Source organism: Lathamus discolor, chromosome 5 (assembly GCF_037157495.1).
Source record: "Lathamus discolor isolate bLatDis1 chromosome 5, bLatDis1.hap1, whole genome shotgun sequence".
Lineage (NCBI taxonomy): Eukaryota > Metazoa > Chordata > Aves > Psittaciformes > Psittacidae > Lathamus > Lathamus discolor.
The window spans coordinates 32547693-32836050 of NC_088888.1; the positions used below are offsets into that span (position 1 = coordinate 32547693).

At 40.2% G+C, this 288358-nt stretch overlaps 4 protein-coding genes and 1 long non-coding RNA gene across 8 annotated transcripts; 2 read left to right on the top strand and 3 right to left on the bottom strand.

Moving 5' to 3' along the window:
• Window positions 1-13271: 13271 nt before the first annotated feature.
• On the bottom strand, window positions 13272-54423 carry MAP3K21 (mitogen-activated protein kinase kinase kinase 21). Of its 2 annotated transcripts, XM_065680260.1 has the most exons (11): window positions 53516-54423; window positions 35875-36055; window positions 30763-30911; window positions 29835-30010; window positions 23869-24109; window positions 21902-22024; window positions 19215-19331; window positions 18505-18655; window positions 17395-17489; window positions 14828-15613; window positions 13272-13762 (listed from the first exon to the last, which is right to left on the bottom strand). In XM_065680260.1, the coding sequence occupies exons 1-11, from the start codon at window positions 54255-54257 to the stop codon at window positions 13338-13340; spliced, it is 3186 nt and encodes a 1061-aa protein (XP_065536332.1). In that variant the 5' UTR covers window positions 54258-54423; the 3' UTR covers window positions 13272-13337. The 2 variants fall into 2 exon arrangements, with proteins under 2 accessions (XP_065536332.1, XP_065536333.1); XM_065680261.1 differs by lacking the exon at window positions 19215-19331 and having other exon boundaries at window positions 53516-54421.
• A 3825-nt stretch (window positions 54424-58248) lies between these two features.
• Window positions 58249-209755, top strand: PCNX2 (pecanex 2). Its single transcript, XM_065680265.1, has 34 exons — window positions 58249-58416; window positions 65971-66176; window positions 68247-68364; window positions 70644-70680; window positions 71607-72896; window positions 80259-80406; window positions 80575-80720; window positions 81937-82030; window positions 92869-93004; window positions 96099-96241; window positions 97626-97779; window positions 97866-97898; window positions 104757-104928; window positions 109819-109929; window positions 111521-111612; window positions 122031-122140; window positions 123973-124069; window positions 130662-130754; window positions 131277-131427; window positions 135438-135579; window positions 141734-141911; window positions 153536-153646; window positions 156236-156363; window positions 170617-170675; window positions 172933-173148; window positions 183495-183748; window positions 187987-188220; window positions 190345-190448; window positions 197604-197748; window positions 198941-199171; window positions 199610-199884; window positions 200889-201073; window positions 205589-206037; window positions 208098-209755. Exons 1-34 carry the CDS (start codon window positions 58264-58266, stop codon window positions 208269-208271), a joined length of 6369 nt encoding a protein of 2122 aa, XP_065536337.1. The 5' UTR covers window positions 58249-58263; the 3' UTR covers window positions 208272-209755.
• Window positions 206716-227742, bottom strand: NTPCR (nucleoside-triphosphatase, cancer-related). Of its 3 annotated transcripts, none has more exons than XR_010613023.1 (6): window positions 227608-227742; window positions 224530-224692; window positions 223372-223468; window positions 220451-220660; window positions 217478-217632; window positions 206716-208562 (listed from the first exon to the last, which is right to left on the bottom strand). XR_010613023.1 is itself a non-coding variant. In XM_065680264.1 (5 exons), the coding sequence occupies exons 1-5, from the start codon at window positions 227639-227641 to the stop codon at window positions 215950-215952; spliced, it is 573 nt and encodes a 190-aa protein (XP_065536336.1). In that variant the 5' UTR covers window positions 227642-227741; the 3' UTR covers window positions 214737-215949. The 3 variants fall into 3 exon arrangements, 1 of the variants encoding a protein (XP_065536336.1); XR_010613024.1 differs by lacking the exon at window positions 206716-208562 and adding an exon at window positions 215893-216018; XM_065680264.1 differs by lacking the exons at window positions 206716-208562; window positions 217478-217632 and adding an exon at window positions 214737-216018 and having other exon boundaries at window positions 227608-227741.
• A 39-nt stretch (window positions 227743-227781) lies between these two features.
• LOC136014998 (uncharacterized) lies at window positions 227782-233302 on the top strand. The gene is made up of 4 exons (XR_010613025.1): window positions 227782-227885; window positions 228589-228748; window positions 230314-230514; window positions 232282-233302. It is a non-coding gene; the product is annotated as an uncharacterized LOC136014998 (long non-coding RNA).
• Window positions 233303-283457: 50155 nt separating this feature from the next.
• MAP10 (microtubule associated protein 10) lies at window positions 283458-285889 on the bottom strand. Its single transcript, XM_065680263.1, has one exon. It carries the CDS (start codon window positions 285873-285875, stop codon window positions 283809-283811), a length of 2067 nt encoding a protein of 688 aa, XP_065536335.1. The 5' UTR covers window positions 285876-285889; the 3' UTR covers window positions 283458-283808.
• Between the last annotated feature and the right edge of the window lie 2469 nt (window positions 285890-288358).

Below are 288358 nucleotides of genomic sequence, written 5' to 3' on the forward strand. Positions count from 1 at the left end.
CACCTCACACTAAACCATCTCACCCAAAACTCTGTCCAACCTGGCCTTGAACACCACCAGGGATGGAGCACTCACAGCTTCCCTGGGCAACCCATTCCAGTGCCTCACCACCCTTACAAGTAAAGAATTTCCTCCTTATGTCTAATATAAATTCCTCTGTTTAAGTTTGAATCCGCTACCCCTTGTCCTACAGTCCCTAATGAAGAGTCCCTCCCCAGCATCCCTATAGGCCCCCTTCAGATACTGGAAGGCTGCTATGAGGTCTCCACGCAGCCTTCTCTTCTCCAGGCTGAACAGCCCCAACTTTCTCAGCCTGTCTTCATACGGGAGGTGCTCCAGTCCCCTGATCATCCTCGTGGCCCTCCTCTGGACTTGTTCCAGCAGTTCCATGTCCTTTTTATGTTGAGGATACCAGAACTGCACACAATACTCCAAGTGAGGTCTCACAAGAGCAAAGTAGAGGGGCAGGATCACCTCCTTCGACCTGCTGGTCACGCTGCTTTTGATGCAGCCCAGGATACGGTTGGCTTTCTGGGTTGCGAGCACACACTGAAGCCAGCTCATGTTCATTTTCTCATTGACCAGCACCCCCAAGTCCTTCTCTGCAGGGCCGCTCTGAATCTCTTCTCTGCCCAACCTGTAGCTGTGCCTGGGATTGCTCCGACCCAGGTGTAGGACCTTGCACTTGGCATGGTTGAACTTCATAAGGCTGACGTCAGCCCACCTCACAAGCGTGTCGAGGTCCCTCTGGATGGCATCCCTTCCCTCCAGCGTATCAACCGGACCACACAGCTTGGTGTCATCGGCAAACTTGCTGAGGGCACACTCAATCCCACTGTCCATGTCACCAAAGATGTTGAACAAGACCGGTCCCAACACCGATCCCTGAGGGACACCAACTGGACATTGAGCCACTGACCACAACTCTTTGTGTGCAGCCATCCAGCCAGTTCTTTATCCACCAAGCGGTCCATCCATCAAATTGATGTCTCTCCAATTTAGAGACAAGGATGTTGTGTGGGACAGTGTCGAATGCTTTGCACAAGTCCAGGTAGATGACATCAACTGCTGAACCCCTGTCCATCAGTTCTGTAGCCCCATCATAGAAGGCCACCAAACTGGTCAGGCAGGATTTCCCCTTAGTGAAGCCATGCTGGCTGTCACCCAGCACCTTGTTGTTTTTCATGTGCCTTAGCATGCCTTCCAGGAGAATGCGCTCCAAGATTTTGCCAGGCACAGAGGTGAGACTGACTGGTCTGTAGTTCCCTGGGTCATCCATTTTCCCCTTCTTGAAAACGGGGGTTATATTTCCCTTTTTCCAGTCAGTCATCAGGAACGTCACCTAACTGCCATGATTTTTCAAACATGATGGCCAGTGGCTTAGCAACTTCATTCGCCAGCTCCTTCAGGACCCACGGATGGATTTCATCAGGTCTATGGATTTGTGCACATTCGGGTTCCCAAGATGAACATCTCCTACTGTGGACCTAAGGTCTTCTTTCTCACAGTCCCTGAATTTGCGTTCCATGACTTGAGCAGCACGGCTACATTGAGTCATTGAGAACCTCAGCCTCCAAATCAAGGTTAGCCAGTTCTCCTAAGAGCTTCTGGAGAGGGCCCACATTATCCCTGGTCTGTCTTTTGTCAGAGACATATCCATAGGAGCCCTTCCTGTTATCTTTCACATCCCTTGCTTGTTTAAAGAACTGACTCTTGGCACCATGCAGTGCTGCCACACAGTTCTTCCATCAACTACTTTCCTCTGGAATTTGAAGCTGGATGCTTTAAACCACACATTCTTTCAACCTAATTGGCTTCTCCTATCCATGCCCTTAAAGCATGCAGATACTGTGGTGGTGAATGAGGGTAGTAATCAGCCAGTTCTCCCACTAGCTCTGCATATACTACTGTACTATCTGTATTTTAGGGAGGGGAGATGAGATTTACAGTACAGCTTTAGGCATTCAATTTCCATAGCTGTCATGAACTAAGGCTTTCTGTATCATTGACTGAGCCTCCAGAGACTCATTCAGAGCTCACTCTTCTTCCAATTCACAGGAAGTACTTATTTCTGTATAGTCAGATGCCCAAATCTAGACGATGGAGTAACTCTTCTCCCTCATTCTTGTGTTTCACATTAATTTATTAAATCTTATCTCTAAGGTAAAGATAAAGCAGTTCCAAGAGAGAATACTACTGTGAAAAGCATGATGAATTTATCATGGCCGGTAAGCCACAATGTCATTATTCCTTAGGGAATGCTTGCACGTTCACTGCCCTCTCATAACTGGGGAGCAATCGGGTAATGCAGCTTTACAGAAGTAGTATTAAGCAGCAGTGGTTGAAATACAAAGATCTTTTAGTCAGACTAAAGACAATACCTAGTATCCTGATGAAATTAGGGTGGGGGAGACCAACTAACACCATTTGCTGTATGCACCAGGAAATCAGTGTTGTTTTAATAGCTTTGACCAGTCACTAGGATCTTTTAAAAAACTCCACCAACCTTTGTGCAGTTATTTCCCTTATGTGGCAATTACTGGCTAAATCATTGCTGCCAGTTATTACTGGAAGCATTCCTTAACAAAGTTAAAGTTTAACTTGCAAGGAGCATGTGCTTTCAAAGAAAAGTATGTACAGCTGCAGTGTGTTTCATTCCCAGGCTAAGAGTTAGAGCTCCTCTTTGTGTGTAAAGTTAATGCCTTAACTCTGCTGTAGCTGTTGTTTACCGCTGAAACATGGTGCCTTTGATCACAGCTCTCTAAGCGCTTTACAGGAACAGATGAAATAGTTGTGCCCATCTTACAAACCTACAGAGCTCCAGTGTAAGAGACAAAGAATCAAGTGACTTGCCCAAGATCAAACACAAAGCTTGTCCTGGAACCAGGGTCCCATCTCCAGTTTGTACTGCCTGTAGCTACAACTTTCCTGCTGAATCTGTTGCACTGAAAACTGCAGAAATGTAAAGCTGTTTCTACAAGATGCTACTCAATATTACATTTTCAAGAAAAAGTATTAAGCATGTCACAAAGTAAAAAGAAGGCATTTATTTTAATCAAATGTAAGTAGCTTTCAGAAGCTTACACCCAATTTACCTTGTAAGAATTTGTAGAGCTCCTGAAGTACATGAATTTTATAACCCCAAATGCAAACTGAACTGGATGCATCAATCCAATGCAATTACACAGGCACATTTTTTTAATCTTCCCTGAAACGTTACTGTTAATTATTGTTCGAAGTGGCATGGGAGAGGTCACTGAACTGATAACACTTAAATACAGTGTTTTTAACTCTTTGATATTGGACACTTCTATGGACAAGCCTACCTAGACAAACTATTAGACAAAGACTCCATCTAGCACACTGATTCCTTTAGCCTAGTGAGGAAGATCTTAAGTAAGGATTGAATGGAGCAGCTGACAAAAGTACACAGGAAAACAGGCAACCTGAACATGGACCTTAAAATGAGGGGAGACATTTACTCATAAATATCACCACAATAAAGCAAGGAGAGAGAAGAATGATTGCAACTAGTCCTGGATGGTTGAATAAAACCCCAGTAAGGATGAAGAAACATTTAAAGACTTAATATAATGAACGCAATAAGATAATTAGTACAATTTATGAGAGTATTGTGACCAGAACACAAATCATAAAAGGCAAAGCTTATTTAAAAATCAGAGAATGGATGGAAATGTTGCTTTACTTAGCGAAGGTTCATATGCTTGCACAGTAGTCCAAAATACAAGGAAGAACTACAGGTGTTGAAAAAAAAATCTCTTGTAACCTTATTTCAAAAGGAGACACCCCTCAATCTCCCTTCCCCAGACTAACAAAACTGGACTTCAGTATAGGTTAAAATTACAACAGAAAAGATCAGTTGGGAACTTTGGATCAAGGGTAGGGCTTCAAACTATTTGAGTGTGAGAGAAATGAAATTATAGAAGACTGCTGACTTGTGTGAACTGTGAATTCCTTATTGATGTGAAATACAAGGCAAAAGCCTGTAGAAGTAGTCTAAAACAATGGCAAGAGCACACAGAGGCAAAATGAGGTGAAATTGGAAGAAAAACCTCAACATAAGTCATATTCTGGATACAGTAGTAATAAAAACAAATAAATGAAAACCCACACAAGAAATGTGGCAATACAATTCCCAGCAGGCAGCAAAGCCATCACCTCATTAGTTGATGCCAAGAAACTGTATTATCTGATTTGCATCAAACTTTTGCAGAAAGATCAGATGTTAAACTAGCACAATTAAGACCAACAAGTGAAGGTAAGACTTCAGTGTAAGCAGGCAAAAAGCAACCTAGAGAAAACTTAGAAGTAGGGGGAAAACAACCCCATTACTAATAGTTGTGCTTGCAGAACTTGTTCTGAAGCTGACCTGATTAGAGCAGTCATTTCTAAGAACCACAGGAGAACAAAAGACTGGAAAGAACAAACGGCGTAGTTTTGATTTTCTTTTTTATATGGAGGTAGCACATCTCAAAGCAGCCAGCTCACCTTTGATTTTCCTTCAAATGCTTGAAAAGACAATCAGGATCTTTAGAAAGCACCTCAAAGATGACAAGTAACAACTACTAAGAGTTCAACAAGACTTGAAAAATTAACCTAATTTCTTTTTATAGCAGGATAACAAGGTTTCTGGCAGCTGGAGAAGCAGCAGGTGCATTTTGACGATCACAAGGCAAGGCTTTTAACACTGTCACAGATGATGCAAAAGTGAGGTCTCAGCTGGAGATTTCTGAACTCCGTTTTGTCTGCCTTCCATATTGTGAATGCATTAGAGATCCCAGAGAGTGATCTGATTTCTATAAAGTTATATTCAGAAGGAAAGATTGTAGGAATTATACGGTTTACTTTAGTAAAGAAAAAAAAAAGAGATGGAACATGACAAAGCTAGAGACTGCCAGCAATACAGACTGAAACAACCTATTCCCTTGTCATTACAAGTAGGCACTTTTCCCACAGATGAACCACCCCCTTGGAGCATCAGCCAAGCTAGTGCTGTAAAAACTCAGTTTACAACACAGTGGAAAAACTTCCACCTTGCCATGTTTGGCAATAAGACTATAAAATTATTCTGTGAGCAGCTTTTTACTCCTTAACAGACAAGCATCAACAAGTCAAGCAAAATATCTGTGAATGGACTGGGGCATGGGAATGATACTGGTTACTCTTTGCCTCATACTACCCTGACTTCCACAGATATTGATGAAAAAAAATCAGATATATATCTATATCAAGGGTAGGGCTTCAAACTATTTGAGTGTGAGAGAAATGAAATTATAGAAGACTGCTGACTTGTGTGAACTGTGAATTCCTTATTGATGTCAAAGGAGGTGATCCTGCCCCTCTACTCTGCTCTTGTGAGACCTCACCTGGAGTATTGCGTGCAGTTCTGGTGTCCTCAACATAAAAAGGACATGGAACTGCTGGAACAAGTCCAGAGGAGGGCCACGAGGATGATCAGGGGACTGGAGCACCTCCTGTGTGAAGACAGGCTGAGGAAGTTGGGGCTGTTCAGCCTGGAGAAGAGAAGGCTGCGTGGGGACCTCATAGCAGCCTTCCAGTACCTGAAGGGGGCCTATAGGGATGCTGGGGAGGGACTTCTTCATCAGGGACTGTAGTGACAGGACAAGGGGTAACGGGTTAAAACTTAAACAGGGGAAGTTTAAATTTGATATAAGGAGGAAATTCTTTCCTGTTAGGGTGGTGAGACACTGGAATGGGTTGCCCAGGGAGGTTGTGAGTGCTCCATCCCTGGTGGTGTTCAAGGCCAGGTTGGATGAAGCCTTGTGTGGGATGGTTTAGTGTGAGGTGTCCCTGTCCATGGCAGGGGGGTTGGAACTAGATGATCTTGAGGTCCTTTCCAACCCTAACTATTCTATGATTCTATGATGTGAAACACAAGGCAAAAGCCTGTAGAAGAAGTAGTCTAAAACAATGGCAAGAGCACACAGGGGCAAAATGAGGTGAAATTGGAAGAAAAACCTCAACATAAGTCTTATTCTGGATACAGTAGTAATAAAAACAAATAAATGAAAACCCACACAATACATATGTATTTTTAAACAAAAACTACAACCATTGCACACAAGTTTAGGCAATTCTTTTTTAAAGGCATTCACAATATAAATCCATTTATATAGATGTTTACACAGTTCTTTTTGTCAGGGAACTACCTTCAGCAATATCTGTTGGGAAACCTATAAACCAGATCCCTCTATCTGGCCCACATACAGCTAGAAAGGGGGAGCATTGCCCATTCTTCTTCCTTCAAAACCCTGACAGGTTTTAAGGAAAAGGGGGAATAAATACTCTAGGAGCATATCTACAGCTACAAAATAATCTATCTCTTTTACCTTTTAGTACCTACAAGCATGTAATGTGCAAACACAAAAAGTGCCCCTGACTTTCTAGGAGGGATTCAGAGCCCTGTTTTAAAAAATAAAATGGTCTCTGGCACACTTTGCATCTACATATACTGTGCAATGCTTCCTACAACTGTGGAAACAGTACCAGCTCTGCAGGCCTGAGAACAGCTTCACAACTTCAAGTTACAGATAATGACAATATAGATTTTCTTCTTAATGGTCTGGTTCTATAAAGCAATAGAATCTGCTTAACCAGAGAAGAGCAACCATGGTAAAATAATCCAAAAAAACCTGAAAAAGCACTTAAGAGATACGCTTTCAGTGGGTCTGAATTGTCTAAGGTATGATAGAAAATAAGACATAGCTATTCCCTTGCCCACAAACACCTAACATGTATTTTCTGTGGCTAAACTGGGGTGTTTAGCTTAGTCTGAAAGCCAACTATCATGTAGTTGCATCACAAACAAGAAGGAATCAGGGCCTTGATTATGAGAATTTTTGCTGTCAAGAGGAGAGAGCCAGCCAGCAATGTTAATTTCAGAGGCTCTACAGTAAGAAAAGGAAGTATTTTGATGAGAACTGCAGTGGCTGATGGAATCACCATTACATCTTCTGCCTTAAACATTTCAGGCAGCACATGCATTGAAGGAGATGTGTGCTTATTTCCCTAACAGCAAAGTCCGAGAACACATCTGACCAGGTGCAGGCCACTTCTGGAGCCGAAGCGGATTCCCTTCATGTGAATAACCTGCCCTTGGAAAGAGCCTGCAAGACATTATTCAGCACTCTCAGGAACCATGCACTCAAAATACGTTACATCACTGGACAGTATATGTCTAGTATGCATCTTTGACTTACCTAGACTACTGGCAGATACACCTGATATTTGATCCATCTGCTTCCTAGCACAACTATCTGTCTCCATCAGGCTTGGAAAAAAACCTTGCATCCCTCCCACTGCTGATAACATTTATTGGGCAGGGTAAGCAGCATCCAACGCAAGAACATACATCACTTTCCATCTGGAAGGCAGCAGCGAGTAAAAAAGGTCTGCAAAATACTATTCCCTTATCTAGTCTACCATAAAAGGGAGTTTAGAAACTTTCGAATTACTCAAGTGATTCGCAAAACAGCAAGGAGAATAAATAGTCTCATTCTTTCTGCTTTCTCCTGGGGCCTAAATATACAATATCCCACCTGCTTTCACAATGACTAGCAAGCCGTTAGATGACTAGACTATTCACAGTGACTACTGCTACATCAAAGGTCTTGAGTTAGATATAGATTAACTCTTGGAGGGAAGACAGGACAATGAAGCAATTCTAAATCTTATGGTATGCAAAGAAGTCTGCAGTTTCAGTAGGCATGGCTGTGTTGGGTACCTTTCCTTGGAGAAGTGTTAACAGCTTTCTGCCAAGGAGTTTGTTGTTGTGCCCTCTTTGTGTTCCCTTTGGAGACTAGAGTATTCATGAAAGTCTTCAGAAGCCACAAGAGATTCTAGTTATCAGACCCTGTAGCTACATACTTTGTTGTGTCGGGAGAGAAGACTGATGTTCTCAGATGTAACGCAAATGTTTGTATAAAGTCTATTTAGCAGTGTTGGAGAGTCCTCATACAGAACACTCAACAGAGTAACACTAAATTTGACATTTGATTGAAGTCTGATTAGTTCAGTCACCCAGGCTGAATTGATGACTCTGCTTTTAAAGCAAAATGAAAAGATTCTGAATAAATACAATAAATACAAGCTGTTACATTAAGGACTGAGCTTGGCCATCCTGATGTCAGATCTAAACCTACTGAAAGCAACTGACTAAAGCCTAGATGTGAGAATACTCATTATGCCTTTATTTTTGAAATGGGGAAAAAAAGGCCTCTGAAAGTACTTGAAGAATAGCAATTATCTAAACACTTAGGAAAAATATTTTACATGACATGAATAAAATATTAGATCGCATTAATTACAACTTGCTTAAATGTCACAAGTTAGCAGTGAAGTACCCCAGGGGTTGATACTAGGGCCAGTACTTTTAACATTGCCATTAACAACCTGGATGCTGAGACAGGGTGTATCCTCAGCAAGTCTGCAGATGATATAAAACTGCGAGGAGTGGCTGACGCGCCTGATGTTGTGCTGCCATTCGGAGAGACCTGGAAAACTGGGCTTAGAGGAATCTCATGAAGTGGGAGGAGGAATAACTACACGCACCAGTACACACTGGGAGCTAACCATCTGGTGAAGCAGCTCTGCAAAAAAAAAAAATTCAAGGATCCTGGCGGACTCCAAGCTGAACATAAACTAGCAATGTGTCCTTAAAGGCCAGTGGTATTCTGCTTTAGAAGTATTGCCGTAAGGTTGAGGGACATTATCCTTCTCTGCTACTCAGCACTGGTGAGGCCACACCTGGATACTGGGTACAGTTCTGGACTCCCCAGTGCAAGAGAGATGGACTTACTAGGATACACCCAGTGCAGTGCCACAAAGACAATTAAACAACTGGAGCATCTTTCATATGAGGAGAGGCTGGAGAGAGCTGGGACTGTTTAGCCTGGACAAGGCTCCAGTAGGATCTTACTGTTTATAAATACTTGATAAGGGGGAATGAAGGGGGAGCCAGACTCTTCTCAGCAATTCCCAGTGATAGCACAAGAGACAATGGGCACAAACTAAACAAAAAATATAGGAAATTAAATCTGAACAGGAAAAAATGTTTTTACTGTGAGGATGGTCACTCTGGAAAAGACTGTCCAGAGAAGCTGCAGAGTCTCCATCTGTGGAGATAACTCAAAACTCGACTAGACAAAGTCTTAGGCAACCTACTCTAGCTGAGGGGGTTGGACTGTTTCATCTCCAGAGGTCTCTTTCAACTAAGTGATCCTGTAATTTTGTGAAACAGCAAAGTAAATACATCCTATTTGTGTAGCTCTGTGGATCTAGTCTCCAGTCACTTGGAACAAAATCCATTTATTTTGGTTAAAAAAAGCTGCTATTTTATCCAACTAGCTAGATCATCAAGGATACTGGATTTCTAGCAGTATTGAAACAATTAACTCTTATTTGGTTTGCTCATTTTCAGTTACATTCAGGGAGAAATTCATTACACACTTGCGAGGACTCTGGCCTTAATTTAAATACCTAATACTGCAATCTTAAGAACCCTCAACTTACATCAAAAACATACTAGATAATAGTCTCATTAGCTCCTCATAATGCATACACTATAGTGATTTGACTAGTTATACTAAAAAGGGAGGTGGCTAGTGAGAATGGGATCTTTTCCATTACAACACACTTGTATGCAGATCTTATTATTACCATTTTAACACTGTCTAAAATCAACTGCTTTTGCAGCTTGGTTTATCATCTGGGCTCAACACTGACACTCAAAGGCCATGTAAATATTAGTTATCCAGCCAGCCTCACTGAAAGCTCTATGTAGGCATGTCTTTTTAAACGATTGGGCTTAAGCTTTAAATTTCACAGCACCATTAAAAACTCTGCTGTATAGTGCCTGTTGCCACTCTACAAATGGATACTTCATCTTCTCCTTACCGACAAACTGGCAAACACACCTGTGGCACGATGGGGGAAGAGAAGAGGGAAGTTCACAAAAGAAGGTGTTAGAAAATATTGCAAGGAAAATACCAGCTTCATTTGCCTAAAAAAAGAACCCAAGCAACCAAAACAACCCAAGAAAACAAACAAAAAAAAACCCCCACACCCCAAAGTACCGACCCACAGCAACCAAAACAAACTTCTCCTCCAAAACCAAAAACCCCACAACAGAAGTATGTACTTCTTACCTGTGTTCTTGACCCTGAATCAGATGCAAATATATTTATATCCACTGCTCTACCTCCTCCAAGATATCCAGCCAACATTGTAAAAGCATCAAAAGATATATTATAGTCACACGAAAGAAAGAACAAGCTTACACCATATGTTTCTGCCCACATCAATTGCAAGAAATTACAGGAACATTCATGTTACTGTACTGGATAATTTATCTTAAAGCAACAATTACGTTTTAATGTTCTAAGAACAGGCTGATCATAGTCTATAGTTCCTGATTATTCACCAGAGAACTCCTTTGTATGTGTTAACAAAGCATTATAATACATTTCCCAAGAAAATTCAGATCACTTTGCAACACAGTAGCTACAAAAGATTTATTTTTTAAATAAAAACATTTAAATCAACAGGTTTTATAAAACAGCATGTCAAGTGTTTTTCTTAACCTTTGTATTGTGAGCACCTTCAGTTTTATGCTAAAACAGTCAACATAAATTATTATTTGGTCAAGCTATTAACCTACACTGAAATAAATATACTTTTAACCAAGACAGATCACTTAATGTATACCAGATTCCCATACCTTTATAGAAAGTTTCTCTGGTGGCAAGTGAAATATAGACTGTGAAGTCATAATTGCAATATGTTCTTCTTTTTCTCTTTTCAATTTTAGTGAAGACTGGCCTGTAATTTTAAACTATAAAAACAATTATAAAGCACTACAGACTATAGCTTAGAAAAACGAAAAACGCCTGTATCACACAAGAGAAATATTTGAGAAGGCTTACCTGAACAGTATCAGAATAAGAGGCGGAATACAAACTCCTAAATGAGTTACAACACACTGGGCTGGTCATATCATGCCCCACTCTTACGGGGGTGGAAATTAGCCACTTAACAGGAACAGAAAATTTTGTTTCATTACAAGGGATAAGCCACTGATAAGTGAAAACAATACAGCTCACAAAGCACTTTTTATGCTGATACTATTGATTACAAAACACAGGGTGCAAAATTCAACATTTAAAATTATATGAACCTTAAAAGTACAGAACAAAACAAGTTTACAAGTCAAAATACTTCAGCACCTGAGATCTTCCTGTAGAAAGCCAGATACTTTCTTCAGGAACATGTAATACAATCAACTCCTTTGCTCGCAGTATTACACAGGAACATTTGATGAAGAAAGAGTTGAAACATACATAATGCTCAAAAATTCTAATTGAGCCTTCAAAATAAATCTGCTATCAAACTATACTTTTTGATCCATGTGCATTACCCGACTTGACTTTATGAAAACATTTTGTATTAAAACTAGAATTGATTTCATCTATTAAAGTGTTCTGATGAAATTAAACTCAAAAGACAAAGAACAGTATGCAACTTGAGTCATGTTGACAAAAAACTAAGAACACTGAAATAGAAAACGGTCTGAGCAAAACGTAATAATCTGCTATGCAAGCATGTATTTTTTACAGACAACTAGTGGTTATGTTTTTACTTGTGGTAAACTAATACTTTTCTGCTTTTGTCTTGAGAACTGGGAAGTTGCATTTTCTATGTTCTGCTCTATGTGATTAAGACTTCATGATTTTGTACGTTTAATTATCTGTTATCCTCAAGGTAGCCACTGTACTGCATACCAGTCTTAGAACAGAGGCTTCTTTTTTTAATCCCTTGGTTTTGAAGCTTTAAGCGATTGTGTATTCTATTTAACAACTGCACTCCCAGACCCCAGAGCAAAGAAGAAGAAAGCATTTAAAACAAAGGTCTCAACAAAACAGTACTGGGAACACAGTACTTTTATTCTAACATGATCTAATTTTACTTATGAAGACTACTTAAATGTCAAATGATATGCAACATTAAAAGACTGCAAATACTGGAATAGAGGGATGTTCCTTTAATTCTAGAAACGCTTTTGTCAGGGAAAGTACATTGTACATTTGGTTTTATTTAATCACTTAGTGATACTGCAAAAAGTTAAACTAATCAGTGTTACCAAGGTTAATGTTCCTCCCTCCACAATTAACTACTTGGAATTCTCTTGAACCTTTCTATCACTGAAAACCAGTCAAGCATATCTGTTTCTGTCTTCCCATTCCTAAAGAAGAATAACCAGGCACTCAGTAGTAACTTTAGGAAGAAAAGCTGCAGAGATTATGTTGAAAGATTTAATACTAAATGATCATAGTTTTAAAATCTGAGTGTAGTAAAATGCAACTCCATCTCACTGAAACCAAAACCAATCATCCTTGAACTCATCATCTTTCCTCAATACAAGGTGCAGCAGTTTAAAAAACAAGAAGGGGGGCAAACCCCTCCACAAATAAAAAATTTCCAAACCAAGAATATTGTTTTCAGTGCAAACACTGTAGTCTTCAAAAGGTTAAGAGTACAAATATTTACGTTCCAGTGTATCCTTACCTACAAGGAATGTTGTTTCACATTATGAAGTATGTCAAATACCTTTAATCCAATTGCAATACTGAAGTTTACCCTCTCAAATCGATATGGTGGCTGAAACCAAAGTGTTTATACAAGCAGTTTAACTTTCTGGAGAAACTAATGCACACAATTAAAAGCTCTCACAAAACCCAAGGGTAAAAATCAGGCAATTCAGCTGCTAGTCCTTAACCAATTTCAGTATAAAATGCCAAAAAGTAACCAGTTACTTAATGAGCAGTGAACTTAGCCTCCTGCAATCAGCAGCTTAAATCCCCTGCCCCCACCCCTAATTCTACAGGCCATGGAGGAAAGCTGGAGAAAACCACCTAGGCAGAACCCTTCTTGTCAGAACGCACCCTTGTTGTATGTCATTCATTTTTCCAATGTGCAAAAGTTAGATTTCTAGCAAAATCCCTCAAACCTAAAGAAAACTGCTGTGACACTGCAGAGGGAGGTGGGCTTGTTCAAAATATGCTTATAAATTTCACCTATGACACTATTTTGCAGCACTGTGCTTTTAGAGTTACTAGTTGGGATTCCAAGCAGCATTTGAAAAAGGCACCTATTATGCTTTCTTGATTAGCTGCCCATTTTAATAATTTTGGTACTCTTTGTCACAGTACATCAGGAAACAGCAGCACAAAGCATCAGATTGACAAGAATTTTATATTTGTTCCCCTTTAAAAAGCAAACATTTTAAAAATGAAAGGCACTCATGACAGAAACTCTCTCTCCAGTTCATATATAGATGGTCGACAAGTTTTGCTCTTCATTCTACATAAAGGCACAGTACAGTCTCTGTTTTGACCTTCCACATCAATATCAAGTAATGAGGGCATGTGGCAGTTAGTTCTTTTCTCAGTATCTGGCAAGAAGGTAACATCTGGACCTACACTGCCCTCTAAACATTCAGAGTCTTTAGAGTTTGGTTTAATTATACGCGGAATAATCTGCCATGAATCGATTTTACTTCTGAGAGAAGAAGGTCGAGGCCTTGATATAATATTGACAGTGCTTTGCTTTTCAGTTGAAACACCACTGCGATTGCTTCTTTGTTGAACAGATGGAGAGTGCAGAGTTCCAGTAACTGATAGAACTGGTAATGTGGAGTCAACATTGGTTGAAGCAAATCCATTAGCTAGGAGAAAGGAAAGGCCAAACAAAAAAAAGCCAATTTAAACCATGTGACTTCTTGATTTCCTTGCCATTTAATAAAACAAGGTTGCTGCAAACACTCGTGGCTTTTTTCCCCCACTGGAAAAATTAAGGTGCTTTTACATTTGTGGGAAGTCTCCTAAGCGATGACCAGCACCACTCAAATAATGTATTTGCATCTACACTCTCTTTCAGAGGCCATGGCAATTTTTTTTGTTGTCACAAAAGGAGATCTACAGACAATGCATCAACCTCCCAGTAAGTGGATGAATATTAGTATTAAAGCCTCACAAATTTTTCCAGTTCCTATACATGTAGTATTACTATGCATACCACATATGCATAGAGTACCATAAAGAATATTACATTTAAGCCACCACAGCACTGAAATTTAGAACTTCTTTCTGAAAACCCATTAATTACAAACTTATCCATTTACATGAAAACCACTTAAAAGAACTTTTTTTCATCTTAATTTTTTATCAGCAGCTTAACTTAAGGATTTATGGAACATGTGATATAACTTCTAGGTCAAGTAACCACATCAACACTTAGCAGGCTTGTTTTTCTTGAAGTTAATGAGTGTGCAGCACTAGAATGATGCTCACTCACCAAAGTGGGCTGTAAAACTATATTGAACAACTGTACTCTCTCAGAAAGTCCACAACAACCTAATGCATGCACCTGAACAGCCTCAGTTTATTTCAGTCTTAATGCTAATATAGTACATTTCAAGAAAAGCAGGCTCTCAACGACATGAAAAGACCAGGGAAACCTATTTTTTAATACCTGATGAAAAATTGATATTGCCTTAAAACAAATTATCTCTTCCCTTTAGATCTCAATACCCACACTCTTAACAGGATGCAAGTGCAGGTGGTTTAGACAGGGTTCATATGCAAAGGGTTTACCCCCACGCAGTTATAGCGGCTCAGCTAACACACAACTAACAAAAATCTTAGCATCTTATCAGTGAATGGTTAGTTTCTCTATGTTTTCTGTTTCTATTCTTAAAAATCTCCCACATTTTAAGTTCTTAATTACTCACCTGTGATCTGAAAATTGTTCCCATCTGATAAGGTTCGTCTGTGACCCAACACACTTAACTTTGTCAAGGAATCATTTTGCAGATCTTGAGATTCTTCCTTTCGACAAAGATCAAAAGGCCAATTTTTTAATTGGGTAGAAACTGTGTTAGGAGCCAGCTGTATCCTCTGTTCTCTCTTACTTTCTGAAGTTTCAGATGAAAAGCCATCAGTAGAACTACATGGACCACAATCATCAAGCACAGTGCTTACAAATGCATCTTCACTGTCAGGCTGAAGTAAACATTTTGTAGAAATGGAGGGCATAGAGAGAAGATTCACAGTATTTGCAGCTGGATTTAGGGTTGGAATACTTGTTTCCTCTTTCTTGGTTTGTAGTCGGGTAGGGCTGGCACTCCTACGAAATATTGAAGCTCGCTGAAATATTCCATCACGCTTCTTCTTCTCATCCTTAGGCAAGAGCTCATCTGGACCCTGTGGTCTGTTCAGCTCTCTGATATCTAAGCCCAGAGCAACAGATGCAAGCAGGACAGCACACCCATACAGCACTGAATCAGTCTTCTTTTTCTGCAGTGTCCTGCTCAGACTGTTCGTAGGTGTTATTTGAGGAGTACTATTTGTAGAACTAGCAGAGGTTCCTTCTTCAAAGCTCTCATGTTCTAGTGTATTCTCTCCCTGATCATCTTTCCACAGAGGTAGATTAATATAGGCCTGATTCGGCAACTTAATAGGCTTTGGTCTTTTACTGTCCAAACCTTCAGGAAGAAGCTTCTTATCAGTACAGACACCTAGAAAACATTACAGTATACTTTAAGATTGCAATTTAACTTTTTTGTTACTGCATGTCTGCATATGTACATCATTATTTCCTTCCACTTGCAGAAGCATTAATCTTGAGGTATATTGTACACCCCCTTTAGATGCAGTCATAAGTTCAGAGACTTCGTTGTAAGATCCAGAAACACATTCTAAGCCTAAATCTCTTCATGTACTCTTGAGAGTCTTTAAAATAGCAGGAGTACCATTTTGCTACAATTTCATTTTTTTAGCAACAAAAAAGCAAACTATTAGAAGAAACTTGCAGATAGATCTTCCTGAGTATGCAAGTTAACTGCAAACAAACTACGTTTTCCACATCTGGAAGACTTACTTTTATTTTAAGAGAGGCTTAATGTATCTCCCAACCTTTATGCACTCAGTTCAGTTCAAGAGCAGATACTCTCTTTGTATTTTCTGTGATATTTGAGGATTTGCAACACTTCTGTAGTGCTTTTCAAACAACATGGAAAGTATTTCAGTGTATGGATTACAATTAAGTAATTTACTATTTACAATCTGCCAGGTAAGATCTGGAACACATTCTTTACAACACTTTCAATTAAGCTGTGTTCCAAAATCCAGTGATTTGCTGGAAGCTTTTCCATTAGATTCATTAGATCATGGTGTTCTGGAATATAATGCGAATCTGACACCTTACGCCTAACGACAAATAAAATGGAAGGTATAATTTGACCTGCATATGTTATTCTACTATAAACTACTGAATGCTACAAAATAAACACAGAAATATTTGAAAGGCAAATACATAAACTTGTATAACCCTCTCTGTATATACGGGTTTAGAAGTAAGCTAATACATCTGTAAAATTACTATTTGTGAAGCTTGATCAGGACAAAAATGCCTTTTTCCTGGGGGGGGGGGGAAACCCCTACCAAAACACAACAGCGTCCAAGCAGCTCACCATTTCTTCTTCCAGCTGGCAAAAATGTAGCCACTGGTATGGACACCAACTTGTATCACAGGTGTTTTTTTTCCTGACACTGGTAACTTAATTTTCTCAGATAAAAGAATCTGTAGTATTGAAAGTGTGTGTAAATTTGAAAATTATTATGGCTATTGTAGAGCCATAGCACATTACAGTAGCAGTCATAAAAATCAACATACGGCTATGATGCTCCTGATCCTTAGGTGATTAGGTATGTTTTTTCTTGTAATCTACCTGTAAACCCCAAAATGTTACCTAAACAACTCTAAGTCTACTTTTTTTTTTTTTCTTGAAAATTTAGAGACTGAGTCCCATTTCAAAATCAGGAAACTGATATCTAGGCATACATCAGGGCTTACATGTTTTTAAACTATGGCTTTTTTAAACAACCTTGCAGAGCCCACTAACATTAAAAGTCACTGATGATCATTTAAATGTCCAGACAATTATTAATTTAGCTATTTCTTGAGAGAAAAAAAAAACCCAAACAACAACAACAACAACAAAAAAAGGAAACACAAACCCACCATCTAAAGTGGTGACTGCAGTTGGGAAAACCTCACATCTGTACATCACACACCATGTACATTTCTTAGCTGCTAATGACGGAAATGTAAGGATTTTAACAGTTCTGTTTTTAATAGATAGGATTTTGTTGGGGTTTTTCCACAGGAAAACGATTTGTAACATGACTACTCTTCTAATAATCTGCACAGTCCTTGAGGAATTCAAGCAATACAACGCTGGAGGTATCCTTAATGCCATTAAATGGCAACTTTCACTTTTTCAAAAATAGCTCTTACCTTGGTCCACAAATAGTGAAGCTAAGGGAACACCCTTCTGATTTTTCATTAAAACGGTTGACCAAGGGTTGCTTCCATCTGAAAGGGGTCTTATTCTGAAATAATAAGTTATTTTGATATTACCATGCTTATGCACTTTGACTGAAAATTAGCAAAGCATCTTTCTTTTTAAACTATAAACATATAGTACTTAACTTGAAAACAGTAAAACTTTCCAAAGGTAAAGAAAATTATATAGCAGAGAGTCATATGATTATCAATTGAGACATGCCTTTTATCTTGTATTCATTGTAAGACAAAAATTTCAAGCCAATGAAAAACAGGCCTTGACTACCTAAGAACAAAAGCTAGTGAAGACCTGGACAACAGTTTCACCGAGTCAAAGAAATTACGTCAATATTGGAAATTTATTAAACACAGCGATTGTAAAACAAACAAAAAATATCATAATCCCAGTTTCAATAGATGGCCTGGAACCAACTACTGCTACAGGTGGATGTCTCTACCAACAAAAAACCTGTGCTATAAATAATTATACTATTAAAAGAGACAAAGAAAAAGGATCACTTCCTTTAGATAGAATTGCTTATCTCCACTTCTGAGCAATCAGAAAAAACAATCTGAAAGTGAAGGCGTCCAACTGATTTTCAGAACCATTTCAACCCATGTTTGTCAGTGTAAATGATGTTGCTGGAATGACTTCTGCATCATGTATGTGAAGCCAGTCTTCTTTAATTGTACTGCAAGTGCCCACTGGGGGCCATGCTGGTACTTCTTCAAGTCAATGTGAGGAAAGGCAAGAAAGACAGGCCATAAATGTCTGGTATGCATTAGTAGCTCAGCATCCCAGTTTGTTCCAAGTCTCAAAAACCAGAGATAAAGAGCAACAGATAAGAGACTCTAAAACTTTAATACAAGTAAATGTTTTATCTTCAAGTCTATGTGGGGGTGCTATTTATTATTAATGTAAGTACCTAAATCAATTAAAAGGTAGGATTGAATTTTATCTTTAACTAGAGACTGCAGAACATCTCTCACTCACTATTTGTTAGTGATTCAGTTACCAAGAAGGCTTAGTACCATCAAACAAACAAAATGTAGTAGACATACTTGTCCTTACAATCTGCACGATCCTTGCTTTGAACTGAACTTGGTCCCCATGTACAACCTCTCTTTTTAAAACTTCTCTTCGCATCTTCAAACTCTTCTTGGTGATAAGTTGTGCTCCTTCCCCAAGTTCTGTTGCTTTCATCTGAAGTTACTACAGATTGGATTTAAAAACAGACAAAAAAAACAAACCCCACATATAAATAGCATTTCTAAAACCAAACTATTTTGACAGTACAGAGTATTTTCTCTGTTGCAAAACAATTCTGAAACTGTAACATTAGTAGACAAACTTTGAGATATTTTTTCTTTTACCAGAACCACCAGACCAGAACCACCACATAGACTGCACTGATACAAAAAGATGAGCAAGCAAGAAAAATAATTTGAGCTGACCAGAGACCCAAACTAAAGATAAGCAGTGAAACAATCATATTTTCCATGCTTCATTTAACTGAGAACCTATAATTAGGTAATTCAGACAAGTGAGTTAGACTGAGCACTTAAATTCCAATGAAGAAAATATATGCTGTGAAACAATTGCTATTAAACAAAATATTTCAATTGTGACAATGATTAATATTTTCTTTCTCACTACGCCAGAACAAATTATACTTTTACAGTGTCTAACCTTTATTAAATGCTTAGTCTGTCACTGTCTCCACTGTTAAATTAAACAGAACCAGCACCTTTGAAACATAATGAAATCTTGCCTTTTTTCATAACCCCAATGGGAAGTTCACATTCACTTGTGATATCTACATCTTGCTGGTACACATATACACTGTTTCTTCGGCCATTAGTTGTGTGTGTGTCTGTTTTGGGAATCACTGAGGAAAAATTAAGAGAATGTAGTAGAGATCTTAGTCAAGCTGATTTCAGAAACAGAACTGTTTCCCTTATATCTTTCTCTTTGGGATATAGAGCCCAGGTCTCTAAAGGCATTAAGCGCCTTTTGATAGCAGGTTTTTACTGTGGGGTTTAGAGGATCCTACTTCTAGAACCAGACCCAGGCAAGCAGATTTTCACATACGACTAACTGGAAAAGTAACTTGCTATTTATGTAGCATGCTTACAGCTATGACAGCGAGACCTAGTAATAAAAAAATAAAATAGCCAGTTATAATAGCCTGATAAATGAGGTGGCTCTGCTGCTCCTGCAGTGCAAAGTGCTCTCCTCAGGCCTAACCATACATCTTCCAGCCAGCACAGCTTCCCCTCCAGTGCGGCACTCTACTTGCCTTCTTTATATTCACTTTTTCAGTCACATTACAGGACTGGGCATATATATCCTACTGGATGTCCTTCTCCCATTAAAACACCTTTCAAAATCAGCTCTATTTGTTTTAATAACAAAATTTACAATTAACTAGATTTTAATTTTAATTTTAAAAACTTTCAGATTTGGAAGCTCGACTTGCTTATGACAAAGTGAAGCAATCAAGTAACCAATTGTTAGGTATGCCTGTTCCACTCACCTGTATTTGAGCAAGTTTTCTTGAAACAACGAAACTTTGAAGTTAAATCAAGATAAAATGTTATTGTGGGAAAGAGAATTTATTTTGCACAGGTGCAAATGGGTGTGGAAGGTAAATTGTTTCAGCCAGATACTCCTGAGCAATCTGATAAGCTTTTAGGTAAAGTCTCAAGGATCCAAGCTCAGTAACAGAAGTGTACTACTTTTAAAGGAGAGGCTTTATGTTGTCCTGTATGTTCTAGCCCTACAAATACAAATTCCTGGTGAAATAAAACAAAAAACCCAAAACAAACCAAAATAAAAAAAAGAAAAATCCCCAGTGGCACTCAGCACACATGCAAGGACTGGCACTGCTACAGCTTACATAAGGCACTTAAAAAAACAACCCTCAAGTTTTCAGAATCATGCCAATACCTGACACTTGCTTTGTTTCCACGCATTCCCATATAAAGCAAAGAGAATCAAAGATAAGACAGTCTTGTTTACATGTTATGATGACATCTTACTAAGGAAAACTTTTCTTACCTTTCTGCAGTAAAAAAAGCAACCAACAGAAAAAAAAAACCCATGCAGTTTGAGGCAGGGAAATCATTATCAACACAGATGCTGTGTTAGCTAATATTTTTTGGGGAAAAAAAAAAGTATTTCCTTTCATCTTACATTTTCATCAAGAAAAGACAGAGTTTGTTCACCTCTCTCCTTGATCCATAACATATGGGTAGCAATGGTCTTTGCCCAGGTAACTGTATCAGTTACAATTCAAACAAATCATAAAGTTACTGCCAGAAAAGATATCATTTCTCCTTTTCCTTTAGACATTGAAAATGAAAGGGCAGGGATATTCCAAAGATTAGACTGGTTCCTATACAAACTTTAAACAAAGCTTCACATTAGTTAAAAAAATATAATTAAAAAAAAATTCTTTAGCTACAGAACAATATGCAGAAAAATCCATTTTTATTTCCCCTCCTTATTTATAACTGATAAAGCCAGAATCTGAAGTAATTTCCTTCAGAGATGACTACCCTTACAGGAGAAGACAGTCACCATCCATAAGCAATCAGTTGAAACAAGTTCCACAGATTTTATTTAAAGAAAGAAGTTTAAGGCATTCCACTCTGAATATTGGTAATTAGATAATCTACTTTGCACAAGAGATCAGACAGTACAAATGCAAGCACTGAATCATGTAGGAACTATTTTCTATCTCTATATAAGTAATTCCCAAACATAAATGTAGGCTTAACTGTAAGAGTATAAAAAGTTTTCTTCCATATTCATGATATCTCCACTACATGAACAAATTTTGCCTTCTATCATCAGTATACATAGAATAACGCAGACCTGCAAGCAGACTCACAACCTTATTGTATCCTTCCTGTTCACAAAAAAACCCAAAAACCTAAAGCTGGCTTTCTTCTTTATTTTCTTACAGTTTTGTATTTGCTTAAAACTTGGTTCTCTTTTGACATAAGCAAGCTGGGTTGCTTGCTGATTCTTTGGCCTTTCCATCTTACACTTCTTTACCTCCTGAATCTTTCTTGATTTTCTTTATCAATTCCAATATCTATTAAAAACTTTATTTCCATTTTGCATGGGTTTTAAACATGATGCTTTGCCTTTTGTCACTATAAATTTTGATTTTTCATTGTTATTTCTCAGTCAGCTTACAAATGAGTTCCTGAAGTTATAAAAATTGTTTAATGCATTCACCATAATTCTGAATTACTAAAAAATAGTTAACATTTTAGCAAGAATATCCCTCCCATCAAAGAACAAGTTGCAAATGTTAGAACAAGCTAAGAGACTTGGAAATGAGACAGAAATCTGGCTGGAGCCAGACACTGCTAACAGTGTTTCAGTAAGCATATAGAACAAGCAGTCTCTATTAACCAAATTAACAACGGAATGGTGGAAACTTACACTGTATAGCTCTAAGACGAGGAATTATTGTGGGGCTACTTGATGGACTGGAGCTGTTACTGTTCAAACTCCTCCTCTTATCCAGATTGGGGGACGCCTGCACTGTTATTTTGTGCTGGAAATCTGCAAGAGTAAAACAAATCAGTTTTAAAGTTCTAAATAAACAACTCTTCAGAAGATTATGCTGCTGTACTACTTATAACAATTAAAGCCATATAATGAATTAAACTTGACAGCATAGAGATGTTTGTATCAAAAACACTGACAAACTCACTTTTAATGTAATAATTTAGAACTAGAGTCAAACAGTTTCACAGCTTCACAGACACTGTACGATAGATGTGCAGTAATATCAACAAAAGCGGGTAGGTCCAAGTGGAACCAAAATGAGACACATCTACATCAAACTGTTATTCAATCTTGTTGGTTGTCACAAAGGGAAAGAAAAATCTCAGTATTTCATCTCAAATGAATCAATATTCACGGCAATCAGATTTGCCTTTTTTTAATATGCAATTCATATACAAGGTAAAAAGTATTGTTAACAAATAAGTCACATCTAGGAACATATCAGAAAAACAGGACAAAATACACAATTACAATTTTTTACAGCAATGTCATAGAAAAAATCCCCAACAAATACTGGCAAGTAAGAAAAATTTTATGAAATAAAATTTTACGATATGCCCCTCTTTAATCCCCATCATAGGTGCAATTAGATTGTATGCTATTCTTACAACAGAATTTCCTCAAGGACAAATTCATGCCAATGATACTTGACAACAAAGAGCTATGTTATTCTGAATAAAACTATTTAATCATATTTTCAAGCTAAATACAAACAGAACTGGAAATGAAGGACCAAACATCTAGTTTAAGTTTGTGATCCAGCATAAGCCAACCTAACATGCTTGACTGGGAGGCTGTAGTGTGATTTCTATTTTATTTACTGTTTTTAATTATTTTTAAAGTAAGGAAAAATAAGCTTATTTCGCTAGTGCTGAAACAGTACTACTCCACACATCTTTGTCTGTTTCCACCTACCAGACAGCCATGAGCCTGTGTTAGCATGGAATTAAGTTCTTACTGCATTAGTAATAAACTGACAAGATTTCCCCTGGAAGCCACTGAAAGGAGGCCCATCAACACCGGGCCGCTGGTACCACTACCGACAGCTTTCCAACCGCTAGCACAACTCTGAGTTTCCGTAGCGCCATCTCGTGGCAATGTCAAAAAGGCACACTAAACAAAAACCCAACTCTGTGCAAACACACCACCATTGCAAAGTGGACATTTTAATGTGTTTGTGGGTGGAATTAAATGTTCTAACATTCAAATGATATCATATTGGTATTGTGAAATAATATCTTCTGTTGCTATTGCAGTAGTTTTTTTAACAAGGCACCCAAGACTGGAACTGCTGTATTGTATTTGTGACTGCAATAAGCATGCAATTTGGACCTACCACACCTGTAACTCAAGCCTTTACAAAGTGCTGCTGTTCTGCTAGGTACTCCAAAGTTTAGGGCAAGCAGCACTAATATTTAATCATGTTAGAAAGTTCTGGAATGTGAAAAAAGGTAGTTTTCTATCTGCACAAAAAGAACAACAGCAAAAATCTGAGCTTTTAACCAGTCTTAAACCATGTGGCTCCCGTGCTAGTAACCTTTCCCTCCAGATGCAATGGACTTCTAGCTGAATCAGGTCAACAATTCTTCCAGCTAAAATGAGGACTACTTGACAAGAACATGATATGTATAAGCTGTTTTGGGGAGATACGGAGGTGTGTATACAATTCCTACCATACCTTTTTGCACTATGGGGGTAGAAGGACCTGGCAGTGAATTAAAATAGTAGCCAATGTTGAAAACGTTAACCATGGAACTCCATGGTTAACATTAACTATGGAAAGCGCGCATATTTGATTGTAACATGTATTGTGAACTTAAAAAAAGAAAAAAGCAAACCTGAAGGCAAACTAATTCTGTGTCCATCTTTAAGTTTTAACCTGCTTCTTTTAAATTTGCCCTTCCTCTTCTTTACATTAGGTTTCTCTTGGTTTAACTGGAATATCATGATATTGAGCTCACGCTCCAGTACATCAATCTCTCGTTCTGCTAACTGCTGCTCACGGCGTTTAAGTAATTCTTCTTGAGATTTTTGCTGAAGAGCTGCTCTTGTCAACTCCTCTTCTCGTGATCGAAGTTCCTGAAGATAAGATTCACACAGTGAAACTAAATAATAATGTGAAGGTTGTATTAAAGGAGAGGTGAAGTGCACAGTAGGTTTTATTTTCCAATTTATTTTCATGATGAACTATATACATATGCACATGCAACCTTCTGACAACCTTCCATTCTGCATAAACCAAGATTCTGTATCCAGACACATCAAGCATTTATACAAATTTCCTTTCAATCATTTAACTTAAGTCACTCTACTTAGGGCAGCTAAGCACTGGCAATGGGGACAACACATCCAATCAAAGATTATCAGCTTACAGTCTAGCAGATAATGTGCTCCAAGTACCTCACATCAGAGACTATTCCATAGCATGAGGGCTGCTCTTACATAGCTCCTATGCAGTAACAAAAAGCAAATGACCTGACGAATACACAAATGAATACCTTCATCTTAAATTTTCTAACCTTTCTTGTTTTTCAGCCATGTATTAAGTAGCACTTCTCTATCTAGAAAAGCAATCAGTATTACACCAAGTGAGGATTACTGTAACAGGATAAACCAAGTCGTAAGACAGAAGACAGCTGTTTCTTAATTAAAATCTAGCAGGTACCTGTATCAGATCAAACAATTACTAACCACTGAAGTATACCACAGACCATCAATCCCATAGAATATAGTTGGTTTTCTCCCTTTATTCTTTTTCATTTTGGAGAAGCTTTAGTAAGGAAGCTAGTTAATTTTACAGGGCAAATGAATCTCCAAAGCTAAATTGTTTTAAACCTACCATCTTAAAATTATCTTAATCTTCAGCTTCAAGATCTGTTAAAACATATCTGAAATTTAAGTAGACCTCCCTTCTTAGTACAAAGCAGTTGTTATAGGCAGTACTGCTAACAAAAGAGACTAGAGGAAAAGGAGAAGCTATGATGGGACTGATACTTTAAGTTTCTCATTACATGTATCTTTCTTTTTTACATATGATTATGTAAATGCTACCTGGAGAGAAACTGAAATTCAATTCAAACAGAAAATGAGCATATGAAATTAAGCTGTGCTAGAAGTTCTGCATAGAAGAATCTTATTCCTATTTAAAATTAATTTATTTTGTCCCTGTACAACCTTACAATTGTGGTGGTGTTCAGGTGGGGTTTTTTTGTTTGTTTGGGATCTAGCTTGGGGTTTTTCTCAGAGCAGACTGCTCATCAGTATCCAGCAATATTGTATGCCAGTACAATTCGTATCACATACAGTGAAAAAAAAAAGCTAAATTTTTGGCTCTTTTTAACTCCCACTGTGTTTTGAATAAATTAGGTTCCTGAATGATAGTACTTAGATGTTTTCAAATGAGGGGAAAAACCACCTCTGTTCTTGCCAAAAAGACTACAGATGTCGACAGGTTAGCACAAAGGCAAACTGGTTCAGTGAAAAGTATCTCACAAAGATACCCGTTTCTTTACAAATATGGCATACACATATTGCTTATTGTTTTCAAATACAATAGAAATGACTGACAAATTTCATATGGCTTGCTAATTTTGAGTGAGTTTCTTTCAACACAATATTTGAATTTTTTTTTTTTTTTTTTTAATCCATCCTGCTTAACGTACATAATTTTGCAAAAGGCAATTCTGCCTCATGGAAATTCAAAGGAACTTGTTTACACACCATTATGTAAGGTTTTGGGGTTTTTTTGGTTGTTTTTTGCGTGTTTAGGTTGGCTTTTTTTTTTTTAAGGTATTTAAATCACTTCATTTAGAGATTGCTGCAAATTTTCACTTTCCTCCTCCTCCTCCCATCCATTCAAACTGGACAACATAAAACAAGGGTTGGAAACAGAAGCGTCATAAATTCAGTTTTAGAATAAATATACTTTAGAGTTTAAATACAAAATACGTTTATTGCTGCATTACTGCAGTAATAAAGATGTATTAGGAGACACTGATGATCATCCATGCTTCACTGTCCTCAAACCCAGGACAAAGCTCAGTAACTAGGCCAAACTTGAGGGCCCATATTGAAAAGGTAGGCAGTCTACCAAAAGCAGTAGTGCTTCCTCACTGAGAGATTAAGTATTTACTCCAAATAAACTAATTAAAACCAGACTTAGTGCAATTAGTTATGCAATGTTTCTACATCACTCTACAATTAAAACACCCATTGTAAATAAGCTAGGAAAGAATTCTATATTTAAGTTGCTCAAGAACGTTTGTCAGAAGAAGATTGTGATCTTCCCCTGGAGTGGGCGTCACCACCACTCATTTACAGCAAGCCCCTGAGGAAATTCCTCCAGCTACAGAAGTTCCTCCTTTACAGGCATGAGACTCCATGCAGCATTTTTTTGGCTTACTACTATTATATAAATACTTCATAAGCATTACTTTCTCCCCAGTACCTGACAGTAAAATTAACAATGTGCCAAATTAAATAAGCCTGCACATATGAAAACCTTGTCTAAGTTGAAATTACATGCTTTCATTCTCAAACAAGTTTACCTAATTAGGGCAGATACCTTTGGAGATGCATGTATTTTGGCATATAAGAAGTAAATTTCATTTTATCTTTTGCCCTCCCTAATTAAGCTTAACTCACTTCTACACCAAAAATGTGACTCCTCTCTCAAAGCTTTGCACCAACTCATTTAATCCTAAACTTGATTTAGTCAGATTTTTCTTCAACAAAGAACTGCTGGACTAATGCTTTCAGGGAAAAAAACCAAACTGAACAAAAACACCTCAAACACCACCTGAATGTGAATGCCTGTTACAATTTAGCAAGACCAGCAGGTCGAAGGAGGTGATCCTGCCCCTCTACTTTGCTCTTGTGAGATCTCACCTGGAGTACTGTGTGCAGTTCTGGTGTCCTCAACATAAAAAGGACATGGAACTGTTGGAGCAAGTCCAGAAGAGGGCCACGAGGATGATCAGGGGACTGGAGCACCTCCCGTATGAAGATAGGCTGAGGAAGTTGGGGCTGTTCAGCCTGGAGAAGAGAAGGCTGTGTGGAGACCTCATAGCAGCCTTCCAGTATCTGAAGAGGGGCTATAGGGATGCTGGGAGGGACCCTTCATTAGGGACTATAGTGATAGGACAAGGGGTGATGGGTTAAAACTTCAACAGGGGAAGTTTAGATTGGATATAAGGAAGAAGTTCTTTACTGTAAGGGTGGTGAGGCACTGGAATGGGCTGCCCAGGGACGTTGTGAATGCTCCATCCCTGGCAGTGCTCAAGGCCAGGTTGGACAGAGCCTTGGGTGAGATGGTTTAGTGTGAGGTGTCCCTGTCCATGGCAAGGGGTTTGGAACTAGATGATCTTGAGGTCCTTTCCAACCCTAACTATTCTATGATTCTAAATGCTCCCAGAGTAAACAGGGGGAAATGACTGGTGTCCTGGGTTTAGCAGTAGCAGTCATTTTTCTCCTTAGTAGCTGGTGCAGCACTGTGTTTTGACTTTTGGCCTGGGAACAGAGCTGATAACACAAATGTTTGGTCTGACCAAGGACTTTCTGAGCCTCATGCTCTGCCAGGGAGGAGGGAAAGCTGGGAGGAAGCAGAGACAGGACACCTGACCCAAACTAGCCAAAGAGGTATTCCATACCACAGCACGTCATGCCCAGGATGTAACAGAGAGTTACCCGGAAGCGCCAGGGCACTGCAGAGGGGGACGAGGTATCAGTCCATGCTCGGTCAGGTGGGGTTGGGCAAGTTATCGGTCGGCTGGTGCTGAGGTGTTGTAATCTTTCCTCTTGTTACTTCCTTCACCATTGTTGTTATTGGTGGTAGCAATAGCGGTTTGTGTTATACCTTAGTTACTGAACTGTTCTTATCTCAACCCGTGGGAGCTGCGTTATTTTCAATTCTCCTCTCCATCCCTCTGGGAGTAAAGGGAGGGAAAGAAGGGGGGGAAGTGAGTGGACGAGCTGTGTGGTTGGATTTAAACCATGACAATTGGTTGAGCAGTTGCTGGAGGAACAGAAAAGAGTTATGCTCTATGGCAGGCTGAAGCAAGTAAATGCAGTGGCTGACAAGTCTCTACCCTCTGTTCAGGGACTATAACCCATCTGACAGCTACAGAGGCACACAGCCCAGCTCCAGCAACCTTCATGTCCACCGCAGGCAGGGCAGAGACTACACAGACAATGCCCAGTTACGTGATCTTAAATAGAAGAGGGAAAAGCAGAGGGTGGGCAAAAAAGGCAGATAGGAAGTATGCAAGATTATTATGGATGATACTGCAGTCTTAGTGGTCATCTATAAATTCTGATACCACATAAGCTGATATTCCAGTAGATCTGTAATGTCATATCCATCACCAAGCAATAGTCCACCAACAGCCATTTGTGACACTTGATGAGAAGTGACGGACAAAGGCTAATAACAGTGACTTGGAAGACAAGAGTTTATTATTTGCTTGTATCAAAGTGACTATATCTTTTACAAAGATTTCTTCAGAAGTCACTGCATCTCAATTCTCTTCTTCCTCATCTATTACCACTTCATGAAATATAGCAACAAATATATACTGGGTAATAATCATATTGCAAGGAAGACCTGCAAAGAAGGAATTTGTTTCTACTAGCAACATTTCTAAAACAGACTCAAGAGGACACCTGGCTGACTCTAACTGATGTCTTTATCAAGTTAGCTAAAGAAAAATATAAACTTCAGGGTAATTAAAAAGTAGTTGAAGTAACTAAAAGAGAGGGTAAAGAGAATTAAGTGAGCACTCATTTAGCACAAGCATATTATAGAATGTATCATCATGGAAAAATGTATCATGGAAAGAAGATCAGTGACAGGGATCTGCATCATAAACGAGAGAAACTGAATTTGCTGATTCATGAGTACAAGGTTGACCTAATCAATCTTCTTAATATCTGGCAAGAGTATTTCCAAAAGTGAAACACCAAAATAGATCAGTGTTATCAATCTGTTCAGGACTGAGAGATGAAAGCACTATTCCTTTTTCGGAAAAGAAGCCACATGATACAGTAGAAACAGGACGAAAAGCTTTTCATCCCTACAGCTGAGGAAAATGTTCGAGAACTGAAACTGTTCAACAACTGTTCAACTGCTGAAAATCTGCAGTGGTTAGAAAGATTAGCTAAAGGTTAAATAAACTCTGGTTTGTTAGCTGATGTATTCAAATATCCAAGAAAAAAAAAAAGACACTTTAAAAAGAGCCTATGTGTCACATTTACAGATCTACAACCTGTTTTGTTTTGGGAGACTGGTGTGGGTATATTTCTTTTTCAACTGCCTGTACTTCTTGAATGAGCCACTCAAATGACAATTCTCACTACAGTAACATTACATTTCCTCTCAAACTTAACATTTCACTTCAACTGAAATACATCTAGCTATAGTTTCAGCAGACAGTACTGTTTATTCCTTTTGTTGAAGAAGGAGAAGGAAAAGCAAACTGTCTGGAATTTGAGAAAAACAGTATTCAAATGTTTTTTCTAAAGTAAGTTTGCTGCAAGACAGAGTTATCTTAAAATACTGTCCAGAAATGCATTAATGGAATTTAATAGTATATCCAGCTAAAGTACGCAACTTAATAATGCTTTAATGAGAGAGTAAATCCTCTCTTCCAAATAGTTTATCCTCTCAAGTGTATCTCCACTCCTAAAACAGGTTTCTTGTATTATACTGGTAAGCCACAATTCAAAAGTTCAAAACTGCCGTACCGCATCAATGCACATACACACTTACCCTTCTTTCCCTGCCATGTAATTAGAAAAATAAACTTACTTTTTCCTTGGTCCTCAGTTCATTGAATATCTGCTGAATTTCCAACTTCCAGTCATCTTGCATGGAATGGAAAGACTCTTGAGGCATTTCAGTCATAACTGCCCCTTCTATGGCAGTAAGCTGTTCAAGAATTAAGGCAAACGATGGTCGGATATGAGGGTCCTGCTCCCAGCATTCTAGAATTTATCAAAATCCCATCAGTTTTTAATAGTACATATAACTTTGAAAATTCACATGAATTTCAAGTTACTTGCTATTGTTCTTACAGTTCTAATGTCTTCCCTTTACTTGCTAGGCTCCCCTAGTTCCATTTTCTGTTTACAGAAGAGATTATCTACCTACCTGTACTCACAGGGCTGTTTTTGTATTAATAGTCAATTTTTTTCATCTCTGTCTTTAGGATCTGAAATAGCAAAGCTAACAGTACTGCACAGAAGGGACACATATAAAAGGTAAAGAAATTCATTAAACACAAGGAAACACCCATTAGCATACAAAATTTGTTCTCTTTAAAGTTATTTCCACAACATTTTTGTTACTCAGTAAGAAATAACAGGGGAAAAAAAATGGCATTTACAGTTGTTCCCCTTGGGATTTTAATCTTGATCTTGTATTGATCTGTAGTATATCCTGTAGCTTACCAAAATGAATGCAATTTGAGTGTAAAAGGAAAACCAGAGCAAAAAGAACACATACTTTGTCACTACTGAAGAACTTAAGCAGTACACAGTAATACTGTATGACTTCCTCAGAAACACATTCAACTGTCCCTAACACCAGACCGCTGTTTAAAGAAAACCAAAACACTTTGTACACAGCACATTATCAAAGGGGGTGTTTATTTTAAAACCCCACGACTATTACAGGCAAAGATACACACCCCCAGAACACAACTATTTAAATAGATAGGAAGAAACAACACAGGTACCTTTCATAAGTTTTGCAAATGGTTCAGGGCAGGTGGATGGAATGGGCAAAGTAAGCTTATTGACAGCAACTCCATAAGCCACAGCAAGGCCATCGATGCCACGGTAAGGAACTTCTCCTGTAAGCAGTTCCCACAGCAACACTCCATAACTACAAAAGGTAATGGTTTTAACAGTTATTTTCCAAGTACTGACACACTGTTTACTCAAGAACAAACACGTATCTGTCCAACCATGTACTGAAATTCATGAGGATTTCCTGTATCAAAGGTGAATACCTTTAAGAGACACGTCTACTTTAGTCATCTTGCTCCTTTCCACTAATTAGCGATTAACCAAATTGGATGTGACTGCAAGACTGGCTTGCACTCCTATTCAAAATGTAGCCTGAAGTCACTTCTATAGAAATGCCAGTACCATTTACATAACTCAATCAGAAGTCTGAATGACAGGAAAACAAGCGACCTTCTCCCCACCAAAAATCAACAAAACAAAGCAAAAAAGAAAACCTTAGCAGAGCATTCAGGCCATTCCCTGTTCCAAACATTTCACGACAATTTACCTAAAATTTTTTGCCCCCCCCCCCTTTTTTTATAGTAATAGGAAACACCAGAAAAGCCCCAGGTTTCTTTGCAAGTTTGCATTTCTAATTCTGTGTGTGTCGTATATAAATGGCTGTTAACTTTTCACTTCCCACAGAAGATGCAACAAGATTGAGATATGATTATTCACACAAAATTAATTCCTCCATAGTACAAAAAAACCAACCCAAACGAAACAACATCATCTCCAGTGAAAGGTGGTAGCATGATGAGAACTTTTCTCAGCATCAGGTACAGAAATCAAAGATTATAGGAATTCCTATTACAGCAACATTAATCATAAAAAATTATGCTATGCTCTCCACTCCAGAAGAGCTGGGTGTTGCTTTTACCTTCTTTCAGTTTGTATGCTCAATGCTTGGCTTGCTCAAATGACCCAAGCCCCAAGAAGGCTGAGACAGCGTGCTCACACTGCTGTTGCTGTAGAGCTCCTATTCCACCACCACTGAAATGATACAGCTGTTTAAATCACAGCTTTCACAGTAGTTTTTGTGGAAGCAGGAATTACTCCTTTTAGAATGTAATCCTAACGTGGACTTTACAACTGGGTTTGGTTATTTCTTCCCTCCTGCCCAGCCTTCTCTTCCTGACAGGGAACCACTACCTGTAGAACAAGGATATGAAGGACAACCTATTGCTGCTTTTGAACAGTAAAGTGAGCAGGCAAAGGGAATGCTTTTGCCCTACTTCTCCAGGTGTATAAAGAAACTATGTCCAAGTTTTGCAGGACTGGACTGAACACTCCTACATGAGGAGAAATGCATACAGCACTGGGAAGATAAGGGCTACATACCCCTTAGCACCAGAAATACCACCTCCACTACAGCAGATGTGACAGTGAGAACAACGCACACTAATTAAGTTTTTCTATCGTGATTTCCTTAGTGAGAAAAAGTCATTCAGTATTGCACAAGACCTTGCAACATCACTTTAATAAATAAAACAACAAACTATGCAAAATCAGCATAAATATCAGCAGTTTTATCTTCGTTCTGTTTATCTACAAAGTTTTGCCTATTGTAAAGTCTTAGAAAACTGATGAATTTATAATGGTAACAGTTACACAACAGCTGAGGAATACAGTCTATCCCCCAGAAATAGAACAACGAAAAGGAAGTCTTGGACTTCTTAGTAATTTTCCCCCATTTTTTTTCCAGTCTGATCTCTGCACTTGGTTGTATACTCAAAGAAGGATAAAAGAATTAATTCCAATTTTGTTTTAAATCACTGGTATTTCTGACAGCCAAGAGCACAACACTTCCTGAGGTACATACACATTTTCTGTATAATGGAGGAATTCTTCTGAACTACATCGCACCTGTAAGCTTGAAGAAAGTGTAAAAATAATGCCATGCTCTCTCAGAAAGCGTAGACTGTTCTTAATTCAAGGAATTCCCCTGTTCAGCCTATTCTATACATATTTTAACGTGAATTCTGAAGCAGGACAGTAAGTTTAACTAAATAGAAATCACCTTTTATAGAAGTTGTGACACTATTAGCTTTAGTTATATTTACAATTCAAACCTTTAACCCTAAGTAGTTCTCAAGAGTGCCAAGAAGATGGTTGTAAAACTTTAAACAGACCAATACACTAATAGCTTGAAAGCATCTCTTTTAATGAGAGCAGTCTTGGTACCAAATACCAAGAGCCAGGTGCTGGGGGTGGGCGGGAAAACTGAGGGTAGGAACCTTAAAGGCATTCTAGTCCTGCCACATTGGAGTTTTTGGGAGGTACTAATCTATCATTACCTAGGACAAAAACTACTTATTAAGTACAGATGTAGGTACTTTGAGTATTAAATTTCACCAGCCCACACACAGTTGCCCTATATACACAGCCAGAGCTTCTAAGAAATAGGTTTTTTTAAAGTAAAAGCCATATCCTTTTCCATCTTTAGCAAAAGGCCAAAAATACAGGCATAATATGCTTTCATTAATAATTTTTAAATCACAAATCCTAAAACGACACATCTTTCAAAGTATATTAAGCGTTTTCATTATAAAAAATTATTCTCCTGCCGTCAAATGTAATTTAAGCCTTACCATATCTCATTCCAGCAATAACTTACTGGTTTTACATATTTTAAAAGCTGATAAAAATGAAGGTAATTAAAGTTCTCAAAGTTCATTTTATTTTACAATCTATCTTCTAAAGCAAAGGTTACTAATCATTGCCACATGAATCACTTAAAAATTACATGAATGTGCCAGGCAAAAGTAGCTGCTAATTCTGCTGTGCAGCAAGTGCTTCCTTGCTCCACCAAGAGCTTGTACAATGGAGGCACATGCTACTGTAAAGACCACTGCCAAAGCACACCACCAGCACTTGGAAATCTGTGGGCATATTTGCACTTTCAGGCTCCATACACAAAACCAAGACTGATGTATCACTAAGAAATGTATGACAATCGATGGAAGGGTAGGCCTGAAAGAGTGGAATTCTTGTTTGGGAATTTGAAAGCATATGCCAAAGAATAATAAATGCAGTCGTTGTAACTCTGGTTTGGGAAGCAAAAGAATATACATGCAGGGCCTGAAAAACACCAGCTCTGCTATCTAGGAGACACCTAAGAACATGCAGCCTAGAAGGCTCTGCGTGACAATACACCCACAACATTTCCAAGCACTGGCCGATTCTGGAAAACTATCAGCAAGTGTGAATGTACTCCAGCAGCCTCAAAAGCCTCCCTCCAGTAAGAGGTCTGCAGATTTCTTTCAGAGACTCAGCACTCACTATGCGTACCTGAAGTTCAGAAATTTCCTGAAAGATACTGTGCTCTTATCTTAGAGACCCCCCTACATAAAATTTGTAACCTGAATGCTTTTTAAAACAAAAAGCACTCCTACAAACAGGGTACTCTTTATTTGCATTTCTTTTGAAGAAAGAGTAAAGATAAGCAACAGAATAGATCAAGGTGCAGTAAGCAGAAAATCTTTAGAAGCCAAGAATGTCTAAACTATACTGTACAACACAGCCTTTCTACTTAAAAACCTCTCCTGTTAGATGTCCATCATGAAGCTAAATACTTACATTTTTACAAGAGAGGCGTGCAGGAGAGAAGGCGAAGAAGAGAAATACTGTAGGTTCCAAAAATGTAAACTAATGTTGCAGCAGAATATAAAATAATTGCACCAAAGCATACCCCCTCAGATACCTAAAATCACAGCAACAAGACTGGACAGGACCTGTAATTAAGCATGGAATACAGCTGATTAGGGAAACGCCTACACCCAACCTCCACCCCGCAAAAGAAAAAAAAATAAAATATGAAAATTAAAGAAAAAAGAAAGAATGGGAAAAAAGAATGAAGCCAAAGATGTTTCTCAACTGGGCATCAACTTAAACTGATGTAAACAAAATGCTGAAAATTGGTTCCATACACAAGACAAATGGGTGTCACAAAACAGTAGTGCAGATATAGAATCATCCTGAGAATACCAAAAGTGTTACTTCATGCTGTAAAAGATCAGGCATCTAAGCAAAATAGGACCCTATTTAAGAACTATACAACACAGAAAATTAATAAGAAAGCATGAGAAAACAGATTCAAGTACTCTCCCTCCTTCCCCAAATAGCTCTCCTGGATCCTTCAGAGGGAAAACATTTCAAAAAGAAAGGAAACGTCGACTTTTTAGGGTGAGGCACAGCAGCTTTTAGAGCCTATTGTGCAATCACTGCTTCTTCCCCACTCACAAAACAGAACTAAATTAAACCTAAAGTTTAAATTACTTTTTACAATACATGTATCCCACACTACACCACTCAAAAATAGCACCGGTATTGAGAGCCATATTACTTATGTGATCCACGATAATGTCTTTAACGAGAAATTCACAGATTTAATATAGGGAGTTCCCCAAGTTTAAAATTAGAGAGCAAGTTAAAACAATTTTGCAGTAAATACACTCTCCTTACTCCCACTTCTGGAGGTGAAACCTCTATAAATATAAAAGCTCAGACGTGATGTTCACTTTTACACATGATCACATTCTAGATTCCTAAAACCAGTACTAATTTAGCATTTGGCAAAGTTCTGTTTTGCAACTCATTTTTATTTATCAGACACAGAAGGTAATAACGGGCTGCTCCAATTTCTTTATGCACTATGAGACTTTTCAGACATCTGATATAAAGTAAACATACCAATACAAGATGAATCATGTATTAATGTATTAAAAGCATATGGCTGTTTTTATTAAGAATCCAATAAAATACTTAGGTATCTTAATAGATATTTTAAATCTTAATGATATCTTGCTTTCTTTAAGCAAAAAAAAAAAAAAAAAGAAAAAGTCTTGTTATTTTCCCTCTCCCTCCCCCAGTTTGCAAATTATGAATGACAGATAGATCAAATGAAGTAAATGCTGAGAAATTAGCGTACTTCTTAGAACAGCTATACTTGCTATATGTTGAGACAAAAACCTAGGAAGCCAAACACACATAAAAAAACACAATTCAAAAACATCAACGCAGTTCTACTGAGCGTAGTCTTCAGCAGACAAACTTCTTACCTCCAAATATCACTTCCTTTAGAAAACATGGAAGACTTGATAACTTCTGGAGCCATCCACGCGTAAGTCCCTGCTGCACTCATTTTGGTTGTTCTGTGCCACTCTCTAGCCAGCCCAAAGTCTGTAATCTTCAGAGTTTTATTACAAATATCATCATGTTCCATCTTCTCTAGCAACAAAACTGCAAAAGATTGAGTTTGTAAATTAATGCAATAGGAACCAAATAAAAATATCCAGTCCTGTTATTAATTTCACAAACAACTTGTAGCGCACAGATAATCGGATACTTTAAATGTTGCAAAAATATTTTTTTTACAAACATGAAAAATGTTTTTGACAATTTTAAGCTTTTCTAAGCTATGAAAGTGAGAAACACCTACAGTGTCATAAGTTCTTTATGCAACTCTGTGAGTAGATATTAAACTCGCACAAGAAATCCACTGTAAAGAGACGTAAAGTAAAGCACACAAATTCAAGAAAGCTCGAAACACTAATACCCCACAGATGATGACAGGATGTGAAAAAGGTATTAACTTTAGAATGAGATTCTGAGGTAATAAAAATAGCAATAGTAAACCAAAAACAAATGTTAAGAATTCTTATAAGACACCTGGATACCAAGCAGGATGCACTGTATCAGTTCATAAAATCCATCCTTAATACTACACCCAATCCTGGCTCCTACTCATCTCAGAAAGTGTGTAACAACTAAAAGAGGCATGGAGAAGGACACAACCAGGGTGCTCAAAACAGTATATCCACAGGTAAAAGGAACGGTTAATAGACAAGGAGCCTTCCACCAGGAAAAGAAACATCTGAGAACAGAATCTATACCACCACCAATGGAACAAAAAAAAGCTGTAGGTAGCAATTGTTTATGGTTTCCCAACACAAGAAACGGACATCATTGAGCAAAATTAGCAGATAAGAATCTAACACGTGGCAGTCGTTCACACAGCACACAGGTAGGTGAACTTTGGAATTCTTGGCATAGTATGTGAATACTATTATTTTAAATAGATTTAAACAGTGCCTATACAAATTCACAGAAGACAACTCTGTAAAGAACATCTATATTAAAAAAAAAATTAAAAATGGATTTAAGTTCAAGAAATCCCTAGATCATGAATCAGTACAAGTCGGGAGACTATATACCAGTGGAGTTAGCTTACCTTGGGAGTCCCCCACTGGCAACAGGATACTAGACTTGCATTAAATCCATGTTACATGACATCCATTAACATGACATGTTAAAGAGTAAATTATTCTTTTTTTGTGTTGCAGCCTACAGTATGCATTCAGCATCTGACTTGTTCATAACAGTATTGGCAGAGTTTTAACACTATTTTGTGAAGGTGCATTACAAGAAAAGAGAACTGGGTTATTGTGTTAGAGCCAACAAGAGAGAGACAACAGATACAAACAAACATCAGTAACAATACACCCTAATTTTAATTCAATATGCAGTTCCTCCATGATGTCTATGCTAGTAACTGTTAGCTTTAACTGTTAAAATGATCTCCTGGAACAAAGATCAAAGGTTAAATGACAAATAAGAAGAATCATAAATGCATGTATTTCCAGCTACATGTACTGCAAAACACAGTACAGGGAACTCGTTAATAAAAAAGCAGATGCAGAATTACCCTCCCTCACTGAAGAAAAACTGATGACCTTGCATATGCAATTGAAAAAAATTGCATTTTTACTGGTGCAGATTAATTACACTCTTACAAATATTCCAAAAATGACACAAATCCAGATGAAAAGAACTCGCTTTCTATTTTAAGTAAGCTTCTTAACAAAGAGCAGCAGAAATGAAAGCCAGGATGGTAGAGAGACCAAGAGCTCACCAGACAGCACCACCAGAACAAGTTAAATTAATGAGTTTTTATACTTTAATACTGAATCAAAGACCTATTGTTTGCTATTCCATTTCAAACATGTTCGGCAGAATTCCTGACATTCCTTGCCAGTCAATGTGACCGAAACCAAAAACAGTCAGTCTTGCAAAAGGTAACAACTGGCATATGACCAAGTTTCATCCTACAAAGGGGCAATGTTTCTTAGCAGTCCAAACTTCCCTTTCCGGCCGGTAGCCAGAAAAACAGCAATACTATACACAGATTACTTAGCAGCTAGGTAGTAAAAATGCTCAGCATAGCTGAGCAGTGCTCCAGAAGTGCTTCCCTCACAGTAGCCTAGCAACCTTTACTATAGCATCCTTCTGCCACTTCCACAGTAGCCTGGCCCTTGCTGGCTGCTAACCTGCAAGTCATTTTGCAATCTTGTGCTTCCTCTGTTCATTCAGCCCCAACTTGTTTCTTTTCCAAATACTTTAAATTGCCTTTTCAGGCTCCAATATACCTGCAGTGTTAAGTTAGGCAAGAAACAGTTTAGCACTTTTTGTTTTAACATTTTTCAGACTTTCATTTTCCTCAAAAAGTTCATACAAAGTGTTTTACTGCTGGCAAATACAGCCCAAAATATTTAAAAGTACAAAGCCTATTTGAAATTAAATTCATACCTACCAAAAAAACTGAGATCAGAAATGCAGAACTGTAGGAAAAGCCTATGACCACCTCCTTTATTTTGACATTAGCAAAACCAAAGACTATCACAGTTTCTGAATTACTCAAAATCTAAGAGAAGGAGACTAAGTTGGAAGTGCAGACTACTTTGCATCAAATTAACATAAAACTCCACCTTGGACTATTATCCAAATACTGCACATACTACAGCCAGAAACAAATATTTGACTAAGTATTTTAAGGCCACGTATGATTCCTATTGATAACACCATTTTCAACTCAATTCTGAGTTTAGCACACCTCCCCCTTTGTGACTCTACCTTTCTGCAATAAGATCAAGAGGAGAGTAAATTTATCAGCACAACAGAAGCAGAAGTTAGGGTTCTGTGTATCAAGCACTGCTTGAATACAGGAGACAGTGCATGCCCAGAGCCATGTTTAGCTGGGGAATGAAGAGATGTTATTGCATGTTATTTTCCAATAACTCCATGAAAAATAAATTAACAAGTTGAAGATAAAAGCACAAAATCCTAAAGTCAGAAAACAATGAAAACATACAAATGCTACGCAGTAAAGTTGTATTAGAATCAGAAGACATGACACTATGCATATTCGAAAAATTCAAGACACTTTTGACAGTGCACCAAGAATACGAGGAGTCTAAATGCAACCGTAACAAAGCTGTTGCTCTTTAACAATACAGATAACAGAAGGAAAATCAGCAGATACACACTGTTGCATAAGCAGCTTATGCAATTTTAAAAAGAATTTTTTTTAGTAGAAACAGGGAAGTATCAGTAGAATTGTACAAAGCAGAAGACCTCATATGAATACCGGATGACTAGAACTGCACGTGTTCAACAACAGGAAATTAAACTGAAGCAGATGCAGAAAACAGAATAGTTAGGATCCTGTAAGGTCTTATTTACATAAAATCAGAAGAGCTTGTCCTTTCTGCTAAGCTAAACAAAGCCTGTGAGAAGTCATGAGAACAGAAGTTAGCCATATCTAGAAACAGGATGAAGACTTACACTACCAGTGCTCTTACTGCCAAAATACTCTCCCAGGTACCCTGCCTGATCCATCTTAGAGACATGCTCATGTCTCTAAGCGTGGGGTGCTACCAGAGTGGGGAGTTACAGCTGGCTTCTTTTTCTACTAACCTTATGGCATACTGCAAGTATTTTATGGTGTAATAGTATGCAAATAAGATGTTCTGCACACTTAAAAAATAAAATCTTTTATACAGTTGCCCAAGACTGCAGTGGAACTGGACCTGCTGAGCCAGGTGGTACTTCCCAAGTCCATGTTCCTCTTACTTAAACAGAGCCAGCAGTATCTCTCTGCCTAAACTCTACTGGTCCCATGCAAGCTGTTATCAGTCAGGAAAGGCACAGAATTTAGACTTAAAAATGAGGAACAAGTCTTAGTAAAATCCCACCCAAACTCTTACAGTCCCCCAACCTATTTCTTTGCCATTCCTTTCTCATCACTCCATCGCCAAACTCCCCCCTTTGGCAGTAACATGCTTTGAGCTACAGGGAGCAAAGGGTAAGAGACAAACTGCAGCAGCTCAGGTCAGAGAGAGATACATGAAGTGGCAGCCTGGGTCTGGCCAGATTTGGAAAAGAGGTACCTTCTCTGCTCTATTTTCTTATAAGCTTTAATTGAAATTTTATTGGGGAAATTAAAACTGAAATGAAAGCCTGCATACAGACAGATAGGCTGTAACTGGTCAAGAAATAATAGAAGAGAGCACATCTCAACAAAACAAATTCATGGGGTATATGCCTGCTCTTCCAAATTCAGACAGGACAAGAACTACACCCCAAGTGCTACCTTCAGAACTAAGCTGAAAGTCTAGAGAGGAACTGAAAGTATTCATTTCAGTTGCAAGCGTTATGTTTAAAGCATAATTTCAATTTAAAGGCTCACATTCTTGCCTCAGCTTCTCTCCTTTTTAATTCTTAAAATTCATGTAGCTTAAGAAACAGTATTTACAGCAAGCCTGAGGGACCTTTTAGTTGGCAGCACACCCAGGAAACCTCCTCCTAGCACTAAGATCTTCAATGCTACTCTTTCAATGCAGGTTATTTCCTACAGTCTTAATTTTCTTTGTTATTAAATACATATAGATTATATTTCTCCAACCTTACCTCTTAGAGTCCCCATTTAATACAACATTTCATTTGAAAAATCTCTTGAAATCCAGACTTTATGCAGTTAAAATCAGTTTTATTTATTTTTCATAGTGCACTTCAGCACTTTCAGGTGACCATTTTCTGTTACAAGCCATTTAAACGAATTGAGTAAATAACGTATTCTAGGAGAAGCCAAGCCAAAGTATTGAACACCTTTTGAACAGTTCAGGTGTACTGAATTTAAACTACCTTTTAGTGCTGAAACTTAAAAAAAAAAAAAAAAAAATAATCCTGAAATACTCAAGGCCTTTGTATCCTTCCTATCATCTTTACACTACCTTTATGCCTTCTACTACACCCTCTTCATATTCTTTGTTACTCATAAAAATAAAATGTTAAGCAATTTTATGTTAACCTTATTTTTCCAAGTCAGTTATTTCCCACTAACTGCTTCTTGCTACCTGATCTACAGTTTGCTAAATAGCTATCATGGTTTTTGAAAATATAAGCTATTTAACAGTATAGCTACTTAAATTACAATGATTATAGGTAAGACTGCCTTTGTGTCCACTACATTTACCACCACTGATAAAGGTATCCTTAAAGAATACCAGAAAGAAAGATGTTATACTATACACCTCTACTTGCAAATAAAGATTTTCCAGACAATGCTGCTACTGTCCTGTGTGTCATGTACCCCACACACCCAGTAAGTTCCCTCTTCAAATGTTTGCAAGTCAATCTTGGTTCCTGTTAATTCACTGAATCAACACACAACAAAACCAGCAGGGCAACCTTGTATCTTTACCTGGGAACTAACAGGCAGAAAATACCCTTACTAAGCATTGCATATTCAGTTAAGGAGACACAATCCCTTATCAATATCAAGAGACACACCTCCATTATTTTGAGTTGTTGATTCTGACTGTAATTAGAAACTAAAATTTCAACACTGCTTATAGAAGCCATGCCCAGCTTTTAAACCACAAATCAACTAACACAGTGAAAACATTAACTGATCAGAACATCTTTAACACACACAAAATAAGACGCATTTGCCTCTACAGCACATGCTTTTGAAATACCTTTCTTTTCTCCTATGGGCTATCAGGATAACAGATGCTATCTCTGTAACCAGTTACCTGTCAGATGGTGATTATCTTGATAGATTAAGTTTAGAGCTCATCATCAGCAAGGGAATTTCATCCTTTAAACACTGATTATGTATGTAGGAGGCCTTTCTCTTATTTCAGGGATACTCCTCTGTCATCTACATCCCTTTACAGCAGACATATAACCATTTTGTAATTTTTATATTAAACTGAAAGCAGCAGTTTGCTCTTATATGTATCCGTCTAACATCATCTAGCTTAAAAAAAAAACAAAACAAAACAAAAAAAAACCCTAAAACCTACCTCACATAAGCCAACATATATTAAAAAAAAAAAAAAGCCTGAACAAAGTGTTCCCAATTGGAAAGCCAAAACAAGACAAGACAGGACACAAAAAGTCCTTGACAGCATGAATTGACAAATACACACCAACATCATATGAAAAACACATCCCACAGTGGGATATGTGGCACAAGAAAACCACCAAAGCATGAAAACGGCAGGGAGTCACCTGACTGTCTGGAGGAAACAGAGGGAAAAGGAAAGAAAGAGGGATGAGAGATTTCAACAGCTTCAACACACCTTGCATCACCATTTTTCGCTTTCCCTTCAGTTCTTTAATAACCATTATTAAAGCAACTTTGGGCAAATGGAAACTTGAGAGAAAGAAGCAGTTTTAACAAGTTACTGGCACAGGCTGCAGATGCTACAAGTTACTTTACTGCCTGCCATTTGCGCTTCACTTGCTGTTCATACAGTTCTGTAATGCAAAACAGAAGTTTCTATTGTGCAGTAAGAGGAAGTACCAGAGGTAACAAGCGTTTGTAATTATATATTCAAATATTCATTTAAACAGTAAATCACCAGTAAATTCTGAAAAAGGCAGGATTTGGATATTGCATCAGCAAAAAAATCAAAAGCAGACCGTACACTAAACATTCTCAAGCACTCTGCTTAATAAATTATTTAGTTCTCCTATTTAAATATTACACTTTACACTTAAGAAAAGTTACTTCATTACAGCAATTCCTCCATAATTTTACAATTACATGGAAATCAGTCAACACTGAAACTTCGCTTTAAAACTGAAACCACTCAGTTATGCAGCACCTACCAGGAAACTTCCCTACTTACTTGACATAGCAACTACTTTCTTTTAAGCTCTTTCTTCTTTGCTTCCTATTAGTTTTTACAAAGCAGTAAGTGACCAAAATGCAGGCAGATCAGAAAGAAATCCTAAGAACAACTAGCAATAATAGTTAGGTGGTGAATCAGTCATGCCTAAAGTATTCTTCTAGTTTCAAACTCTACAGAAAAAAGTGGCTGTGTACCTGTTCTTTAAAGAACAACACCTTCGTTATGAAATAGTGATTTATTTTTTTTTAAAGAACTCCTTCCTGTTCCTAAAGAAACAAAATGTAAAGAAAAGTAAAGCTTTTTTATTCAAACTGCAAAAGGAGTCTTAGCCAACATATAATGTATCAGGTACAGTTTCCTCCAACAGAAGCTTTCAGAAAACATATTAATCACTTCCCTAACCCGAAATTCAAGACCTAGGCATTCCTTTCAAAACAAAGTAAATCAATATATGCCATACAACACACAGAATTCAACAAGGCAATGCAGCTGAGGTTCATAATCCCAAAAATAGCATCCAGGGGCAAGAGGTGACAAAGGTTACCTTCCTTCAGAGCTAACCAGTTATCATTCTATCGTTAATCAAATCACTTTTTCAAGATGTAATTAAAACAACAGCAACAACAACAAAAAATCACACCAAAAAAACCCACCCCAAGAATACTTTATAGTATCTTTTTGGGGAGAGGGTTAAGTAAATAGAACAAGACTTGATGCAATTGGATATTTCAAGCTAATCAGGTGCATACACAGCTTCTGAATACACGGAAGTATTTACATAGTTGGCATACTTTTCCTGATTGTAACATACTACATTCAGCAATTACGTACTTCCTTGTTGCTTTATTTTTTGTGATCTGTATCAAGGTGCATTTCATAGAATCATAGAATAGTTAGGGTTGGAAAGGACCTCAAGATCATCTAGTTCCAACCCCCCTGCCATGGACAGGGACACCTCCCACTAAACCATCCCACACAAGGCTTCATCCAACCTGGCCTTGAACTCCGCCAGTGATGGAGCACTCACAACCTCCCTGGGCAACCAATTCCAGTGTCTCACCACCCTTACAGGAAAGAATTTCCTCCTTATATCCAAGCTAAACTTCCCCTGTTTAAGTTTTAACCCATTACCCCTTGTCCTGTCACTACAGTAATGAATTTGATGCACTGAAATTAAAATATTTATCACACAAAGTCACTTCAAAATTAAAGTTTAGAAAAGTTTAATATAAATACATACATAATAACATTTAAAACACTTAAAACCACATTCTACCTTTAAAGGTGACGTTTACTACCCAAACTGAAACATAAGGGTATAGGCTGATGTCACAACCAAGGCCATAAGAGCTTGCTGTCACTAAAATACTTATCTTAATCTCCTCTCCAGTTATAACCCCTCATCCTGACACCTTCCCCTCCCCACTCGCAGTCTAGCAACTGGCTAGTCTTGAGAGACTCAACTAGCCAAGCAGCTCAGCAAAAAATAAAGCCTGCAAATAAACAGCTTAGAGTAGTTTTCTGCTGGATCCCTCAGCTGATTTAACTCAGAGCTACTGACCATGCAAGCAGAGATTCTGCTGACACATGAAGAGGGGAAAACTTGTGCCTGGAGATGGGTGGGGAAACCTTGCATAGCCAGCTGCTCAATGAAGCCACACATCAGATGCTGTACTAAGTGAGAAGACAAGCAGTATTTCAGAATTAATAGAGCTACCCTTTTACATCTAGCTTTAGTCAGAGATGTAGAGATAGAATCCAGCTTTGCTACTTTTTTCATTGTAAAGTCACCTCCGAAAAAATTTACTACTGAAAAGAACCAGTTGAATAAACTGAAGGCAAAAAAATTCTTAAACCCTTCACATACGCCCTCTGTTATGAAACCAAACACTGATTGTAGATGCTTAGTCAAGTTTAGTTTCCTTCAAACCCATCAGTTGACATGAAACTCCTTTAATATAATTTATATAAGGAATTTTAATAGATTACACTCCATAAAGAATTCTGAATTAGGCTCCAAGTTTCTTTTACACAGTGTTTGAAAGAATCTTACTGATTTAAAATGATTTTTGCCAAACAACCTGTTTCAAAACAAAGGAGGGAAGACAAAACAACAAACATAAAAAAAAACCCACCCTGCAACAAACAGACAAATATTGAGACAACTTTTTTTTTTTAATAAAAAAAAAAATACTTAGGAGGGAGAAGAAAAATTAAAACATTCTGTGGGGTAGAAGGAGTAGAAGGATTGCTGCATTCCATCCTTGCAGTTTCTTCAGTAGCTGAGGAACACCCCCTCAGGAGTGTGTGTTTCCAAGAACCCTAATCTTCTTTAACAGCAAAGGCAAACCACTTATTTTGAAATAAAAACTGCAAACTTGGCAGTGCTTTCTTTCTCTTGGGAGGAGAAAATGGAAGGGAAAACCTGCTCTTTTGACTCAGTAACTACTGTAACAGTACTGAGTTTAAAAGTACAGTTTTTTTTTCTTTTTTCTTTTTTTTTTTTTTTTTTACACAAGGAAATAAATGTCAGTTTCAGGGAGAATACCGGCATCTGAGCCTAATGAAAAAAAAAAAAAAATCACAAAACTGCGCAAACATTTGATACTAAAATATAACCAGTTCCAAGGGTTAATTCGTCCCATAATGAACCACAGAAATGAAGCAGTTACTCCCTGCATTTTTGAGACGGCTAACTTATCAGCTCCAAGTTAATAGCACACCTGCCAAAATACAGATTTTAGTCACCGTGAAGAGAACAAAGCATGATTATGTAGCCAACACTAGCATGTCTAGGACTGATTTAACTGGAGCTATGACCCCACACACAAAAAAAAGGTTAAACTTGGCAGGAAGCTCCAAGAAGGAAGAATACTTCTGCAGTGACATTATACAAATACGTAACTTTTCCACCTTATCGTATACATCCCATGACTTTAAGATGCAGTAACTGGGTCAAAATTTAAGCATTCACTTACTTTTAGTTCCTTATCTGAGGTAAGCTCTCAGTAATGTGGTCAAATAAGGTAAAAATAGTGACATTAGTTTTAAACTGTCAGCCCACGAATGTACATTTCTGACACCAGTTGTTATTTTGGTACTGCTACTATAGACAACCCGGTCACTGGTATTAGATACATTTAATATATTTGCATCTACATATAGATCATCTCTGCTGAATTAAATAAACAAAAAGAAAACGAACCAAAGTAGCACTCCCCAAACTCAAAATAAGAAAAAAATCACTGCACTTTTTAGAAGCATTATTGCTGAAGGTCACTGAGCTGAACTTCAATTTTAAGAAACCATCAGAAATAATATTCAAGGACAGAAATCACCCATGCTGCAAACACTCCTTGCAAATGTTCATTGTTCAAGGCCAGCATGTTTCAGAATTTGAAACACTGAAGCATGTTTAGAAGAAAGTTTGTACTTAGTGATAAGAAAACTTACAGATTGCAAACAAAAAGCCATTCTCTTCTAAGGTCAAAGAAGCCACAAACCAGCATTTCTGGGTTGCAGAACATAACTTTTTAATGGAACTTTTAATACTTGGTGAGAAGGTCCAGAGGCATGCATTGTGTTTGCAGCCTCATTTTGGGGGATGGGGCAAGTGAGTGGGAAGAGGGGAAGGGGAGAAATCTAACTGGAAACTCAGTTATATCTCAAATTTTTCTGATGCTAGGCTAATACTATCAATGCCCAACTTCCAACCCTACTTTGCATTCTGATTTGGGGTTTTTGTTGTTGTTGATTTGTTTGCTTGTTTTTTTGGTTTTAGGTACAATACCTCATTGCACGAGCGTTATAGTTAAACTCATCTCTCACTGTTCCGGGAAATGAACAAAACTATAGAAGTATTTTAACAGGTAATGGGAGGTGCTTAGCTGCCTGTTTTTCTATGATTCTATTAAATTCTATGGAAATAGGTTGCTATAATGTGACCATACCCTTAGGGTAGCAGCTTTTTAAAAAGAAAACAAACAAACCAAACTGAAAGTAATGCTTGAAGTCTTCACTAATATACAAATATTACAAACACTCTAATGTAAAGCCCTACAGTTCAACTTCTAACCCTGCCCCAAAACAGAACTCTCTTTCAGAAAAGATGGTCAGCACATGTGACACACAGACTAGACTCCCCATTGCTGGGCATGAAGAGGTCAACAGAAACATTGGTATAAATAAACCTCTTGCAGAAACCTGCTAGGAAAGAATCCAGTGCAGAGCAGGAAGAAAGGAAAAATCCAAATCTTCCAACAGCTGTAAAACAGATCACGTGATGTCTTACAAAGACAGTGAACAAAGACAGGGAGAGGAGAAAGACATGAAGAACGAACCAAGTAAGCTTCAGAAAATGATCTAAATAATATTATTCTTGAATTAATAATCCTACCTGTTAAAAGATGTAGAGTCTCGACACCAAATAAGGAACAACTCTACAGTTGTCAGACGGACATAGTCTGGGAAACATTAAAATGAAAGCCTGTATTGAAAATCAGTTATAAATAGGGGCATTAAAAGTTCCGTGTTTTAACTTAATTACATTTAGCTGGTTTTTCAGCCTAGAATCTTGTTTTCATCACTAAAGGCTATCTATACATGCTCTTGAGCTTCATTAATTTTGAGAAAACTCATTTTAAACTGAAGAGCAATTTTTCTCCCACTTGTTAATGTCCAGACTAGAGATACAGAAAAGCATCAAGCAGTAGTAAATTTAGAAGGTAGGAGACTGACATGAAATAAATGGCTACTGCAGTTAAGTCTTCATATACAAATAACTGCTGGATGTTACTCCTCCTCTGGAAGCTTATAGACTGTACAAACAAATACTGTGCTACACAGCAGTAGTTCACAAAATTACATTTGACAGATACAATATTAAAATCACTAAGTTCCTGAATATTAATTTTAAATGCTGGAACACATCATTCAAATGAAAATTAGCTGCTATGATATTTCAGCAGTAGTTACTTCTACTGCAGATTGAGACAACCACAGCAATCAGTTATTCAGAACTGCTCTTTCTTGAATTCCAGCATCTTTCTGAACATAAACTATACAACATATTTATGTGCTGCAAGTAAAAATACCAAGTAAATATAATACTAGCATAACATAAAACATCTCCTTTGATGAACTGTAAAAAGATACATTATAGCCCAAGGCTGCTAAGCATTTGCTGCTCCCACAAAATCCAACCTGCCTTCAGGGTCTCTAAAAAAAAAATAAAATCCCTATCTACACAGTTTGAGCACGCATCAAATAATGAAACAAATTACTGGGCACAATGTTTTGTGAAACAAAGTAGAACACTTTCATGTGACATAATTATATTCAAAAGAGAAACTTACTAGAATTCAATGGCATGCTAACTTTTAATAAACCATTACCTTCAAAAGAGATGCTGCTTCCCAAATTGACAAAATTCTGTAATCCTACCACAGTTCGCATAAGGGTGGTTTGATGTGGGGTTTTTTGTGGTTTTGTTTTGGGTTTTTTGTTGTTTTTCTGTGGGTTTTTTTTTTTTTTTTAAGAATACTAAGTGGACAAGGTTATTAAAACTACAGCTCCTTCCTGCTACACATCTCCACATTCTTCAGGATGTATAACCAGTTTTTATGTTGTAATGCTGCGGCATTATCTTTACAGCAAAGCACAAGGCAGGGCTACTGCCACTCATAGAGAAGGGATAGGAAGCTGGTGTACCTGGAACAGTTTTTATCGTTATGCAATTTAAGTCATTAAGAATAGTACAAGCATTAAAGTACCATGACTTCCTATATGAACACACCATGGAAAACTACAGCATAATAATTTTAAACTGCTAAATAACTTCTGGTCCCACTATTTTATCTGACTGACATTTGTCAAAGTGATACCATGTTCTCAGAGATAAGGTTGCTATGGGTTTTATGAAAGTCAGTTGCCTTACCAAAGAGGAGCTCCACTTTGTTCTGTAAGTTCATTGCTCTCCAGAGCTCAGAGAGGCCAGCCAGCAGGAGCTTAGCAGCTAGCTATGCAATACACGCAGTTCCAAACCAATTACAGCGTATGCAGCCTGCCATAGGAGGTGCAGGAGTCACCCAGTACTGGATGGAGGTGGCCACCCTGGGACAACCAGGCTCAGCCCAGAGGGGACACTAGGGATGTGGACCAGAACAGCAGAGCAGAAGTTCCACAACTGAAAGCACCATGAGGAGAGGGTGATGCCGAATACATACCCCTAGTTTTCCAAGTTTCACTGCCATTAGAGTTCATCTTGGAACTTTATTTCCACAGAAAGTTAGGTTGAAGTTCAAGTCTGCTGAAAAGCCCTTTCTCCCTCAGAACTACCAAAGACAACGGTAATAGAGTTTAATGTTTAATTTTCTTGGTAACCATACAATTGAAGATTCTGAATTTCAAATATTTCGTAATACACAAGTAATCCTTAGAGCTCTACTTGTCATGTGAGCAAGCCTTCCCTCTTCAAAACAGAGTCAAGAGAGAAATTATGCACCCAAGCAGTAAAATAAGTTCAGAAGATGACAGGTTTAACCCTACTTTCTTTCTCTTCCTCTCCCTGAACAGACAGCCTAAGGTTGCTAGGTGGAGAAGTCAGAGACAAAGCAGTTTTAACAAATTCCTGAAAACATCTCTAACGTATTGTAAAGATATTTAGTAGAGTAACATGAGCAATTCTACTGCAAATAACTTGTAAAAGCGAAGAACCAGAGATAATTTGTTCTCGCTTTTCTCAAACTCCAAGACAGCTTCCATCATCAAGAACAACTGATTCAACAATTCTGACAAACCACACTGCACTTCCTTTTGAGGTTTTAAAACCCAGTGATTTCTATTTTCTGACTGCTTTTCATGAGACTAGTTTGAAGAATGTTAAAGTGGACTGTCCAATTTCAGTTTCACTGTTCTCTTGTATGTCTGATTCCCTCAGATTTCAAGTATTGCACTCATTAGCATTGTCACATCCACAGTCTTATTCAACGATCTTTGAAACTCAGGCTGTCCTCGACAATTTCAAAAAAGAATATAAACTCGGCACATTTCAGACAGCTGAGGGCTGCAGAGGACACTGGGATGCTGGAGGAGCTGGTGCAAGCTACAGCAAACTGAACCCTATTCTTATATCCATCTATGACAAATGAGCACAGAGTACCTTATCAGCACTGTTTTAGTACACATAATCTGCACAGAATCAACTTTGTGCTTGACTTCGTATTCATGGATGGGTCTATGCCATAAGCAAGATATTCTGAATTTCTTGTAAGGCTTCCTACAAGTACACAAAGCTGGTGCACCCAAGACAAAGTGCATTTTTATTTTTTATTTTTTTTAAGGCAGAAGACCTGCACAGTCTGAAATTAATCCCAGAATTATGAACTGATTTCGCTACACTAGACTTCAGAAAGTAAAACCCTTGCATACTCTATCTGAATATATTATCAGCTTTCTTCAGAATATTAAAAAAGAATCAGGAGAGACTGCACCAAGCCTGTAAACAACCACAGGTCTTGTAACTAATGGTGTGTCCTTGCCCAGAAGAAAGCAATTTGATTCCCCCACAGAGGAAAAAAGTTGCCCTTTCAAAGAGTCAGAAAAACATGTGAAATGTGCTAAAAAGACAGATGTAACTATTAGTGTCCAGTCTTACAAATTCCTGTCTCTATTTTCAATAAAATTTAACTGTTTTATAATCAGCTTTCATACTTAATCAAGGCTAAGTTTGTACCCAGGAGACAGAGTTCAGAACGTTCAAGTATTTTCACAATTTATAAAACATCTGCTTTTCAGTCACAGTATCATTGGTTTGAAAAACTTCAAAACCTTTCAAATTTTTTTTTCTTCACATTTTAGATTACCTTCATAATCTATAAAGTGTATCTAAGAACACAAGAACTACTTCTGAGGAAGTTATTCTCAAAATAGACCATGCTTTTTAAGAGAAACTTCTCACCATGTCTCCTGCACAGATAATCCAGTTTGAAAATCAAGAGTAAAGACATGGTTACTATGTTTTACTATATCTAAAACTAGAAGTGGTTTTTGTACCTTTGTTTTGTCTATTTCTGAATAATCTTTAAATATAATTTTACATGGACTCCAGAACTGAAGGAACTGCTACCCACAAAACACAAGTTACCCCTTACTTATTTGTTCAGCCTAACATACAAGTTTGTTAGCTTTTCTTTCCCATACAGAAAACATCTGAATATCTATTTAATTCCCTTTTCTTGCCTTGGCAGAAACAACTTTCTCCCACCTCCCAAAAGGAAACTTGGGCATACAAACCTAGATGGTCACTGTTGTCAAAAACCCTCTGCTCTCAAGGTTGTTCTGTTTGTGGCACCATCTCTCCAGTCATGTCAATTTAGCATCAGTGAAACTATGCTAGATATGCCGCCCTATAGGTCCCAACGCCATGAAACTGCTTGGAGAGAAATAACACACTTGCCTTTGAGATGCTTGCTTTGCCTATTGCCTGCCAATTGCAAGCCCAGACATATATCCTTTCTGGATCAAATACACTGGTAGAAGGGGCTCCCTGCCCCTGGCTGGAAAAACTAGCTCTTTTTTATTTTCTAGGGAAATAGTCTGGGGAGCATTCCTTACTCTGCCCTGCTAAGGGCAGTCATTTTTCTGATTCGTTGTCTAAAGAAAAATTCCTTCAAAGTACCTAAGCTAGCACAAAACTGATACATCTGTATACTACCTAGAGGTGCCTAATGGCCAGGACAGAGCCACCACCATCAGCAGTTCATAGAAAGCAGGGGTGAGCAGTTGAGGAAGGAGTGCGGCTAGATCCCCATCTTGCAACTGTAGCCACTGCTGAACTGTTAATATCCACACTAAGCAAGCCAGTCAACCCTAGCAGCTTTCCACTCCCACTGTGCAAGACTGGAAAAGACTACAGAGAAAGAATGAAGGGAAATCTTTGATGAATTGATGAGTTAACAGAACGGGTGATACTGTCACGATTTACAGAAACTTTAAACGCATGTTACTGAGCTTAATTACCATAGTATCTTATACCACTAGCAAACCATTGTCTTCCAATGCTACCATCTAGTTGTATGATAGGATTCTCTTTAGCATTCAGTACTGTCTTCAAACTTCACCAAGGTTGAGACACATGGGTGAGAAAACTAAGTTAAGTGCATGTGCAACAGGAGATAGCAATGAAACCAGGGAAGAGGCCCATATGCTGAGGTTATAATCAGAAGATTTTAAGATGCTTTGCCATTACCCACATACACAGATAATAACAGTAATCAGCTCACAGCAGTAACCAACTCAGCTCTAGGCGCTACACTAAACGGCAGGGTTATGAATTGATTTCAGATATGAACTTTGCCATTGTCACCTTAGAAGGCCAGCATGCAGCAACCTACTTTATCTGAGGAAAGCCACTAAATACTCAAGGTACAACACCTCGCCAAACACAGCAGCAAACTAGGAGGGTACAAGCTGCCTACAGACAACTTCCTAGAAATTAAGGTGTTGGCCATCACCCTAACGGCTGGTTCAAAAGTTCATTATCTTGTGCTAAAAACAGAACCACAAACGTAGCTGTGCTAGGTCCTTTCTTTATCAAGCAAATAGTGAAAGGACCCTTAGCAACAGTCCCATGACTGAGCCCTTGTCTTAACAGTCCATGCATGATGACCTTCAAGACACACTTGCAAAGGCCTTTTAAATAAAGTGCTTTAAACTTGAATGAAGCTTTTTTTTTTATTTCTACTAGACCACTTAACGACTCCTAACTAGAAAAAGAGAGTAACATATTGCTGGGTATTTGGCAACTAAGAACAAAAAGGAAAGAGAGTTGAGATGGCCTCAAACATTTATGGAAATACATAGATTTCCACTTTCAGGTCACCAATTCAAAACACCTATAATGGCAAGTTATAAACACTTTATTCTGGTAAGCCAGCCATCCAGCATCACAGCTGCCAAAATCTTAGAAGCTCTTGCATCTACATATGGACCAAGGATTCATCAAAGCACGAACTGAGCAACTCCCTCACTCTTTCAGGTGCTTTTGTCCATGCCAACAGCTGAAAGCAAATCTGGCAACTGCACGAGAGTTTCTACTGTTCTTATGCTATTGTCTTTTCTGCCACGATATTCATTAAGCGGGTAAATTTTACGCATACTAAATGCATGCAATCTAAACCAGAAATATATACGATTGGCAGCGAAAAAGAAGCAATGCCCTTATTAAAACTTTCCCTTTCAAGGCACTTTTGAAAGCTAGGACTACACAACCCCATCAGAGCAGAATAAGTCTTGTGGCGTTGCAATCGTGATGGCACACAGGATTTTATCCCACATCGCTTGAAGTGGGCTCCCGTTGAAAGACCAAGACTTTTGAGTGCGCTGCAGGTAAACCCTCTTCTCCCTACCTTCTGCAGCAACTACGGAACAAGCTCACAGCCACGGCAAGCAACCTGCCGCCTGCCCAAGCCTCTGCCGAGGGTGCCCAAGCAGGTTGCAACACCCATCTCCCAGTGAAACAGGGCTCCCGGACCGTGCCCGTCCAGGCCCGGGCACTCGCTCCCCTTGCGGGCCAGTCACGCCGGGCCCCCTCTGGGCCCAACCGGTCTCTCGCCGGGCAGAGGGCCGGGGACTGCCTCGCTGTCGCCTCTGTCGCCCGCGGCAGCCCGAAGGCCGCTCCTCCCTCCCATGCCGCTACCCCACTCCCCCGGACGGGACTCACTGTTGCTGGACTTGAGGTCCCGGTGCAAGATGCTGACGATGGCCTGGTCGTGCAGGTAAAGCATGCCGCGGGCAATCTGCACCGCCCAGTTCACCAAGATGTGCGGGGGGATGCGGAGGCCCCCGCGGGCAGCCCCGGCCCCGGGAGCAGCGGCGGCGGCCAGGGCCCTGTTGAGGGAGCCGCCGCGGGCGAACTCCATAACGAGGCAGAGGTTGGGCTCCCGCAGGCAGACCCCGTGCAGGGCGATGATGTTGGGGTGCCTCAGCATGGAGAACAGCTTGGCCTCCTGCCGCACGCTCTCCGCTGTGGCCGTGATGTCCTCGTCGGGGTCCTGCCGCGCCGCCTTCACGGCCACCTCGCGGCCGCGCCAGGTGGCCCGGTACACCTTCCCGAAGCCCCCCACCCCGATGATCTCCTGCAGCTCCAGGTGCTGGAAGTCGATCTCCGTCAGGCTCCCCGGGGAGTCCCTCTGCCCGCCGCCGCTGCCGGCCGCAGCCGCCCCACCGCAGGGCTGCCGGGTCACGTAGTTGGCGGGGAAGATGCCGAGACGGTGGCGGATCTTCCCCGCCCACCAGCCGTCGTCGCCGGACACGGCTGCGTCTTGCGACAGCACCTCCACCACGTCCCCCCGCCGCAGGCTCAGCTCGTCCTCGCCGCTCGCCTCATAGTCGTACAGCGCTGTCCACAGCGGGCACGCACCGCCACCGGCGGTGGCCGCCGCCCCAGCGCCCGGCACGGCCATGGCAGCAACCTCAGCCCCGGCGGCCGCCGACGCGGGGGCGCGCGCCCAGCCGCATCCTCACCTGCCGCCGCCGCCGCCGCCGAGCGGGAGGGGAATGGGCGGGACTCACCCGTCCCGCTCCCGGTCCCCGCCGCCGCCGGTCTCGGGCAGGTAGGGCGCACGCGCGCGCGGGGAAAGGCGGGGAGGGGAGCGGCGCTGCCCCTCGCCCTCCCTCCCGCCCCCGCGCGCTGCCCCGCCCCGGGGATTGGTCCCCGGCCGTCACGTGGGGCCGCAGGACTGAGGGCGCGGGCGTGTAAGCAGGTGGGTGCCCGCGCCCGCCCCTCCCACGCGCGCAGACTGGCAGGCTCCGGCCGCCGCGGGAGGGGCGGGGCGCCGGCGGTCCCGCCCGGCGCTGAGGGAGGGCCGGGCCGGGGATAGCCGCAGGGACGGGCCCACCCCGCTGGGGGCCCCGGTGACCGCGCTCCGAGCGGGGGTTGGTCTCGGGGGCACCGGTCTCCGGGGCACCGGTCTCCGGGAGGGCAGCGGCGCTCGGTGCAGGCCTCCCGCAGGCGCCCGGCCCAGCCTGCTTTGTCCCTCGGGAGCAGCAGAGCAGGTCAAGGGTTGGACCTCGCCTTCAGCGGCAGCTTCTCCTCTCCTTCACTGTGCGGGCTTGGGGCTTTACCAGGAGAAAAACCAGTAGTTTCTGAAGAAAACACGCTTCCTCAGTCCGTGTTTCCTCTTCCACCAGCCTTCACTGCTCAGGGACTCTCTCCCATGCCTGGTCCCCCATCCACACACAGACTAAGAGGATCACACACAGTTATTTCGTTAAGAGGTTGTCTGGAAATAGCGAGTGCTGTGTATATGCTATTTCTGGATAAAGATTTCCTGGGTTTAGGTGGAAAAAATGCATCATTTCCTAAACTACAATAGTCGTTTCGTTGGAGGTTAGAGGGAAGTATGTGGGCTGAGGTGTACCCTCCTCTTGTCAGCGCTGTAGGAAGCATGGCTCGAAGCAGAAAAAGATGGGTTTTCATCCTCAGAGCTGATGACTTTGTGCAGCAGCACCTGTGGTTCTGGACATGGCTGCTGCCAGCGGAAGCCCATGGGCGGGTAGGAAAAGCATGGGGAAGGTGTCAAACCACACTCCCAGGTAGAGTAAACCAGCGTGGTGAATGGTGAGTTCTCGCACAAAAACCCACATCCAGAACAATGTGCATCCCTATGTAAACACAAAACTGGCAGCTGTGTATCACAGGACTAAGGTTGCAAAATAAAGACAGTAACTTAAAAAACTAAAACTACAGTATCAAAAATCATAAATTCTTGTTTATCCCACAGTCTAAACCACGTTTATAGATACACATGAGCAAAAATTACACAGAAAATAACTTACTGAACCATGCTACTGAAAAGAAAGAATACAGAACCAGCATGTCTAGCCGGTCTTTTCTAATTTCCTTTAATATAAGAGATTGCCTTGCAGCTATTCAGAGAGGTAATTACAAGCCTCTTCCTTATCTGCATATTTGCCTTATTATAAAAGCCATACAGTGTGTTGTAATACAAGCGTGCTACCACACAAATTCCACCTGGAACTTGATCTGTTATCTAAAAGAATCTGCAGGAACTAATTAAGTATGGAATGTTTTGGGTCAGGCAAGGTATTGGTTGCAGTACAGTGAGCAGTTTAAATATTTCTTTAGAACTATTATTCCAAAATTCGCTCTCTGCAGTGCTACTGTTTACTAGCAATTGCTGCGCTCTGGTTCTTCTTGGTTCAGTGTTTCTTCAGCATCCAGCACGCTCGGATCTGGGTGTGATTGCTGCTCCTAGGAGTTGTAATGATGGAAACCGCGTCACGGGCAACCCGATGGAGCGCCGTCACTTTTCTGGTGGCACCACCTAGTGGAGTCACGGCTGGGAAGAGCAGCACACCGCAGGCAAAGCTTTCGGCTCGCCCCGTCACTGGCACCGAGAGAGGGGAAACGTGCAGTATCTTTGGCACTCCTGCAACCGTATAGAGTGGACTGTGCACCTGCCCTGTGCCCAGCACATGTATCCGGGCCTGGAACCACAGGAACCCTTCATTCCTGCAAGTACCGTTACACCAAAATATTTTCTGTGTCAGCGTTATCCAGAGATGAGTAAGAGCTGAAAGATCTGAGTGGTGGGCAGACAAGTCACCCTAATAAGATGCAATGTTACATCAGCTCCAATGAAGACTGCGTTACCTGGGGCTTCCAAATAATAACCAACATCTGTTGGAAGTGCCAAAATTCAGAAGAGAGCAGGTTTTGATGAAGCTTTCCATTTCCACCTTTATTTAGTCACCTTTCTTTTTTAGAGCTGTGCAGGTAAATTGTCTTATTTGCCAGTATGGAAAACAACTTCAGTAGTTTCTAAAAATTAGCATTTTTAATCACTGCACATAGAAAAATATTATTTTGCTATTGCTTATTGCGCTCGACTCAGTGATTACATTTGCAACAACAAACTTTCTAATTTCCACTGGACAGTGCAGAGGTTTGGAAGAGGTGTGTTTACAGGAGCAGGTTGTGAGGCACTGCTGGGACTACGCCTCCTTCACATGCATTAAGAGAGCTCGCTGCTTACCAAGGATGCACTGATCAGTGTTTGTCAGGCCCTGTGGCTGTAGGTCTGCAGAATTCGGAGGGTGCCTGCACCACTGAAGGAAGCAGTGCTCTTTCTCCCCTCACCATCCTTGCTTGTCCATCCTGCTGTGTCATCCCTCCCATTAAGCCAACAGAAGCATACAGCGTGACCACAATGCCTGCAATAGCAGGAAGTGAGCTGAGATGCATTTAATTAGCTCACAGATATGGTTGTTTAATAGCATCTTTGGTCTCTTACTGTCGTCTAAAAAATCCATGCAAAGCATGCCGGAATGGCATGTGGAGTCCATGGAACTAGCCATAGTCAGGAACAACAGAAGTAGGGTAGATCTGGTGGTGTTCAAGCTTCTTGGCTGCCTCCATTTTTTTGCACGCATCCTTCACAAAACCAATGGCAATGAAAGTCTGTACATGTTGAAAGTCCCTGGAAGGGGTTGATGGGAGATGTGCAATTGAAGTTTACAGCTATTTTCTGAGGGTAGCAGGTGAGAAGACGAGAGTGCTGCATGGAGCCAGCTCTGGCATTCGTGGCCCATCCTTACACCTCATCCTTCTGGAGTGGCCCACAGGGATATGACCTGTATCTTTATGCCACATCTTTCACTGCCTTTGGCCTATCCTGCTCAAAGCTTGTCCTTGGCCCTGTCTATCTTCTAGCTCCACTCCCCACTGCTTCACATACTGACATGTCCCTTCACTCTGTGAATTTGCTGCCAGCTGCCATGAAATCCCTTAGCACAAAGCAGACTGTTTTACCCTAAACTCATTCTTGAAAGAAAACGAATGGCTTTTAGGGACTTTCCACACCTGCGTGCCCAAAGTACAGCTCAAACCAACATAAAAAGATCGTCACCAGCGCCGGTCAGAGCTCAAGCTCGGAAGCTCGCGATGTACCAGGCTGAATTAGCAGCTAGCAATAAAAGCAAAGCGGCTGGGGCAGTGTGACCTCTGAGGAGCGCAGCCCAGACATTGACGCCGTTGCTGCTGCTTTACCGCACATTTTTTTGCACCTGTGAACCAGCCGGGCGGGACGCCGCGGTGACGGACGCCGCCGCGCCAGAACTGCCCCCCACCTCCGCAGCGTCTCGGCGCTGCCTCTCTCCGCCCTGCGGCCTCCGTGCGTAGCCGCCCGCTAGCGGCACCCAGACGCGGTCCGCAGGCCCGGCACAGGGGCAGCGCGCCCGCACCGCGGCGGGGTCGAGAGAGGCGTCGTGTCCGGGGGAGGGCGGCCAGTAGCAGCGGTAGCGGCGGCGCTCGGGGTGGGGCGGGCCGGGCCGGGCGGGATGCTCGGCGTCGCGGGGCACCATGGGAGAATCCGCGGGCGCCCGGCATGGCGGCGGCGGAGGGCGGCTGAGGGGCGGCGGCGGTGGCGGCGGCGGCGGGGAGCGGCCATGGTGTCGCCGGCGGCGCGGCTGGTGGGGCAGGGCGTGTGGGCGGCGCTGACCGGGGGCTGGTACCACGACCCGGAGCAGGGCGCCTTCACCAACAGCTGCCACCTCTATCTGTGGCTCTTCCTGCTGACGCTGCCCATGGCCATGCACCTGGTGAGACCCGGCCCGCGGCGCGGCGCGGCGGGGAAGGCGAGGCACGAGGGGAGTGGGGAGGGCGCAGCGGACCCCGGCCCTGACGGGGGAGCTGCGAGTGCGGGAGTGCGACAGGCAATAAGCAGACCCCGGGGGGGTTAAAGACCAGGCATGTCGGGCTGTACGTGAGGACTTGTGTCTGAAGGTGGATGGGGTGGGCGCATGGGTCGGGGCTGGACCTCTTCCCCAGCTGAGGCGGTTGGGAAAGGTAACTTGGGAAGAGGTGCAGCGCTGGCCATCGCCGGTGCTGAATAACCGCGAACGTCCCGTTCGTTAGAAAAAAATCCCTTTTAGAGACGTTTTATTTTCAAATCTGCTCCGGTCTTACCTCCTAAGGAGGGTAAATAAATGGAAAAATCCAAATACAGTGTAATTAATATTCCTGGCTGAATGTCATTGGTGAGTCACATGGTTTTTTATGACATGCAGCTCCGTTTGTGCTGAAATTTAAACATTGCAAATAAATAACCTCAGTAACTAGAGGTTGTTTGATAGACTTGGAAATTATTTTCCTTGAAAATTTGAAACTTTTGCTCTATTTTTGTGAACTCTCCCACTGTGTAAGAAAAGCTTAAAAGTATCATTTGCTAGATCATTGCATCTATTGGTGTGTTTTTCAGTAGCTTAATATTGCTAATGTTGGAAACAATTTCCATATTCAATTCCTTTAGTTGTCACTGTGACTCAACTAAATTCTTAACTAAGTTCTGTAGAATTTTTCTTGTTGGATAGAGTTTCAAATAGGTCTCTTCACCCTACATGGTAAGCTGTTGGCTTGATTTTCAAAAGCAAAGACTGTTCATGTATCCCTCTGCAATCCCAGTGAAAAGCAGATCTTGTATTTTTAATAAATCAACTGGCATACTGTATTTTGTGGCATGGATTGCAGTGAATTCCTGTGAGCATGGCTCATGAAGTTAATGAACCCAGGTAACAACATGCTTTCCTGTGATGGATAGGGTCTATTTCCTATGCAAGCCAGCAAGAATCTTGCATTGTAGGTTTCATTGTCACAATGGTATGTGTGATAAAACCTAAAAAAAAAAAAAAAAAAAAAAAGGTAAAAGTTAACTTCTCCTCCCACTCCCACCCTGCCATTGATGTAAGTATATACTGAAAGAATATATATTTCCTTGTGGGAAACTTCTGAACTAATAGCATGAAGAAGGCATGCAGGGTTCCACAAAGGAGCACTGGGTACAAAGACTGTAGGTCAGAGCTAAGGTTAAAAACAGAAAGACATTATTTAAAGGGAAATGGAGGAAACCTAACTTATTTCCAGCACTCTCTTGGGCTCCATCCTTGCCTGTCTAGATGGACTTGCCTTTTCTGCAGGGTGGCTGATTTTCTGACTAATCATTTGGTTAAATGCAGGACTTGTGTTCTTGAGCCTAATGTACTGCTCTGGGAATTCTTTATTCTTGATAAGAATAATGCATTTATTATGCTGCTGCTTGAGAGGAATGATGTCTTTAAGTATTTGTTTTCTTGCTTTTAAGTGGTTGGGCTTTGTAAACTTTTTGCAAGGTGTATGTTCTTGCCACTTAGAAACTTGAACCTGCTTTTTAAGTGACTGTTTTCTTTGGGAAATTTTATTTATAATATTCAGTAATGGTTGGGTGATATTTATATTACATACTTGACACCAATAGTTTTGGATTCAGTGACTAAAGTGACTAAAGCAGTCACTGACATTTCTTGAAATGGCAAGTCAAAACAAATTAGAGTTTTTAAAAAATCTTAAGATTTTCATTTGCTTGGGATAATATTAATCACACTACTGTCAAAGAAATTCTCTGAAACAGTTTGATTTGAATGAAATGGCAAAACTGATCCAGCTGGTTTTAGATTTTTCACATTGGCTCAGCAGAGATGTTCTGACAGTAGCGTGGGGAAGCTTATAGTATCAACTTGTTTCTGTTGTGTGGATTGAGGATTTCATGCTCTAGCTTTGTCAGCATAGCTTGCTTTGATACTAAGGGTTCCTTTATTAGCTTACCCACCCACCCCTGAAAATGCAGATCTGTTTTCATCTCTTCCCTTTCTTCCTCATTTATCCTTTGTAGTACTAAAGATATGATTTAAAGTATAAATGGGTTATTACTTGGTGCATCACTACTATTAAAATCAACTTTCAAAATTGTAGTGAGATCTCTTCTAACTTTGCCGTGTCAATTCTCATAAGAGATTAAGAATTAAATGTCTTATTCCACCAAAAAGCTGAGGGTTCCCAAGTGTTTTAGAATCATAGAATAGTTAGGGCTGGAAAGGACCTCAAGATCATCTATTTACAACACCCCCCCCCCCCCCCCCCCGCCATGGGGAGGGACACCCCACACTAAACCACGCCACCCAAGGCTTTGTCCAACCTAGCCTTGAACACCACCAGGGATGGAGCATTCACAGCCTCCCTGGGCAACCCATTCCAGTGCCTCACTACCCTTACAAGTAAAGAATTTCCTCCTTATATCCAATCTAAACTTCTCCTGTTTCAGTTTTAACCCATTACCCCTTGTCCTATCTCTACAGTCCCTAATGAAGAGTCCCTCCCCAGCATCCCTATAGCCCCCCTTCAGATACTGGAAGGCTGCTATGAGGTCTCCATGCAGCCTTCTCTTCTCCAGGCTCAACAGCCCCAACTTTCTCAGCCTGTCTTTGTACGGGAGGTGCTCCAGTCCCCTGATTGTCCTCGTGGCCCTCCTCTGGACTTGTTCCAGCAGTTCCATGTCCTTTTTATGTTGAGGACACCAGAACCGCACACAATGCTCCAAGTGAGGTCTCACAAGAGCAGAGTAGAGGGGCAGGATCACCTCCTTTGACCTGCTGGTCACGCTGCTTTTGATGCAGCCCAGGATATGGTTGGCTTTCTGGGCTGCGAGCGCACACTGAAGCCGGCTCATGTTCATTTTCTCATTGACCAGCACCCCCAAGTCCTTCTCTGCAGGACTGCTCTGAATCTCTTCTCTGCCCAACCTGTAGCTGTGCCTGGGCTTGCCTCAACCTAGCTGTAGGACCTTGCACTTGGCTTGGTTGAACTTCATAAGGTTGGCATCAGCCCACCTCACAAGAGTGTCAAGGTCCCTCTGGGAGGCATCCCTTCCCTCCAGCGTATCAACCGAACCACACAGCTTGGTGTCATTGGCAAACTTGCTGAGGGCACACTCAATCCCACTGTCCATGTCAGCGACAAAGATGTTGAACAAGACCGGTCCCAACACCGATCCCTGAGGGACACCACTCGTTACTGGTCTCCGACTGGACATTGAGCCATTAACTACAACTCTTTGTGTGCAGCCATCCAGCCAGTTCTTTATCCACCGAGTGGTCCACCTGTCAAATTGATGTCTCTCCAATTTAGAGACAAGGATGTTGTGTGGGACAGTCGAATGCTTTGCACAGGTCCAGGTAGATGACATCAACTGCTCTACCCCTGTCCATCAGTTCCGTAGCCCCATCATAGAAGGCCACCAAATTGGTCAGGCAGGATTTCCCCTTAGTGAAGCCATGCTGGCTGTCACCAAGCACCTTGTTGTTTTTCATGTGCCTTAGCATGCCTTCCAGGAGAAAAATATTGCATGAAAAGAATGGTAATTTTGTGCATGAGAAGAATGGTAGTTATACAAAGCTACTGGGCTGATTTCAGCCCCAGTGATACACTAGTGATGCAGACATGCCACTTCGGGAATGCTTGTACTGTAGCTTATTTTACAAGCCACTAGACAATACGTGTCCACATTTCAGTGAGTCCCCAGAACAGCTTAGTGAGCGTTTCTTCTGCCTTTTGTTAGATAGCAAGCCCTTGAACTTACAGGGTTGTTAGTTCTTATGTATTAGATCTTCAAGTCATGCTGTGATAGGAGAAGCGCAGCCTGGCAGTATAAGGGTGTGGGCACATAAATAACTTGCATGTAAATTGCATTATTACTTGCTGTGTGTCGGCTGCTTCTAGTCCCACTTGGCCATGCTTTATCCCACTTTAGCCCTTTGTAAAAGTAGGGATACAAATACCTCTACAAAGGAGAGGTAAGCTACACTCTACTTACTGTATTTATTGAGTAGTAGGATGCACGTTTGCAACTGAGTGGACACCTCTGGATTTTTATTTGCTACCTGTTTTCCCATGGTGTGTGATGGACATCTCTTGGTTATCAATTCAGCCAGGTTTAAAACAAAAAAACTTCTCTTTGGCTCTAATATTGAATCTCCCTGATACTTTTGCAAGCTTTATGGTAGTAGCTGAATATTTATCTTGAAGTTCCCTCATCTGTGTTCTGTATCACAAGAAAGTAGTGATGCCCAGGTGCAGCATTGTCTTGCTTTAGACTCCTCAGATGCTTAAGCATCAGGTGGGATACATCTGAGTCTAATTGACTTTAATAATTACTGTCCAATTTACAAGGGGTGTGGTATTTTGTTTAACAGTTACACACCTTTATATTAGCAAGTATATACCTCAGTGTCCTCTGCCTTTGTGATACTCAAATAACATTAGTAGACATGTGAAGAAGAATTTAGACATTCCTCTGGGAGTAATCTCTGGGCTGGCACAAGCCCCAGGTATGCCCCTTCCTCTATGGGGAAGTCAACTCTCTTGTGTTTCCAATAGTAAGGGCACATTTGGAATGCACCAGCCTGCGTTTTTCCCTGTGACCCCATGCTGTTCTGGTAGGTGGCATAGCAGAAGCTATTGGGAAACAAAGGACATTATGGTAGAGTTTTTAATTGGGCAAGAACAAAGAAAGCTGGAGCTCAGCTTCCACAGAAATCTGTGGTGGGATGTCATGAAGCTTACTTTCCAATGAATTCGTGGATGCTTTTTTCGTAGTTTCTAATAAGATGTCAGGTCAGCTGGAGATTTTTGTTTCACTGGGGTGGCATTCAGAAGGTCGGAGGGCTGAATGGGTTTCTCTTGTTAACACATGAGGTGTACTGCTGTGATCTTGTCCCACTGGAGTGTATTCTCTCAAAGTTAGTTGAAAGTAGCTGAACAATTACAAAGTTATTCATTAGAGGGAATGGAAAGACATCACGAGTACACAGGCACATGGTGTGATTATAAAACCTCGTTTCCATAGGAAACCAGGCTAATTATAACTATAGTGCATCAAAAGTGAATTTAGCATACAATTCCTTAGTGGTCTATAACTTAATTCCTCCTTAGCTCAAACAGATTTGATGGCTTTCACCTATACATACCTGGGAACACCAACTGCAGTCATCTGACACTTGCATCCTTATGCAAGAGGCCTGATTTGGAAAATTGAGGGCTTTTCATTCTTGGCTTCATCTTTCTCCTAATTATTTGTGTGGGCAGGGACCAACCTGCTGGCTTGTACTACTTAGCTTGCCCCAAGATTCAGAATATTAAGGATTCATTGGCCGCCTTATACATAGGCAAGCTTGGGATTGTGAGCATTCACGACACGTACATGGGTGTCAGCGCTATATACCCTGGGCATGTAGGCAGGGAAACCAAGGGCAGGCTGAGGGCCCAGCTCTCCAGCAGATCCAGTCACAAGTCAGGGATGAAGACATGCAGCACTCAGTGGTTGCTTAAACTGGCCCTCTTTTCCACTTAAAAATTTAGAAGCTTCCTTTGATTCTCTCTTGTAGTGAGCTGTATGCATGCTTAAACTGCAGTACTGGAAGTCTATTTTTGTTGTGCCCTCTTGACATTATTCATGTAATATTTATTAAGCTTCGTGAATGTCACCTATAGAGCACTTATTTTGTAGTGGCTCATTCTGAGTTGTTATTTAATAATGAGTGCTTGGCCTGTGCTTTTTAGTGTGTCGTTAAAGAGATTGGAAAGTGAACAAATCTCTCATTTGAACAACTCATTATAGATAATGGGCTATCATTCTTTGTGAAACAAGCCATTTTAAACTTATGTTTTGTAAACACATTAGTCATAAACCAGGAATTCTTTACCCTCATCCTCCAAACCTTATACCCTGAGAGCATGGTACCTTGCAAACTGATCTTCTTTCTGGCCCAGATTCAATAAATAACTGAAGGGTATGCTTAGTGTCAGTATATACATAGTGCCATGAACTACTCTTAAAAAACTAAGCCTCAACTTGTAGAAAGTAATGTCTGTCTTATTAAGGATTGTTAGTAGTACCTGCATGCTAAATAGCTTCTCCACTTTTGCGCAATAGATTCTTTGCATATGAATCAGAATAGTCATAAAAAAGGATTTGCCTGAAAACTTTCACATATACATTGTGAAGGTATGAAGTCTCACTAAGCCAAAAGCAGCAGCAGAATAGCAATCCACTTGCTTGTAATAACACAGAAATGATTTAACATTTCGACATCAGGATAAATGCAGTGACTTGTTTCAGAGATGAAGTGTGTGTGCCTTCTTCCCTTCACCTGTGTGGTCAGTGTGGTTTATTTATGGACCTGAAAAGAATTCTAATCTTTTACATTCAAATGCTCCTTTACTTGAAGTGCTGATACTTAAAATGATACACTTAGGCCCAAAGTAAAGACCATTCTTGCTTCAGTAGGCTTTAGGAAATCTTCAGCATTGAAAATCTTTCTTCTTTTCCCTTCCACCTGCCCTACAAATTGTGCAGGAATATAGTAATGGTCTGTTTAAAAAAACAAAAACCTGAGGAGAGTTTAAACTCATTGTGAGACTGCAACCGCATGACCACAATACGTAAGGGTGTTCTGTATGTATAATGATAAAGGCTTGGGCCTTCAGTTGTAACTACCAAATGTCTGTTGCTGTGATTTGCCCTGTACTGTAAGGAAGTATTTACATACAAAAATGTTGTTAGTATTTCATGTCTGTGAAAGAACTTTACAGACTATAGTTGAACTGTAATTAATTTTAATGACTAAGAAATATGGTGCTCATCACAGATCAACAAACAGATCAAAGACAGCTGCAAATTAACAATGGACCTTATGAAAAGAATTCAGAGTCCACCTCTCCAAATGCATTTTGTTAATTTGTTTTGACTAGCCCTGATTAATTATTTAAAATTCCTCAGTGGTAAAGATCCTTGGGAACATGTTTTGAGGTGTTAAAAAAAGGAGATCAGATTACAGCCTTTTACTGTTAAATCATAACTGTGAAGCAGGGTAAGATGGCAGGATTTTTCAAAATTAGTTTCCTGTTCATAATGTTTCATTTTGTGTCTGCGTTTTTATCCGTTACTCATTCAGGAAAGGCTGCAGCTGCATTATCCTGGGATTGCAGTATTTTAAGAGGTTTTATAATGTTTGTCAGTTGTGAGATTATAATGACTTTGTTAGGAAATAAGTGATCTCCATGGCTAATCGAAAGAAGAATAAAACTTGTGAAGTGGTTTGAAATTTGAAAAGACCTTTTTTGTGAGCAGAACTCAACTATTCTGTATGAAAATGCACTGCTTCTTGTTGTAAAACTCAATAGAGGTACAGCTATTAGACAATAAGGAATAATTACTTAAAAAAAACTTACTGGCATCTTCTCAAAATAAACTGTTATGATTGTGTCTTTATTATTTCCTTCTGTAGGCTTTTCCAGCAAACTCAGTTACAGTGTTTGCATACTGCAGCTTGGTGACGGTGTTCTTCACAGTGATAAAGGTGATCAGTTACCGTCTACACCTGATGTTTGATAAAGGTGAAGTAATTCAACAAAAGCTATCAAGAAAAGATGGAAGGCAACATAAAGATACAGAAGTTCCAAATGGAAACACAGTTCACCCCTCAGATCATACGTAAGGCTTTCATTGCACATTGCTGGTATATTCTGTAAAATGGATGAGTTTGCTCTGTGGTACTGCACAGCAGAGATGCCTGTTGGCTGTAGGAAGACTCCTTACAGTTGTGTAAGGAATGGCACTTCTAAAAACCTGCTTAGCATTTTCAGATTTGGTGGCTGCAGCATGCTTGTGGAGAAGCAGGCAGAGCTGCACCTGGTTCAGAGGGTTGGGCAGCAGCTGGGCATGATGAAGGCAGAGACCCATCTGGGAAGTGCTGAAAGATCCTGGAGAAAACTTCTTCCAAGTTTTCTGGGGAAGCCTTAAATGCTTGCTCTTTCCTCTTCCTGCTGTGCATACCTGCTGGGAAGAGGGGAGGAGAGGAAGTGGCATTACCCATTGGCAAAGAAAATACTTTACAGCTCTGGAAGCCTGAGCTCATGTTGCCTTTGTGTGCTTACAGTAACTTCCTTCTCAGGTCCAATCTAGATATGTAAGTCACTTTTCTCCCCTTATGTTTTATTGTGACTGCCTATGATATTTTTAAGGTCCTGTTCTTGAAGAAAGCTAGAACGACATTTATTTCTCAGGAGCATTTGGTAATATTTTCAGCCTCTCAGCTGAAGATCCAAGTACTATGTCTTTGCTGCAAAAAATCAAAATCAATAAGGCTGCTTCCAGGTTGAGATGCTATTAAGGGTAAAAATGGCATTGGGCTAAGGACTAGTGCTGACATTTTCCAGATTTGTGTATAGGTAGAATATTCAGAACACCTTTTGGTATAAATGGAGTCCTCGCTTGCTGGGTTTTCAGCCTTGAGCCATACAAACAAATGAAGCTGCTAAGTAGCTTCCAGTGTTCCTGGGTGTTATGAGAGATGTGAAAAATGCTGAAATAGGTACATCTAATAGTGATGGCAGTGTAGAAAAGCCCAAACAAAGCTTAAACCAAATTGGCTTGCTGCAACTACCAGTCAAGCTTCATCAGAGAGCCCTGTACACAAGAACTTTGGGTATTTTTGGTGCATTCACAGCTGCTACTGCTAGTTCTGTGCAAGCTAAGTAGTATTAAGGTTGTTTGTATACCTACTGCGCTTCTGTGTCTTTACACGTGCATGTTTGTGCTGCACTCCTGGTAGTGATATCCCTGGGAGTGGCAAGGTCTACTTGCATCGTGACTCGAGAAATGCCTTACATGTGTCACTAACCATACAAGGTTTTTGTTTTGGATCGGCTGATGGCTTTCAGGCTCTCGTCCTCTTTAGCTCTCACCAGTCCACAATGCTATTTCCTATGTCGGATATAGCTATTTAAGAGGCTCATCAGTTGTTCTAGTTGTTCAAATTTAAACAAGAACTTCAGTGTTTCCCTGTTCACTGGCTAGTGAAATGAATGCAAACTTTCATTATCCTGCCTTTATTTTGGCTAAAAAGTAGAGGTAGAATCACTTAAAGCTTGCTTGTTAAATCACATAACTGTTCCTTCTAGGGGGTCCTAGGCATAACAGTACATTATTTAGTACCTGATCAGAAAATATTGAACTTAGTATGGATGCCAGAAGTTTTTATACAGGCCCTGGTAGTTGGGAGGTTGAACAAGATTTTTGAAGCCATCTAACCATAATAAAATTGTGGAAAGGTGATACCTTCAGATAAATAATTTTATAGCTTATATACAGCTGTAGGATTTTACAAATAAGTGTTTGGGGAAAAAACACAACCTCACAAACTAAAAAGCCCAAATTCAAGCAGGCTAAATGAAATTATGTACACATCAGGGGGTTGAAGAGATGGCATTGTATTTCTTATAGCAATATTCTACTTCCTAAGACACCAGAGCTATTTTATATTGAGGGATTTTTTTTAATTTGGTTTTATCAGATTACCTTGGTGAGGAAGGAGATGGAAAAAGGGGCTACAGTGTTTTTCAGCCCTGTGCTTTTAGCATTGGAGGGGGAAAAACATGCTGTCACTTCACTGTGCTGTGTTACTTTTTTTCTATTGTTACTATTCTTCAGCTTCTTCCCAAGGACACTGTGATCCTCTGTGGTAAAAAGCATTGCTTTATTTTTCATTTGCTTCTTTTCCAGCAATAACAGCGGGGATAATGGTGTCATCAGTGAGACCAACCAAGATGACTCTACCCAAACAATTCATGATAGTTCAAGGGTACAGGCTGTGGACTTGGAGAACTCACCTGGAGCAATGGTTAGTGTGCAGTTTTCTGTAATAGTGTCCTCATTTTGTGCAGTCCTGCTTATCTGCTTGCTCCAGCTTATCACACAGAGTTCTGTATTGCCAGGTACTGGTCACTTGAAGCGTAGGTCTGCCTTGAGGAGAAAGGGTCGTTCTGTGGGTCCCAACTGTGTATATCACTGCTGTCAGTCAGCTTTGGCCTAAAGGTTTGGGTTTACAAAGCTGAAACTGGTATATGCAATTCTGGACTTCTAAAGACAGGTCTGTCTGCTCTCTAGATACCAAGTGGCCGTACTAAATCTTGCCAAAAGCAACTAGTTTTCATGACTGCTTTGAGAGAAAAGAGACGCTAATAGAATCAGAGCAACCTCTCATTGCCTCAGAAAGGATCTGCTTCTGGAGCATTAATAGTTTGGTTTTGTGTAACTGGACTTATGCTTATAAAATTAACCTAACATCTCTTGAGTATTTAAACAAAGCATAAATCCCCTTTAGTTAAATCTAAGAGATGTCTACCAGAGGTTAAAAATGCATGTATGTGCATTCCATGCCATTGGCCATGTTTTCTAAATTAATGGCATATGAGGTGATGAAAGGGATGTATGTAGATGTTATTAAAGGAAAAATAGGACGGAACGATGAGAAGTCTGAAGAGTTTAGGTATTCAAAAATTAAGAAACAGGATAACGCTGTCTCTATAATCTTAAATTACTCCCCATGTATACTGTGATAAAATCTTTAATTATGTGATCCCATGCTATTTTTTTCTACAGGACTCCTGCCTCAGTCAGTGCAAAGGATGGTTAGTGATCTCTGAATAAGTAGCAACTTGATACTTCATTCTGTCTTCATATCCCTCCACCCCCATCCTGTGTACCTATTTACTGCAAACTGTTCAACTCCTGTTCTGAATCAGAACTATGTCCTCATTTCCTGGAGTGTTTTTACCTTTTTGTAGCATCTGTATGATTCACAGACATTGATAGTTTTATTTTATTAGTAGTTTTCTTTTATGAAGTAAATTATTTTTTACCTTTTTTTCTGTCCCATTCCCCAGTATTCTGGTATTTGTCCATTCTGCAAACCCATTTCTTCTTGGGCTTCCAAACATGTAGGCTGGGTCTTGTCAAACCTAGTCCTGTTCTTGCTGCCAGAATAGCACCATGAAATTTTAGGAGAGAATTATTATTTCCTCCTAGTTTTGGTGCCTGTCAGCCAGAAAAGAGCCACATTAACTTTTCCCAAGACCTTTTATTTTCTAGTTATGCACTTATGCTTTTGATTTTAGATTCCCAAAGTATTTCTCTGAGTATTGTGCTAGTTTTGAGCTCCCCAGTGAGTTCCCACAGTCATTGACTTGCTGATGAGAATTCAGCAGAGGCCATCAGGGTCATTGAGGAATGAGGTACATGATGTTGTAGGACAGGCAGATGGGATGTTTTAGCCTTTATAAGGCTGAAACCTTTATCAAGGCTAAACTTGCTTCATAACGGTAAGATGCAGAGAAGATTGAGCGCTCTCAGAGGTGCCTAGTGACAGGATAAAATGCAGTGGCTGCAACTTGCAGCTGTGAAAGCTCCAATTAGATCAGTTAGATTTAATATTTTTTGTGCGTGGTTGGGTTTTGGTTGGTTGGTTTTTTTTTTCCCTACCAAGAGGGTGGTCAAATACTGGAAGAGATTGTCCAGAGAGGTTGTGAAATCTCCATCTTTGGAGATATTCAAAGCTCTACTGGAGATGGCCCGAGCAACCTGCTCTAACTGTACCTGCTTTGAGTGTGTGTGTATGGCAGAGGGGATATGTACTAAATGAACTCAAAAGCTTCCTTGCAATATAAATGATTCTAAGTTAATTTAACGGCTCTGTCGTCTAGTTTTCCACTGAGAAATTGTTACGAATTGCTGGAGACCCAACTGCATTTAGTCTTTTGGAAACACATAGCTGGAAACATGGAACAGAACATTGCATTCCTTAATGATTGAAAACAGAAAAAAATATCTGGATTAGGCAATGCAAAATGTTTAAAAAAAAAAAAAATCTTGTTTCCCCCCTCCCGAAACATCACACACAATTGCAGTGATGCAATTTGGAGTACGACTGTTCTACAACCATCTCTCTCACCCACCCCTTGCATTTAATGCAAGGTACAGGTCCAAATTTCTGTGATGTTAAGCAACTTACCGATTCTGTAATTAACCTTTGATTAGGTAGCTATTGCTTTGATAGATGTGTTTTCCAACATAATTTAATAAATGCCTCTGCTAATTTTGTGTGCTTCTTTTCATTTTTAGGAGCTGCCAACACGGGAAACTATTGAAGATCTCAGAGGTATCTTAAAGGCTTTATAAATCCCTTTAAACTTTTGTTTAATCATTGCTTGCTGAAAAAAAAAAAAAAAAAAGAAGACACAGAGGACCCACAGCAGGTTCCATTGTGCATCAAGTTAGTAGCTGAATAGACAAGCTTGAAAGAACAGAATCCCAAGGGAATTCTAACAGACTAAGCTTTCTTAGCAGTCAGCCAAACTGTCTGGGATGCAGCCTTTTGGTGAGCATGCAAGTAGTTCTCCCCATTTTTGCATAGAGAGATACATAAAAGAGCCTTCCCCACTCATCCTTGGGAAGCTCTGTGCCTCTGCAAAGCATTAAACCAGGAAGCCAACGATCAGATGACATCTTAAAGCTCTTAAATATCTTCTTATTGTAGACCCCTCTTGTGACTGTTGAGCTTTAGCTCTGTAGTGTATAATCCAGCACACTTTGCTTTGCCTACAGTTCAAGTGCTTGAGAAGTTTCAATATATTTCCTTTTTGTTAAGGTTAATCACCATATCCTATGGGACCATTTAAGAATGACACAAAATGATTCAACAAACTTCCGCTGCACTGGCTTATTCTTTCTTTCATCTCTCTCTAAATGGGGATAATTCTGTAAAACATTTTTGTTTTAATATTAGCTGATTCTTGAGCTGTTTGATTATTTAAATTAAATAGACATGCTGCTATAGCTGTCCTGAGCTGAAAGGATTCCATCTTGCTATTATAATATGTCATATTATGTTATATTATATAGCTACACGACATGTCGTATAGCTAACAAAAAAGATGCTTGCTTAGGAGCTGTTTTAGTCAGATACATCATCTGTGCTTCCTTTGCTCTGCTCTGGGTCAGATTTTGCTAGCTAAAGTTCGTACTTCAGTAATGCACAGTGTTCATGTTTGTGAGACCTAACTCCCGTATATTTTTTTTTATTAGGTGTTACGGTATTAGAAGATCAGGCAGCACCACCAGCTTCATCTACCTCACCCTGTGTCAAAACAGATGTATTACCTGTTTCTACAGCCTCTGCTTCAGGTGCCACCACATCACCAGTAGCGACAAAACTAGCTGCTATGGAAACACTTCCTGGTAATGGAATACATGAAGAAGGAGGAAACAGACAGCCAGATGGACAGCATGGATCCCAAGATATTATTGCAGACAGGGATGTAGCTAAAAACTTCTCCAATATTTCTTCATCGCAAGGTGATATTTTGAGGACTGGAGTTTCTTCAGAGCCATGGGACAGTGAAAATTCAGTTATTTCAGACCATTTGAGTAATCCTAAAAGCTATAAAAGAGAGAAACTGCCTGATACATCACCACAGACAGGCTTTATCAGTTACTGCCCACAATGCAATGCCATTGCAACCAAAGATCTTGAGCACATGGAAAGTTCTTGGAATGGCAGTAATATCCATGAGGACCTTGACTGCTCAGACAGTGAGACTGCTGTTGCAGGTGTGGACAACTCTCTTCCTGGAGACCAGCTATGTGAGCCCATTAAAATTGTCATCACAATGAGCACTACACCAAACACTACCCTCAGAGACCTGCCAGGCTGTGTCCACCTAAAGGCTCTGGAAACTGAGAGAACGAGCTCAACCCCTGAGTCTGGTATAGTTACAGCAGGTTGGCCAAGTCAGCAAACTAACGAACAGCTCAGAATCCCTGTTATCACTTTTGACCTGTCTGATGACAGTAAAGGTAAGGCTTTCCCAGAAGTTAGTGAAAGTGAAAGAACTCCACAAGCTTTAAAGCCAGAGCTGTTGTCCAACCAATGCTCTGGCTATGAATCGGGTGATGCAGTAAAGGAACACAGCAATCCAGCGAATAGTCCTTTAGAAACTCACACTTGTTCGGATCCAAGTCGGGAGAATGCTTCTGAAAATGTCCAGACTGTGGATTTAACTTCTAAGGAAGACCTGCAGAACCTAGACCCGCAGTCCTGTAGAACTGCTCATGAAAAGAGGCACATGCGAGTGCTAAGTGTAGACAGTGGAACGGATGTGCTTTTAAGTAAGAATGTCATGGAGGTATCTGACAAAGAAAAGACCTTACCAACTTCTAAGTCAGATCTGGAAGCTAAAGAAGGACAAGTGCCTAATGAGTCTAACTTTCTAGAGTTTGTGTCCCTCCTGGAATCCATTAATACCTCAAAGATGAAGGCATCTAATCAATCCACTGTCAAAATGGAGACGACAAAGGAAAATGGGCTTGTTGGAGGTATAATGCCTTTTTTACGACTCTCTTTGGAATTAAAAAGTGACTAGTTACGTTATTTATAGCAGCTTCTCCTGCGATCTGTAGTTGGGCAAATTCCCAGTGGATAATTGGCCTTGCTAATAGGGACAGGGAAGAGTGGGCTTGGTAGGACAAGGTGATTTAGTGAAAGTGTGATAGTGTCAGCAGCAGTTTTCTGAATATTTTATTTTATTAAAATTTTTCCTTTGGAAAACCTAATGCTAACCTCAGTAAGTGTCCAGTGTGTATCTAGAATTCTGTACTAGAACAGCGTGCATGTGTCAGCCCTGGACTGTTGGAATACCAAAAATATCTTACAAAAATGTGTACAGCTACAGTTTTCCTGCAGGTTCCATTTAGCTTTCACTCTGCCTTTCTTAAGTTTTTCCTAATATCCGTCTAATCCAATGCATGACACCCTTATCTCATTGCATCTTTCACTTGTATCTTTTTCTTTCACTTTCTAGTTCTGTGTCTTCCCTTCTGCATTCATCCCTTCTCACTTTAGCCACTCCCCTCCTGTGCAACTCCTTATTTGCTTTCCTCTAAATATTGCTTCTCTTTCATCTTTCCCTTTGTTCTTCATAGCAATCCACTGTTGCTTTTCTAGGCTTTTCCACTCTCTTGAGCTTGGCTAAAGATGTTGCCTCCCCACAGCTTGCATTCACCTCTCTTGTACCCACCCGCCTGTCCATTCTTTAGTTCTCCTAAGCCTGGTGCCTTCCTTCTGGTCTGTCTTGCCTATCTTTCCTTCTTAGACTGTTCTGCAGAGCGGTTTCTGTCCCGCTCTATCAAGTTTATCAGCCTGCCTGGCTGGCTTCGGTGCTCTGTAGTTGCCCAAGACCTGGGCTGAGCAAGCCCTGATTTTCACCAGAGCCTGCCCAGCTGGTCCCCTCTTGAGCCCAGCAAGTCCTGCCAGGTCCCTGGGGTGCAGGGTCCTCTCCCTGTGCAACAGCACACAGCAGTGCAAGGGTCACAGCAAGGAGGCTGTGACTTTTTACTACTCCTAGACAACAAAAAGGAGTAATGATAATTTGACTTGTGTGAGGTGACTTAGCTGAAAAAATGCTAAAGATTTCAGAAGCAAGTTGAAATAAAAAGTGCAGCTAATCTAGAAAGGGCTTTCGGCCAAGTTCCTCAGATAATATGAATGGGGAAGATTGCAGCATTAAAGAAAGCAATGGGTGTTCAGAATAAATCAAACTTGGATTCCACAGTGACCAAAAAAAACCCCAAACACAAGCCCAAAACTTTATTAATGTGTGTGTAGTTATTGTGCTTTAGAGCTGACAAATGAGATTCTTCTTACTGGAATCCAGGATTCTGAGGAAACAGAGGGATTCTAGTTGTCCCTCAAAGCAAGCTGTTACTTAAACAACCTGAACTGAATTTTCTACTTTCCTATTTTCTCAAGTCCGTATGTTTGTGAGACGGTGAAGTTGAGCTGCATACATGTATAGTTAAGTGGCCCTGCTCGTTTCCAGTGTGGGCACAGCAAGTGTCACCCTGGGAAAGGAGCAGGACCAGGAAGAGGGGTGCCCCACAGGAGCAGGGATGGCAGCTGTGGCTCTTGTCACTGTGAGGTCTCTCCTGCACCTTGGACCAGTGCTGTGGGAAAAAGGAGATTCAGACAGAACTCTTTAAGCAGGGGAGAGGTAGTTCAAAGGCAGTTATTTTTAAGAGCAAGTAGGCTTTGTTTTCTAGCCCAGTCAGAACGTGCTGTTTGCTAAAATAAATTACAGTTATTACTGGCAGCTTCCCCACAGTAAGACTGGATTTTAGGAATGAGAAAGCCTCTAATTTGTTTACAGCCTTGCAATTACAAATACGCTTTAACAAAACAGCATCTTAAAACAGATCCGAATAAACAGTATTCCCACATTAAAGTGGTTATTCAAAAAAGCCCCAAGTGTGTGTGTGTGGAATACAGAGCAAGTCAAGCTATGCATCAATTGTTTTGAGGGAGGAGGTTGTTTGTGTTTGGTTTTTGTTCTTTTTTAGCCTTGCAAACCACCTAATTGACAAAAGCTGGTAATAGATGACTGGTCCAAATGAGACTGAGATGCACCCCACAAAGGTGTTTATTAGCCTGTGTGAGAAACTTGGCAAATTCCTGGAAAGCTGGATATTCAAAGTTGTGTGTAAGAGAGCTGACATTTCGCATACTCTGGAGAAGGTGGGGAAATGTGCTCATCGAAACAGTCTTTCAACTGAGTGAATGTCATGGATGGGTCTGTTACAGGTGCTCCCACATAGAACTTGAGTTCTGTGGAAACAGAAGAGAGGTCATCCTGATCGTGTAAGCCTTTGCTAATAGAGAGCTCAGTAAAATGCTGTGCAATAAAATTAAAGCCTTGCATTATGCTACCAAGAATGCCAGATTTAATGTGTTAAAATACAGGACATAAAAAAGCCATTTAAGAGCTGTTCTGTTGCCATCCCACCTCTTCTAGATCAGAAAAAAGTACCACTGACACCATTGCTAAAAATAACTTTCAGGCCAGTGTCCTTTCAGTTCTGAATGAAGCTTGTACCACCCACATACTGAAAGCCTGCTGGAGGGCGAATTTTCTTCAGTCTGTGAGAAGCATAAGGAAGGCCAGGTTTACTGTCTGCTTTGAGTCCCCCTGGTATGTCTGGAGCTAAGTAAGAGCAGCTGTGCATCAGATTTATGCAGGGCAAAATCTCATGTATGTCCCCTCTGGTAGAGCTGGTTTGTAATCTAGGCCAGGCAATGTTATTGCAAAGGAGCAAAGCCTGCCATGGGAGTGGCGGAGAACCTAAACCAGGACTGTGTGGCCTGAATTTAGATGTTTTTGCAGGCTCTTTTTAGAAAAGGTACTCATCATTCTGGGCCATGCACAAGCCACAACCTCAAGTGAGTTCTGGATCCCAAGCAATTACCCTTCTCCTATGAAAAACTAAACTGTACTCCTGTGGATATTCTTAGACTCCTCGGTTTTTTTCCTCTGTGTGTGAGAAAGAGCCCTGTTGCTTGACATGTAATCATGGGCAGGAGGGACCTTGCTCGTTGAGTCACCAGCCCAAATGAGAGCCGTGTTGAGAGGGGAGAGCAGGGGAGTTTGCTGGCAGCAGGTAGTACCTAGGACACAAAGTCCTGCCCGGTGCCAGCTCTTCTCTTGGAGCAGCTGTGTGCCATCCCTGGATCAGAGCTCTCATCCATGGTCCAGGGAGGGACCATGTGGCATTTGATGCCCCTCTTTGGGTGAGGAAGAAATAGGGTGCAAAACTCAGTTCTCTAAATCTGATACTTCATGTATAAGGCTTGACAGGTTGAGACTTTAAAATTTCAGTCTTTAGATCAAAGAGATAATAGTAAGTTTGATGACAAGGCTGACACCTGTTAACTAACCATGAGGTTACTTCCAGAGGTCTGTATTCTGCCATAATTATTGGGTATATTGATTAGACTACTTAACTGAGACCTCAAAAGCCTTGAGTTTGTTCCCAGCTCTTCGCCTGGCCTAGGAGATTGTTCTGAGCAAGTCACTTTTGTGCTTAACTCTCCCTGTCCTGTAACAGGTACAGCGAGTATCACTAGTTTTTCCTGTTGCTTCAGGATTAATGTAGTAATCCTGATTACTGGGTAATTCCATGTAATTCTTTGGTACCCATGTTAAATTCTTATACCAATTCTTCAACTTTTGTTTGGTTTAATATCAGGTTCTTTTAGTATGTTTGTGGCATAATGGGCAATTTTGGGTTGAGAATAAAGCACATAAGCTTGATGTTTCTGCTGAAACAGCCAGTGAAGAAAGCGTTGGGAATATCCTTAGGATATGAATGGGACAGTTCATAACTCATAGCTTTTTTTCATGCTGTTACTAACAAAAACATAGCACAATTTGAAATCAATTACCTCTGTGGCCAAATAGGCAATAAATATATTTTAAAGTGACACTTTCTATTTTGAAGCATAGTGTTACGGAAGGAAATAGATTCTGTAGCACAGCAATTAATGAACAGACAAGTCTCAGCCTTAATTAGCTTAATTCTGCTTGACCAGATTTCAAACCAGATGGCATTTCAAGTTGACAGCAGTGGCATTTTTACTTACAGGAGTGAGTTACGGGGACTAGAATAGGGATATACAAGTGAAAGATCAGGGAAAATGCCTGGGAGATTCTGAAGAGAAGGCTCAAAATGGTAAAAATATTTTTGGAGAAAAGTTACAGACCAATAAAACTTCATTTTAATTGGCTAATAAGGTAACATTAAAGTTGAGATACACTGTCAGTTGGTTATTGTCATTGCTGTGTGTACAGAGGCTGCTCCATCTCAACTGTAAAACTTTTCAGCCTCCTGCCAGTGTGAACCAAAAGCTTGTCTGCAGAGATGTTTTTGGGTACCCAGAATTTGTTCTGCAAGTGGAAAAGTTACATGGCAAAGGAAATTTTGGTGGTATGACTGCGTTTGAATTAGGAGCTCATTTGTTAGTGTTGGGATGTTACATTTTTACATGTTACTATGCTGTTACAACTCTTCAGTACAGATAAAAATGTTTACAGAAAGTATCTTATACCCATATGGAGTGTATAGGAAATGTTTATCTCAGTAAGTCTTTTACCAGGATAACTAAAGGATGTATTTTGTGCTCAATCAAAATAGGAAAATGGTATACAGACAAAAACTTTGTTGGTTGTGCAGGACTCCTCTGAATCACCCTTCCCCAAGCATGCCTTAGCCATGCTTCCTGATAGTTATGCCTCACATACCTGAGTCATTTGGCATGAAATTTTCAGATAAATTATGAAATTGGTTGTCAAGCTTGGGGCTTCTGCGAGCCCAGCCATGTGTACGTGAGAGATGTGGAGCAGTGGCTCAGGATAAATGGCTGTGGTAGGAGGCCACAGGGAAGGTTCAGGTGCACTGCCATGTTGCGCTTTTTACTCTTCTCTTGCTCTTGGAGAGTTTTTTCCTAGTCATTTCAGCTTTGCCAGCACAAATTTCCATGCAGGGAGCTTTTGGTGACGTGGAGTTGATTACGTACCCTGACAGAACACTCCCAGTCTAGACACCACTATCTCCATTTAAATACTGAAGGTGTAAGTCACTTGGAAGAAAATGAGTAACAACCATGAAACCCAGTCACAAACCTATTGTGGCCCACCTTTCCCGTGCTGGAAGTACTCATCACCATGGTGTTGTCTGATTGGCATATAAAGCCTGTAAGAAGCAGTATGTTTATGTTTTTATTATTATGGCTCTTTACCACTGCAGGGAAAATAAGTCTGCAAGGCTTGTGGTTTGGAATGGAAAAGAAAGAGGCATTTTCCAAAACCACTAGATAATCAAATTAAAAAATCTTTTTAATTGTTCCAGCCCTAGAGCTAGTTTTGGGCAATATGGGACCAATTAGATTATTAAAACCACAGTTTCTGATCTCTATCAATTATTCTTACGGCTTGAGCAGCCCAAACCTTTAGAAGGTGATTTTGATTAGGTGTCTGTGGCTCCGTCACCTCCCTCAGCTACAGTTACATCATTAAGGGGATGCTTCACTAATGCCACGGTTAAATAAGGCACAGTTTCTGTTTAAAATGGACCTTAAATCTTTAATTAGAAAAGCAAAGAAACAAAAAGTTGCCTGCTTCCCTCCCTTTTTTTTTTTCCCTCCTAAATAGAAGCAAGTAGGTCTGGAAGACCTATTGAATTTTCTCTCCATGCACAAGAGATACAAACAAGATTTCCCTAAACCAACCTTACACTCGTATTTATTGCACAAGAAGTAGGGATCCTTGGTCATTGTGTGCCACAGACAATGGGAGACTCAGAACGTTGGCAATGTTGTAGTGAGATTTGTTTTTTCCCTCCTTGTGGAAGCTGAAAAAAACGCTGTGTGGTCATACAGTTGAAGTTGTTCTTATACTTCCGGATTCTCCCTCTTTTCCTCCCCCCTCCCCAAAAGTAAATGTCAAGTGTCTGCAGTGAAAAGTAGTTATGTGTGAGTGTCTTGGGCTTTAAGGTATTAGAAGGGTGTGCCCTGTGAATTGATACTGGTGTAGAGATGTCTTAACTTATGAAGGAGGTTTGTTTGTAGAAGTAATGTATTATTAGATCAGCTAGTATGGTTGGAGGAAGAAAAGACAGATGATTTGAAAGGTCTGCCTATCCCAAAGCTTTTTTTGCTTTTTTTTTTTCAGTTGCTTCAGTTAGCCTAATAAAAGATATTATTATGTCTCTCTACAAGCCTTGAATCTGTTTTATCCTCAGACCGTCTTAGCTAGGACACCACTGTTTCTTGTCTGCCGGCTCTTGCAGGTTAGGATGGGGATTATAATGGTAGGAAATATGGCTTAACAAATTATTTTTTTTTTTTTTTTTTTTTTTTTGTGACAGGGGAAGGGGGGAGAATTCTGTGTTTTGGTTTTTTTTCTTGATTACATTTCTAAGGTATTTAAACAGCAGGTATTGCAAGAAATCTGAGTAACTACATTTCAATACAGCTTTGTGCTGTGTTTTTCTTTCAAAGCATTTAACTGGGCAACTGCACATGGTGCTGATGAAATCACTGTCTCAGTTGCACTTTAAAAGCCTAACAGATAATTCTTTTTGTTTGCAGTCAAAGCACAAAATGTTACAAAATGTTTTGCTATTTAACATGAACGTTAGTAACTAAAAGAGACTATTGCTTGAAAGTCGTTCACATGTGTAAGTAAATTGCATGTATATGTAGAGAGGTAGTATAAATGTAATTGGTATTCAAAACAGTAGAAATCTGATAAGTCCATCATATTTGTTTTAAAATCTAGAGTTCTGTATTTTTCAAGCATATGAAAATCTACTGTGAAATTGCTTAGCCAATTTGTCCTTTGTCCTGCATCAGGTATGTGGCCAGTGGAGAAGAGGTATTAGGCATGTACCTGCTTTCCCATCCAAAAGCTCTATTTACTTTGAAAGTGCTGCTTTCCCTTTCATAAAAGGGGAATGGTCCAGTGCTTCTGGTTCTCTGCTGCTGCTATGCACAGTTTGGGAACAAAGTATAGCCCGCAGGGAAGCAGCCTTTTAGCATTCTAGGTTAGGGACAGATTGCTTTCCTCTGAAACAATAGGAGAAGCAAAGCAGAAATTCTCTCTAGTTTGTCCTCTGCTTCACACAGCTTGTTCTTGAAACAGCCCATTCATGCAGCCTCCTCAAGTCAGAGTACCTCCTCATCCAGATTTCTGTGATTGTATTAAGTAATTTTAGTGTTTTCCGTAAGACTAGTACTTATTGTAGTGTTTCAGCTTTTCTCTTTTAGATGTCCTTGTTCAGTAGATAATGAACAAAACTCTTGACAGTCATCTGCTGAGAGTGGCTCCACTTCACTGCCCTGTTTTCCAGATAGCCAGATGACGGAGAGAAAAGAAGAAGTGGTGGGAACAGAAAAGCACTGTGAGCAACTTCCTAAACAGGAAAGATCAGATGTACAAAGCCAAGATCGTGCTAGTACTAGTCCGGTGCTACCAGAGTCTGCCAAATTTGCGGCACTGTAAGGCCAGTTTACTTTACAATTTTGTACTTCAAAGTTATGATGTAAGCTGTTTTGTTTCACCGAGTAGAAATGACATAAACTTTTAATTAACCTCTCTTTCTTTTTGTTTTATTGAAAACAAGAAAAAAGTTCCTCTTAGTAGTTTTGAAACATTTTTGTGTCAAGTTACCAGGGCAGCAGGCAAAGGCAGATAATCTACCGGGTAACTTCTCAGCAAGATAGTTCTGTCTTGCAAGTAATAAGTGGACCTGAGGCGTCTGTGCAAGATGAGCTATCTGTGGATGCAATGCACGTGTTCATAGATGAAAACGGTGAGTTTCTGTAGTTGGAATAATTAAAATGTGTGAGGAAATTCTAAAGAAACTTTGGATGCCCTGGAAGGATATTTCTCTTGTCTGTTACTGATTGCATGTTTTTCTGTGTAAATCAAAGAAAAGGGCTTAGTAATTTAAAGTCAGATCAGCCATACCTGGAATTTTCAAAATCCACCAGTGACCATCAGAGACCTGAGACTTACACAGTGCATGAAGTATCTTCCAAACATCATCCTCAGAAAACGCTGGCTAGGCCAGAGGACTACTTCTGCCTTTGCAGAACCACTGCTGGCTCTTTCTGCCTGGTGAAGGGTTTTGCACTGGCCTGGCTGAGCAAAATGTTCCTCCTCTTTACTGTTCTGTTTTTTGGCTGGCTCACACGGAGCTCTCTCTGACGTGATAGTTGCCCTTGTTCAGAGTTGTGGTCTGCTACCTCTTCCAAGAGAATTAATGAGTGATCTGGTCGTGTCCTGAGCCTGTGCTTGGTATGCTGCTGCTCTGCAGCTATTCCTAGAGCCCGAAGCTGTGATATACTTGGTGATTGGTTGTTTGAACTTGGTGTAGTGCCTGGTGATGTACTGGCCCATACCTTTGAAAGGCAGCTGTCCCAAAAGCTGTGTTTCCCTTAAAGCTGCCTGCAAAACCAGAATGGAATTGAGTGCTCCTGGTAGCTGGGTTTTTGACCCCAGAGGTGCTTTCATTTCCTGCCAGTTCCCAGCCCTGCTTGCAGCCCTGCAGCTCCCTGGTGTGCTGTGGGACTAAGAGCAGCAGCTGCCAGTCAGGCGAATAGCATGGCCTCTGGGTCAATGAGCAGTGACCCTTCACTTGTTGCTGCATATGCAAAGAGGGAGTAGCAGTGGTTACACTTTTAACAGTTTTTCCCTGCTATGTGCCTCCTGACTTCAATTTTGTGAACTAAAAGTAAAAATTCTATTATTTCACATTTTACAGCGGCCTCATGTTGATAAATGGCGTTTGCCCTTACTATATGTACCTTTTAGATTTTCCCTGTAACTTCTATGTTTTGATTTGTCTACGATTTTCATTTCAAATATTAATTTGCTTTCTGAAGTCTAAAATAAGCCTAGTACACAGACTAAAAAACATGTTTATAAATGTGCCTGACCTAAAATGTACTTTTTATAAACTTTGTATGTAAAAGAAATTATCACATCACTGAACTGATTTTATTTTTTTCCTCTAATTTCTAAAGGGGAAATTAGATCCTGTTATTTAAAGGCTGGCTGTCAGAAGGAAGGAAATTTTCGACATCAGCTATCAAATTGTGATTGTGTTTCAAATGCTCAGTAAGTAAGCCCTTATTTCCAAAAATGGTAAAAGTTTTCTTTGCTAGAAGCTATGAAACTGACTGTAGCTGTGAAAGATACATGTGAAGAGTACTAGAGAATAAATGTGCTAACCCCTTCTAGAGACATCAAAGCATGCATTTTTTTGTTTTGTGCTAGAACAGTGACTGCTTTGTAAGAATATTGATAAAGAAAAGTGAAAAAGGAGACCAGAACTACTTTCATTACTTTCTGGGAATAGCCAGAGTCAAGTGTGATGATTATAAATAAGATAAAATAAGTGGGACTGTTACCAACTATTCTCTCAACTTTGTCTTGCACATTCCCATGCCTGTTGGGTCCTTTGTAAATTTTTTAGTGCTGGGTCAGTATCAGCCAGTGACACTGCTTCCTGTTGATTCTAGCAGCAGAGCCATTCACCATGCATGAAATCTCTAATGATAGTTTGCCACTTTGAGGAAGTATCTGAACAATTTTACTTTTTCAAAGGTTTTTTTAGAGAGATCCACATAAAGCCCATATTCATTACTGTGGTTTCAATGCTCTCTTATATGATCTGTTGTTTGCTTATCTGTAAAAAGAATTTTAACTATTCATAAGTATTTCTATTAAATAATTTGATGTTTTTAACATTGTTATACAGCATTTGAAAAAGTTGAGTAAGGCAGTGAGAAGGGTCACTGTTAACAGTAAATACTGTTCCTCAGGTGTTCAGCTTTCAGTGGAGACTTTTGAAAAGCTTGGGACCGTGTTAAGAGCAGTGTTAGCATTTTAGATAGAATGCTATTGTGAGACACAAGAATATAATGCTTTTGATAGTCAGTGGAAAAAGACTAAAACCAATAGCAATTTGAGTTCATCTACAGTAGAAATGTTCTGTCTTTAGAAAAATAAAATTAAAACCCAACAACAGCAACAAAAAACCCCCGACCCGGTAGAGTTCAATTTTGAACTAAAATCAAACATTTTACTTTGAGACTGTTTAACTCTTGCAACCCTTCGTTTCACCTTGCACATCATACTCCCCTCTTCCCCATCATGTAGCTATGAACTTGAATCTGTCCTAAATTCAGAAATCGTCCCCTGATGTTTATCAGTTAATCTGTTTTTTTATCAAAAGAACAATCTTCCTGCTCGTATAAGGTGTCTTTCATCTGTCTTTGCTAGCTCCTTATGTGTTATCACTGTTTTCCTATATTAGGTTAAGTGCTGGCTTTTAGTTTGTTCTTTGCAGACCTCTAGGGATGTGATTTATTTTTAAGGGTTCTGCTAAGCATTGTTAATAACATCAAGTTCAGATACACTTTGCAGTCATTTACAAGCACTTAATTTATAAAGGTTAGCACCTTACCTGGAAATCTTGGGAGTACAGTGACAGTTCAGGTTGGGGAGCAGAACAAATCAGCAAAGACGAGTGGGTTCCCAGGACTGTTTCTGTATGGAAGTCAATGGAAAGACAGAACACAAGCTTTTCCAAGAACAGAGCAGTGTGAAGGAAAGTGCAAAGCACAAGTTTACATGAAAAACAAGGAGAAAGGACAAGGAACCGTGAAGCGTGCTCATACTGTTTTTTGCAATGGCAGTTTGTGATATGTTTAGGCTAGAGAGATTAGTTAGAGCTGTTTGTTTAATGGGGAATTCCTGCCATCTATACATATATTGAAGGGTAGTACAGGAAGGAAATTTTTTCGGTTTTTCTTCAGGTGTTCATCATCATGTAATTTTGTATTTAGACAGTATGGAACACTTACAGCATATAGAAAACAGAGGGGCAAATGTGCTTTAAAGACAGTTCAGGAAAGAGCATCTTTACCTTACCCCTTTCCCCTGTTCCCACCTGCAGGCTTGCATATCACTTAGGTTAATTTCTTATACATGGTTAAAGATAAGCCAAATAATCACAGCTATTAATTAGTGATCTTTTTATTACTGAAGAAAAGAGTAAACAGAATAACAAAAAGCATAAAGCATAATCAATGGTTGGTTGTTCCAGCTTCAGTATGTCTGTCCGTGGAGAGCTCTTGTGGTGATTCCTGTGGTGATGTTCCTTGTGCAAATAGTCCATACAAACAGGAGATGCTGCTGTTATGAAAGTATATTAGAAAAGAGACATGGGAAACCCCTATGAGATATCCTTGGCTTATCTCTCAGCCCATCAGAAAGTTTACTAAGGAGAAGACAATGACACTGACAGTACTTCATATGTACTTGAGATGGTGCAGAAACAACAGCTTTAGGCTTAGTGTCTGAATCCATGAATGAGCCATCTAGATTAGGTTGAGGTCAGAGGATGAGGGAGAAAATGCCTAGACATAAGAGGTGGCATCCTCCTTGAACAGAAGGGATAGGGTTCTGATCTTGGGGAGCCCAGATTGAGAGTCTCAAATAAGCTTACAGAGAACAATAGATAGGTCTGTAGTAGTTGTGTATAAGCTCTTAAAACACTTCACCAATCATGCCAGCTTTACACTATTAAGCTGCTCCTCAATCGAAAATATTAAACTGAGTTGAGCCAGTGGAGTAACTATGTGGATGAGCATAGACCATGCCCTGATGATGACAGGCCAGGTGATGGCAAGAGTTCTCTTGCTTTGGGGGTGTTGTTGGGTGAAGCAGCAGATCAGAGGCACTGGCATACTAGGAGTTGTGGTACTTCTGTGGCTAACACTGCAGCTTATGAAAGGGGAAGGAATTTTGACTGGGGAGGGTATGAACTCTGGCAGGTTTGTCAAAAATAATATAATTGCCTTATGAATTGGCCATAGGTAAATACCTTTTAACTAAGTTATGCAAAACTGGAGAAGGTATTTAAATATCATTCAAAAGAAGCCCTTAAAGAAAACCTTGAGTCAGACTAATGTTTAACAATCTATAATTCAAATTATAACTTGCTGTTTCTGTCTATTGAGTCCTACTATTGTCTGCTCAGTAGTAAATTATTAACTGCTCTTAATGTCTTAGCAGGCATTTCACAACAGATTATTAGGAGCTGAAATTAAAGTAGTATTTCAATGGCATATAAACATTTTATCTTCTTGGCATGCCTTCTGAAATTCATTTCTCACAAATAATGCAAAATCTTAACAATGGTGCTCTGTCACAGAATTGATGCTGTTACATTGTTTGGGCTTTTGTTTTTTTTGTTCTTCACTTTTGCGTACTTCCTGCTCTTCCTTTGCTTGTAAAGGGCTAGATGGACAACAATGGATTACAATATGCCAGGGAAAGCAGAATTTGAAGGAGTCTGTGTTTACTTAGAAACTTAATTTAGCCAAGTTAAATTTAAAGGAAGATTTCGTAAGATTTTTGCATGCTGTATGATCTGTCCCCCATACAGAGGCTAATAGGGCCATAAAGTATGTATCAATGCTGATACATAAATATAACAGCAGTCATATATTCTGTGTATATTTCCTGTACAAGTTAACATTTTTAAATGTTTGCCTTTCTAAATGTGCCTTCTTTGCGTACTGGGGCACTTACTGAAGGTGCTCAGCCTTCAAAGCATCTGTGTACATACATATTGAAGAAAAAAGTATCAGTATTTTATACCTTTAGTAATGTAGCTGTCCTCAACACATGCATGAGCAACTTCTCTTTCTAAATTAATTAAGAAGTTCTCTCTCCTGGTTTTAAATCTATGAAAAACTCTGTCCAACTAATGTAAATAGTTGCTGTTGCCATTTCTTTTCTATGCATCCTTGCAATTTTTTCTGTTTAAAGCACAGAGTTTTCCTTGGTGTGTGTGCAGACACGTATGTGCTATGGTTAACTGCACTTCAAAAAACCTAGAAGGTGGTCCACACACAAAATCCTGATGTGGATATGGCCATACCAACTTAGGAATGTTCTCAGTTTTTGCTACAAAACTGAGGTGTGTGTGTAGCGCGAAGGAAGAATGTGATTTGGGTTTTTTTTGTGTGGAGATATTTTATTAAGTACAAAAAAAGCTAAGGGATGCTTTTTGAGGATAGGCCAGTTCTGTGTCTTAAATCAAATATTAGATCTTCTAAAGCAAACTGGACTTGTGCCCACACAAGCTGTGTAAGCATTTGGCCTTTTTTCTTTCTTTCTAGAAATACTCTGGGGTTTAGTGAATGCAATTTAGAAGAATACTGCTTATGTTCTTGAGCCCATTTCCTTCTCTCCTCTGTTGAACTCCTGAGAAATAAAACATACTGAAACTCCCAGTTCTGTGCAGGATATCGTTACACACATGTATTGATTTTTAGTGAGAGAGAGTTGGTGTGTCTTCAGAACAATCCAAGTTTTCCCTGACAGTGATTCAACTTTGTGATGCAGAAGCATTTGATTAGTTCAAATGCATATAATAGGTTTAAGTGCTGGACCTCTTGCTGCAGTTTATCACTTTGTGTGTCTGGCAACAGTCAACAGTAGCCATAAATTACATCAGGAGGATGCTGTGCTGCATATGTGTCATAGAAGCTGGAGTTTAAAATAAACATGGAAGATAGGCTACAGAAATGGATATATGGCATGCAGCTGAAATATTTGAGAAATGGAGCAGTGTTGTGGTTCAACCCTGGCTGGCAACTAAGTCCCACACAGCTGCTCACTCACTCCCCGCCCTGTGGGACACGGGGGATAGAATCAGAAGAGTAAAAGTGAGAAAACTCAGAAGTTGAGATAAAGAGAGTTTAATAGGTAAAGCAAAGGGTTAGCACAAGCAAAGCAAAGTAAGGAGTTCACTCACTGCTTCCCATCAGCAGGCAGGTGTCCAGCCATCCCCAGGACAGCAGGGCTCCATTACACATAACAGTTATTTGGGAAGCCAAATGCCATCTGAATGTCCCCCTCTTCCTTCTTCTCCCAGTTTTATATACTGAGCGTATAAATATCCCTTGGGTCAGTTGGGGTCAGCTGTCTTGGCTGTGTCCCCTCCCCAGTTCTTATGCAGCCCCAGCCCACTTGCTGGTGGGGTGGTGTGAGGAGCAGGAAAGGCCTTGACTTTGTGTAAGCACTGCTCAGCAATAACTAAAAATGTCCCTGAAATTGACACTTTTCTCAGCACAAATCCAAAACATTACCGCAAAGCAGCTGCTATGGGGGCAGTTAACTCTCTCCCAGCCAAAACCAGCACAAGCAGAAAGAATGATGTGCCCATAAAAAAAAGAATAACTTTTTTTTCTCTTTCTTAGCTGCAGATTCTCTCTCTTGCCTAAGTGACACTTGGGCTTTTACTTTATATATATATATATGTACTTTTACTATATATATACACACCTAACTTGTAGTATATCTTTCTTTTAAAAGAGAATTATTCTAGTTTGAGCCTTCTCCTGCTTTCTTGGTAATGAATCTTTTCTTTTAAATTAATGTATGTAATTCTGAAAATAATATAATTTTGCATATATATAAATAATTGTATGTGGTTTATTGTTAGATGTGATTCATCCGTACCAATACAGTTCATGGATTTATATTGCGCTTTACGTGTCTAAAATGCTTTGCAGTACAGATAGAAAACTCGATTAAGAAAAAAAGAATTGTGCTTACATTTGTTTTGAGAACTATTATTTTCTCAGCAGCAGCAGTGCCAGCACGTTAAAAGAGGTAGTTGCAGCAAAACAGTGACTAACATGTACTAAGAAAACCATTTAAGTTTCCTGCCAGTACAGCAGCAGAGTGCTAGTGTTTCTGGCCCTGGGCAAAAGAGAGAACTTCAAATCAATGAGTGAACTTATTTGAGTTGCATTCACATCCCTGAATAAGCTACTCGAGTGCATAATACTACGTGAAAGTATCTACCTGAATGCCTTAGTGGTACTGTATGCCTCCTGTATAAATCCATTAATACTTTAGTGTGTTCACTGCTGGAAAATTCCCCAAACCTTTGAGGTTTATTCCTCATAGGAGCAAGTAGACTTATAAATAGCTTATATTATTTTTTAGTGTTTCAAAACACCATTTTAGAATGACAAAATACTGTATCACTAAAACATCTTTGTATATCTCAGCAAGGTGACCCAAATAACAAAGATCACCCACTGCTCTAGTAATAGGCTGCTGACTCTTAAAGATTTCTTAAAGCTACTTGGCAGGTTCTGCAGTTCTGCAGGCAAGCACATTTTTAAATGGATGCGACAAATATTATATAGGTCTTTTTGGTTTTCAGCAATTTCAGATGAGGTGGTCACCTAAGCATAGTGCTTCTTGAACACATAAATGAGAGTGGTGTATGCATGTGCACCCTGAAAATGGGAATGTTTGATTTATGATGAAGCCATCGATTTTTCTGAAAAGTACTCTTTGCAAAACCAGTAGCATTTTCCTGCTGCCTTGCTGAGGGACAGGAGGAAACCCTTGTGTTAGCTTAGCAGTTAAAATCCTTTCCTGTATTCGTATGTATTCGTATATATGTTTTAGCCCATCTCACTCTGAACATGGGGCAGAAAAGTGCGTTTGCGTAAGACTCAGAGATTGGAGGTATTTGTTACACACAGAGATTTTTGCTGCCACATGATGGCAGCAAAATCCTGCTCAGAACTAGGAGACTCGATAGTCTAGCTTTTGGGATTGGCTTCTCTTCCCTCTCCCCACCCTTTCATAAGGAGAGCTAAAAGGGTCGTTTTAAAATACTCTGGAGATAATGGAACCGTAATTCCAGTAAAGCTGCATCTTCTAAGAATGCATCCTCCGGTTCATTAGCTAGTGCATGCTGTTTGGGTTTTAAGTTTTTAGTACCTTTATCTTTGCTCTGAAATGTACTAGGCTTACAAATTACCAGTTTACATGCTTGTTAACCAAATAAAACCTGAATACTAAGAAGTCAGACTGTACTGAGTGGATCCCATTGTTACACCTGAGTAAGTCTGTGTTTATAACTTCCTACCTTCACATTGCCCACAGTGCTACTAGTAACAGGATTTACAAGGCCTTTCTGTCCATCTGCAGTTTCTAACTTAATGAATTTAATATATACCACTGCTCATTTTGTAGTCTATTGCAAAACTTTAATGGTGATCTTGTATCCCTTTTTATTTTGTCAGTAAATCTGTACATGCAGCTTTCCCATTCTATAAACTTGAGCATTCTATCTATCTTATTACCCTTAGTGGTGGTGTTATTGCTAGTTAAATGCCAAAAATCTCCCCTAAATACTGTTATATGAGTAGCAAAATAAAAAGGGCAAAGAGGAAGGTGCTGTTTTTTTTTTTTTTTTACTGTGACTTTTGGGACATTGCTGACAAGGTTCCTTGTCCTTTCTCCTAGATCCAACTTAAAATGAAGTTTAGCCAAGACCTGCAAAACAACTTTATTAGTGGGAAATTATTTGTGATGTGCCTGTATTATGAGCTTACCTTGAGAGGTGTTCAGATGCAGGCTAGCTAACCCTTAACAAAGAGGATGATTTAGGCTGGATTATATTTGAATGGCTTGGGCCGAATTGTCAGTGGTGTAAGGCAAGTGTCCTCGACTAATCAGAGAGAGAGGAAGAAGATTTTTTCCAGTGCTATGTGGCTGTACTAAAACATTCTGAGTGTTACATGATTGCTCAGCTAGCTGATGTTTACTCTGTGTTCTTACAAAACTGAATTATGAGCCAGAAAAAAAACATTCCTGACTTTATAACCAGTTATCGGTAGAGGGTGCAATGTAGCTTTTGCATTTGGGCTTTATAGGCTGTATGTTTACCAAAGATATTTTTAGTTAATAATCTATTATTCAAAATTTAGTTCAATTATACCTTTGCTTACATTAGCAGTGCAGTTTTCTGCAGTAGATCTTGATAACATTAATTTGATTCTGCAAATGAACAGATTTTCAATTTAGCAAGATTCCATGTTATGCTGTGATCAGCTCTGTTATAATGATTTTCTGACGAGAGAGTGTTTGCTCTTATTTATGTATGGTAATAAATTTATGGAATCTAGTTTATAGGCTTACAAAAACACAAACACCATCATCACATTTCTCACTGGTATTTGCTGTGAGTGTGATAACAGTGTCACCGGATGAGACATACAGCTTCGACATAGCTGTGGAAGCGATCCAGAATCAGGGTGTAGCAAGTGAATGTCATAAGAAGGTTGTGTGGAAAATAGGGGTAAGGAGGAAAAAGAAGCAAACAAGAACTGAAGGGAATGGAAGATGAGGAGAGTAACAGGATACCAGGAGATGAGGATGATGAATAAAAGGTTTAGGAGGCAGATGAAGACCAGATGACTGCTTGTGACTTTGGAATTGTTGCTTTGCTAGCTCCACTCTCCCAACTTCTCTGCTCTCATCGCTTTTTCAGGCCTATGAGGCTTCCTCTTTCCCCCAGTGTCCCTGCTGCTTGTGAACTTTTCTGCTGGTGGCTGATAACATGCAGCTATGAAGTTTTTCTGTAAACACAAAACAGACTATGGGCTCTCTTGGCTTTTTTTGTTATCTTCAAGTCTGGTGGGAGGTTATTTGAACTCTTAAGATTATTCTTGGAAGAAGCCTTATGAGTAAAAGAATTTTGATTTCTGGGAACTGCGGTGAGTATCTTGGCCTGTCTAATCTATTCTTTTGCCATTTCCATTCTTGGTAAACACAGAATGGAGTACATGGTCCAATCTAGAAATGCTCTTGACTTCACTTGGCTTTTGTCGTAAGACAGTTAAAAGTTGCAGTAAGTTATTGGAGATTAACTCTACATTTAGGAAGGCACAAACAGCTACTGTTCTATTCCCTGGCTCTCTTGCTGGGTTGCCTTTTGGGCAGGAATTCCCAGGGTAGTGTTCCTGCATAACCTGGGCTACACTTGCCTTTTCTCTGCTGTGAACAGGGAGTCCCAGGGTTGCACCCACAGTGACAAGGAACTGGACAGCTCAACCTGAAGAAACAAGACAAAAACAATCGGTTGCTTTCCTTCAAGCTGGACAAGGTCACCCTTGAGCAGGGCACTTCAAAACAAGCCAAAGGCATGGCTGTCCTCTGTAGTCTTTATCTGTGGGAATCTTCCTCCTGGGAGTCATGCCTCTAGGCTTCCTCCCCTTTCTTCCTGCCTAAATCTTTTGGTTGAGGTCCAGGATCTTGGATCAGTTCCCATCCCCTCTGTACTCTTTTATAGTTTTTACTGCTGACAAGGTGCTAAACAGGACCCACAAAGAAGATTCTTCTGGAGGGTTGCCTTGTGGCTGGGACATCAAGTGGGCTGTGTTAGACCAGGTCCTCACTCACTAGGAAGTCCAAAGGGAAAATACAGCTGTCCTGACTTTGTGGAGCAGATCATGCTTCTGCCTGTAGCAGGAGAAGTGTGGAATGCAGGGGAAGCCATTAAGATCAGGAAGATGGGGTGCTGTCATTTCTATTCAACTGGTAGCTCTGCTGGAGTGCCAGATGGTGAATTGTACTTCTGGGATCCAAGCCTGATAGCAATCAAGGCTCTGAAAAAACTAAACTACCTGGCTTGGAGACCATCAGCAAGGTGGCTCCTTTGGTGACATCTGGAGGCTGCTGATGTGCCTGTTGGTCCAGGCAGAGCTAGCAAGTCCTGGAGTGAAGAAGGAGAGAGCATGCATGTTTCAAACTGTTGTTGTGACTCTTCGGCTCTGCTTTTAAGCAATTTAGACATTGAGCCTTATCGCAACACAGCATTAACCACTGCAGCTTAAGTTATTAACCACAAATGTGTGGGACAGCCACCATTTTAAAACGCCTTTTAAAAAGAGTTTTTCAAGTGTTACGTTGCAGTCTTTGGGAAGTGGTGCCCAAAGGCTAGGAAGATTGAGTTATCTCAAATTTGTAAGGTGGCTTGGGGGCAAGCATTAGGGGTATACAAAATGAGAGTTTTATTCTTTGTCCTGCAGCTGGTTTCTTGGCTGACTGTAGGCAGATTGCTGTAGTTTCTTTCTTGTAAATTCTTTCTACTTGTCTTTCCTTTATGGAAAATAGGAACAGTAGGTATTGACTGCCTTGTGTGAGCACCAGGGTGCTTTCACCTCATTTAGATACAAAAGTAATAAGAACCTAAGGCAGGCATCTAGAGGCAGAGGAGTAATGAGCATAAAGCAGGGCACCTGATGTATAAATCCCATTTGGCAAAGAATAAACAAGAATTATTCAAAATAGATCTTTTCCTCTAGTAACAATTATGTCATTTCAATATAGTTCTTACTGAGACCCCATCAGTCATGCCATGATAGCACACCATTTCTGCAACCATGCAGGTATAACTGCAGTAAGTGCAGATTTCCTCAAGTACTGTATCTACAACATAAAAGCGTAAACATGGGAAAAAGGGAAAAATAGCACTTTGCTCAGGGCCCTCCCAGAGTGAGTTTACATTCAGTACAGGGAATATCTGTATCTGAACTAGCCTTATGTTAACTAGATTATGTATTGTAATCTTGCTAGGGCAGATGGAAGTTCTTGTAGCCTGAATTCTCAGTAGGGTAAATTACTCCTTGCTGAATTCAGTGCAGGTGAGGTCAGAGTAGCTTTGTACCTAAGTGAGCTTGTTTGAAAGCTAATCCAGGATCTCTTCAGTAACTGTCCTGCAGTTTTGCTCTGTAAAAAATGCCGCTCTTGACCTGAATTGAGTGGACAGAAAAAGGCACTTCTGAAGTGTGATTCATTGTAAGTGCTCATCTGAGGATGAGAAAAAATGAGATACAGAGGTATCTGTTTCTCTGTGATGGATGTAGTAACCCGTGTGTATCTAAATGTGGGTGTTCACCGCTTTGTGGAGCTGGGCTAGATTTCAGGTAGGGAGGTGGAAGGCTCCATGTCTTGTGAGCAAACCAGTAACATAATTACAGGCTTCTTTCTTCCTGTAACATTTCAGAAATACTAGAAAAATACTGCTTCTTAAAACAGTCTCTTTCCCTTCTTCCCTCTGTGCCCAGTGAATTACAGTTCAGCTCCTCTAGTACTACTACTTCAGAGAGCCAAGAACCGTCTTCCAGGGACCAAGCAGCAAGTGCGCTTCAGCAGCAGCTCCTGCTGATGGTGGCACGAAGGACCCTTTCGGAAAGCCCACGGGTACGTTGTAGTATCTCTGTTTCTAGCATCTTGATGAACTACTTTATAAACAAATGCTGCAGGCTTGTTCCTGAGACAGTTTTGTTGATTTTCTTTATTACTTTGCTTGGTATTGCTCTTGTGGGAGAAGATGTATTTTATCGATGGATGCAATTGAGCTGCTTTCTGCTGACATTGAGTAGTGTCCTAGGGGTGTATTTAAAGACTCCATCACCGAAAAAGTTGATCTTTTGTCTTCTATCTTCATTCTTATTTTGTTTGAAAGAAAGAGAGCACAGCTGTTAGGGTTTTAGATGCACCACCAGATTTTAATAGTATAAAGTGTTTATTCCAAATTCATTACTGATCTAAAACCTCTTGTCTGGTTTCACTTTTCTGAGTCAGGCAGCCAGGCTTCTGAATGTCTGTTGTGGAATGTCAAACCCATCTCCTTGATGTAGCTGGCAAAAGAAAAAGGCCCTCAGAGTTCAGTTTGTATGGTAATATGTGGACATGAACTTTACAGTGTTTGGGGTCTGTGACCAATAGCTTAAGGCTGTAATCTGTTTTTACAATTCCATTTATAATAAGCTTAACCTTCGCTTGTCTTCCATGACAGATTCTAATTTGATATTTCTGAATAACCTTAAAATGCCAGTTAATTATCTTTCATCTTAGAGTTTCCACAGGAACTTAATGCTAGAAGCAACTTGTATAGAAGAACTATATTAAATTTAAAATACCAAAAAATTTGTGAATTGTGTATTTCATATTTGAACAGACTCTTTCATCTAAGGGCTTGGGAGTTTTCCAGGTATTTATAATGTAAATTAGAGAACAATAGTCATACCGTTTCACCCCCTCCCCCCACTTCTGAGAAAACTGTACCATTTAGAATACATTGCTCAAGATCACATAGCAAGTTTGTAACAAGGCCAGGCAGTAAGTTCAGTACTTCCTGGTTTCTGATTATTTTACATTTTTTTTTATTAAACATGAAATTATGAGCCTTTGTAAGTCAGGAAAAGTTTTCTCATCAATTTCAATGAAGCTAGGGTTTCAGGCTCTCTCTGACACAGCATAACTTATGAAGTGAACTTTTATAAGCCCTTTTTCTGATATAAGGCATAATTAGGCTTAGTGACTTGCTCAGGGCTAGTCAGAGAGTTTCCCAAACACAACTCCAGAACCTCATTCTAGCCTAAGTACTGCGAGCCTTATGTAATGGACCTCATCCAAATGTTACAGCTCCTCAGGAGCCAGGATGTTCACTTACGCACTCAGTTAAACATGTGTTAAGCTGTTCTGAAGACTGAACAATGAAATCCTCAGGAGTTTTTCGTGGACTTTATGCCACTGTTTGGATTTTTTTGTTTTGTTTTTTTATTTATATAGTGAGCATCTAGATCAGATGAGTGAAATTAATGACTGCAGTTGATTGAGTTTCACATTACTTTCTGTTAGGGAAATAGGACCCAAGAGAAACAAAATTGTTGCCAGTATTATCAACTGTACTATTTCGAAATATGTTTTTGTTGTTAAAAATGCCCGAACTCCACAATTAAGTGACCTGTTGAAGTGGTAATAGAAATATTAACATTTTGGAGCACCTAAACGACTTTTAGCTGAATGGCCTGGCATCCCTTTGAATGTCTGAGCTCTCAGAAATAAGAGTGAGTTACTGTCATGTGCTGATAATGGCTGAGTTACCTGGCATTGCATGGCTGTACACTTTTCAGTCAGTTGGGTGCATGAGATAAAATACATAAACTTGAATTTCTTTCCCCAAAGCTTAAGCTAGCCTGTTTTACCTTGCACTTGCCAGCAGACTGAGGATATCAATGAGTCAGTTCCCAGGACACACAACAATAAATTCACATGTGTCACATGCAAATTACGAGTAATATTCCTCCTCCTGGAAAGTGAAAATTAAAAATTATTCCAATGAGCTGAAAGAAAATTTAACAATTCCTTTGTGCAGATGGACAGTTTGTTTAAAAAAACCTGTTTTTTGCTAACAGATACAGATCAAGAAGATGGTCAGCTACTTCACACAGAAATTCCCTTCTCTGACGAGGAAAGTTAATCTAACACAAAGATTGCCTGGAGTTCCACAATAGATATATTTGTTATCTAATTTTGATTAGTTATCTTTAACAGTGACTGGGCACATAGAAGGAGGTTGAAAGCCACTAGACTTTACGGTCACTAGAAAGCTCAAATTCTTATTGAAAGAAAAACAAGTCATTCCCTCCCGCCATAAAATCAATTATTGGTGTTCCTTGTAAAGAAATCAGTACTTTGCAGAGGGGTTTTTTTGTTCTGTTGTCTAGCTTTGCAGGCTTGGCTGATGGTCTGTGGATAAGCCTCCCTCCCCACAAGTGTTGGTGAAGGAGTGCAGGTGTAGAGTTGGAGATCTGAAATGCTGTAGTTCAAGCAGACAAGAAAAGGACTTAGAGTCTGACAAAAGCAATATTCAAAAGGATGGATTTATGATTGTGATGGTAAGATTAGAGACTCTTAAACTAGTGATGTTTATGGTGCTTGTGCTTGTTTGCAGTTTGGTTTTTCTCCTCTTGCTGTTCTTGAGGGTGCACATCTGATGTGGTGGTAGAAGCATCTCGGGAAAGATAAACAAAGCTGTGTTCTGGAAGGAGAGCTGATGAGTTACACCTCTAGGCTTTAAAGCCTACTTGATCTTTTTGATTAAAAAGAAGTATCTGTCCTACCACATGTGATTTTGTGTTGTGCTGTAATTAGTCTGACACATAGAAAAATCTCCAAATAGAGATTTTAGACAAGCAGTGGATTAGGGCAGAAAGGAGTTATTTTTAAATGGGTATTTAGTATTTATGTTTAAAGCATATTATCACTGTTGAGCTCAAAAATTGATACAGCGTCTGTCCGTCTGCAGTTATGAAGCTGGTGTGATATTTTCATTTCTAATTTAAAATGAAAGAAAATAAATATGCTTCCACTATTTCTTTTTTGAAAGAAAAAATCTAAAAAAATCTGAACCTTTATGTAAATTTGGCCCTTTAAATACCTGTTTTGCTGGCAGCCATATGTCAATGTGAAAGAGTTTGATGTATTTCTGGTTTGTTTGTTTTCAAAGCAACCCAGCCAGGACCCTGAAGATTCCGCATGTTCTTCGGCACAGCGGAAGCTGAACAGACAGTTTTACAGATTTATTATATTCCCTGGCAAATGGATCAGAGTCTGGTATGATCGCCTTGCCTTGTTGGCATTGTTAGACAGGTAAGATTTCTTTTTTTTTTAATGCAGTTCTAGGTAGTGTTACAGTGGATGGCTCCACATGTTCATAAAGCAATGCAGAGCACTGGAGAAAGAAAAAGTGAGCATTGTATTAGTGTTTTATATTCAGGTTGAGTAGATAGGTACTGGTTTGCTTTACGTTGGAGAAAGTGTTTCTCTTCAGAGTTGGTTTTGGTAGTTCTTGCTACCCTTCATCTTCAAGCAAAGACTTTGATTCATGTGAGCACCAGGCCTGTCAAATAGTCTTGAATTTCACTCTCAGCTGTTAGATCAATGGCTCTGAGCTTTTCTGCTGAGAGTTTATTTTTTGTGTGTGTGCAAAAATAGAGAAATAGATGGGTCCCAGGATATTGTAAAAACAAAGTACTCTAGTCTTTAAAGAAAAAAAATTAGAGTGGTATTAGGAGGAGCTCTTTCAGCTGCTCCCTCTGTTCCAGTTCAACTTTATTTGTTCAGAGAAAATTTCTTGCTGAGGCATTATTCCTTTTTCTAGTCCTCAAGCTTCGTTTGACATTGAATCTTTAGGTAATATATAGTGGCAACACAGCCGGTACCCTTTGCTAGTAGACATCGTAGTAATCTGCTGGACAGCTAGGACTTTAAAACATGTTAGCCTACTACCTAATGCTGCTGGCTCTCCTATCTCTGCTGTTGGGTGGGTGCTATACCATGTATTTTAATGTGGGCTACACATCAGAAACTTCAGATGAGCTTTATATACTGCAGAAATCAGGCTGTATAGTCAGCGAGCTTAGGTCCAGAGCAGATACTTATCTGTGGTGTCTTATCTCTGTTTCAATCGCATGGAAAGCATGTTCTGATAAACTCTTGTTGCTGCTTGAATATTAACATTGTTTTTTATCTCAGCTTCCATGTTCTAATAGAATAGATAAAAATAATAAAACATCAGATGGCAAATTTGGTCTTTCATCTAATTCTTTGTTGTCAGATGTATATTTTTCACTAACTGAATGCCTTATTTCCTTATTTAAATGTTTGTTTCGGTGTGGGGGTTTTTTTGGTTGGCTTTTTGTTGTTGTGTGGTTGGGTTTTTTTGGCTGTATGTTTGTGGGGATTTTTCTGGGTTTTTCTGTGCAGTTACATTTGAGATGTAAGATTGGAGGGTGCTGGACTTCAGTTCATTGCCTTTTTTTCCTATACATTTTATCTGTCATAGCGGATAAGGTCTTTGGCACAGGGGTGAAATAATGTTGAACAGGGAAATGTAGTTTGGGGAGCAAAACCTCAGATCCTGTAAATTCTGAGAGCTCCAGCACTGACAGTTCATACCAGCTGCAAATGGACCTGCCTTGCTCTAACAAATATATAAATATTTATACTTCTCTTAACATTTTTATTCACATAGGACTGAAGATATAAAGGAGAATGTATTTGCTGTACTTCTAGTAGTTCTGGTTTCATTTCTTGGATTCCTGACTCTGAATCAAGGTTTCTGTAAAGACTTCTGGGTTCTGTTGTTCTGTCTGGTGATGGCCAGCTGCCAGTATTCTCTCCTAAAGGTAGGAGCCAAGTTGCTGAATTCTCTTCTAACTTTGGCAAAGACAAAATTACATAAGCAACCTTTTTTCTTCTGTTTTGTTTTTAGAGCGTTCAGCCTGATCCTGCTTCACCAATACATGTAAGTCTCAGCCTGTAGAACAAGTGTTTCTCCTTTATTATCACTTGTGTACTGTGAAACAGTTGGCTGTTCAGTGAAACACAGGTGTAAGTAGTTTGCTGTTCTACGTGATTTATGAAAATCAGCAAGATGTCTGTGATTTTAGACCTTGTACTATGTTTAATAAATCGTAAGCTATTTGAAAAGTGCTTTTCCTTTAAGCTAAAATGCCTCTGGAGTAGTTTGCTGAAATTGAATCCTGAGGCATCAGAGAAGCCTTTTCTTTGCTTTCCTTTAGGAACAGTGACTGAAAACATCAGAATTTCCAGATTAGCAGCTCAGTCATTGGTTAGCTGGGTCTCTATTTTTTCTTTTGAGATTTATTTTTTTTTTCTTCAATCTGGTATTGCAGATGTATTTCTCAACAGTATTATAAACTCATGGGTGCTTTCCCTTTGTTATAATATCCTCACAATGGTCACAACCACCTTGCAAAGAAACAGTTCCTTACCGAAGTCTGTCTTCATTATAGGACTGTTTAGGAGCATCATCCTACAACTGCAGCCTGACCCCTCCACATGTCAGTGTCTCAGTGTTTTTGATTTGCAGATGTTGGAAGACATTTCAGTGGTCACAAAGTCCCTTGCCTTGCTTTTATACTGGCTGCTTAGTTGCTCGCGCATCTTTAGTTTATTTAGTTTTTGAGGACCCCCGATCTTCCCTTAGAATTCGGAGACTGCCGGTCTGCTGGATCATTTCCCTTTGCCAAGGAGCAATTGGTTTTGTCAGTTTAGAGGTTAGATATACAGGCTGAGCTTGAAACTGAGGTTATTACAAGTGTGTACTACACAATTCACTGAGATGGACTTCAGAAGATTTTTAGTTTCTCTTCCATGCCAGTTATTATGGAGCGAACTTATGGTATTGTTGGTTATAATGCATTCACAGGAAATACCTGTCTTCATAAAAAATAGGGAAGGCTAATAGGCAGCAACTTATACATAGTAGGGTAATATTTTCAATACATCAAAGAAATATTTCTGCTTCCGTGGGAAGTTGGGTTTTGGGGGGACTAAAATAATATTGCCTGTTAGTTCAGCTAGCACCTGTCCAGACATAAGGTGACCTGTAATTAAATAGTTTGCAGTTATTCAGACATAAGTAATGTGTACATTTGTTTAAAGTGGGTAGCAAACAGTTTAGTCAAATCTTCATTATGAACCTATCTAGCCCGTATTTTCTTATACTATTAAAGACAAGTAGCTAATGAAGTTAAAACTGAACACTTTTTGTGCGTAATCCAGGTTTGCATTTCAGACTCCCACAATATTGTTACAAGTGTTTTTCTCAATATCATATTCTGTAAGTCATGCAGCAATCTAGCAAAGTAACAAAAGGTGTATTCCCATCTTCCATATGTTTTCCTAAAACTTTTTCAGGGGTGTTTTCTTGCAGACTTTTTGGTGCACCAGATGAACTCTAATGGAAATAAAGTTCAGAGAGTTTTTCCACAGAGGTTTTTAAAGGTGGGAGACATTACAGATCAAGTTCAAGTAGAAGGCTATCCATTTTTGCATCAAATGTTTGTAACACAATAAATATTTGTAAAAGTTTGCTTGAGCTAGTAAGCACCACAAAAATAAGACAACAAGTTGGTGACAAAAAATACTCCATGTACTGTTTCATAATTCATGTGACTACATTAAAATGAAAGAGAATAACATCTCTCAGTGTTAATGTAAGGATGCAGAACAGCAAAGGGATTAAAGAATGATCAGTACCATGTCCATGAATGAAAATGAAAATGCAGATGAGATTTTTCGGTGTGAAACAAACCATCACGAGCCACAAATTTGCACACTGAATTAATTTCTGTTCTTGGATCCGTGAGTAGCCGCTAATGCCTCATGTTTTCTGTGCCTGCCAAGGAGGTTCCAGACTTCTTCCCTATCTCTCACAAGCAGACTTTGTTACTGTTTGATGTGACTTTGTCACTTCTAGCCTATACTGTTTTGAAAAACTCTACTTTAAAATACTATCCCGTGAATGCAGAAAACACAGTGCCTAGGGATGCATAAGCTTTTGGTCTTAGCTCCTTACAAGCAGCACTGTATTCACTTCCTGGTGTCGAGGAAGAGCTGACTAACCAGATCCTATGAAGTCTGGTAATCTGGTACAGTTCTAATGGAAATAAGATTACTTCTTACCCCCTTCTCTCCCCACCCACATACCATGCTGTGACAGATAGGGTCTCCGAGTTGAATGCTGTGTATTGTCTGTATACTGTCAGTGTGTCAAGGGATGAGTTTCAGTATATAGAGAAGAATCTAATTCAGCTAGTGTTTTGAATTTTTTGTTCATTTATACTCATTGGTTTGTAGTCATAGTTCTGTTCTGATTAGCTTTAGTGCTTTAAGTTGGAATTTCACAGGTTCTACAGCTAACGCTGGCCACTGGTGTTTTTTGTAGTTGCAGGTTGCCTGCCTAATATTCCTGTCAGCCCGTACTTTAGCCTTTCTAGTTCTGGAGCTGGTGTCCTTTAGTTGCTGTTCACACAGGGGTATGTGGTTCTGGGATAGGGAAATTCTGGAACAGTCTCCTCACTGGAGTGGTGGGGAGAAGAATAGAGTCCATCCCAAGTGTGAGTTTTATTTTATTAACAGCAGAATATAGGGAGAGGTGCCAGTGACTGTAGTGTATTAAATTCAGAGATACAAGAGATCCTTATCCTGCGCATTTCAAGGTTTTAGACAAGTGGCTCTGACTGAAGAGTTCCTTAATACTGGTTAGAGGCAGCAGCAGATTGGGCAATAAAGACAGTGTGGGTAGTAAATGGGTATATAGAAGGATCATAAGAACTTGGCTGTAAGTACCTCGTAAGACACCTGATTAGCTCAGGACCTAGCTCAGGTTTACAAAGACGTTTGAGCTTTGAAGGATTGCAGTCATGCTCTTAATATGATTCACGGAATCACTTGCAGAACTTCATTGTCTCAGTCCCATTATCTGGCATAGCAGTAAGCAGTTTCATAAATCCCATAAGGCACTTATAATGTATTTTTAATTTGTCCCTGTAAGCTTTTCTGTAGAAGTGAGCACACACACATTTTGTATAAAGCCCTCTGTCTTTTTCCTCTTGCATGTGTGCACCCAAGTTAAAAAAAACATTAGATCTTTCTGAGATTCCCCCATCAAAATGCTTTGCAGTCAAAAGTGCTATTTTATTAAATGGAAATGTTTGTGGAATTGTTCTAGCTTTGTTGAAAATCCTAATACTTTAATCAAAAACAAGATGCACCAGTGCTGTGTTTGTAGGATGTGAATATGTTTCTGAAACATCTGTGAGAAACATGGACCTGAAAAAGTCAGTGACATTTTTTGGCAGGCTTAGGGAAGGAAGAGTTTTCATTCAAATTTTTATCAGCAGATTAAAAAAGATTGTCCAACAAATGAGATGTAAAATGTAAAAGGAATCTTGCTTTATTATTTAGATTCTTCTGAGGAAGGCAGAGTGTAGTAGTTTCACCAAGATGAAATCTGGTTTGCATGTCAAAATTTGCATGTCAAAATGTCCTACTAGAATTTATCGAGTAGGACAAAGTGAGCCTTTAACAGCTATTATATCTTAAGTTGCACTGCCACATTTCACCATTTTGGTGAAAGGCTGCCTAGCTTGGCCTGTCAGTGGAAGGCACAAGAGAGCTTCTCTGCTTTTCCTTTGTTTCTAAAACCTTGGAAAGAGGAAACGTAATGTCTGTGGATTTCAGGAGGTGATGCACCATCCCAGTGATTCTCTTTCTCCTAGGTGTGCACTGCCAGCCTCAAACTAATCTTGTCCGAAATTATCTGCTCACACAAGGGATGTAGATGCCACTGTAATACAACACTAATACTCACAGCCATTCCTCTTTCTTGTGTTGCCTGTTCCCCAGATGTGGGTACTGGAGTATTTGTTGTGCTCTGAGAAGCTCATTCAGCTCCAGCACACCCCAAGCAGTGTGATAGCTGTGCAGCCACTGTCCTTCTGGGTGCACTGCTGCTGCACTGCTTTGCTTCTGCAGATCTGACAGATCAACAGATCTATCAGGATTTCTTGTTCAGGATTCTGTCTCATTCCCCACTGCCACCTGAAAAATAGGGAAGGTTGTATTTGCTCACATTTTGCTATGTTCAGACAGCCTTTTAAAGCTTCTTCCTCAATCCCAACAAGCATTATTGATGTTAGCATGGTAAGCGTGATTTAATTAGTATATAATAGAATAGAGTGGAAGGGATGATCATCCAGTCCAACTGTCTGATCAAGTCAGGGCTGACAGAAAGTTGAAGTGTGTTAAAGTTGAAGTGTGTCCAAGTGCCTCTTAAACACTGACAGACCTGGGGCATTGATCACTTCTCTAGGAAGCCTGTTCTGGTGTTTGACTGCTCGCTCAGTAAAGAAATGCAGTCTAAACCTCTCCTGGTGCAGCTTTGAGCCATTCCCATGTGTCCTCTCACTGGATCCCAGGAAGAAGAGATCAGCACCTCGGTCTCCATCTCCTCTGGAAGCTGTAGAGAGCAATGAGCTCATCCCTCAGCTTCCTCCTCTCCAAAATAGACAAGCCCAAAGTTCTCAGCTAAGCACCAGCTCTGTTGCCCTCATCTGGACACATTCAAGGACCTTCACATCCTCCTTAAATTGTGGGCCCCAGAAGTGCACATAGTGCTCAAGGTGAGGCCACACCAATGCTGAATACAGTGGGATCACCACCTCTTCTGACTGGCTATTTGTGCTGTGTTGATGCACCCCAGGATGCAGTTTGCCCTCTTGGCTGCTGGGGCAGAATGCTGACTCACACTGAGCCTGCTGCTGACCAGTACCCCAGATCCCTTTCTGCAGGGCTGCCCTCCAGCCACTCATCTCCCAGTTAACGTGTGTGTCCAGCATTACTCTGTCCTAGGTGCAGAACCTGGGATTTCGGCTTGTTAGGTTTCATCCTGTTGATCACAGCCCAATGCTTCAATCTGTCCAGATACCACTGCAAGGCTTCCTGTCCCTCAAGAGAGTCAACAGCACCTCCCAGTTTAGTATCAACAGCAAACTTGCTAGCAGTGCATTCAACTCATGCATCCAGATGGTTGATTAAAAACATCTGGTTGATAAATTGAACAGAATGGGCCCTCAGACTGAGCCCTGAAGAGCACTGCTGGTGAGTGGTTGCCAGCCAGGTGTAGCCCTATTTACTGCTACCCTTCGCGCTCTGCCTTTCAGCCAGTTCTTCACCCAGCACTCCATGAACTACCTCAGAAGTAAGAGTTAAATATACACTATAAACATAATTGAGTATGTCAGTGTACTGCTTGGAACTGAAAGGTGTATGGAACTAAACCTCTGGATTTAGTCATCAACTCCATCTTACCCAACAGCCTTCAAATAATTACCAGGCAAAGATAAAACCTGGGCTCCATAATTCAAAAGACAAGACAGGAATGCAACATCATGATAAAAGACTTTGGTCTGGCGTGCACATCAGGATATAAATCATTAAGCAATTGTTTAGATGCAATGTTTACTGGTTTCTTTTCCTAAGGTACATCTCATATTTAAGATAAATGAACTGAAGTTTGAAACCAGCCCAAAAGTAATATTTGCAGTGATTTTTTTTTTTTTCCTTATCGTTATGAACTTCCTTGATTATTTCATGGACATGTGACCTATTTTAAAATAATGGGGAAAAGGCATTGTGAAATTTAAACTCTGATTGAACAGCTAGGGTTTGTCAGTCTGACTTGATTCATATTCCGTGGATGTGAAGTACAGTATTAGCCCACTAATTCCCTGCAATCTGCCACCTTGTTAACTGGTTGATCCCAAAAGAGAGAACCGATAAGTTAAAAGCAATGCTAACTTACGAGCATGGCTGGCAGCCAAACAAATACAAATAAATCAGTAAGACTCAAAAAAGGAATATATTTTATTATACTCACTTAAATTACATGTTAGAATTAAGAATGCAGCAGCTTTATGCAAGGCAAACTTGGATCTTTGTCACTTTGCTCCTGGCCTTTCACACTCAAGGTATCTTTTGACTCTCCAGCGTTTAAAATGTCTTCTTTACCAGGAGAACTATGAAGACTTTTCCTAAATGTCTATTATTCTCCATAGCCCACAGCCCCACAGCACTGTTTTGTAGGATTAATGCAAATCAATCGTGTGAGAGATATGTATGAAAGACGTAAGATAAGGATGCTTCTGTATATTAATTCCTTTGGATCGTCGTTTCAAAGTGCTGCGTGAGAGATCAGAAATTGCTGATGTGTCAGCCCCTCCCCCAGGAGGGACACTGATTTGCTGTCAAGTGGTTAAAATCAACAGAAAAAATACTGAATTGTATTGGTGCAAAAAATGTATCTCCATGCCTCACAATGCACCTTGGAGGTGCTCTGCTGTATTTTTAGTTCCCAGGATGCAATTAAAAATTAATTTTAATTTCAGGGAAAGAAAAAAAGAAAAAAAGAAAAAAGACAAAAAGGCCAAGCTACCTGAGTAAAGATTCATTAAAATAAAAGTAATATAGATGTTCAAACAGACTTCAGGTTTATTTCTCTACATAAAATTATTACTTCTGCAATTAGAGTGTTGGGAAAGGTCCAGAAAGTTTATTTTTTTCAAAAGCATAGATGATTGCTGGAGTTAGCCTTAACTGATTTTTATGCCTTTTGAAAGCCCTCTGGAGAAGATAAAATACCTTGTAACATTCTTCTTATTAATTAGTGTGTATAAGTCTTTAAAATATTTTCCTTCCTCCTGCCCCTCTCTCCAGTTCAGTGCAGTGCATGCAGTTGGTGAATGAATACAAAATTCAAACACTTCTTTGTTTTACTTTTTTTTTCTTTTTCCAGGGGCACAATAAAATCATAATCTACAGCAGACCTGTATATTTTTGTATATTATGTGGCCTTATTTTGCTGCTAGATGCTGGATCTAAAGACACAAATCCTCCGGTTTATACAATGTATGGCTTGAAGCTCTTTTCGCCTAGATCTCTCCAGTCAGCCAGAGACCATGTAATAGGTGAGTCAATATTTTTCCTAGAACTGTAAAACTGAATTGAGTGTTAGCCAGGGAAGTCTGTGTTTTCCCATGTTGGCAATCAAACGCACGTTGTGGAGGCACAACTCTAAGTCAAATTGATAGAAACATTTGGAATGACTTAAGATGAGGGGGTCGGGGGACAGCTGGCAACCTTCCCTTATGCAGAAGGAGTTCTTAATGAAATAAGGCTCATAGACAAGTCTCTATAGAAAACTAAAAGTCACTGATGTTATTAGCAAAAGACATCATCTGTGAAATGCAGTTAATCTTTGTAAAGGCTTTTCTGTGCAGAGCAGTTACTGTGGAATAAGCTGAGTTTTAAACGTAATGCCTAGAAGCTAGTCCATGCCGAGTCCTTGGATGGACATACTTCCATTCATGAGGAACACGCTTTTTCTAGATTTAATTTAATCTTGCTGTTCTTGTGATGTGTTAGTATGGAGCAGCCAGTTCACAGTAGCTTTTCCAACCTGTTTCCTTCTGGAATTACGTTCTGCGGTGGCTGAGGATGTTCAGATATTGCCCCAAAATGGGACTGATGATCCTTTGGCACTAATCTGGAGTGGCCACAACTGGAAATACCCCATTCTGTCAGGACAGTTCTTCCTGTAACACACTTGCAGTCTGTAACTGTAACGCTGCTGTAGTTGGGTCACAGATACGAGTGCTGAACTGGACTCAGTTCAAGTAGTGCCACACTGTTAGGTATGAAATAGAAAAGTTTAAGTTTACATTAGAAGTTATGAAAACTTCCCTGTGTCATAGTGTGCCAAAGAAGACCTGTTGCTTTGTGACTTTGGAACCAGGAAAGCCTACTGTAGTAGAGGAAAAACTTTGTGCTATTAAGTGTATGACCTCTGAGGTCTTTGTTCACCTGTGACTGTTGTACTTGCTTTTTGCTGTACTCAGGTCAGGCTATTACTGCCTGGAAGGCATACAATTTTAAGGAAAGGCTTCTGGTCCTTTATATGGGTTCATTGACTCCCAATCCTTCTCACCAGAAACAGGGGAATAATGCAGACATGCAGCTCACTTATTTTCATTAGCTTCTTTCATTATTTTCCTTTGGTCTCATTAAAGTTTCTTCTTACATATTATTTTCTCTGCCTGTCAAAGGTGAACAGTAAAAATGCTGATAAATAATTCAACGGGAATCTTAAATGACACCTGAGATAGAGATAAATGAAAAACTATAGCAATCACTATAAGAAAACAGTGTGGTTATAAATGTGCTAATTTTGGGTGGCTTTGACAGCAATAGTAGAGCAGGTTCTTGAAGCAGGCTGGAGAGCATAGGGGAGGGAGGAAATACAGGTTCATGCCCCCATCTGGTATCTGTTCAGCAAGAGTGGGGGGAAGAAACCATTTCCCTTTGCTTGTCCCTGGTTCTTATTTTGTCAGGGTGTATTCAAGTGGTGTTTGGTGCTGCACTTTGGCTAGTCCTTGCTTTGTCTCTATGGGAGTCCCAGCTTCTGGCTGCCGTGAATCCCTGCAGGTGCTCACAGTGCAGATGCTTCTTTAAGCCGTGGCAGTCTGGCATCCTCCAGCATCTTGCTGCAATGAGAATAGATTCACTTATGCACTGAAAGTATAGAAGTATTTGTTTTGGGCAATAAAATCAGGAGGGAAGTTGACCCCACTGAATACCAGTAAAGTGTTGCTATTGTTTTGCAGGTTTGCGTATATTCTGGATATTTTTGGTTTCTCTTTAGTGTTCTGTCATCATATGGTGACTTTTTAATTTATATTTTACTCATGATTTATTGTAGTATTCAGAGTTGATATGTTGAGAAATCAAAGGATTTTTGATAATACATTACAAATACTGAGGAAAGGAAAAAGTCTCATATTTCAGGTGTTTACGACATACAGTAAGAAGCTAAAGTGATAGAAATTGTAGAAAGGGACTAGTGTGATGCTTCATGGCATAATATAATAAAAGTCTTGAAAACAGGTTATAAAAAAATCAGTGAAAATGTGTTAGATGTGTAACCTAATTAAGAAATAGGGCTTTTAACAGGTCAATTTCTTTGCAAGTAATCTATTTAGGATCTGATTCTGTTTTATTTTAAATTGATGGTGGTTCTGCTATTGATTTATATTGATTGGGGAATCACAGCTTGAATTCATTCGAACTATAGTTTTCATCTTGAATTCCTTATTTCAGTGGATCTTTTTGCTAGATTAACATATATAATGCAAGTAAGGGCACACACAGAGCCAACCTTACTCCCTGGGTGCTAAAGGTGAGGTTAGTGACAAAAGTAGTTACCCACTCAGTCTATGAGAGTTTTTGTGGTGAAACCATTTAAGCATTAGACAGGCAAGTGAAATTATTTGGCAGACATTTCAGAAGAGTAAGTATGAGATGGTGGCAAAATTTTGTGATAGCAAGTCCTCTGCCTGCTACTTTCAGCAGTGATAGAGCTTCTGTCAGGGGAAGAAAGCCTGTAAGAGTGTTATCTATGGTATGTTCAGGAGGCAGAGAACAAGAAGGCTGTTTCTCACTGAAATAATACTTCCCCCCACTACCACCCTGTGGAAAAGATTTTATTATTACACAGCAAATGGACTAGTGCCCAGATAGATATTTAAAAAAAAATTATCTAAATTTCTAAAATGCTTGCACTGACGTTGCCACTGAATTTCCGTTCTACATGTATTGACCCAAAATTTCCAAAGTCAAAACTTGTCTTTCCCTATTACACTTACCTAGTAGCTACTTATTTAGAGGAAACCTTCAAACTGCAGTGTTAAATGCCAGCAGCTCACATAAGCATCACTTGGTGGTTCAGCTTTTTAAGGTGTTTTTCTGTATGGCAGTGTGTGATGTTTAAACAAATTCTCTCTGGAATTCATAATGCAATTCCAGCTAATTAGTTACCTTCATCATCTGCTTGCCACAAGGGAAACTACTACTCCTAAATTCAATCCTTTTGTCAGTGACAACTGTTTGTTTTCTTCTCTGGTATGCTCTTTCTGCAGGATGAGATAAACAAAGCTACCTTAGCTAAAGAAGTTGGTAGGATTATTCAAGGTATTAATAGAGAGAGGGTGAGGTGAGGACACTGCTGTAGTGAAACAACTTTTCCCTAGTTTACATTCACCCCTATATATTTTGGCCTATTGAGAGGACAATGTCTCTGGTTTTGTCCTTCCTTTCCCTGCCCTTGTTCAGCTTTCTCTGAGGTTGCTACAACAAAGGCAGTCAGTAGTCTAAGTTGAGCTCTGCAAGTCCTTTTTCCAAGGAACAAGATCTTCCATGAATTTCAGGAGTAAGGCTTAGGGGATAGTTGATCCCATGGCGAAATCCCATGGCCTTCTGGTCAGTTTGCTGACATACCTGATTGTCTGTCTTCAGGAGTGGTCATTGCTTGGCTTGGTGGAGTATCTAAAATAAGAACAGATTAGTAAAGGAGATTAATAATAGCATTTCCATGTGAAAAATTGAGAAGACGGTGTTTCCTCATGCTCATGTCTGTATAGTTTGTGCCAGCCGCAGGAAGTCATGCTGAAGGATGCATTGTGAATTCAAGTATATTTAAGTGAGACCTGTCTGGGTTTAACACTTGAGTGTGTCATTTTTTCTCCTGTGTTCAACTTCCTCAGCAAGATTTACAATGTTTGATATCAGTAGTGTACAATATGATAAAGAGAAAAGCTGTCAGATTAAACTTGGTGTATTGTTTTATTTTAGCACAAGATGCATTAGTAAGAGGAGCTGGGATTAAATAAGAAATTAGCATTCAACAAAGAGCACAAATACTATTGTTGCCTTCTTAAAATTCAACTGGAGCGGGAATGGGAATAAATTGTACTAGTGATTTGTTTAATTTGCTTTTTATGAGAATGAATAGGAGGAAACTGCAGTCTTCCTGGCATGTAAACTAATGCATACTTGTTTACAAGGAAGTGTGGCTGACACACATCTCTTTCCTTCACCATGCAGAGCATTCTGGTACTAGTACAGTGAAGCAGTGAGAATATGATTAAACATGTGTGTGTGTGTCCTGGAAAGTCAGTAGTATTGGAGACTTGGGTCAAGGGTGCATTTAGATGCTTTGCTAGACAACTGTGTGTAGCATTTTGTAGGGTGGAGCTGAGATTAAATGGATGGGAAGGAGGAGTGGTTGGAAATGAACAGAACATGACTAGTAGCACAACTACCTGAATTATGACTCCTGCTTTTCTGTAAAGCAGCCATTTAAATTAGCACTTCTATTTAGAAAGGAGCTATGTAAAGATGTCAGACTGGGTTTCTCTACTGATTTTAATGCTCTTGCACCACAGTCAAGGTCTATCCTGTTTAGAAGATGGGGAACTATTCTGGAGAAGTTTCACTGTAGGTTTGTCCCGTTTTTACGTGCTGCTTTAAGTGTTCTCTGTTGATTACTGGCAGAGGCAGGATACTGTGATAGTCAAGATACTTCAGATCTTAGCCATGAAAATATTTTTTGTTTGTTTATACTGAATGGTTACACCTGTACTTGAACCAACAGATTCAAGGCGGAAATTCCAAAGTCTGCAAATTAAAATTTCTGTTCTTTAAACAGAACAAATGTAACTTTTAAAGTGTATGAGAACCAGTAAGGGGGTTATGTAATGCTATTTCTTTTTTTCCATGGGTTTTATCCAAAATAAAGCTTAAAGTTAACCCCTGAGCTTCAGTTTCTTACATGTAATATCATAATTAATTTTGAATGCATGAGAAGGGTAGTGTAATCGTTGCTGTTAAGGTTGAAATATGTTCACTTGAATAATCCTCAGAATTCATTGCGACAATTTTTTATTCTGGTATGATGCGTGTTTCTGTCCTCCATCCATTGTGATGTATGATTGTGTTCTAACATACATCTTTTTTTTCTTTAGTGTTTTTATATTGCTTTCCTGCAATTTCTCTTCTTGGTCTTTTCCCTCAAATCAACACCTTTTGTATATATCTTTTGGAGCAAGTAGACATGTTGCTTTTTGGTGGTTCTGGTAAGTACCCAGTTGCAACCTGAGCTATCCCTTTCTGAGTTTATAAACTTAGACTGGAGTATATTATTGCATGTTTTAAAGTACAGTGCATGTTAAAGCTCAAACAGCTAGTGGTAGTCATGTAACATACTAATAAGAGCCCCTTGATTTGATTTCTTTCTTTAATTTGAAAAGTTGTATGCAAGTTGTGCTATAGGCTGCAGAATGTGTTTGACATTGAAGCGCTCTTTCCTGGTATGTCTGATGTGAATCTTTACTATACTGAAAAAAAAAAACCAAACCTTCCTTTTTTTTTTCTTTTTTTGTTAAAACTCCATTTAAAAAATAAAATAATAAAAAAATGCATTGTTCCATAGTGAGGCATGTTCACAAGTTATTGGATGTGTGACTTTTTTATCTGGTGTTATTTCAGTCAGAGATTAAACAAGGCCCGCAAGAGATGATGCATAGGGGTTTCGTTGGTAGTAGTAGTTTTTGGTTTTCATTCTAACTTAAGTAACAGAGAAGGTTGGGGTGCATCTACACTGTCATTTTGGCTTGGATCAGAAACAGACTTCCTCCTTGTTCTCCCTTACCACATGTTTTGCACCATGGAATGGTGTTAGAGTACGCAAACCAGATTCCACTTGGATGAAGCTCAAAAGAAAGGTGCACTGTAAGGGTGCACCTGCTGCACTCCTAACACTAATGAGCATAGTCTGTGGGGCCTGACTAGAGACATTATTCAGTAAGGCAGCTCAAGCATGTTTATCATGGATATGACATTCTCAGCATTTTTTATCCCACAGACCCTTGCTTACTGCATCATTCTGCCTGCTACTGGAGACGTAGCCTTTGGCAAGTGGTTAAAACTAGTACAGATGATACGGGTGTTTGCTTTTTGTCTCAAATACCATAGCTTACCTGGAGGAAGTACCATGTTGGATAAAGTCCTCATCCTGTCAGTAATGATGATTCCAGTGTATGTCGAACCCTAATTAGAGAATGGTTTTGCAGCCCTTTGTCTCTATTGTTGAGACTGCTGAAGTCCTAATTCTGTCTGACAGCTTTTCTTACCCTGCTTTTGGAAGCTCTCAAAGGAGGGTATAGCAAGAGATCAGCTGGCACCCTTCTCTCTCCCTTTAAGTTTGTTCATGTAGCTTAAGATGGTGCAAATCATGGTTCACCAAGCAAGTTAGGATGCTTTTAGATGGTATCAGAGCCTGTGTCTCAGGAGAGCAAAGGGAAGGAGGAAAACTCCACGTAGAATTTGACTACAAAGTTGCCAGTTTGTACATCACTTCATTCCTCCTTGGTACCAATATGAAGGCATATTTTAACAAAACAACGTTCAGTACAAAAAGCAATAGTGTGGAACCCCAGGTCAATGGAAAACACATGGGGTACAGTGGCACCTGGCTTTCAGTCTTTGCTGTAAACACTTTAGTGAGCTTATTTAGGGTATTAGGTATTCTCTCAACAAACAGCTTTATGATACCTGGTCATAATCTCTATACCTCATGTGATGCAAGAGCTGTTTCATTTTTTTTTATTTTGATTGCACTTTCTTATTTAGAAAGAAATTAACTCACATGTAATGTCTATATTTCAGCTGCTGCTGGGTTCGTATCTGCACTATACAGCATTTCCAGAAGCTTTGTGGTTCTGATTGTTCTATATGCTTTCTGCTTCAGTGCAGTAAAGGTAAGCCAGAAAAACACTGTAAAAATTCAAAACTTCAAGCTTAAAATTCACATAATCCAGGGAGACCAGCATTGTTTGGTGTTACATTGTCATTGTTTATCAAAATAGGCTTTACAAGCCATGCTTCAAATTCTGCCTGTTGACTACACTGAAATAAATTGAAACTGTAGTAGCAATACTGGAGTGAATGCATCTAATACCTGTGGCTGTGTGCCACTTACATAAATCAGACTGAAAGGATCCATTCAATTTCCCCTACAAAGAGTAACAGCAGCCTTGGCTTAAAAAGCTGCAACTCCAAGTGACTAGGATAAGCCAGGCTGTATTTGTTCATTTTCGTGAGAGCGCACTCGGAGTATTGTATGCAGTTCTGGTGTCCTCAACATAAAAAGGACATGGAGCTGTTGGAGCAAGTCCAGAGGAGGGCCATGAGAATGATCAGGGGACTGGAGCACCTCCTGTATGAAGATAGGCTGAGGAAGTTGGGGCTGTTCAGCCTGGAGAAGAGAAGGCTGCATGGAGACCTCATAGCAGCCTTCCAGTATCCTATAAGGATGCTGGGGAGGAACTCTTCATTAGGGACTGTAACGATAGGAGAAGGGGTAATGGGTTTAAACTTACACAGGGGAAGTTCAACTTCGGTATGAGGAGGAAGTTCTTTACTGTGCGGGTGGTGAGGCACTGGAACAGGTTGTCCAAAGAAGTTGTGAATGCTCCATCCCTGGTGATGTTCAAGGCCGGGATGGACAGAGCCTTGAGTGACATGGTCTAGTGTCCTCTCCAACCTAACCATTCTATGATTTGTGGTTGCTTTATAACAGTATGCCTCAGAAATTAAATGTCCACCTTGGGCAGACCAGTGGACCATCTGAACCAGTAATATGTCTACATCCACAGGCGAATGCAATTTAGAAACTTAATGCAAGCCAGATGACTGCCACTCTTTTCCCTAATATTCCACCAGTATCCACAGCTGTTGGATTAGGGACGTTGGAGACTGTTTCCGTGCTTATTTCATTCAGTGTCTGTGAACTGGTTATCTATGAATTTGCGAGTACTTTCCTGAATGTGCTGCTCCTGTCTGTCTCCACAATTTTGTGCCAACAAATTCCAGATGTTCTGTGTGCTCTGTGTGAAGCAGTGCTGTCCTTCATTGATTTTAAACTGATCTGCTAATTTCACTAAGCCTTCCCTATGCCTAATATTGCAGCATTTGTGGAAGAACTGTTCTACATTCACCATATCCACTGCCTTCACAGTTTTGTAGGCATCAGTCATATCCCCTCCCCATCAGCTGTTTTCAATCTGAAGACTCCCAGCCTTTCTAGTGTCTCCTTGTAAAACAGCTGCTCTCACAGGGGTAGCTAAGTTAGTCGCCCCACTCTGTGCCGCCCTTTACTTCATTGTAGCCTTCGGATGTAGAGACTAAGTTGTGTATGGTGCTCAGGATGGAGGTGTGCTTTGGGTCTATATGCTGGCAAAATTAATAGCAATAAAATTTTGGCTGCTTTCAAGTCTGCTGTAGAATTCCTAGTGACCACAGTTAGAGTAGAATTTCATCTTAGACTAAGGATAGAATTTATCCTTTAAGGGACAGTTTTTTGACAGTGTTTCATTATGGGCTAGATGCTATCAGTGCCCATGCAGGGCTGCATCAGGATGTGTAGTCATTTACAAGCTGCTCTTGACATCTTGAGGGCATACGTGAGAGGTTGCTTTGTGGTGCTACTCATGCACAGCACACACAGACATCCCAGTATGAAGTTCTACAACAGCCAAAGATGTATCATGTCAACACCCAGGCTGGAAATTTACATAGATGAGAGGGGTGATCAGGTGTTTCTTTCAGGGAATTCTTTAAGGAATATAAGCATTTCTACAACGGTTTTGAACTATTTTCCACTTAAAATTTTGAATACGAACTTTACATAAAAAATGGTCTATTATAATGCCTTAATGGTCTCTCACAGATGGTCAGAGCTGGCTGTGCATGTGTTCTTAACCACTCCCAGCAGTATGGTAAAATGTGTTAAACCACCACTTAATCTTGCCCTTGGATGGCTTGAGTCCATACGCAATGAATTATGGCAACTCAGTGAGCAGTGCTCCATTAAGACACTTTAAATGTCTTTGAACATGTTGTGTACTCCCAGGGAATCTTCTGTTGTCAGGCTGACCCAGTAGATCAGTTATACTGGTTTCACCTGACCCAGGTGACTGCTTCTTATGCAGTTTCCTAAAGTAACTAGTATTCCTGCTATGGTTGTTTTGTTTTTTTTTTTTTGTTACATTAATGATTTGGAAAGTGGCAGCTGAGATGGAGAAGGTGACTCTCTGTAAGGATGAACAGAGTGAGAAAAATCTATGATGGGGGAAGAAGCAATGAAGAAAACAGAAAGATCTTCATGGAAGATGGAAGGAATTGAATGAAACCTGAGTTCAACAGGCAAATATCTGAAATGACCATTTTATCCCCCACTAAAGTTAGCAGAGGGCGATTAGTTGAGGGTAGGGAAGCTGTGTGATGGATGCTTTAAGAAACAGTTTTGTAAAGAGTATTAAAAAAAAAAAAGCCCATTAAAATATTGTTCACTCTCCTTTCTCGGCATAATACTTAAAATTACAGCATGCAGGTGGCTTTGTAGATAAGCAATCTTCTTGTGGATTAGACTTCAGACTGCTTAGAAATACGCTTTTAATGCTACCCTGAAGTTGTAGAGTGCTGTGAAAGATTTACAAGATATCTGTTGTAAATTACCAATATTAAGCGCAGACTTTCTGTTCACACAGAAATTACAGTTAATTTGAATTTTTATGGCACTGTTCTTGTGAAGGCACTTCTGAGGAGGTTAATTTAAAGCGTGTAAAGATGATTCCACTTGCTTCAGCTCACAATCTCAGTCTAGTAGGGTGCTTGAAATGTCATACATTTTTTTCTTCTCGAAGCTATGAAGTAAGCACTTCTGTTATCCCTCTGTGTTTTCAGTCAGGTCCAGAGATATTTTTCTTCGTTTTGGACTGTTGTCTAAAACATTGCAAGAGAACAATTCTTTGGTTGGCAGAGGAGGAGTAGGAATTCGCTTAAAGATAACAGAAAAATATGATCCTGAATAGGGACCACTGTGAAAGGTGATCGAATGTCACTGTAAGAAACTAGAACTGTTTTGATACGTAGCAATCAACAGCATCTGATGGATGAAATGAAGGTCTGGGTTTTTGGTGCACTAGAAATTGCAGAGTTTAACTCAAAACTGACCAAATGCCATAGCCAGTTTCACTGAGGTGTTTGCACAACAGTGATAATTATGTGGTTTTCTTTAAGATAGAAATGGTATCTCTTCCACACTAGCACTTTACAGTCGTTCCTTTGTTTTTATTTTTCTCTTTTCACTTTTAGTCAGTTTGTCAAAACCAACAGAGCAAACTTTTCAATATTTATGGAGGTCAAAAAAATCATCACAATCAAAATGACTCAGGAGTGGGAAAGCTTCTCTGGCACAGGATTTTTTGAGTTGCAAAGCTTATTTCTTGGCTGAAATGCAGCATCCTCAAATATAAACTCTGTTTATTGGCAGAATCTTATAGCTCAGCAGGTGTAACTGGCAGAGTTCTATTTCCTGAAATAAATTGTGGACTAGAATGGATCTTGAAGTGGCTGTGTGCTTTTTGCTGGTGAGCAATTGCTCACATCAAATGCCTAGGCTGAAGTCCCATTCCAGCGGTATCGGGCTTGAGTTTTTCCTTCTTTAATTGGCTCTTGTGTTCTAATTATTATCTTGCAGGGTGAAATAGCCTAGCCTCATTTTTCTGTGTACATTGATTACTTCAAAAGGAAAGATACTATTCCTGAAGAAGCTCATTAAAAGAATAATTATTTTACCACAGTTTTTTTTATTAAAATAAATGCACACTGTTAATTTCATAATAGATCTGTGTTCTTAAAGGAGTTTTTCTTGTTCATTTTAGAACAGAACCTACACAACGTGCATACAATAGTTTAATTTCGTTGCAGTCAGATTGCAAAATGTTTTTAGAGTAGCAAATTCACATCAATTCTTTGCTCTACGTCTCCTATTTTAGTAAAATTAAAAAGTAAGAACTGAGCAATTGTTTTGGGGTATGTTCACAAAACAGTGCAAGTACTAGAGTTAACTTTCAGCATGTGAATATAAACTCTGAGAATTGAGACAAATAGGCCTGTGCTGAAATCCCGTGTCTTGTCCGGACTAATTTTTCTGGTGAATTATGTTGTACAAAACCAACTGAGAGTCTCTGTGAAAAAGCAGCTGCAGTATAGACATAACATTAGTTTAACTTAATAATTGTCATTGATTTTTGTTCAGATAAGCTGCCTGAGGAAAATTGTTCTACAGTATTCTCGATTGAAAGTTCATCCTATGATCTGCAGACAAAATTTGATGTGCTGAATGAATTCATCTGGCAGCGCTCTCTTTCTGAATGACCTTGCAGCATCTTTGCCACCACCTGACCAGAGCTGTACTGTCTTAAACAAAATACACGTATCACCTAAAAGAGGATGGACAGATCTCCAGCCTTGTGCTAACAGTGAACGTGCAGGTTGGATCATGTGGCAGGCTGCTCACATGTCCCGTCACAGGACTTTATCAGAAGCATATGGTGTGTTTTGGGGAGCAGCTGCATACTGCTCACCTCATGGGCACAGGCAGCTACATAACCCAACATGTACTTTCCACACAACTAAAATAAGGGACAGCCTGTTACAATGCCAGGCGCAAACTCATTGCATGATGAGGAGACCTGTGTTTGAGTTCTGTGTCTTGGACACTTGTTTGGAGATGACTGAGAGGCAAAGGGGTCCCACCTGCTGTGGTCAAGGGGTCAGTTCCCCTCCTCAGAGTGCTCCTCAGCAGCCATACCCTTGCTTGATGCTTGTGTGGAGGACCCATGTGTCTATGGTTTGTTAGGATCTCCTCTGATGGTGCTACTGCTGCACTGATCAGTTTTCTTTTTGTTTAATTCTGTCAAACTAAAAAGAGAAACCCCAGAATGGTTCACAGTAGGGAGTAGAGAGTATTGCATCTAAAATTATAACTTCAGAAAGGCCACAAATACAAATAGCTGGAATTCCAAGTCTCTGTCCGTGTGTGTGAGGTCTTGAGGACTTATGGATGGACAGGACACTGTTCATCGCAGTTGTCGGTCAAAGGAGCATATTGTGAGTGAAACAGATTTTGAAGTCTGTGTCTGGTAGCTGGTGAACAGAAGCTGTTCCCTCTGGTGAAGACACCTGTATGTATTTTTGGTTTACTGTGCTGTTATCTCAGTGATGCAAAGGTGTTTTGGCTACAGCTTTCAGGAGCTATAAATCATCTCTTCATACATCTTATCCCATGACACATCCCTGCCATGAGTGATGTCACACCAGCTGCTTATCTAGCTTTATACATTATATATTATATTGCCTTATATATTGCCTTATACAGCAATACTATGAGCTTGATTTCAGACAAGAGAGAAATGTCTTCTGAAGTGCAAAGATTTGAGTTTCTCTTGCTGTCTTTGAGATTATTCTTTGTCTCCCAGGCCTCTGTTGAATTATATCATCACTCCTTACTCCAATTCTTTCCTGGTCCTCTATGAGCATTAATTTACTTTTACGTAATAAAATGTTCTAAATCTTAAACATGGTTTTATCACTTCTTTTGGTCATTCCGTGGATTCTTACATCTATTAGCAACAATTTTTCACCTTGCTTTTGAAGCTATTGAGTGACTGAGTTCAGTTTAAAATGTGCTCACTTCAGCCTGGCTTTATTTCTGATCTCAGCTTCAATCCTGTAATCTTGAGCAGAAATTGCAAGCTGTAATAGCCACCTTAGCTTTGATATACGAAAGGGTTATATCTATTTCCTCATGGAGGTGTTTTTATTTTCTGCTATTACATCCATCAGATTGGAGACACAGGAACTTCTGTGCCCTCTTTTTCACTCCCCTAGAATTGCCTGATGTGCTGATTTTTGTCTCCCGCTCCATCTGTTTCATGGTCTGTGCCCCAGTATTAAACAGGGTTTTTTTAAAAGTCAGGTATGCTCCTCTACTTTTTCCTCAAATATTCAGTCTGGAATTTATCCATCTTGGTATCAGTCTGTAGCATTCCAGCACATCAGTGTAGCAGAAGAGCACACCCCCAAAGGTTTCTGGAATCAGTCCTCCTCATCTGCTTTCTGTTCCAATCAGCTGGTTTGGATTTGAAACTTACCCAGAACCAGTTAATTGTCATCCAGCATTTTTTATTTATTTATATAATTTTTAACTGCTGAAGGAACTTGTGGTTTGTCTTAATCAGCCTGGAAAATCTTCAGATTTTGTGCTTGGGTCAGAAATTAAACTGATGTGAATGTGTTCACATGCGGCACAGCTGCCCCCTCCAGCTCTGTGTAAGTGCATGTTTTATAAAAAAAATAAAGTTAACATTGTTTCCATTAAAGTTTTTTCTTATTTATTGTTTCAATGGGCAGTTACTAAAAATCCTGTGTGTATTTTAAACCATTCTCAGCTCACATTGATGTAGTTTGGTTTGTTGTTTAACGAGTTTTAAACACATAAATCAGAATAACAACGCTCCTTGATTGCCATTTTCAATGACTCAGGCTTCATCTGTGTACTAATAATTTTGAAATATTTTGTCTTATGGTTTTATAATGGGAAAGAATTTCAAGCATACATCTCCCTCAGTCTGCTAACACTGCCCAAATGAATTTCTAAACGGCAGTGAATGGGCCCATGTGTATAAACAGAATTCCCGGATGTGTGAGTAACTAAAAATAAGAGTATAGGACTATTAGACAGCTTTGCTTCTACCATGTAACATACTTCCAGCCCTGTTGCAGGCTTTGAAGACAAGGCTCATCAATTTTATGTACTTTCCAATTTAGAGACCCCTGAGGTTCATGCAAGAGCTTGGAGAATGTTGTCAGCTATGACACGTCTCAGTAAGCGATGTTTACAGCCATTGGCTTGCACTTTAACATATCTTCAATAGTTATGCTCTTAGTTTTCTGTGTATAGTAAGAACTTATTGTCCAGATATAACAGCAAAAGGAAATTATACTTGCAGAATCTGATACAGCCCAGGGTTACTCTTACAGAAGTATGTCACTGTACAAGAACTGCATAGGAACGTAGAAATCTGTACTTCTTGTTTAGGATAAGCTCACCTTTATGTGACATATGAGCATCCATGCCCCTGCCTGAAGTTGTTGCTCATCTTTCTTACTTTCTAGCTGAGGAATCCTAGTCACAGACTGGGGCCCTGTTGTGTAAGGTGGTGTGTGCACACATGCGTACCCCTGCATCAGTGCCATTCCTTATGGGTTTTAAATTTCAGCAATCAAAATACAGTCACAGATAGCAGTTGGGAGTGCGAGACACAGAATATTGCTCAGAATGGGCAGTGATATCTGTAGTCTGTTAATTTATTACTTGTCAAGTTTATGGAGCACTTCTGGGAAAGTAATGTTTTGTTTTCCATGGGTGATGGGAATGTAAGGCTGGTGGGCAGCTCTCCCTAGGATTTGTTTCTAACCAGTGTAACGCGAGGCTCATGAATAATTCCCATTTCCTAGTTGTTAGTGTTCACTGAAAAGGAGTATCCGTGGTAATGTAATTAAGTTTATGGTTAACCTTGTAGAGAATGAGTTGTTATCGTTTTCTCATACCTTCAGGGGTGGGGAGGATTCCCATTTACAATCTCATTCAGAGCATATATGTTCAGTCTTTCTGTAAATTTACTATCCCATGTGTTGAATTGGTTACCTTCAACAGCTGTCCTGTGTATTGTTTGATATGAGCAGTAACATAGACCCATGATGAAGCTGGGGTGTGGAGGTAAAGAAAAAGACCAAAGAAAGATTAGTTGGATTGCAGGAGGGTAGTACTACATGACTTTTAAGGGTCCTTTCCAACCAAAACCATTCTGTGAATAGTGATAAAATCATGAGAGAGTGGAAAATCAGAGGGGGTGTGTGCTTTGTGAAGGACAACTGGAATTTGTCTTCATATTTAAAAAGCCAGCCACTATGCAAACACCTTCACCTTCAATGATGCTGATACTGCAGCAATCTGTTAAGTCTTTGTTGAATTGAGAGGGAATTCGTAGTCTGTGGGGAGGGGGGAAAAAAAGAGTATCAAGGATTTCTACTTACCACAAGTGGTTCTCTTTTCAGAGCACTTTTTCTCTCTGAAGTAGGACATATGATTTGTTTGAGCATATATTTGAGAGATAAGAGTACCACATGCCTTTTTTTTGCCCTTTTGTGACAAGAAGCAAAAGGATAAATAATATAGGATGGAAAAGTACTATCACCACTTTTTCAAAATATATTTACCTACCAACCTCTACCAGTTGCAAGAGGCTCGTAAGTTCAAAGACACCTTTATCTTCCTTTTTAGTGGATTGTTTTGGGATTAGGAGATTTGGTGGTTGTAATGAAACACCACCCCCAGACCACTGTGTCTGTTGTAACTCATCACTTTCATCCTTAATCCTGTAAGTCCATTTCACTTGTTTTAAAAATGACTATGTGTCTGCATCAAAGTCAAAACTGATATGAAAGTGCAACATGTCACCTCAACCAAATGAGCTAAAAGTAGGAAGTCAAACTTCCTGTCTAGTATGACAGATAATACCAGCTCCCCAAACTCAAACCTGTCGTTCCTGTTTTCCTACTGAGAAGAATCATAGTCCAATTATCAGCTATATTGTGTTTTTTTCATCTTTTTAATTTAAAGCTCTAGCAGGCAGTGGGGGAGGAAAGTGACAAAATGGAGCAGGGTACATCACCCTGATGTCAGAGATATGACACCTTTGTTCATTCTTATCTTTTGTACAACATTGTGTAGCATTATTCTGGAAAATCCTGCTCTCTAGGCACATAGCGAGTATTGATGCCTATCCTGCCTGCCTTCCTGGCTCCCTGACAGCTGAGCTCTGAGGGGACAATGACACTTTGGAACTGAAGAATAGGCCAGCTAAATGTAGAAGCTGTGTTTAATATACAGAAAATATGCAAGGAAAGAGTTCCTGAGACATTAATATGGGCAACCAGCTATGTGCAATGTTACAGTAAAAAAAGGGCGGAATGATTTCTCAAACTGGCTATGGATACATTTCAATACCAGGTATATTGCTGGGCTCTTTACATTATTTTGCTTTGGGAAAAAGTTGCAGGGCAAAGGGGCAGCTGTTGGGTGGATCTGCATGCAGATATATTGCCCTAGAAATGCAGTGGATATTTGGGCACACTGTGATTCAGCCACTTTCAGAACATTTTGATTTCAGTTAGTTTTCTCCCTAAAATTCCTGACCTGAGACTAAGCGTGGGAAAATCTAACTCAAAAATTTATTTGGCCCCAAAACAGGGAACAATGAAATGAAGAGTGAAATTGGATGGCAAAGTTTGACTTGTCAGACAAATGATGCTGGATTTTTCCCAATACTTTTATTTGTAATGACTGTTTTGAGTAAGGTTGTTGGATAGAACTAGAAACTTCTCTCTTTCATCTTTGTGATGTTCCTTAGTATGCTGAAGGGAAGGTGATTCTTGGAATTAAAATTTCACGTTTGTGATATGGCTCTTTGGATAATGAGAATCTCAGGGTTAAATTCCAAGGAAACCTTATCTTGCAGTGCCTTGGGTATTTGTCCCTTAAAAGGAATGTAGTTTGTCTTAGGTGTTTATTGCACCTGAAAGAAATAGAATGTTTCTTACTTCATCTTTTTTGCATATTATTTTTGGCAAATTTTAGCTGTTTCAGTCACCCAGAAACAGTTTCTCATCTTGGTTATGCCCGAAGGTTGCTGGCAAGTGTGTAAATTGTCTCTTCTTTCCATGCTCAGGGGTGTTACATATGATGGCGAGCCCTCTCCACTGTTATCATTCAGGCAGGGCCTGGATGTAACCTACAAAGCAGCAGAAAGATTTCGGAGTGAGGTGCCAGAACTGTACCACACTGCCTGATTTAGGTGACACTGGCATTTGTTGCATGTAATCTGACCACAGGTCAAGTAACTGCGTATCAATTTAGAGTTTAGACAAATACAGTGCATTTCATTTCACTTGCATCTCGTCTTAATGAGAATTTGCCTCTAGTGTTTCATCAAAGAGGAGAGAAAACCTGCCTTTCATGTGGTTTCCTAGCTAATTGCTGATTATACAGGAATTACATAATATGATCACAAAACATGCCTCTAATCTCAGTCTTTTTCATAATAATAGACTTTGATATGAAAAAGGATTTTTAGTCCTTGGTAGATGGTGTACAAATTCAGATGCTGTGCATTTAGCAGTGCATATATGACTTGCTTAATTTTGTTGTTGTTTTTAAACTCTGTATTTCCTAACTTAAAAATGCTCTGCTTTCTGTCCTTCTGTTCAGGAGCCCTGGGATGCACAACACATTCCAGCGCTGTTCTCTGCTTTCTGTGGCCTGCTAGTTGCGCTTTCTTATCACCTCAGCAGACAAAGCAGTGACCCATCTGTACTGATGTAAGTTGCCTGCGATGTTATTTATTGATTACTCTGTGTAGCACACAGCCAGAGTGATGCTTAGTTTCTGAAGCACAGGGATTATCTCTCCAAAGTACTGTGGTGAGATGGAAATTCCTTGCTATGTCTGCTTGGTTGCTATCAGTCCTTTAAATAAATGAAGTGCTGCAGTCAGATTGAGAGTATGGTTGGTGCTCTTCAAACAGCACTATCCAAATTCTCTGAAGCAGATTTTATCCTCTAGTAAATTGTGTTCTTGCCACGTTGGAGGATAGTGGTTTAGTTGAGAGGGTGCTCAGGCTACTTGGTGTTGCAGAATGTGCATTGGATAGTGCTGTGGCAAGGAGAAAGGATATTTGATGTGCTGGGAAGATGGCTTAATTTCAGCTCTTCCCGAGGGTCACTATCAGTAGGCTATGCCTCTCTGAGATTAACTCCTTCCTTTTCTGCTCTGACACAGTCTGTTAGAGGTAGCTGAAGAAAGGTAGAGTGTATTAAGAGCTGACATTGCAAACTAGAGATCCAGGGGAGAAGTCCTAACGTTGTGATCTGCAGGTTGAGGTGACGTGAGAGAGGACCGTAAATCCATAGTCAAGGGCAGCAGATACGAATTTTCTTGTGTGGGAACTGTGCTAAATGGCTGTCAGGAGGGTTGTCCAGAAGGAGCTGGGCATCTACGTATATGGCTTTGGGATTAAGCAAGCAAGTGGGTTTTGTGCAGCCAGCGTCACCAAGCCATCTGGGATTCTGCTTCACAGCCAACTCAGTCTTACCCTAGAACAGTGTAGAGGGCCTGTGAAAAATCCTATGGATTCTCTCCTTTGATTCATGAGATGTATTGTTTGTGTCTTGAGGTAAGGCTCTTTAAGTGGCATCTAATTCATCGAGTGTTACAGTATGGAACTTGGATATGGAAGGAAGTAAGCTGTGTGCTGTATTAGGGAGATCTGTTTGGCCTTGGAGTAAAACATACAGAGATAAATTGCAAAGGAGCAGGGAAGTGGTGAGCTTTTTCAATTCTGAAGTAATTTAAATCTATTCTTTACTTGCACTTCCCAGGAAGAACGCACCAGTTCATTAGCTTCTTTAATGAAACAGAAACTTGTCTTTCCTTAAAACTTCTGTTTTAAGGAAGTAATCTTAAACTGTTAAATCCATTTTAACTTTTAAATCTGGTTACTGATTTCATAATATTCTTAATCAAATCTCAGGCAGCTGAAATTGTTGTTAAATATCTTAAAATGAAGAATATGTGTACAACATCATCAAACGTTTATTGTGCAATCATGATAAAAACGTATAATCCTAAGGAAAAAAAAGAGGTTTAAGTTTTATTTTTTTTTAAGCAGCTCCAAATTTAACTGAAGGAAGTTAAGGAGATTGGAAACAATATTTAAGGGATGGCCTGTGGCATAAACTTTAAGATGGAGGAGGAGGTAGCATGTAAATTGTGAATTGAGGATATACAGCAATACCTTCTTTGGCCTGTCTAATGTGGGTCTGAACTGCTTCCATATCGGTTTCAGTTTAGTTGAAACATTAATAAAAGGCATGAATGCAACAGTACCCTCTCTGCTCATTCCTCTGAATGACTGAGTTACATTGGTGGGACTGCTGAGACTTCTTAACATTTTGATGAGGAAGTTCTACCTTGTTCACAGGTAGAGCTGGTTTGTGTCAATCTCCAGCTATACAGAGACAAGATAGCTACCGAACACACGAGGAGGGAAACCTGAGGCTGTTCCTGCTTCTCTGCCCCCCAGGGATATTCATATCTGTTAGAAATGTTCAGAAGTATCTTAACTAAGATTTTATTTTTATTTTTTAAACAGGTCCCTTATTCAATGCAAATATGTGCCTCACTATCTACGTCAACGATTTGAAGATTCATCAGCAGACCCACTCCCAGAAAAGATGAGAGAATCAGTGGTAAGACCTTTTCTTTCATTGCTTTCTGTTCAGAGCTCTCTCACATCCATTTTCTCCACTGAGGAACCTTTTAAATATTTAAATTAGAAAAAGCATAACAAATGGAAGGATATATATTCTGTTCCTTTAAATCCACAAATAGAAACTGAGAGAAGTACTTCTAGACTTTCTTTCCAATGAGGCTGGAAGGGAGAAGGGGAATGTTCCCATTTTCCTTTTGAAGCACAACATTGATTCCTCAATGCAGTTGGTGGGAAATACACTCTTAGAGCTTGGGGAATGGGGCATCTTATCCTGGCACTCTGAGAGCTAATGCAGATTCTGTGTATATAGTTACAGCCTGGCAACCTGGTGTGTACAAGGTAGGCATTTTTAAACACTTTCTTAAACAAGCGTTTAAGAAAGTGAGCAGTCCTGCCAGACTCCTTGTCTGCATTGGAGGAGGCCAGGATTTGGTCCACAGGATTAATTGTATTTAAAACAGTCCTTATTCATTCTTTTTGTAGGGCTAGGAGTTGATCTGGTTTTCAGGAATATGTTTTCTGTGACAGGAGTACTTTTGATTGTATGCCCTCCAAGCCAGGTGGAGCACAGACCAGACTTGGCACCTAGAGATGGAAGAAGCATGTGAAACTTGACTAGTAGGAGAGAGGGAGGTACATGGCTGGTGCCAAGCATTGCCATCTCATCATTTCTTCTCTGCTTGGCAGGCTGTTTGTTTCCTACTGTCTGGCACGTAGCTCGAAGTTTGTGTCAGTTTATTTCCCACTTCAGCTTGAACATCCAAAGTGACCCATCTTTCTTTTTTGTCTCTTTATATAAAAATCCTCACTGCTACCCAGGGAAGGTTGATCTTCATGTAGGAAGACTGATGAGTTTCCAGAAGTACTAAGGGGTGTTTGATATTTCTTAGAATCGTGAACTGTCCTGCTTCTTGGCTGTTAGACAACCTTTCCCCTTGACCATATCCCTAATGCCTGCATGTTTCATTTGCCATCTAGGCAGTTATTCCCAAACTCCCAAATGATTGCAGAAGCAGGAAACATTGGAAGAGTGCTTGGAAGACAGACTGTCTTTTTTTGACCCTTAGACACAACCTGGGAGTCCGTAGTACTTACTGATACGTGTTGCTAGTGTGGTAGATGGCCTGGCCTCCATATGTCCCTTCAAAGGGATCTCTTCTATACATCTCTCCTGTACATCCTGAATCATTTGTTGGACATTTTATAAGGTGTTACATGGCTTATATTCGGCATATGAGTTGATCCCACAGTACCAATACTTTCTACTTTTCTTTGCTAAGCTACTGCTTAGATTATTATTTTTCACCGTGTATCATGTTATTTTAAAGTGCTTACTCTAATAAGGCCCACGTAAGATTAAGTGATAAATCTATTTCTTGTTGCTTGTATTTACAAGTTTCTTGCAAACTAAACTGTGTGCAACAGGGTCACACTGCAATAAATACTCCAGCTAGTAAAAGAATAAAAAAAATAACTTATGTTAAAGTTTTTGCTATATCCCATGGTGTTTCTGATGTGTAGGGTATTGCCATGATTCATCGTCAGTCCATTCTTGTTCTTGTGCACTGTATGGAAGATGCGATGAAAGCTTCTGTCCCACCGTATTTGTATCCCACTTGTATCCTTTGCTGATGGTGCCCTTCTTGCAGCAGTGCAGGGTCTGATCTCATCAGTTCTACAGAAGAAGCCTTGCCAGTAGACTGCCGTGGTTATTGTGGCTGTCCAGTGCAGAGGGCATTTCACAGTGTAGAGGGAAACCTGGAGCAAGTCTTCAATACATTGAAACCAAAAAAAAAAAAAAAAAACAAAGAATGGACAAATGTTCATATAAGATCCTGGCTGTATTTTCAAAATGGAGTCATTCTGCAGACTATCAACCTGGGTTTGTGTCAGGAATGTGGACATGTATCTAATGTCTTACACTAACAGTTACCATGTGGTTCAACTGTACTTGGGCCCTTCAGCCACTAGGGCAGAAGACGCAGAAGCACAGGGAGGACTACGGTGGGACTGGCCAGATAAAAGACTTCATTTCTTCTCTGGACCATGGCTGGTGAAAACATTCCTGCCATATTTTGCCAGTGGTTTTTGGTTTGGTTTTTTTTTTGCACTTAATTAAGTGGGGCACCTGGCACATCTTGCTTTTCAGGATGTACCTGGTTTGGGGGATTGGTGCTTTTCTGCTTTGTACATTTGCTCCATACTGATGCTTTTAGACAGAGGCTTCTTTCCTTCCATGTTGCTGGAGCTTACTTAGTTCTTTGCCACCTTTTTTTTCACATCTCTGTCCAGGCTTCCCTCGATCTGTATAAAAACTGTAAGCAAATCTGTTTGCTTACAATGTCAATTGGCAGTGTTAATTCCTTCACACTGGGTGATGTCCTGAAGAAAGAGAGGTCAATTTCTGATTAATATAGGCTCTTTGTCTAACTTCTGTGCTATTTGATACCTCTGTCTTAATTAAACACTAACCAGTTTGCCAGGAGACTCCCACTGCTATCTCACAGCACTGTGCTAATAGAACAAGTAGGGGAGAGTTGAGGTAGGAGAAAATGTGTGTGCCTCAAGTTTGAGGAGAACAGTCAAGCCACAGTCTCTGCTGACTTTCTTCAGCAACAGCAGTCATGTTTTGGATGTAACACTCTTAAAAGCCCATTTTAAATAGCTTCCAGAACTTCCGCAAGGGGGTTTTCAAACAGTTCAGAAATTGGGTGAAACAGGATGTCACTATTTGAATGTGGCTTCTGGTGGTGGTCAATTTTTTTTCCTCTTGGAGTACTCATCTATGAGGAGAGTATTCCTAAACACATGCCAGTGGCAAGAGATGGCAGGATGCAACAGCCAGCCTTACCCTGATCTATACGCAGATCCATGGTCTACATACCATGCCATTTAACTAAGAACCGTTTTAATCAGAAATCCTGAAGCATACAGAACCAAATCACCTCCTCAAGGACCTGAATGCAAACAAGGTTAATACTGAAAATTAATCTGTTGTATTATGTAGTGGCTTTGCATTGATGCTCAGAATAATAAATACAGCATCTCTCATGTTTAGTTACATGACCTTTACTATCTTCCTTTGCTTGAATATCTGTGTAAGAATTGCTACCTTTGGAAGCCTGAATTATAAAGCAGCTGTGATGGATAATTGACCATTCAACTTTGAGAATGGAGCTTCCTACCATTATGATTAATTTCTTTAGGCATCCACATGGCTGATTACTAGATTAACCAGTGGCCTGAGGGTGCTAATGTGTTACAGTCCAATTCTGCTTTCTTCCTGGTCTTTGATACAAATATTTAGATAGCTAGTAAAAGGATTTGTACACAGCTCTAAAAGCATAATTGAAAATAACAGTTGGACTTGGTAATTTTAAAGGTATTTTCCAACCTAAATAATTCTGTGATTCTATGGTAATAATTAAAAAAAGACAAAAACCAAACCAAGGTGCCATTATAGTATATTCTGCTTGTAAAAATGGAGGTAATCAAATGTAGAGATGTTGGTTTGAGGTTTCTTTTCCCTGAGTGTAAAATGGAGAAAATAGTCCACCTGCTTTCAACCCAAATTATAACAGTGATTATCTCTCACTGCAGAGATTTTAACTGTGATTGGAGCTTAACTTTTCCACATTGGGCTAATTGCAATGAAGGACTCAAGCATCACATTGTAGGGTATTCAACATTCAGTTTGTAAGTGTCTGCCTTTCGGAATGAAATCCAAAATCCTGCTTTGGACAGCTGGGTCTAAATGCAGAATGGAGAACAGGGTTGCATGCTGTGTTTTGCAGGAGCAGGAAGGGTGGAAGCCACAGTTCCCTCCACAGCAACCTGTAGGTGGATGCCCAAGGTTTTTTTCTGGAAGGTAACTTTGAATCCCCCTTAGCCAGAGAGGTAACTGTCTAGGGTCTACTGTTTCCTGTGGGGCCCTTACCACTGTGCCATGACATGAAACGGAGGCAACCATAGCTCAGATTTCTTTTAGAAGGTAAAAAACCTGAATTCTGTGAGAAGTTTGAAAGTGTCTGCCACATCAAGAAGGAGCTCCTGTGAGGACCGTTGTTCAAGTCAGCAGCTAAGCAATACATTTACATTTTGTAGCAGTTCCATGCAAAGGCAAGAGGGCAAGACTGAGCATATCTGATACTTTAAACATTTTAGATGTTGCAGAGTTAAAATATCAAAATTGGGTTTAAATACTTGAATAGTAATCATTGCTTTAAAAACAGGCCTTTTCCTACATGGGATTGTCAACGTGTCAAAGGCAGTGACAGCACCCTAAAAAGAACACTTGCTAACTCAAAATGGGAATGGTAGGAAATACCAGTTGTGTGCAATACCATCAATGTAATGCATTCTCTTTTGACTGTAATCTATTAAAGAAAATTCTCTTTGCTGACATGGCATAGAGTGGAAAGTTAGGATGCTGCTTCCCCAAAAAATGTCCATGCTATCGCCTCTGCTGATTTTGCAGTTTAATCCTTAATATCTGATGTACTTCTTAAAACGGCAGCTTCTTCAGTCACCTAATTGCAAGAGAAGTTATGTTAATAGCAATCCTCTCTGCTTGTACAGAAAAACTTGAAAATGTGATTGGAATGTGTTTGTTGTTCTTATAAGCTTGTTTTAAATTATTGAGTAGTTGGATTCAACTGTGCATGAAATGATACTTGATAAAGAATTTTCATTATATGTATTCACAAAAGGGCTGAAATAGTGCCATATAAATCTGGCACTGTTTAACTTCCTCAGACCCTGAATTTTACAAGCTAAATATCACTGCTTTATGTAGAGTTTGTATGCAATGTGTTTAAAAATTGGAAAGGTTAAAAAAATCATTCTTTCCACTACGTACATTGGTAATAATTCCCTTACCCATCTTTATCAGGGTTTTGACCGCAATTTGTCAGTGCTGCTTCACATAGTAAAACCATTTGAGTTGGATACACAACTTACTAGTGAGGGAAGCTCTGAACTGAATGGAGAGGACCTGTGGGGACAGGCAGGGGTCAAAGGTTTGTTCAGGGAAGAGAAGGCCTTCCCTGTTATCCCTCTTATGTTGTGGGGAGCAAGGCTGGCTTGTTTTGAACAGATGGTCAGGAAGACTTAGGGGGACCTAACTCTGCTCTACACCTTCCCACCTATAAATCTGTGTGGAATACAGGGCTGTTGGGAGAGGGCACAGCTCTTGGAGGGGAGGGAGTGCTGCTCTTTCGGAGGTACATGCTCCTGAGCAGCCTGGGAAAGGGGAGTGGTGATAGCTTGAGAATTCAGCAAAACCTGACTGGAGTTTCCTGAGACAAAGCAAAAGTACTTCTTGAGCCTGAAGGCATTTTAGTCCTGCTGAATTTCAAAGGCCTGTTGCACTAAGTGGAAGTGCTGATGCTTGTGACCTTTTACAAAGAAGTATCTTTCATAACAAGGAGTGATAGGCAGCCTAAATATAGTGGTAGCTACCAGCTTCCCCTGTAATTCACAACCCGTCTGTTGTGCACTTGTTCTGCTTGCTTTCTTTCTGTCTCCCTTATTCGTAGGTTTGCTAGGTCATTGTTATTTCATTTTTCTTTCTTTTTCTCTGATGAGGTACATGAAGACTACCTAGTTTACAGCACCAGGAAATCAGATGAACTTCTAACTCTAACAAAAGCATTGCATTTCATATGAATAGATGTCTTTGAATTAAAGCATAAGTCAGTTTTTAAACCAAGGGCTGCGAATAGTTACTCATTCGATCACTTAGCAGTGATATTGAGTGCTGAGCTCAAATGCCCCTCATAAATCTTAGGCAAGGTTTTTATTTGCTCACAAAAACATTTGGGCGACCTCTGAAGTACGATTCAGAAGATGGCACAGACTGCAAGCCATCTTGTTTATTTGTTTACTGAGAATGACATTTTAATCACAAGGAAAACCAGGCTGGGAAAACAGTGATATTTTTCAATCTTTAGAAAGAAAATGTCTCCTACCCTAGTTCTAGATATTTGTGTAAAGGCAGCCATGTCCTTTCATTATCATTCAGTGACACTGAAATCCATGAAATCTTGCTGAAATTTGGCTTCTGATCCAGAAAATCAGAGAATGGGACATGTCACTTTAGAACATAATAAATGTATTATCTCTGTGTCTCTAAAGACGTTACAGAAAAGCATGAGTCATTTCAGTAAACCAAGAGAAACTGAATTTGAAGAAATCTTAATGCTTGCAAATAGGAAATAGAACCAGAATTCTGATTCCCCAAAGTAGTTATAATGTAGACGTTATATTCCTTAAGCAGAGTCTGACTCAGTATAAAAATGTATTGCTTTCATTTCTCCAATTTTAAAACTATGTTATTTAAATATCTAATTTAAAATTAGGCATGATGAATTTAAATGTTGTTCCTTTGACGAATTTAGAGTGTGAAGAAATAGTTTCCGAAAGCAATGAGTAGGGACAATACTTCTGTATCAGGGAATGCTGATGAGCCTTATTGTAAAGTAGACTGTGAGTAATTGAGAACGGAATCCTTTAATTTGGTTACAATAGTATTGGCTTTCTAATTTTGTATAAAATAATTATTTTCACAGAAAGAAATCTTGAAATCGGATCTCATTGTCTGCACAGCGGCTGCTGTTCTCTCATTTGCTGTCAGTGCCAGTACGGTGTTTCTATCATTAAGGGTGTGTATCTGTCCTGGTGTTTTTCACACCACCCTGTCTAAGGTATTGTTTCTTTAATGCCAAACCACAGGGTGCTTTATCTGGAAAGAATAGAGACTGTGGGAAGAGATGTTAGTGAAAATGTATTTATTGGTCATTACAACATTTTTTGATGTGTGAGGCAGTTAGTTTATAGATATTTGTGTTGATTTCTGTGTTACTGTTTTAATGTCTCATTCCTGAAAACTCTGCATGTCCACAGCTATTTTATGGTATGGGAGCTGGGGGATAGAATGAATAAGCCAGATCTCTTGCCTTTTTTTCTGCAGTTAGGGAGGAAAAAATTTGCAGTGTGTGCAAAATAGGTATCTCAAAATCCATATCCACCAAAGGGTCAGAGAGTTTGAAGATAGAAATAAAAATCATTTACACAAAAAAATGCAATTAATAGGAACTGTTAAAAATGTAAAAAAAAAAAGTTTTGTACAAAAAAGTGTTGTTTGAAAATCATAACCATGACTTTTTTTTCCCCTTCTGGCCCAGCCATTTCTCAGCATCGTCCTGTTTGCTTTAGCATGGACTGTAGGATTCGTAACACATTACATACTTCCTCAGCTTCGCAAGCATCACCCCTGGCTGTGGATCTCCCACCCCATACTTAAAAGCAAAGAGCACCAGCAACGGGAAGTGAGAGGTTTGTAATAAAATCTTTTCTGAACAGTGATGAAATGACTTGCAGCTTGTCTTGGTTTAAAACAAATAAAAAATAAAAAATCCAGATGGGGCAGATCAGGGAGAATAAATTGTGCTTGTATTTCCCTCTTTCATATAGCATGCATAGCCCATCACTTCTGTTCCCCCCTGCCTGATCACCAGCAAATCCATGAGTCTGTAAGATTTGTCTCCTGAGACCGCTGCACAGAAATGCAGGCACCCTGAAGGCTGTCTAGTCTAATGCTCAAGCTCAGAGCAGGGTCAGCTACCGCAGGTTGCTTAGGGCTGTGTCCAGTTTTGATTATCTTCAAGCATGGAGACCCCACAACCTTTCTGGACAGCCTGTTCTAGCGTTTGATCATCCTTACAGTAAGAAAGGTTGGTCTGTTTACTTATGTTGAAATGGAATTTCAGTTTGTGCCCATTTCCTTTGTCCTGTCACTGGGCACTACTGAGAACAGTCTGGCTCCGTCAGCTTTGCCCTTTCCATCAGATATTTATATCCCCAAAATGCCCCAATCAGGTATTAAGAAGCCACCTGAGCCTTCTCTTCTCAAGGCTAAGCGATCCCAGCTCTATCAGCCCCTCCTCCTGTATTAAATGCTCCTGTCCCTTAATCATCTTACCAGCTCTAAGTGGCCTTTCATAAGCCATTGTCCGCTTTTTGCTTTTACATTACAGTACTGTTACTTGCTGTGTTTAAAAAAACTATAACTACATTATAGTTTGTGCTTAATACATTTGCATTTTATATAATTTAAAAACTTAAGTGATTGATGAAATTAAGGCAGAATCTTCTCTACTTTCTGATATACAACTATGTAGCATTTAAACAGCAAGGTTAGTGCAACTTAGAGTTCTAATTTCCATCACAGCACTTTTAAAGATACATTAAAATTGAAAGGAACTGTGAAGCTTCCTTGAAGATTGTTCTTGCCAATGTCTCCTGGCTTCAGTGGGTAGTGCCCTGGTACATGTGGGTATTGGTAAATATTTTAGTATGCCGAGGTCTGATTTCCTCTTCCGATACAGTTATTTCTACAAGCAACTAATGTACTTTGAGGAGCACAGCTTCCCCCTTGCCCCCAGCTCTCATCTTGCCTTTGCTACCAGCCAAAAGCTTGCTTGTCATTTTTTGATGGATTCTGTGCCTTAATCATTCTTAGTATATGTTCCTGAGGTGTTTGAAGACAGCATTGTCAGAACACAGTCTGCTGAGGGGCTTTGGTTTGTTCTTCAACAAGCAACAAAATAGTTCAGATCACTCCCTGCAAAACCATACATTAAGGATTTCAATCTTTAAAAAAAAAAAAAAATCATGTTTTTCAAAACTATTACTCTCCAAACAAGGCTTGGGTTTGAAAAAAGTACCCAAGACACTTGATTGAAGGTTGCCTTTTAACTTTTACTGCAATATGCCAAGGAAAGTGTAGTAGAAATGTAAATCTTATTAAGGATCACATCCAACTGAAAACATTTCTCAGGGCTTCCTCTCCCTGATAATCAGTAATTCTGATGAATACCCAAGTTTTATTGTTTATTATTTCACATAATCATAAAAGAATACTGTAGAATTTCTTTCTCTTGTCCTGATTAAGTCCGTTTTCATTTGTCACAAAACACTGTTTTCCTAAACGCAGTGACTCAGCTTTTGAAAAGGTTGAGGGTAGAGATCTGCCAGACTCATCTCTAAAGATGGGTTTCCTTTTACTTTGAGATGCAGCTGCATTTCCCATACTACCTGCTGCAGGCAACAGGCTTTTTTCCTTCTTTTGCAGTCCTCACTTTACGTGCGGTCCATTCCGGCACTCTGGGGTTTAAGTATTATTGCAATGTATCTGGTGTTCTGTGTTAGAAAACAAGAGTAAAAAAATAAAATACATATTTCAGACCCCTAGGCTGCTGCAGAGGCTTTTTATCGTGTTCTGAGATGAAACAGGCCGAGGAAAAGGTTGTGTAATCCCTTTGATAGATACGTCTGCCAGGCTGTCTTTTCTTCTACTCTGTAAGAAAAATGTAGGAGCCAAACTTAAAGGTTCCCTGTTTCTGTAGAAAGAGAAGCTTGGAAAAGGACAGTATCCTGTAGTTGTCAGGCATGGACAGTGAAAAATGCAAAATAAGATATCTGTGAGGAGATTTCACTGCATGGAATTTAATTTTCAGCTTCCTAATTTTTGACAAGTATGGTGTTACGGGGAGAAAAATGGCTGCTAGCAATTAGCAAGGCAGCTGGTAATGACAATTCCACAAATTTATTCCTGGCTTTGTTTCCTAGACTCTGGATGAGCCGTTCAAAGTTTTGGGCCTTCCACAGAATAGCAATTATCAGGCCTGTTCTCATGATGCCCCTATGAGATGACTCATTTATTACTTGTCATTGTTGTGCCTGACTGCAGGAAGAAAGGCTGAGGTCAAGATGTATGAACTTGTGGTATAATAGATGTGTAGAAACCAGTGCAGGACCAAATGAGAAAGAAACCCTGAAACACTAGAGACTATTTTTTCATCTCCTTCCTCTGTGCCACTGCTTTTATACCCCACAGATTCATGTAAGCCGTTTTCAAATCATCTGTGTCTTTCACTGGGCCCCCTCTGAATGTGAGCTCTTTTTTCTGCCTGCATTATCTGCACACATCCCTACTCCTGCAGCTACTTTCTTTTTAGTCTACTTGATATGCACATCTCTTTATTGAAGCTTCAGTTCATGCACAGAGCTCAGCTTTGGGCAGCTGGATAAAGTTCTCGAGTGGAGCTCTGAGAGCAATTTGTAGTTCAGGAGGAGGTGAGAGGAATGGATAATAACAGTTAGGTTCCAAAATGGGCGTTTCACTGTGTGTATGAACTTTTAGGAGGTAGTCTTTAGGTAATAGGAGGAAATATTCTTATGCTATAACAAGAAACAGAAATTGATCATATTTTCTGAAGGTGGATCTTTGCAAGAGCATTGCCTTAGCTTAAGATACTTAAGATACTGTGAGTTAAATTTAAATAGGAAAGATTGCTTTTAGATTTTTCTTTTGAGCCTGTACAGTACGAAACTGTGCCTGTAGAACATTTAAATTTATTGATTAAGCTTGTTGTCTTTGCCTGCCATTGAAAAGGGGTGTGTGGGAGGGTAGAATGCGTATACATAATTATTGTCATTTCTGCAGGGTGAAGTATTGGAGATTCAGTAGCTGGCATTGTTATTTCTGAGTCAATACCAACTTATGCCTTTTTTGCGTTCACTGTTTTTCCAATAACCTTGTCTAGCTGAGCTCAGCTGAGAATAAAGACATTATTCTTGTCTGTACACAAGTGTTTCTGCACTCAGTTCACCGAAGTTCTCGTAGGAATTGAATTGCACAGAACATTCAGTTCTTGTTTAATACTCAGATTAAGTACTGATGTTGTTAGAAAAGTCTGCTGCAAAAAAAGATACTCTTTACTCGTGAATGATGTGATCCTGGCAGATACCTTTTACGATGGCTGTTTTAAGTGTTTCAAGAAACATCATCGGCAGTTTCTAGCTCCTGCTAATTCTGCAGTCTTTAGGTCTCAGAGGGTATGTAATTTATCAGTGAGGTCAGTGATACTTTGCAGTCCAATGAACAGTGTTTTGCCACTATAAGATGAGGAAGGAGAGGCACAAAGCTCAAATGAGGCTCCCTAGGTCATTCACCAGGTCAGTGCTAGAGCTGGGGAGAGCCTCTCTGGAGTCATCACATCACTAAAAGTGCTATTTGATATAGGGACTAAGTAACTGGGTTATGTAGAAACTACCATCTAGCATGTATCATCTTAATTTCTGAGCATTTCTCATGAGTGCAGTTATAAGCAGCAAAGCAGATGCTCTCTAAATTCAAATTACAAAAGAATTATGAATTCTGTTATTTCATAAATCGGTTGGTTGATTGTTAATGTCAGCTAACTCATTTCTTCTATGATATTGCAGTGCAAAAAATGCTGATAATTTTGTGAAATGATCTGTTATCTGAATTTCTATTTCAGATGCCGCTCATTTGATGTGGTTTGAAAGGCTCTATGTGTGGCTTCAGTGCTTTGAGAAATACATTTTGTATCCAGCTATAATACTGAATGCCCTCACCATTGATGCTTTCTCAATTAGTAAATACAAGAAGCTTGGTACACAGTAAGTAAATTATAGTTCAAAGTATGTCATTAGTAGAATATTTGGTTTTAGACTGAAGAAGGAGAAATTAAACGTTTCTTAAATAAGTCTACTTGTCACAGTTTTTGTGCATTAGTAGTTCAATATACAATAATCATTAGCTTTGCTGAAAGAAAAAAACAGAGCTACCTTAGCACATGCTAAGACATGACTCCAGTGAGAGAGAAATTAAAAGACTAAAGATACATATATATATATATATGGAATGACTAAATGTCAATTAAAAGCAAAACACGTTACACCAGGCTGCAGGTGTTTGGGCATAAACACAGTGGGGTAACTAGAATTAATCAGATGAAAATGAGAAATCTAGGTTGGATATCAGGAAATATTTCCGAACTGAGGAGTTATAAGACTATGGCATATCTCCCAAAGGGGTTATCAGAAGCTTCACCAGGGCAAACCTTTTACAGCAAGACTGAATAAAATATTCAATAGTGAAGAATGATGGGTAGTCCTGCTTCGGAATGTTTTGAGAAAGGTAGGGATACAAGTTTTTCCAGAGTCTGGTATCTCTGATATTAAGCAGAGCTGGTGATGCTGATCCATGGTCTCACAGTACGATCCTTGCCGACAGCCTTTTATGGTGAATATTTTGATCAGTGACTTGCCTACTGCAGATATTCAGCAGGCTTAGTGACTGCAGCATCCCCAGTGAGCAGAGGTTCTGCAGTCTTTTTATCAGAGTGACAGGGATGCAGATGATACAAACAAAGAAACAGCCTGTGTTCAGGAAAGAAGGTTCCAGTAGGAGAAAAAACAGTGGGGTGGGGGGGAGGAGTTCCTCAGTACTAATAAAAATTCAGATTCTTAACTGTAAGTATATAGAAAAAAGAACTTTGATACAAAAAATGAATGGTTTTTTTAATTATTCTTCTCTCTTGAAGAGCAACACAGCTTTAGGAACTGCACAACCTGAAGGAAAAGGTGGATCCTGCTTTTAGGGGCTGAAACTAGAACTAGGGCGTTAGTCAAATTTTCTGCATATTCCTCCCAGAAAGCTGCTTCTCCAAAGAGACTGTCACCAATCAGTCAGAGATAGCCTGTGTAGTTCCCCATTGACCTTTTTCCCTCAGGTACTTGGGAGATGCCAAGGTGCTTCAGGAGTTTAGCTGTATCGCCCAGGGTGAAACTGAGTTCATACTTATCCCTCTATTTGGTTCTGCAAGGCTGAGTGAACTAAAAAGTGATCAAAATGTCATTTGTTACTAGTTAGCAGACGTGACTGAATACATGCACAGAGCAAATGTGTAGGGTTAGGAAGGTGCTATTTTTACCCAGTCATTCCTCCAAGCTAGATTGCACTTTAAAGTAGCACCTCCCTCAAGTGCTCAGAAGTAGTGAGTCAGTCCTCCAGAAATCTTGAGATTAAAGACAGTAATTACATTTGTCTGCCTGTAATTGCTCGGCTTCTAGGGGAATACCAAGACAGTCCTTTCCTTCCCCATCCCCCTTGTGTCTATGTGATCACCTTGGATTTAAAACCTGTGTTTTTCCCTTGTAGCAGAGGTCTACCCACAACACTCCCAGTATCCCTTCTTCTGTGACACTCCTCTTTAATGTGCTTCCCCTGCAGCTACTATGTAAATACCACACACAAAACATTTGTCTTCAGATCCTACCTCTTTCCTCTCAACTCTGTAAGCCCATGAGGGATCCTGGATTCTCCTTGCTTCTTCCATATAAAGTGTTACTGAGGGTTGTACTTTCTCTGCTTTAATACTTAAATACCCATTTCCTGTTGTTGGAACATTCCTTAGTTCTTGACCACCCAAGCATCAGACCACATCATTCCATAGAGAAGGGCAGGAACTCTCCTGCTCTGTGTCTGAAAGTATCTGAGGTGGTACATTTTGCATGATTTGATTTTGGAGTTTTACTCTATTTCAATGTATCTTTTGAAGAAGCTTCATCTTGCTTTGTGATTTAAAGGACTGAGGTGATTTGCTTCTTGAGGAGGCAGAACAGCTTCTTCACAGTCAGGAGTTAGCTTGAGCTTTCTAGACCCTGATATGCTGGTTATTAATGGGACCCATGCTGACAAGCTGCAATGCTTGCCCATGTTACCTGCCAAAGAGACTTCAGAAATAAGCTCCCCTTCTTGCTCTCTCTTGCTTTCTCTCTGCTGGGAATTAAGGCCCGAGGAAAAAGCATCTTGTGTGGCAATGTTCTTAAAGAAGAGGGATGATGAGTGAATTATTTTCTGTTGCCCCTTCCTGAGAGCATTATTTTATAAAATGTCATGTTTGGGTGAAATTTTTTTGCATGTTAATAGATTCACTGAGGAAAACCTCTTCTTTTTACTCTACAGTCTGTAAGTTTTCCATGTGAAAATTCCTTAGTGTTGCAAGAATTTTCTTCTTTCAGAAGAAGGAGAGATCCAGCCGGTTCATACGGGATGCACTGGGATGTCTTCTGTTGGCTTCAGAATCTATTTAGCTTAGTCACTAGATTTTCCATTCAGAATTCTGGGGCAAATTGAAAAGAAGATCTTTGAAAAAGTGAGAAATAAGGTAAACTTGGCATTTCATTCCAACAGTGATGCCCTGGTGATCCTTTAGAATGACCTGCATTCAAATAAAGTTGCATCTGTGCTATGGATAAATGCCACAGTAATGAATAAATGCCACATAAAATAAAATGAACCTGAAAATGTGCAGACTTATAAGCCCTGCTAGAATGATGAAAACCTTTAAAAAAGGTTTAAGAGTTAAAAAAAAGTTTAAGACCTTTAAAAGTTTAGAGCTTTCTGGCCTGTCAAGTGTCAGCCATTGCAACTGCCAGAAAACCCTGAGGGTACCTAATACCACTAAATACTCCTGAGTTTGGCATGATGCTTCAAGCCTCCTAATGAACCTGAACATGCCCAGAGCTTTCTGCGTAAATCACTTGTCTCTTATTCAGACTAGGATCCAGAAACCCAAAGGTTTTGAGCTGAGAGCTGTTTTGCAGCATCCCCAGTATGTGGTCAGGATTGAGTTTACAAATACTGCTTTGATTTCCTTCCTTTTAAAAATCTTGATGTAGAAGGTGGCATTGTCCATTTAATTTAATAGGTAGCAACTGTTAAGCACTTAATCAGGAAAGTAGAAGCTATGGTAGGTTTGCTTTTGATTCCTCCTGCTCTGGTGATAAGGAAATTCTTACAGGAGTGGGGAATCATATGTTCCAATTCCTGCTGCTTACCCTGTTCCTGTAGTTTTTAGTGGTTGTTGGATAAAATACAGGACCATGCAAGTGTTTGTTGTCTGGAGCCTAGTACTATGTTGCATCTCAGGGGAGTGCCTATCAACAGAGGTGTAGACGCATGTTCTGACTTTGTCTAAAAACCCGTTAACTTTTCTTGGCACAGGTTCAGCTAAGGAAGGGGGAGTAGAGGGTGACCTGGGGAGTGAGATGTAGGTCTGAATCCCTTCAGACTGGATTTGGGTTCCTTCCTTCCTGGAGAAGTAGTCTAACCAATAGGCTGCTGCAGAAGTCTAGCATAGCAACTGCTCTTTCAAAAGAGAAGAGCCTGCTCAGTTCCCTCCAGGAATGATCAGAAGCACTTAGCTGAGATGGAGTGGATAGGGGGAGACAAAGGATCCTCACCTGCAGTCTTAGGTCAGGGTGAGTTAAGACAGGGCAGTATTTTCAGACAAATCACTATCCTGAGGATTTCATGTAGGCTAGCTTTAGTCGCCTGCTTGCAGAATGAATCTCCATTTGCACTGGACAAAGATCCAATGTTGGATTTTCATTCTGCTCAGGTGACTAAAAATCAGTAATGCGTGTCTCAGGTCTTTCTAGGATTTAGTTGCTGGAATAGGCTTTATTGTCAATTAAATAAAATGGAGACCAAAATTGCTGTCCAAGCAAGACCATCTTTCCAAATAGAATCACAGAATCTTAGAATAGTTAGGGTTGGAAAGGACCTTAAGATCATCAAGTTCCAACCCCCCTGCCATGGGCAGGGACACCTCACATTAAACCATCTCACCCAAGGCTTCATCCAACCTGGCCTTGAACACCGCCAGGGCTGGAGCATCACAACTTCCCTGGGCAACCCATTCCAGTGCCTCACCACCCTAACAGGAAAGAATTTCTTCCTTATATCCAATCTAAACTTCCCCTGTTCAAGTTTTAACCCGTTACCCCTTGTCCTGTCACTACAGTCCCTAATGAAGAGTCCCTCCCCAGCATCCTTATAGGCCCCCTTTAGATACTGGAAGGCTGCTATGAGGTCTCCACGCAGCCTTCTCTTCTCCAGGCTGAACAGACCCAACTTTCTCAGCCTGTCTTCACACGGGAGGTGCTCCAGTCCCCTGATCATCCTCGTGGCCCTCCTCTGGACTTGTTCCAGCAGTTCCATGTCCTTTTTATGTTGAGGACACCAGAACTGCACACAATACTCCAAGTGAAGTCTCACGAGAGCAGAGGGGCAGGATCACCTCCTTCCACCTGCTGGTCTTGCTCCTTTTGATGCAGCCCAGGATACGGTTGGCTTTCTGGGCTGCGAGCGCACACTGAAGCTGGCTCATGTTCATTTTCTCATCGACCAGCACCCCCAAGTCCTTCTCCCCAGGGCCGCTCTGAATCTCTTCTCTGCCCAACCTGTAGCTGTGCCTGGGATTGCTCCGACCCAGGTGCAGGACCTTGCACTTGGCTTGGTTGAACTTCATATGGTTGGCATCAGCCCACCTCACAAGCGTGTCGAGGTCCCTCTGGATGGCATCCCTTCCCTCCAGCGTATCAACCGAACCACACAGCTTGGTGTCATCGGCAAACTTGCTGAGGGCGCACTCAATCCCACTGTCCATGTCAGCGGCGAAGATGTTGAACAAGACCGGTCCCAACACCGATCCCTGAGGGACACCACTCGTTACTGGTCTCCAACCGGACATTGAGCCATTAACTTCAACTCTTTGTGTGCAGCCATCCAGCCAGTTCTTTATCCACCGAGTGGTCCACCTATCAAATTGATGTCTCTCCAATTTAGAGACAAGGATGTTGTGTGGGACAGTGTCGAATGCTTTGCACAGGTCCAGGTAGATGACATCAACTGCTCTACCCCTGTCCATCAGTTCCGTAGCCCCATCATAGAAGGCCACCAAATTGGTCAGGCAGGATTTCCCCTTAGTGAAGCCATGCTGGCTGTCACCAAGCACCTTGTTGTTTTTCATGTGCCTTAGCATGCCTTCCTTAAAATCAAAACTAAAAAATGTGAACAGCCTCAGGTTTCTGAGTTCAGATATATATGGTGGTTATTTGAATTCAAGGGGTGCCGACACATTCCTTCTCATCTTCTCATCTAATTGTATTTTCTTACACAGAAAACTGTATGGTTTTCTGGAGAGTTCAAAGAGGAGCATTATCTTTTTGGAGATACAGCAGGAAGCCCTTCAATTTTTAAAGATTAGACTTCTTGATTTTCTGTGTGGTCACTTACTGTTTAGAGTTGTCAGCTGAAGTTCACTCTCTGAACTATAGTAAAGGAGAGTAAAATACAGACCGAATGCATTTTACAGCACATAGATGCAACACCTTTTCTTTTAATCTGATGAAGGAATTACTGCATATAGTTGACCTTGTGATCAAGAACAATGGTAAGAATTTTAAGCATTTAATGTCTGTGGGTGTTTCTATCCAGAATTTTGTCATTGTGTGTAATGAAATTAGGAGCATAGTTATAAATTCTGTCATCAAGTGAAATTCCTAGTAATAAAAAAAACCCTGGAGGTCAAGATAATTTTTTCAAATTACAGTAATGTATTAATGGAAGTGCCAAAATATTTCCCACATGGAAATCACTGAAGTTTTATTTTAAGAGTTATATAAAAATATTCTTTCTAGATTCTTGGCTTTTAATAGTCAATGCTACTCTTTTCAGTACAGTTATTTCTTTATTTTAGATTACCAGTGTGTGAAAATTATAATGAAAAAACATGAAGTTGCACATGGGTAAAATAAATGTAATTATTAAAAGAACATAGGATTCATATCAAATCAATGAGATGTGTAGATTTACATACACTTGACAATATAAAACACATCTGGTATTTGTATTTAAGAGCTTCATAATTTAATGGTTTATGACTTTGACTTGATTAGGTTTTTCTTTCTGCCTTTCTTGCAGCTGTGATATTATCCTGATAACAGTTGCTGGGATGAAACTCCTCCGCTCCTCATTCTGTAATCCTATTAATCAATTTGTTACTTTGAGCTTTACTGTAATCTTCTTCCGCTTTGACTACAGAGACATTTCAGAAAATTTCTTACTGGATTTCTTCATGATGTCCATTGTGTTTCATAAGGCAAGTTTTATAGCTTCTATAGCTTTATTTCATAGCTTTACTTATCTTCTTAGTGTCACCGTGCTGATCAATGTGTGGTAGGATTTTATTTTAGAAGCAGTGAATGCATATATGGACACAGATTATTGTACTATAGAGAAAATGCGTAAACTGAAAAAAAGGCTTCAGTTCAGTGTCTTCGCTGGTTTTGTTCAATGTTTGTTCACGTGTTGCCATAGAAAGTTCGGTATTCTTGTTCTCAAGAGGAGAATTCTCAACGAGTTGGAAAGAGCCTCTTGGGTCATTAGTGCAGGGCTGCTCTCCAGATCAATCACTTGGTGTTTTTATCTAGGTTTCCTTTGAATGCCTCTAGTGGTTGACTGAACAACTTCCTTTGGGAAATTATTCCATTATCTAATCATTCTCATGATAATAAATGTTTTCCTAATGTCAGCCTTAACATTTCTTTTTCCTATTTAAAGTCTGTTATCCTTGTGATGCTGCCCTTACCCTTAACCTCAGACCTCCTTCCACTCTTTAACATTAACTCTTCAAATGTCCTCTAGTTGAATTTACTTAAAAAACAAAGCAAACCCAAACCTTTATTCCTCAGTCAGACCAGATTCTGTCTTGATTTGCTGTTTATGCTGTTTCAGTGAAAGAAGCAGGTTTAACTCACACCTTGGTAAAACATAAGTATTGCAGACTTGCCTAAAGCTTTTACCAGCTTTTTATATTTTGTTTTGTTTCTAAACTTGGTGGTCCCTGATTGCCATAACATATGATCCAGTTTTCCCAGGGGTAATTCTGTTGAGGTGGTTTTGTTACTGTTTTTACTTTTTTCCTTTTTTTTTTTTCCCCATTGGTCAGGCCTGTTTGCTTGGTTTCTTTTTATAAAATATTCCTACTATATGTGTGAGTATGACCCAGCTAGCACCACTTCATTTCTGAGAGGCGAAAGGTATAGTTCCACAATGACTGCTGCATGTGCTGTGGAGATGCCCAATAATGCGCATGGAGATATTTAGTCCTTCTACGTAAGGAGCATCAGCTCACGCTGCTGTTCATGCCCACCTGGAAGTTTCAGGCTTCCTAAGGAAAGGACAAGTTAATTGGTGTTATGCTGGGAGTTCCAACCATTCATGCAGAGAGTGAAGCAGAAATATGCTTTTCCCAGCTTATTTCTGTGCTGCTGTAAGGGAGGAGTAGAGGGAGGAGTAGCAATTTGGGGAACTTGGGCTCTTTCCTTGAACTCTTGGACCACACTACAGTAGGAGCTTCACCTGCTTCAAGCCTTCAACCCTCAGATGTGTTGCTCTGCTTTGTCTGCTGGGGTGAGGCATCAAGTACTGGGGAGGGAGGGCAGAAGAGAAGGATAAGAGATGATACAAAGCCCAGCTTTAGAAAGGACCCCTACCTCATGCTCTTTGATCCTAAAATAGGGTTTATTTTTTAAGCTTCTTACATTGGCGTGAAAGATGAGCAGTGAAAGGGATGAAGAGGTAACATTATGTCAGTTTTCAGTATTTGTTGTATTACTGTGTAGGGGGGTGGATTTCTGTCTCCAGATAAGAGTGTCAGTGATGCATATCAGCCAACATCCCATGTCTGGGTAATGGCTTATTTCAGCCTAAAACTCATTCTCCAAAAACCTCTTTACAGGATCAAAAAATGAGCTCACTAGAATTGAAAGTTTCATTATTTCTTTTGAAAATGTTGACCTCGTGACCATGTCACAAAAGACTGGTGTGGATTATTGACTGGTTTTGGAAGAGAGTGCTTTAAAAGCTTTCAGTGGGGTTTGGGGGGAATTTGCTTGATCAGTTTGAAGCTACTGTTTACAGTAGAAAGAACAGTGGTAGCAATAAGAATGAGATAAATGAAAGATGCATACCAAATTAAGCAGAGATGTTTGCTAGAATAATTACTACTCTAGTAGACTAAAAGCTTGCACTATAGTCACATTTAAAAAATGTAGTTTTAGCACTGATCTGCCAACTTCTTATATGATAATATTTGAAATTTTGTAGGTCATTAGTTCATCAAGTGGACTTTTTCTTCTTTCATTTAAAAAAAGAATTGAAGTTGAACGGTTGAGTTCCTTATATTACAAAAGCACATGCAGTTACACAATGATAGTTAAAGCCAATCTGAAAAACAGCATTGCAGATGATAGCAATTGAAGTCCTATTAATTTCGAATCGTAAAGGGCATAAGTGTTCTTTTACCCTAATTAAGGTCTGAGCTTTAAGTAGCTCAATATTGTGGAACTTTAGTAAAGGATATTGATGATAAAGATGACGTGTTTAGGCCTCAGCTCTGTTCCTTTACAGGTTAAAAGCTGTATGGGTCTTCACAGATTCTGTTCATCTGTAGTTCAGTCATTTTTGTGTTTACAATTATTTTAAAAGAAAGAAAAAAACAAACTGAAATAGCCTCTGTTACCATCACCTGTGGCTATGAAGAACTTATTACAGTCATGGCTGATTTCTGCTTACTCATTGAAAATGTCAATTTACCACCCTCTGAATTAAGGTACACTAGAAGTGCTGTGCCTTAGTCATACTGATGGTAATTTTTAAGCATGGTTACCCCACAAAAGAATATTTGCATGCTCTCAAAGCACTGTGGTAGTAAGCATTTATTTTCTCCTGCCAGGCACTGGGGAAGAAGGCATCTAAATTCAGCAGACATTCATAACTGCACCAGTGACTCTTGAAGAGGATTACGTTGAATAAAACTTTGCTAATAATTTTGGGTAGAATATTTCTGAACATCTCACTGATTGTGTTTGCCTCATTTTCCCCATTGTGCTGTTGATTTAATGTATTTTAGTCAAATCAGAAGCTCCCTGAGCAAGTTGAGGCATGGAAGTCCAAATTGCTGCTCACCGATTTTTAGCTGTTTGTAAATAGCAGTGCCACCCACACTCTCACAGAGAACAAGAGAGTCTATTCAGTTCTATTCCTGAGGATTTTGTTTAATCAACCTGGATTTTTTTTGCCTTTTTAACAGCATAGGACTTATTAATGCAACAGTTAATTAACTCCTTCTTTAAAAAATCATTAGCTGTTTACATTTTGACACGTTATGGAGCATGAAAACAGTGCTAAAAGTTGATTAGGCACATGCACAGTGGGCTGTTTTAGATTGCCTTGCTGAGAGAGCAAGATAAACTGTTAGGAAAGACTTTCTTTCTTGGATTTAAGGATGATTGCAGCTTTCAATTCAAGTGGAACAGGACTTCTCCATCTTTCTTACACTAAAATTTTCCGTGTAGCTGGCCCAGTTTGTGCCCTTGGCTACAGCCTGGGATTCTTCTGTCCAAAACTCCTGTTGTCTATATACTTTAAATCAAAGCTGAATGGTCTTTGAAAAAAATGTGGTTGCTTATTCAAAAATTGTGGGTGTAATGCTCTGATGTTTGCTCTGCAGGAAGTCAAACCGGATAATCAAGAAAGTCTTCTTGGTCTGTATGACTCTGTGTAAACTTTTCAAATGAGCCAGTTGTTCTCCCTAGACTTTTTAGGAGATGATGTCAGTGCAAAGGTTAATAAGAATGTTCATAGTAGTGAAAAATGGAAAACCACAAATAACCGAGAATATGTTCTTCATAGGCATAGCAAAGATGGAATATAAAACAAGAGATTTCTTCCTAGATTTCTAATAATAGGACAATCTCTGTGACTTTTTCTGTAATAGGGTAAAAAATGTGGGAATATTAACCCATTTGAATAAACTGTTGGGAATGATGAAAAGCAGGCCTTTCTTCCACCCTTCTGATGTCTACCAACGTAATATTTAACTGAAGAAGAACTAACGCACACAACATATGGGTGCTTAAATGCATGTTATAGCTCATCGAGTCCACCTTTGTTCAGTGTGATAAAACAAAAAAATAAAAAACAAACTAAAACCCAAACCAACCAAGCAAACCCCAAAACAAACAAAAAGAATGTGCCCAGCACTTCCTTTCTTGCCAGACGTGTGAGCTGCTTTTAAAGGATGTATGGAGTAACAACTGTTCAAGTCACGAATAAACAGATATTGTTAAGTTTGAAATAAAAACCAATGAAAATCATTCAAACAGCAAGGTGTCAGTTTAGAACTGGCTGAGATATTAACAAAGATGCTCAGAGCAAGTCTTGTCCACAGCACTTTTGTTGTGTTTTCTCTTAAAGGTGTGGAGTATTATTTCATCCAGTGCAATGGGAATCCTCTAAATCTTGCTTGTGAGCAGTGGTCACAGTGTCTCCCCTGAACTGCTTTTGGAATCTCAAGTGGAGCTGATGTTTAGCTGAAGGAGCAAAGACAGCAAAAACCCTGCAGTAATGTGATTGTGGATGCTTCTGGTTGTAGTATGCTCTAATGGCTGCTGCACAGAAAAGAGAAAAATAGTGGGTTTTTTTTTATTTGCCAGTCTACGCGCTACTGGGAGCAACCAGCAGCAGCTGAGGATTCCCATATGCCAAACTGCAGTAAACTGGCTCTTTTACCAGCAACTCTCGTTTGTAGAGCACAACTGAGAAATACATGTACTTTAGAGTATGTTTGGGGTTTTTTTGACAACTCTGTATAGCTTCCTTTAAACCCTAAAGAGCCACCCCTAGCTTACACACTCATCTACTACACAGATTGAATGGGAATGATAAGGCTCGGTGTCATTAACCCTCTAATGTATAGGACTACAGCTTCTTATATCTTGCAGTGTCTTGTATGTTACTGGCAAGCAGATTAATGGCCTCTTAATTTGTGTGTGTGGATGAACTAATTAGCAATACTAAAATATAAAATCACCTTATATTTTCTTATAGACAAGTCCTCTGAGGATTCTGAATTTGTCTTCATGCATAAGGCAAAATAATCAAAGAACCAGAGCTTGTTAGATTTGCCTTCATTAACACTGAATTCATTTGCCTAAGTACTCTTACCCCTGCTGAGCTCACTTAAGAATACAATTTCCCTGTCGGATTTTTTTTCTTCTTTCCCAGAATACATTTTCCAGTTAATAAGGAATCTGCATTTTTTCTTTCTTTTTATAGGAATTTTTCTCCTTCTGCATACTTCTTTCTGCCATAATATCCAGTGTCACACATTTATGAAAGATGATCTTTATGTCGGAGTAACTCCAGCTAAGACAGCCAGTTTGTAACAAGCTGCCAGACCTCTGCTGATCAGGCTTAACTTTCAATATCCACATACAGTCCCTTGGACAGGAAAGAAATTATGCATGTCGTCTTGTTTTCCTTCATTTTATGAGAAAGTACTACCAAGTGCATTGACCTTCCTGGTGCTTTGTTGAAGTCAAGTAATTAACCTGTTGGATCTTGTTATTGCCTTTGTGGCAATAAAACTCTTGGTTAGTTGGCATGTCCTATTGATTGATGTAGGTGCTACAGAGAAGTCAAAAGCCTCACTCTTTTTTTCTTTCCCCTTCTGATTTTTCATCCTCCATTAATCTGATGTTTCACTTCAAAGCTTCTGGCACCAAGTCCTTAATTCATATTTTAATCCGTTTTTTGCCATTCTTGCACACTGAAATCCAGTGTCTTAATCAGCTGCAACCTCTTGGCTCACAGCTGTTTCCTCAACTTTTGATATCTGGCATAGAAGTCCTGTTAAGACATTTTCTGCTAAGTAAAATACCCAAGGCTACATCTGATATTTGACAGGATAATCCCAGTGGTATTTTCCATAGAGTATTTAACTCTCTTGAGCTCTGTACAGTTCATGTTTCCTTTTAATATTGGAGAAATGGTTTAATTGATTTTTCATTCAGCCTTCTCTCACTGACCTCTTTGCCAGACTTCATTCCTGACACTATTCCCAAATTGCATTTTCTCTCTCTCTTTTTTTGTTTTTCCTTTAGAGCAGACAAATGTACTTGGGTGCAGGGAGATATACACCCACTCCCTGGGTTAGTCTTGTTCTCTACACACTGAGGACTGTACTCATGTACGTTCATGCTGATAGAGTTGCGTTCTGTATCTGTTGATGCAGGCACTGAAAGAGAAATCTTGACTGTCTAGCTCTTCAGCACGCAACTTGCTCTGTGCATTTTTTATCTCTGCCTTTAGTAAAGATTTCTGGGGAGATAGATACAGCTTTGGCAGGAGCCATGGCTATGAAGGCTTCACTGAAGAGGCTGGATCATCTGATTTATTTCAGTTGCCTGGCCCTCTGCAAATTAAGCTGAATAGCTTTGATCTTGTCCTTTTTGCCCACCTCGGGACATACGGGAGATGCGGGAGATGGTTTCTTACTATACCACAGGCTCTTTCCCTTGGATCTCTCTGTCAGCTGTCAGTATAGGAATAAGCAGCGTTTGCCATGAGCAGATCCAGGACTGTTAGGTTTTATCATTGTCTTATTGTCATAATCCTCATCATACTTCTGGCTGATGGTTAACATTTAACTTCAAATGTAAGGCTTCTGAGGCTTGTTACTCAAACTGTTTAAACCATTCCCGTTTTGTATGCAGTCAACGTTAAGTGCTGGACATTGTGTTTCAGGAATATAGTCCTCAGAGGCTTATATCAGAGCCCTGGACTGATTATATTTTGATCCTCTCATATGTGTTGCATTAGACAATGATCTTGAAATCCCACAATATAAAGGCTTCAGATGTCTGTAAGCAGGTGCAGATAAAGACAGCCTGGAAAGTATTTGTGGTAGATTCAAACACAATGATGTCCAAATACACCAATAGAATGTCACAATGACTTAAGGCACAAGCTTTAAAAACCTTTAATATTTTCAGTAAACTTCGTTTTGTAGGATTTTATAAGTGAAGTTTGTTTTAAACGATATTAAGTAAAGACCAGAAAGTTAATGATTTGCAAAGCAAAGCCATGAACTGGAATAAAATTGTTCCACTTAAGTTTAATTTCATATCCATAAACACATGCTCACAAATTTTCCTCTGATGTATCTTAATTTTTACTGACATACAAAAAAAGAAAAAAATAATGCCAGAAGCTATTAGAATTTACTTCCAAGACTTGGAGCTACCAATTCACCAGAATTAGTTTAACATGAAAAAGTTAAATACCCCTTAGTATCTGAGAGCCTTGAGTTCAAATCTATCTCAGGTTCTCAGGATCTGAATGGAAATATAAAGAAATAACTGTTCAAAGCAGGAAATAATTGCTTTCTGGATTTAATTTTTTTAATCTCTCAATTTTGTGTTACACACAGAGCATATAGCCATATGTATATGACAGTTATTTTTATTTAAAACCAATTTCTGCATATACTTTTTTAAAACACAGTGAAATTCAAGCTTAGCAAGAAAATGTTAATGTTTATGCATTATTTTGTCCCAGTATTGCCAAGGAGTCTGCCCACACAGAGTCCCAACAGATGCTAAAAAGATAGAAAGGCTGCCAAAAGCTGAAAGCGTTGCGTAGTCTCCATCTTGCATTCAGTGTAATTTAAATTCAGGTGTTAATCTCTGCCTACTTTATTGAAATCTTCCAAACTGAGAAAAGGACATCACATTTTGGTGATGTTTCAGACTCCCAAAATCTTCTTTCTTTATGTATGTTAACTAATTTCCATTAACTTCTACTCTGTAATGTTATTTAAATTTGACCTTTAAAGATAAGTCATTGCCTTTCTTTTATTTATAGACATACAGAATACTAGCTTATGTGCCAGAGGCCTGCAGAGGCTTCAGAACTCAGACTTAAGCATGATTAAGATGATAAAATGTGTGTGTCCACATAAAATAAATATGAAAGATGGATGCATGTTCTGCTCTTCAACTTGACAGTAGTGGGAAGATGCCGCTTTAAATTCACTGACTATCCTGATAATTTAAATTCTTTGTCAAAGACTTAAAACCTCTTTACTGTGCAAAACTGTCACATGAGTAAAGATATCCAGGAACATTAGAACTTCATGTCCCCTAAATAATATATATATTTTTTTCTGCTATAGAAAACATAGAAGATCTAAGAAGGCTTAATAAAAATATTCTTTTATAAATCATCCTAAACTGGGATGTAGAAGACTTAAACTTTTATACGTGTTTAAAGAAATTCTTAGAAAGGGTTAAAAGTGCAGTCGTGCTTGAGGTTTTGTTTCCTATTTTCACTTTAGATGGGAAGGTTTCCTTTTTGTATCTAGCACTGTTAAAAAATATCCCTCAGAGCCTCAGGAGCAAGTTATTGCCCTCATTCAAACGAAACTTTACTGAGGATAAATCGCATATTTCACAGGACCAGAGAAGGACTGAGAAGTCCCATGCCGGTCCCATGGAAGTGTTTTTGTCTAGTTTGTTTAAATGTACCCCTAATTAATCCTTTACTACTTAGGGTGTCTTCATTTCTCCATGCTTTCCCACAGGTCTTACGAGCCTGCAGTTCCTGAAGGCTATACAGTAAGGACCAAGACAAAGAAGGCATTGAGTACCTCTGCCTTCTCAGTGCCCTTTGTCACCAGGTCCTCCACCTCATTTAGCATTTCCCCAGTCTGTTTTTGCTGATATACCTGTAGAAGTCCTTCCTGTTGCCTTTTACTTCCCTCACTGGATTCAACTCCAGATGGATTTTGGCTTTCCTAACCCTTTCTAATCCTAGATAATTTGTGACAAAAAAAAAAAAAAAAAAAAAAAAATTGAAGATTTTCCTTTTTAGCTGGTGTCTTAGAGTTATTGAAGGCTGAAATGCCACTAGTTCTAGTTGAAATGAGAGTGACTTTCTGAGGATCAGCTTCCTTCTATTTATGAAGGCAGTATTTAGTAGCTTCAGTTTCCTTCTGTGAGGAAAGCAGAAGTGCTTTGTGACTCCCTGGAGTTCCTATATCAGATGTAGGAGAAAGCATATTGTAAACTGGGTAAAACTGACAAGGAGAAATATTTTTTCCAGATGATTCTAGCAAGATAAAAAGGAGGAAATTTAAAGCCAAGTCCCCACCCTTCCTGAATCTCTATAATTTAGCTGCGAGGGATCATCACCTTTAGCAATTATAGTTAGATGTGTAAAATGCTAATGACATGTTACCCTAAGATGCTCTGCAAAACGTGTCCTGGAAACAGTGATTTGAGAATTAATAGAGGCACTTGACAACTCTTAATGAAAGCAGTAGCTTGAAAATCACACGTTTCCAGGCCTTTAGGTGCACTGTCACAAGGCTCCCAAAACCCAAGAGATATTCATTAGAGTGTTCTTCTTACATTCATGTTTTGTGAATGGAAATGAGCTCCATTGCCTGTCTTGTAGAAACATTAGCCAAGAGGCACATGTTGAAAGAAACAACAGCAAGTTCAAGCAGTGGTGGGTGTGGAAGTAGTAGGGCTTGTTAGAAGCAACAGGAAAACTGGGCTCCATGGCCGGTTTTGCAAGAATGCGTAAATATTAAAGAATGATTAAAACAGTGTAATGGAACAGGAAGCCAGAAGGGTTTCCTCCTGGATTTAGTTTCCTAGCAAATGCGAAACGTGAATTTTATTTGAGGTTTGAAAACCTTTTGATGAACCCAGATCTTTGAGCACAGCTGGAGTGATTTATGGCTTTGTGATTTCAGTCTGTAACAGGCAGAACTTTGCTGGTTGTGCTGCAGTTTCCAATTTTTTGAGGTTTCAGATGTGAGTCCTCAGCTTTTTCAGCCCTTCACTTAAACCTTTTAGCAGATAAATTTTTTCTCACAGGTACTTATTCAGACATTTCAGACAAATCAAAATTAAGCAAAACAAAGCAACCCCACGACCTGCCAAACAGGGTTCAAATAAATAAAAGCCAATTCTGGTTTCAGTTCAATTTTACTTGCGTACTTTATATAATGTTGTAGTTTTCAAGTCACATGTAATAGAAAACAAAATTGCCAAGGTACGAATTTCTCATAGGTAGGGGTAACCAGAGTATGCCTTAAATCATAAAGGCTTTTTTTTTTTTTTTATCAGGGCTTTGCTGGTTTTAAATAGTATGCCTGTGCAAAATTTAATATAATCCATATTTTGCTTATTGCAGCTAACTTGAGTCATGCCAAAGCACAGAAAGCATGTGAAACACTGCTTGCATCTCAACTGGAAGGTTGGAACTTGAGTTGTGACACTGGTGAAAACTGGAGTTAGCAGCTGATTCTGTGATCATTTGGTAGCACAAATACAAAAACACATTTATGCTATTAATCAGTCTTACTTCCCTCCCAATTAATTTGCAATTATTTACAACATCTCATAGAGAAGGTCAATGAAACATCTTAAGTGCACTGCCATTGTAGATACAGATGACCAAGCGTTACTTAACTGGGTTACTTAACTGGGCTGTAACTTAAGGACAGATGAAATGAGTTAGCCAGTGAAGGTGCATCCTCTCTGACTACCAACATACTACTAAATGAAATGTGCCTAGAGCCATGCTCTATTCCTGAGGCCAGCAGTCATGGGGAAGCTTGTGTCCATGCTAATAGTCTGTACGCAGGGTGGAGGTATGGAACTACCAGGTGGAAACAGATCATGGAGGTTCTTCACTCAAGAGGATGCCTTGGGATTGTTTGGAAGAGTGTGCGCTGAGCTAGACCAAAACCTTCCCAGGGACATTTCTAACAGTTTAGCAACATACACAATACCAGTGCCTGGGAACATTCCCTGGAAGCATTTAATAATATGTGTTAATGTAGCCTCAGTGTCTATCAGGATGTTGGCAATGTCTTGGTTTTCATTAACTCAAATGAAAATTTACTGTAAGAAATGCAACATACTTTTGCTGTATGAGCACAAAATATTGCATGTACTCCTGTTTCACTGTCAACTTGTCACACGTGTTGAGCACTAATGCCTATTGACGGCCAAATCTTTCCTGACACTTTGTCAGGAGCCTACTCTGCAATAAGAATCTGATGGCCCAATGCAGACAAGACATAAGATCTGTTTTGACCTGATGCCAACAGAGCTGGCAGAAAAAAAATATATATCCTAGGGAATAAGTACACACCATTCTTCAATCAGAAACTGCTAGTTGCAGGACCAAGCATATTTTACAGGAAACAGAAGCAAATTCAGTGTGTGTGTTTCAATTTGTACTGCACAACAATAAAAATTCATATTAATACAAAGTTTTTGTGGTAGGATAGATTTGATAGATTTGATAGATTTGATAAAAGTGCTTGAAAATGCAGCTACAATTCGTGCTTAATGCCAAACAAATGCTTACATAGTGATGGTTTGTCCCATGGATTCAATAAGTGAAAATGTTGTGTTCTTGAGAAATGTCTGATTTGTGCATGCAGAGCCGCACAGAGCTTCATCTGTTCGAATATCCACTCTCTCCTGGAGTCTTCTCCTCTAACCTCCAGACGGGTGGTATGATAGGTGCAGTGAATATGAGAACCTGTTTTCCCACTTTATAATTAAAGCGGATGTACTTTTGAAGAAAGGTAATGTGGGAGCTACCTCAGAATGGTGGTTAAAAACATACTTTATTGCAAGTTTGAATTTCAAGTTAAGAACATACTTTGGTGCCTTTGGTGAAGTAAGGCCTTAATCCCCTTGAAAGCTAACAATATGACATAATTGATCTATTTATCTCGCATTCATTCTAGGGCAAAGTTCTAAAAAGTGTCACTTTCAGCCATCAGTGTTGAAACTTTATCAGTGCCTAAAAAAATCACCATGTTTTACTCTTGTCTTTTTGTTTTTCCAGCTGTGGGACCTACTGCAGAAGTTGCAGTTCATCATGACATACATTGCACCCTGGCAGATTGCCTGGGGGTCGTCGTTCCATGTTTTTGCTCAGCTCTTTGCAATACCTCATATCCTTTATAAATTTGTTTTTCTTTATTCTTAAATTCCTCTTCATGTTTGTAATTGATTTACAGTGTTTGAACAAGGTGTGACATTCCTAGATAACTTACTTTAAAATGTGAAAATGCTTGGAGCATCTCCTGAGAAATAGTTTTCTCTCTGTCTTGGCTGCATAGGATCTGAAACCGAGAAACTGAACTCTGACTCAAACTGATCTGTTTATGCCTGCTCACTTCCCACCCAACCACAGCCCTCAGCACTGACTTTTGATGCATCCAGAAAGAAACGCTGTGATTGATAAACTAGCTCCAACTTGGGTGGACTTCTATGTATGCAGAAGCTAGGTCTGTAAAGTGCGGGACATATGGCTGACAGAGCTCTAAAAAGTTACTTTCTCAGTTGCTTCTACTTGTTATCTCGGGTACAAATTCATTTCAGTGAGCCAATTTCTGTTGCAACTGTCCTAGTTTTTATTCTGTTTCAGAAGCAACTGGATTTTAAGATTTCAATGTCTATTTTTCACTGTGGTGCTGAGAAACATTCTTCTTTTTAACACTGCCTTCTGTTTTATCAGTAACAATGTATGTCCATCAACACTAAGGCAGTCCTTCAGAAACAGGAAACCTGGCTTGTGACATGGAGTAAGGAAGTAAGCCTGTTAGGTTTTGGTGGTAGTTTGATATTTTTTATTTAGACATAATTAAAGTATTGGTGTAAAGAGGCTTTTTTTTTTATTGCCTAATAAAGGCAAATTGGATGCTATCAAATAAAACCCCACTGATGACAGATAATTGCCCACTGTACTTATCAACTGTATATAAGGGAGACGGGTGCTGTTACTTGCTCTCATGACACATTTACATATATGTAACAGTTAAAATCACTCTTCACAAGTCAGATGGAAAATGTCTTCCAATGTGCATTTAGTAGAGCATTATGTCTTTCAGCAAAAATAAAACTGTTGCTACTGATTATGTCTTAGACACGAACACTTCACAGCGGAGTCCTAAATGACTTATCATGGTGGCAATTTTCAAATCAAACATGACATTAGAGCTCACTTTAGAAAACATGATTTGCTGTCCCTATCTCTCTTCCTTGTTCTCTTTTCATCTCTTCAGTTCCCATGCTTCCTTTCCTTATCTGACACTTGTAAATGCTTGTTACTCTTTCACAGCCAATGCTGGTTATGACTACAGTGTAATGTGACAGTTTAACTTTTTTGATGCACTCGCTTCCTGCTCTGTGCTCTCTGTTGCTTTTCGAACTTCAGCCTCAGAGGGCAGCTCATTTTGCAGTCTCGCTAATGCACAAAGACACTCTTCCAGGCCACTTTCTTTTAAAAAGTTTGAGGGATTTGGGGAGGTATTTTAGCAAATATTCACAGGTTGCTTTGCAAGCTTGGCTAGCGAGCCTTTTAATGGAAATATGGCACCACAATGTCCTGCATGTGTTAAAAATATGTTTTGTAAAGTCTTGAGAGACTTTAAGTGGGACACATAAAGGGGTATTTCTTATGAGGGTAGGCTAAAAGACTATTGTTACTATTATTATATGATTTTAATTTTAGTTGGAGATGCACTTGATTGCTGTACTTCAACAGCGGCTCCTTCACTTCAATTACTTCAATTCATAGCTTCTTTACTTAGCACCTTCCTCCCAAGAGAGGTGTAAGGAAGGACGACTGGTATTTTATGCCATTTTGGAAACCTTTTTCCTGAGCTTTCATGGGCATGGTTTGAATTAATGAAGAATTAAAGCCTAGCATTTAATTTACTCAGGTTGTTTTAATCATGTTCCTTTAACTTGCATCTTTTTCAGTACCCTTATCTATCTCCTAGCTTGCTTTCCAGCCATCTGAAATACGACTTTAAATATAAAGTAAGCTATGGATTCAGGCATTCATTGTGATGTTTATGTGTGATATTTACCATTTCCCTCTCCTCACCTTCTCATTTCATATGTATTTCAAAGCGTATGAAATGCTGAATATTTTTTACCTTTCAGTCAGCATGGAATATTAATTTGTCAGTAAGAATTAACATGAAAGCATGCTTTTAAGCCAGCAGGCTGGATTATAGAGGCATAGTTGTTTCTCCACATACTAGGTTATTCCAAAGTAAGCAGAAACTCACAGAATAGAATACCAGACACACTAGGAGCCAGACTCCAGTGCAGAGAACAAAGAATTTCCAAGAAAGTGCTATCTGGGGGGGCTTTCCTTTCAGCTCGGTGTCAGGCTCTGGAAAGGCGCTTTGTGTTACAGAAGGTGCTCTAGGTAGAGGGAAAAGGGCACTTACTGCTCTGCCTACGCTCAGGATCTGTCCTCAGGCAAAGATTAGACAGGGTCAGCCAGTTAATAACATGTTCTGTTCAGACATGTCACCTCCATTATAGCTGTGTAGCATTGAAAGCCACCGATTACATGTTGATAATTGGCAATTTGGCGCTGCCTGCCTTTTCCTTCCTTACCTTACCACCTCTTTGGTATATAAATAAGAACAAAAGCGCAAAACTAAGCAGTTCAAAGAGCTGCCTCAACAGTGGTTTAAAAGTATAACTAAATCATTTCTGTTACCTTAACTTGCAGTTTTCAGACTCTGCTATGCTTTTTTTTCAAACCCTGGCCACCTCAGTCTTTTCTACACCGCTGAGTCCATTCCTTGGCAGTGTCATCTTTATCGCATCATACGCAAGACCGATCAAGTTCTGGGAGAAAAACTACAAGTAAGACTGTTCAAAAAATTTCTACACTTGTTATTCGTAAAGGTTTTGCCCTCATTAGTTTCAGCTCTGGAGGTATTTTTCTTTCCAGAGATAATCCTTAAATTGTTGTAGCGTATGAGAGGTTAATCTTTGAACCTTGATTCTGGTGTTTTACTGTTTCATGGTTATTTGGTTATTCTGAAAATGTATTTAAGAAATTACCCTTATGTTACAGATGAGGTGTCATGTTGCATTTGTTGTACAGACATACAGTAATGAAGCTGTGAAAAAAAAATCAGTAAAACTCCCACTTGTCAGCCTTTTTTGTCTTGCCTAGCTAGTGTTAGCAACTAAATCTGTAGAGCCTTTGGCACTAGAAGTCAGGCTGCATTAATACATCATATACTATCCTGATTAAGTATTACCATTTGGGATGTGGCAAGTAACTCTCACAGTGAAGTGATGATGATTGTGCATTGTTGTTCTTGCTTCATCCTATCTAGGAGTTTGACTTAAGATTTGGTTGGTTTTATCAGATTGTAGCTGTCATTCAGTTTGACAAGGACACAAACATAGAATATTGAAAACATCGAGTAAGGAGCTTTTGCTCCTTCTGCCCAGAAGGATTTGAAAGCTCTTGGTAACTGGGATCTAATGGGCTTCCAACAAGAGTACTGGAGACCTGTAAACACTTCCTTTTCCAGATGGAGGTAGTTTTTTGCAAGGAATGAATGAACAGTCTGCAACGTTAGGGACTGTATTCAATGGTTAAGGGAAGGGGGAGGGAGGTGGTCCTTTGAGTCCTGTGGTCTGTGCTGTGTGTGAGCTCTTCGCCCCCTACTAACACGTAACCAGGCTTGGAATAACTTACTGCAGCTGCATAAAGTGAAATTTGTATTGGCCAAATTAGGACTGGGCCAGACCAGTGAGAAGTGCTACACTTACCCCACTTCTTGTGTCGGTGCCACTAATGTATCTGAGCACCTCAAGAGAATTCAAAACTAGAAATTACCGTGATTGGTTTTTCCGTTATTTAAGGCAAAGGAGTTTGTTTGATTTTGACTTGCATCAGTGAGTGCGTATGTTCTCATCTATAAAGGAATTACTCAGACAAAGCCAAATCATATAAAGAGGCTTTTGAGGGGAGCTGAGCTTTGTATACGGGGGCCAGATCTTGACAAAATTCTCTTACACATCTTTTTTGGGGGGTCAGCAGGTTCATTATTTCATTGGAGTGAAGCTGAAGGGAGTCATGGAAAGGCAGGAAGCTGCCACAAATCCCACAGACTAATTTACATTTTTGGATGGAAAGTTTGAATATTATTAAGTAGGAAGTGGAGATTTTAACATCTGCTACATTGTACTGCAACCAGAGCATTTTGAAGGTGTTTCTAGGTACCAGTTAGAGAATTAAACTTGGTTGTAGGCACATCACTTCCATATAGCTAGGTTAGCATAGAATCTGTATGTTATTGTAGGTAGAAATAGAACGGACTGGTTTAATTTAATTTTGGTTTGTCTAAGGCTTTTGGGATGAGATGAACAGAAGATATTCAAAGGAAATTTCAAAAGATGGTTGATGCTTGATACTTAGATAAGGGAGGGGTCTTGTTTTCATCATTATTGACCATCTGTGACTCCCACTAAGGGAAGTGAAGAAGTTGGTGCTAATAATTTCTGAAAGCAAAGCTAGCTAATTCTTACCCATAAACTGTAAAACTTCAAGTGCAAAAAAACCTAGCCCTTTTGATACATTAATCTACCACTCTTTGTCCTTCCAAAATAAGAAGAAGCTACAACTTTGCCTTCAACATGAATGCTTAAATTAGACTCTGTGGAAAAAAATCATGCTTTTTTTATAAGAATTTCTAATGTATTTTTTTGATCTTCTCACTTAAAACCACAAGCTTGCCCCTCATAAACCTTTCAGAAGTGGAAAACAGCCCCCGTAGAAGATTCAGATAGTCATCAAAGTGAAATAAATGTTTGGCTGAACCTGTGGCATCGCATAATAGGCACGTGTAATGATTCCTCCTAAATTTATATTCATTTTGTCTCCAGCACTTGTGATTCTCCTTTGCCTCATTTCCATTTCAGTATTTTGTTGCTCACATGAAGAATTGACCAGAGTGAGCACTGAACTGAAAAATTCCTGGTTCGCTGAAGGGACACAGTGAAAAACAGAAAAAGTCAAGGGAAGAGAGTAATTTTGTATTAAGAATAGGCAATTTTTATATGAAATACTTGAATAATTGAATTGAGATAGGTCTTGCTTTACTGCTTTAAATCTTGGCCCTTCAACATCTGAAAATTCAAACGGATGGCATAATTGCTTTCTTTCAGAGCTGTGAAGTTAAATAGGTTCGGGAACTTGAGCTGGAGTGGAAAGTTGTTCTGGCTGCTGCACTGACCTGCTTTTGGGCTATGGTGCCCTCCAGCCAGATGTGCACTGAGTTCTCAGGTGCTGTAAGACAGAACAGAACACACAGATGGAGAAGTTGGTGTATAGATTTCCTTTTTGGCATGCATATGTTCAGCTAAGGGTATTACCACAGCATCATACAATAGTTTAAAGTTGGAAGAGACCTAAAACTCATACAGTTCCAATCCCCATTCCATGGGAGGGACAACTTCCACTAGATCAGGTTGCTCAAAGCCTCATCCAACCTGGCCTTGAACACTGCCAGGGATGGGGCATCTACAGATTCTCTGGGCAGCCTGTTCCGGTGTCTCACCACTGTCATAATGAAGATTTTTTTCCTGATACTGAACCTAAATCTCCCCTCTGTCAGTTTAAAGCCATTCGCCCTTGTCTTGTCTCTACATGTCATTGTAAAATGGAAAGTCGCAGGTTAGCTACAGCGCAATCTGAAACACACTCATTTGAAGCAGAAGCTGTGGCAGATTTTTTTTATTATTTATATTTATTATTCAGTAGCTTTATATAGCTTTTTTGTTTTGCCTGCTTTGCATACTCACTTTCAAACACTTCCTTGCTGTATTGATGACTACATTAAATTATCTCATTTATATTAGCTACAGAAAAACTCATTTGCGTTTATATGAAGTAGAGGTAGTCAATTCCATGGTTATATCTTTTATAATTTAAACTCTTAATTGGACTAACTGAAAACGATTTTGATAAGCCGTCTAGATAGCAAAACATCACGGTTTTGTTTTTCTTCCAACTCATAAATTAGGTTACTTTTTTAGAGTGTCATTTCTGTTCATCGCTATGCTCACACTGAACTCCTGTCAAACAAACTTTGTTTTTTCTTTGTTTCAGTTAAGGAAAACATTTTTGTATCTCATTTGGGCCAACAGTGTGAAATGAGATGAGGAAAAAACAACTGGTTCATTTTCTGTAAAGTGAATCCAAAGTTGAAGCCTTGGACATTAGCAGTAGAAAATGCCATGTTTATTGATAAAGCTGGGCTACTAAGCCAGTAGCCCAAGTGGCAAGCAACTGTTCCATCTGTTCCTTAAAGCGTTGGCTTGATTTTCTCTACCTGGTGTATTCTGAGTGCACATAGACATATCTTGCATTTCCAGTGTTTCATTTAGTCCCATTTTTCTCTGCTGGCAGAAGAGGAGTTTGATTCCTAAGGTTTCTGACTGGGCATCTGCCACTCTAGATGATGTGAGCTGGAGCTGAAAGTCTTAGAGAATTAAGATGATGGCTTGTTTGTTTTTAAAAGGAGAAGGAGGAACTGAAGTGGGTTGGGAAAAGAAAAATCATTTTGACAGTAAGCAAACTGTGAAATTCCTAGTAAGCTCTTCAAAATTCAGGAATCACACTGTGCCTGTTTGTGCTCTTGCAGTGTGTGTGCAGAGCATGGGTGTTCTTCCCTGCATCAGCAGATGCTGTTTGTTTATAGTGTGCACTTTGGTACTCACTGCATGCAGAGCCTACATGTGACTGAGGTCAGAGATCTTTCTGGGGGGAAAGAGAAGGTTGGCTTTAAGAAGAAGAAAAAATAAGGCAATAACAAAGGTAAGAAAGAACTTCTCATGCAACCACTTATTTACAGCTTCTGCTGACATTGTTGAAAAGAAAAGGGTGTGAAATCAGAAAGCTGGCCTGCTGCTCATGAGCTTGTTGCCTCGTGGGAGTCAAGATATGAGACATTTTCTGTCTTTCAAAGTAATTAAAGATAAAAAATTGACACAACACCAGCTTTGTGCTGGCCTTAGCCTGGGTCCTGCTTCCCAGTTTGAAGAGTCCTGGTTTAGTCTTTATTTTCACAGCTGTTGGAGTGATTAGGCTGTAGATGTCAGAAAGAGAAAAGGAAATAGCAGTAAATCTTGTTTAATGTATAGGTACTTTAAAACCTAAAGTGTTCAAACACTGTTGTGCCATTCCTCTGCTTTGCTTCTTTTCTTACATACTTTGTTATGCTGCAGCCTGACCCTGTCCTACTCATCCCTTTGTCTTATCTTGCTTTGTATCTTGGACATGGCAATGGACAGAACAGAGTAGGAAGTTTACTTTCATTTCCCAGTGAGTCTAACTGCTGGATCACATTGAGCAGCCTATTCTCTGCTGCAGCTGTGACTTGTCCCTGCCAACAGCAAACGGCCATCAGGAATCTGGAGATTTCACTGCCTTCAAGCCACTCATCTCTCCTGCTCATTCCTGTTTCTGTTCTTCTGGTTCAGTGCCTATTTTGGGGTAAGGCACAGCTTGCATTTGCTTTGAAGGGTCTTGAGTGACTTACAATGTTATGTAACTAAATTAGTTAGGTGTCTCTAAAGAGGCTGTGATTAAAATTGCCAGGTATCTCAGAAGGAAATTACAGGACACCTCTCTGTGTTTGAGAATATGTGAGCAAGCCGTTCTTTTCTCAATCCTTTTAAATATCACTGTGTTACTGTTCCACTTATTGTGGTCTGGAAAATAGCCACCTATAAGGTTAATACAGCTGGGAATGGGGGGTGAGCAAAGCCTCCCCTGCCTCAAATCTAGTGAAGCTGGTATTTTCTTTTATCCTATGAGCTCACTTAACCTGCCCATCGTGGACAGCCTGCAGGTGGAATGGGAAGAATTTTCCCAGTGTAGATGTAATTTGGGTTGACCCCATGTTATGCATATGTGTGGGAAAAGGAGTTGTGAAAAGTACTCGTCTACTCACTGCCTTTTTCCTGTAAAATAATAGGCCTTCTACTTCCAAATGCTTATTTTAACACATCCCGGTGCATCTGGTTTCCCTGTGAGGCTGCTCATCTGTTACAGCTGCTAAGGCCCCTGCTCTGAACACAAGATGTCATTCACCCATAACTGTCCAAGGGCCTTCTTTGGGAGCTGCATGTTCGGACCTTTCATGTTCTCTTTTTTAGGGCTGTGTTTTTTTTTTTGGTCTTTTCTTGCTATGTTGTTTGATTTTTCACATGTCTGTAGACCTCCATCGTGGTGATGTTTACAGAGGAACAACTGCAGCAGATGTTTATAGTTCACTAATGCCTTGGACATTGGTTTACAATGAATACATTAAAGAAATGTACATTAACCTCTGAAGTCAACAATCACAGCATAAGTTAAGCATAGGAGAACCATTTTTTCCCCCTAATCGGCAGGAGTTTGTGTTAGCCTGATTTCCTCAAATATCACTTCAGAAATGTTATGTTTTGACTGCTGTCACTGCCTGTTCTCCTTACTTAGAGTTCAAACTTTACTGAATACTTCCAGCCACCTGGCGTGAAAGCCGCATTGCAACCATGAGTTTTAGTGTTCATTGTGAGCATTTTGGTTTCTTCTGAACTGTTTCTTTCTCTTCTAATTTTTGTGTTTCTCTCTATCTGGCTCTACTTCTATACTGTCTTTTATGAACCGGCCAGAAAGAAGCACTGTATTCCAGCTGCACAACTTCAGAGTGTACTGAGATTCTAGTTCCTTTGCTATCAGCTATTACTTAATTTTATGAATGCTAGCCCCTTTGATGGCGGTGGCTCTTTTAAGAGAGGCCTTCACTGAGTTGGCCTGAGAGCTCCTTCAGGCTTTTGAGTGTTAAGTTAATTTAGAACTGGGGAAAATAGTATAAGTATCAGTGTGTAGATAAAACAAAATGGGTGCTTATTAGTACCTGGGACAAAACAAGTAGGACCAATGAATGAATGGCTTTTAGTCTGAAGTTTTTGTGTGTTGTCTTCAAATTAGAAGAGCTGCTTGGTCCTGCTTGCAAAGCATGTAGAATTTGGTGAGGGTCTTTCTGGAGACTTCGAAGGAATTGAGATCCTTGAGCATCCAGCCTAGACTGGTACTGCGGGATGTTTAGGCCTAGCTTGGGTGCCCATAGCTATAGCATTTCCGCTGACTGTAGTGGTACTTCCTGCCTGGCAGTGATGTAAAAGCCGGAATGTTAGCAAACTGCTAATTTTTTCTTCATTCGTCTTCCACCTGCAGATTTCCCAATAGAGATTTTTAATTATTTTTTTTTTTTTGGTTGGTGGAGGGAAATGCTCTCTCTTGAAACAATGAGTATAAACTGGCCTTTAGGAAGTTGTGCCCTATTCTCCAGGTGCACATGTGGCCATGGTTCTGGCATTGGGGAAGAGAATAGAGAAAACCAAAATGTTTGAAGAACAAGGAACGTCCTTGTCCATACTTCAGCCTTAGTTCTTCAAGAGCCCTCTAAAGTTACTTGTTATTCATTAGACTTACTCATCTGACTGTCTTCTCAAGAACTTTCCCCGTGCTGCCTGTCTACTTTACACCTTCACATTGCATACCACCAGTACTGCCCATGGGCTTGTACATGCAAAACTTGCCTGGTTTGGGAGTCTTTAATCCCTTTCAGCAGGTGTGTAGGGCTTTCAGGAGCAACAAAGCCACAGCATTCAGATGTGGGAGGTGTTGCTTCGGGTAAAGTGCCAAGCTAGAAGAAGCCTTAGTAGAAGTTACACTCCCCTCAGCATCTTGAACTGTGATCTCACCTGGAGCAAGTGACCCTGTGTATGTGTGTGCCCCTTTGGCCACTTGCTGTAGCACAGAGGTATGCACATCTCTCCAACCCAACCCTCACCTCATGCTTGACTCCATGTGTGGAGTCACACTGAACTGTGAAAATGCAAAGGCTGTCTGAGAAAGGATGGGTGAGGAAAACCAGGCACCTTTAATCCAACAGATCTGGTATTAAAATAAGTGTTTTCTGAGTTGCCAAGAGTTCCACACTCAAGGGAGGCTATACAAAATTCAAAGTTGTATTTTAACTGTTTGGCAGTATCTTCTTAATGGTAACATCACTTCTTCTCAAATTTTGCCCCTGGCCATCAACAAAACAAATTGAGGCTAATTGAATAGGAGCCATATGTGTGATAATTAATTGGGAGTGCATTCTGATTCAGTGCTTTGTAGTTCCCTGCTGAGTTAAAGATGCATTCACAACTCCAATTCACTGAATCATCCTAAGAGGACAGAATAAAGACAGAAGGGAGGCATCAGAGAGAATGCATGCTGAGACCAGGCAAGAACACAAGCAGAGATCAAAACCACAATGGGATAAATGAAAAGGGAAAGGAATGGGCAAAAAAGGAAAATGTGTGCAGTGAAAAATCTGAGAGAATAATGCAACAGACATTAATAAGCAGGAACTCAGACTTATAAAGAAAATCAGGAGTGTGATATGAGGACTTTTAAAGATATTCGGAAAAGAAGCCAGCAACAGGCATAAGAGAAGGAAGAGAATGGACTTGTAGAATCAGAAATAGGAAGCATGTAATATTTTGAGGGCTTGTGTGGATATGCAGTAGCATTAAAATTTTATAAGCTGTTCATCTAATGCTTAGCTTCCAAATTATGTAAATCTAATGAGATCAAGTAAACACATGCGATTTCTGTCATGTCAAATATTGGAGACCTGTTAAAATGGATTGACTGAATTTCCATAAGAATAAGTGTTCTCAGCAAGCTTTCATCCCATACACTTCAATAATGTAGATCGCCTTCTGGTTTAGATTTAAGTGAATCAGACATTTAGGGGCAAGTTGAGGTTTGGAGCACTAAACTCAAACGTTTGAGAAGAGGCTTACTCTAGCAACTTTTGTCAAGATGTGAAGATGGGAAAAACTGAGATCACAGAGATGTTGCAGAAGTGTAACTGTTCTGACTGAGGTGATATGTAAATTGTGTACAGATAGCAGCTGGGAATATTTCATACTACAGCTTGCCCAAATCCTGGGTTATCTCCTTATGTACTGGACCCAAACAGTCTTGGGGCTTCTAAAAGCAAAATGTAAAATAACTCTCAGTTCCTTCTGTGATAATGCAACATACCGAATTATTGTCACCATTGCTCAGAATTGTCTCTGAAGCTTTTTACTAGTTGGGACTAAGTAAATACCAGATGAAAGCAAGAGGACTGGGGATTTTTGGTGTTTGTTTTTTGTTTGCTTTTTTCCCCTTAATTTTAATCGCATGTCTAGAAGTGTTTGTTCTCAAAATACCAGAGATTTTTTTTTTTCAGTCTGAAGAGTACTGTGAGAGAGTAGCATGACTGCTGTCGATGATTAATGCTCTAAACAGTCCTTGCAGTGAAATATCTAGAGGTATTAAAAGGTTATGATTGGATTTTGTACAACTGCACAGTAGCAGTAAGATTTTTCTTGTTCTTCAGTGTAGTATCACTCATACTATACTTGCAGGTTGATGGCACTGGAATGGCTTGGTGAGCTTCTGCTTTGACTCCCCTCATCTTTTGGTGAGAAATACATACATGGAAAACCCTATAGTGAGCTAAACTAGTATTTCTGATGCAGGCTTTCTTTGTCAGACATCATTCACCAGTCTTTCTCTTATTCTTGTATTTCCTTACATTTTTGTGCCATCTCCACCCCCTAATTTTATTTTTAGGCGGTGCATTGCTCTGTGGGGTAAAGGAGGCAAACATTTTGGCCTCATTTGCTGAAGCAGCTCCCAACATTTTGGTAATTTTTTTTTTTTTTTTGCTGTCTGATCTCGCTCTCTTTTTCTAATGAAAACTTCACCAGGACTTTTCTCATCATCTCCTTCCTACCCTCCAGGTCCTTACCATTTTTCAGGCTTTTGCCTCTTCACTCATGAGCCCATGAATTAGTTCTGCAGAGCTCTTTATCCAGAGCTGGGCACAGTGGAGTACCTTTCCTGTAACGTTTGTATTGGCTTGTGATGGGAAAATCAGAAAACTAACACTCACATACACTGTTTGATACACATGGTTTTGTGTGTAATTAATGTATTTGCTTTTAAATTTAAAGTACCTTTGTGAATTGCAGATAGTGAGGTATAGCTGTGATGCATGATCCCATGCTAAGCCCCAGCCTTACAGGAATGTCAGGGTCCTGGCTTTTTTTCACTGACACAAGAATGAGTGCTAACATCCCTGTGCAGTTGGCATAATCCCTCCACTTATAAAGTTTCTTGCATTGGTTAGTATAAAATACATGAAGATAGTGACTAGATGGCTTTCAAAATTAAAAAAAATACTTGGACAAGTGGAAAAATATTTAGTAGCAAGGTAGACAAATAAGACAAAAGCAGGGATATTGATGACAATTTGGTAAAGCATTAGTGAATATTTTAAAGTATGCAGATATTTAAATAACCTAGCTTACAATAAGAGGTGAATTCCCCAGCTAAACTTTCGAATATGCACATATGTGGGATGCTTAATCCATGTTTGGGCACTCAGCTTTTGATCTCAAATTCACACCTCTCCCTATTGCTGCAGGAGCACAGAAACCTCATCTTAAGAAAAGGCTTAAGAACATGCCAAATAAACATGCTCAGTAGTATGAGCACCTAACAGTAGTATGAGCTGAGGCCAGCAGTGTGAGCACCAAACAGACCACAAAAAAACCCTGAAAACCAAACCCAAGAAGGTGTCAGCATAATTTATAAACACCTTTTTAAACTCTAAAACAATTATTGATGATAAGATCTTCCGATGTGTTAGGAGGATTATTCAACAGCATTGTCTTTATCAACTTTATCTCTTAGCTTTCTCTCAGTTTCCTAGTGTGCAATCAAAGTCACTTTTTATTATTGTTAGATGAAACGCTGGAGCAGTCAAAGAAGGAGGAGAGGAAAAAAGCATAAAAAAAATAAGAAACAGAGCAAGTGATCAGGAAGAAGAAGTTTCTTTCATTTTTAAGAGATCTTTATCAATGTCAGTTAAACCTAAGGCATATCTTCCATGCAACTCCCCAGAAAATATGGGCATGGTTATGCACGAAGGGGCTGTCAGCCTTTCCTGTTACAATCACACTGAAACCGTTCTTTGTTTTAGATGAAATTGAATTAGAACTAGATGGGCGTCCTCACACTTCCAATTAGTACCATTGTTTTTGCCTCTGGTGTCCTTCAAATATTCATGGATGCCTGCTTATTCTGCCATCTCCTCATTCTCCCTCCTGCCTCACTTGTAGCCTACTACTATCACTGTGTTTTAATGCTAAGCCTTCCATTTGTAGTGCCAGCAGTGTAAGACTTTCACATGGAAATGTTGAAGATTTTTTTTCCAGACTCCCATGAATAATAATAATAAGGCTGCAGCATAGTAGAGTTTCTGTCTTAGATTTGCCTGTTTGATGACATGGAAAGGCAGATTAAAATTCATTGGGCATAGACAAAGAAAAACTTTGGATCTACCCTAGAAATGCATGTCTTGCATCCCCCGGAGAGGAACTGCTTTTCTTTTGTTCTCTTTCAAAGTAGAGATCCCCTACTTCACAGCAGGAATCCTGGAACTCTTGAATTGGTGTTTTGGGGCAAAACCCAGCACCAGCAATGCAGATAGAACAGCTGCGATTTTATTTTTATCTTCTGGAAATAAGCACAGCAATAACCTTTTTTTTTTACTCCTAAATTTCCACAATTCTCACCATCCACTGTGTGTTCCCCAGGGGGCCTGAATCCCCCTCAGTCTTTTTCCTACCTTGCTGAGGAAACAGGGAGAGTAAAGTGGAAGAAGAAAGTCTTCCCAGGTTGAAAAACAAGGCAGTATTTTTGGACAAGGCAAGTAAAAGTGACTTCATCCTTTTGCAAAGGGAAGCAATAGTTATAATGGCATGAACGGTGCTATGCAAACCAGTGGATTATCTCAGTGCCCATGTAAATGATGAATTGAAAGAACATGAGATAGATATTTCAGGAACTAAGCAGATGTCAACTTTAAACAATCACTTGCTCTCTCGGGCAAGTGCTGAAGGACCTGCACTCAGTTTGTATAGAATAATGCAGTTTAGGAAGAAATTCAATTACTGAGCTAATTATCACCTTGGATGAGTGGTAACAATCAAATTTAAAGTAAGATTTCACTGGAGGAAAGCCCAGGTCACCCACTAGAACACTTAGGGAGGTCCTAGTTGACAGTGAAAAGCCCAGGAGAAAAGGTGTCTCTGATTTGATTGTTAGGCACGGTGTACTGTAGTTTAATGCTATGCAAATTCCCATTGCCTTCAAGAAGGTACTTTGGTTAATAATTGTGGAAGAGTTTTAAAGTCTAAAATGGATTATGTGACTGAATTTATTCAACTGAGTTTCAGGACAGGAGTTTGCTTTACAACTTCTATTACCTTTGATCTTTAATAATAATAATAATAATAATAATAAATCTTCGAAATATGTCTAAAGATTTAAGTTTTTGTCATAGTGTCTGAAAAGGTAAATCTTTTCTTGTCTCATGTCCTGAGGCCCATATTTTAGCTGCTTAAGCAACCATGACTGTGCTTGGAATGGAAGTTAAATCTCCAGTCCTGGTTTTGTTTTGTTGGTGAGAGCTGTTCTGTTTCTTTCCCTTTTTCCCAGTCATGCTGCATTATCTGTCTAAGAGTGTCCTGAAGCACTCATGATTTTCCTTGATTGTATCATGGACCTTTCTCTCAAAGAAAAATAAAAAAGGAAAGAAATGGAGCCAGAGCTGCATGCTGGGCAAAAGGATTCCTACTCATTATAGATTAGAATTTTCTGAAGTATTGCTTGATTTGTATAGGTCTCAATATGCCTCAAGAACAGAAGTGCTTTATAGGTTGGTAAAAAATTGGGGTGAAGAATAGTATTGGCTTGTACCTCATACTGCCACACTCATTTCAGAGGGACTGAAAGTTAATAAGGAGCCTCATAATCTTAAAACATATGCATTTGGAAATCAGCAGCATTTCTCTGCTGAGAATAGAAAATTGATTGAATTCCATAACCTAATCTTTATGCTTACTCTTGCATATGTTGCAATTGCAGGTGGATGTATATCAGGGTAGAAGAATTCTGACAGCCTTTTGAAGTAAAATCATTCTTTATATTCTGAACTGCTTAGAAGGCACTCTCCCCCACCCCCATTGCCATTTTCTGTTGCAGAGGAAATGAAAATTGCAGTTACAATAAGCTGAGCTAACCAGAGGCAGGAAGATAAATAATACATCAAATAAAATGCTAATCAATGTAGATAATGCACTAATGCTAATTACAAATAATTCTAATTAAGGCTCATATTCTCTTCAGCTGTATTTCTTGCAAAGTAAAGAACATGCCTTTTTAAAGCAAAAAACCATTGCTGATAGCGAGTGAAAGTAAAGCAGTTCTGTTCCTCTTCTACTTGTGGAAGCCCGTGTGCAATTTTTCTGTTGGTCAGTTTTCCACAGCCTTTTGGGAAGGCTTGACAGGGTGGATGAAAAGGTTTTCCAACATTAGGGACAGCAATGACATCCTTCTCCCAGTTGGCTTCAGCATGAGCCTGTAGCCCTGAAACTTCCATCCTTTTAAAAAACCTGTACATTGACACCTAGGAGCCAATACTGAGATGAGGACATACAGATTCCCAGAGGGCCTCTGCTGTGCTTCAAAGACAACGTTGTGCTGGGTTTGCGCCATCCTTTTGCAATGTTATTTAAGCTGTTCGAAAGCCTCCCATACAATATACACCCTCTTCGATGCAGTCTTCCTGCGAGTCCCATAGTGAGTATATTCAGGCTTTTCAAGTTGACTGCCCAACCGTCAGCCCATTCAAAAACTCCACGGTGCCTTGTGCTCCCCACCCTAGTGAGGCAGAGACAGCCAGTCCTGCCTGGCCGTGCTGCCCAGGACCGTGCCTGGGTGTCTTCCTTGGTTCCAGTGCCAGGAGTGGTGTTGCCTTGGCATTTTCCTCCTGTGTTTGCAGGCTGTTGGACACATTAGACTCTCGCCACTGTCATATGTAACCTTATGCTGACTGTTGTTTGGAGTAAATGGCTTTGTCTTTTCCCGTTCTCTGCTTTAACCCCTTTCTCCAAGGAATATTTACGGATGTGATTGGTAGACCTCCTAAGGCTAGTGATGGAGGGCGAAACTTCTGAGGCAGTGTTCTTCATGAAGTGTCCTGAAATCCTAAAGCTCTGCTGCCAGAACAGTATTTCAGGGAAAATTACGTTTACTGTAGTATTTCTGTTAGCCAGGCTTTCACTTGTACCCTTCAAGGCTTGGGAGATCTGTGGACTTCTGTTGAATATCTCTAGTCACCACAACATCGCACCCTTCTTCTGGACATAGTGATTTACTTGTTGCTTATTTTCAGACTTAGTGTCTTTTGTTACAGGTAGGAATAAAAGCTCAATCCAGTCTACCTTTTAGTTGCTTTCTCTTTTGTAACCATTTTTCCTATGGTATTTATGTTCCACTGCTACAATGAAAACACTGAACAGGGAATGTGTCATTCATAAGAGAGGCAGTGTTATCATCTATATGGACTAAGAGCCTGTAATCTGCTTTTTTTCTTTTTCAAGCAATAAGAATGACCAGACACTCTCTCATTGCTTCCTAGCTAAATATGAGACTGAGTTAAGTGGGTTTTTCTTGTTGTTGTTTTTCCATGCATGTTATATACCCACAGAAATATTTTCACACAAAGAAAACCCCTTGAGTCTAGCTGTTTTCCTTAGGGCTTAGAGAAGGAGAAAGACTGATCTAATATTCTTTCTATTCACGGTTTTGGTGGCATGTGCCTATGTGCGGCATACCACAGATTCTCTGCCCCAGAAGAAGGAAAATGGGGAAGAGAGAGTTTGAGGAAGGGGAGGCGGGGGGGAGGAACACGGACACGCACAGACAATTCTGTGTGCTGATAAGCTGCAATATCAATGCTAAACTGAACTAACTATATATATGCCTACTTGGAATAAACTTGATGAATGGATTAGAGTGTGAACTGCATAATGATGTAAACACAGAAAGAGAAGATCTGTTAAAAAGAAAATACAAATGTGATTTTAGGAGAGTCTTATTTAAGAACAAAAGAAAAAAGAATTGGCTGTACAACATGTCTTTATTTCCAGCACCAAAAGGTCGGACCATTCCAACACCAGACTGGCAATTCAGATCGAAAAGGATGGAGGTATGGCCTGGAAGTTTGGGTGTGTTGCTTGATTTGCAAAATGTGATTTATTTACACTGTTGAGGCTTTGCTGGGTAAGCTGAAGAGATGCAAAGGATTTAACTGTTGTGTGAACAAGCCAGAGTGTTTTAAATGTAGTAGAGCACCGGTTTAAGTCGTGTGACTTGGTAAGTAAAGGTTTCGTTAAAAAGCAGCAGGTTAGTGGTGTCCCTAACTGCTGGCCGCTATCACCTCTTCCCTGGGAGAAACCTTTCTGGAGATGGGGAAAAGGGACGTTAGAAAATTTGCGGGAGAGGGTAAAAAAAGAAGTAAGAAGGGTGGTGGGCTTCTCCTCTGGGTGCCAGTGCAATAAATGAGCTCTGCTCCATGGCAGTGTAAAGCGCCTTCCTGGGCTGCACCAAGTGGTTCCTGTGAGACTGGGAAGCGAGAGCATTTTTGAGGGAGACAGAGGGCATGGAGAGTGTGTGCTACCTTAGCTGATGCTCTTCAGCACCTGGTGGGACAGAGCCCTTTCCACTGGAAATCAATACCAGTATTTCATGCCAAATCCCCATTCCAGCAGGAGAAGCTAGGGTTTCATATATGGGTTTCTTCTGCTTTAGTGTTTTGCAGCTGGATTTATGTTTCCCCTGAGGTATTAGGGGCTTCTATTATAGAGGTTTAAGATTACACTGTAATTATTGCTGTTGTATTTTTATTTACACACACACACCCTTTTATCTTTATCCATTACATCAAGGCATGAACAAATACGCATCTTTAAGCAGAAGTGGGTGTAATCCAGGGTGTCCAAGAAAGCAAGAGAGGTATTAGCAGTTTGAGGCATATATAATGCTCTTTCATTATTTATCATTTCAAGGCAGGGAGTTAAGATGTTTCCCATGGCCATTCCATCATCTGGTAGCGATAACCTTTAGCACTGTTCTATATGCTAATAAGTTGATTATGTTTTACACCCCATAGCTTAAGCAAAGCATTCCTTTGTGTGTGTGCTTAAAAGATTAATTTGATGACTCATTTAGATTTTGACTAAATGTACTCCGGAAGGTGTATAGCTGAGTATGTCTATATGTGGATACACACCTGCATGTACATCCATACCACGCTGGATGCATAATGGCCTTGGTGATGAAAAGCAGTGTGGCAACATGCTCACTCCTTCTCTTCTACTGAGGAGCAATTTGTAGGGGAAGCTATAGCCTGTCACCCTCTGGGTTTTTTCTCCATGTTAGATCTGCTTCTAAATATGCACATACATAAATATGCATGTGCACCTGTACATGTGTATCCACATGCACGCTTGTGTATAGAAATACACCTACAAGATGTTGGTTTGTATGTGTATATCTATTAATGCACCAGCATTTTAAAAGTATTGAAGGTGAGATACTGGTGCATTACAGAAATGAAAAGCAGTTCTTGTGTCAAGTATATATTATGTAAAAGAGTGCAAGCACAGAACAAGACCATTATAGATTATGCAGCACTGTGTTAGCATTTGTGAAAGGTTCATTCGCTTTTATTGATCACCGTCATGAAGTGCTACTTTTAATCTAGTTAAATGACATAAACTTTTAGGAGATGACACTTCCTCACTGTGATGGGGTGAAGAATTGGTAACAAGCAATGTGTAATTGGACAGCTACTACTTTTAAAGAAGTGGTAGCAATTCTAGTTTTAGTCTTTCTTGATATAGTCAGAGAACTCTTGTAAAATATGTATCTTCATTTTAAGTGCCAACAGATACTTCATGGAAAAGCCTTCGAGGAAAATTCCTGTCCTGGAAAAGAAAAAAATCCCACCAAAATTCCTGAAAGCTGTGTGATCGAGTTATTTAAAAAATCTCAGAAATAACAGTCAGATTTAAGCTTATGTGCTGAAATAATGATGGTTTCTGGGTTCTTAAATTAAGGACAGTATGTAGACATAAACTTAGCATTGCACAAACTTTCAGTGGAGCTAAAAAATTCTTGCTGTTGTAAAATATGGAGGTGATTTAATTTGGCCTGAAATAAATCTTAGCACTAATTGAAGGCTCTCTTTACACTATTCTCAATATGAAACAAAAGTTTCATGCCTGGTTTTCTGGAGAGCTAAAAACCACCTGGGAAATACAGATTGTATAAAGTATGAGGAAGATCTCCAGCTAGAGGAAGAAGCTTTATGCAGGAATAAAAAAGAATGTGGGTTTTTATGCAGAATGGCTCAGTGTATTATGAATTTTGTTCTTTACAAATGTGTGCTGCTCTGGTTGCAGGAAATGATGACAATAATCTCAACTCCATTTTTTATGAGCATCTGACAAGATCTCTGCAGGAGTCTCTTTGTGGAGATTTGATTCTGGGCCGCTGGGGAAACTACAGCACAGGAGACTGTTTTATTCTGGCATCAGATTATTTAAATGCCTTTGTGCACTTGATTGAAATTGGAAATGGCCTTGTCACCTTTCAGCTCAGAGGGCTGGAATTTCGAGGTAAGGATCCTTGATGATTTAAATAACAACAAAACCAGCAACAAACCCTGTCTGACCTTTTCATCTATCACAACTCCATAGCAGGACCTTTATAGTTTAAGGACCTTTCTCTCTCTCTTTTTACAAATACTTGTCTGTTTGTCTAAAAGCTCTGTACTTCTTTGTATTATGGTCTGAATAACAATGTTTTGAAGCCTAGATGTTAAGGAATTTGGAGTCACGCTCTGCAGTATAAGACTTTCAGAAAGAAGGCACACTGAGTTACTTGCTTGGTTCACAGATCTTTTAAGTTATGATTAGTTATGTTTTCAGATTATTTCTTTCCCTCCACAATGATGAAAAATTAAGTTAATCTTAAAACTGATCAACCACCCAAAACTTGTCTTTGAAAAATCCCAAATATCATTAGGCTCCTCCCATGGAAAGTCACCTGCATCGTGCAAGATGCCGGTGCTGAGATGCTCTCTGTCACAGCAAAACAGGAGGAGACAAGCAAGTCAATCAGGGTTTCATATTTCTATTATTTAGAAAGTGCTGACTTCAGTTGAAGTGACCTTGCTTTGTTCCTGCTCAGTATATTCCTCTGTTAGGACACTTCTCTTTAAGGAATGGCAGTTGTGTCCCTGTCCTCTGTGGTGTGGCTTTTGTGAGGCCAGTTGCTCATAGTGCCATACTCCTGCCTTTTTGTCTGTTGCTGTCCCTTGACTAGGAAGAAAAAATGAAAGTAAACCCACAAAACTTTTAAACAGCTTTTAAATTTTGCTCATGCTACACATGTTGTCTTCCTGGGTTTGCTGCTTACATTTGTAACCTTTCAGAGATAACACTTTGCAATTGCAGGTGACGGGAGTTTTGAAATCCCAGAATAAACAGCTTTCCAGTCTCCAGGGCTGAGCAACCAATGGGCAGTGTGTAGAGGAGTGTATAATCAAGGCGACTTTTCAACAAGATTAAGTATGAGAAAATAGGATGCAGACTGGCTCTTTGAATGCACTGAGGTGTGGGAGGATTAGACGAGGAAGTAACATGTGTGGGCTCAAATCTTGACTCTGTGACGGGCTCCCTGTAGGATGTTGAACAGGTTGTGGTAAATGCTTGATGTTCACTTTCCTTCTTCCATGGTGGGGATGAAGATAACACTCCTGTGCCTTAAGAAAGGCTATGTAGAAAACAGTAACCTGAAACAGCTTGGTATTGTAGTATCTGAAGAGATATGTGTTCAGTAAAAAGGCAGATTATAAGAAAAAGCAACTGGAAAGGAAAGAGAAATCATTTCTTTATTAGCCTTGCAGTTTCTTGTTTATAATGATGATGATATAGGAGTGGATTTGTGGCTTTCTTCAACTTCAAAGACATCTGCGAAAGTATTATCTTCTTGTGTGCCTACAAGGTGAGCTGTGCTGCTGCTGTGTCAGAGAGAAGTGCTGAGGTTAAGTACCATATAGAGTCCACGGGTACTTAAAGAAAGTAACTTAAAAGCTTATTTTGGATAGATTTGGAATTTGCTATTACTTCTTTCAAATCCAGGCCAGACAAATGCAGATTTATATTGTTCTGCAAGAACAGTTAAATACTGTGGCAGTACAAATCTCTTGGTCACAGTACAGCTGGATTCAGAGGCCAGTAAATCTCTGAGATAATTGCTTTTTTCTTTTTTTGCTGAAGACAGTTTTAGGCAGCCTGTCCCTTCTGGGTCCTCTTCTGTTGCTCACAGCCATAATTCTTAATGGAAACTCTGAAATAAAAAAATAGTTCATTCGTTTCTGTAGGTCTGAAAAGTGACTTTCAGGAGGGATTTATGCATGTTAAAGAAGAGGCAGACCTTGGACACTGTTGACATTTTGTTCAGGTTTGTTGGGATTTGGGGTGGCAGGAGCATTTACGTTTCCATTAACTTGCATTCTAATTTTAGAAAATTATACTTGCTGATCATCCTTTTGTGTTAAGACAAGCTCACGGTAGGATCTGAAACACACAGAAGAAAGAAATCTCATTTTCATAATGAAATGACATGACTTTTGTAAACTTTTTTTCTCCTTTATGCAGTTGCCACTTACTTCTGGGTTCCTCTCCATCATCACCGTCCCCAGATAGATCCAGAAAACTAAATCTTGGAAACAGAGATGAAAAAATACAAGGGGATCCTCAAACCATGTGCTAGCTGGATAAAAAGCCTAACAGATGGGTTGAGTGAACTGGAAGCTGAATGGTGAACAACTAGTTTTGTTGTTCAAGTGGCATAGTTCTGATGCAAAGTGGTTTGGGAAGAACTTGGTCTGATTTTGAGCCAGGATGGTTCATTACCAGGCGAGTGCCATTTTGCATTTAGATCGGAGAGCAAAGTTCAAAAATTGCAATCAAGGTATCTCTGGATTCCCCTAAATCAAAGTCTGAGTAATTAAATGGGTCTGAAAATTGACCTTTCCATGCAGGTTATCTAATGGTGTTCAGTGTTAGCTCTGTAGCTGTTTCACTTTGTGAATAGATCCAACGTTTGCTGGCTGCACTAGGCTGTCCCAAGGAAGCTGAGATTGAGCTGAAACTCTTCCTTGGCAGGTTTTCTTTGCTCCTTCCTTTGGGTAGGATCACTGCCTGCAGGGGCAGGAAGTTAGAGTAGGCTGTGCCCAGGCAGCAGCAATAGCTAGCTCCTGCACAGACCAGGCACATTCTTCCCCACTTCATATCTTGCAAATGGCTGGTGTGGGTACAGCTGAATAGAGTAGGGTGTTTTTCTGCACAAGTGGGAAGAGAGTATGCAACTGCCCTGGAAAAACCTGGTAGTTTGCAAAGTCAAGAGGGAGTTGTTAAGCACTATGCCCATTTCCCCTGCTTTGGGCATCTTACATTCTTATTTTTAGTTGTCCGGCCAGGCACTGTTTTTCGTATAGGACCTTGATTCCTTTTCATTGCGCAGAATGGTTTCCCACAGAGAGGGAAAAAAGGGCCAGAGGAGGAACTTGAAATCTGTAATTTCTGAGCTTTGGCTGCTTGACTTCAGTTTCAAACAAGTAATTTTAATTGAGGGCCCTAAAAATCTGCTCTTCCTTAAATAGGAAGTCTGTGTTTGCTTTGGACATGAGTGAATCACAACAGTGTTCTCTGTGCCTGTGACTGTGTTCTGTTTGTGAGTAAACCAAAAACAATATCTGCATTGTGGAGCTCTGGATTTTCCTGTGGGTGTTTCTCATTGTGTTAGCTGAAAAGCTGTGCTAGCAATACTGCCACAGTAGTGGCTGAAGAAGGAGTCATAGAGTCTTCCGATTTAAGTGTACTGGGAGCAGGAGGTACTGCCTCCTCAGTTTGCAGGCCAGCCTAATCGGGAGTTGGCATTATAAATGACTGATCCAGATGCCTTTCTAACTGTATGTAATAGAAGTATTTGACTCAGATTTTAAATGAACACCACCACCACTCTCCCCTCCAAAACCCTGCAGGCAGAGCAAAAAAATACAGGCCGACGGAAGGAAGTCAGCAAAGCTTGGATTCCTCTCATCCATCTTTAGTCCTGTTCAATTTAAGCACCTTGCATGAATTAGTTCTTCATTCTCCCTTTCTACAGGCAGAGAGGTGATGAGCCTCCATCATGTCATTCATCCTGTGTGTCAAGCACGGGGAGGCTCAATACCTCCAGGCACTGAGAGGAGACACCCAACTCAACTCCTCCTTTATTGAAAATGAAGAGAGTGTAGTAATGAGCTCAGATGCAGTGAAAACTTTCAAGTAGCTGCGCGTTGGTGTTGGGGAATCAAGCCCTTCAGTAACTTAACTCTAGTGTCTTTGTTAGACCACAGCAGTATGCTAAAAGCAGCCTGCCAGAAGAAATACATGATGTATCATTTAATTTGAAAGGAACAAAAGGGAAAACCCACAACCAGGGATCAAGCAGAAAGAATATCAAAATATCTAGTTCCCTGTAGAACAAGGAAGACTTAAAAAAATTTTCTGTCTAGTCTGTGCCTCTATAAGGTGTATTTTGGAGAATATCCTGTTAGGCATTACACATGTGCAGAAACTACATATGAATGGCAGTGCTGAAATATTGAGGAGATCTTTTCTGTATCATGCCCAGTATTCTTCTATCATGCAATTAACTTCTAAATATCTGCTGTCACTTTTTGTTACTGCATGTTGTACATGCAATATTCATGCTTCACTTGGAGCTTCATTAGATGAATCAAGGAAAGAAGCCCAGAGCAGACACAGATGTAATCGTACGTAGTAAAGGCAGCTGTGACAGCAGGGTTGGATTGCCTGTGGGGCTTTCTCTGTGTTAGCAAACTTATTTCCCACACAAAATGGTGTATGAACACAGCCAGTTTAGGGTACATGCTTCAGGCACAATAATGATGTCTGAGAAATATGGACAGTTACTCATTTCTGCAGTGTATGTGTATGCTGCATAGTTTTTTACAATAGCATGTAGAGTACCAGCATAAGGAATATTTATTGGTGTTTTATTTTCCTGTCTGAAGGCTCTGTAGCGCTAGCAAGAAGAATTCTTTATTTTAAAAGTGGTTGCAACTTTGCTTTTTGCTTTTACAATTGAATTCTTGCTGTTGGGAAGTAGAAGTACCCACCTTCATGTCTTTCCTAAAACCACACTTGAGGTAGTATGTTCAGTGTATGCACCAGACCAAAAGGTATTGATAAATTACAAGGATTTCAAAGAAAAGCTGCTATTTTTAACACATCTCTTTGGAGAGAAGGTTAAAAACCAAAAAGTAGGTTGTTCATGGGGAATAACAAAGGCTGAGAGACACAATGCTCAGCAATATTAGAGGCAAGAACAGAAGGAGTACAGAGGGTTTTCTTTAATCTTGGTGATTTAGTTGGGAGAATTGGCATGGAACAGGGAAGAGAATAATGTGTTGTATGCAGGAAATCTTTCTAGATGTGTAATGATGCTCCAACAGTAGAAGCCACTTAGGAATTTCAAATAGGCTTAGAATAGTTTCTGTAACAAAGAGTAGACTAAATGTTTGATATCTTTTTTCACTTTCCTCCCTTCCAAAATTTTATATGGGTACACTGGAGAAGACTTTTGGAAGGAAGGAAAATGTTGTTGGACGCACTGCAACCTTTTTATTGAGAAACGTTTTTGCCAGAAATAAAATGTTGCATCTTGCTTTGCACTCTGAAATAGGTGACATGAAAGGTTTTCATGGTATTTGGTAGCTGCAAGTTTAACAATCAACATCCTTAGAAAATGCTTTCTTCCACCTGGGCTTCCATGATGTGCCCCTGTGGACCAAGAAAATGGAAGATTTCTGAGGGGAGGGGATGCCTGTTAGTAGAGTAACTGATCTGGTTTAAAAAACAGACCATTTTTCAGGCATCCAAGCACCTGAAGGAGCTGAAAACCAAAGCACAGTTTTATAATAGCTTTGATCTTTGAGAAATTGATACTGGTTTTTAAGTTCTGAGATATTTGTTTGAAACAACCTGAAACTATCAGAGCCTGTAATTTACTCTTCTTAATCCCAATTCCACAAGGAAGGAGCCAAAACAGTTGCTGGTTTCCAGATTGTGTCCAGTTCTGGGGTTCATGAGTTTCCATTTGGGAACTCACTTTGCTCCTCTTTGAAGTGTTGTTCTGTGTTTCTTATTGTTCTTTGTTGCTTGTTTCAGGAGAGGATGTCCTTTCAATGGCTGTGATTATGCTTTTTGTGCTTCTTCTCGGTGATAGTCTACTGATTATTAGGTTGCTAGCCTGAGCAGAGAAGTGTTGGGTGAGAAAGAGCCTTATGCATCAGAATTTGGGACTACCCGGATTTGCAGCAGAACTTGGTGGAGCAGAGTCAGATATTTCCACTGTAATGCATTTATTTCTAAAATACTGGTGTGCGTGATTTTGCCAGAAAAATGGTGAGCAACCAGGCATTTTTGTGGAGTCGTCAGTGATGAGACCTCTGTACGGTCTACAAAAGGAGTTTACCCTGGGTTTCAGTCCATCTTTATGGTTCCCATGTCTGTATCCAGCTCCATTACTCTGGTTTAACACCTAGTTAAATACCCAAATCCAAACCTGACTGTTGGTGTCACAGCATTTTAAGCTTGAAGTGCCCAGTGCAGGAGAGTGATTTATGATCTTTTTAACATCTGTGGGGTGGGGTCAGTTCATTAGTCCTATGAGCCCTTTCTATATACGTTTGTAGCCTACTTGTTTATGATTGTCAGTGATCCTTAGTGCTCAACCTATTGCTACCTTAGCCAAAATAATTAGTTCCCGTTCTGGATGTGCTGTTAAACTCTAGTGTTTTATGAAAGTTAAAATAGCTTCTAGAAGTATGTTATGTTACGGGCCCTTCAAAAATAAGAAATGCTCTTCCTTTCACTCACTGAATTTTCAAAATTGAATTTAAAAGCACCCTATGATTTCAGCCTTAAATTTTAGAAGGCCGGGTCATTAATTTAGGTTTATTTCATGTATCCTCTTGAAGTGAGATTGCAGTCTATAGTTTCAATTTTCTCATTTCCATTTAGGTCAGCTCATTCTGGCAGAGCACAAGTCAGTCCTCAAATCCTGATGTGTCAGGAAAATAGAAAAAGCTCCAAGTTCTCACCCTGATTTTCTCTTGAGCTCACATAGATTGACCTTGCTTTGTTCAGCTGGCACATGTTTTTGCATTGATGGGTTTTTGGCAACCCTCCAGTGTTAGATATCTTACAAATGAATCGGTCTCTATACTCACAAGGGTCACAGTGAATCACTAAGTTTGAGTGAAGTGGAAGAGCTTGTTTTCTTTCTACTGCAGAAATAAACGTAAAAAAATGTTTTCCCTCAGATTTTAGGATGACTAATTACCAGAGAAAACATTTTCCTATATTTTAATATTTAATGGTACTACAGTTAATTATATTGCAGAACTGAAGTGCATGTTCCGCTCCCTGCTTTTTGGTTTTGATGAATAATTCCGCCAGAGTTGCTTGAACTTGATAATTTTTTTGAGAAGCAATATAAAAATTGTAATTGAAATCATCAACTTACAACATATGCATAAAAGTTTAGAGTCATCCTTCTGTAAAAGATATACACAAATGCTTAACTTCACTTATTGTGACTTACATCTTTTGGCTCAATGCATAAAGCTGAGCACATGCTCTTAGTGTCTGCAGTACCAGTGTCTAGAATAATGGACCAAAAAGGACTGATGCAGGCGCTGGTAAAATGAAATTTCTCAGTAACATGCAAATCTGTGGCACTGAAATCCAGCCAGTGCGTTCTGAATTAAAGTAAGGCTCAATTACAGATGAAAGCTACTGGCAGTCTTTCTAGACTGCAAGAATTGGGAGGGAACCAACATGAACTTGAGCATCAAGCCTGCGTTTTGTCGTTGCAGACTTGAGTCCTTTTACTAGATGTCACTTGGAAATGCTCATCAGCAGCATGATGACAGGGATAGGGTTGGAAATGCTCATCAGCAGCATAATGACAGGGATAGGGATTTGGTGTTTTGTCAGAGCACTGGCCATGGTTCAGATTGCACCTTTAAACTTAACAGGGATACCCCAGAGGCTGTGCAAGCAGTCAAGACACCAAATCCCCAAGGTGGTAGTACCCAAGTCCATCAAACAACTTTTGTTAAGTTAGTGCCTGTTTGCCAGATGTTGAAGACCACAGCCCTGATTTCATGCTTTGGAATAAATCTGCAAAATGACCACATGAGCTCCTTTGGTTGGTTCCCAAAGCTTTTGTAATAACACAGTCCCAGTTAGAATGCTTGCCACGTTCAACACTGATTGTGCCCACTGAAGTATGATTTTAACTTTAGTTGATTAAAATTACCTAGCAAAGATGAGTTGCAGATATTTTTACCTGTTGAATTAGCTGAGAATGCAGATAATTGTTTGGCATCTTCTTCTGTTTGCTATGCATGTGATGACAGCTTCCCTCAAACATTGAGAATCTCTTAAATTCACCTATTATTTGCTTGCCAGTCTCATTAGGCACCATATTTTGCAAAATATGTGGCTTAAGAAAACTAGTAATTACAGAATCTGCATTAATAATATTTCATATTTATTAATAGAGATAAGACAGAGAGCACATAGAAACAACCAGCATCCCGTAGGAATGAAATGCTGTATTTCCATACCAAAAGAAGAAAAGATTGATTTAAGACTAGAGTTACATCGGCTGAGCAAAGCCAGCTCTAATTCCCTTAGCTGGAAGGGGTTCAGTGGCAACTGTTTATTAGGCTTGTGTTTTTCATCACTTATAAACATTTGGCAATACTTAATTTAGAACCTGTGTCGAAGTTGTATCTTCTGTTAAATTCAGTTTCGTACTGAGAGACCTTTAAGCTTTCAAAAATAAACATAACAGCAATAGTAACAGCACCAGCGTGAAATAGTCATTTTCAAGCTGCATACAAAGGAATATGCCTTTCCCTGTTTGAGTAAGATGTATTTTGACTTAACTTCAGCAAAGCATCCACTGACCCAGAGCAGTTGCTGCTTGTTTGCTGTTGAGCAGTAAGTGTTAATTCATGTAGAAATCTGTGAAATACGTAGCAGAAGCAGTCCAGTTCATGTCCAGACCAACTGGGAATGTCAGCTTGATAGGTCATGTTTTGTACTTTGTGGCGATGTTGAAAGTAGAGATGTTTATATTTGAGTGAGTTGAAGGCATTTAATAATTTGTAATATTGTACACCCCTGAAGTCCAAGGAGGAATATGCATCAGTGTGTGAACAACACTGCATGCACAGTATAAATTTTCACTCAGAAAACTCAATGGAGAACACTAGAATATACTGAATCTTTCCCCCCCACACACGTTTCTTAGGGCTACAATCCTGCATTTTCTCACACATTTCCTTCAGATCTTTCTGTTCTTCTTTTTTTTCTTGTATGTTTTTGCTTGATGTGGATACATTTTAGAAAGTGTACAGACAAAAAAGAGAAAGTGATAACCAATACTTCAGCATATTTAGTTGTATTTTAAAAGGCTTTCTTAGTCCCGAGAAAGGCATATGCTGAGTACTACTTCAATTGGTACAAACGTAAAGTCCACAGGTTGTTGACCAGACAGTTGTGATTGGACCAGGATAGACAATCAAGGGCTGTCATCACGCTCCACAGAAAGCTGCCTTTGGGATGCTGCCTTGCTTCAGGCTTTCTTTCAGGGTGCTGGCAAACTGCAGGGAATTGGAGCTGACACTGTTCTTTCTTGGTCCAACATTCAGACGACAAATATAACTGAATTATTCTCCCATTTACAGTGACACAACAGAACAGGTCTGTTGGTCCTGGCGGGGAGTTCATAGCTGTTGAACTGCAGCACAGTGTCTAGCACCTTCCTCTCCTCTTGAGACCATTTGGAAGCTGATAGAGCCAGCTCTCTTGTGGGGTGATACTGAAACTTTGGCAGAAGTCCCATGTGAGACGTATGTGTAACTTGCATCATAGGAATGGCCTTGAAAGATGGTTTATGTGTAAATTCAGTGGAGAATGACTTCTGCAACAGCCCACAGAGAGTAAATTTAAAAGACCCATACATCAAGAACATAGAACTCACATATTTAGAGAACAGGGGAGTGTGGGGAGGTTGCGTGGGTGTCCACCTTGGTTCTGATTTGCAGTGCTCTACGTGGTGTAGAAACCATATTCATAGACTTCAAATCCCAAAGGGCTCAGCTTGACCATCTAGTGTGCACAGCACAGGCTAGAAATGCGGATCTGTTACTGTTTCTGCATCTGCCTCAGGACTTCTTTTTCAGTTAACATCTCTTTTTCAGAAAGATTTACTCTATTTTGATGTGAAGCCTGTGCAATAGGCTAATTAAAAAGCTGCTCTGTCTTCATGATATACTGACATTAGTACTATTCATTATAGATGTTTGATCTGGAGTAGCTTTTACTGCGGTGGGAGAGGGTGGATGTTAATTTTGGAACCTGCTTTGCAAGATAGTTTGCTAAACCCCAGATTTTACAAGTGCTCTGACACACTGCAAGATCTTTGTTTGCATCCTGTATATTACTTGAAGAAGGAGACTGAGACTTGGGTCAATTCGCTCAATGTGCCTGATGGAGCAGGATTCTTGAGTGTTGATTACTGGTGAGAAGCTGTGCTCTGTAGGTTAGCTCAGATCAGAACTGAACACCTAGAACATTAGGTCAGGCCCTTTTGGCTTTTATAGGTGATAGTAAATAAATAATATACAGCTCTTTATTTGCTACTGCCCACAGATCAATTGGCACATCTAATATCTTGCCACAGCTCTTTCTGTTAGATTTGGCTAAATGCATAGAGCCTTCAGTTGTACTTTTTCAGTTTGGAAGAAGTCCTTTGTTTCCTCCTCCCCCAATAACTGGCAGCATACTCTCTTTTTCTCACTGCCAAGGGACATATTGCCAGCAGAGAGAAGTGGAAGCTATAACAGAAGGAGATGAAGACAATGAAGGCTGCTGCTGTTGTAAGCCGGGGCACTTGCCCCACTTGTTGTCATGTAATGCAGCCTTTAACCTCCGATGGCTGACATGGGAAATAACACGAACCCAGTACATCCTGGAAGGATATAGCATCATTGATAACAACGCTGCGACAATGCTGCAAGTGTTCGATCTGCGGAGAATACTTATCAGATACTATATAAAGGTAAACTCCTTGGCAAAGTGTACTTTATTCCTAGGCGGGTTTGTAAAACTGAAAGAACTCTTTGGCTGTCTACAGAAGAAAGAGCATTTGAAGTTTTTTGCTTTATATTTATTGCACTACTGGCAGTCAGACTGACTTGATGTTAGATGGGGATAATTAATTCATATCTCCCTTTGCTACTTTTGATTCTGACAGCTTATACTTACAGTTAGTACAGAAAATCGCAGGCATGCTTAAGCAGAAATCAAGAAGGTGAGTTAACATCCTCTAGCGATAAAGTCAGAGGAAGCATCCTTACAAAGCAAAACTTCACTGACAAGTTTGTTATTTCTTCTTGACTTGGCCTTTCCACTGTTTTTTCTGGCAAAACCAGAAAAGAACAACAAGCATAACGTTCTTGGGAAACCTCTGAAGAGCTGTTTCTCAAATGTACTTTATAATAGTGCAAACCCCCTTCTTACCTGCTGTTTTACATATATACCACAACACATCTTGGTTTATTCCACTGGTTAAACAGTAATTCATTTACATCACTTCTATATTTGTGCTGTTATTAAGATCACAGTGATCACACAGACATTATTTGTCAAAATAATTGAACCTTAAAATCTAGCATGAGATCTTCATCCTTTACCAGATGGTTTCCAGTCCAGCAAATGAAAACATTGCTGAGCTTCATTGTATTCTACTGAATCAACAAGAGCCAAATGCTGCCTCCTATCCCACTGGTACTGCCACAGGGCCAGTCACTAAAGCTCCCAACCATTGCTGACATCTCCTTCCTACTTACATCTCTACAGCTGTAAAAATCCTGTCCAGCTTCTAGAGACCTGTTGTAAATAAATTGATCACCTTTTTTTTGCAAGTGAGCCAATGCAGTAAAACCAAGATCGTTGCCTCACTGCTTTGATCATGGAGTCGACTGCTTTGTAAAATGCAGACTGGGATTTCATAAATAATTTTACAGGCAGTACGGCCTGGTAACCAACCTGCTTGTTTAATTAACTAATTAGAAACAAAACTGCACGTGAGGATGAGTTTTTCATTTCAGAAGTGGGGTTCGTGGCTATAAATTAATTGGTTTTAAGCAATGTGTCTGAACTAAATAAACAAAAACCAAAAACAACAAACCACCAAACTTCTTTACACTGTAATGAATATGTCGCTACAATTGTTTTGTTCTACTTCAAAAAGTAACCTGGATATAAATGGGTGCAAGCTGATACATGACTCAGCTTTTGATGCTGAACAAGACTGAAAAAAACCCTAGTCTAAGCTGCTGTTTAAACTCAGCAGTTTATTAGCTTTAACCAATGACCAATTGTGCATTGTAGACTGGAACTTTTTTAGTGCCTTTAAGTCAATTAATATGTAGAGGACTTGTAAGGTTCATCACATGGGAAGTGAAACTTAACTGGAAAGTAGCTTAGGGCTTCTGGTTCTGGATATAGCTCAGAAGCAGCTGACATAGGTAGGATCACTTAGACAAACTTTTGTCCCATTGATAGAAGTGTGGTTCATTGATCTCGTTTTGAGTAAAAGAGAGGTGGTTTAAACAAGCTCCACACTACTGAGGTATGCTGGGGCTCCATCTCCACTGTATGCAGATGTTGCTATATCCACCACCTACTTTGAAGATGTGAAAATCAAATCTGTTTTGGTTGGATTTAGTTGAACCAGTGCAATAACACTGCATTGACATGTCTTCATTCTCAGAAAGGAGTCAGTCTTTCAATGTACTTCTCATTTTAGGGAAGGATCAATACAAGATAATAAATAATAACCCGTTAGCAGCTTTGATATTAGCCTGGGCTGGAGGTCCCTTCAGTAAAGGGAGAGCATGCTCAGGAGATCCCTTCTTTAGAATGGCGCTTCCCAAAAGACAGCTATATGGAGATTTTCCCCTCCTGTTCTTCAAGTTATTGGTTTCTTCCATAAAGAGCTTTGATAGGATTTGGTAAAATCCTTAGGACAGCCTCAGAAGGTGAGGAGATCTTATTATGTATCAGATCAGCTTTCGTCCTGTTTATTTTGTATTTACCTACAGATAAACAATATGAGAAAGAGAGGTGAGAATTCATTCCTTCCCCAGCTCTTTGTTATGGGGGAACCTTGAGCTGTAAAGACCCTGCACGATTCCACTGTGAGGACTGTAGAACCCTGACATTTTCCTTTTAATGGTGTAGGAAACTAAATTTAAGAAGAACCCTAGTTAACACAGAATTCAGGTCACATAAATCACAAACTCAGAAAACACTTGGGCTAGAGTTTCTGCAGCAACTGCATTTCCATTGCACTCAGCATTTGGAGTGCTTCCAGTTTATTCCTTGTGGCTTACAACGTTGTAAATATTTACCACATAATTTCTGAATTGCCGTATAGGTGAGGATGTACTTGTGCACAAAACATACCTAGGAAGAGCTACGAAGAGCAGAATTTAATTAGGTGGCAGAAGTTCCTCCTCTTTTTATGTCTGATTTTAAGTCTGATTTTTTCCCATCTGAGCCTGTTTCTCTGTAGACACAGGTGAGACTAATAAATAAAGCAAACTCTTATCTTGAAGATCAACAATGAAAATGTATGCTTTGTTTCAGTTCTCCTGTCCTTCAAGAATAATTATCATATTGGTCTTTTAAACAATGAGTTGCACTGAGTGTCTTATTCCTAAGATGTATTTATTTCATTTGCAGTTTCATTGACAGCCCAGAAAGGCCCATCTTTCTTCCTATAAAAGGATTTTATTCTCCACAAATAAAGTGGGTCAGCTCCTGTAGCCATTCTGCATGTATTTTGCAATAATATCCTGCCCAACTACTGTGAGATTTTTCCCTTGTGCCTCTTCCATCTTTTTTCAATATATTCTTATTTAAACATCTTTTAGTTTTCGTGAAGTCTGCATTTGCTGAGTGCTGTGTTTCCAGCTCTCATTGTTTCTGCATGAATCTTTAAAAGAGTGACTTGTTCTCCACAAGTCCTAAAGTTAAAGGCCCATCCTCAGTCTGTACCTGTCTGACTTGCCTTTTTCCTCTGGAGTTTAATTTTTCTCTTGCTTGTGTATTTTTCTGCCATTTGAAAGATAAACTGTGCAGGGCATCTGGGAGTTTTTGAAGGGCTGGGAGTGCTTCTGCCCTTTTTAATCCATCAGATTTTCATTTTATACATTTATTTGCTTAATAATATTTCAGTTGCACAGGCAAAGTAGAACTACATCTTCAGTCATGTTCACTTGCTGCTCATTTGCTTTGGAATCCAATTCTAAATGAATATATTAATATTATAATATAATCATAAAACATTATAATGGGACTTTCCAGCTGATGCCACTTCCCTTTGCAGTACTGTGTCTTCTCCTAAGTTTCATATTCTTTTGAAAATATGCTTTAAATTTGGTTCAGATAGATTATTATTTCTATTTTTTTATTTTATTATTAATTTGATGGCTCCAGACACAGCAGTTAAAGGAACCTAAATACAGAAACTCAGGCATACCTTTGAGATACGAGTGTTGCTGCTTTCATGTATTTCTGCCTTTGGTAAAAGAGCTCCTGCAGAATGCTGCTTGTCCTTCAGTGCTTTAAAAGCAAATTCAGTTGCATGTATCAGCTTCTGAACCTGACATACAAGAAAAATCCATTATTCTGTACTGGCCTCATCATGATGTTACTAAATACAAAAAGAAAACGACAATTAAAACAGGTTTTCGGACTTGTGTTGTCAGATCCCACCCTTGTGGTTAAGTCATGGTTCATGGAACTGTTTCTGTTGAAGAATTAGGAAAGCTTCATCCCCAGAAAACAAAAAGTTCATGGAGGAAAGAGAGTCATGTTCTGAGTGTGTAGCCAGCTACTACTGTGTTTTCAAAATATGCCTAAGCTTTATCAATGTCACCTTCTTGGTGATAGACTATAGAACCCCACTAATATTCAGTAATTTACACCTTTGAATCCTGGAACTCTGTATTCTTATCATAGCATATTGTTTGTACTTATTTTTCTTTAAGGCAGAAGAGTATTAAAAGTGCAGCTTCTTTTTCTGTTGTCTGCTGTTTAGATATCAATGATTTTCAGCATTCTAACTTGAAGAGTTTTGTGAAGCAGTGATGCCAAGTAGTAAAAAATCAGAAAAATGCATAGTTATAGGTAGTTAATGTGGTCCTCTTTGATTTGCCCTGTTCTGTGCAAAATTTATCTGGTTTGATCAGAAGCAGAGTGTCTAACATTTGTGCATTTTGTCAACAGAGTATAATATACTTTACAGCAAGTTCTCCCAAAATCCTTGACTGGATAAAAGATGAATCTATCCAAAAGATATTGCAGCCTTATGCAAAGTGGCATTATATTGAACGTGACCTTGCAATGTTTAACATTAACATAGATGAAGATTATGTTCCTTGTCTCCAAGGAATAACAAGAGCTAGTTTCTGCAGTGTTTATCTGGACTGGATTCAGTTCTGTGCAAGAAAAAGGGTGGAGGTAAGCTTGCATTTATTTATCTTTTGGTAGTCACAGTTTTAATTCCTGGGATAACAGTTAAATGATGCATAGTTACTCTTCTGCTTGCTCAGGATTAATACAATAAAATTTATTTCATTTAAGCTGTCAAATTTTACATAAAGGGGAAATGTATGTTTAGTGGAATGGAAATATTTATTATGGAGACTACACTCGTGCAAAATTTGAGAAGCATCAGTGTTTGCATACAGAACCAACTCCTTATTGCGCACACTTCCAACACTGTTCATTTCATCAGCTCTAGAATGCACGGATATAACAAGTGTTTGCAGAAGTGCTGCTAGAGCAAGCTCCATTCAGGGAATGTCATTAGTCATTCAGTGTCACCTGTGTTGGGTTCTTCTGTACCCTTTCAAAAAATTTGCCTACATTTGGGTATATTTGGTCTTCAGATGGTGGGGAAGTGCATAAGAAGCTCACTGGTAGTAGGGGTCACCTCTTAGAGCTCATAATTCAAGTATGAACGATGCTACAAAAACGCATGAAATGATCTCACAGCTCTAGAAGGTCAAGGGTAGGTTTTCAGCTACACGTTCAAATGCTTTGAGCCACTAAGATTACTGAAGGTCAGCAATCATTTGTTGGAAATGCATTCCTGTATTTCCATGGAATACTCAAAATAGCTCAGAAAGACAATGCAGTTTCAAACAAGCATCTTCCCTTGATTTAACTTTCTGATTATTGCTGATGATGGCAAAAAATGAGAAGCGTATCTTTCCTGGCCACTATGCACTCTTATTTGTACATTTTTCATTCAAGATCACAGAGTGCACATCCCTTTTGCTACCACTGACCTTATTTGGCATAACGTTGCTGAACCTTAATGTTTCTTCTCCACTTTGGTTCCTTCTTATGTCTTTAACTCTAAATACCATGCCACCAGTTCCTCTGCATATCATTGCATTGATATTGGTTTTATTGAATTGTGCTGTGAGCCTTCCCCACCATCTTCTCCTACTGGGAATGTTTAATCTCTTTTCCATCTCCTTGTCTCAGCTCCCAAGTTCTGACACGAAGAACTGCACAGTGCAGGGAAGGCCACTATTAAATGATGCTTTTTCACTCGTTATGTGGCTGAGACTTTCAAATTGAATAATATATTTAGGGATACCAAAGAGATTTAAAGTTTATCAGTTAAAAGAGGAAAGGAATGCCTGAATTAGCATACACACACATATTTATGTATTTTTTTCATCTTTTTCTTTGACCTCTGTTTTTGTAATTCGCTGACTGTTTAAGAGTATAGTCCATGTTGGAGATAAGATGTAAAAAGACTTAACTGTACACATAGAAAAATCAAATGACACATGAAAATCAATGTATTTGAAAAAGGAGCTTTATTCTCCATTACAATTGGCTTCAGTTTTAGAGTCAAAGAAAGCTACAAGAGATCAGTCATTGCAGGGGCTGAAATAATAGTCTGTATCCTCCTGAAGATTCATATTCATGAAGGGTTATTTCAATTTTTTCCTCCTGCTTGATAGCTTTCTTTGCAAAAATTTCAGTAAAGAAACTCTTCTGAGCCAGGAAATGAAAACGAAATGTTTTAACTGCTTGTTGAAATGTGAGGTCAGTGTCATCAATGGTATACATTTTAGACATCGTTATTCACTAGAGGTGTGTCCCTTTAAACCTTTCCAAATAGATTGTTATTATGGAATGTAACGTGGGTTTTCATAGGCACTGTGTCCCATGAAAAGGGGTTTGGCTGCCTCAGGTTGCAGCATCTCTCAGCAATAAGGAATCTGCTCTGATTTAGAATGTCAGATCTGGGAAAAACAAACAAAAGAACCTACAAAAAAACCCCACTATCACCAAAGCTCCCCTCCCTTGAGATCTCTCCACCTGAGACTGAAATGTTCTGTTTCTAGCCAGGGGGCAAAATAAGCTTGAATTTTGCAGAAAGTCTTTGATGGCAATGATCTTCCTTCTTGCTCTGTTTAATTGCAAAAGAATTGCAAAGAATGTTTTTGTGTGTACGTCCAGCTACATGCAAATTTTGTGAAAGTTACCATTTATACTATTGCAGTGTTATAAAGATGGTATTTGCATTTAGAATAACATGATGTTATTAAAACTCTGTAGCATCTGGATAGCGATGAAGATTCTCCTCTAGTGACACTTTCCTTTGCCTTGTGTATACTGGGTAGAAGAGCTTTGGGAACTGCAGCTCACAATATGGCCATCAGGTAATTTTTAAGAATCCTTATCATAAAGCAAAGACCTGTTTGTCTTTTCTCACTTAATGTGGTATCTCAGCGGGAGATTAGATAGTGAAGTCTCTTTCCCCTATAGAAGAGAAGCCTTTTTCCTCTTTCTTCTATAAAATAATTTGTTTTCTGCCATTCCTGGACATCTTTTACTTTGGTAGCTGACTAAATAATTAATAGAGGTCTTCATTTCATAGGGCAAAGCAGAATTTTGCATTGAAAGAATAGATACCAATGGTTATTGTGTTGACTCATGCCTGGCCTGGCTCGGCATTCCAAATGCTGGCTCCCTCCAGAAGAGGAAGGAACTGCTAAGTCATCTGACTGAAATCTAGTTACCTAAATAATAATATATCCATAAGGGTCCTGTATTTCTCGGGGCTGTATTCGCATTTGTTTTGCCACTTCATTCTGGTGACTGAGGAAGGGAGGACCTTGCATCTTTTGAGATTACAGCTTTGTCTATTCTCAGTCTACCTCACTCATTCATTCATTGATTCATTCATTTGTCCAAAACACTTCCTGGAAAGTTTAGTTTTGTTAAAACACGCTTGATTAAGATTGCATCTGAACACGTTCTTCATCTTACATCTCCATTAAGGATTCTTCCATTTTCACTAGCAGTTCTGAGTCGTTTTGGATACCATTATACAAGTTACAAGGTACCATTTACACTGTTCTATAGATAAGGCATTTTATTAATGAAATAATCTTTATGTTAACAAAATCAAACTTCTTACCTAATTTTAGATTTTTATTAGATGTATTTGAACTCCGTGTGTTCACAGGAGTTTAGTAACAGCAGAGAGCTTGAGTAAATACATTTCTAGGTGACCTTGCTGCATTGGCACAAAACCGTGAGGAAAGGCAGCTAGCCCTCTATCAACGTGCTTCTTAGAGAGGATTTGTTTTACTAACAAGCAAGCAAAGACAGCATGTGTGATTTTGAATGCATTCTGTGTTCCAAGATAGAACAGTCCTTTTAATTATTCATTTCAGCTTTGTTATCTATTTAGATGTTTGTAATATTTGGTTTTACGTCTTCCTTTTTCAGTCAGTCACGCAAGATGTTTGTGGCCCACAGCTTATTTCTGGGTGTGCTGCTTCTTTCTGCTTTCTAAAGTGGCTTTGTCATCTCTTTCCTACTAGTGCACATTCCCTTTCTGTAGTAGTTTTCTTCTAGGTTGAGCTTCCTCTCCCTTCATTCCTATGTACTCAAATTAGTGTGATATTTAGTAAGCCGTTGATATTCCTAAAATTGCCCTATTTTTTTAGATGATCCAAATTGATGTGCATTTATGATTTATTTTTCTTTTGAGAAAAGATTAAAGTGATTTTTTGGTCTGGAGCTGCAATAGATATGTCACACCCGTATTAGAAATGCTTCTAAAAATATCACACAGGCTTCCTAAAACTGTCATTATGTTGCATGTACTTTCCACCGGATCTTAAAATCTTCATTACAGCGCTTTGGCATTAATACACATACAATAGCAATGTCACCTATTTGTATTGGCTTACATGGTTAGTAGCTAATGCAAAGAGATAATATTATCAGAGGCTTTCTAAAGCTTAACATGGAAAGTATGAATGTTGGGGATAATTATTTGCAAAGTTTTCTGTAAAGATTTAATACCAATTGCAGGAGTTGGCTATAGCGTGGCTTTTTAATACCTGCAAAACTATCAACGAACTAAATCAGTTCCTCTCTTTTGATGAGTGGACACTCCATACTTAAAAATACTTCCCTTGGTGAGAAAAGATCTGTAGAAAGGCAAAAGAAAGCAGTAGTCATATGCAGTGCACAGCTCTATCCCTGTTTTTCCGAATCTATTCTATGTAATCCTGTATCTTTAATTAAAGTCCTGGCTTTCTTTTTGTTAAGCGAGTGCTCCAGGGCAATATTGAATCATTGTATTTTTAAAATGTATTTTGTGACATGAAAGGGATTAAGTGGAAGCTTCTGTCAGTATCTTTTTCAGTGCTACTTCACAAAAGCTTTCCCTAGAAAAGTTTCACTGTGGAAAAACTGTCTCTCTTACCCACCTGGTTAAATTACCTCTAATACACCTCAACTGTCAGAAAGATTTGGAGGACAAAAAGGAATCCAAGTAGCACAGCTGAAGTTATAAATTGCTGCAGCTACAAAACATGACTTCAGCTTGGTGAGATAACTAAGGAGCAAGGTGGGTATGCTACCCCCTGATATAAAGACCTTGATCAACAGAAATCCCCCAAACACACTCACTTCAGCACAGGGGCAGCTCTTGCTGTACTTACTGTGTTTGCGGCTTCATAGAAATCTGCACAACTTATTTAAACGCAAAGCAGCAGTAAGTCAGCGAGGCTCCAGTTGGTGTACAAATATACAGCGAGCCTGGGGGAAGAGGACTTTTCTAACATGTACAATGTGCAATGCTGCTGGGGCCGGAAGGAGATGTTCCTGAGGATCAGCTTTAGGCACTGAAGGCAGGTCTCTCTCCCCTCTCTCTGATGGAGATACAGCAGCTCTTACAGAGGGTGATATAGGGCATTATTGCAGGTCCTCACCCCCCAGCTCTTGGGCTGTTGCAGATCTGCATTCAGTCAGATGGGAGCAGTATCTCTCATTCAGTCAGATGGGGAGGAGTATGCTTCACAGTCATTTTCCTTGGAAATGTGCCATGATAGTTTGGGTACCTTTTGAAGCCTCCTTGTGCTGAAGAGTGCTTTAGTTTTCTTCAGAGATGGTGTCAGAGCAGGCAGTTCCACAGCCAGCTGTGTGCATGAGGGGGATGTACTGCGTGTGCAGTTGTTGGGAGTTGGCCGCTTTGTAAGAGATCAGGGCTCCTGGCACACACTCTGTCACACTCGAATGCTGCACTACAAAAAATTACATTACTTGGATTACTCTGGTAGGCACTGAGAAGTGACCTTGAACTTCAGGAATATGAATTCTGGCTGTGAAGCATCTTGTGTACAACACTGCTAGAGGTTTTGTGATGAGTTTGAGATGTAATGGCCAGATAGGCATTGTATTCTTCTCGTGCTTATTTCTATGAAGTGTTCTAGATATGTCCAGCGTAAGCAAACCAGCCAGGAAGCTGTACTCTGCAGTCCATGTTTTGTTCTTGATGGTAACTATGCAAGTTGTAGGGAACTTTCTCTGGACTAAGCCTAGCCCTTGCTGTATCCGAAGGAGTGACACTCATCTAACTGCTGCACAGAAACAGTAATGCAAAGGTAATGTTACACTACAGAACTGAGATTCAGGTTTACATTTTGTATGTAAACTACCAATTTGCAGTCATTTACACATGATTTTGTCTAATCTATTAATCAGTAAATGTCACTGTGTAAACCAAGATTTTAAATGCACTTATATAATGTATGTAAATAATTATTCAGTGTCCTCGCTCATGTAAATGTCAGTAGAAACCCAACATTAACACTAGATTACACAATAAATGCATTCATTAAGAAGGCAGAACATTGCTATGCAAATCACTTGTTCTTTTAAAGTACCATTAGGAGGCAGCCTGCACAAAATGCAGTTTGAGGAATGAGATGGTATTACCATTCATTTATTCAAATACGGGTGATACGTTTAGGTGGACATTTGTAAAAAAATACTTAAAACTCCTATTCAGCCACTAGACCTGCTGGTAAATAAATGTTTACACGTATACATGGAAATAAATGTACACAGTTCAAGTCTGGAAAAATCTCTCAAGCATCTCTCATCAGATACTTCCAACACTACAAAGCCTGGATGCTCACATCCCCTGAGCTCCTTTTGGACGTTATCACTCAGAGTGGACAGAGGGTTACTCCAAGGAATGCCTCTGCCTGGAGGAGCCACTGTTCATGCTGAAGCCCAGAGAAGCAGCTGGCCCTGCTTGTTCTTTCCCTCCTGGGCACCACGTTGCACTGCCCACTATCTGAGGGGAAAGAGATGGATGGCTGCCACTGAAAATACTAAATTCAGATAAGCTGCGACATTCAGGTCATTACCACCTCACAGGCATGCGTGTTTCTTCATTCCTTAAATAAATCTACAGTTAACACTGAGAAAGGTCTATAAACTGCAGACAGAGGATGGGTTTTGATGTACAAAATACACACAGGTATATTCACCAGCTCATTAGTTTTCATCCATGCTGTTTTCAGGCTTGCAGCAAATGCTTTTAGTTTCAGCTCTTGGACCAATGTAAGGGGTGCAGTAAGAGGGGGTATTTGTTTTGGCTCTGTTGCCTTCCTCTGGTATTTGTGGTGCTATTTAATCCCCTTCTTTCTGTACATTTGAGGGGCCGACAGTTCCCACACACCTACTAGTCTTGTCTTAAAATAGCTCACAGTTGTGGCAGCAGCTTTTTGGGTATTTAGCTGAGAGGGTTAGAAATGTTGCCAGAAATGGTAGTTTTGTCTCTTCCTGATTAACGTCATTCCTCTGGCATGCAAATTTACCTTAACTAGTTTCTAAAATATTTTGAATGAGCCTGTAACTACAGCAGATTACTAATTGAGGGATGGTAAAACTGGGCCAAGAATGCAGCAACAACCTTGAGTAAGGACTGAGATCAAAGCTGTTGGCTTTACAGCTTCCTTATAATCTCATTAGAGTCTTCAGGAGACGGCATAACAATGGGAAGAATAGCAATGGCTGTGTTTATGTGGATTAAGGGCTGTGTGTTACAGAAGTAATGGCTTGAGATAGTGTCACATTATAGGCAGAATGTACCCAAAAGCCTCATTACAATTGGTGGAAGAATAAAAGATGTCCATAGTTTTGTGAATACAGCAATCTCCTCCAGACCTCTCTGCTGGAAAATACGATATAGAAAATAATTGACTCTCAGCCTCTCAGAACTACTGTCACCACTGCTTTGCTTCTTGTAGCAGTCGTATTTGTTCTTAAAAATGCTCGTTAGAGAAATCATTATGCAGAGGGATGAGAAATGGATAAAGTCTTCCCTAACTAAGCACAGTGAGAACTGTGTGTGCTTCTCTCCTCTCTCTGTGCTGATGCTCAGCTGCAGTTTGCATGGCTGTCCTAGTCCTGGCCTTGCTTTCAGTAGTTACTGCTGTTCACAGCAGCCTGTTTAGCATGTGCTGATGCCTGTATGATACTTACATGGTGAATGCAAACTCTGTCTGCTCTGGTCTTCAGATTTGGCTCTGAGAGTTTCTAATGATGTAAAAACCAGTTCTCTCTCCTGCCTAGTCCTCCCTTCATCCCAGCCAACTTTTCAGAGCAAATATGAAGGGTGTTACATGGGGAAAAACTATACTAGACTATGCTATCATCATTAGGTGCAGAGTTCATGGTAGGCTATTTTTCAATGTCACCCTGGGAAGAATAGGTAGATACAGCAGTGTTTTTACCAGGCAAGGATTCACCTATGTACGCTGGATGTTGTCTAGTGGGTGGGCAAGTGAAAGGACCCTTCCTGATTTCTAGACTTTTCGAAGGAGATGATAGTCACATATTTCACCACATATTTCACACTGGCTGCACCCACTATTTTCCCTCCTTCCAATTGCCCTCTAGGGCTTTCCTAGCTATTAAGCAGGATTTGGGGATATTACCATTTTCTAAATTGTGGAGATGATTAACTGAAAGTCAATGGGGATCAGGACCTGCTCCTTGAAAGCACATAACTCCCATTGAAATCAGTGCTTGAGTGTTTTGAAGATCCATGTGTCAGTGCCTGTCTCACACAGGCATGTTTTAATACATAACATAGTACTAATAAATGCAAATCAGTTAAGAATTCACAGGAGCTTCCCAATGCTTCTCATGTTCCCAGCAGCGACAGCAGCCCTGCCTTCCTGACTGGCCTTGCTCCCACTGATTAGTTGATTTTTATAACACGGTGCTTTCACAGAAAGAACTGGTATCCAGCTGCTCTTCTGGTAACAGCATATTTATCTTTCCATTTTCATTTCTAAAACATGCTCCCCACCAAGGGCAAAATGAGAATGTTTTTGCTGCAGATAGGCCAAGCAGTTCTCCCTCTCAGAGAACACATCTAAATGACTTTTTTCTTCTCCTAAAATAATTAAGAGAGCTCAATTACATGGAAAGATTATGCATTCTCTAGAGAGAGCCAGGGCAGTAATGAAAACTGCCAACATCTTAATGCAGCTTCTCCCCAGAGCCTTTACAATCTAAAAAATCAACTGTTGTAAGAATGAGCGAAATCTTGGCAGGTAGGTGAAACAATGTCCTGGGGGTTTGCAGGAGATGCCTCTTTTTAACAGATGATTCTGCTTTCTTCAGTTTCGAGCTCAGTTCTTCAGGGCAGCATTAGGACAGCAGTCCTGCTACGGGCGTTATACAAGTGGCTGTGGTGTTGTGGGAAGCTTGTGGTTCAGGTTGCACACTGGAGCTGAAGGCTGGTTTTTTTCTCCCTTAGCAAAGCCCTTTTGAGGCCCTTTTCTAACAGCCACTTGGTTTTGTACCTTTTACCTCTTGCTTAAGTCTGAGATCCAGGCAAACCAGTATCCAAGGTCAGGCAGAACCGGTTACATCTAGCCTCTTATATTAGAAAAAAGAAACCCAGTGCACATTTGCTTTAGGGCTCGTTGTTTCAACATGAAATGCCTGTCATTTGACTCATGCTCTCACCTGGTTTGCTGCACAGTTCCTGAAGCTAAGTATTCTTCTCAGGGTTAATGTTCACATCTGGGTTTGAGTTTCACGGCAGAAGTCTCAGATTTGCTGAAAATACTTTTTACAGCTGTTTTTTTAATTTTACCTCATGAGGAGAACTGCTCACAGGGCTGATCAATACACTTTCACGTGAGCGGGCAGCTCCTGCCGCCAGCACAGCGCTTGCGGGGCAGCTGGCACTCTTTGACTTGGTCTCTCTGGCACTGCTGCAGAGTAGCAGCACCTTGCGGCACCCTGTGACCCAGCCACCCATCCTTAGGACATCCTTCCTTCCAGGTGCCACACTCATTCCATGGCCAGTTGCTTGCAGTGCAAGCAGAATGAAAACCACCTACCCTGAGGAATGCTTTTGCTTTAGAAGTCTGCGCTGCAACCCTGGCTTTATACCCACTGCTCAGCGGGTGGCCAGTGGCTGGCAGGGGTCCAGCCTGGTGAGCTAGGAATGACTTTTATGAGTGACTGCTGCCTCTCTCTTACAGCTTGGACTCTTTTCTTTATGGGCTCCATGCACTGTTCAAAGGAGACTTTCGGATAGCGGCAAAAGATGAATGGGTCTTTGCAGACATGGATCTGTTGCATAAGGTTGTTGCCCCGGCAATCCGCATGTCTCTGAAGCTACACCAGGTAGTGTCTTCTTTTATTATTTATTTTTAATTTTAATTTTTAACGTAATACCTGTTTTCTGAGGGAAACACAGGAAACCTTAGAAACTGTCCAAATGAGAGAGGTAAATGGAGTTCTTTTGCCTTATTCTGAGAAACTTCCTTAACCAAAATGGAAAAGCTTGGCTTTTATTTATTGTGCATTCCCTTATCTTCTTTTCTGTACCCCTGCTACGCATTTGAAACCATTCATATTGCAGAGCTTGACCCTGCATTTTTCATCAAAACAAAACTGACAGTCGTATCTTACTTGTGTGGACACTATAGAGATAGTTTTAGATTGAAAAAAACTACATGAATTAGAGTGACTCCACAGCTAATTTATCAGTCTTCATGAATGGCAATACACATGTAATGCTTCCATGTGTTAAAAGACACAGCTGAGAGGAGAGTGGTTTGAAGGGTCAGTGTCAGTGTCACGGCTGTTTGTTTGATTAGGTCAGATGGTTTCTGACACAGTTCCGTTTTCAGTTGTAAAATCTGGCACATTTCTATTGAAGTTGCTCCAATTTCTTCAAGTCAACCCCCGTATAGCTTGGAGTTGACATTGTTCTTGCGCTGGCACATGATGATTTAGTATCATATGCTTTTATCATGCATGGTATTTATAATTGCTCTTAATGTAACTGAAGTGGAACTGCTGGGAATTAATATGCGAGAGTTTGACACAGTAATTTTATGAATGTTATCGCTGGCTGTGTTGCTTTGTGACAGCTATAATAGTAACACAATATTGTGATATGTGCTGATGGATTCCCAGTCTGTGCTTTTGTTAGTGATTTTTTGTGAATAAAAATAAGGATTTCCACAAGAACTGTGCAACGCACCCAGGTGATTCTGATCCCCCTCCAGCTTACCCAAAAGCTCTGTCTCCCAGGGTTTTTCCACTCTATAAAAAGAAAGTGGCTAAGTTGGCATCCTCTGAGTGTCTTTGTCTAGTGGAGACATGAGATCAGAACAAGTTACAGTAAAACAAAAATCGTACCTTTCTATATTACTGTTACATTAATTGTTCTACGCCCCCAAAGACACGCTGTATCAAATGGCAAGTCACTTGCGGGGTCAGCTGGCAACTGTTTGAAAGGCTAGATTTTGTTTATTGTGTTTTTGCAAATATACCTGACTTTTTAAATACTTTTTTCCTGTGCTACCAGGACCAGTTCACCTGCCCAGATGAGTATGAGGACCCAGCAGTTTTGTATGAAGCAATCCAATCGTTTGAAGAAAAGGTTGTGATCTGTCACGAAGGGGACCCAGCCTGGCGCAGCGCTGTGCTTTCCAACAGAGAGGAGCTGCTAACCCTGAGACATGTGGTAGATGAAGGAGCAGATGAGTATAAAGTTATCATGCTCCACAAAAGCTACTTGAGCTTCAAGGTTATCAAGGTACATATACCATCTTGCTAATATTGCAGTAATTTAGGGCTGTGGTAACTAATAATAGTTCTGAGCAATCTGGCCAAAAGGAGAGGTTGATTGTTAGTTATTGGAATAGGGATTGGAGGCTAAAAAAACTCTCTTCAGTTGACTTCCATTTTGCACCCATATGTTTGTGTATCTGAAATATCATTCCAGGCTTTACCAGGGAGTAGCTGCAAAAGTTCACAGGACCTATTGGTGCAAAGACGTGAGGGTCTGCACACAGTTATCGCCCGTCTACCTAAATTGTGTCATTCGGTGTCCCTGCCCATGGCAGGGGGCTGGAACTAGATGATCTTAAGGTCCTTTCCAACCCTAACTATTCTATAATTCTATGATTCTATGATTCTGTGTCTTAAGCAGCAAACACTTCACGTGATCCATGTGTTTTTAACCCATCTGTAGGTCAACAAGGAGTGCGTCAGAGGGCTTTGGGCTGGGCAGCAGCAGGAACTGATATTCTTACGCAATCGTAACCCGGAGAGAGGAAGCATTCAGAACAATAAACAGGTCTTGAGGAACTTAATTAATTCTTCATGTGATCAGCCACTGGGATACCCAATGTATGTTTCCCCTTTAACCACCTCGTACCTTGGGACACACAGCCAACTGAGGAACATTTGGGGGGGACCTGTCAGTTTGGACAACATTAAAAAGTGGTTCAAATCCAAATGGTTAAGGTAGGTGTTACATTTTGGCTATGCAGATAGAGACCCTGCAGTCTTAGTTCCACTGTATTTTCTATTAAAAGAGAGCAATTCCATAGTATGAGTAAAAAATTAATGGCAAATAACTCCGAATATAACAAAATAGCCTTACAAATATAGCAGAAAGCAAATTTATTACATATTCATGGCTTTTAAGCAAAGATTTCTGCATGTTCAGGAAGATTCATTATCAAATCACTTAGCACTACAGACATTTCCCTTATTCCAGGAAATTTTACTGTTTATGCCTTGTAAATAAGGGTATCTTTTCTGTAACTCAGTGACATGTCAGAACATGAGTAAATGTGTTGGCAGGTTATGCTCCAAAGCTTTGGCAATATAGATTATCATCCCCAAGTCTGTTCTTGACCAAAACACATCTAAAAATTTACTTATTACCAACGAAAACTGCCTGACTTCCCACAGGTAAGCAGGATCAGTGTCTGACACATTCTCTCTCTCATTCCTGCATACCCTGTTCATACAGCAATAACTCATTCTTGTCTCATTCCCTCCACCTGCCCTGTTGCCCTAGTGGCGGAGCAGAGGCAGGGGACCGTGGAGAGACTATAGGAGCCAGCTTGCATGTTAAGACCTGTGCTTAAACGCCAAGATTAAACCTACTGGCTTAATATGTTAGCTTCCCACCACACAGCTCATTCCCACTGAGGTCCCTCCAGTCCATTCCTCTTCTTTGCTACTCAGTTACCAATGCAAAACCTGATCTTTAGATCCCACTGTAACATCAGATAGTCTCACTGGGCTCCAAAGCCAGGTAACACAGACAAGGTGTGTGTTGTATAGAGTTTTGTTCCCTGGAAGCTTACCGTATCATCTCTGTCATCTCATAAAATGTCAAAAGACCTGCAGCAGCAGCATGAGAGAGTACAGTTATACATTGTAAGGGCACTTCGCATTGGTGGCAGAAATTTTTGTGCATAATAAATGGGTGACCACACGTGTGTTCCTGCCAACAGAATGCGGAAGGACTGCCATGCAGCTCACCACGAGAGAGGAAACGTTGAAGAGGTGGATGGTGTAGGGGGTTCTTCATCTAGCAGCAATCGCACAGGCAATTCAAGCCAGAGCAGTAGCTCGCAGCCTACTAGAGATGGAACACCTCAGTTGCAAGCTTCATCTCAAGAGGTCCACCAGCGTGCAGGTACCTGCACAATTTACTTGGCTTTCTCTGTAGTCCTCTCCTGAGGGGCTATGCCACATAGGCACGTGTCTTTGGAGCGTGCTTATATCCAGTGGAAAACTAATTTTAGAAAGAGGGAGCTTTGTCTTTTCTGACAACAAGCATGTGGAAGAGATGGCTTCCCGATATTGTTCTGGGTATTTACTGGGAAGGGGGGAATAAGACAAATGTGATTCACCAAAGGTGCTGCTGTCAAACTCCTGTACATGTAACTTTTGGACTAGGAGGTTCCACTAGCAATGCCAGAATGAGAAATGCAGGTATGAGAAAGTCTAGCTGTGCAGTGGAGAGAGCCCATACCGCAGTGAACCTGGGCTTCCTGTTGGCTGGGAAGTAGAAGTGAAAGTATAAAACCATCTTAATTATCTTGGAAGGACCATGACAATTTATTTGAGGAATTAGTTTGGCTGTTCATCAGCACATGTGGAGAACAAACAAATAGGAAATAACTTCTTATGTTTCTACAGCAGTTACCAAGAGAAAATTAAATGTTGTCAATTGTTGTGTCAGCTAACATCTAAGCCCTTCTCACATTAAATTATGGAGTCAAAAATACTGCAGACATATTCACAAGGCAGAACTACTGGCCTTCACACTGGAAATATGCATTAAGTTTGGCAGTGGGTCACTGAGAGACCAATTGCTGTGGGATCAGAACTTTTAACGCCAATTAACCTTTCAACAAGTTGTGGTTATTACTGTACACATTAAAGGAGAGGACTAGAGGGCTGTGACACTTGTTTGTTTCCTGTTAGAGCATTTTGACCTCTCATTAAAGATAATAGACAGGACTGGAGAAAACCTTGCCTTGAATATAAATCATGTTGCAAGAATAAAGTAACTGCTGCTTTTAATTGAGTTTAGCATTAGAGGAATCCTCATGTGCATACTCATAACTTGACATGACAGTAATCAGAATGGCAGACTTAATTGTAAAATAATGATCATGAACATGCCATACAATAATGAAAGTTAATTATGAGTTGTTTAAAAGAGTGTACTGGGTGCCCAGAAAACCACAATCAAGAGAGAAGGTCATAGTTAAGTACAGCAACCTGGCTTTGAGGTAAAATGAAGAAATGCACAGCAAATACAGGGAAGTGAAAAATAGCAAATGAAATCAGTTTTCAGTCCTTAGAGACTACTGATAAGAGAAAGAAAATTGAAACAAGGAGAAGTTTCTGGCTAGCACCATTAGGGCAAAAAGATGAAAGTGGGTTTGTGGGTTTTTATTTTTAGAGATTAATAGAAGAAAAAAAAAATCCTAACCAGTCATCTCAATCCACCACTATACAGAATGGCAGAGTTGCCAAGGCGTAGAAATGAGAAATGTCTGGTTTGCACTGGGAAAAATGCAGATGACCTGTTTCTATGATCTGATCATGAAGTATTTCTTTCCATCCTAACAGCTACAAAGAATGTGAAGGAGTGGCTATCAAAGCTATATGCTTAACTGAGCAAATCCAAATGACCCTCATTCAAGAAGGTTTTTAAGAGAGAGATAGCAAGCTCTTTTTGATCTTCAGTAGGTAGCAGAACACTTCAGGCAGTTCCAGAGGATAGGGAAAGAACTTATGCTATGCCCATTGCTTAAAAACAGAATGATAGGGTTACCTGGATAATGCATGTCTGTCAATCTAACTTTGGTTCAGGATGCTGTTGGCCTGCTATGCGCAGTCCTAGTGCCCTAATTGAAGAAGGACATTTTTAATTTGGAAGAGGTTCAAAGAGCCAAAAAATGATCAAAGATCTGGGAAACACATCCTGTAGTGAAAGATTAAGAGCTTTCAAACAATTTATATTATAACAGATGCTTTGATCATAGTCTGTAAGTACTTACCTGGGCAACAAAAGATGCCCAAAGACTGCTGATTCAAGCAGACTTGGATGTAACAAAGCTAAACAAATTCAGATTGAAATCAAGAACATATTTTTAAAAGTGGGAGTAAATAAATAGTGAAAGAAGTGACTAAGGGTTAAAGAGGGTTCTCCATGACTGGAGATACTGGATGCATTTCTTAAAAATCACAGTAGCAATTAGTAATACCACATAGACGTTAATTCCAGGCAGTTCTATGGCCCATGCTATATAGCACAGCAGACTAGATGATCACATCAATCCCTTCTAGACTCATAATCTATGAATTGAGTGCATTTAATGTTTTCGTATTTCATATTTCATTTTGCAACCTGGTGCCACTGAGTCTGCAAAATGCAATGAAAGCCCTATATAAACGTGCAACCAAAATCAGGAGCATTGGTGGATACGTGTGGAGTTCTTCCCCAAAGTGTCCTTATTTCATGATGAAGTTTATAGAACAGCCTTTGTTTCCTAAGTGTTTTCAGGGACAAGAGTTATTTGTGTGTAGACGCGGGTGGTCTCCTGTCCAATGCTCTAACCACTGCATTTGGGATGAATATAGAATACTTTTGGACAGGGGTCAGCTTGGCAGTTTAAATCACAAACAGATGTTTGGCCACGTTAGCCCCTGCACAAACTAACACACCGCAGCCCCTCTGTTCTTAATTCCAGTCTGTTCTTTTTATTCAAAAAGGGTAACGTATTCAAATAACCATCAGATGGAGAAACCAAAGCACTTCAGCAAAACCCCAGGGTCTGAAGAACCCGAATCCCTGTGGAGGCCAGACATGCGCTCAGCTGCCTGCGCAGCAGCCAGGCCTGACCCCAGCACAGTGCATGCCCTCCTTGTTGATCACATCTGAGTGCCAAGGACACCGACAACGTGGCACACAGGAGCCATGTGCATCTAGCCTGTTGCTCTCAAGCAGAAACCTTGGGGCTTTTATTACAGAGAATGCTGCTTTGCATGCTGTCTTAGGAAAATTTTATTGTTTGGAGTATAAAAGAACTAAAGATACAGTGTAAAAGGGGTGTGAAAGTGTCCAGTGCTTGCCAAACCAACTAGGTTTTAGTCCTGCTAAAGAGCTCCAGTTAGGGTGTAGCCCAGCTCTGCCATCTGACTTTCTGCCAAATAACCTAAATTCCCTTTGCATCAGCATCTGAAAAATGGGGCTAATGATACCAGCCTCTGCAATGTGGGTCTGTGGATGTAAACCAGCATGTTTCAACTATATAATCTGAATAGTCTGGATATGAAATTCTGCATTACTGGAATTCTCATGAATGCAGCAAACAGTCATGTTTCTAGAAGATAGGGTGAGATTTATATTCCTTTATGCCTGCAAAATCTCACTGTCTAGAGGAGTTTCAGTGGTTCCCTCCCCTCCATAGCTTGGGTATTGGGAAAAAAAATAAATTACCAACCTAGAAATATCTGCCAAAAACACTTGCTTCTGTGCTGATGGCTCTCAACAGAACTTCTGGCATCAACTCTCTACCCCACAGCTATAGCAAGGAAACCAAAATGACAGCTTGTGCTAATATTTTGAGTTTCCTGGAAAGCAGAAAAGCCAAGCAGGCACTTGCATGACTGTGTATGTGCTGTGTAAACCTGGGCTAGAGCCTCTCATCAGAAACAGGACACTCTTCTAGGGCTCGCTGTGTGTGCAACCTGCTGCTTGCCATCTGCAGAGCGCCAGGGTACAAGCAGGTTTCTGGTGTGTTGCCTGATCAATAAGTTGATTTCTTTTCATTCTATGCCTATTTAACTATGCAAGCGTAAGAAATACAGAAATTACTTGTTTGAATGATGTCAGGTGTTGATATCAGTGTTAAAAATGGGGGTGTATATGTTCAGGAAGATAGTTGTCCAGGCACGTGACAAGAGCTTATTTAATACTCTCTGTATCCAATCTCTGTATCTGGTTGTGTTAAGACACTTCAAGAGCCTTATATGGGCCTCATTCAGACATCCCAACAGACTACCCTAACTTAAGGTGTTCACATCTCTTCAGTCTGTGATATATATATCATTCTTGGAACTCATAGTTTAATGTCAGTCTTAACAACTATCTGAATGCTGCAGTCTTCCACTCGGTTGAATTCTCAGTTTGTCTTTCCCCATATGCAGGAATAATTCTTCTTAATGTGCCACTGTTTTAACTCACAGGTTTTTTATTTTATTGTTGCATTTAATTATACCAAGACATATAAGTTAACATCCCCTACTTTAGTGTGGTTGTCAATGGGGAGTGGATTTATAGCAACACAATGCTCAGCCATTCACTGGGCAGGTTAAAATGTGCATGGCAGAATAGGTGTAAGCCTGTGATTAGAGCACTCTCATTGGGCTGTCTTTCTCATTTTCCTCTCTTTTGACTGAGTGCAGAACCACTGGAGCTGTTCTGCCCAAAAGCCTGTAGTGGAAAACACAGAAAGGTTCATGGGTTTAGCCATTTGTTATTTCTGGTATTCTTGGGATTCTTACGCTGACAAAACCGGCAGTGATATGCTAAGAGTAATAGGCACATGTGGGACACTGTTAGCATGGAGTTCATCAGGATGCCACTTACTTAAATATTTCTTTTAAATTTTTTTAAATCTTTCTTTTAAAGGCAGGAGAAAACCCAGGAGTCAGTCTATCCAGACACACAGTGCTTTAAACCAAAGGCCTCCTGCTTCCAGTCACTCTGGACCCATTGTAGAAAACCGCCAGCCTTTCATCCAGACATCTACATCTGCCCATGAAATTGCCCGAAGACTTTCTAGTAGTCAGCTGTCACTCCACAACTCAGCAACATCCGTGTTTTCTCAGTCCCCGGCTGTTCCTGTGGCAGGCCAGCTGACTGTGCAGGACAGAGCTGCAGCAATGCTCAGGTCCAGTCTGGCCTCTTCCACCAGCTCAACTCTCAGCCTGCTGTTCGGCAAGAGAAGTTTTTCAAGTGCTTTGGTGATTTCTGGGCTCTCAGCTGCAGACGGAGGTAACACCAGTGACACCCAGTCATCCAGCAGCATGAATATTGCCATGGGTCCATCTGCTAGAGCAGCCAGTCAAACAACTCGGGTAAGGCTGAAGCCAAAATAGCAGAATGAACTGTGAAATTCTATACTGCTGTTCTATCAGGTTCTTGAACAGTACTCACCACTATTTGGTTTCTTTCTTCTAACTGGTCAGAAAACAATCTTCAGAAACAACATCAGGATTTTGGTATTTGTTTTGGAGTTTGCTGCATCACAGTGAAAATGAGACTGTTTAATATTAGCATGTATATGAGAGGGATGTATTTGTAAGTAATTGCACACTTAACAGCAGGGTAGCTGTTAAGTATGCACCTGAAATTGCAAAATGGGGCAAAGTCCCTCTACTTTTCACTAAAGACCAGGGACTTACGTCTCCATTTTCTGTAGTCCAGGTGATGAGTGCCATCATAAGCAGACTAAATAGCTCCTTCCCTGCTTATGCAGGACTTGATTATTTGTTCAAATAGGAACCATTCCCAGTCAACAGGGCACTTGTTCTGTCCCTCGCTCTCACCAGAAATTCAATCCAGGACCTGAAAACCTTGTTGCTGAAAGGGTTAGTCAAAGAAATCTGTAGGAAATATTCCCCAGAGGAAACCTGAATGCCCTGTGATTCAGCATTTGCTAACAGCAAAACAGTTCACACAAAGAACTTCCAGCCCTCTTCCCAGTAGGCTCCCATTTCTATTCCCATCTTCCCTGGAAAATTCAGTGCACACAGTAGTGTTATTGTTTTATTGTCTACTTAAGTACATTTATTTAACGTCGGTTGCTATGAATTGCTATCCTGAATTTTGAAACTTTCACCACAGCACTACAGAGCAGTAATGTGAGAAGATGGACTAGAGATAAAAGGGCAACTGCAACTACAGGTTGAGTGACAACATAATTAAGACAGACTTTTGCATTTGGCCTATTAAAATGGAAACCAAATTGGCAACAGGGGGAGACTGTGGATATAGAAAGTCCAAATCACTTTTCTGCTACTATCATTCTGAGTTGTGTATAACTTTCCTAATTTTCAAAGAATTCTCTAAACCTCAAGTGAAAAAGGCTCCTTAGTCTATGTGTATTTTGCTCACACTCCAAAATACCAGGATTGGTATCTTTCCCTGGAGTTTTGCCACGAACTGCAACAGAAGTGGACTGAGCATTACTCATCTGGGTTCAATCCTGCTTTATTACTCTAATGAACATTAATAACATTTCTACATGTACAGCTGAATGTATCAAATGATAAAGCATAATTCCAACTCTCAGTTTATAGCCTAATTTGCAAGAACAGAGCCAGTCTGCAGTACTGAATACTCATGGTAGAATTCACCTTGTCTAACTTTAAGCCATCTAAAATTTGGGCCTGAAGTCGCAGTAGATTGTTGCTGTGGCCTCTGTATTCAGTGGAGAGGACAACCTACTTCAGCCTTTCAGCTCTCAGGAAGAAATTTTCCCCTGGGACATTCATATCTGTCTGCCAACCATTGACAGCTCAGATGATACACTGCATGATTCAATTTAGATGAGGTGAGTCCTGGCCAAAGTAACTGTGCAGAATCCAGGTGTCTATTTGACTGAAAGTGGTAAGGAGGAAGTATTTTATTTAAAGGTTAACACAGCACAGTTCTGGAAAGTTTTTATACTAATGGACTCCTTACAGTGGGAGTGCATAACATTTCCAGACTGATAACTGCATTCCAGTTTTGATGAAAAGGTTTCTTTGTAAGCTGGATTTAAAATTTGGTGTATAAAGCAAGCCCCAGAGCAACCTGATTTAATTTCTTAGAAGTGAGCCCTACTTGGAGCAGTGGTTTGAACTGGATGACCTCCAAAAGCCCTTTCCACTCTAAATTATTTTACAGCTCTCTCTACATGTACATCTGTGGTACTAAACCTCTAGCTTCTGGTCTGCTTTTCTTTCCAAATACATGCGTTTCCAAATACATGTGACACAAAATCCCTTGTGAATAACACAGGTTGAGAGTCCTATGCAGTTTCAGCAAATGACACTCCTAAATCAATATTCGTATTTTCACCTGTCACTTCAAAATTTAGCAGAAGTGTTACTCAGAATTTTCCTAAACTACTTGACCTTTCCTTTCTTTCCAGCAACTCACTGAAACTTGTGAAGCAACCGATGCTACAGAACCCAGACCACGGCGAGAGGCAGGTCCAGCCCATGCCATCTTCATGAGTCAGAACCTGGAGTGCAGGAGGGCCAGCCAAGAAGATATGGCCCTGGAAGACACCGCTTCCCAGCAAAGCCTGTCTGAGGAGCAATAAGGAGCATTTCTAGTGCAAGGGCCACGTGGTTCTTTGCATTAAAGACAGAGTCAGGTCAGGGAGCTGCACAGGGGTTTAGGTTCTTTCAGATGTAACAAGCAACCTCCAAATATTTATTTTTCTAACTTCTACACAAGAACACTAAGGGGCAGATGTTCTTCAGCTGAAGGCCTTGGCATGGGTAGGGTTTGTAAGATGTCCTAAAAACCACACAGTGCCACTTCATCTCAGGTTCTTGTAAATCCTAGAACAATGACTACAACTTGTTCAACGTTCCTTCCCCTGGAATGGCTGGAATCACAAATCAATACAGTGGAAAATATTAATACAACTGAGTTAAAAGCACACAAGACATCTCTTTCCTGCCATAATTAAACAGCTGATTGCATGCAAACTAATTGGCATTTGATATATAACACATAGCAAAAGGCAGGTTTGAACAGGGGCAGTGAATATGTAAGGATAGTACAACATATATTGTAACTTAGAGCTACATCTGATTTTTGTTGAGCTTTTTTTTTTCCAACAGCAAATCTCTTATTTTTCTTATAACGTTCTGCAGGTGGCAATTCTGAATAGCAACATAGCATCACAGATTGATATGCTGCATGCATTCAGCCATACTGAAATATTGTGTGAACGAGCCATGCTACACAGATTAACAGAAGTCAGACACGAGAAAAGAAAGTATCCAGTGCATGGAAAGCCTTCAAAGCATATGGTGCACCTTATTTGCAAAGAAAGCAGCTTTGCATAAACAGCTGCTCGTGCGTATTATCTCGTGCTCCTGGTTGGTTTACAGCAGTGTTTCTCGAATTTCAGGCAACAGCCCCCTTGGAAGTAGCAAAAAAGGGCCCAGGGGAACCCTCCTCAAAGACAGGAAAGTGCAATGCAGGCTGTAATTATTGTCTGGAAGTGTTTGGATTAGGAAGACAGCAGCTAAATGCCTTTAATTGCCGGACACAGCTCAGTGTCTATAAACACCTGTAGCCAGCAATTACAGACCATTCTGCTTTCCCACCCCCAGAGAAACTGAGCTGCAGCCAACTTAATAGTTGCATGAAGACAGATGATGCAAAAAGGGAGGCCACGCCTTTGCAAAGTTTGACAAACACTGATTTACAAGAATGAATGACTACTTTGGAAGCCTAAAGGCTACAACAAATCCTGCCTCTATGACAGTGTCTAAACACACATGTGCCGTATTCTCATTATTTTTTTTATTAAAAACATTGCAGCTATCAGTGTCTTGCCATTCATCTTTACGGTAAGTACCATAGATTGTTTCTAATGCTCAACATGGTGATGTGCAGCCAGGCTGCCCTGTCCCAGTTAACAAGAAAGATTTAACATGAGCTGCTGTAGCTAAAGTCTCATTACTGTTAGCCAATACACAGTTGCATTCTGAGCTTCCTACTGTGCCACACTTAAGATTTAAGTAGTTGAACTAAATAACACCTGCTGAAAATAAAATGATCCAAGTACGTTTTGTGTGGCAGCAGTCTTTGGGTTTTGTTTTTTTTTTTTTTTTTTTGTATTTTGAATTGCCTTCTGCCTTATGAAAATGAGAAATCTATTGTTTTTCTTTCACTTCAGATCTTGATGTGATTTCAGATCTTGATTATTTGTAAAGCTCGGCACAACCTAGGCAAAATTTTGTTCAGGTTTACAAGGGCAAAAGCAAAGTATTCATGTACAGCCCCAAGACATGTGGTCTTCAGTGCAGTTTAGGCCCTACTAGTGTCTCCTGCAGCATCCAGCTGCGATGTGGAAGAGGAAATTGAATTCGCCTGCTCCCTTCTGACCATTTTCTGGCAGATTGTACCTCACCTCTTACCACCCTGCTCATGAAGTACTTCATTGCAAATGAAGGATGGAGGTTATACAGGTAGGTAGAGGACTCTTACTAATAGCCACCAGCCCTGTTTCTGCCCTGGGGGCTTTTGCATGGCAGTCTACTATGACAAACCATCACTGCTTTGTCTTCTTAAACCTTGCCTTGTGTGGAGGCAGGGCAAACAGACGGCTGTGGAAAGCACTGAAAACTTGCCCATATTCAGTTAGCCTCACTGAGGCCTCTAATTTTCACATCTTTATCTCAAGTTTGAATTAATTTCCATGAAAAGTAATTAATTCCAGTAGTTCTAATCAACCTAAATTAATCTGTGTATCTAGCTTAAGCACACTAAACCAGACTGGGAAACAGCTGCACAAATCCTTCCAGCAGCAAGTTGTTGTATCTGCTTAGCATGGACCGAGGCCCAGCAACATCACTTTCCCCCAGCACCACATCTTATGTGATTAACTAATGTTTATCTCCCTGGCCTCTGGTACTGCACCATAGGATACTGCACCTGCCTCATAGTTCTGACTTGGTTCAAGCCACTGGAGCACAGCTCCTTCGGGACAGCTGTATGTCATGAAGCCCAATCTCCTGCTGCACAGGGTGGCTGCCAGAAAAGGCATCCCCTAACTTCTTTGTTGAGGCACAAGCAGGACAGAGCAGGTGCCAAGGTGAGATTCAAAAATTAGTTCCTTTTCTAGCCATGTGGTATGCAGTTCTTATTTGGCCTTAAAGTTGTTACTGTAACACAGTGAGTTGAAAAAACCCAAGAGTGACAACAGTAACAAAGACAAAAAATATAAATTGAAGCTGACAGCACAAACTCACCCATGTTACGTTTCTCCATCATTTTGGAGATGGTCTGCTGTTATTAATAAGACTTACTGCAATATGTGGTGTTTTTAAGTATGGGCCAATCCTACAGAATAAGCAGACATGATGGTTAGAAATAAAATCTGGAACTAGGTATGAGGTTGCATTGATTAAACAGATCTTAGACCTCACACTGTGTCTGCAAGAGGCAGACGGGCCCAATTACTCTATATATGACGGAAGATGCATTTAAGGCTTTGATGCACACAAACGAGGTACCTAAACCTTACACAAGACCTAGTTTAAACAGTAAGGTGGGCAGAACAGCTCAGAATAGCACCAAAAGGCACCTGAGTCCATAGGAATACCATTCTCAGCACCATGGAAATACACAAAGGCTTTAAGCCATCCTTTTATTCTTGAAAGACCTAAGCAGCTTGATACTTAACCTCATACATGAGGTGCTTCAGAACTGTAAGATGCAGGTACCTGGGACACCTCAAGAGCCACACCTGAGCAGTTTTGGATTCTGAACGAAAAAGTAAAGGCAACTTAGACTGCTTTTAAGTGAGCTGCAGCACTGATGATAGGTTTCACAATGCATAATGCTGTTGTTAAAAACTGGCCCTGTAGCTGCTCAGGCTGATCAATCTGTCAATATTCCACATCTGATCTCTTACCACAGCTGTGATGCAGGAACGATGGCCACCACCAACACACAAGTACCTTTCCTGTGCAGTTCCATCTTGTGTTTTGAAGATTCAGGTGCTATGCTTAAATCTTTCCAGAGCTGCAAAGTCTACTGACTCGACAGGGGCTGAAGGCAGAAGCCTGGCCATTGCTCCTCCAGCCAGCCCAGTACCTTCTTGTTTCTACAACCTGAAAGCAGTGATACTCCCATCTTGCTAGCAAGCTGAATGCATCATTTGAGGGAATCACTCAACCCACAAGAGCATTAGGTACATGGTTCTTTCATACAAATGTCAGAAGGGATGAAGAGACAGAGGCCTTAACTGCCTCCCCTCAGCTTGACTCCAGATAACCACTGCTAAAAAGAAACATCAGGAGTGGTTTTACCCACTCTGGCTCAGTGGGGCCCTCGCAACCAGAGAGCGCAGAGGAATGCATACAGTACAGCAGGCTACAGGAAGGAGGATAGTGAGTATATGGTAAACCATGCACAAACACAGTACAACAGCCCTTGCATTAAATGTGGGATATTTTTTGTTTTACTAAACTTTCCTTTCACTAATGGGCTCTTGTTTACATCATACAGTAAAAGCCAGGTGCTACATTTGTAAGGGTGAAACATAGCCCAGAGATGTGGTAAAAAGACTGAGTAACATTTACCAAACTCAAGCACAGGCTGCTGAACTGCTCACATCTACCGGGGGTATGCTGCCCTTCAGCCCAGCTGTTGCCACCACAGCAAGCAAGCAGGAGACAGTGATGGGTGCAATATACAAAGTTCATGTCTGTTTATCAAAAAATACAAATGCTGGAGGCCTTGGTTCTCTCCATTTTGAACTGCCATCTAAACTTCTATATGAGGAACTGGAGTTCTCATTGTGAAGTCTCACCTCATTCCCACAGATGGAAAATCTTGGCATTCATTGCAGTTAAGACAAATGTTAACAAAAAGGACTTACCACTGTGAATCTTTTTCCCTCGACAGGGTGGCCAGATACTCTGAATATCTTATTAAGTTCTTAGGAGGCTCTGCAGTGTCATTCACAGCTTTTTTAAAATGCTATTTATTAGAATAAAGCAAGAAATGTCATCTGCATTTAGCTCCAACCCACAAACTGACTGCTCTTCTCTTGCTGGGGAATTTAAGTTAAAGATTAGATGAATTTTGTGCAGCTCATTTTAGAAGATTAGAATTACCAGTGAAATTTTCCAGCATGTAATAATCATCTTCTCATCAATGCATATTTTTTAGCTACCCAATTATTGCCATATTTAGATTACTCCCTACTTGTACACCCTTAAATCTGCAACACAGACATACTACTTATAATTAACTTTGCAGTAGGTCCAGTGTTAAAGACTCACCTCTCTCATACAGAGTTTTACAAGTCAAAAATTGTCTAATGCATGATAAATAATGCAGGCCATGTTTATTCCATGCTGTGCGCAATTTGATGGTGGAATTACAAGCCTCCTTGCCAAAAAACATCCTTGATTCCCAGGCTTCAAGAGAGTAATTGGTACCTCATATTTTCCCCTTTTTTGCACCAATTAAAACCTGCAGGTGCACTAATGCTGTCATCTGGAATCTTGCTGGTACATCAGAGGTTATTTTCCCCAAATGTGTGCTATTAGGAAAATCAGCCCACCAGGGGAATTGTGAATGCGGTGTTTGTTGTTACAGTGCTCTCAAGGCCTTCCAAATATTCTACTAGTGCAGGACCAGACAATAAATTCTTACCTCTAAAGTAAGCCCAGGTGTCATAAAAACTTAAGTTCAGTTAGAAATACTACTTTCTCACTCATTCGATGTATATTTGAAACAGGTGAATCATCTCTTCAGGCCTGTCTCAGATTTAAAGGCTAGACATGACTGTTTAGGTCATCAAGGATCTCCCGCTGAATACAGATCACAAAATTTCTTTCTCCTGAAAAGCACTCTAACTCAGAGAGAAGCTGGGCTTAAAAAAAAAAAAAAACAACAGCAAATTAAAGACACACCAATCTTGAGATAGGTAGCAGAAACCAAGAGCCAGTGATGGCAGCAGCAAAAATATCCTTGATTTAAAAGGGCAGACACTTCACTCACAGTTCCAGTGAAGGAAAATTCTACCTCCATTTTGGAAGTTTTTCCAGTGACTAACTACCCTCACTATAAAAGGTCTCCCTTCCACCATGAGACAGTGGCTTAAAAGTACTATAAGCACAATGGTCAAAAATTCCCCAAACTTTTTATGAGTTTTCTTTTTTTCCAGTCTATTAAACGGTAGGACTACAGTAGGCATCATGTCACTGTATGCAGGGCAATGTAATGTACTTTCATGAGGTACAAGTACCACTTTAAGTGACTAACTGCTAACAATAGTGGCTGAACTGGAATTTGGAAAACTGAACTCTGCCATTGCTCCTGAGGGAACTCCTCTCCCCAGCCCCTGCAGAGAACAGCTAAATACCTCCAACATTTATTTAGCTTTAAAGGTCAATCCTCATTTAAGATTCAATTGCAGTCCCATTAAAACCTTGCTAGACTTTGGGTAATTATTTAATAACTGAAAGAACTATTCTTTTGCGGCATATTTTACAGCTTAAGAGACTTCACACTGAAACAGTAGGACATCCAACACTTAAGTGCAGAGAGGTTTCTGTTTGAAAGTGGGGCACATAGCCCTTAAAAAGTCTCCTTTGGTCCAAAGTTTTTCACCTCTAACAAGGTGTCATGTCTGAGCAGGATGCCTGAAGCAATTAAGGGATTACTGCCCCTTCAGGGCACAGCCTTATTTTGCAAAAAGCAGCCAGGAGCTTAAGGGAGTGGGACCCTAAAAGGAATTCTCTTTTTCCCCAAATATAAAGACAATACTACCATCCAAATGGAGTTGGGCAGAATGGTAGTGTAATGGCACAGTCAGCAAACAAGGCCATGGCATCTTTTAACATGGCATTTACTTCCTACCATCTGTGGAGCGACAGTTTGTACAGACCCTTGTTCTGAATACGGGAAATAAAGAGGACATTCCCTCCACACTGCAAGGTTTTTCCAGGACATCTGTAAAAATGCCTGTTCCCATCTAGTCCCCTCCAACTCTGGGTGTTAGTTTTACAGAAACAAATAACTAAAACAATATTTGAAAATGCCTTTAAATAGTCTGCTTATTTTAACAGTTGTTGAACGGAACAGAAGAAAAGATAAGAAAACTGAATTCTCAACAACTTTTTACAGCCAGAGATGATTATAAACTGTGCAATGAAAAAGTGTGCACCTGGGAAGGAATTCTGCTTTCACAACACACGAAACTGATTAAGTGGTAGCATTTTTCCTGAAGACATCTGCACAACTCATAGGGAACCACATTGTCTAATATGCTGAAACACTTCTTATTTCATCATTAACATTGTACAGAATTGAATAAGAAAAAAAAAACCCCTACCAAACTAAAAGTTTTCAATAAATGTAACAGATTGTAAAACCTATATAGCCAAATCAGGTTATTTAATACACTATTAAGTCAATCCTGACTTAATAAACTCTATGTGAAAACACAAGTTGAGATTTGACTGAACTTAATGGACTTGAAGATTTACATATGCAACTTTTTTAAGTAGGTGCAAGGCAGGACTGCCATCAGAAACTTGAAAATAAATCCAAAATGCAGCCCTGTTATCAACTGCTGTCTGGGTTTACAGTACTTAGGAGAGGGCAACACTGGTTATTTTTCCTCTTCATGCAGAATTTTGTTAATGTCACTTACTCAGGACTACAGGAAATTTCCTTGAAATTCTAGCAACTGGAAAGACTGGAGGGAAAGCATCTGCTTATTCCTTCTACCTCATTAACAGTCAGCACCCATGTTGAATCACACTAGGATACACATGAGCTGGGTCTCTAGCAGCAAAGATATTTCTACATAAACCAGGCAGAGCGCACGTGCATCTTGGGCAGGTCTCTGTTTTCTTATACCAGGTCCTAAGTTCCCCATACTGAATTGCTGTCTAGCAGAAGATACCACACCACACTCTGAAAGACTAAGATGCTTTTGCATGGTGTAACCAGAATAAGAGTCAGACCACCTAACTTCCAAATACCCAGATCAGAACAGGATATTAACTATGCATCTGTTCAAATTTTTGAACAGATCAACTTGTAAACTGAATAAACAAGAAGCCCGCTAGTTCATTTTCACATTTTAGAGCATTACCAGCTTTACCTTGCTTACCCTGAAGGCTCCAGTAAAGCCTCCAGGGACTAAAGCAGGAAGGACAGACTAGAACATCCGCAAAAACTTGTAACATTTTGTTGAAATAAAAGCTTTAGTGTTTACAGGCAACAAAATATCTTCATTTTCTGCAGGATTCCACAGCTGCCAAGATGTCTTGAAAAATGCTGTTTCTGTTTTCTTTACTAACCTAGAGAAAGAGAAATTAAAACTGATGTAATTTGATGAATAACCTCTATATCAGTGTATACTTCAAAAACAAACAAAGCAAAAGTTCAAATGCATTTCTTTCTCAGTGAAGGAATGCTGAGTGTCAAACACCTGCCGCCTTCTGCTACTGAGAACACAATAAGCTAAAGCCACAAACCTGCATATGTAATTGCACATTCAGTGATCTTTTTGATTTAATTACCCATGGTATTTTGCTGTATTATTCAGGGCTTGAATAACTAACAAGAATCACTCGAAGAACCAGCATGTACTTTTGTCATTACTAGAAATCCTCTTCAATTACCAAACATAATTTTCCTACTATGAAGTAGTTCTTACGCCTTCAGTACTTGAAAGGGTTGTGTCTATTAGGATGACAGAGCTAGTCAAAAACTTGTGTAATGAAAAAAAATTAAAACAGGCTCAGTAACACAACTCTATTCTTAGAAGCCTTAGCATTGCAGGATAGAAACACAGAGCTGGTGGGGGGTATAAATTAAACATTCTTGATAGGCTGGGTACTGATACGGAGCCCAGTTACCCACAGTGCATTACTCGACCAAAACCTGGGGAGATGGCTGGGGTGGTGAGAGGGTTAACAAGCAATTGCAAAGTGTCAGCAAAAGCCTCATTCTAAAAAGCCTAAGGTATTTTCCCAACTGTTCAGATCCCTTCAAAGAGGGCAGGAAAAACTCAAAGTCAGATGAGCCAAAAAAAAAAAAAAAAAGGCATTCATATTTTTAACAAAGTTTGAGAAATGCTGCTTGATGAGGAAAGAGACACCACAGTTTGCATGGCATAAACGTCTCTACCAGCAAGGTTTCACTGCTTTCCTTGTAGCTGCATTTAAGACCCAATCAGACAGGTCAGTATACCTTCCATCCCTTCCAGTACTACAGTCAATTCTGAACAGGAGAAAGTATTACTGTTGTTGTTTTTATTATTACTAAATGAGAGCCTACTGCTATTTACAGAACTTAGATAGGATGTCTGCAAACTAACACCGTAAAAGTACAGATGGTGGCCCTGCCTATGCCACTTGAATTCAACAGAGATCATCAACATTGGGCTGATGAAAAAGTGACATTAAAAAAAACCACAATCAAACAAAAAAAGCCAACCAAACCCAAAGGAAGGAAAGGGAAGATCTGCCTGAAAATACTGCTGGTTTTATTAAGTATCATTCCAAGCCTAGTGTAAGATAAACAGAAAACCCCATAATAACAAAGACAGCAAGACAACAAAGAATGAAATTACTCTTCAATAAGGGTATTGAGAGACCCCAAGGTAAACAAGGCACAGAGCATAGATCAGCCAAACTCACCACAAGCGTCCTGATATCCTGACTTTCAAAAGACCTTCTGAACATTTTATAGCTCTTCCCACTGTCACAAAGCCAACAAAAACTATACTACATTTTAACTATCCCTTTTCCATACCTGCATGCCAGAAGTCCAGTGAGACAGCATAGAGAAACTGCCAAGTGCTAGGAAATTTTCACAACTCTTTTACAAAGGCTGCTTCACAGATAGAGGTCTCCTCTTAAGATCTGGAGACATTCAGGGCAGGCAGCTTTTCCAGAGAGAACCATTATCTGTATTAAGTGCACAAACAGATGGGTGCCTCTTTAGGCAGGGAGCTGAAAATAACTGTAGATGCTGCTTATTCTAAGCATTTAGGTAATTTGGAGGAAACTACCACCTAGACTCCAAGCAGGAAACAGTAGAGGACAAAAGCTTTCTTCCCCAATTGTTAAGAGTACCATCAATGAAACCCCTCTTGTGCAATCTATTCAAATGGAACCTTTTTCTTCTTCTGATCCATTTAGCTATTTATTTTCCTTCTTAAAAGGCATATGCAATCAAACTTCACTAATGGATTTCATGGAAGCAAAATTAATAGATGAGAAAATGGGAGAAATGAGTATGTGCCAGCTGCTAAGGATAATCTGATCCTATTTATGACACTGTCTGCAAAACTACACAGACTATATCATTACTTCTGCAGTGCTAAAAAAGCCTTTATAGTTTCACTGGAAAGTTTAGTTCTCAGCAAAATGGAATTGGGCAACAATGGAAAGAAATGTGTTAAATATCAGAGCTCCTCTCACTAAGTGCTCAAAGCATAATAAATTAAACATTTGGGACCAAATCATCAAATGCTTTTAGGGCATCTGGGCCCATTTACACCAACTGAATGTGCTTTCAAGACAAAAGGGACTGTAAAACCCCAAACAGCTGTCTCTCTGCTCTTAGTGTCAAACATCAGAACTCTACTCCTGACACTAAGAGAAGAATGACAAAACTCTACTAAGTTACTTGAGTGCAGCCTAACTCCATATGAAGCAACAAAGCAGGCACAACTTTTTTGGAAGGTGGCCACCTACTTGTGCACACTTCGAGGCACCATAAAAATTAGTAATAAATTACTGACTATGAGCTTATTTGGACACTCCAGGTTCTCTCCAAGCCACAGCCCTTGAAGAACATAGCTGGTGATTCAGTATTTAGTTCAGCTAGTAACACCTCTGACTCCCAAGGGCAGGTTCTGTTCCTACTCAGGCACACGTTTTAACCAGCTGGGAAAGAAAATGTCTTGTGTCATTGGAGCAAGTGAGACAGATGCTCTTCTGCGTAAGACTTCAGCACAGCAGGTCTCTGCCACCTGGGAACTATTGCAGTCTGCCACACATTTCACACCCATGCTTTTGGCTAATGGATTCACCAGAGAACTCTACTTAAACAGAGAAACCTGCACCTCCTAATCTCAGAAGCATAAACAGGATGGCTCATTTTTGCAGTAAAGAACACACTGATCCATTGACATTTAAAGGAAGACTTCCACTGGCTGCAGTCGGTATTTAAGAGAAAGGTGTATTGGCAGACTGATATAGCTAGCAACTTGGGGCTGAGTGGCATATGCCCTCAGAACACCACCAATAAAGGGAGACAGTAGAAGCCTCAAAAGCGTCCCTGAGAGCCAAATGCTGTTTTCTAGCACCCTGTTTCCTCCTCACACACTAGCACACTATTGTCTTGTCATGACTGCAGTGTAAGTACTGAACATCTGTTACTTTCAGTGAGGCATTCTCTATTCCCTCTTCCCCAGTCATACCACCGTAAAGCAAGCCATACAAAATTCACATTCACATGCATCCCTGTTCAGTAGCCTAACAGCACACATTAGCTTGTCAGTAGGAAACCTGGGGTTTTATCTCTGAAAAGAATGGTAAGAGCTGAATGCTTACGTGAGTAAAGGAATCTTGTCTTGTCTTTGCTCACAGGGTTGCTTTAGCACTTAACAGGCATTTAATTTAAAAAACAGAAACTGAAGACGATAATGTGACCACCAACAAAAAAAAAAAAAAGCCGAGGAACTTTTCTGAGCTCTACAGTTTTATGAGTCTCACTTTGAAAAGCAAAAAAGAAGATGGAGGCTTTGCTTCCTCTGCAATAATTAAGATCATTCAATGTAAATTGTTGAGATAGTGTATTTTTCTTCCTGATCCACTCAGATGAAAACAAAGTAAGCATTCTCACTGTGACATGCATCTGATAAAGAACAGGCTGCATCAGTGTACTGCTCTACAGCATATTAACCCTGCTACTAAGCCAAGATGTTTACCTCCCACTTCCTGAATTTATAGTTCAGTTTTGGATATATAGCCTTATTCTCTCCTACAAATAGTATACATTGAGTAGAAAAAGAAAACAAAAGAGTGGGGGCTGCATTTAGCTTGGTTTTGTGAAGAATCCAGGACCCTTGCAGATATTAAGGAAACTTCACACACGTATTCCTGTGAACAGGCTATGTTTTGTTGTGGTTAAGCTTTTGAGAACCTCCCTGTAAGTGATCAGAAATGCACTTTGAGACCCTAATATTCTGAAAATTATGTCTGTAAAAGTAACATAATGAATTGCAAAATTGATTCACTGACTCCATTTACAAGTGTCTGTCCTCTAGAACTGATTTCTGCAAACTCCACTACATTTTTTTTTCCCATTGAATATGATTACTAGTAACACTTCTGCATGCTAGTCTAAAAAAGAAAGTAAGTTCAAAAATCTGACTGTACTTTGAAGGATTTAACTCTCAGGAATAATGAATGCATACATGGCAATAATACTACAGCAAGAAAACCTTTTAAAACAACTATATCATTACTTCTGCAGCCCCTCACAAGCAACGCCAGCTGTGTAAGACTGCTATGGTAAGTGCCAAATGTAAGGTTTTTTTCTTTTTTAATAAGGTGAACACCTGCCCATTAAGAATAAAATGGAAACTGAAAAACTTGTTTCATATAAGCTACCCACAGCTATCAACTGGTAGTAACAATTAGTTTTTAAGCAGAGCAAAATACAAACCAGCAACCAAGAACAGAAGGCTCTTTAAGGGTATTAAATATTACTCACATTGAACACTTTAACATCTTTTCTATTTCTTATTTCTTCAACAAGATCCAGTGGCTTTCCCTTAGGTATTGGAATAGTTCCAAGCACCACAGTGCCTGAGCCAGTGAGTGTTTGACGAACAGCTTGAATAAAAGCCTGGCTGAAGAGTTCCATTTTACCAACCTCATCTATGACGCAGATTTTTTTCTCTGCATCACTGCCATGGTTTACCTGTGGAAAAGTGCATCAAGAGACTGTAAACAATACAGAACTTAGAACAAGTAACAGTAATAATTTCTATGCTAATAAAAGAAATAACTCCAAAAGAAATCAATTCAATTGTAATATAGGTGGAAATTGGAGAAGTCAAAGCTGCTGCTGGTGACAGACTTATAAATCTATCATTTCTATTTCAGCATAGATTTTTGGAAAGATGAAAATATATAGACAGCATAAATGCCGACTACGATATGAAATATCCATATCAGTTTTCCTTCAAAGCAGAATCTGACAGCGGTCCTACATGAGCTATCTGACAATTGTAAACTGCATGTTGTCTACTAGCAGCCATCAATCAATCTGAGGGACACCAATTTTTCAAACTTCACTCTTCCCATCAAATTATACATTTAGAATAGATGAACACCCACACAAGTATTAAAAAAAATTAAAATATTTGCATTAAATCTAGATTTGGAAGTTTCTCTTCTTGTAGCTGGGTCAAATAATGGTCAAAACTAGCATGTCTCTCAAAACAACTGGCTTTCTTCTAAGCTATCTGGATAAGAACCAAGCTATTTCCAAGCCTCTCACATCAGAACAGTCATCTTCCATTTCTTTGTCAAGATACAGCTCATTCTATAGTCCTACCATCCCCCTGGATTGCAGGATAGGCACCATACTAGCAATGTGGTTTGTTTGCTTTTTTATTAAAGTGAATACTGTGCCAAATAGCACTCTGCTGCAGAGTGGTGTGACCAGCAGGGAAGTCTAAGAGAGCACTTAGGTGAATGCCACTGAAGAAAAGGCAATTTGGGTAGCAGAAGAACTTTTCAGCAGAAAAGGAAGTGCACTGCCTACCCTCTCTTGGTAAAAGTAACCTTGAACTGTACTCCCATCACTTACAGAAGTGAGGAGGAAATCAACTCAAGTCAAAACATCACTGTAGACTCATGAATATATACCAATACCAGCCATATCACATAGAACTTAAAAAAGAAGGAAAAAAAGAAATCAAAATATTTTCCCCTGTGAAGGCAAAGTATTTGTTTCTGGGAACGTGGAAGAAGTGTATAACATGAATCCTAAAATCTTTTCAAGCTAAGTCTCTGCTGAGTAGCTGTTTTATCTAAAATCCTTTTATAGATCAGTGAGCGCTAAAAAGCCAATACTAGTCACTAGGTCACACATTGAGAAACAGAACATTTTGCTTTGAAAAAAATATCCTCAGTCCTGCCTGGTAAAGTTTTCAGACCTGACAGATTATCCACTGTAGGATCTACCCCTGTTCTTACTGCAATGAATGAGATCCAAGCCTTACGAGCTGAACCTGTCCTGAAGACTAAATGGGCAAATGCCCACTCTGTGCTGCTCTCTGATCAAACCAGACCATACCTATGACTCTCCTGCCCTCTTTCTTCGTCACTGCTTGTTTCTGTTCTATGATATTCCTCACTCTCCTCAACTTCCATTTTGTGCCACCTACATGCATGACTGCATTCCCACAAAACTGATTAACAGCACTTTCAATGACAAAGCCATTTAACAACCAGAAAAACTGAACACTGCTAACACCCTTCTATAGCAAGAGCTCTCCTGGACTTCACATAAAGACAATCAGTAAAAGGATTCTGAGTACAGTGCTGGCTTAATGAAGTCTGTTTTATTAAACTTTCTATTTCCTAACATAGTAAATCAAGTTACAGTGAAATTAAATAAATTAAATATGCCCCATTTTATTCATATTTCCTTTCTTCCCTGCCCCCAACATTTCTGCTTCCCTGCTCTCAGACCTTAATGCTTCTTGACAAAAACAAGAATCAGATCCTCAATCTCATTTTTGCTTCTTGCACCTCTGGTTGTTGTTTTTTTTTTTTTTTTTTTTTTTATTCTTTCAAAGTTCAAATAAGAAGTCTCTTCTTCCTTGGCCCCTTGAGCTTTGGCAGGGTAGAAAAATCACAATACAATCTTTTTAGTAGTGCAGTTCAGCAGCTGCTGCACACTGTTTGTGATATGTTATTGCCAAAACCAGATCTGTTCTTGTTTAGTTTTGGAGAGGGCAAAGGTAGGAGTGAGACAGAGGAAGGAGAAGGCAAAAGGCCATAATAAAATGTCAGGAGACAGATAGGAAAAAGATGGTGTAGAAAGTCTTGTCACAGTCAGAACACTCCTTGTGCAGCAGACTAATTATCAGGCTGCTATTATCAGTTAAAACCTACCACTCTGCAGGTACTTACACAGTGGTAATCAAAAGTAACTACTGGATTCAAGAAACAAATGTTTCTACTGGAAGAAGATGGGAATTGGAACAAGAGGGGAAAAAAGGCCTGTAAAGAGCAGCAGCAAAAGCCTTTTTCTTGGACCCACTGACTCCACCCAGTTCTGTGCAGCAGAAATTCATGCATTTTGTTTGCTTTCCAATATGCAAGACAGTGGCATTGGAAGAAACTTCCCATCAGCTATCTGTCAGGCTGAGGAGGTCCTGCTCACAGAGTGATGTCAGATCAGGAATGAGTGGGGACTGTAATCTCCCCAAACACCATGTTAAGCACAAAAGAACAAGTCAGATTTGCCCTTCCAGCTTCCTGAAGTCAATCGGAATAAGCGATACCAAAGAAATAGGCCATTTATTAATATCCAAAACAGGTGCTCTAAAAGGGCCTTCCAATAACACTGATTATCATAAAGCATCAATTTTTCAGCAGCTTTGATAGAATACTCACATTTCTCAGCATAGGTAGAACCAACTGCTCAAATGAAACAACATCTACAACATACTGTCCGACCCGACATTCACGTCTTGAAGCAGAAGAATCAGAACTGAATTTGAAAAAAAGAGATACACAATTCATTTTAAGTTATGAGTTTAGTGAAAATTCACTGCAGTCATTTCAAGTGGATTTATGAGAAGTTATCCTAATAAGTCAAATCCCCTTAATTCTTCTAAGGAAAGCAAAGAAACTCTGTAAATCATTCATTAAGTCACATTGCAGCAAGCACACTATCGGGTAATAAATACAGCATAAGCTACCTTCACAACTATGCAAGCTCCAATTTGAACAGTGTAAGGAAGGACAATGGCATCTAAAAGCCAGAAGGTATATTTACAGTGAAATCAAAGTACATGCCTGCAGTTCAGATCTTTGAATTTGGTGACATTACAGATACAGCAGTAGCCCAAATCCCAGTATGGACCGCAAAACCCCTAAACAATTTCAGAAAAATACTTAGTTTGCCTCTGCTGCATCACACTACTCTATGCAAACTTCCTTTATTAGCAGCATGCAAATTATTTAGTAGGATCACCTATGTCTGAAGGAGGTGCTAGCAGCACACCTGGATCTAGACTACATTTTGCACAAGGCATGAAAGGCTAAGTCAAACAGAGGCCCCCACTCTTAGTGGGCATCCAAAGTTCTCTTTTTTTCCTAAAATTCACATACGGGTTTGGTGAGTCAGCCAGTGGCTCTGGAAAACAATGTTATATGCAATTTCTTTTTTATTTTCCACTTCTGTCTCTATAAATTAGCTTGTGGAAACAAAATATCTTCCTCCCTGCCTACAAAAAGTTACTTCTGTAAACCAAGAGCCTTGGCCTCACAATAAAAGGCTCGGCAGTCCTTCCTTTCTATCTGGTGTAAAATAAGCAGTAAGAAAGAACACCCTTCCCATGTACATTTTCAATATTTCATTGCGCAGTAGAAACACTGTCTACATACACAATACAGGTGTCCTGACTGATACAAGAACTGAACGAAGAACCTGACCATGAAAGCAATATATGTGCTGGAAATCCCCTTTTGGAAGAGCACTTAACATGCCAACAGGCTGGAGCAGAAGCATAAAACAATAGCCACCTGCAGTTACTAAAATCTCAGTACCTGACTCTAGATAATGGTCCTCGTTTTCCAGACAAAGTGACAACATCAAATCCTGTTCTCCTGCCACCTTCTCTAACTTCCTCTGTGTAAAATCCGTCAATGGAAGTGCCTGCGGATTTTAGAGCTTGCGTGACTTTCTGGATCAAAGTAGTCTTTCCAACCCCTAAAAATGAAAAAACAAAAAGCACGCAGCATTAATCTTCTACACTAAAATCCCATTTTTAAGCACCACAGTGATGATTCAGTTCACCAGGAGCATTGATTACTTTCTGAAGTTTGCAAATTGCTTTTTTTAAATGGTAGGAAAGAACAGAAGCACCTTTTAAAGTTCATCCTGTACCGACACTGTAATATTTTATTAGCCTTTAAGAAGTGCGTCTACAGTGAAGTCATAACAGAATGGTACAAATATCCCAGACTAACACTGAACTTTTTATCTTAGATAGCACACGGTCAAGCCGCAAAGCTTGCCCCAAGGCAGGTAAATACACAAAATCCATACTTCTACACAACCGATATTCAAGCTAGTTGGAAGACTGACTGATGCATCTCCCTTTCTACCACTGCTCTTTAAAAACAGAGGTGAGTTTATCCCTCTTTTAGATCATAAAGTCAAGGCTGACTGCTACTACCAGAAGTCTACCTGACAAGAAGGACACACTACTTCTGTTGATGTCCTAGAAACTGGAAGCACTCAGCGACCCTGAGATCAGGTCCTACATGGCAAAAAGTATTTCCAATAAGAAACATGCTTCTTACACTAACTGAAGCATGAGGTTTTGACTAGATATGGGGAAAAGCTTTTTTTATCACGAAGACAATCAAGCCATGGGACAGGCTGCCCAGAGAAGCTATGTAGTCTTCATGCTCTTTGCGGTTTTCAAGTCTTGACTAGATAAAGCCTTGAACAACCTGGTCTGGCCTCATAGCTGACCCTCCTTTACATGTCCTGAAGTCCCTTCTCACATGAATTATCCTGTGCTCCTATTTTCACACCCTGACACAGATCCTTAAAACCCTGGTCACCAGACGTTTACTGGTACAGTCTGATGGACCTTCTACGGTGCGAACATCAGCCATGTTCCAGACACTCTCTCTTATCACAAAGAATCTATTTTTTCTCCTTTATGATTGTACACATACTTCCCTTGACAATCTCCTTTTAAACTCAACTTTATCGCCTCACACAAAATTTAGTGCTATCACTTTTAATAATTGCTGTAAAAAAGTCAGAAGATATAAAACATCCTGCAGAATAAACCTTCAAATTGCTGGAGACAAGGCATATACACCAAATGTAAAGGTGCCCAACGGTACATTTTAAAATGTTAAAATGTACATTTTAACATGTACATATCAAATTCCTCGCTTAAGTTTTAAGCACATTTAGGATCTACTTTCTTAGTAGTATCAATAACAAAATGTTCTGTGGCTACAAGGGCACCTAGTCAAACCATTAAGCAAACTTTTCAGAACTGAAGCCAAAGGGATTCCTGGCATTTGAACAACAATAAAATGACAAGCGTGGCACTATCAGTATCTACCATCTTTCTGAGGCCTTGTATCTATAAGCAAATTCATATTAATCTGGCTAAGTAAATCTGCCATCTCTACTTTTGTTCACTCAATAAATTGCCAAAGAAAGCTAAAATGATTCAAACTAAGTTTAAGAAAGCTTAAAACTCTACAGTTAGCTAATCAAAACAGTACATTCCATTTCAGTTAAATGAACAGAGACAAGGCCTGAGCAAGCCTTCCTGGAGGGCTGCCTTCATTCAAGCGGACGGAAAGACAGAAAGAGGGTGGTGGAATGTATTGCTATCTCAGCCTAGCAGAGCAATTAATTTTAAGTTAATCCCAGACAAGACAGGCATTAGCAAAAGGTTCACCAAAAGGATAATTAAGCCCACTGCTTTACTTCCAGACACAAAAGAAAGCTTTGCAATTATAGTAACTGGCTTATTTATCAACCATTTAGCTGAACCTTCATAACTACATCCCACAAACTACTCCACCACTTCAATCAAGGTCTGCCTACCTGGGATACCAATTATTACCTATGATGATGGCTTGACTTCGCGAACAAAGATTTACGAAGGGCTTTACCCACGCTTACTACAAGCACGCTGATGATTAAAAAGGCCAATGTGGGATAGGCAAATCCGGTTGCAAAAAGCACAGTGAAAGGTCTCCTGAGGTGGTACAGGTGAGCCACGATTCTTTCTACATTGTTGTTTCTCCTCAAGACTAATTCTGCACGAGTTCTCAAAGGAGACAACAGCATTATGTATGGTGTGCCTCCAAGTCTCCTGATTGGAGGCCAAGGTGGACCACTTATGGTAGTCAATATGGTCAAGGCTGAGGTATTGTTTCAGGGAGTCCTTGTATCCCCTCTTTGGGGCACTTCTCTTGAGGCAGCCAGTGGCGAGTTTGCTGTAAAACACAATCTTAGGGAGGCAGTGATCCTCCATCCTGGAGACGTGCCCTGCCCAGCGCAGCCGCGATTTCAGCAATACGGCCTTGATACTGGATAACTGAGCATTATTTAGGGTGAATGTGCTAAATTGCTATAATTAAGTTCCAGAAAAGGCGAGTGCTCAGAAATGTGTGCTGGCTGCAGTTTAACTCAAACAAGTTAGCTGTCCAGGAGATTTTCCCTAACATCGAACAGCTGAAGTCAAACACAACGCAGAAGCATCCAAAACCCTACGTGACATGGCATCAGGTGCAAAGCTAAAATGGACTTTGATTACGAGCAAATTAACGAATGCAGCAGCTCTGACCTCCACCGGCAACACTCAGGGAGTGGAGCAGTTACGGGCCTACACACCGGCAGCCGCAGCTGCCCCGCAGGCAGCTGCTGGGCCCGCCTGCGGCAGAAGGGGCCCCGCTGCATTCTGGGCCGAAACCAGAGTCCACCAGCAGGGGCCTTCCCTCAGCTGTAAGTGCTTCGCAGCCCTGCCAGTAGCAGTGCGGACCGGACCGGACCGGACCGGGCCAAGACAGGCCCCCGGGCAGCCCCTGCTGCGGAGGCGCCTCCCCCACTCCCGTTCCGCAGGCTCCTCCTGCCCCCGTTACCTGGGGGTCCCGTAAGAAAAACGTGCTTGGACATGACGGAAGCCGCAGAACACGCTCCACCTTCCCCGCACCAGGCGCGGCCCGGCTGGCGGGAGTGACGCGCTGCACCGCCCCTCGCTCCGCCCCCCGGCCCGGGCCAGCAAGGCGCTGGGGCTGCCGCCTTTTGCGTGCGGGGTGGAGCTGAGCGTGGCGCTGTGTTCCGGGGTGGCTGCGGTTGAGCAGCGCGGAGGTGGGCCGCAGTAGACGGTCACCTCATCACCACATCGGCTCCCGGGAAGGTGCCCGCCGCGAGTCACTGTACCGGGGGTGCCTGATAAGGCGGTTCTTGTGGCCCAGGGCTGCGCGACATCCATCGGCCAGTCCCGAAAGGGGATCGGGCGGTTACAGCGCCCAGGCTGGGGTTATACGTGCAAAGCCCGGGCAGCCGCTGAGGAGACCCCGGAGCAGGCCGCGTGTGCTGGTGGGCCGAGTCTTCCGCCCCGAGCGCGGAAGGCTTCGTGGCCACAGGGCTCAGGCGGTCGACGCTGAGGGTCGACTGGCACTGCCCAGCCTGTGGCAGCCTCGCAGGCGCGGCCTGGAGACGGGCCGATGCTGTGGTGCTTCCCAGGGGGTGGGCATTGGTTTAGGTTAGGGGAGAAGGGCAAAAACCGATTAGTTTACTAAATGTGGGTCAGCATTTTCCGTATTGAGTCAGCTTGACCTGTTCAGTTTCTGAGCATGTTAAGAAAGCTTTCCATAGAGAGCAGTAAACAATGTGCTCCAGGATGCAGCAAACCGGTCAATGAAAAGATGAAGGGGCTGTCTGATACTTCAGTGCAGACAGCAAATTTAACTAGGGTGTTAATATGCAACTAGGGGACTTATGAAGCTGAGTGAATAGGGTCACAAATGAGAAGGCTTGGCAGGTTTAACAAAGACGCTGACAGATACCTGTCTGCATCTGAAAACATCATATGCGTGTGGCCCTCTTTATTTGTTTAGGCTTTGGTGATGGGGAGCTGTAAAACAGCAGGGAAAAGGATTTCTGTGTGGAAGGCTGCCGTGCACAGGTTGAAGTCTGGGTGAGGTGATGTCCTACCACTGAAGTGTGCTGATCCCTGCCTGGCCATAAGTAACAAAATGGTTACCCAAAAATACTGAGGTATGGAATGGCTACATCCTGGTTGTTGCTTGCTTCAGCTTGAATGGATCTCTTCAGGTTCAGCACATCCTTGTCTGGCTTTCATTTTCAGTAATTTCCCAAGGATTCATAAGTTATTAATCATTATAGCAAAGTCAGTATCCTTGTCAGCCAGATGAAATCCATAGATCAGGAGGCAGAGTGTACATCACAGTAGGCAGGTATTTCCATATATTGAACAAAATATTTTTGATGCATGCATCACATATGGCCACTCTTCTTTGCATTGTTTTTTATTCCTAGCAGGACGAAGAGCAATCCTCTTTTAGTGATGTGCATCTTTAATTATACAATACTTTCAGGGCATCTAGGATCAGTGTCTGTGTTGAACAGTGGGTCACCTGAAAATGTGAAGGATGCAATCAGCTATTTCACTGCATAATAAGAGTACCGTGTACCACTATGGTGCTGGCTTCTGAGGAAAGGAGAAGTCTCTTTCAGTCTCAAGTTATGCTCCAGTTAAGGGTCAACACCCTCATGAAGTAGAAATTATCATCACCACTTTCAGAAGGAGAAATAGCAACAAAGTGATGTTATGAGGTAGAGTTAATAAATTACACATTTGATCCCCTTGGTGGGTTGCCGAATCAGAGCTGATGCCTAGGATCCCAAGATAATGCAGAGGGTGTGGAAGCTTGCCAGCAGAAAATGTAAAGAGGATACTTAGAAACACTCCCTACCTAGCCCTAAATCTAGTGCAATGTTTCAGGATGATAGGAGTATTTCTCTTTAGCTGGGATAGATAAATCAGAACTTTCTACAGCTGCTCTGTTGTTGGAGGTGAAGCACTTCTGCTTTATGTAATAGGCTACCATTTAGTCAAATAGAAGGAAACATACATCTTCTTCAACTGCAGCCTCAAGGGAGTTGAAATCTATATTGTGTATTTGCCAGGAGAGTATCATAGAATTATAGAATAGTTAGGGTTGGAAATAACCAAATTCACAGGCTTTTCCTATTAAGGCTGAGACATGGTACAAACACAAATCCAAGCCGATTGGGCCACACAGAACACAGTTAAGGTGTTAATGTAGAGGAGGGAAGACCTAGTTTCTGCCTTCTGCAGCATTGTACAGTCACATATTACATGATCTATATGCTTTTGTTTTCCATAAAAGTTGGGGCACCATCAGAAGAAAAAATTTAGACCAGGGGTTGTTTGTATCATAGTTTACAACATCCATACCTTTCTTTGGCCTAACTGCTTCACTGTATCTGGCCAGGAGTCAAGTCAGAGGGAAGATCGTAATTCAGAATTCTTGTTTGCCTATTCTCTGCTTTCACCAATAACTGGATTTAGTTAATTTATCTTTCTCTTACATAATGACTTTTATTCCTTATTTCAAATGAGTAGTATGGAAAATGTTTCATGCTTAAATAATTACTGAAAAAATTTGACAAGTCTGCATTCCGTCTTGTGGGGGCAGGAAGATAGAGAGTTAAAAAGACAGCTTCCCATGTCGTCTAAAATGAAAACTGTGTTTTCCTAGTTTACATTCCAGTACTTTGTTTTATGTGTTTTTCAGGAGCAATGAACTTGTGATGTTAACTTAGGGCTTCCTGAGGTGTCTGTAAGGCATCTTTAATGCAAAGAAAGAACCACAGAAAAGACCTGCATTACTTACTACTAACACAAGACTACTAACACAAGAACAACACTTTCTAACTGGCTACTTCACCTTTACCCTGAACTTCCTGTGTAGAGCTTACTATAATTGATTTTACAGGTAGGTTTTTTTATATATTAAACTATTGGCTGGTCGCCCAGGCAGGCCACATAAAGAGATTCAGACCATATTGTTTTGTTTGACATAGAGCTTTAGTAGATATTATAAATTAACCTTTAACTTTCAGAAGCACATGTGGAGAATTATAGGGCTATCACTACTGTTTGACAAAGACCCTGATTTTTGGTACCATATTTGGAGAACCATTTCATCCTGTTTCCAGATACAGGACTCTGACACGTCTATACGTGGCTAAGACTTTGGTCCTGCAAACGTGTGAGTAAAGTAGTCGCAGCATCAAGGATTAAATTAGCATTCCACTTCGGTTTCCATTGTAACTTGTACCATAAAATGTTCTCTCCTTCTGGATGTTCTGCCAAGGTTGAAGTCGTTTAAATGCACTGAAACCAGGAAATAGTTATGCCAGTTGTGCTTCATAGAGTTTTCCTGTTAAGAGGACCTTATGTTTGCTAAATGAGTTGGAAGTTTTATGATATGTTGTCAAAGATTTCCTATTCAAGTTTGTTCCCTTAGTGACCACATAGAATGTGCAGTTTGCTCAAGAAGCATGAGCTGCAGTGTGCAAATTGTATTCTGTATAGCTATGTGCCATAACCAGTAGTCTTTGGAGTTAGCCTTTGTGCTCTCCTAGTGATGGGATTTTTACATTCTTGGCTGGAGATGGTTAGCTGAAATAAGTAGAAACAGCATGTGCACTGGCAGTGTAGATAGGTCTGGAAAAGAAAAAAAATAGACAACACAGGTTTTACTTCTTTTAGGATGAGGAGAGAAAAACCCAGCTTTTCCTCTTCCAACATGGGTAACTTAATGAGAGGTCATTTATTCCTAAAAGGTTTCCAGCTAAAAATATTTTCCTGTACAAGTACCTAGACTCTGGTTTTGGTAGGTGACGGTTAACTAGTTCAACTGATGCTGAATTGAACTGTATAGTTGGGCAAGGCCATGCACAAAGTATTTACAAAAGTCTGGTGCTTGGAAAAGACCTCTTCTGGAATACCAAGGCCAGGTTGTGATTCTGGGTGACCTTTGGAGACCTTGGAAGAAGCTGCCAATCATTGTTATAAACTGTTGATTAAGCCCTAGGGAAGCCTGTATTGCTGGATGTTCACTAAAAAAAGACTTGGATAGAGTCCTAGACCTTTACGTGGAATGGGGTAAAATTAATTAACTGCAACTTTCCAGACCACTGGCTAAGAAAAGAGATATATTTATATTTATGGTATTCCCTATAGTAGAAGCTGGAAGGAATGAGAGCGTAATATACTGTCTTTGACCTGCACCCTCAACTGGGCAGTAGTTTACATTTCAGCATTCTGCCTCAAGGAAGGCTCAGTACATTGCTACAGTTTTAGCCCTTGGTTTATCTGGTGTTAGGTTTATTTTGTTGTCGCTTCTTGGTTTGTTATTTTTTTTTTTCGTTTTTTTGTGTGGGTTTTTTTTTTTTTTTTATGGGAGGTGTGGGGTTTTGGTGGGGTTTTTTTGGTGGGGGGGTTGTTCGGGTTTTTTTGTTGTAGGGTTGGTTGGTCGGTTGGTTTGGTTTGTTGTTTTTTGGGGTTTTCCCACATGGGGGAGGGAATGGTTAAGTTTAAACCCTTTTCTTGCTCACTAGCTGAACGTGTCTTTTTGATTCATGGTACCTCAAGTTTGTACAGCATTTTGTTGCATTAGGATAGGGAAGTACACTTCATTTTTTTAAGATATTTAATTTTAGAGATTTCCTGACTTTGTTCTTGTTCTCACTTGCAGAGAATGCTCCCGCTCACAGATAGTGGAACTAACTGTATACCACTGGCCATCTACTGATAACAATGATGGTATTTCTGATGTGACTTTGTTTTGGCTGTGGAGTAATCGTGTCATCAGCAGGTGTCTAAGAATAAGCACTTAGCATCTACAGCCTGCCAGTCTGTAATCTTAAACTTCTCAGAGAGATAAGCTATTAGCTGCATGCAGGGCCTCCTCTATATGAAAACTGTGGTACTCCCACTGCCAGTGACTTACCTATGGATCTTTTGTGTGTGGTTCATGCAGTAGAAATCCTTTATGTTCCATCAGTTGTTATGTTCCCAGAACAGAATTTCCTGTATTTGCTGAAAATAGAGACATAAATTATATCAAATGTTACAAATACCCTCTATGTGGAAGTTGGAGAATATTTGTGAAATTGAATTTACTATTGTAAACAGGGACCAACCAGCCTTCAAAGAATGTAGTTCTCTGTCTCTACCAGCATAGACCTCTGGGGCAATTGCAGCCAATTTAAAGAGAGGAAAAATATAAAAAAAATCTAGTAAGTTGGTGTACATTGTTTTGAGCACATTTCTGGGTATGCGAGGAATACCCTTATAATGGTCTGAAGGGAATTATGCAGCATAAACAGGATCCTTATTAGGCAGGAGAGAAGCCACATAGAGCTCAACCCATAGCATAAATCCGTAGGAAATCAGGTTTTATTGTTGCCATTCTTGATGAAACACCTTGCTTGTTTGCTCTTTTCAGTAATCTCCCACCTCCTGCTTCTTCAAAAAGAAAACAATCTTCTTGAAACCATGTAACATTTTGTATGGTACTCTTATATTTTTAATAGAATTAGCGAGAATCATTCACTCTGTAAAAACAAATCTCCAGCTTGATTTCTTAATGGGATGAAAAAAACGTTAATCTGTTATTTTGACATACTTACCTGCAAGTTTCAAATTTCAGCTGAATTCTCCTGTGCATTAGATGTCAGTGGAATAATCTGTAATTGATGAAGAACTTCATTGCAATAGAGAACAAATTTTCATATTACTAACTTTTTTCAAGTGCTGTTCTTAATGTGTAACAATTTTGTCAAGAAAATGTCATTCTTGTGATTGTTGGTTTACATAGACAGGAACGTAAGTGAATTTCTGTACTACTTTGAGTGACAGTTGGCAGAGTGCTTGGTACAAGCTGCTATACTGGAACAAGGGCACCAGGCAGTAATTCCTGTAAGGCAGTTCAATCAGAGAAACCATAGGATGAAGTGAATACAGAAATCCCAGGAAGTGAAGCAAATTATCTCCCACTGGGACTTAATCTTCTCAAATGCAGGGAAAAAAAAAAAAAAAAGATACACGAAGTTAACAGGTGTGAGTAGTGAAGAGAATCCAAAGAAAAGCTAAGCCAGTCTGACAAGCTGTAGACGTATATATGCAGTTAGAAGAATATAGTTTTCAGACTTTTTTTTCCTCAGATATGCTTCCTTTGATGATTAACAGCTTGTATGCATAAAGGATGCAGTGGTAAGCCCTGCAGTATACACTTGTCCTGATGGACAAGTGTAAAGATGTCTTCCTGTCCAGGAAGGTCTTCATGTCTCTTTGGTATCCACACAGAAGAGGAAATACGGAGTGATCATGTAGGCTGTTAGGAGTTACTGAATCTGGTAGCTTTAGGGAGGAAAGGCTGCTCCTGTTCCATGTTCCCCTATTCAGCTAGTAGTGAGACTGAGCATGTATTCCCAACAGGCACATACCCACACGCAGTGTATGTACATATATATATAAACACACATGATTGTCCATGTAAATCAATGCCAAGAGAAAACACAGCATAAACAGCAGCAATGGATTCATCTTGTTCACCTCTTTGGGTGATCAGGGTGAAAGCCCTTTAATAGAAACTATATGTATGTGTATACACACAATATGGTTCCATCCAGAAGCTGGCCTTAGGCACTCAGTCTGTCCAGTAGCTGACTCCTGGGTTTCCTACTCTCCCCAGTTGTTGGAGCTGGATGTACAAGCCCCTGAGTCTTGCAGCCCCACTCCAGTTGCTGTTAACTCAGACCCTCTTGTGTACACACACACACACAAACACAAACACACGCAGACAGGCACACTATGGCTCTTTCAGGAACAGGCCATAGACATTCAGTCTGTGCAGTAGCTAGCCCTGGATCCTCTTGTTTTCAGTTGCCTTGTCCACAGACACATAAATGCAAACAAGTTTCACACCTGACCCACAGATTTTACAGTGTCTCGGGGAGCTGATTTGCCTGACACTGTGCCTCTGTGCTCCTTTGTGTGCATGGAGCCTGTAATCACAACTGAACAGATGAGGTGAGCAAGGTCTTTTTCTGCCCTCATAAAGTGTTTAAAGAGGCAATACAGTCTATCCCGCCCCTTGCTAGGTGAAATGTCTTCAATCTTTCATAAGTCAGCAGAAGGATCCAATGTCCTGCCCCAATGGCTGGATCTGCAGGTAGTGCAGTTCTTCACTCTCTGTCATTCAGGGTTGGCTGCAAAACTATACCATGCCTGGTTTGCTGGGACTCTGCGTATTTACAATGAATTACATTCTTTCCCCTAACACCTATCATTTCATTGCTAGTCATTTTGTATCCTGAAGTACTTCTGTAACTCTTGCCATTCAGCTTTTGTTCTTTCCTATCAGCAGCAAGCCTTTTACTTTACTGTCCACTCTTTATAGAATTTGTGATGAAGTTGAATAAAATAGCCCCTAGTGTAGATCCAGGTGGACATCTGGTGGTAAACTTCATCGTGAAAAAGTCCATTTACCTTACATTTTCTTTCTTGTATTTTATGCAATTATTTATGCACAATAAGATTATTCCATGGCAGTTTGGCTTCAAAAAACTTACGTGAATGGCCTTTTCAAAGGCTTTTGGAAACCCAAATGGACTTTGTCATTCAGATTATCTGTTTCCATGTGTTACAGCAAAATCCAGGAGATCTGTGAAACATAACTGGTTTCTTGCCAGGACCAGACACCACATTCTTGCAGTAAGTTTCCAGATTTTCTCAGGCACCTAGTATCCCATTTGGTTTTTAAATTAGTTAATAATTTCAAAAGTCATTAAGTCTCAAGAAATGGAGAGACAGCATTACTACAAAATCGAATTTCCCTAAAACAGAAAGTTTCTGATTTTTCAAGCCTTACTCACACTAGTGATACCTTGAAATGATTTCAGTTAGATTTTATTATCCAGTAGAATATTAATCAGTATAAGGGAAGTTGGCAGGAGGATCCATAAATTGATTTCTTTTTGTTTCGTATATTCTGTTTGGGTTAAAAGCTTTTGATCATTCAGGGTGAGCAGAGACCATTATATATATAGTTGTTATCTGAGTTATAACAGATGAAATATTACCCACTTTTTCTGGGTGAAGCCTGATACATTCTGGTTGTTTGAGAGTTTATCTTTTAGAAAACTGTCCAAGTGGGTTGCTGAGGAATTTGCCAACACATTTCAATAAAATATTCCAGTAGTTAATTACCTTCATTTAAAATTTGCATTTTGCTTCCTGTTCAGATTTTTTTAGCTTTGCTTTTCAACCACTGAATCTTGTTATGTCTTTGTTTAATTAAAGAAACAGGATGCTGTTCTACTAATTTGGTACTATGTGTGCTTAGATTTATGTCGATATCAAAGAAATGCCTGTACATTTCTCTTGTTACATCTCCCCTGTCACCTTAGTAGTTAGTTTAAGGGAGATCCTGTACCCCTGCTCTTGTTATAAGAACAAACACATTTTCTCAAGAAAATTCAGTAACTTGTAGTTACTTTTTTATTCCTTCTTTTTCTGTCAAGAAAAGAACAAAGGAAGGAAATTCTGCATGCTAAATAAATTTCTCTTAGTGCCACATGTGGTCTTGCCCAGCCACAATGAGGAAAATCACAGAGAGTAAACAGTCTCTCCTGTGCTAAAATCTATACAAACTCTAGCGTGGCTGCCAGTCATTTCTTGCCTGATGTGAAAAACAAAACCCTGTTTCAGCATTAGCTGTTAATGGTATTGAAAGTGCTGAATAGCCAATTCAGCTCAATATTACTGTGAAAAAAAAAAGTAATTTGAGCAATCAGATGGATGAAATTCAATTTTAAAATTATAAAACCATCTTTATGGTTACCACGTGCTTCAGTTACTATTTTTTATCATGTGTTTCTTAGCTTAGCTGCATTTGTCAAGTTACTGGTAATGTAGTTAGGTTTAATTTCTCCTATAAACCCTTGCAGAGGGCTGCGTATAATTCTGTTTCTGTCATTACAAATTCTGATTCATCAGTTTAGATCACTGTTCTGAAGTCTTGGTTGCTAGGAACAGTGGTTTGCCTCCTTGCCAGGAATTGAGGATTTGTTTTCTTCCCAGAAGAAAAGCTTGTTATTTACTTGTATGTAATACATGCTTTGGCTGCATGACTGATACTTAGATCCATTTGTAGTTCAGGTGTTTTTCAAGTAAAAATCCTTCATGACTGAAGCAAGTGGGTCAACACTAAGTGGGTAGAAGTATCATAGCAAGGCAATATGCTTAACATTAAAATTTAATAAAGGATGGATCCCTGCATTATGATCTGTGTCAGAAATTCGCCATCATCCTGCAATAACACAATACAAAGGTTTGTATACAGTCTTACTACCATTAATTGCCATAATAGGTCCATGGACCAGTAATAGCATGACCTGTTCCTAGGGGAAGGCTCCTTTCTTCCAATTTCATTTTGAATAACTACTTTTGCACTAGGAAGCTTTCCCCATTTAATATTATTCCTGTTCCATAGGGGGAAAATTTTAAATCTCTGTTAACCTGGAATTAAGTTTAATTGTTGGAAAGTACGTTTTGGAAAGTCACATCTAAAGATCACCTGAACAGCCTGGTGTCAAAAGGAGAGCTGACTGCTCTGACTTGTTAAGCTAATGGGAGATGACATGACAGAAGTCCTTTTTTAATTAGGGAAACCATGAAAGGAAGACAACATGGGAGCTGGGGAGGCAGTTAAGGCTTGGGAAGATGCTCTCTTTTCCCTCAGTCATAAGTCTCCTGATTCACGCTCTTAAATGAAAGCATCAATTGTTGTATTATTTGCCTGAATTGTGCTATAGACTAGTCTTGTGCTGAAAGAATAGCAAAAAGTGGTTCTTTCTGTGTTGTTGTGAGTTCCTAATCTCAAGGCATGGCCTCTGAAGGTTCGGTGGTTGGCTGATTGGAAGGATTATAGCCCTGGGTTGCATGGACCCAAGGCCAGAAAAGCTTTGTTGTGGCATTGCTTCCCCCTTGTTGGGTGAAAGTGGAACAGAGTTAAAGGAGCTTGGGCAGTGCTTAGGCTTTTTGCCTTTATTCTACCATGAAGTTTGTTGCCTGGTGACAAAGCAAGGAGTTCACTGCTCTAGGCACTGCAAGGGCCCTGGCCTCAGCCCGTATCTGTTACTGCAAAGCCTCCCTGCACCCTGACAAGTGCATATTTACTCCAGTCTCAATTACAATGTTGCAGTCAATACCACTTCCATGTTACCTTTTCTCTGTTGCAGGAGTCTTGACTTTGGTCCTGTTACCTCAATTCTCAGTCCTCTTCTTCTCCACCATTATGGATAAAAAAACAACTCATGTAAGTAAGGATGATGGGACTAAGTCAGAAACAAATTGCATCAAGGAGGGTAGCTGGACCTAGTGAAAATTATCCTAATGCATTTAAAATATAAATGTTACTCTATAAATGGCTTTTGTTGATGTTATTTAATTCAAGATAGAATCATAGAATCATAGAATAGTTATGGTTGGAAAGAACCTTAAGATCATCTAGATCCAACCCCCCCGCCATGGGCAGGGACGCCTCACACGAAACCATGCCATCCAAGGCTCTGTCCAACCTGGCCTTGAACACCGCCAGGGCTGGAGCATCACAACTTCCCTGGGAAACCCATTCCAGTGCCTCACCACCCTTATAGTAAAGAACTTCTTCCTTATATCCAATCTAAACTTCCCCCGTTTAGGTTTTAACCCATTACCCCTTGTCCTATCACTACAGTCTCTAATGAAAGTCCATCCCCAGCATCCCGATAGCTCCCCTTCAGATACTGGAAGGCTGCTATGAGGTCTCCATGCAGCCTTCTCTTCTCCAGGCTCAACAGCCCCAACTTTCTCAGCCTGTCTTCATACGGGAGGTGCTCCAGTCCCCTGATCATCCTCGTGGCCCTCCTCTGGACTTGTTCCAGCAGTTCCATGTCCTTTTTATGTTGAGGACACCAGAACTGCACACAGTACTCCAGGTGAGGTCTCAGGAGAGCAGAGTAGAGGGGCAGGATCACCTCCTTCGACCTGCTGGTCATGCTCCTTTTGATGCAGCCCAGGATACAGTTGGCTTTCTGGGCTGCGAGCACACACTGAAGCCAGCTCATGTTCATTTTCTCATCGACCAACACTCCCAGGTCCTTCTCCACAGGGCTGCTCTGAATCTCTTCTCTGCCCAACCTGTAGCTGTGCCTGGGATTGCTCCGACCCAGATGCAGGACCTTGCACTTGGCATGGTTGAACTTCATAAGGTTGGCATCAGCCCACCTCACAAGCGTTTCAAGGTCCCTCTGTATGGCATCCCTTCGATCCAGTGTATCAACCAAACCACACAGCTTGGTGTCTGAGGGCGCACTCAGTCCCACTGTCCATGTCACCAACAAAGATGTTAAACAAGACCGGTCCCAACACCGATCCCTGAGGGACACCACTCGTTACTGGTCTCCAGCTGGACATTGAGCCATTGACCACACCTCTTTGTGTGCGGCCATCCAGCCAGTTTTTTATCCACCGAGTGGTCCACCTATCAAATTGATGTCCCTCCAATTTAGAGATCCTTCTTGTTTTACATTGGGTACAATTAAAAAGCCAGTAATTACCATATATTATATGGAACATAGCTATTTAAAGTTTTGGAAATGGTTCTGTCAGGCTCAGCTGGCTGGTTACTAATGTTTTAGAGAGCAGCAAGTATGAATATACATTGAGACAATCCAAGTGAAAGCCAAAAGGTCCAGTGGAGATTTCAAAGCAAAACTTTGATGACTAATACCATGATACATTTTAGATACCGTTAATCTCAGTGTTCTGACTAGAATGTGGTTTTGATTATTTATGTTCTGTTTCTTTCAAATTCCCTTCTGTGTTTTGTATTTAACTGTTGTAGCATTTGGCACTGCCTGTCTTAATCCATTTTAGTTGTGATGTAGCAATTCACATAGCACAACATTTTCCTCCAGAGGCATAAACAGCATTACGCTGTGTAAATTGGCAGAAGGGAGGACAGTTATTCCCGTGGTATGCATACAGCCCGTAAATGAATCCTTCTGGATAAAAGATGCACTGTAAGTGTAAGATCATTATCAAGACTGTTATAAAAACCTGAGTGCTGCTTGGAGAGTCTTTAATACACTTCTGACACTCTTTCCTTGCTGGTAGTTCGAAGTTCTTCATTACTTTTTTTGCTCTTCTTTGTTCATAATATTTTGAGGTTTTATTTAAAGAGAATAAGCTGAGAATCCTGGCTCCCACAGCTAACTATTATTCAGCACAAGTTGGTCCCAGAGCCTTTCCAGTAGAAGCTATTAACTGTTATAAAACCTGTATCAATCAAAGCAGCATACAAAGAATATACCACTATTTAAAGTACTTCATAAGTCTGGCATATAATTCCTCAAGGGATGGAATGGTATTTAGGCATCATGCCTAGTGAACAATGATAGTAACTGTGATTGTCTGAGAATACCAGTCACTGATGTCTCAAATTATCATGATCAACAGAAAGCTGAGTTTCGGCGTATGGCTAAGTCTTACTGGAAGTACTAGTTCTACTAACTTGTTATGTTGTCTTTTGACTCCTTCCTATTGCCCTCTTCTGCATTTTTTTAATTTTTTGTTGCTGCTTTTTCTTGCTTCCTGCCTCATAACTAAAGCTGCTGGAAACTCCTTCCTTCCTGGCAGCTGGAATCAAAACAAAAGATGGGCTTCACCTCAGACTCAAGCTGCCTACCTCAAGGGCTGGAAACTCTGGGTGAATGCTGTTACATCCCATGAGTGTGAGAGAAAGCAGGCTTGCTGTTGCCGCTGTCCTTGAAAGTCTGAGTCTCTGCCTCCTCCAAATAGCCTGATATGCTTGCTGACCATGGGAGGGAAGGGGCGCTTTATACCAAAAGTGTGCTCTCTCCCCTTCTCACCTGTACTGTCATAGATCTTGTAGTTTCAGCAAGACCCATTGATCTCAATAAATGAAATGGTTTTCAGATCTATTCCTGTTATATCATCCATGATTTCTGCTTCCACTGTTTTCTTCCAAAGTTTTGTTCAGAACTCCAGCTAGAGGCAAAACCTGATGGTTGGGTAATTGTGGATATTTTGGGCTTAACACTGCATGTTCTTTCTGTTTTTCTTCCAAGTGTTATTCATTATACGATCCTTTGTACTTTATAGTTCTTTCCTTTGAAGTCCTATATGCAATTTACGGAGATTAATATAATTGGTGCGAGCCTGCTCTGGTGAAACAGGTAGAAAGTTGATACCATAGTTTTACAGGTAGTAAAAGGTAGCATAGTTGCACAGCCAGGGCATGAACTGACTTTTAGTCATGTGCTCTAACTGTAGGGCTAATAGCAGCGTCTTTGTGATCTCTTAGTAAAGAGATGTCATGTTTAACTTGGCTGCTGCCTTTATCTTGAATAGTCTCCATTTCAAATAGCAAAATTTTGTGTCTTAAATAATCTTATGGTGTTTTGTTGTGACTGTAATGGTTCTCAGTTTTCCCTGTTACATAGTTCTTAAGTAGGCTGCTTTCATACCCTAAGAAGGGATTGCATGTCCAAAAGCTTAGTCAAGTTTTTCAAAAAGCTATACCTGACAGTCAAATAAGAGAAGTTACATTGACCTACAAGCTTTGTCTTGTCCGTAGCTGCACAATTCTTTAAGTATTCTGACAGAATGCTGAACAAGGAGTTTCAAACTAAGCCATTAATTTTGTATTAAACGCCCAATAGTGAAAGACATGTTAGTAGTCAAAATCTGCCAGCTGGTTTTAAGTTTCAGACTTTCAGTTCTGTTGAGAGGACAAGGTAGGGAAGTTTTTCTGGTGATGAAAGAGAACATCTTTTTACTCAGCCTAGTCTCCAGTTACAGCAATTTTGGACCTTTCACAAGTAGTAAAGTTGGGGAAAAAACCTAAAGATTAAAAGAAAAAAAAAAGTAAATTGTGTTCTTGCTCCTGCAGACTCTGAGCTAGTGATGAATGAATCTTCAGGGGTTTAAAATTCAGTCCAAATGAGCATCCAGCACTTCAGATTGCTGTCAGATACATATATGAAACACTCATATCTAGGGAGATCTTACGTAGGTTTACCATCCTTTGCTCTTAAACTGAAATAGTGTGAGAACAACTTTCTTCATTACATCTCACCATTTTTTGTATCAGAAGAGAAATGTGAAGTAAGCTGACTGAACTTTGAGAGGCTTCTTTAACACACTAGGCTCGTTTCAGTTTAGAGAGACAGAAAATACAGAGATTTTCTGTTTATTCAAGTTATTTTGTCCTTTCCCACATTGGTTGGACAAAAATCCAGAATTGGAATACCTGACTGTGTCTCTGAGAAAGAGTATTCTTTTGCTCAGAGACACAATAACAGACATTTCCAGTATATTCTTATTGCCACTTGTGCATAAAGATCAGCCAAATGTTAACATTGCAACCATTTTGCAGCCAGTTGCAGAACATTAATTATTTCTTCTCACTTCATTGTGTCATTGTAATTAATTCATATTGGAGAATAACATTCCACTTTTAATTTAACTAGGTCCATTTAATTCTAATTCTGAGTCCTTGCTGGAATGTAGCTTAAACAATGAGCGCATCTTATGAAAATATACAACAAGAAAATAACATCTGCTGCACTGTGTTGGCAGCCACCAGGGCTAATGAATGGTTGTCAGTATCAAAACAGATGTCTGTTCACAGTTAAAAAAAAAAATAATTCTTTACCAGTTTAAGTAAATTCCTAAATTAATTCAACTCTTGTTTGCTGTCTTTGGTTCAAATTGCTTTGCTATGATGGAAGTGTTGGTAGACTGAAAGGTTTCTGTTCCCCTTAAGAAGTCTCACTTCAGTGTGACATCTAAGATGCCTTGTGGAATCTATAAGAGCAGTTTGATTTGATGAGGATTATCTTGTCAGTAGGAGAAAACTTTCATCATTTGCTGAGTATAATCATCTTCTTAGGAGCATTACAGTTCAGAATGCTGAAGTGGAAAATGAACATTTAAGGGAAAGAACACAAATTGTCATATACAATCAAGTGAAATAAAATAGAAGCTACTTCAGTGCACTCCATATGTCACGTTCTTAGCAATCCTCAGCCTCTAGGTCTTGCATTCTCTTACATCTACCCCACTTCCTAGTGCTGACAATGTAGGTACCAGTCCTCAAAACGATGAACAAACAGCATGCAAGGCCCATAGGCCTCACTGAAGAGGCATTAAATTCAGTTCCTTCTTCCGCTTGAGATAAACAGTTCCTTTAAACCTTTCTTGGTTATCCAGGTCACTGTTAGGAAAGTTCATTTTCTAATGAAGAGTTTCATTTTTTTCACTTGAGACATTCAATGTACAGAACCCTGGTGAAGACTGACCCAGCAATGCCAATTCTCGATTATTTCCCTGAATTTATAGAGATTTTTAACCTTGTGACAGTGTCTCTAGCCTGTCAAGTTTCACAGCTGCATGTCCACCTTCATGCAGATGCATGCATTAGACAATGTGTTTTGAACACATTTTTTTCATAATGGTGGCATTAATACTTGAATAACCTCATCATGACATACATTCTACGTACATTCTCTTTCCTCCAGCACTTTTTCTCCAAAGTATTTAGGAAGATTAATTGATTTTTCAGAATGAATCAGAAAATTACATGTTGTGTTTTATCTTTATCATACTCGGAAAATTAGTGTTACAGCATGTCAATAATTTGCAGTGACATATAAATTAGACTGAATCCAGCACAGATCACAGAGTGGTGAACAATGCTCATTATTTAGTTTAGATTTATGGACATCAAGGGGAATTAAAAAGAAAATCTGTAGGTGTTACCAAGGCTTTTGCTGTTTTGTCAGGATAATCCCCAAGTATTGCGCATAGTTAAACAATTAAAGAGGTTAAAAACAGTGCACAAGCTCAGTGTCACTCCATGTAAGCAGTCTTTTACAACACTTGCACTGTGAAACCTTACTGGATTGCTGTGTTTTCCTTACTGGAAAGTGCAATTTTTCATTTTGCAGCTGAAGTTTTATATGTATCTTAATTGTTGTATGTATGAACTCCTTACCATAAAGGATTCTCAGTATGATGCTGAACCCAAACATATGAATAAAACCCATGTGAGGATGTTTTTCCAAATGGTTTTCGGTCTCCACAAAGTAGCTTTACCTGAACTACTTAACAGTTCAGAAATACGTTTTTAGGGGGTTTTTACCCTCTGATCTTAGTCTGCACGATTAGCAAGCACGATGCACTGATTATCTTGTAGGGGCCACTGAGCTCTGACTTCTTATTTCTTTGATGCTTCTTGTATTCATTTGCTTCTGCACTATATCTCCCAGCCAACAGCAGGAGCAAGGGAAGGGAGAGGGTACAAATTGAGAGAACTTCCTGTGCTAAGAAATGAACAAAGCCATGAATTATCATTGATTCCATAATTACACTTTATGGCGCATGGAATGTGTGTGGAACCCTGGAAGAATTGTGGTGTGTGGAAAGTTGGTTTCTTTGGCTTCTCAGTCATTGCAGTGATGCACTCTGAAAACAGCCACGCAACTGTTTTTGGTGTCAGATTTCCTTTTCAGCCTTGTTGTTCCTTAATCTTTTGCTGGGGTAAGTCTTTAGGGGTTCCGGTCTATAAAGACACTTGAACACTTGTGTTCATGCAATTTTTATTCCTTTCACACAGAGTCAGATAAAAAATTGCTTCCTTCTCTTATGCCTGGTAATAGCATATGCACTTTCCAGCCTCACTAAAGCAAAAACCAAGAGACAGAATGTGGCCTCTGCAGTGAGACTGAGCAGAAAGTTTGGCTCACTGTGCTCTGACAGGATGGCAGAACACTCTCTTCTATTCCTGCCTTTTATTCATGTAGAATTGGAAGAACCACTTTTCTGTATATTTTGTCCTGTGAGATGGAGGGACAGATTTAGGCAGCATGTTTTGGGAACAAAAAGATGTAGATCCCACTTACACAGTGGGAGCTGTGTCTTGAGAAAGAAAGCTTCAGAAAGGACAGGGACAGGCATTGAGGGGTAGTTGTTTGAACGTGTGCTGGTTTTACACAGAGGCTGAGTAGTTAACACAGTCCTTGGCAGTATTGCAGGTGAAGTCTAGAGCAGGGATGGAAAAGCACATTCTATCATTATACAGCATTAGTGCATCTGTTACTGGGCTTCCTTGTCCTATGCTGGTGTGTTAATACACAAGGGAGAGATGAGACACTGGTGTAGAAAACTCATTAAGACTCCCAGAATAAATGGTAACCTCTCAAATTCACCCATTCAGGTGACTTGAAGTGACTTAATCACTCTTAATATACACAGGAAGATTTGTAGTAGGGCAGTTTTAATGAGCTCTAAGAGGGGATTGGACCAACTCATACTGGAAATAGAATGCCAAATTTTCTAATGGGATGGTAATTAGCTCCTGGGACATAGCAGTCATGACGGATTTTGCATCACTTCCAAGACCTTAAATCTCATTGTGCACTACTCCACACAATTAGTTTTGTCTGCACCTCATTAAAGTGACTTGGGAATTGCTGGGTGAGGATGTCTGCTCTGGCTAGATGAGTGCTTTCTGTTTTAAGCTTACTTGTAGTTGACGTATAGTCCTTTTCTACAGAAAGTTCCAAGGTTCAATTTTATTGAAAGTACAAACTGCCTTTAAAATTGCAGATCGCTGGAACTTGTGTTGGCAGGAATGAAGATGCTCTTCTTCATTGGGGTTTTTCTCTAGGCAGCATTGTTTTCTTCAGTGTGGTCTCTGCTAATCCTGATCACCTATGTCCTCACTGGATCTCCAGTGAGACCTGGCAGGTCACTATGCTCTGGCTACTGTTTTTCAGCAGCACTTGACCATGTGAGAATGATTCCCTGCACTGTTACACACCACTTAGCCCTAGTGGAGGGTCCTGTAAATTCCACTGAATGCTGCCATGGTACTTTTGATGTGGCAGAATCCAAACTTCTTAAAACTGTATGCACAACTGTGGAAGGATTAGGTGCAGCTAATCTAGGAGAAGTTGTTCAACTCCATCTTCTGTAAGTGTGGATTTCAATTGACTTGTGTTCAGTGTGAAAGTGTATTTCTTTCAAAGCTGGCTATAACAAACTGAAGGCAAGTGCTGCAGTTACTTCAGCACACATAATTTACAGTGGTGTGGGGAAGTAACCCCTTTCATCCCAAAAGAGATAGATGTCTGTTGGACACATTCTTTTCTATGATGCCTTTGTTACATGGTGTAACTGGTTTCTACTGATGTGAGAGTACAATATATCTGGTGGTCTCCAATAGATTTGTGTTTGATAGGAGTGACCTGTCTCACCTCTCAACGGTGCAAGAGGGAGCTCCAGGAAAATTAAATTCTGTTTAATTTTGCAAGAGTGAATGTGTCTCACAGTGCCTGGACTGTCATCATCCCCCACGCGCCCTTTGTACTCTCTACACATCTGCTTCAGTTCTGCCTGATGTGCTGAAGAGATGTCATCCACAAGAAAACCCTCATCAATTCACTGGCCACAGAAGATCTGGTAGATCCAGAAGCAGTCAGAACCTGACCTTGGCTGAACTGGTCGTGTAAAGATACCAAAGCATCTATTATTGTAGCAGGTTTAGTTGTATCTGTTCCATCTCACAGAAAAATAACTGTAAAGGGAATTATTTTATTAGCTATAATTTTAGTTAACTACTTTACTCCCTGTCAGAATAATCTCGCCTATTTATATGAGCGATTATAGTAACATAAATCTCTTAGTATTGTGGTTTCTCGACTAACTTGCTTGCGGTTCCTTACAACAAGGTTTTTGTTTGTTTGGCTGTTATAAAACCAGTGGGTTTTTTGGTCAGCTTGGTTTGGAGGAAATTATTTGTGGCAAAGTCCCCAACACAGGGAAATGCATCAGTTCTCAAAGCTGCGTAGGGTAGCTTCCCCAGGCTGCCCAGGATTACACAGGAGTGGTGCAGTTAAAAAGTGTGTTCAGAGAAAGAGTCTCAAAGAGACCTTGTCTGTCTTTTCAGTTTAGTTCTGTTCCATGTTTTATTCAGTTCACATTTTAATCATGTTTCAAGACTGGAGCAGTCGTTCAGAAGAGGAGGGAATCATCCATTCACCTTCATGGATGTAGTGATATATGCTGTAGTTTCTGAGTTACCTGCATCTCTGACTTCCCAGGGGTCCCAGCTACAACCTCAGGAGGATGCATCCCTTGCTGGATAGTCCTACTGTTCTCTCCCCACTGAGCCTATCTGCAGTTCTCAAAGGGTGCATCTCTACAATTGCAATGGAGTATGGCATTGAGATGCCAGAGCTGTAAATGAATTGCATTGGTATTACCTCGTCTGTGCCTGTCCATGTGCAGATTATAGCTCTGGGAGGGCGAAACACCACCATCTTCATATTCCAACAAGGTACCCTGCAGTGCTGACACGCTTGCACTGCATCTGGGTAGGCTCTGCTGTCTCTCTCCAGCATCTCTGCCCTCTGCTCCCAGCATGTGTTGTGGACATGTGCCCTGACTACCTTGAGAGTTCTGATTTTCTCATAGAACCCCAAGTTAAAGTAACAGTTTGCTCTTGACCTATTACGACTCATAAACCAGATCATTAGTTCTTGAACAAAACATTTAGGAGTAATCCCCCATTCTTGTAAGCATCCATAGCTTAGTAGTTAGTCCCCTGCCCTTCACTAGGGCTCTTCAAAGGCCACCACCACAGAGTACTGCACACAGCTGGCTCTGCTTGTTGTGAGGTCATTCCTGTTAATAGAGACTGACTGGCCTCAAACCAGTAGGTGTTATCAACAGGGGCCTATGAATCTAGTTGAAATACTCCATGCTTTTTCTTATGAGGGCAGAATGTGACACTTCCCTCTTTCAGTATAGAGGATTTACATTAATTAGTTCTCCCTGCCTTAAGTCTGTGAAGGGAGTGGATTTTTATCTTGCTTTTCCAGCTCTGTAGACAAAAAGTCCTTAGCTGTATATACATCTGTCAGAACATACAATGCTTTTTGAGTTTTCCACAATTCTGGAGCATCTGTCACGCTGTCAAACAGTAAATATTGATTTACTGTCACACAGTAAATATTGATTTACTGTATTATACTATAGACACTTTCTGCCAATCCATTCAATAATGGCTATTTAGGGTTCGATTTTTATCACACTAGCAGGCTTTTGAAGAACAGGGTAATGTAGACTACAAAGAAATTTTTCCTGCCCCATCAGCCAAGGAAGGAACTGTTTAAGTATGAGCAAAGATGTGTGCCCATAGATAGCAAGGAAAAGTCAGACAAATGACAGAAATTGTGGTGTTCAAGACCAGGTTGGACAGAGCCTTGGGCGACGTGGTTTAGTTCAAGGTGTCCCTGCCCATGGCAGGGGCTGGAATTAGATGATCTTAAGGTCCTTTCCAACCCTAACTATTCTGTGATTTTATGAAATTGCAAGTCCTGTTCAGTTAATTGAGAAATAACAATTCAATCCTGCTGTAAAGGTCTAGTACTTTCAGGGTGGTGGTGGAGGATGGTTTGGTTTTTGACTCTGTGAGCTGGTTTGCCAGTTCTGACTCCTTGCTATCTCAGCAGCCACAAAACACAACCACCACCGATGTGGCTGTAGAAAAATCTACAGTGAGTTTTCCCATCAGGGACCATGAATGCTGTGTCATGCTGCTTTCTGAGAATGAATTCTGAAATTGTATCTGGTGCCACGTACCTTTATCATTTACTTCTTCCCTTCCTCTTCAGGAGAAAGTTTAGTGAAGGGAACTTCGTAGACTTATTTACATCTCAGTGCAGTGTGAAGGGGTACAAGAGCGCCTTCTTCCTCTCAATGAAGCTGCAAGCTTCCATCTTTTCTTGCAGCGTTTTTTAAAGTCAAGAAGTCTTTTGGGATCATACCTGCCTGCCCCGTGAACAGCTTTTGGGGTGGACCAACAGGCTCAGGCAGATTAGCAGGAGAGCACAGATCTCAGAGGTGTTATAATCCCACCAGCTTCAGGAGGAAGCCAAGGAGGAGGGAAGAGAGAGCCCATCCACAAGAAAAAACCCTGCAGTACAGTTTTGTGCTGGTTTAGGCAGCATAGAGTACACATAGGAGAAGAATAGTATAATGCCCTAATGGTGAAAGGTTATATGTGCAGCCCTGCCATCCTATTAAATATCAGCATGTCCAACCACAAAACACAATTCATATGTAATAGGTTTGATTAGCTTTGCTGCTCTTGGAACTGCTTGTTTATATTGAGACAATTGCAGTTATTCCCTTCAGTGGAGGTTCTGAGAAAGAAGAAAAGCACTTCTGTTCATTTTGGGACTATGGGACACATCTGATGTTTTGATTTTTCATGTCACATACTCAGAGGATATGGAGGTGCTCCTCTGTTCCTGTGGTCTGTGGGGTCATCCAGTTTTCCATCTGAGATACTCTCAATAACCTCATTAAGGGATTTGCAACCTTGACAGACTGGTGAGCTCAATAGGGCAGCAGAGAACTGTGAAGCAACACCCAAAATAATGAAATAGCACTAAAATCTTTGCCTGCAAGGAGTCTGACTGGTGACATATTTAATATTTATTATGAATATTTACTTTAAATGTATTGTACGTCCATCCGCATAAAGCAGTAGTGCAACTGTGGAATGACACACCTGGGAGAAGAAGGAACTTGAGTGGTTTAAGACTTGGGCAGCATGGACCCTCCCAAAGGCTTCCAGGGCATGGCATAATGAGGAGGGAGGGGGAGACCGCAAAATGGGGGGAGGCTGGGATGATAGCACAACCTTGCACACTCCCTTTCTGCTGGTCCTACTGACAGGCTGTCTCCAGGCTTCAAGCAGGCATCAGAAGACCCATCAAGAGTCTTTCTGTGGAAGCCCCTGCTACATGTCCTCAGTGGCGCACTGATGATCCAGTGACCATAAACTGAGGTCTGGTTCCAAAGGGAGCACTTTGGATTTGTTTCTTGTGATTGAACTACAATTGCTGCAGTTAAGACTTTGCCACGGTTGGAGCACTAGGAATGTCTCACTTTCCGATGTGTCTGCCTTGGTGTCCATTAACATGTGAGATCACCTGACTTCCTTTCCCTAAGTCATCACACTCTTGGTGGTCTTCTTCCCTTACCCAGTGGCCTGTTCTGTTTTGTTTATCACCAACACTGTAAAATTTTGTTTAAATTGTGCAAAGCATTGAAAAGAGATGTGAAGGACAGGCAATACACATAGAAACCCGGACTCAAAATGTAAACTAGATGGCTTTTGAAACTAGCAGTGGAGAGGGCAAACTTCCTGTGTGTCAACAGTTAAAAAATAAAACAAAGAACAAAGGGAAATAACATAAAACATTTCTTCAGAAGAGTGCGGTTTAGTGGGAGGCAGTACTGTCAGCACACAGTGGTTGAGACCAATATATTTTTGTGCCCAACTTTTCTTCTTGCTGTTTGATGTGTTATCTCTCTGGGACAGCACCATACTCCTATTTCAGCTCATCGCAATGACATCATGGAGCTCCTCCCAGAGGTGCCACTCTCTAGAGCAGATTGTGTGGCATTGTGTAGTATTTGCCTTCCTTGTTTTTAACCAGCTTCATTGTATCTGTGCTCTGGACTTTCTTCTGCAGCCATTTCAAATTGCTACAAGGATAAATCAAGGGTATTTGAATAATGGATATTCGATGTGGCTTCTTGCAGGAAGCAATGGCTGCTTTTGGTATCTGAAGGGGGACATTAAAAAAGCTCAAACCCCTGGAAGGACAAGAAGCATGGTTTGGATTCCAGTTTATTACACAAATAATGCCATTTAGTGCTACATAGGAAACAATTTGGAAGTGTTAGCTCAAATGTCCAAACTACCGAAAGTTCTTCCACCAGCTGGCAACCTTGTAGGCAATTTCATTTGGTCTTTCTGCTTACTGTTCATATTGTGCCTGCTGGATAAGAAGAGACTGTCACCTTCCTTAAACTATTACAAACATCACCTCTTTTTTAATGGAAAGTAAATAATTCAGTAAACTTTATAGTTTGATTACTCATCAAAACCAGTATAATGCTTGGTATTTATAGACAATTTCTGGTGACTATCCAGCAAATTGGAATCTTGTTAGAAAAACATTATTATTAATAAAAATCCCTTATTAGCATAACTGAGAAAGAAAAAGGTGAATACTTTTTCTCTGAGAGTTGGCTCAGGAAGTAGTATTTTCTGACTGTGTATCTGAAGGCAACAAACTCAGATATTACCTAAACAATTCTTTTTACAGATTATAGTTGTGCTGGAAATATGCTTACTTTATTATCTATAGTTCTGGTCTGCAAGCCTAGCATAATGTAAACTGTTGCTCTGATGACTGTCAGCAGTTCTGTTGCAAATATAATACTGGATTTGTGGGAGTTCTTACTGAAAGCTCATTTGAAGTTTAATACCAAAGGGTCAACTTGAGGTATTTAGTATTAAACCCCCCCTTTGTTTCTTAATGTCATATAGGAATAAAAAAACAGTATTTGTTTTCCTCCAACTTTATCTTGATATAGGAATACTATTTCAGAATGCCTCCCATTCATGGTGCTTTTTTCTGCTAGCTGTCTTTGGGGTTTCTGGACATCAGGGCTGTGCTTTGGGCTGGATATGCTTAACTGTTCCTTAAGGCTAGTGAGTTCCATTACTGCACGCACACATTCCTAATCACGTTGAAGTGACAATAAATATCAGCTCAATTTAATTATTTGCATCTGCCTACTAATATTTCAGTCAGTTTGGAAGAAGCCACCTGTGGGATATTTTTCATTCTTCTCTTGTACGTGACAAATATGGATAGATAATCCAAGGTGCTTCAAAGAACTGGTCAGGGAATTGCTTATTTTCCTCATGAAAGGATTTTGATAAATGAAAATGCTTGATTTTTATGAAAATCAAACAACCCCAAAAGGTCACAAGTCCCAAAACTATGTAGGGATTTTCTTTATGAGGAAAAACACATCTAACCCAGATCTTTTAATTAAAAGTTCTGTATTTTTACCTTTTACCAGTGTAGTTTCTTTAATTTTTGTTTTGTTTTGGTTTTTGGTGGGTTCAGGCAACTTCAGTTTCTGATTTTCTTTCTATGAAAAAATGTATTCACATATCTTGAAGTTTGTTTGTTGAGGTATGTTTTATAAGGTTATAGAACTGTAGCATTTTTTTAACATTAACTGAAGGGGGGGGCATTTAATATTTTTTAAAACTGAAGGCTGTTTAACCAAGTCATGCAAATAAAATACCCTGTCCTTTGTTAGAGACTAAGCGTGGATATTTTTAGATCAGGAGGAAAATGTTTTGGGTATGTATAAACTTCAGTATTTCTAAGACATACTGTCTGGTTTGCTGACTGAAAATTTCCAAAACAGTATAATAAACTGGAAGGTTTAGTTACGCTGTGTGGCATCTCTGTGAGAGTATTTTATTCCTACACCATGAAAAAACGAAAACCCAAGGTTTTTTTTTTTTTAAAAAAGGAAAGAATATCATGCGTTTTATAGGACAATACCCACCCCCCCCACCCCACCCTCAAAGTTATATGCCAAAAAAAAAGAAAATCTATATAAAAGGCCTGGTGACATATGACAGAAAATATAATGTTAAGATATTTCTCTATCTTTGACTGTGATAGTTGAATTGCTTGATCAAAGTGAAAGGAGAGAGTTCAGCAAAATGGGATTAATAGATTCAGTATGTTAACAAAGTATGGAGCCTACATTGAAGAATAGCTGTCAAATATACAGGAATAAGTGAAAACTATTAAACATTTAAAGGCTTATGCTTTGACCTTGCTAAAGGGAGATAACCTTCTAATAAAGGTGAAGCAGGTTCCGTGTGGTGGGGAATGCACTAGGCTGGGTGCACACTAAACTTCTGTTTCTCAAACTATGGCGTTCATGGAAAGGCAGCCTTGAACAGCTGAATCTACTTTTTAAAACCAATTTTTCACTACTAATAAATATTTCTGGAAAGCATGCATTTATTTGCATTTGCTGCCAGCAGCTGCTCATGCTCCAGAGCATGAGCTGGAGTCAGTGTTTAGACTTCTAGCAGGTATTTGCAGGTGCTTTTGACTCCCTCAGTCTGGTGGGCCTAATGGCTTCTCCCAGTGGTAAAATGCTGATCAACATGGCAATAGTATCAAAGGGAAGGATTTACTGCTGATAGCCATGAAGGCATGGTTTGCGTGATCTCAGATGAAGGTTGTTTGAAAGAAGGGAAGGATAATCACATGAAGATGGATAGACCCAAATAAGAGAGGCATGCATGTCTGCAAAAAAAATTGAGATATGTTTGCCTTACTGTAAGGAAATCTAGGAGTTCCTAGAGGCCTATCATGAGAGATGGTTTCCTCCATCTTTGTCCTACTCTGCAGCAAAAACTTAAAAAATAAACAGGATGCAATCCATACACTCAATAAATGTAATCAGTTTGATCAGCCCTTTCAGAATGGGGCTCAGTACAGGGTCTAATACACTGACAAGAACAGGACAAATGGGGGGGTTGTGTTTTTATCCTAGCCTAATTGAGGTGGACACATCAGAACAGTTTGACCTCTGAAGTCTTTCCTTATTTCAAGTCTGTTAATAATAATGAGGCTCCCAGGCAGAATGGTCTCCCCTTTTCTGTCATATCTCCACTTTCTTTATCCATTCCTGGCTCCCTACCTCTTTGTTCTCTGCACCAAAAGCTCATTTACTTGTTTTCTTGCTGGCTGTAGCTGCTGGGGTTCACTTCCTTTCTATGCATTTTCTTCAAAAGCCTTGAAATGTCACATAACTCTATGTCCTGCTGAGATGCTCTTGTCTTATTAATGTACCAATGGGTGTTTTTTAATGAGAAAACATGAAAGTACCATAAGCCTTCCTCTGTGCCTCCCCAGACTGATCATGAGAAATTGATGAATTGTGTGAAGTCTGCAAGACACGGGAATTCATTTTAAGTCTGGGCAAATATGCACAAATAAGGGTTTGTTCTTTAGGAAATGGTTTGAAATTGGCTTTTCCAAATAGCATGCTTTGACTAGGGCTCAGGGCTCTGAGGCTGAATACAGTATCCCCAGAATAATATGACTAACGAATTCCACTAACATGATAAAAGCAACATAGGTCATGGACTTTGGAACAGATGCTTACATTACCTGTTATCACTGGCTTTCGTCTCTGGAGTTAACAATTTGGAGGTTATATATATCTTCTAGCTCATGAAGCAGGTGCCTACTCTCCACTGCTGATCTCCTGAGGAAGTGATGTAGCATTGCCCCAGTGATGAGGTTCCTCATCTCAAGGCTGGGCTTGTTTGTAGGCTGAGGTAGCAGGCATCCCACCAGTGCTTTTGAAAATGTCATAGGTGTTTGCTCACAAATTCAGGAGCCTCACTGTCAAGTCTTCCAGGCCAAACTCTTGGTCTAAGTTGATGTTTGCTTTGACTCCACTTTTTGTTCCCCAGTTTTCATTGTGTAAGAGAGAGGAGAAGGCAGGAGTGTCAAAAACAAGCATCAGGAGGGTAGGCAGCTGTCTAACTGAGAGGACTAGATTTTTCTCTGCACTGTGTTTTAAATAGGTCTGCAGAGACCTGTTTGTCTGTCTGCAGTTAAACTGTGTGAGGCAGGCCTGTTGCAGCTTGCTGAAGGAACGATTCACCGGTTTCCTTAGTGGAGAGCTTCTTTTGATTCTTTCTACCCACCATACTTGGTCTGTGTGTGTGACTTTGAATGAAGGGATATGGTTGGTATCAGTAGGAATCATAGCATTTCTAGGACTAGGGCAAAATACCCAGGAGCACAGATTTCAACAGCCTCAACTTTGGGTTAGCAACAAGGCAGTTGCTGTGATGGGGGGATTTGTTTTTTTTCTGAGTGGCTTCTTAGTGTCAAGCTGGAAAGCTGATAACCACTATTTGTGTCTACATCACTTTCAGGAGAAACCGAGGCACAGATTCTGGACCTTAGGGGTCCCAGAGTGCTCACACTGGACTGTAAGATAAGGTGGGGATATGAGCTAGGCTGCACCTGGGAGCATGCCTTTGACTGCTATGTGCCTTTCCTGAGCAGTATTCCCCTGCCAGGGTACCTCCTGTCCTGCAGTGCAGCATCCTGGTGTCCCTGCTGCTCCATGCCAGGTGGAGCCACTCAGCACAGCCATTGCCCTTGAGTCTGGCAGGCTGCACTGGGGGGTATCTCCAAGCAAGATATGGCTCTGCGCTGCAAGCATGTAAGAGGCTGTGCTCTCAGCAAAGAGGAAATCCTGTGATCGGTACCTGAGATTTGCTGGGCTCTGCATTATATTGTGAACTTTGTAGCTGAGAGTCATTTGCCAGTGTGAAACAAGAAACCATGGAGCAGAGTCCATCCTGTATCATCACCTACAGGCAATTCTGTGTAAGAAAATGCAAGGGCAGAAGAAAGGTTCGCCTAATCACTATCCTGTCACCAGTGATAGGCAAATGGGGGAGCCTGGAAAGGAGTGTAAGAACAGAGCAAGCCTGTAGTGATCCCTCCCCAGGATACTCTCCCAAGATCCAGGTATTTTTTGCTCAGGGGCTCTCTAAGACAGTGTCCCTAAGACACTTCCTTTGTAGTCAAGAGTCCTTAACAGATTTTTTCATTGTAAATTTGCTGGTTTTTAATACACATATATTTTTTACATGTGTTCCTGTGTTAAGATGTTTTGCAGCTTAACTGTGTATTGTAGTATCAAGAATCTCTCATTTACTTTGAACTTCTTGCCACCTGCTAATTTCATCTAATGCCCACAGCTATAAGTGGGAATTATATTTTAAGACCAGAGTATCTCTTGCTCAGCATGTAATGTGTACTGAAATGTGTGCTTCATGGACAAATGGGAATCATAAAACAGAGATTCCCCTGGTCCATGCTTTGTGAAGGCACATCACACTACTGCTACAACTCCTATATTGCAGGAAGAGTTTCCAAAGAGTGACTCACTTTGTATTGTCATGTACAAAAAAAATTAAATCTTGAAATCTGATGTGGAGCAATAGGGGAAGAGATGTAGGAAATGAATGATGAGGAAGGTTCAGCTGAGATTTTGTCGTTACACATGCTTTAAATATGATAACCTAAAATCTCTTTATAATTAGATGAAAAGTTCAGAAGAAAATAAAACACTAAAGGAAAAGTACAGCAGGTGCTTCCCTTAAGAAATACGTATCAAAATGTTAAATTTTCCTTGAAAACAGGAACAGTGAGATGTAACAATGGAGCACAAGCAAGACTGGTTGCATAAGTCATTGATGGCAACAGATCTTTAAATTACATACAACAGCAGGGAACACCCAGTGTTAAAAGATAACATGCATATCCGCATATTGACACATGTTCTTTTTTTAAATCTGGACTCCTGTGTTGGTGTTTTCATTGGCAGCAGGAAAATAAATTTTGCCTAATCTCTGATTTTCATTACAGATAATACCTTCCTTTTTCCAGCTCCCAGTAGTTACAAGGATGTCAAGCAAGAGAAGTAGCTTACTGGTATGAACTGGTGCCTTTGTCTTGCAAATCTCATAGTCCTGACTCCTGGTAAGCTGTGCTGTTTCCTTTATGGGGTATGTACCTTCAGTTTTAACGGGCTTACCTGCATGAGCGAGACTTATGGAACTGAGATCTCCATTTGTGAGGAAAACCATAAATGCTGTGTGCTCAAATGAACTTTCTGTGCTATAAAAGCATCTCATTAATTCCTTTTGTATCATACTTGTGTTTATGTATGTGAGGCAAAACCTTATTGTGATTACAAAATTAAAGGGAAACCACTCAGGAGCTTCTAGGATTAAGGTTTCATTATGCCTAACATCCATCCCTTCTTCCACTACAGATTCACAGGTTTTGAAACAAAAAAACACTATTTGGTGATTAACACATCAAAGTTTGGAGGGTTCGGTGATCACAGTAGTATGCAAAACAAATGCAGAAACATCCATTTTGAGGTGTTTTACACATCACTTTTCTCCAATGTCGTTCCTGCCAGCAGGAGTCTCAAACAGACAGTTGCAGCTAAACCAAACCAAAAAAATCTCTTCTTGAACTGTAAAAATAGGATCGTAGGAGACTATGAGAAATCTTTGAACCCACTCTCCCTAACTGTTCTGACCAGATGATTGTCTAATCTCTTCTTAAAAACCTCCACTGATGGAGACTCCATGTCCTCCCCAGGCAGTCTTTGAGTGCTGAACTAAGCTTCCCACTAGAAAGCTTTCCTAGCATCACATTTGCATCTCCTTTGTTCATTGAAGCCATTAATGCTGTCCTATTGCAACAGGCATTGGGAAGAGTCAGTTCCCTGCTTTGCCATGTACGTGAAGCTTACAGTTTCCTCTCTGCCTTCTCGTTCACAGATTAAATCTCTCCCGTCCCTTTGATCATACCCTGCTGCACACTCTCTAGATCTCTTCCTTGAAGTGGGCTTCCAAAATTGGATGCACTAATCCAGACCATGTCTTACCAGCACTTCATAGAGCAGAAGTTTTATAAATTTCTTTTAATCTATATATACATATCTTAGTATGACATTTAGCTTTACCCATCTAAGGATGACCTTTGGCTTTTTTGTGACAGAGCAGTATTGTAACAGGAATGGCAAATCTGTGGTTGCTGAGCCACTTGCAATTTGCAAGTGGATCACGTATAGCTTCTCTGTATCAGGCTGCATAGGGTACCTGGAAGCATTCCCTGTGACTACAGCCAGACAAATGGCTCAGACACTAGAATTTGTTCCCTTAGACTGAAGTGTAGAAGACTCGTTTTCAATTTGGATCAAAACCTGCACCACTCCTTAAGAAACCATGCTTGAAGAAACTGGGATGAATCCTGCCAATTGAAGGCTGCCAAGGAATCAGCTAAGCTACCATTATAAGACAGGGCACTGGTTTCCCTGACCATCCCTGCTACAGAGAGTAAAATCTAGCCAAACACTCTTCATTTGTAGTACTTCTGTTTAACTACAAAGGCAGCACTGTCAAGCCAGAAGTTGGCTAAACTGAGAGTATCTAAAGGGACAGTTTCTGCTGAGTTAAGCCCATTGGGTATCACTGGGATGGAGAAACAGGACCACCAAGGAAAGAATCTCTGGGATCCACTTCTGTGATGCGTAAAAGAAAACACTGGAGGTAGGCTTAGATACAAAGTACTGAGCTGGTGTGTTAACAACCAGAACCAAAGAGTTGCACAGCTCCATGAGAAGCCTGCGAGGGCTGCTTGTCTTCTCAAGTACAGACATGCATGTGCATCTGTACACAAGCTCTTCTCTATTAGAACAACCTTTGAATGAATAAACACTGATAAGAGAGGCTTAAATATTGTGCCTGAACTATGTTTTGACAGCTGTCGCTTGTACTGTCCCCTCCCAGGTCTATCTTTTAATTATATCAAGTTAACACAGTGTTTCATCTGTCACCCTTGGCTGGGAGCAGAAAGGGGCAAATTCAGCCATGGGATGAACAGATTTAGCTTTTCTCGTTGCCATGACACAGTGTTTGCTAGTCTTCACTTGAATCCCTTACTAACCATAGTGAGTTATCATGGTTAGAAAAAGAAATGGCTTGTCTAAGAGTTGAGCAGTGGTTCAGGGAATTGGCATGTGCTTTGTATGACAATGTAGTCCAGCAGCTAAGGAATTTTTAGTGCATCTGCTCCATGTGGTGTAATTCTAAATCCCAAGGGACAACTGTATTTTCATCAACTAAAGGGGTTTTGAGAACTGACTAGAGAATGAGAAAAAAAAAGTAGTCTTAGCAATTGAGTGATTACTTAAGCTATGTTTGCATCTTTCCATAGCCACTTGAGTGTTGCTGCAAATCCAAATTGCTGAACTATTCTCAAGAAAAAAAATGGAGAGCCTTCAAGATTAATGTTTCCTCTGTGTGCTGACTGATAGATGGGAGATGGAAGTAGTTACCTTTAGTGACACGTTTATGGAGGTTAGGTCAGTCTGCTGGGGGAGTGATTCAGTATCACACATCTTCAGGTATGGGTTCTGCAGTGTTGCTGGGATCTTGGATGTAAATGAGGAGTCTTGGGAATACTCTGCAATGGGGCTGCCTGCTGGAGAACAAAGAGTGAAATTAATTCAAAGAAAAAAGTCCTCTAACAGCTCGGAATATAGCTTATTTTTAAAATTACCCTGGAAAATGAATTTCCTTTGGAAAATCTGTTACTGGGAAGATCTCTGAATAGACTCTTTGCTGACTGTTGCAGAACTGTGTTAAGATGGAGCAAAATATAGTACGGTACAAGAAATGTTATAGCTTGCGTGCATAAGCTCAGAGTATTGCAAGGTTTTCTAAATACCAAGCTTCTAAATTTAAGGAAGACTGGTTAGATTATTCACTACTTTCTGCCATGTATGGATGTGCACTAAGAGAAGGTAATGTGCACACTTAGTAGTTTCTTTGAGTTGCATCATTAAGTAAGAATAATGACATTCATGATAGTGATAATTCAGTGGAGCTGAAGATCTGTTATCCTTTTGAACCAGATTTTATTTTCTGTTTCTCTCCTCCCATATCCAGGAAGGAGTGAGGAAGGGAAACATCTCCTTGCTTGTTTGGGGTTTTTTATGAACTAAAAGGAGGAGCAGTTCCACTTCCATTCACTTCTTCCAGCTCTAGCCACCTCCCCAAAGGCCAGTGTGGTGGCGGTAGGTCTGTCTGGCTGTTAGCCTGACAGCTTTCATGGCCAGCTAGCTCATGGTGAATGTACCCAGGACAGACCACACCTAGGGGCTGATGTCAAACAGGGCTATTGCAAAGGACCGTCACTACTATGTGTTGGCATGTAAAACTCACAGTTTCTGATTTCTGTCGCACAAAGCTTTACCATTTTGTTCTTATTTGTATGCTAACATTCCTGCATTCCCTTTGAGATAGTTCCGACATTACTGAGATAACACACACAACACAGGTAACTTTTCTCAGAGAAGGATGGTCTCTTGTGTTCATGTCTGAGCTGGCATATTCCTTTTTTCTTTTAATGTGTTTCTGGTTTTTCTTCATTTTGAGATACCATTTGTTTCAGTAGCAGATAACTTACCTTACTCACCATCCCTGCCATGACAGGCCTCCTATTTCCATTCTGGACTGCAGTCTCACACACAGTGAGGGAGGAAACCTTAGATGACTGTGCATTCTCTATGCAGAGAAAAATGTTCCTTAAAGGGATTTTTTCCCCTCTTCCTGGAAGGGGTTTTGTACAGGTCAGGTGGGTGAGTTGGAATGAATCACAGAGGAGAGAATGAACAGTCAGTTTGGGGTCATCTTTTTTCTATCTTCTGTGTCTCCTTCAATTTGCCAATCTCACTGAAGTTAGATCTTTCAAGATCTTTCCTAAGAGCAAAAGGAGGCAAAGAAAGCATATCTCTCATCTTTTCCCTAGTTGTCAGCCAAAAGCTGGTCAGACTTTAGCACCTGTGAAACTGTGAGGAGTCATTTCGCTGCTTCTGTGCTACTTCCTGCTCATCTTGGTGAAAAGCCTCCTTCCTTTTGTAGAAAGGAGAAACTACCTGAAATGCTGTGCGAGCTGACATAAACCCAGGTCACCTTCCTGGAGAGAGAAGAGGTTTGTGGTAGCATGAGGGATATAGACAGCCTTCCACAAATATGCTGCATACTGCAAATTTGAGACTTCACTGCAGCAAGAAATGAAAGGCTGGGGTATGCAGCATGGACTGTGGCTGCTTTGGAGACTTCACCTCCCTACAGCCATTTAACCTTGCACAGGCTCTTCTTGTCTTGAGAGCCCTGTTCCAGCTAGATTCAGTAGAGCAGTATTTCTATTGTGGTGACAGCACTGGTTCGCTGTTGCTCACTATCCCAAGAAGTGACAGCCCTGCCCTTAAAAGTCCCTCCTGCTAGAGCTGCTCTGCTGCAGATGGGCAACTGCAGATGTACTGAGGAGCTGCTAACATTGCTGCAAGCAGCATTAACTTTGACTGAAATACATGCTGGTCGTTAAGGGTTATGCCCTTTCCAGGGACTGCTCACTGGCTCCTCTGAACCTTGCAGATACCAAACTTTGCAATGATGCTATGGAAGATATCCTGCAAACTCACCAGGAATATGGGGCAAAGCTCTCTCCCATCTCATCTATGCTTTCATCTTGTCCTTTCTTCCAGTTTGCAGAGCCCTTTGCTCCATTCATTTCTGTGTAGCGGATAGGAACATTTGGCTTTTTGCAATCAAAGCAGCTGTGGGGGTCTCTGTGGGATTATTTTTACATGCAAGCATTGCACAAGTCCAGCTCCAGGAAAAGAGGCCAATATTTTCTTTAACACATGCTGGCATAAAATAGGAACAACTCTTCTAAAAGCTTAGAGACTGAGATGGCCTTGGATTAGATCCAAGGACCTCGATTAATTACAAAACTAAACCAGAATGAATGTTCTTTTATAGTTCTGCTGCACAATGGTCCCTGGACTTACTGAACCTGGATGTCAAATATATAGATAAGGATGATCTGTACTGAAGCAGAATAAAGGGCATTTACCTAGCTGTGAATTAAGGGTCTATCCTTTGCTGAATTCTGCTGTTACTTTACTGTATTTGAACAAATGTAAAAGCAAAATCATATCTGATACTGACGAGAGAAGATTGCAAGGCAAATTCAGCTTGTTTTACTCAGTCTTGTTCCTTTGCCAGAAATCTGCCTCTTCTCTCCTTAAAGTGATGCTATAATGTTTCTTGTTCTACAGAAACTTACAGCTCATACGACCAAGGTCATCCGTCCTCCTTCTTTTTTAGAGGCTGTCAGGGTAGAGCTTCTGTTAATGTTTTAAGTTTTAACTTGCAGAGCAAGAATCTGAATAAATTTTAAAGAACACCCATTGCCTTTCAAAAAGACATGAACGCTCCTTTCATGCTTTTCATAACTGCAGCATGCTTTGGAAATAAGGTTACATCTATTTGAGTCATTATGACCGAGGCAACTCAGGCAGCACAAACTGCAGGCAGCTTTCCAAGCAGAGAAAAGAGCTGGGGCCTGCAGCATTTTAGGAAAGACAGCATTTGGGAACAAGAGGCGCCCCAAGACCTACACTTGCCAGGAGCCACTTGTTCACACAGAAGCATGGTACTACATGTAGGCTGGTTGACACTGTCTTACCCACCAAAGAGGAAGCATCTCCTGCTGGCTTCCTACCAGCACACAGGGTCTCTAATTTAGGAAAGCAAAGTACAGTCTTGTATGCCAGTCCTGAAAAGCTACCATCCCTGATGTTGAAATAAGGATGGGCAAATCTGAATAACTCTAGCCCAGAATAAAAGCACATTCGCTTCTGACTGGAAACAATTTCAGTGCATGGTGAGATGGAGGGACTTTGTTCAGCCTGGAAGAAACTCAGGAAGATCTGATTGCTGCCTCCAGCAAGGAGGGCTGAGGAGGTGGAGCCAGGTTCTTCCCAGTGGTGCACAGTGATGGGCACACAGTGGCATCAGTCACATGCTACAATGAGAAAAACACCAGCTCAGTACAGGGATAAAAATGTCGCATCCAGAGGGATGCAACATGGGGACACATTGCTCAAGGAAGGTGGGGTCTCCATCCTTGGAGGTGTACAAAGTCTGGCTGGACAAAGCCCTAAGCAACCTGCTATCACTTTGAAGGTGTCCCTGCAGGTAGTGGAGTGTTGTACAAGACAAGCTCCAGACCCACCTCAATTTTAATTCGATTCCAATGTGTTATTTCCTAACTATTTGATTCCAATATGTTATTTCCTAACTAAAGTGACTGTAGAAAGTCACTTCACTATGCCTTTGCTTTCTTACCTTCATATTGGAAATAGTATTTTACTTCCATGAAACTTATATCCTTCATTTTTATTGTCTTTTTTTTTGTTCCAAGTGTGCACTTGAAGGTATACAAGTCATAAAGAAAATACCAGTCTTTAGGAAGGCAAAACGTGAAAAAAATGCAGGCCAATAGTTCAAATATTCTGACACTGCTGTAACACCTTAAAAAAAGGGTTTCTTTATGATAGGAGTTGAAATTACAAAGTATATTTGTTGGTTTCTCCCTTTCTCCTATGTCTCCAGAAACAAAGTGGGGTTTTAATCTAAATAAGCACCTTTTATTGGAGCAACAATAGTGTCATCTGATTATTCCACATAAGAAAGTGCTTAAAATGATTTAGGAATGGACCAGAGTTGACTTGCACAGAGCTTGTGGGCATTTGCAACATGAAGCTGAACTTGAACAGTTATAAGAGCCATGCAGGTGGAAGGCAGGGTAGGACAGCATGTTCTCCTTGCAGACACTGGGAGATAGTTCCATTTCCTAGAACGTCAGTGATGTCAAAAAAATATCTCCTATACAGCTACCATCACCTCCTTCCCTTTATACCTTTCACCATTAGAAAAGCCAAAGCTTTTTCCAGTAGTAATGTTGTGAACATATCATTATTCTCCTGCAGGCAAAGGTTTCTCTATGTATGGATACATGGCATGGACAGATAATGAATCAGCTGATTGGTTGAACATCTGCAGGTGCTCTATAATGACAACAATTAAGCTATTCTGAAGCTATTACCATATTAAATTAACTTACTGCAATGATATTAATTAGAATTCATGTTCTAGAAATGAAACAGTGCAGCAATTACATTGCTATTTAATGACCTGTAAAAGTAAAGTGTAAAAATGGTAAATTTCCTTTATGTAATTAATTTAAGGCTGGAAGATGGTGGGTCAGACTGCTCCCCATCATAACTCCAGCCATTTCTATACTTATGCAACATGAATGATTATGATCTTTTTTACCCTTTATCTTGAAAGAATAATTGTTTGGCATTTGATAAGTAAAGCTCCCCAATAATTGTGCCAAAAACTAGTAAACAGGCAAAGTCCAGCTGGTCTCACTGTGCAGTCTGAAATTTGATAGGGTTTTGGGAAAAGGCTCAGTAAGATTTGTGACTGAGGTTGTCAGCTGACCTCAGCAATGTGTATTTTACAGACAAGATTTAGCAGTGATTACTCTTTTGCATACCATCTTCAGGCTCTCCCTTTACTTATTTTCCACCCCATCCCCCAGCAGTCATAGACAAAGTGCTTTTGACTTACTATTTGCTATGTATTTTTCAGATTCTGTGACATGGTGACTTCTCCAAGCTATATCCTTAAAAACTGAAACAGATGGGTCCTGCCTAGCTCTCTGAGGAGTTATAACATCAAGACCTGTCTGTCCTTGGGCACAGAAGCCTTTGCAGCTGTATTAGTCTCTTGAAGCACTGGGGTTATTTCCCTTGTGTGCTCAGCATGGAACATGCTTGGAGCTTTGTCGTTGCTCTTAAATGGAACTCTCAGGGTGGGCTCAATGTGCCTGGCAGCTCCATGTGCACTTAGGACCCCTGAAACAGCCCTTGCTTGTTATTTTGTACTGCCTTACAAGTGGGAACTCTGGATACAACCAGCATTGTGAAATGAAGTAAAGAGAATAAGCTGGAGCAGCTGAAACACTTATGGGTTGCTATCTGCAAAAGCAGTAGAAATTAGTTGAGAGAGTTCCTGTCCCTAAGTTATCATCCAGTGTAAGATAAGTCTGTAGAGCGACCCACCAGTGTTGCTTTTGGCGTGACAGCACAGCTTCTTCCTTGCTGATGACTGAGCTGTAGTGTTAGAAAAGGGATAGTCACGATGCGTATTACTCTTCTGTAATACATGGCCCTAGATCCTAACTGCTTGTCTGCGTGTTTTCTATTGCATGCTTTTCATGGAAAAAGCAGAGCCATAGCCTAGGGTGCATAACAAAAACTTCTCTGGATGACAAGCTGCTATATTTACCCTGGGATCTTCCATAACAGTGCCTATTTTCAGACTGATTTTCTTCCCCTGCTGAGAGGGAAGAAATTGTGGGATTTTAATGATTTATTTGATGGATCTGAATTTTATTGTTGTTTTAGATATCAAAATGTTCAGGGACTGGAATCTACCCACAGAAAGGAAGGTGATTTCTTTTATTTCCTTATACTGCGTGGGGCAGTGGCAAGGGAGTATTTCCATCTTTATTACAGTAAGCATTTGCCTGAGGAACAGTGGAGCACACAAGTCTGCAAGTTTGAAGGAAAACAAGATGACAGTCAAAACTGCGAGCTGAATGTTGAGCTGTTATTTGATGCAGGTTCTTAGCTTTCTAATCTTCTCTCTACATATTCATTAATAGGCAAAACTGTTAAAAATAATCTTACCAACCCAGAACTTCTTGGTTATAGTCTCCTTTACATTTACATTGACATTGTTGTAAGGACTTGGCGTATTTATTTTTAATTGCAATAAGTTATTGAGTGTGTGTCTGTGTGCTTATGTGAAACTGCAGATATAACTGACATGCCCTGTATGAAATCCCAGGAAAGTATTTCTCTTTAAATATCAAACATTATTTAGCCTCAAGTGTTTTAAATCAGGCTTAATCCCTTTTGCCTCTTAACCAGACTGTAGTACCCCATAATTTTAAAAATAGCTTCATATACGTGAGCAGGGAAACACAGTCTTGACAGACCGCCCTGGTTGTCCTCATAAACTTTTGAGGCAAGCTTCCAAGCCTTCAGAACAGACATAGTCAGAAGTCAGAAGGCCCATGATTTATGTCTCTCCTCTTGAATATCTATAAAAAGGGATGATGGGGTGTTGCAAAAATGGATTAATGGATTGTACCTGGAGCTTTGTGATCCTTCAGACTAAGCTGTTATAAATGTTTCAATATGACCTTTTGCTTAGCCTCTCTGTTGGAGATTTTCCCATTGACACTGTGGACTGTTCTTTGGTGAAGCTGTCGTATGTGGCTCAATTTCCAAACCAAGTTGTGTTCTGTATTAGTACTATTGTAATTGCTATTTTATGAAAATAGCAATGTGCTTAAACAACTTTTCCTTTTGGTATGGATGGTAAAGGCTCTGAATATAACATTCCTTATCTCACTTCGGAGGCTATTTGTCCAAAGCCCCATATATTTTGAAATGTGTATTAATAATTGAATCTGACTTGAATTTGTTCCTTGCAAATTTAGCACTAACTACTGTGTCCCTAATTACAAGTTCTCATGTTAGGGTGCTAAAGTTTACTCGGGAAAAGGTGTCTCAGGTTCCGCCATTTGTTGTGTGAATTTTCACAGGGTGCAGACAAAAATCCCGAAGTTCTACATAGCACATTGGTCGTGCTGTAAAAACTTCAGGGGACTCTCTGTGGATGCACTTTGCCTTAAGAGGTTTGCCAATTCAGGAATCCAGAAGGTTATCAATTCCCCAGAAGCTTAAGGTTATGTCCTGCAGGTCTGTCCACCTCAACAGCACTATACTGTTTTTTCTTACATGCTGCTTTTGATGATTAAACGGAGCCATCAACCCATGAGAGACAAGTATGGGGGAAATAAGCTTGAAATAATTGTTCCCTACTGCATGAGTGAGGATTCAGTTTAAGGATCACACAGCATTATGGGTATTAATTTTAGACAGTCACCTTTTTGAAGCTTATCTTAACCTAATTAAGTGTCTGTTTTCCCCTTAGGGCTGGCACTTTTACTAGATGAGATAACAGCTGCATCTCTGTGAGAAGTCTTGTGAAGGGCAAAATATTTGTTAGCAGTTGCTATTTTCAGCCTTGCCAGAATAAACAAAGAGCTAGCCACCTGCAGTCATTTCTTTTAGAAAGTCAGCACAATCTGTATATACTCCGGGGTCAGAGGAGGCAGGCATGATGAGAATGGGCAGGCTCACCCAAGAGCCTTTGGGAAGATGCTTCTGGAGGGAGTGACAGCCTCTTCAGTTGGGAGACATATGGGATTGTTACATGATTAATAACGCTCTTCTAAAAAGGCTGAGGAATACATGGAAGAACAGAGTGCTTTGAAATTATTACTGCATCTTGGGACAACACAGTGTGAGACCCACATTGGCTATAAACAGGAGAGCTAGCACAAACAAACTGGGGGAGTTCAGGCAGAGGCAAAGGCAGGAGAAAAGAGGAGTGGGGTTTTTTTTAACTCCCTTTTATTTTTTGGTAATTATCCACAACTACATTTCAGAACATATAATTTTAGACCCTGGTTGTCTAAACAATATGTCTTCATCTCAAAAACAATTAGGCTTTGGGCTTAATATGCCTCAGAGGGTTACATAAACTAGATCCAGGATAACTCCTTACCCAAGAAAAACATTCCTGACTGCGTGGGAGAGCAGATGGCATTTAGGTAAACTGTATTTGTAGGAACCCCTCCCCACGCCATTAGATGGCAAATGGCTACTGTCACTGTTCCCCTGCTTAGGTTTGTGGGAAGCTATGGGAAAAGTAAGTGCTTAACAAAGTACGCCAAATGCTGTGGTGATGAAGCAGAGGGAGTTAATGTGTAGACAGGTTATTACGAGGGTCAGCACTGTTGTACCTTTACAAGTGCCTGTGGTTGGTGTGCCACATCAGACCCCAGCCCCAGCTATGGGGGAGGAGTGAAGGGGGATTTGTATGCTGGTTCTCTTCTCCAGAGCAGGCAAGAAAAGGCCAGGAGTAAATGCAGCCACAGGTAGTTTTGGATGAGGAAGAAGGATCCACAGCTGCTCCCTATGACATGCCTGAGGGCATCTCATGCTGGGGAGAGCTGTGTGGATTGGGACATAGCTCTGAGACCCCTTGGGCAATCTCATCTTGAAAGGCAGTGGGTCTTTGGAAGACCTACATCAAAGTCTAGCTCTGAATTTGACACCAGCTGTCTCTGCGGTGGTAAGATCTTTTGTGCTGGATAAAGGTATTTGGAAGAGTGTCATGGCCTGGAGGCACCCACAGGCCTTAATGGCCCTGATAAGCCCTACCTGGGACCACCCTGCCCATGGTGCCCAGGGCCCTACTTCAGCCCTGTGGGCTGTCAGGCCCTTCTGTAGCGATGTTTCAGCTGCGCTGGTCTCCAGCTCTCCATGGCTGTGTTGAGCTAGAGCCATATCCTTGCTTGTCCCTCTGGTGACAGTCAAAGCCCAGGGAAGAAATCACTGCTCAGAGTGAAGGGGGAGTGATGGGCCACTGGAATGGAGGGTTAGTGGATGTTTCTCTAGGTCTTAGGCTGTTTATTTCCGTGTACTGAGGGAACTGGAGGAGACTTAAGAGTTATGCTAGAGCTGATCTCCAACTGCTGCTTGGCAGGGTTGGGTTTGAAAGGAAGTTATTAAAGTGTCTGGTTTCTGTCTACTCTGCTTACCTGGATGACTGCATATAATTTATGAAGAAGTGTGAAACCCTTGAGCCTCAGTAACAACTTGGAGCATTTGCCCAGAGGAAGTTTTTCCCATCACCCTGTTCTTGGTTCCTTGTGGTCTAATTCCTTTCCCTTGATTTGCTGCAGGTTACACGAGGGTTTGGATTATTCTGGGGACTACTTCTGTATTATTAGTATTTTTACCAGTAGCATTTTTAAAGGAGGATGGGTATTGGCAGGTGGAGGATAGCCAGATGAAAATGCAGTTTTGTTGCCATGAGTGAGAAAGCCTGCAAAAAGTCAGATTTCCTGGGTCAGTAAATGAATATTTATTATTTGAAAATGTATTGTGAAGAGGAAAAGGCTCAAAACTTGACAGTAACAAATAAACTGTATTGTTTCTGAACTCAGAGGTATGTAAGAGAAAAATAAATGTCCTCCTTTCTATGCCTGAGGGAGTACAGGAGGCTAAAAGAGCCTGGTAAAACTATATATTCTGCCTATTTGTAGAACCAGTGCTAAACAACAGAGAAAAGTGAAGATATTTTAAAAAGCCTAGTTTTGCCCTTCAGTTAGTATTGCAACATTTCACAGCCTTTCACAGCTTCACAGCAGGTTGGGGCATCATGGAACAGGATGCCTTCCTGTCACCAGCAGCCATTCTAAAACCAGAGTTCTTCCAGCACACTGTCAGTAACTCCAGCTCTTCATGTGCTTTTTCAATGCAGCTTGTGGAGAAGCAACTCTCCTGTTTGCCTTCTACAACATTGGCAATGCCAGTGTAGGGACCAAGAAAAGAATCAGCCTTTTAGAAAAATAACACTAACTGTGCCCAATGCTTTTGGCACCCCAGAGACAGACAGGGTGCCATCCTTGATCAGCCAAACATGCAGAAAGAGATGCTATTTACAGGCCCCCAGCCTATCTTTGTGTTCATCTGGTATTCATCTGTATGGTGTTCTCAAGCTCCGAAGTTCACTGCAGTGGCACTGGAAATAAAGACTGATTAACCACGTGTGTAGGTTGCTGAGAACAATAGCTATCATATAAAATAACCTAAGTTAAGTTTATAATCATTCTTAGTTGATCTGGGATATCTTGACCACCAGGTCAGCCCAGAAGTTACAAATCAAGCCCAGTGTTACAAATCAAGTTAGCCTGTTCTGATATCTTTTCTGAAATTATAACTAAGGTGCGTGTCACAAATGACCCTTTGCTTTCTCCATCTCTCCTCTGGAAGAAGAGATGTTTCCACCACAAGCCCTTGGAAAATAATGGAAGTCAGAATGATTTGAGAGAGCCCCATGTGTGCTTTCCCACAGGATAAAAGGATAGAACAAGGGTGTCTGGGATGCAGCTGACTGCGGTGATTACTTTAGCACTGCGGGGATCATCAGCATGTTGTCAAGGATGCGTCACTGGGACAATGCATCCAGCAAAGGCTGTGAGTTCAGTAAGGAAGGGCTACTGTACATTTGCCCTTCCCATAATTTTTACTGGACCTTTAGTTATACCCAGTACAGACATTCTGTAAAGTCATAGATAAAACAGCTTTTAAAACTTAGCATATCGTAATTCAACTAAGTGCTTTGTTCCCAATGGAAAGATCTTTTCAGCTTATCTTTGAAAGACAGGATTTATTGTGCCCTGGCTCTGTGATAAATTCTCCAGTTTGCCCTCTGTTGAAGGGAGATCTCTTCTATAATTTAAAGCTTCTTACTCTTGAATTTTATGCTCTGAGGGCTAACACCTTTATATATAGTGTATCCAAAGAAAATTGATCTAAGAATAGCTGACTCAAAAAATATGCTTATTAAATGTATTTAGTAAGGTAACAGATTCTCCTTGTTGTTGCCAATCTGTAACACTGAGATCTGCACCTCCCTCCCTCCCTTTCTGCTTGCACTGAGTAAGGATTTACTCGTGGAATTCAAAGTTGCCTCTTGTTAAATCTGAAAGGCTCCAGCTAAAAGCCAGTATCAAATGAATGTATCTCCACACTGTAAAAGCACGCAACCCATCTCGTTTGCCTAAGGGACAGTAACACAGGAGGCAAAGCTCTTGCTGCTGCCAAGAAGCCTCCAGTCCAAGCTCTTGGGAAATCTGACTTAGTAAAGAAAATTTTTCTCTTTTGTTTACAAGTTACAAATTCACTTTTTGGTAATAGATTCAAGCCTGAATAATGTAACAGGAACTCTATTAAATGCTCCCTATCCATGCTTGAAGCAATTGTTACTGAAATACCAAACCACCTGAGTAAAGCCACTTCAAACTTGGCTTATTGTACTTTATCCTTTGGAGAACAGAAACCAAGTTTAGAGTTCAAAAGTTAATATCTTATCATGGACCATGCAAAAAAGAGCATAACCAATAAATGTATTCTATGCTACCCTAGTAGCTGTGAAATAGCTTTCTATAGGGAAACCGTTAGAAAAAACATTAAGCTCTTGCATCACATCTAATGATTATCCATGAACAGCAAAATCAAACTGAATCAGCAAATGCAAAGTACATTTATGGGTGGTACTGTCGTATTCCCTTGAGAAATAGGAATGGAATAATATGGTTGTGAGATAAATTTAAAATTAAAAATAGCAGTTCCTACTCTGATAGTTACATATTTAAGTGTGTATTTAAAGGATACATTTTGGTTAGTTAAACCTAAATTAATTCTAAATGCAGAAGTTAAAGAGCTGTCTGTTTGATAGGTTTTTTTAAAAACACAGTATGAACACAAGGTTCAAAATGATTTATTAAGCATACTAAAGCTGGAGTCATGCATAAGCAATGAAGCATGCTGTAGCTGTCTTCTGGCTTTAGAAATTCTGCTGATGCTTTTAATGTTCATAACTTTTAAAGCTGTTCTCCAGTTATGCTTCTGTCTTCCTTTACTGAAATGAAAATGTTGGTCCATCTGTGATATGCCATATGCTTTTCTTACCAATATTACTGTTTAAATTTGGTATTATTTAAGAAAACATTTCTTGAAATAACTCTCTCCTAAGACTCTCCACTGAGTCTTCTTCTAGGTGTTATAGATTCCACCAGTGTTTGCTGAGATGTGGAACTGAATTTTTGCCTTTTGTCTTGGTTTAACCACGTTTTCTTCCACTAGGAAGAAAATTAACTCTGTCTCTCAGACAGAACCAGGGCTCCTTTGATCAAGTTGTCTGTCACTCAGCTTTATTCATACTGGTGCTCAATACACAGTACTCGTCAGATAACAATAAACTGAAAATACGTTTTCTTTAAAAAAAGATTTTGTAGGTATGAAAGTGTGGACTGAATTGTGAAAATGAATGAATGGAAAACTCACAAGTTTTGCAAAGTGTCTGTCTTCTGCGTGAAGTGTGTGACTCAGTGCAGCCTTGAATCCAAACAGTATTAAAAATTAAAGGAGGAAAGGATGATGCAGCTTTTTATTCGAGGGAAATACAATCCAAGTCCAGCTGTAAAAATTCAGAAAGAGCTTGTGCAAAGTTGAAAAGAGAATGCTTAAATGTTGGTAGGAAGGTGAAATGTAATCAAGGGATGCACTAGTGGAAAGAATTAGGGAGGGAAGTTTAAATCCATGATTGGTTTCCTGGCTTGAGTGAAGTTCAGGTCCACTTGAACTTCAGGTTCAGGTCCTGAAGGAAGTAAAGATTGGATGTAGTAGGATATGGAGGCATGAAAGCACATTCTGGCTTCACTTTCTGCTTTATTCTTGAAGTTTACATGAAGACCTGCAGTTATCTCTGCCTTTCCAACTAAATTCAAGACTCTGCCATAAATGCTGGGATTTGGAGGGGTCCTATCATTTAGGAAACAAGACCACTTTGACATTATGCCTTTCCTTAGGGAAAAGGAGCTTATACGTATCTCTCCTGGACTGCAGACTGGAATTTCCCATAAGCTGAAGAGGGATATGCAGTTCTTGGGTAGGAAAAAAAGGGAGCTGGTCTTTTCTACCCAGGAATGCACTAGGATCCATGGGGCAAGGTTTGCAGGGATTCGGGTCCTTTTCCCTGTGCTTTCCATATGAACCATTGGATGCCTAGCCTGGCCTCTGGATGTGGTTGGTTAGCAGAGAGCAAACTGTTTCCAGGTTAAGCCTAAGATACAATACAAATATGGCACTGAGGGACTGGGTAGAGGCATGCTCTTAGCTTATTACAGATTCTCTGTAAGGCTTTTTACATAGCTCTGGGAAACCTTTCCTGTTTCCAGGCTGATCTTCAAGGCTACATGTATACCGGTAAATACATCAGGCCAAGATCTATCTTTCAGCCCATCATCAAGTGGCAGAGTTGTGATCATTTCAATATCAATACATTCTTTTCCTTCTAGACAGGGACAGTCTTACCTGCTCTATTTCCTGAGAACTGTCCCCAGACCATGCTGTTCTCCAAACCAAGCCTGCACATGTGGGACAGGGCTGAGTGCAACTAAAGCCCAGCTGGTGAGGGGCAGCCTGTTAAACCAGCATGGTTGCTCATTTACCAGGGCATAGGTCTACGCTCTGGCCCTGCTTAGGTTTATTATTTTTGACATAGCCCAAGTACTATGTCCCCATAAGCATCTGAATTTCTTTCTGATTTGAGTTCTCCTGCCACAAGCAAGATCCAGTGCCTGATGCTTTGTAGATGATTATAATCCTCTTCCTGATTACACCTGGAAGGAAACTTCTTCCTAAGCACTGATGGTGAGAACTCTATACTGTAAGTCATTTCCAGCCTACACAGAAATGCAATTTCTACTTAGTGGAAATGCAGCTTCTATTCATGACTCATATCTACTTCTCTCTAGAACATCTTGAATCACTTGTCTTGTTAGTGTAGTTTTGTAATAGTTCAGTTGTCGTCTTAAGGCAAAGTTATTAAGGGAGTTGAATGAATCTGAGCATACTGTTATGGCTTAATGCTATCATTACAAAGTTTCTGTGTAGTTCTACCTTAAGAATAAGTAAAGATGAGTGAGGAACATAAAGGATTTCTTTAGTCTCACTTTAAAGCCTTTTTTTTTCCTATTCAGCTGCACTTTAATCTCCTAGAGTTTTGGTGGCTTATAGGCTGAAATATGTTGTGTACCCTTATTCATTATTTGTTTTCCTGGACAGACTGTCCTTACTACTGATTACCTGCATGTTGCCTGACTGTTTTCCTTTTGAAATCCAAGAGGAAAAATGCTGTAACAATCACATAAACATTCTGTAAGTGCTTGGAAGTTAAAAAGGAAATGAATAATATCCAGCATGTCAAGAACAAATTATATCAGACTAATCTCTTTTCTCCTATGACCCTGTAACAGGCTGTTTGGATAGGGGAGAATCGATAGATGTCACAAGTCCTGACATTAGGATGCTCTAACATTCCTGCAGATAAGCTGGGGAACATGCTTTGGAAGTGAAATTTCTCATGCGGTATGTGGCTTTGTGTTCCCAGTGCACAGTTCTCCATGGGTCACTGCCCAAATGGACATAAGTAGTGAGGCATTGTAAGGGTCTGTTACGACTCTGGACATACTCAGTATCTTCATTAACAGCTAATTGATGGAAGGGGAAGGATGTTGTCGTGGTTTAAACCCAACCACAAACCTCTTTTGCTCACTCCCCCCCTTCTTGCCCTCCCCCTGCTTCTGGAGGGACGGAGAGGAGAATCAAAAAGAATGCAACTCCCACGGGTTGAGATAAGAACAGCCCAGTAACTAAGGTATAACACAAATCACTACTGCTGCCACTAATAATAATAGTGCTAAAGGAAATAACAAGAGGAAAGAATACAACACCTCAACACCAGCTGACCAATAACTCGCCCCACTCCCCCCAGCCGAGCACCGACCGATACCTCCTCCAACCCTGTAGTCCCTCTACCCCTTCCGGGTCCTTCTAAGTTACATCCTGGGCATGACGTGCTGTGGTATGGAATACCTCTTTGGCTAGTTTGGGTCAGGTGTCCTGTCTCTGCTTCCTCCCGGCCTGCCCTCCTCCCTGGCAGAGCATGAGGCTCAGAAAGTCCTTGGCCACACCAAACATTCGAGCAGCAACTGAAAACATCAGTGTTATCACCACTGCTCCAAGGCCAAAAGATCAAAACACAGCACTGTACTAGCTCCTAAGAAGGAGAAAAATGACTGCTGCTGCTCAACCCAGGACAGATGTGTATTACACTCACAGTACTCACATGGTAAACAGGTTGAGACTGAAAGGTGTGTGAGGTAGTTCTTCCAATCTGTTAGGTCCTAGGGAAGCTTCCACTGGAGTGACCGTGTATAGCTAAGGGTACTGCATTTCAAGGAAGATGTATACGGCCATGATCAGAAAGCAACAAGAATGGCCAGCGGCCTGTGAAGAAAGGCGGAAAGAGCACTGTTTGCTTAGTCTGGAGGTAAGAAAAACCAAGTCTTAAGTACACAGACAGAACAGGGGAATAATTTGTCCTCTTTGTCTGTAGTGTGTAAGATGGGAAAGAGTGGACTTTTGTATCACGGGACATGGAGGCTTGACACTGAGAAAAACTTTTACATTCAGGATAATTAAGCACTGGAACATGTTGCCTGGGGAAGATGCATAATCTGTCTTACTGGGGTTTTTAAAAAATGAGCTAGACAAAAATCTGTCAGAACCGGTACCGTTACAAGTTGATTTTTTGCCTAAGGGCAAGGAGATGGGTTAGATGAAGTCTTCAGTCCTTCAAGCACTACTGTCTGTAGTTCTGTATGTCACTGCTGAATTCAGCACTTCCACATTCATGTCTGAAAGCTGGCTGAATACACAGGGAGCCTGAGTATTCACTCAGACCACTCCCCTGTGCTTTTTTCTAATCCATAAAATGAAGCCCAGAAGGGGTAGACCTAATTATGTTCTAGTTTAGAGGCACAAGTATTAGGGATGTAAGAGATAAAGAACAAAAGCTTGGGTGAGAAATGCCTTGCCTTCCCAGTGACATCCTGCCAAATGTACCAAGTTCATCCTTGTTATGCTCCCAAACGGCCCATCAATGATTGCATTAGCACAAAGTATCACCATCTGAGAAGAATTCACATGCAGAATTCATTAAATTAAAATTTAAGGCAATAAATGAGGGCTTATAATGTATTTGCAACATTATCAGTAGCAGTATTGCCAGCATATTAGTGACTATGATGGATTCACTACTAGAGAATTCATTAAATTTACAAGAGTCTCCCCAAATGATCCACTGGCTAAAATAGTAATTGCTGCCCCTGGGAGTGTTTTAGCCATTTAGTTTCCAAGCAGAGCTTACTCTGAGAACAGGATTATGCTGCTGATATTTGCTTGAATTTAGGAGTAGAGTCAATTTATGTTAGGGGTTTTTCAACACTGAGGACAGGTTCTGTTTGTACAGGGCTTGCTGCCTTACTCAATGTAGGGCCTGTGAGAAATAATTTTATGAGTGAAAAATACAGCACTTGATACAAAGTGCCCCAAAAGTAAAAATATAAACAATAACCAATATTATACTTGTGCAATGAAGCTTAATCTAAAGGCTGTGATGGTTTGGTTGTGTGGTGGATGGTAATTATTTCTGTCTGTGCAGACACCTTTGCTAAAAGAGAAAAATTGCTGAAGCTTTAAAATGAATGTATAGGAATCCTCTACTTTCCTTCTTAAGCTGGTGCATACTTTAAGGTTAATGGTTAATTTTGCAAAGTCAAGTGTATCCACGTATTTGTGAATGTGCACTGGAGAAATTCTCCAGAGACTGAGGCTGTAACGCTCTTCAGCAGCCTGAGTCTGTGGAATTGCTCTTGAATGAACTCAAAGTGCAGTAGGTCACAATCTGGATTTAATTTTCTTATTTGTAAATTCTGATTCTGATTTAGAGAACCGGAGATTGGCTGATGCAGAAAAGGCCTTCTCCAGATGCTGTGATTGTATTGCAGATTGGTTTCTTGACTACAAAATTGAGATCTGTAATAACTTGCATGGGTCAGTAGCTGCAGCGTTGATTTCTTTAATGGAACTAGAACTCCACTGAAGAAAAGATGAAGCATTTTTGGATGAGGTGGCTGATATTTTTTTGACAGACCCTTAGTGTTATATACCAAATATTAAAGAAAACAGTCATAGCAATAATAGCTGTCAGTGGCTGAGAGAGGACCGGGAATCTAGGAGTTGTTCATCTAGTGCTGATGGGCTGATTTTCTTCTCAGACCTTGAAGACCACCACCTGAATCACTGTCTAACTGTAAGGTGAGCATTGGGGTAGGACAGAAGTTTTCTCGCAGTTCTGAACTTTGTTTCAAGGCTCCAGGTAAACCCAGATAGCTGCAGTGCTACTTTGCACGGCCTTATTGTTAGAATCCAGTTTTTCAGTTTCTTTTTATCTTGCACAAGATGCAATCCTGGCTTGCCAACCTTGGGAAATTATTGACCCATCTGTTGTATTTCCCTGTTCTCTGTAAATTGCAGTGTGATTCCCAATTTACCTGCCATATGGCCAGTTCTTAAAAATCCAACTGCATGAGCAATCTGTGCCCAAGACCATGAGAAAGAAGCACATTACTTACAAAGTATGTAATCAAGCAGTGTGATCCAACCCATTAACTGGGTGACATCCTTCTCTTTATTTGGACATTTTACTGGCTCTGGGGTTTCAAGTGGGACCTGTCACTTACACTTTCTGATAATAAAACTTAATTGAAATTTCCTTCCTGTACCAGCAAATGCCAGGTCACCAGATGGTTCCTAATTGTTATGTCCACATATTCTACACTGGATTGCAGCAGACATTTGTGCTAATGTTACTGGGACAATTGCTACATGTACTTTGTAAATTTTTTAATATACATGTCTTATTGTTTAAATTAGGTTAAAAGAAACACTTCAGTATTTATTAAAGTGTAAAGTAATAAACTTTCACAGGGAACTCTTACAGTTGGGATTTTTTGTTGTTTTGTTTTCTAAATCATCAGTGAAACCCTAACAGCTTTTTAACCACAATCAACTAGTGGGTCCTTATTAGGAAATCAGGATTCCTGAGACTGTAAAATATGTGGTCCAGTCAGGGAGGTAATTTAAGTCAAACTGTCTCATCTTATCAGTGTATGCAACATAAGTAACATTTATCCTGAGACAAATGCCTTCCACGATGTGGGATGGGATACCCAAACTGGCAAGTTAGATGAGCTTTTAAAGGACAAACAAATGGAGAAAATCTGACAACCATCACAGGTTTATGAAAGGCAAGAAAGAATACATACTAGGTAGATGTGCATCACCACACTTTGTACTTCTCAAACTCTTGCTCAGGACCTTTTGGACCAGTAAATACATGCACTGTGCTAAGCTTAGAAAAAGCATGTTGTGAGATCACTCCCTCCAGTGGGGCAGGCTTGTCCATGGCAGAAAGCACAGGCCTAGAGAAGCTGTGGCTTCTCCAACCCTGACAGAGTTGGAGGGGGCTTTCAGCAACCTGGTCTAGTGGAAGGTGTCCCTGCCCATGCAGGGAGGGGCTGGAACTAGATGATCTTTAAGGTTACTTCCAACCCAAACCATTCTGTGATTCCATGACGACCACTGAAGCCCACTAAAGTTGTAGGCATGGGCTAGACTCTGCTGCCCTGCTTGCCTGTGGCCTTGTATGTCTTTTCCTTTTTGGTCATGTACATGAAGAAGTGGTAGCTTGTCCTTTTCCTCATAGCTGGTTCTGTCACTGCATATGGGATAATGAAGTAGGAGGTAAAGTGGTTGCAGAGGATTCTTGTAAGAGCAGGAATGTGTCCTACTCTGACTAAATGGCAAGAGGGAGCTCTCATGCAGAATAGGTCGTAACTATTTAGTTCTCCTCAGGAGTAACAAACTTGATACCGAATGACAGAACCAGCTGCCTACTTAGATACAGGATCTGAAGACAACCACAAAGACAGCTTTTGGAAAATAGCATGTAATAATAAGTGATACGGTGCCTGCAGAATTTCCTGACCACTTCCAGGACTGGTGATGGGAGGTTTCCCAGCTGATACATTTTAGCAGCTCATTTGCATCAAGAGACATTTTTTCATTTACCCTCCAGATGTGCCTAAAAGTCTTGGTGATGTTCCCCAACAGCTGTCTGGAAGATGACAGAAAAAGAGAGAACAAGTAATCCCTGACACCACTGGTGGTTTTACAGCAATTTCTAAACTTCAAGTGGCAGGAGGGCTTCCCTCTTGCCTTCTCCTGTTGTTTTTGCTTCACTCAATTAATTGTTTTAAATTGTGGTGGCAAAAGGTGTTTGGTGGTGTGTATGTTTCTATGTGTACTGCTTGTTTTAACTCTTTGTCCATAACTACTCCCAAACTGAAAAGATCAGCAAGTTGTGGTGTTTTGTGCAGGGATGGGCTATTACTCATTTTAAGAGTACAACCTAAGATGCCATTTCTGATATGTAATTTTTATCCAGATTGTCTTAAAAGACAAACTCTTCCTTGTGCATTCAGGAAGTTACTGCAAGACCATTTAAGATGCTTAAGTTAGGCAGGGGAGAAGCAAATGAAAGTAGGCTCTCTTGGAGAGAGATTCATCCCTAAAACTTACTCCCTCCTTCCTGTTCTTCATTTTAATATCCTGCAGGTCAAAAAGCAAGGCCTCTGGGGCTGTTCCAGAAAGACTTACTTTCTTTGAGCTGGAGTGCAGGGAGCAAACTCCTGTTGATAGTATTGCATCAGTACTGCTTTACTCTGCTTTATGCTTTACATCTGATCCATAACTTTGGTATTTACTCCAGTTGCGGAACTGTTGACAGGCCAGTGTGAGATGGCTCCAGTAAAAGCAGGACTGCTGGGATCTACGCTATTGCTAAACTCAAACCAAAACAAAATGCTTATCTTCGCAATTCTTCCTATTGAGATCAGAAGTAGAAGTAATAAATACAGTGAAGGAAGCTGTTCTCAAATTATTTGGGATGTTAAGTGGAAAGGGAAAGTGCTTAGAAATATTTCTCAAATGGTTTCTGTAAACATTCCTTGAATAGCTTTCCTGTGTCTAGGGTTTGGTGTGTGTTTAAGAAGACAGGGCTCTTTCTAGAAAATTAATTTGGTCTTCCCCTTGGTCTGTTAGAAATCTCAGGGAAGCTGAGGAAACAAAATTTCAGTTGCAGTTTAAGACCTCAGAAAAAGCAAATAAAGTTTCAGAGGAAGATCTGGAATTTAGCCCCTGACTTGACACCAAACTTAGAGAAGTTTGCCCATTACTCCATATTCTGAACGTATAAAATGTGATGCCAGGAACAGGCAACAGATGTTTCTCTGACTGACTCCTGTACTGCCATGAAGCTTCAGAAAAACAAAAAGCAAATTTCAGTTAGGACTCTACTGCAATTAGCGCTTTCCTCAATGCAGCCCTCAACTGTATCAACCCAAACTAAATTCACATAGCATGTGTGTAATTTGACAGAATTTAATCAACTAAAAATTTGGAAAAAGGATGCAGTTAAGAGGTGGTATTGTTAACAGTGATGCATGTCATGGAAGCAGTAGGTTAGAGAATCTGCTGCTCTCATTGAAAATGAATCAAATTTTGTGTTTATAAAAAGTTTTGATAACAGTGAATCTGCTCCCAATATTTTATTATTAAAAATATGTATATAGGAAATGTACACAAATACTCTGTTTTCAGGTTCTTGCCTGTTGAAGAACCCCAAACAACTGGTTAGATGCTTGTTTTGAAGAAACCCTATGCACCTATTCCATTTACAAATGAAATTGCACGATGTTCAGAGGGCTGTAAAGTAGCATTATATGAGCAGTGGGAGATGAGAGACCTGCAACAATCAAAAAGTTAACTGTTGTTTCAGAAGAGTACAGTAATGGCTATGAATTATGGCTATGAATTATAAACCAGATTTTCTCACATACAGTAATTCTGTTGCTGAGTCTTATTAGTTATGGATAAGAAAATTAAAACTGCATCCTGTGGTGTAACAGAGCTTCCCTTATTTTGTGTTCTAGGTTAGCAAGGATTGACCTTTTTTCCTGAAGTTTCCTTCACTACATATGCTATTAAATTTTGATCAGCATTATCATTAGTATAGTTGTATCCTAGCATTGATACCAGCAGTCTGGAGTAAGAAGATGAAATGGTAAGGACTGCAAAGTCCGTGATCTGGTGGTTTCTCTCTTATGTCTGGCATGTTCTGTGGACAGTAACTCAAAGCACTGCAGCTACCCATAGGCAGAACAAAACTGAGATGAAAGAAGGAAACAAAGATGTACAGCAATTCCCAGATTTTTTTTAGGGAGGGTTTTTTTGTTTTGTTTTTTTTTTTTTTTTTTTGAGAATGGAAGAGTTACATACAAATGGGCACAGAGTAGGAAATCAAGGTGCATGGAAGTAGGAAGGGAATAAACTATGCAGAGCCCAGCAGACAATTAGCAGAGCTTCAGTTTGATGTCAAAGACGAGAACAAGCCAGTGAAGGTACCTGAGTTGTGTCTGGAGACTTTTCTGATGATAAGTAGGGCAAGCTGAGTTCTAGAGATTGCATGATATATGTCATGAGGAGAAGCTGGAATAAGCAAGGCATCAAGGTGAAGAGGGATTCTGGGGAAAGGTTCTGGAGATACTGTGAGGAATACCAGACACAACGGCGTAGTGGCACTGAAATTTAGGGGGGAATCAAAGGTTATGTACTCTTAGTACATAAGCATGAAGCAGGAAAAATACTCAATCTGCCAACAGTTAAAGACGAGAAAAAGAGCTGGTATTTCCCTGACACCAAGGGAGTTTCTTTCAATCATGACACCACTAAACTTTCCAAATGGCCCTGAAAATATTTGTTGAAGCATAACTTATCTTCTTCCAAAAACATTTTTGCATTCCAAGAGATAATACTGTTAGAGTGCTCTGCACTGGTTTCCACTCTGCAACCTTTTGTAAGTGACTAATCCCTGTGGAATTTCAGGGGATCTGACCATGTAAATGCCTTTACTTCCTTTTGAGAACCTGCTACCTTCTGTTAATGGATATGTAGAGAACCAAATTCTTAGCTGATTTAGCTCAGATACTGCTACATATGAAGGAAATTTACTAGGCTATCATTCAAAATATTTGAAAAATGTCTAGGATTAGAATAAACATAAACAGAATATACATCCGGAGATTTTTTTACTTAACATTTAAGGTTTTGTTTTGTGGTTTTAGTTTGTTGGGTTTTTTATTTTTTAATTAACTGCACCTCAATCAATCTTTAAATGTTAACTTAGTTAGGAGTAACATGCATCTCCAATGTTATTTGAACGTTTCCTCTAGCAAGCCATGTTATTTTAAACAATTGGTAAGTGAATCACTTGCAGAGGTCTCTGCAGAACTGAAGATTAATGCTGTTTTCTCCAGCATGAGACATTCAAATTCATTCTCTAGAAACCAACAGAGAACACTGACTGCCCTTCTGGGAAAATGCAAGCAATTCCATAAAGTCAGGAGAGGTTTACATTACAGTTGTCATATAAAAACCAGTCAAGTGAAATCATGAAAGCCAAAACAAAACCAAACCAGTTTAATACAGGTAAAAGTCAATGCCAGACAAGAAGGAGGCGGTGGCTGCAGCTCATCTGGGTGACTTCAACATAATGGAACTGCATACATACAAGGAATTTAAAATGAGGGAAGAATCTGAATGTGAACAAAACTGAAATTAAAATCAAACAGTGTACTGACTAAAAGGGAGGATGGAAAATGCAAGCAGCTAGCTGGTAGCAAACATTAGCTACAGCAGATGTGACTGCTATTAGCTCTAAATGCACGTTAAAATAAAGCCAGCATCTGTTCTTACAGAGATGGCTTCAGTCATCTTAAATGAAAGGTTAGTTTGGAAATCAAAATTTTAAAAAAGGATTAATGGCAACATTTGGGAGAGGCAGAGAAACCTGGTGTCTGATAACCACAAGCAAATGTTCACAGTCCTGGATGGTCATTCTGCAGCTCTAAATGAGCAGTGTGCCATTTCATAGGAGCTGGTGAAGATCTTGCATGCAGAAGTCGACAAAACCTTTTAAGGATGGGAACGTAAGATTCAATGGTTTGAATTCTTTCTAGACAAAGCTGAGCAAGCAGTAAAGTAGATACTGGTGACAAATGCTGAGAAAAGGGAGGCAAAGTTTCACAGATTTTCAAATAATGACTAGTATTTAACTCTAAACAGCACTTACACAAAGAGAAACAGAATGATTACAACAGCAGGCATCATAAAATACTGGGACCTAGAAAATGAAGGTACTAAGAGTATGAGTAACTCAATGGAAAAAATCAATTGCACAGTTACCAAGACTGGATGTAATTTCAGAAAACTGAAGGAAGAAACTTCCACAATGATGAAGGGATTACAGGTTGTAAAATAGGTGGTAGGAACTTTCATTAGAGAAGTCACAAACACAATCGGAGTGCCAGGAGCTGAGGAATAAAAACTGACGTGGAAGAAATGTGCTTGGCTGGGACTTCTTAAAAATGTTCCTAGCCACTGGCTGCGATTGATCAGGACTTCTTAACAGCAGGAAAACATTACAGTTGAAGAGGTAAAGTGACCCAAACTGTCAGTATTTGATATCCTGCTTTTCCCATCGCACCATCAGTTATACAGTTATACTGGCTATCTAAATTTATTTTACTAAATAGCATGCTGAAACAACTGTTTAAAAGGCAGTCATAGAAAACTTGGCTTAGGTCATCAATTCTGAGAATTAATGTGTATATCAAAGAGTTTATTTCTCAGTTTGGGACTGATGGTGAAACATTAAGTTCAATTTTATTTGCTTATGTAATCGCCCTTATCTTAAGCAATAAAACTATGGGGTTTTATGGAACAGCCATCTACCTTATTTCTAGAATATTGTATAGACTAAAAACAAAGACCAGTTGCTAAAGTAACAAGTCAAAAGTAAGAAGTTAGATGGCTTTGTTTAGTGAGGATCTATAATAAACTTAGGTAATTACTTTTTATATTTTCATTTCATTGTAGTAAAGTTTGAAGTGTAACTAACACCACCACAAAACTTCAATTTGAAGTAACTATAGTTTACTGCTTAACAGTGTGGAGCAAGGAGTTAATGAGTCAATGCAACCAAAATGAAAACTACTGTAAATTCTGTGAAAATAGTTATATATTAAATCTCTGAGGGCTATGGGAGATTAGGAAATAGGGAGCTTTTAGTAAATATTTTGGATTTGGGACACTTTGACTGCGACTAGCCATTGACTCTGTCAATGATGTAACAAAGCCGTAAATGAGACTGCATGTTTATGGGATTGCTCAACCTGCAGTAACAACAGAAAGCTCTTACAGGCAGATGGCTGGGGGACTGCAAGAAACCATCTTGGCTTCACATCAGTCTCACAGTGGGTAAGGGCCCATACTGTAATTAAGAGTACTAGTTAATAATCTTTCCTGAAACTCTGACAAAGAACCATGGATGGAATGCATGTTGAAAAATAAGCTATTCTGGCTCAAAAAGCTGAGATTTCAAACCTGGGGTTTTCTGTTTAGTGAGACAAGATTTGATCCTTCATCTGTCTTCTCTTTTTCTTGCCTGTGAAGCAGACACACTTTCCCCCAAAAAATCAGCCTCTTTGACATACTATTTTCCAGGACACTAAGTTCAAGATCAGACATGTTAAGTAGCAAGTAAGAGCTAACTTGAGTTACTGACTGGCTTTTTCCTGCAGAGGTCTGCCCCTTTCCTATATTCAGATCAGTATGAGAACTAACTTTTTTGCTTCTCAGTGTAGATACTTGTTTAACATGCTGATCACCCTTCCTCCGTGATGATTGTGGGAAAATTACTTGGCAGAGAAATTAGAGATAACTGGGGCCTAACAGAAGATGTAGTATTAAGGGAACTTTTTTAGGGTGAAATACAGTTGCTACTTCCAGAGACAGTTGGCATACATGGAATCTACTCCACCACAGTTCTCTAGGCAACCTGCCACCTTAGTACTCGTCTTTCCTGGGAAACCGACAGGCTGATCAAATATAAGGGGTTCAAGGAAAATCCCCTTTTAATGTGACACTGATCTATCGGGCTTACTGCTCTCCATCTAACAACACCTCTGTTCAAACAAGGTAAAGTGAATCAATAGATTCACCACTAGTTCTCTTGCTGATTTTTAAGTCACGGTTTCTCTTCGAAGACTGGACTGGAGATAAAGCTGAAGGAACCGGCAGGAGATCTGAAGTACTTTCAGCTCTTTGACTTGTCTTTGAAATTCTGGACCTGCTGGATTCCAGCTCTGTGTCTGAGCAACCTTGCTTTGGGCTTTCAAGCCACAGAGGTTCAGGATTACTGTCAAGAGCTTCTGAGTCTCTGTCAGTACACTCAGCACTGGTGAAATCTTCTGAATAACCTGTGTTCTCAGGACTCGTAACAAAGTCATCTGAGTAAATAAATTCAGAGTTGTCTTCAGCGCTCCTGCTGGGGCTTGGTTTATGATCACTTATAACAGAAGCATTATCATGCTCCATTGTTTCAGGATGGATGAAGCATATTGCCTCCTCATTACTTTTCTTTGCATTAGCATCTGATGGGAAAGCTGCTGGGAGTTTGGCTTTTGCATGCTTTTCCTTGTGAGCAGATTTTAATACAGTTTCCTCCAGTAAGGGGGCTGTAGATACTTTGCATGGATGTTCCTTGCTTGCAATTTCATCACTCTTCAATGGACTTGCAGTGGCTTGTTTCTGCAGGTCAGGGGACACATCTTGTTTCACAGAAATGGACTCTGGGAGAGCACCATTTTGTAATGAAGTCTGAATAGCTTTATCGAACTGATTATTCCGCTTTGAACTGTCTCCCTTGCTACAATGCCTGTAAGAAACCACATGCTGTTCTCCAGCACTTCTGAGCAGCTTTCTTTTGGATAACGGGCTTCTCTCCTTCATCATTTCTATTTGCTTTTTTCTGTACTGCTCTCTCCTTTCATGAATTATCAGTTTATCAGGGTTGGTTTGCTGCAACCGTAGCCTCAGTGTATTTGTCAGCCCATACAACAATTTCTTTTTGGGAGGTCTGTTTTCCTTAGTTCCGCAGTTCCTTTCAGAGCCCATCTCTACCTGGGGTGCAGCTTTCATAGATCCTCTCCCAGCCTGAGAAGATGCTGCAGAGATGGCCTCTTGGTGGCCTTGCTTAAGTTGCGGGTTGGCAGCTCCAGTGCTCCCACCAGGTCCCACAGGTGCCTCTGCAGGCTTGAGGGCAGAGGAATGGCTGGGAGCCTGTGAAGCTATACCATTGCTCCCTGGAGCCCGGTAGAGCCAGGCAAGAGGGGGATGCACAGCACCAGGCACAGCACTGTGGGTGAGCACTGACAGCTCTGCCAGCAAGGCACTAAGTACCGGCAGCTGCCCCAGGACACTGCAGAGCTGTGGAGGGCTGGCTGGGTGCAGCAATGAGAGCCCAGCACTGGGACGTGGGGGGCTCTGGTCCTTGCCTTTCTCCCGTGGTCCCCAGGCCTCGACACGTTCCCACTGCCCTGCAGCCGCTGCTGCGGGTGGCAGATGTGGCTTAGCAGGCTCATGGCTGTAATAGAGCATGGGAGGGCAAAAGATGTTGCCCTCCAGCTCCTCGCCTTCCTCCTCCTCTTCCTCGCTCCCCGGCTCAGGGGAGGTGGCAGACGGCGTGGCAGCGCGGGGGCTAACGGAGCTCGGCGGGGACGGCTGTTCACCGGCCTCCAGGCTGCTGAGCCGGTAGCGCAGTACCAGCTCCCCGACGGGGCGGCCCGCAGCGTCCCGCAAAGGGAAGCGGCCGCGGCGACAGCAGGAGGCAGGCGCCCCGGGCCGCTGCAGCAACTCGGCGGCAGCGGGGGCCAGGGAGACACCACAGCTGCCGAGGAGCCGGGAGGGCCCCGGGCCGAGCCCGGCAGGCAGCGCCAGGAGCAGGACGCGGAGCGGCCGGCGGCGGAGCGCGGCGCAGAGCGAGCCCCGGCACCAGCGGAAGAGGCAGCGCTTGCCGCGGCCGAAGGGGAACGGCCGCCCCGGCCGCAGCGGCGGCGCGGAGGCGGCGGGGCGCAGCAGCAGGGTGGGGAAGTCCAAGAGGCGCAGCGTCACGGCCGGACACACCACGGGGCCCGGCGCCGCCAGCCGCACCGCCTCCACCGACACCTCCAGCTCGAACAACCCCGCCGCCGCCATGGCGGCTCCCGCGCACAGCTCTCGCGAGAGAAGTGCTTGCTGAGGCCGCCCGTTCTCCCGCGAGAGTTGTGGCGTCAGCTTTCCCCCAGCAGAGCTCCTTTGCAAAGCACGCTGGGAGCTGTAGTCCGCGCCGGGCAGTCGGAATGCCTGGCGTCGTGTTTTGCCCACTGTGGATCACTAGCAACAGCCACAGAGGCCAGGGCGGGATGGTACGCTGTGCTCTGTCAGTCAGCGAGTGCTTGTGGAGGCAGGGAGGGATGCTACACTGTGTCCTGCACCTTTCCGGCCTGTCCCCACCCGAAGGGAAGCATAGAAGTCTGTGCCAAGGGCCATGTGCTGGAGAGTCTCTCTGCAGGTGAGGGCCCACACATATCTGAGATTTTAAAACCTGTGCTACTACATTGATCAGGTTTTTCTAATCAGCTGTAAATGTTGCCTCTGTCTATTTAATGTCTCAGTCTCTACAATGCCTGAGTGCCCTGGGCAAGCATTGGTAAAATTCCTATTTTTCTCTTCTGGACGCACTTGTGGGGAATTTCACTCCTCACCTCCTGCCTGGCGAAGAGAGTGCCCTTCCCTCTGTCTGCCCTTCCCTTACACCAGAGTCTCCGTGCCACAGGCACAGCAAATACTTGCTGAGCTGGGAAGAAAATTGTTTTGTTTAATTAGTAAATTGACTCTAAACCAATGTATCCTAAACTGATCATGTGGGATACAGTTACAATACATCCTCACTATTTACCACCATGGAAATAGCTAAAAGAGCAATCCCTTTCCCCTTTCTGTTGCCCTTTTTTCCCCTTTCCTTCCTCTGCCAAATTACAGTTAGTTTTCAGAAAAGCTAAAACCAGCAGGAAATGGTTAAAGAATCCAACCGTTCACTGTTGGTCTCATCCCTTGATCATTTTTATTTGAAGGACACCTTTCATTAGCTGTTATGTCTGAGAGCACAGTTAAGGAATTTGACATCTGAGTTGTGACCAGGGCTTAAGAAGTAAATAATTAAGTTCTTCTTAGTTCCTCCACTGTTTCTATTCTAAGCACATGAGTCTAAGAGCTACAAGTCCTTTGCAGTCAAGGCTGCTTGTATTTGGGTGTTGCCGTTGTACTGACATCATGGTAGTTGAAACAAATGGCCAGTCCATTTTGCTGCCACGTTCATCTCCTGACATCGGGCATCTGCTTTCTTTGTGTTTCCTTTCCCTCTACCCCTGTTCCCATCCCAGGAGAGCCTGACAGTTTAGTTGTCATTTTCCATAAAGGAACAATGGCAAAAGATTCCCTGATACACTGAAAATGACAGGTATATTTAACAGTGGTCAAACAGACACTTCTTGAGATCCCACAGGAAGACACTGGATAGGCATTTTGCCTATTTTGCAGATGGGAATACTATGACTATGATGTTTAGTCCAGGATTTCTTACCTTATTTTGAAACTTCCAACTTGTGTAGGCAGGAACTTCATGTGTCGTAACTGTGACTGGAGTTAGGGGGATAAATAAAAATTATTGAGTACTTGTGAAACTATAGGTGTTAGTAAGCTGTGTAAGGTCGGTCAGCAAGTTAGTGACAAAACAGCTATTTAAATAGAAAGGGATACTGATTTTTAATTTTGTTCTTGTTGGTGTGCTTTATTAAGTCAGTCCTCTGGTCATGAGAGCATATTTCTCTTCAAAATAAGAAGACATTTTGTTGTTAAATTGCAAATTAGAAAAAAAGAGACCATTTTCTTTCCAGTAGGCCTAGTTTCTACTAACTACCATTTTAAGGACACTTGTGATAACACTTCTTTAGTTTGCATGTCACAAAAGAGTGGTTCAGAAAATAAGCATGGCTGAGAGAGGCAGGGTGATGGAGCCGAGCTTTATTACCTGCTGCTGCCCCAAAGACAGCAGGTATGTATTAGGATCCACATTGGTTACATTTAGTAATGTTCTATCTTTTTAAAATAGCTCTGGTTCTTCTCAATGCAGTCTTTTTAGTCCTCCTTTCTCAGAACTAGACTTCAATTCTTCTGGGCTTTTTTTATAAAAGACTGAGATATTTTGCTGATTCAGCAAAGTCTTTCACTGACCTTATTTGTATGTTTGAAGTGCTAACATTTCATCTCAAAAACTTCCAACCCAGACAATTGGTATCATTAGCAGCAACTCAGCTATTTTGTTCAGATCTATTTTTTGAAGGCTCTGAAATGCCTTTCTTTGCCCTTAACTCCCTTAATTAAATTACAGATTTATTGATGTCTCTACACAAAGAGATTTTTCTATACAGTTGTATACCTGTCTATGGATGGAGAAGTATGACTAGTATGACTGTTTTCTAGTATGACTAGAAAAATAGTCTTGAGAAAACAGATTTTGCTACATCTACAATTAAAACTACTTATTCTGGTCTCATTCTAAAGATTGCTTTTATTTTCAGATCAAATACTGGAGTAAAGAGCCATTGTTTGCCTAGATATAAAATCGCTCTTCTCCCTGC

Bases quoted from the DNA above. Each gene is read 5' to 3' on its own strand.
- MAP10 (XM_065680263.1), bottom strand. From the start codon at position 285,875: ATGGCGGCGGCGGGGTTGTTCGAGCTGGAGGTGTCGGTGGAGGCGGTG.
- PCNX2 (XM_065680265.1), top strand. From the start codon at position 58,264: ATGGTGTCGCCGGCGGCGCGGCTGGTGGGGCAGGGCGTGTGGGCGGCG. The intron at 93,005-96,098 runs GTACGTTGTAGT...TTGTTTTCAAAG, and splicing joins CCCTTTCGGAAAGCCCACGG to CAACCCAGCCAGGACCCTGA. The intron at 111,613-122,030 runs GTAAGCCAGAAA...CCTTCTGTTCAG, and splicing joins TCTGCTTCAGTGCAGTAAAG to GAGCCCTGGGATGCACAACA.
- MAP3K21 (XM_065680260.1), bottom strand. From the start codon at position 54,257: ATGGCCGTGCCGGGCGCTGGGGCGGCGGCCACCGCCGGTGGCGGTGCG. The intron at 24,110-29,834 runs GTAAGTTTATTT...TCTTATCTTCAG, and splicing joins AACTGAGGACCAAGGAAAAA to GAACTTCGATCACGAGAAGA. The intron at 18,656-19,214 runs GCAAGATTTCAT...TCCAATCTGTAG, and splicing joins CATTGGGGTTATGAAAAAAG to TAACTTCAGATGAAAGCAAC.
- NTPCR (XM_065680264.1), bottom strand. From the start codon at position 227,641: ATGTCCAAGCACGTTTTTCTTACGGGACCCCCAG. The intron at 223,469-224,529 runs GTACTGAGATTT...TTTCAAATTCAG, and splicing joins GGACCATTATCTAGAGTCAG to TTCTGATTCTTCTGCTTCAA. The intron at 216,019-220,450 runs GTGAGTAATATT...CTCTTTCTCTAG, and splicing joins AAGATGTTAAAGTGTTCAAT to GTTAGTAAAGAAAACAGAAA.